At 44.6% G+C, this 257,902-nt stretch overlaps 30 protein-coding genes, 2 long non-coding RNA genes, 2 other non-coding genes and 2 pseudogenes across 44 annotated transcripts; 24 read left to right on the top strand and 12 right to left on the bottom strand.

The window, feature by feature from the left end:
• The first annotated feature begins 8,094 nt into the window (after positions 1 to 8,094).
• LOC104584554 lies at positions 8,095 to 9,323 on the top strand. Its single transcript, XM_010239422.3, has one exon. It carries the CDS (start codon positions 8,258 to 8,260, stop codon positions 8,594 to 8,596), a length of 339 nt encoding a protein of 112 aa, XP_010237724.1. The 5' UTR covers positions 8,095 to 8,257; the 3' UTR covers positions 8,597 to 9,323.
• A 4,102-nt stretch (positions 9,324 to 13,425) lies between these two features.
• On the top strand, positions 13,426 to 17,040 carry LOC100835982 (protein DETOXIFICATION 40). Of its 2 annotated transcripts, none has more exons than XM_010239412.3 (7): positions 13,426 to 13,857; positions 13,957 to 14,588; positions 14,708 to 14,764; positions 15,236 to 15,474; positions 15,702 to 15,820; positions 15,951 to 16,037; positions 16,664 to 17,040. In XM_010239412.3, the coding sequence occupies exons 1-7, from the start codon at positions 13,573 to 13,575 to the stop codon at positions 16,733 to 16,735; spliced, it is 1,491 nt and encodes a 496-aa protein (XP_010237714.1). In that variant the 5' UTR covers positions 13,426 to 13,572; the 3' UTR covers positions 16,736 to 17,040. The 2 variants fall into 2 exon arrangements, with proteins under 2 accessions (XP_010237714.1, XP_024316326.1); XM_024460558.1 differs by having other exon boundaries at positions 13,733 to 13,857; positions 13,929 to 14,588.
• Positions 17,041 to 27,548: 10,508 nt separating this feature from the next.
• MIR7714 (microRNA MIR7714) lies at positions 27,549 to 27,635 on the top strand. The gene has a single exon (NR_126994.1). It is a non-coding gene; the product is annotated as a microRNA MIR7714 (primary transcript).
• An 831-nt stretch (positions 27,636 to 28,466) lies between these two features.
• On the top strand, positions 28,467 to 29,315 carry LOC100822203. Its single transcript, XM_010239407.2, has one exon. The coding sequence runs from the start codon at positions 28,669 to 28,671 to the stop codon at positions 28,963 to 28,965; it is 297 nt and encodes a 98-aa protein (XP_010237709.1). The 5' UTR covers positions 28,467 to 28,668; the 3' UTR covers positions 28,966 to 29,315.
• An 8,521-nt stretch (positions 29,316 to 37,836) lies between these two features.
• Positions 37,837 to 39,047, bottom strand: LOC100835675 (annotated as a pseudogene).
• A 6,535-nt stretch (positions 39,048 to 45,582) lies between these two features.
• LOC112270011 lies at positions 45,583 to 47,938 on the bottom strand. Its single transcript, XR_002962283.1, has 2 exons — positions 47,599 to 47,938; positions 45,583 to 46,017 (listed from the first exon to the last, which is right to left on the bottom strand). It is a non-coding gene; the product is annotated as an uncharacterized LOC112270011 (long non-coding RNA).
• Positions 47,939 to 49,133: 1,195 nt separating this feature from the next.
• On the top strand, positions 49,134 to 53,114 carry LOC100835057 (polyadenylate-binding protein RBP45). Its single transcript, XM_003560104.4, has 7 exons — positions 49,134 to 49,666; positions 50,363 to 50,843; positions 51,695 to 51,753; positions 51,823 to 51,953; positions 52,042 to 52,138; positions 52,496 to 52,705; positions 52,883 to 53,114. The coding sequence occupies exons 1-7, from the start codon at positions 49,244 to 49,246 to the stop codon at positions 52,883 to 52,885; spliced, it is 1,404 nt and encodes a 467-aa protein (XP_003560152.2). The 5' UTR covers positions 49,134 to 49,243; the 3' UTR covers positions 52,886 to 53,114.
• A 1,861-nt stretch (positions 53,115 to 54,975) lies between these two features.
• Positions 54,976 to 59,342, bottom strand: LOC100821580 (DEAD-box ATP-dependent RNA helicase 32). Its single transcript, XM_003562972.4, has 8 exons — positions 58,835 to 59,342; positions 58,025 to 58,297; positions 57,609 to 57,932; positions 56,953 to 57,141; positions 56,726 to 56,887; positions 56,042 to 56,517; positions 55,766 to 55,923; positions 54,976 to 55,679 (listed from the first exon to the last, which is right to left on the bottom strand). Exons 1-8 carry the CDS (start codon positions 59,231 to 59,233, stop codon positions 55,366 to 55,368), a joined length of 2,295 nt encoding a protein of 764 aa, XP_003563020.1. The 5' UTR covers positions 59,234 to 59,342; the 3' UTR covers positions 54,976 to 55,365.
• Positions 59,343 to 62,011: 2,669 nt separating this feature from the next.
• LOC100834448 (18.8 kDa class V heat shock protein) lies at positions 62,012 to 63,053 on the top strand. Its single transcript, XM_003560103.4, has 2 exons — positions 62,012 to 62,382; positions 62,493 to 63,053. The coding sequence occupies exons 1-2, from the start codon at positions 62,190 to 62,192 to the stop codon at positions 62,756 to 62,758; spliced, it is 459 nt and encodes a 152-aa protein (XP_003560151.1). The 5' UTR covers positions 62,012 to 62,189; the 3' UTR covers positions 62,759 to 63,053.
• Positions 63,054 to 65,687: 2,634 nt separating this feature from the next.
• LOC100834147 (condensin-2 complex subunit H2) lies at positions 65,688 to 71,481 on the top strand. 3 transcript variants are annotated; one of them, XM_014898026.2, is made up of 12 exons: positions 65,690 to 65,882; positions 65,917 to 66,121; positions 66,545 to 66,644; positions 67,917 to 68,020; positions 68,102 to 68,238; positions 68,324 to 68,816; positions 68,908 to 69,083; positions 69,174 to 69,347; positions 69,439 to 69,528; positions 70,345 to 70,446; positions 70,524 to 70,679; positions 70,752 to 71,481. In XM_014898026.2, the coding sequence occupies exons 2-12, from the start codon at positions 65,932 to 65,934 to the stop codon at positions 71,085 to 71,087; spliced, it is 2,058 nt and encodes a 685-aa protein (XP_014753512.1). In that variant the 5' UTR covers positions 65,690 to 65,882; positions 65,917 to 65,931; the 3' UTR covers positions 71,088 to 71,481. The 3 variants fall into 3 exon arrangements, with proteins under 3 accessions (XP_024313622.1, XP_014753512.1, XP_024313621.1); XM_024457854.1 differs by having other exon boundaries at positions 65,688 to 66,121; positions 69,442 to 69,528; XM_024457853.1 differs by having other exon boundaries at positions 65,690 to 66,121.
• A 947-nt stretch (positions 71,482 to 72,428) lies between these two features.
• On the bottom strand, positions 72,429 to 83,762 carry LOC100833838 (abnormal spindle-like microcephaly-associated protein homolog). Its single transcript, XM_024458147.1, has 19 exons — positions 82,993 to 83,762; positions 79,050 to 79,517; positions 78,871 to 78,951; positions 78,598 to 78,711; positions 78,336 to 78,524; positions 77,867 to 77,932; positions 77,334 to 77,390; positions 76,772 to 76,888; positions 76,576 to 76,689; positions 76,395 to 76,502; positions 76,164 to 76,311; positions 75,617 to 75,796; positions 74,676 to 75,539; positions 74,366 to 74,607; positions 74,154 to 74,282; positions 73,818 to 74,007; positions 73,453 to 73,678; positions 72,907 to 73,065; positions 72,429 to 72,818 (listed from the first exon to the last, which is right to left on the bottom strand). Exons 1-19 carry the CDS (start codon positions 83,638 to 83,640, stop codon positions 72,680 to 72,682), a joined length of 4,239 nt encoding a protein of 1,412 aa, XP_024313915.1. The 5' UTR covers positions 83,641 to 83,762; the 3' UTR covers positions 72,429 to 72,679.
• An 8,687-nt stretch (positions 83,763 to 92,449) lies between these two features.
• LOC100833531 (AAA-ATPase At3g50940) lies at positions 92,450 to 94,451 on the top strand. Its single transcript, XM_003560100.4, has one exon. The coding sequence runs from the start codon at positions 92,650 to 92,652 to the stop codon at positions 94,159 to 94,161; it is 1,512 nt and encodes a 503-aa protein (XP_003560148.1). The 5' UTR covers positions 92,450 to 92,649; the 3' UTR covers positions 94,162 to 94,451.
• Positions 94,452 to 96,783: 2,332 nt separating this feature from the next.
• Positions 96,784 to 99,077, top strand: LOC100833220 (AAA-ATPase At3g50940). 2 transcript variants are annotated; one of them, XM_024457352.1, is made up of 3 exons: positions 96,784 to 96,935; positions 97,012 to 98,231; positions 98,340 to 99,077. In XM_024457352.1, exons 2-3 carry the CDS (start codon positions 97,197 to 97,199, stop codon positions 98,724 to 98,726), a joined length of 1,422 nt encoding a protein of 473 aa, XP_024313120.1. In that variant the 5' UTR covers positions 96,784 to 96,935; positions 97,012 to 97,196; the 3' UTR covers positions 98,727 to 99,077. The 2 variants fall into 2 exon arrangements, with proteins under 2 accessions (XP_024313120.1, XP_003560147.1); XM_003560099.4 differs by having other exon boundaries at positions 96,784 to 98,231.
• Positions 99,078 to 109,507: 10,430 nt separating this feature from the next.
• LOC100832910 (AAA-ATPase At3g50940) lies at positions 109,508 to 110,989 on the bottom strand. The gene has a single exon (XM_003560098.2). The coding sequence runs from the start codon at positions 110,987 to 110,989 to the stop codon at positions 109,508 to 109,510; it is 1,482 nt and encodes a 493-aa protein (XP_003560146.2).
• A 472-nt stretch (positions 110,990 to 111,461) lies between these two features.
• LOC100832598 (AAA-ATPase At3g50940) lies at positions 111,462 to 112,976 on the top strand. Its single transcript, XM_003560097.1, has one exon. The coding sequence runs from the start codon at positions 111,462 to 111,464 to the stop codon at positions 112,974 to 112,976; it is 1,515 nt and encodes a 504-aa protein (XP_003560145.1).
• Positions 112,977 to 117,890: 4,914 nt separating this feature from the next.
• LOC100820979 lies at positions 117,891 to 119,263 on the top strand (annotated as a pseudogene).
• Positions 119,264 to 123,019: 3,756 nt separating this feature from the next.
• Positions 123,020 to 125,125, top strand: LOC100846787 (cytochrome P450 716B1). Its single transcript, XM_003562970.4, has 3 exons — positions 123,020 to 124,263; positions 124,363 to 124,550; positions 124,633 to 125,125. The coding sequence occupies exons 1-3, from the start codon at positions 123,156 to 123,158 to the stop codon at positions 124,993 to 124,995; spliced, it is 1,659 nt and encodes a 552-aa protein (XP_003563018.4). The 5' UTR covers positions 123,020 to 123,155; the 3' UTR covers positions 124,996 to 125,125.
• LOC100846483 (protein FATTY ACID EXPORT 6) lies at positions 125,014 to 129,806 on the bottom strand. The gene is made up of 3 exons (XM_003562969.4): positions 129,437 to 129,806; positions 128,429 to 128,516; positions 125,014 to 125,312 (listed from the first exon to the last, which is right to left on the bottom strand). Exons 1-3 carry the CDS (start codon positions 129,636 to 129,638, stop codon positions 125,234 to 125,236), a joined length of 369 nt encoding a protein of 122 aa, XP_003563017.1. The 5' UTR covers positions 129,639 to 129,806; the 3' UTR covers positions 125,014 to 125,233.
• Positions 129,807 to 131,131: 1,325 nt separating this feature from the next.
• Positions 131,132 to 133,224, top strand: LOC100832286 (AAA-ATPase At3g50940). Its single transcript, XM_003560096.4, has one exon. It carries the CDS (start codon positions 131,335 to 131,337, stop codon positions 132,919 to 132,921), a length of 1,587 nt encoding a protein of 528 aa, XP_003560144.1. The 5' UTR covers positions 131,132 to 131,334; the 3' UTR covers positions 132,922 to 133,224.
• A 210-nt stretch (positions 133,225 to 133,434) lies between these two features.
• On the bottom strand, positions 133,435 to 139,691 carry LOC100846179 (TORTIFOLIA1-like protein 1). The gene is made up of 6 exons (XM_003562968.4): positions 138,644 to 139,691; positions 137,514 to 137,705; positions 137,315 to 137,387; positions 136,646 to 137,223; positions 135,140 to 136,003; positions 133,435 to 133,878 (listed from the first exon to the last, which is right to left on the bottom strand). The coding sequence occupies exons 1-6, from the start codon at positions 139,388 to 139,390 to the stop codon at positions 133,684 to 133,686; spliced, it is 2,649 nt and encodes an 882-aa protein (XP_003563016.1). The 5' UTR covers positions 139,391 to 139,691; the 3' UTR covers positions 133,435 to 133,683.
• Positions 139,692 to 144,949: 5,258 nt separating this feature from the next.
• On the top strand, positions 144,950 to 147,369 carry LOC100831688. Of its 2 annotated transcripts, none has more exons than XM_003560095.4 (2): positions 144,950 to 145,236; positions 146,621 to 147,369. In XM_003560095.4, exon 2 carries the CDS (start codon positions 146,624 to 146,626, stop codon positions 147,101 to 147,103), a length of 480 nt encoding a protein of 159 aa, XP_003560143.4. In that variant the 5' UTR covers positions 144,950 to 145,236; positions 146,621 to 146,623; the 3' UTR covers positions 147,104 to 147,369. The 2 variants fall into 2 exon arrangements, with proteins under 2 accessions (XP_003560143.4, XP_024317889.1); XM_024462121.1 differs by having other exon boundaries at positions 144,956 to 145,240.
• Positions 147,370 to 148,175: 806 nt separating this feature from the next.
• Positions 148,176 to 149,330, top strand: LOC100831388 (protein LHCP TRANSLOCATION DEFECT). The gene is made up of 2 exons (XM_003560094.4): positions 148,176 to 148,604; positions 148,696 to 149,330. The coding sequence occupies exons 1-2, from the start codon at positions 148,341 to 148,343 to the stop codon at positions 148,954 to 148,956; spliced, it is 525 nt and encodes a 174-aa protein (XP_003560142.1). The 5' UTR covers positions 148,176 to 148,340; the 3' UTR covers positions 148,957 to 149,330.
• A 287-nt stretch (positions 149,331 to 149,617) lies between these two features.
• LOC100845875 (phospholipase A I) lies at positions 149,618 to 158,067 on the bottom strand. Its single transcript, XM_003562967.4, has 18 exons — positions 157,003 to 158,067; positions 155,710 to 155,857; positions 155,489 to 155,567; positions 155,241 to 155,394; positions 154,935 to 155,144; positions 154,581 to 154,826; positions 154,326 to 154,488; positions 153,966 to 154,226; positions 153,760 to 153,878; positions 153,502 to 153,663; positions 153,110 to 153,302; positions 152,827 to 152,963; positions 152,184 to 152,322; positions 151,638 to 151,844; positions 151,087 to 151,552; positions 150,770 to 150,986; positions 150,609 to 150,698; positions 149,618 to 150,317 (listed from the first exon to the last, which is right to left on the bottom strand). The coding sequence occupies exons 1-18, from the start codon at positions 157,561 to 157,563 to the stop codon at positions 149,877 to 149,879; spliced, it is 3,993 nt and encodes a 1,330-aa protein (XP_003563015.1). The 5' UTR covers positions 157,564 to 158,067; the 3' UTR covers positions 149,618 to 149,876.
• Positions 158,068 to 158,881: 814 nt separating this feature from the next.
• On the top strand, positions 158,882 to 161,338 carry LOC100845567 (succinate dehydrogenase subunit 3-2, mitochondrial). The gene is made up of 3 exons (XM_003562966.4): positions 158,882 to 159,038; positions 160,151 to 160,216; positions 160,763 to 161,338. Exons 2-3 carry the CDS (start codon positions 160,153 to 160,155, stop codon positions 161,086 to 161,088), a joined length of 390 nt encoding a protein of 129 aa, XP_003563014.1. The 5' UTR covers positions 158,882 to 159,038; positions 160,151 to 160,152; the 3' UTR covers positions 161,089 to 161,338.
• Positions 161,339 to 171,539: 10,201 nt separating this feature from the next.
• LOC100844959 (ABC transporter G family member 43) lies at positions 171,540 to 183,151 on the top strand. Its single transcript, XM_003562964.4, has 20 exons — positions 171,540 to 172,014; positions 172,221 to 172,341; positions 173,714 to 173,796; positions 174,490 to 174,574; positions 174,654 to 174,944; positions 175,107 to 175,197; positions 175,901 to 176,801; positions 176,895 to 177,055; positions 177,260 to 177,363; positions 177,765 to 177,930; positions 178,028 to 178,126; positions 178,508 to 178,614; positions 178,866 to 179,198; positions 179,798 to 180,088; positions 180,179 to 180,262; positions 180,925 to 181,058; positions 181,220 to 181,447; positions 181,600 to 181,771; positions 182,214 to 182,468; positions 182,580 to 183,151. The coding sequence occupies exons 1-20, from the start codon at positions 171,593 to 171,595 to the stop codon at positions 182,850 to 182,852; spliced, it is 4,401 nt and encodes a 1,466-aa protein (XP_003563012.1). The 5' UTR covers positions 171,540 to 171,592; the 3' UTR covers positions 182,853 to 183,151.
• A 2,314-nt stretch (positions 183,152 to 185,465) lies between these two features.
• On the top strand, positions 185,466 to 190,174 carry LOC100844652 (glutamate receptor 3.4). 3 transcript variants are annotated; one of them, XR_001405461.2, is made up of 8 exons: positions 185,466 to 185,730; positions 185,822 to 186,395; positions 186,941 to 188,283; positions 188,373 to 188,650; positions 188,752 to 188,783; positions 188,869 to 189,003; positions 189,122 to 189,275; positions 189,354 to 189,497. XR_001405461.2 is itself a non-coding variant. In XM_010239332.3 (8 exons), exons 2-8 carry the CDS (start codon positions 186,116 to 186,118, stop codon positions 189,789 to 189,791), a joined length of 2,688 nt encoding a protein of 895 aa, XP_010237634.1. In that variant the 5' UTR covers positions 185,469 to 185,730; positions 185,822 to 186,115; the 3' UTR covers positions 189,792 to 190,174. The 3 variants fall into 3 exon arrangements, 2 of the variants coding, with proteins under 2 accessions (XP_010237634.1, XP_003563011.1); XM_010239332.3 differs by having other exon boundaries at positions 185,469 to 185,730; positions 188,373 to 188,457; positions 188,548 to 188,650; positions 188,869 to 189,275; positions 189,354 to 190,174; XM_003562963.4 differs by having other exon boundaries at positions 185,470 to 185,730; positions 188,869 to 189,275; positions 189,354 to 190,174.
• A 4,177-nt stretch (positions 190,175 to 194,351) lies between these two features.
• Positions 194,352 to 196,507, top strand: LOC112269974. Its single transcript, XR_002962250.1, has 3 exons — positions 194,352 to 194,580; positions 194,671 to 195,304; positions 195,437 to 196,507. It is a non-coding gene; the product is annotated as an uncharacterized LOC112269974 (long non-coding RNA).
• Positions 196,508 to 199,377: 2,870 nt separating this feature from the next.
• On the top strand, positions 199,378 to 202,933 carry LOC100830780 (septum-promoting GTP-binding protein 1). Of its 2 annotated transcripts, none has more exons than XM_024457938.1 (6): positions 199,378 to 200,265; positions 200,660 to 200,783; positions 200,904 to 201,000; positions 201,114 to 201,153; positions 201,317 to 201,400; positions 202,056 to 202,409. In XM_024457938.1, the coding sequence occupies exons 1-6, from the start codon at positions 199,858 to 199,860 to the stop codon at positions 202,113 to 202,115; spliced, it is 813 nt and encodes a 270-aa protein (XP_024313706.1). In that variant the 5' UTR covers positions 199,378 to 199,857; the 3' UTR covers positions 202,116 to 202,409. The 2 variants fall into 2 exon arrangements, with proteins under 2 accessions (XP_024313706.1, XP_003560141.1); XM_003560093.4 differs by lacking the exon at positions 202,056 to 202,409 and adding an exon at positions 202,416 to 202,933 and having other exon boundaries at positions 199,387 to 200,265.
• Positions 202,934 to 204,948: 2,015 nt separating this feature from the next.
• On the top strand, positions 204,949 to 206,841 carry LOC100843847 (60S ribosomal protein L36a). Its single transcript, XM_003562960.4, has 4 exons — positions 204,949 to 205,105; positions 206,069 to 206,248; positions 206,412 to 206,486; positions 206,563 to 206,841. Exons 1-4 carry the CDS (start codon positions 205,103 to 205,105, stop codon positions 206,620 to 206,622), a joined length of 318 nt encoding a protein of 105 aa, XP_003563008.1. The 5' UTR covers positions 204,949 to 205,102; the 3' UTR covers positions 206,623 to 206,841.
• Positions 205,840 to 205,911, top strand: LOC112270247. Its single transcript, XR_002962647.1, has one exon. It is a non-coding gene; the product is annotated as a small nucleolar RNA R66 (small nucleolar RNA).
• Positions 206,842 to 210,632: 3,791 nt separating the features above from the next.
• On the bottom strand, positions 210,633 to 213,588 carry LOC100830471 (glucose-6-phosphate/phosphate translocator 2, chloroplastic). Its single transcript, XM_014895789.1, has 6 exons — positions 213,477 to 213,588; positions 212,441 to 213,090; positions 212,076 to 212,301; positions 211,529 to 211,751; positions 211,040 to 211,253; positions 210,633 to 210,911 (listed from the first exon to the last, which is right to left on the bottom strand). Exons 1-6 carry the CDS (start codon positions 213,586 to 213,588, stop codon positions 210,900 to 210,902), a joined length of 1,437 nt encoding a protein of 478 aa, XP_014751275.1. The 3' UTR covers positions 210,633 to 210,899.
• Positions 213,589 to 223,643: 10,055 nt separating this feature from the next.
• On the top strand, positions 223,644 to 224,861 carry LOC100844346 (vascular-related unknown protein 1). The gene is made up of 3 exons (XM_003562962.4): positions 223,644 to 224,075; positions 224,185 to 224,250; positions 224,383 to 224,861. The coding sequence occupies exons 1-3, from the start codon at positions 223,743 to 223,745 to the stop codon at positions 224,563 to 224,565; spliced, it is 582 nt and encodes a 193-aa protein (XP_003563010.1). The 5' UTR covers positions 223,644 to 223,742; the 3' UTR covers positions 224,566 to 224,861.
• An 11,396-nt stretch (positions 224,862 to 236,257) lies between these two features.
• Positions 236,258 to 244,126, top strand: LOC100843537 (protein disulfide isomerase-like 5-4). Of its 3 annotated transcripts, XM_010239310.3 has the most exons (16): positions 236,258 to 236,391; positions 236,476 to 236,580; positions 237,058 to 237,148; positions 238,108 to 238,202; positions 238,822 to 238,879; positions 240,096 to 240,280; positions 240,639 to 240,696; positions 241,684 to 241,724; positions 241,813 to 241,887; positions 242,292 to 242,348; positions 242,412 to 242,478; positions 242,732 to 242,878; positions 242,979 to 243,203; positions 243,328 to 243,489; positions 243,579 to 243,656; positions 243,742 to 244,126. In XM_010239310.3, exons 2-16 carry the CDS (start codon positions 236,540 to 236,542, stop codon positions 243,817 to 243,819), a joined length of 1,458 nt encoding a protein of 485 aa, XP_010237612.1. In that variant the 5' UTR covers positions 236,258 to 236,391; positions 236,476 to 236,539; the 3' UTR covers positions 243,820 to 244,126. The 3 variants fall into 3 exon arrangements, with proteins under 3 accessions (XP_010237612.1, XP_014753039.1, XP_010237616.1); XM_014897553.1 differs by having other exon boundaries at positions 236,371 to 236,580; XM_010239314.3 differs by lacking the exons at positions 236,258 to 236,391; positions 236,476 to 236,580; positions 237,058 to 237,148 and having other exon boundaries at positions 238,106 to 238,202; positions 240,101 to 240,280.
• A 240-nt stretch (positions 244,127 to 244,366) lies between these two features.
• On the bottom strand, positions 244,367 to 244,948 carry LOC104582058. Its single transcript, XM_010231350.1, has one exon. It carries the CDS (start codon positions 244,946 to 244,948, stop codon positions 244,367 to 244,369), a length of 582 nt encoding a protein of 193 aa, XP_010229652.1.
• A 782-nt stretch (positions 244,949 to 245,730) lies between these two features.
• LOC100830161 lies at positions 245,731 to 246,524 on the bottom strand (the record flags this gene model as incomplete). The annotated part of the gene is made up of 1 exon (XM_024457226.1): positions 245,731 to 246,524. A coding segment is annotated over one exon (576 nt), but the record flags the coding sequence as incomplete, so codon positions are not given.
• A 4,123-nt stretch (positions 246,525 to 250,647) lies between these two features.
• On the bottom strand, positions 250,648 to 251,750 carry LOC100829856. Its single transcript, XM_003560090.4, has one exon. It carries the CDS (start codon positions 251,496 to 251,498, stop codon positions 250,869 to 250,871), a length of 630 nt encoding a protein of 209 aa, XP_003560138.1. The 5' UTR covers positions 251,499 to 251,750; the 3' UTR covers positions 250,648 to 250,868.
• Positions 251,751 to 257,902: the final 6,152 nt, after the last annotated feature.

Below are 257,902 nucleotides of genomic sequence, written 5' to 3'. Positions count from 1 at the left end.
ATCATTGATCTAACCATATCTAACAGGGTTCTATTCCTCCTCTCTGCTACACCATTTTGTTGAGGAGTGTAGGGTAATGTATAATGATGCACAATTCCATGCTCTTTGCAAAAATCATCTAATATTCCTGATGTGTATTCGCCTCCACGATCAGTTCTCAACACCTTAATCTTCCTATTTAACTGATTTTCCACTTCTGCCTTAAAATTCTTGAACATCTCAAAACCTTCGGACTTATGTTTTAGAAGATATACATACCCATACCTAGAGAAGTCATCTATAAAGGTGATAAAATAGACTTTTTGACCTCCTAGAGTAGGTGTAGAAAATTCCCCACAAATATCAGAATGAATTATGGGTAGTTGTTCACTAGATCTCTCAGCCTTGGGAAAGGGTGCTCTGGTCATCTTTCCCGTAATGCAAGCCTCACACACGCCATAATCCTCCCACTTAAAATTCAGAATTCTAGAACTAATCAATCTCTTAATTCTGTTTTTAGAAATATGTCCAAGTCGCAAATGCCAAAGATAAGATTCCATACAATTACCACTTCCATTTATATTCCTCACTACTGAGTTATTTTCAGTTACCATGCAATCCATGTTTTCAATGTCCAAGGTGTCCTCAATATAGTACAAGCCTTCAAATCTATTTCCTGATTGAACTAATTTTCCGTTCATCAGTATTTTGACTTTTCCATCTCCAAACAGAACTTTAAAACCAATTGATTCCAGTCTAGACACAGAAATTCAATTCTTCCTCATATTGGGTGAGTATACTGTGTCTTTGAGGATTATTTTTCCTCCACAAGGGAGTTTCAGAATATAATCGCCAACTCCTAGTATGTCAGCCCTAGCAGTTGTTCCTAGATAAATAAATCTAGGTCCCTTTTCAATTGGTTTAAAAGAGGAGAAACCACTTTTATTCCTTGCTATATGCGAAGTGGAACCATAATCTACTTCCCAGTGGTCGGATGCAGAAGTTGTAAATAAAGATTCTGAACAAACGAATAAATTGTACGTACCATCAGGGGAAGAGTTATCCTTCTTGTTCTCCTGTTGTTTCCTCTGGTTCTCATTCGGCTTGTACTGCTTCTTCCTACTCGGACAATCAGCACGAAAATGTCCTAATTCCCCATAGTGATGGCACTTGTAGTTCCTTTTGTTAATTTTAGACTTTGGATGCTCAGACCACATTTTCTTCTTGTTAAGTTTATCTCTCAACTCTCTTCCTGAATTCTTTTTATTCCAGCTTCTTCTCTCTTCACCAAGGTGCAACTCGGTGGGTTGTGAGTAATTTTCTTTCCCTTGTGAAGATTTCCTATCCTGTTCCATTATCAGATGATGCCGCAATGTACGCATATTCAGAGACCTTTCAGAGTGACAAAAGGAGACTTTAAATTGTTCCCAAGAGTGTGATAGTGAGTTGAGGGCCACCATAACTTGCACTTCTTCAAAGAAGGGATAACCTGCATTTTTCAGTTCCTCACTAAGCACACACATCTTGTTTAAGTGCTCATTCACAGAGCCACTCTCAGTCAACTTTGAAGTCAGGAATTTATTGACCAAGCTAAGCACTTTAATCAAAGAAACCTCCCCAAAATCTTCCTCTAGCCTCTTCATAATCACACATGTTTTTTCTTCACTTTCGTATTCACCGGCCAGTGAATCAGTCATGAGCCAAGTATAAATATTCTTGCCCTCTTATTATCCTTGTCCACTCCTTCAATTCCTCTCTATAACTTTCCTTTTCCTCATCATCAGCTTCTTTTGCAGGTTCATTTGGCTCATCCTTCATAGCCACATAATCAATATTTTTAGCAGTGAGTAAAAACATGATCTTCCTTTTCCAAACTGTGAAATTTGATCCATCTAACTTGCAATCTCTCACGACCTCAGCAAAACACTACTGGATGCCATCTATCTTCAGAACAGAGTATACCTGAAAATTGATTCAGTAGAAGTTCCCTTGCAGCTTCCTCTGCACTAGGACTTGGTTAGTAGCAGCAGCAGCAGCAAGCGTCGTGAGATTTCCTAGGGATTCCGGATGCAACGGCTGCAGGACGTATCTCGGCGAGACGGCGAACTCGAAGGGGCAGCCGCAACTCGACGAGAGGGCCGCGGCGAGGTTGTACAGCACCGCGTGCACGACAGAGATCCACGGAGGAGCGCGGCGTCGACAGGACGCGGAGGTCGACGGGGCGCTGCTGTGGCAATGACTGTGGCGGATTGAAATCGAAATCGCAACTCGCCGGTTCGATTCAATCTGAGGCTTGGAGTTCTGAAGCGTGGAGATGTTGTTCGTGGTGTACCACCGAACAAGCAGAGTAGCAGCGGAAGTTGATCTGGGATCGGCAAGGAATCACGACAACATTAACCGAATCGATTAAAAAATGTCGTCGATGCCTGAAAGCTCTGATACCAATGTAAGAAAAAAAAATAGGTTTAGGCCTACCCTCTATTCCTCTTCCTTATCGGTGGTGCCGCTCACAATGCAATTTGAGGCTAGAGGGTGGGACCTACTTATACTGCTAATTCCAGAGTCCTGATCTGTATACAGATAAGCTTCCAAGTTTAAACAAACTTGTTTCCAAATAGAGTCCAGGTGTAATTAACAACCACAATATAATTCATCTGTGATCGGATACTATTCGTGATGTACCAGGACACGCACATGTGAGTTGTGCGCCATAATTAGTTAGATTAATTATGTAGATTATAATCAGAGCTGTAATCTGACTGTTAATCTAGCTCCCTTCCAATTAATATTGTACCCGGGTTATATTTTTAGTATAACATACATGTATACTGTATTCCAATATTAATTGACCAGCTTCTTTAAGCATGCGTTCAAGTGTATACTCCAGCAAGAGTGTATTCCAATATTGATCAAATCAATATGTGTACACTTATAGCTAATAATTCAACTAATAAGCAATTACATCCATCATAAATAATATTTCCATGCTTATACAAAGCACCATTCCACAATGAGGTAATATGAATAATGACAAGTAATATTTGGATATAGTTGATGGACACAAATTCCTACAAGTCTTTCAGAAAATTATCGAACAGACGCGAGTTCTGTTGGTCCCTTCAAATTTGATCCTGCGCATCTTTGGTGAGCGCACATGATGCGCATGAGATGAACGTGGAGTGACCTTTGTACACTTTCCTGTGCCAAGAGCGGCATAATTAAGTCCCCGCTTGAGAGGATCCTAAAAGTTTGTCCGCTGCAATATATGCTTGACGTCATGGGGTAGTAGAATGTAATTGTATGGTCCCGACAATTATTTTTGTGTTTATTCATTTCATACAGAAAAATAAAATGAAACTCTGGTTTCTCAAAAGAGCATATTCTTTAAGTAAATCTAACAATCTCATTCCTCAAATTGTTTCATAGGATATAAAAAACGGAGTAGGTACTACATACTCCTTCCGTTCACAGATAAGTGTATTTTTACGTTTTATCCGACGTAAAAAGTATTAAAAATAGACTGTCTTCATAGAAAAAGTAACAAATTTATGACACCAAAGTAGTATCACTAGAACCGTTTTGAAAATGTAGTTTCATAATAGCGATGGCATGTGTGTTACTACTCTTTTCAGGAAAGTTTGGTCAAATCTAAAAATAATTGAACCAAAACGAAATCTACAAATACACTTATTCGTGGACAGAGATAATAGGGCCTATCCTGACTCCTAAGAATTTCTGCTTCTACTCCTGTGTTCATTAGGATATTTCAATTTTTTTTGGGAAATCTGACTCCACACCAGTAACATATATTGCATCACCCGTAGAATGCAGCCGCACAGCTGTAGTCAACCACGCTTCACCATCGGCTTAGTTTTTTTTCTTTAACAGTGGATTAGTCGCATTGTTTCTCTCTCTAACACTAGTTCTACCATTCTGTGGTTCATGACACCGAGGCGAGAGTAGGCGACGAACCAGGCAACGAGCAAATGAGGTTGCCTGGCCAACGTGACTGCGCCAGCTCCGTGACTGGACAAAGCGACCTAGCTTCCCAGATGGGCCTGGGCCTTGGTCTGGGAAGTGGAGCAACTGGACAGTTGCAACGAGCAGGAGACCAGCTAGCAGTTGGGCCCTGCTGCCTCAGCTTCTCTGTCCTAAAAAAACCCGAAAGCTAAGATGGTTAGAAATTGCAATACCATACCAGAAACCACACTAACCAAAAAAATTGGTTTGGTTTTGGGATGTACAGCACAGATATAGTGCACAGATATATTGCAAATAATCTTGTCTTGCTAGTAGTAATAGCTTCGACTCCATTCGGCCATTCCTGCTCGGTCGGTTGCTCCCCTGCCGATTTCACCTTCCCTTGTACTAGGAGCGCCTCGTAAATTAGTGGCCAGCTCCAACTCCCCGAAATCCAGAAATCCCGCTCTGGGCTCGGGAATCTCGGATCCTTCATCGGAAATCGGGGGCCCAAGTTTTGTTCGGTGGGTCAAAATCCGAAGCAAGCCTGGCGGCCTGTGAGTTTGGGCCCAACTGTCTGGCCTTTTTGTGGCCAGGATTTTAGCCTATTCGGTGCGCTGAATTGGTTGGGCTCTGTTTATCTGAAATCCGTTGCTTTGCACTGGATTGGCCAGGGTAACTTTTTGTTCACTGTTTTGGGCCTGGTCGCCAGATGCTTGTTCTGTGGGTGCTGTTTTTAATAAAAACCTTCTATGTTAACTTGAGTGGTTGAGCCAACTACAAGAGGAAAAAAAATGCAATGCTATGCGGTTAGCTAGTAGCCTATAGCACAGTCGCAGCCGGTCCAAACGAGTTCGTTCGTTCGGTTGGTTGCCTCCGCCTCCTCTCCACGGCAAAGCCAGCCAGCCAGGCTGCTGCTGCTGCGGCGGCGAGGGCGACTGTGCACCGGTCAACTTCTGGCCGGTGGAGGCGAGGCGAATTGGGGGCCATATAACTATCAATCAGGTGTGGCCAGACCAGCTCGGCATATGTTGACCTAGGGAGAATGATTTTAGCTGTTGGTGCTGGATACGGTGCAACTGTAAGCAGGTTTAGTGAAAGTTTAGGCGACCTCCAAACCAGAGCACTTAAGCATACATTTGATATACAAACACGTACCTTAATAAGTTGGTTCAGTTGTTTAAGAACACTCTGCAAGAAAAAATGTTTAAGAACACCAACAACATTTTTTAATTAATATGGAAAAACCAGCCTAGCAGAGATTGTTTAAGATGATTTATACCAGGTTCGTATGTGAACGTACTCCACTAGGCAGGGAATGAATATACGCGGCTAATCATTTGTTCGGTTTGAGACGTGCTTAATGATTGGAGCTAGGTCAGCCTGATCTAGCTGGACAAGGAGAATGAGAGGGCGGGCGCATGCATATATGCAGACGGCGATGGACGACTTAGCGTAAATTCAAGTATTCAACAGTCACATATGAGAAAGTTTCAGATTAATCACCGTCGCTGAAATTTCTCCGGTCCTGTAGTTCAGACCGGCTTGCCATTGAAACGGTGGCTGTTCTTTTTAATCAGCGCCGGTGTGTAAATTTATTGACGAGCAATTCAAAGTTGTAATTAAACAGCGCATTCCACCAACAGTTGTCAATCGTCGTTCGGTGCAGGTTAATCCATCGTTTGGTGTTCTCCGAAACCAGATGTTTTATCCGGAACACAATGTTCTATGCAAATGATAGCATCTATCGGTGACAAAAAAACTACTGCATCATCTTAACATGCGGTCCTGGCCTGTTAATTCGGGAAAAATAATAAAATGCATAAAAGTTGTCATGCTAACATGTGGGTATAGCTTGTTAATTCACGAAAGATAATAACACGAGCAAAGGTTGTCGCGAAGTTGCAACATAAAATAAATAAAAATGTTGCGTGGCGATGTATCTAGTGAAAAGCTCTCGTTCGGTGCAAATTTGCAAACTATTGTCACGAGCCGTTGGATTTAGAATGCACGGCTCAATTCAAAAGTAGAAATCTCACCAACCATTTAAACAAACTTTTGCACACTACTTCTGTAATTTTGGACTTACTTTGCATTCTGCATCCTATGTCCAGGACAAAAATGTAATAGTCCTAGGCATGTCATTGCCCCTGCCAAGGCTATCCTGCTCCGTACTGATACGACACATTGGAACTTAGAACTGGCGGAAACTGAAAAATAATAATCCACCGATAACCTCATTATAATTTTATCTACACTATATTTACACCGAATGCATGTGTCCATAATTACGAATCTCAAAATTTTGATCATAGTGGACGGAGCAGTGGTTCTCAAGAAATGATCTCGAGAGCGCAACCACAACAAAAAAACTTATTTATTTTAGGAAAAGACAATCAATTTCCGTCATTCGATTAAAGGGAAGCATTTTACAAAAAGATGATCAAAGATTGATCCTCAGGAGGAGGGGGTGGGGGTGGGGGGGGAGCAAAAAACCTAAAAGGCCAACTACTCCTCCTTCCGTTTCATATTAACAGGCACATATTTAGTAATTGGCAAGGATTTAGTATAAACATAGGGAGTAAAAGAGATAATCTGAAATTTATACGAAATCCGTGCCAACAAATATGGAACGGAGGAGGTAATAGACATGATCTGGAGAGCCCAACAACAAAAGAACTTAATGAGCTATTTTTGTCACGACATCAACAAATGCCCAAATGGACGCCTAATGACTAAACTTTACGAAAACTATAGGAGAACAGGTAAGACTAAAAAGGATCTATCTTTTGAACTCCACAAACCGGATTGACCGCGTCGTCTCCTCCAGGCGACTCGGGGCCCCGATCCTCAGCCGCTGCGCTAGCCCCTCTCCCCTCCTCTTCACTAACGTCCCCGCCCCCCCTGAGGTGGCTGCCAGCGAAGCCTTGCAGCTTCTGATGAAGGGGACGGTGGGGATCTGGCCGTTGGCGGCATCTATTGGCTCGTGAACGTATGGGTGCGGGGTAGGAGTGTTGCGCTGCTTCGTGTGGCGGCAGCGATCTCTGTCCTCCTCCACCGACTTCAGATAAAATTCGCTGCGGGTTCGGGAAGGGCGAGACTGCCGGTGACAAGTGAGCCGACCTCGGTCATGGCAGACGATGTCGGCGTCTATGCGTCGTTACCTTGTCGAAGACATCGTTTTTGTAGTTCTCGCTCCCTCCCTCAGGTTGCTCTGGGGGAAATCCCAGATCTGGGTCTTCTTGGATCGGACGATGGCGACGCACAATGCCATTTCTACCTCCTAAGGGCATCATCTTGTAGCAGGTGCTGGCTGGGATTGTCAAGAGGTGGAGCGGCGTGGCATCTGCTGTCAACGACGTCAAGTCTCGGTGGCATGGTGCACCGGGGTCTTAGTGGTGGACGCGTGATGATGGACACGTGCAGGGTAGTGGCGCTGTCTGGCGTCGTGGTGGCGTCGAGTGCAGGCCTTGCAGGGTCAATGCTTTGATTCTATCCTTCTGTCCTAAAGATGGGTCGGCGGAAGACGGCGACGTCTGACTCTGAAGTGTGGGCATGCGGTGCACGCTGAGGGTCTGCTAGACCGGTTGCGCCCTGTTGTGGCCTTCGGATTTAGATGATGTGCGTTGCTATGTGGTCAAGCCTTGCGGCCTGATCATGATCACCCTCTTCATCAAGTTTGTAGGTCTTGCGACAGTTGTCGCCAGAAAGACGGCTTTGGGTTGATCGTTGTATTCGTTTTGTCATCTTTACTAAATAATATAATAAAAAGATTGTATATCATTTTGATGCAGAGACCGAGATTTCATACTCCATTTCAAGAATAAATAAATTTGAACTCCACTGCTGAAATTAGCATGCAAATCATGTCACCAGCCTCCCGAAATGGCATCCGGCGCCACGTTTACAGCTTACAAGCCTCGCTAGGCCCCACCCGCCATTTAACACGATTCGCCACTTCACCGCAGTTCACACCGCGTGCCCCTCTCGAAGAAGCATCCTGTACGTCCAAACTCCTGGGCACCCATCTCGATGCACCGGCATTGACTATTTGACTGTATGGTCGGGGCCGTCGGGCCCGACAACTTAGACCCGATCCGAACCATCCACTTGTCCTCCAACCAAATGGCGCCTCAGGAGTCGGGGGGCGCTCGGCCCTTCTTCTTCTACTTCTTCTCCTCTGCCCTTTCCCTCCGCGCGCCACGCCTATAAGAATCCACCTGCACGGTCTCCTTGGCAGTAGTTTCCACCCCATCTGAACAGCAACGGACGATCAAGCCTGCCCAAATTTCCGACCGAATTTCGGCGATCCCGAGAGATGGGCAACTGCCTCCACAGCCACAGGGGCGGGGGCAGGGGGCGCGCCGTGCATTGCGGCAAGAAGGGCGCGGCGCCGGTGCAGGAGCTTCCGCGCGACGAGGACTACTGCGATGGGAAAGCGGCGCCTGCGTCGCCGGTGAAGGAGGTGAAGATCAGGATCACGAGGAAGCAGCTGGAGGAGCTGCTGCGGCGGCTGGACCAGGAGGACCCGTGCTTCGGCGGGGGAGCCGTCATCTCGGAGCTCCTCTGCATGACCAGCAGCTGCAACTTCCGGCACAGGACGACGGGCAACGGCGCCGGGCAGTGGATGCCGGCGCTGCAGACCATAGCGGAGTGAGATTTCACTGATAATCCATGGTAACATGCATCCCTGCTGCTATATAGTATTGCTAGCTGGTTAATTAGTACTCCGTATACAGCATGATCGACCGCCTGCTATATACTTTGTGCTGTATTATATCATCGAGCCTGTTTGGAACGCCGGAATTCTCAACGAATCCTGCATGTTCCAGGTTGGTCTGAGAAAGTGAATAAAAATTTAGTAGGGAATTGGTAGTGAATGTAAATGGACAATTGGTGGCTTGCTAGGAGAGGTCCTTCCATTGCTTGCTATGTAACGTGTGATTTTGAACACTGGACTTGTACAATTGTGTATCGAGTAACTGCAGTAGTATTGCCAGTACTTGGGTTAATTATTCAGCTCATTAATCATATATAGCTTATACAAATATGGCCTTCAGATATATTTTCTGTTCTCAGATTGGGGTTTGACCCATCTGGAGATATTTTGTGTTCAAGAAAGATCCAGATGCAGTGACAATCAACATGAAATACCTTCGTTCCGTTGATGTCAATATATGCTAGCCTGGCACTGTTGTATACTACTATGTGTCATAGGCACAGTTCAGATATCAGCACTTTGTGAAGCAAGTGCAGAGGTGGCTGTGCTATGCTGCTGCGGTTGTAGAGTCTGGAGAGTGGTTGAGATGATGAATCATCCTCTCCTTGTGGATCGGTTGGAGCTTTCATCTAGTCTCAATTCTAATGATCAAGGTCTTTTCTAATGATGTTTTGAAACCCAAAAATGATCTCCTTTTTTGGATTCTCGATCGTGTTCTTCTGCCCTCTAAGTTTCCTTTGAGTTCTTGCACCACGTCCACTTGATTTGCTTCTGCATGTATGATTCTAATTACCTTTTTAGATAAATATGATTCTGGACCTTCTGGTTATTAAATTATATAAAGAAGGTTAGTCTGTTTTGATTTCCTAAGGCATTGGTTAGCTTAAGACATGCATTGTTTTCTCATTTTTTTTTTCGAGGGGCATACGGTGGTTTCTGTACATATTTAGGGAGTGGACTCTTTCTTCTTTCGGCAACAGGAGTGGCCTTTTGGTTGTCCATGAACAATTAGTACTGATCTGGCTCAAACGGTGTTTGACTTTAAAACACTTGAAGTTTATCTTCCTACAACAAGAAGATATGATCTGACAGAAACAGAATTAATTGCATATATATTTGCTGACCATATACTTTCTTGTTCATCCAAGACCGGGGGAATGTCCAATACTCAACGCTCTGATTATTGTTTTGCCATCTTTCTGGTTAGTAAACATCCGATCCCTGAACAAGTCTTTCTGCGCCCTTGACTTCAGAAAGTCATTCGCCCAAATTTCAATCTATGGACTGGACTCAGCAGCACTTATTAAACTGAACTTATTAGCTTCTTCGTAGATATGTTCTGTGATCAAGTAATTCTTACGCCGGCAAATATTGACATGGTCATGCGCTGATGGATGCACGAGCGTGACATATTGACATAAGTGCGTCTTTATCTTATTACTGCTGCTTGCTGGCACCTTAATTACCTAGCTATTGATCTGCTCGTCAGCAATTATCAACAGGGACGAATTCTTGTAATCTTTGTATGGGAGAGCGCAATGACAAGGTGTAGTTATCATTTGTAGCTTGACCCGATCCAGATGAAGCCAAGAAAACTTGTTCTCTGTACAACCCATACCTTGGCAGTAAGTTGAAAACTGGGCATAGAAGATTAACCACATCGGAATGACGCCATCTAACAGAGATATGCCATTAACCCATACCTCTGTACAATTGCACAAAGTCACCGAGATGATGTTACTACTTACCACTAACTAATGCTAAAAGTCCGCTTCGTTTTTGCGGTGCATATGCCATTTGACAAGACCAATGGGATGGGAGGACCCGGAAAAGAGACCACAGGGATGGGTAAGTGTGTGAGAGGAATTATTCAGGATCTTTGATTTTTGGTCAGGTTGCTAACCGGTTTCAGTTCTCATCCGAACCGCATTTTGGCAACCGAGACCTCTGCGTGGGACGCAGATTCAGTGAAGTACTGCCCCTACTTTGGCTGCCTGACATGTGGACCAACGTGTCGTGGGACCCACGTGTCAGCCACCCAAAGTCACGTGCATTTACGTCACTGAATCCTTCTCCCTCTGCATGGAGACCCTCCCAGTTGTACGTGATAAGAGCATCAAACGTTCGACAAAACTGGAAAGATACAAACAAAGTTAGCACTGCTCGTGAACAACCTCGAGGGCATAAACCAGACTGAATTCCACCTTTTATTGCCTCTAACAAACGTTATGACCATTTAGCAAAAATTCCTCCAACTGCCCTATTGGCAAGAAGGAGGACGCTTCTCGCAAAAAATAAAAAAAGAGGCAAGAAGGAGGACGCACAAGGTGCCTATCTGGTTTAATATGCACACGCTTCTCGGTCAGGTCATTCTCAAAATCTATCTCCTCTCAACGGTCAATGCCTAGGAGGGTTTAGGAAATGATAGAGCCGACGCTAGCAGGGCACGGCGTTGGTGATCATCGACAATTTCTCTCGGCCTCCTCCTTGTGGGCCTCGTCAAGCACACCATCTCCCCTTCCAAGTTACATAGCAACAACTCATTATCCATGTCATTGTTGCCGCTTTTGTTGACCTCAGGTCATCATCGACAGATCACCATTGATGCCTCTTGGGAGTCCCTAGCCCTAACACGTGTGCCGAGAGGAGAGAGCACTTGGGTGTGACCCGACTCAGAGATGGGTGCATATTGACCTGTACAGGCATCGTGCACCCATATTGCCTATTTGAACATGGCTCCAAGAATTACGCCTCTAACCTAGTAGCCGAGTCAGCGGCCATGTTGACCTGATCGGTGGGACCACTCTGCCAGAACGAGCTAAATCTTATGCGGTAAAAGTTGATGCAAAGTTTCTTAAATGAGTATTCCGGAGGAACTCACCTCATAGAGTAAAATCGAAGCCACTAGCAAGAGGATGTCCGCAGGTGGAGTTACCCCACAATGCTTCACAAAAAAAAATTGAACTAAAACAACGACAAAAATTCAGGAACGGAGATAGGAGTAGTATATATTTCTTTTGAAAACAATGAAACAATATGATTCATAATTTCTGGAACTTATTTCATCTTCAATTTGGATTGTAAAACGAGAAAAATTAAAGAGGAAAAAAAAGGAACGGAAGCGGTGGCGTGGTGTCGAGCTTGTCTCGTGCCCGATCGAGCCCTCGCCTGCGCTGGTTGGGCAGTCCGCAGTCCGGCCGGATGGAGCAAGTAGGCCGGTCAAATGGGCCAGGGGAGTTAGCGGTCCAAGGAAAAAGAAAAGAGAGAAGGGAAGCCAGGCTGGGCTTTGGTGGAGACGTTCGGGCGAAACGAAGAGAGAACGAAGTTGGACTGGGATTTGGCCCAAGCGGCCTAGGAGAAAGTAAAGAGGCTGAAATCTTGAGAAGAAACGTCTTATACTTGAGAAGAAAAATGTAAAAGGCTGAAATTCCCCCTAAATAGAGTAAAGGGTGAGACTCCACCAAAATACAAAATTTTAAAATTTGGTTAATTTGGTGAATTTTAAATGACACTAGCATACAATATTCAAGGCGTTAGAAATTGGTACTACACTGGTATTAGTATGAAGTGGGTGCACTGTTCGATGGGTTTCGTCCCGTTACATAATTAGTGTTGGCTTGTGAACAGACTTGTGATTGTCAATAATGATTTGGCGTAGTTGGACCTCCGGTATTCACCTGTACACTTGTGTTGTCAAAATATGCACTTCCACATTACCGGGACTAACTTAGCGCGTCCGGTATACTATTAGGACTTCTGATACATTTTTATCTTCTAAAAGAGAACAGAGGAATTCATCAACCGCATATTAGGTGCATATGTGTGTGTGCGGCCACAAATGATATCAGTAGTGGCGGTCTGTAGTTTAAAAAATTCAGGAAAATAATTGTGGATGTGATTTGTGTCATAATACATGAATATTTAAATTATTATACTATTATAAACTAAACTCATGAAATATTACTTCCTCCGTCATACATTAAGTGACTAAAATTTGCCCAAATATAAATGTATTTATACCCAAAAAATGTCTAGATACATGTAATGTTTCGTCACTTAATATGAAACGGAGGAAGTATAATTATTAGAAACTTGAGCCACTCCCAATGCATTCTCTCCTGCCTACCATATCTAAGCTTGCAGTGTCACTTACATACTCACCAACGGGGTGGGCCCAGGATTTTGAGAATTGGTATTCAAATTTTGAAACCAAAGGAAAGAATTGATCTTTAGGGTTAAAGTTGATGAATTCTTAATTGCATTCGGTTATGATTGCATATTATGCCACCGAGGACTGAGCCAAGGGGAGGAGGTAGTTGAAGAGGTGGACTTGATTGAATACCTTGTTATTTTGATTTATTTTCTTTTTTCTCTTGCTATATATTTTAAAAAAAATATCTAGTTTGTTTCCTGGCAAAAATAATTGGTTTTCAGGTATTATACCTTTTTTTTAGGTCTTCAGGTATTTTACCTTTCACTGCAGGTGTGCCCGCCCCGTCCATCCCAATGGGCCATATCTTACATGAATAGATATCATACGGGCCTAATTGGACGAGAGTTAAGAGATTTTCCGCTGGGAGCATAAAGCGTTGGGACTTGGGACAGGCGAGGTGTCTCCACTCTCCAGTCTCCACTGATCTCGGGTCGCACCGTCGCAGTAATGTCGCCAGACACCATCATTGTTTAATCATTGCACGGCGTGAGCAATCATACAGCAGTATCTTTCCTGAGGCACGGGGGGCCTGTCAGAAGTAAAGTCAGTCCAGTGTCACTTCACCCACCACGGTCCTCTGTTTTCCTCCCCAACATTGACGTAGCAGCAGATCAAGCAGGAGCTGCACCAGTAAAACGCCAAAACACCACGCGACGCGACACTCCTCGCCCCCGAGCCAGGACCCCAGAAATCGTCTCCAATGGGTCGGTCGGCTGAGCACGCCGGCAGCGGCGGCGCCGTGGACGGGCGGCTGGAGGCTCTGCTCTCCAGCACCGAAGGCAGCGGCGCGCGTCGCATGGCGTCGGCGGCGGCGCTGGAGCTGCGTCTTCTGGCGCCGCTGGCCGCGCCTGCCGTGGCCGTGTACATGCTGATCATCGTGATGTCCTCCGCCACCCAGATCTTCTGCGGGCAGCTCGGCAACGTCCAGCTCGCCGCCGCCTCCCTTGGCAACAACGGCATCCAGGTCTTCGCCTACGGCCTAATGGTAAATATAGTTCCCCTGCATCCACAGCACACTTTCTACTACGGAGACGAACACCAAAGCTAATTAACCAGGTGCCCGAGCGGCCATGGCATGATGAAGCTGGGGATGGGGAGCGCGGTGGAGACGCTGTGCGGGCAGGCGTACGGCGCCGAGAAGCACGAGATGCTGGGGGTGTACCTGCAGCGGTCCACGGTGCTCCTGACGGCCACGGGGCTGCCTCTCGCCGCCATGTACGCCTTCTCGGAGCCCATCCTTCTGCTCCTGGGCCAGTCCCCGGAGATCGCTGCCTCTGCCGCGAGGTTCGCCTACGGCCTCATCCCGCAGATCTTCGCCTACGCGGCAAACTTCCCCATCCAGAAGTTCCTCCAGGCGCAGAGCATCGTGGCGCCCAGCGCCTACATCCTCGCCGCCAGCCTGGTCCTCCACGTGGCGCTGAGCTGGGTGGTGGTGGACCGGCTCGGGCTGGGCCTGCTGGGCGCGTCGCTGACGCTGAGCCTGACGTGGTGGGTCCTCGTGGCCGGGCAGTTCGCGTACATCGTGATGAGCCCCAGGTGCAGGGCCACGTGGACCGGGTTCACGTGGGCGGCCTTCGCTGACCTGGCTGGGTTTGCCAAGCTGTCTGCCGCGTCGGCCGTGATGCTGGCGCTCGAGGTGTGGTACTTCCAGGTGCTCATCCTCCTCGCCGGCATGCTGCCCGACCCGCAGCTCGCCCTCGACTCACTCACCGTCTGGTACAGTAATCAAGAACACAATCAATCATCCGATCCAGATATTTTCTGGAGTAAATATCTGTCGAGTTCTTTTTTGTTTTATGATCATGTGTTCTTAAATTGAATTCTGTTTTGTGCAGCACCTCGATCCAGTCATGGGTGTTCATGATTTCAGTAGGCTTCAATGCTGCAGCCAGGTTGGTTACATCGATCTGTTTGCAACTCGACCACTGTGCCATCGTAGGGACGTGTCCCTCTCAAAGCATTTATCGCAGTATGCGGTAGCTGTCTGATCAGCCTGCGTGCATTCAGTTCCATGTTCAATGCCCATGTCCTGCTAGTACCTTTTCTCTTTCTGTTATGTTTTTGGTTGTTCTGGATCTGTTATTCAGTTACTATCTAGAGATAGTACGGAGGAAAAAACATGTCCTAGACCTGACACGAATATACTGAACTAAAATGCCTGAACCAAATCACCGGCACGTGACGATGATTTTGTATTCAATCTCGATTGGATCTCTATCTAAATTAACCATATCTTTCTTAACTCAATTATTCACCAGATTCAGCAACCTAAAATACTGGCCATGACCTGCCGCATCAAGGATCTGTTTATCTGAATTTGTTTTCGTCTGAACAAGTTTCGTGGATGTCGTTGTGGCCTGCAGCGTGAGGGTGGGGAATGAACTGGGCGCCGGGAATCCCAGATCGGCGGCATTCTCCGCGTGGGTGGTCACCGCCATGTCCGCGCTCATAGCAGTCGCTGCCGGTGCCCTCGTCTTCCTGCTCAGGGACAAGCTCAGCTACATCTTCACCGGAGGCGAGGCCGTCTCGCGCGCCGTCGCCGATCTCTGCCCTTTGCTCGTCGCCACCATTGTGCTCTGCGGAATCCAGCCCGTGCTATCAGGTAAATTATTGGCAACTCTATTTTAGAGTTAAAATCTGTATTTCATAGGCAATTCAGTACTAGTAGTAGGTTTTTGTGTGTTTCAGACTGATGCATGTGAATTCATAGGAAACCAAATTAAGTATATTTGTATCGTGAATTGATGGAGATGTCGATCTGGCTAGGGAATTCAGAGATCCTTTTTTTTTTACTCGTGCTGAGTTTTTTTTTTTACTGGATTGATGAAGGTGTGGCTGTTGGGTGTGGGTGGCAAGCATTGGTGGCATACATCAACATTGGATGCTACTACTTCATCGGCGTGCCCCTTGGCGTACTCTTGGGATTCAAATTTGACTATGGAATTAAGGTACTGTTAAGGTTTTCGATCCACCGAAGAGTAGAATCATCATTCATGCATGTCGAGTTGACTTAACAGTTGTCCACTGTCAGTAAACTTGTTGGATGTGTGATGAACTGATGATAGAGCTTGCGTGCAGGGACTGTGGGGAGGCATGATTGGAGGCACACTCATCCAAACAATTATCCTGTTGTGGATCACATTCAGAACTGATTGGAACAAGGAGGTAACTGAGCCTAGTCTTACCTTTGATTACCAGATTAGCACATTCCTCGATATCATTCATCATTTCATATAGCCAAAATGTCAAATGATTCCAACATCTCTAATGCCAAGACGCATCTATATTATGCGCCAAGGCTTATGTTAGGAAAATTATTTCAACCAACAGAGCGCATGCTTGACTGATCACTTAGTTTGGTTATGTCATTTGTCTTCTCTGAATTTTGGGTAGCATACTAGTAGTACATTGCAATATTTTAGGGCAATTATTTCGCCCAAGTGCACGCTTCTGGGTTCATTTAGGGAAGGTCGTTTCATTCATCCTCTTTTAATTTCTCAGAATAATCTAGTACATCTCGTTATTTAAGGACAATTATTCACCTAACTGCATGCTTCTATGATCATTTAGGCTCCGTTCTTTCATTTATTCTCTAGGAATTTTGCCTAAAATACTACTATACTATAGCTAGTATGCTCAATTATCCTTATTTTCTAATGGTATAATTTGCAATATCTTCTCCGTGGCCCTTGGGTTTGTAATGTCCACCTGTACATACCCCTTTAAAATTGCATAGCAGGAGTGTTTACTCGAAGCACTTGATTCATTATTGTCTTTGTTGGAACATATAGGTCGAGGAAGCGAGGAGAAGACTAGACAAGTGGGACGAAGCAAAGCAGCCTCTTCTCGCTAACATGCAGTAAACATGCCAGGAGAAGATGAAGGCTATGTATGCAGTATGCTGCTTCAAGTTGGACAGATCGTCGACCCTAAATCTCAGTACCGTAACATCTGCCACCGCTGACTGCAATGAGAAATCACCCTAAATCTCATCCATGGTTAGGTTCATATCCCTCGAATCCTTCACCCGGTTCTGAAATCCTTATAGGCTCCTAGCTAGCCTCATGATTCTTTCAGATGATGGTGCGGTTGTATCCCTGCCTAACTATGCATGCTACTCGTTGGTGCAAATGGTCATTAAGATCAATTAAAAATTCATTTTTTTAAATGGACCTTTATCTTTTACACTTCTGATTCTATAGCCCCTAGGGCGTGCGAAAACACAAGGACGTCTGGGATTGACGCGTACCCCTTTGACCGCTACGGCGGTTTTGTAAATATCGCGATCGTACAACCTAATCGTATGATCCTTGAAAGCCCATACGGGCCGTAAAGGGTTGTACGTGGTTGTATTTGTTGGCGTCGACGTGTATACCAACCAGGGTCTGACTTAAGTCGCCCGCCCTGAAAACCCGATGACTTTGAGATTTGGAATTAAGATTTGAGAGTGGCGGGTAATCATGAACAGAGGACAAATGTTTTTTCAAAGTAAACAAACTCCTATTCTAGCACTGAAAAATATACATTTAATATTTTGTATGTTTGCTAATTTTGGTTTCTTTGCCCTCTTTTGCAATTCATTTCTATCTATTCCACCTTATCATATACTGTCTATATGGGAAACATACTTACAGACCCTATGTAACACTAGCCCAGGAATGCTAATGCACATGCAAAATTTATCTCATTTCACGACAGTTCAAAAGTTAATACAAAGTTTGAATAGTAAAATGCACTTCGGCTTACATCAAGTAACGTCTCGTGGCATTATTGTTACAAGTCTGAAATAGCAGAGGAAAACAGAAACGATGCGTGGTGACTCCATCTCAGCCATAGGCAGTCGTTGTAGCACACGAGGCCTCACTCCTCAGGTTCACCGTAGTAGTCGCCGTCAATATCTTTTTCTTCATAGCACTCTGTAACAACTACTATATGTGGCTTCAAAGGAAGGCTATATGGCTCTTTTGCATAAAAGCAATTTTATTTGAAATACAACTATACTTTTGATGAATGCAGGTTTTGATAAAAACAAGTTTATCTTCAAAGCGTTATCCAACAAAGTGATGGTCCTTGACCACTCACCCAAATTCTCAGTTCAGGCAAGAAGTTAGAGAGGGAGGAAGAAAGGGAAAGAAGACATGTCCGTTTGTCAAGAAGGATTCATGTGTCGTCCATGACCATGGACACGGCTATTCGAATAGTTTTACACTTTGCACAGGTTGTATGTTGTGCCCACATGGCACGATCTCGCATTGGGCCTAACCAACAGCTAATTGGTGAATAGACTCACAATAGTGTACCGTTGCGAGTCCGTGACGAGGTCTTTCAAAAGAACATACTCAATGTGACACGCCCACTAGGTTTCAACACGGAAGGACATCACTCGGTGACTGTGTCCGGGCCCCCCTTTTGTGTCGAGGGCTCCTATCTCAGGCAACACCCCATGAGCGGTACGGCTATGACCACACTAAGCATGAACTCCAAACTAAACCTAGCCAGAGCCCATATAGCATGTGGTCGAACGTTTGTTACAATCATCAAATTCAAGACTTATTAGGCCTCATCCGCTACGGGCGGCGAATTGCTCCTACACAAGCTAACAATTGCTCTTTCAACCAACGATCCAGCTGTCGCCCACACCGGTTGCATGGTAAGTTTTGAAAGATCAGTATGGTCGACTAGGGGGGGGGGGAGTGAATAGGAGACTAACAAATTTTAGCTTTTCTTTTTCTTTTCTTGAAAGATACAAACACTTAATCCTAGGGTTTTCTAGATTCTCTAAAATGAATGCAACACTAGAATGAAATGCAATAGCCGAAGAGAAAGGGAAAAGGGAAATGATACCACACGTGGAGACGAAGATTTCACCGGAGTTCCACCTATTGGGATCGGTGTATTTCTCCGTTTGGAGGAATGCTCTACCACAAAGGTAGAGACGCCATGAAGGCTCACTCTATTCTCCAACTCACCACACCACAAAGGTGGGATGAGCTCTCACAACACCACAAAGGTGAGGTGAGTTCCACTAATGGCTTCCTTGAGGGCGAACGCCGAACCCTTACAAACTTGACCGGAGCAAACTCCACAACTCAATAGGAGGCTCCCAATCCAAGCCTCAAGCTCCTCACACACCAAGGGAGAGCTCGAGGTGACCGCTTCAGTCTAGGGTTCCCAATAACCCAAGAGAAACGAAATCCACAAAGAAAACAAGGGGAATCAATTTTTTGACTTGGTGAAACCCTAGAGCAAGACCTTCTCCTCCAATCCTCGAAGAATCAAGAGTTATGAGTGGTTAGGGAGGGAGATCTTGAAGATTTAAGCTTGAGGTGTTCTTGAGATGAGTTGGGGTGTTCTTGGCTGCTTGCTTGGTCAGTTAGCTCGTTGGGGACGAAGGGGTATATAAGTGGGTTCCCAAAAATCGAGCCGTTAGGCATAGGTCGGGGTAGGCCGGAACTTCCGGCTGAAGTTCAGCATATTCCTCCGGGACTAACAGAGAGCACCCGGAGGTTCGGGCGGAAGTTCACCCGGAACTTCCGCCGCCTGGAATTCTGAATTGCCAGAAACACCTTCTGAAAACAGTTTTCGACTCCCACCTTTTTGGGTAAGCTTTTTAGTGGGTGCAATTTGTGTGTAGATGTGTACGTGAAATTGATTCACCCGTTACCTTCCCTTGTGGATCCGCTCTTAATAGTACGGATGTCCTACGACTCAAAACAACCGAAAAAGCCGCTAAACACCGGTATGCTTCTTTCCTTTTTAGGGGTCCACAAATCATCTTGTGTCGAGTTCTTTATAAAACCTGAAATACTTAGCACAAGATAAGACAACAAGACACGTTGTCATCACCACCAAAACTACTTAGGAGAGAAATGCCCTTTCAAGTTTCACCAAGAGTAGGTCCACAGAGTAGAAGAAGGTTCGAAGAAGAGGGACTACTCCCAGCTCAGCGAGCTCAACAACTTTCAGCAAGATATTCTCGATCCGAAGATCACTTAGACCAATTGAGATATTACTAATGAATAGTGAGCATGGCTAAGGATTTCTACTCTACAAGATTACTATATAAAACTACTCCAGGTATCAAAGGAATGGCGACAAGCAGAAGATGACGAAGTGTCAATCGACATACTAGCAACAAGAATAAAATAGCATGCATGTTTATAAAGCATTAAAATAACTAACGAATGCCCATTTGAAAACATAGGATAAATATAATCAAATAAAGAGAGGGGGGGCATGCCTTCGTTGTCGGGGTACTGTTCGTCTCCTTCGTGGCCCTGGTTGTGATAGTTCCCGTCAATCACTATTCATCGTAAAAAAAATCACCACCAAATAAATAAACAACACCAATAAAAGAATCCAAAAGAAGAATCCAAAAGAAAACAAGATAAACACTTGAACCAATTTGGAAGGAATAGGGTGATACACGGAGTGTGTATCCGAGTCGTGGAATAGCAAAAGAGTGTGGAACTAGAGAATCCTTGATGCTGGCCTCCTAGTGTCCTTAACCATAGTATATAATGATATACTCTTATATAACCTTGTTAAGAAAAGTAGTATGGTCTAATTTAGTTTTAGGCACTTGAGAGTACAGCAAGCATGATCATACACTAAGGAAAGAGAGCAGGATAGGTACTCCCTCCGATCCTAAATTGTTGTCGAAATATTACATGTATCTAGACGCTTTTTAAGAATAGATACATCCATATTTGGGCAAATTTGAGTCAAAAATTTAGAATCAGAGGGAGTACTGTTCTAAGCATGTGAAGCATCCAAGAATTAAACACTAGTTTCTTTCTGAGCTAAGCAAGATGCAAACAGTATGTAGAACTTAATAATGGACACACAGTCCTAAGTATGGAAGAACAGGGTTTCTCTAATATAATTTAAATAGCAAAAAGATGATTCTGAAGCTACATACACGGAAATGCACTTCTAGCACCAACAGGAATAGAATATGATCTATATGGTAACCTGGACAAGCATATGCAACTAAAAGGATAACAACATTACCTTGCTACTGAGAAACATCTCTTGGTGTGGTGGTGGAGTTGTGTGTGCATGACTACACCCACCAGAACAGAGAGCACACTTAATCTACTTGGAGGATTTCAGCTCATAGTGCAAGAGTTGAGCTTTAATTCACATAAATCCCAAAATCAAATCCAGTGCAAACCAAAGGCCAAAATCTAAAAAAATTGAGTTTTTTCTCCAGTTAGACATGATGAAATCGACAAAATTAATTCAAAGCTAAAAAGACAAAATAGGGTATTAAGGAATTATTCAGCCCATAGTGCAAGAGTTGAGCTTTAATTCACATAAATCCCAAAATCAAATCCAGTGCAAACCAAAGGCCAAAATCTAAAAAAAATGAGTTTTTTCTCCAGTTAGACATGATGAAATCGACAAAATTAATTCAAAGCTAAAAAGACAAAATAGGGTATTAAGGAATTATTTCCACCTTTTCTTATGCCAAATTAATTCCCAAACACCTTTGCGATTAATTTCTGCAACTCTAACAAAATTATTTTATTGACATAGATTATGTTGTAACATTCCTTGTTTATGAAAAAAAGGAAAAAATTGACTGAAAATCAGGATGTAACCAACCACATATCTGTTCACTACAATTGAAAGTTATTTTACACTTCTGTATTACATGAGTTCTTTAAATATTTGGGTCTTATTTATCAACTTTGTACCAAATAACAATTAATATCTACCACATAGCATATATAGCAATGAATATGATTTGCAAGCAGTTTCTAGGTGTAGTGAACAGACAAGTCCATGGCATGGGTTTGCTTCATATCCCGAAGCAAGTTTATGTTAGGCTACCACGGCATTTCAAGAACATGAATATCAGTACACAAGATACATCATATGAGGGAGAGACTGATGGAAGAGAGGAAATAGCAAGGCTCTGGGAACATATACAAAAACAAGACCTGGTTATTGAACAATTAAGAAACCAACAAAGGCAGTCATGAGAACAACGAAACAACAAGGGTAAATCATTTTTTTGGCGTGGTTCGTATCAATATTTTACTAACACTCATTTCTTGTGTAGGAAAATCACCAAGAAAACTTTGCTGACAATTCGCAGACACACGTTGCGAATTTTGTACGAAAGGTACATATAATATATTTAACAAATATTAGTTCTCTTTAGAGTTTAATTCTATTTCGATTTGTAGAGAGTTTGCAATACGCCAGATCAACTAGGTTCCCTCACTCGAGAAAGAGTGACAACATTGGTAAATATTTAATTCCCATTCCTTCCATTTCTATGTATTTGTAGAATAATAACTAAATGTTTGTGCGTTCAACTATACAACAAGGATACACTAGTAGACAATCATGACATGTATATTGATAATGACGAGGAGTTTCCTGCTGAAAAGGTTAGTATGTAAATATTTCTCATTTTGACATACTTACATTGCGATTTACTAATTACTCTCAAATCTATTTTGTTATAACCAGTATCTTGAGCATGGAAAGGACAATGGATTAGCACATCAACATGGATCATCATCAATACCACTCTCCACCAATGGTTTTCTGCAAGAGGTAAATCCTATGTGTTGAGAATGTGGTAGTCGGAGATCTGCCTATCTTCAATTGTATCTACAATTGCAATACCAAAAATTGTTAGTGAACTCATTTCACAGACTTATCACCAAAAATAGCTAAATGTAGCATCTAAGGAGTAATTTATTGCATGTATTACTGTAAGTTAGATGTCCATTTTTTGTAGTTTCGACCAACCCTATCTATACAGTAGAATAACAGTCGGTTAAGGCAATCACTGACCTTTAGACCATTTATGCTAGAAATTTTGATATGTATTTATTAGCCTATATTTGAGGTTATAAATATTTCTATCATGTTTTCCTATAGAAGAACAAAACGAAGCAGAATTTCCAAGATACTACGGCGCGTACGCGACGACAACAAGACACCCAAAGAAGAACTCAGTGCCATATTCCCTCAAAGCGGAAGCATAGTTCTTCGATGGAGGTACAAACGGATTTATTCATACCATTAGAGATGTATAACTTATACATCTCTAATGACTGTTTTGCTCCTAGGATGGCACCAAAATAATTCTCAAGACTCATGTATATCCCAACAGACGACGTGTGGCATATGCCACTTTTGTTACTAACTCGCCAACTCATGATGTTGCTGGCATCCAGTTAGGTTCTGAATTTACGCATGTTAGTCTTGATGAAGCTATTGATGCAAAGGAAAAGTTAGTAAGAGAAAGGTTTAACTGCAAGACAATTGGAGATGCATATGCGCTGGGTTAACAATTGCTTGGCCATTCGTATGTTATGCTTTACTTTATTCTGTTTTCTTGAAGTACAAGTATACTTTAATTTTTTTACTATGAAAGTAATAATGGTGTCTTCTGTTTGCAGATTGAGAAGATGAATTTTAAGGGATGAGCTCTTATGTCTACATGTTATGATGTACTCGCAGGCAGATTACCACGTTGTCCATTCAAGAAGCAAATAATTAAGAGAAGTAGCAATAAATGTATTCTACATTACTGATTACAACATGTAATATTCTATATATTGTCAATAAAGTTAAGGATACTATTAAGTGATGTGATGTATACTTATTAATTTCAATGCAATTCATTCTTCGTGTGTGTGAATCTCATTGGTTTTGTGTCTTCCTAACTCGAGCATTGTTATATTCATTGATTGTTTTGTAATATATACTGATCGTAAAAGAATCAATCACACAAATTATATGAATGTGTTGCCAGAATTTGCAACAAGTGTTACTACATCATGATTCCAATTTCTTGCAGATGTGTTGCAATAGATAAAGAAATTTGTTACTATCCATGTTCCTATAGATAGAAAAATGTGTTACTAGGTATATTGCAATAGATAAAGAAACATGTTGTTAGCCTTCAAAAAATATGTTACTACACTTGTTGCTATAGCTAGAGAAAGATGTTGCTAGCTATGTTACTATAACTGCAAATAAGTGTTACTAGTGTTTGTAGTAACATATATGATAGGTGTTATTATACCATAATTGTATCACATTATAGTACATACAGGGACGTATATTATGTGTTACACCACATCAGATTGTAACACGACCTATTGTAACTCATAACAACTTGTGTTACTGAAAGTCACATTAACACTTTTCTTAAACTATAGTATCACATCCGTGTGTTACAAAAACCCTGTCCCGACGTAGTGATAGTTATATTTTTGTCTGTAAAGATGTCTTGGGATTTGGGGGTATTGGATAACGCATCTATCTTTTAAGCGGCTTTATGATAGGTTGGAATTAAGATTTAAGAGTGGCGAGTAATCATGGGTGGAGGACAAATGTTTTTTGAGATAGGCAAACTCCTATTTTAGCACTGAAACAGGTACATACAACGTTTTCTATGTTTGCGAAAATATATTTTAATAATTTTGGTTTATTTCCCTTTTTTGCAATTCATTTCTATCTAGTTCATCTTATCATGTATTGTCTACTAACTAAATATTTATTTACTACAATTTAAAGTTATTTTACACTTATGTATTACATGAGTTCTTTAAACATTTGAGTCTTATTCATCAACTTTGTACCAAATATCAATTAATGTCTACCACATAGAATATATAGCAATGAATATGGTTTGCAAATAGTTTCTAGGTGTAGTGAACAAACGAGCAACAATTCAAATTTTTATAAGAGTAAATATATAGTTATATTTTTGTTTGTAAAGATATCATAGTATTTACCGAACTAAAAAGATCAGGTAAATATTGTTCATAAGAAACAAGATTTTTCTCCATACTTCTAGAGATATGCTATCTCATCATCAAGAACTACAAAAGCTGAAACATGATGTGTCAAATCGGATAATGATAATGATTAGTTTTTTATAACTTAGCTAAAGAAAAATCGCCACGTGATAATAATTCTCTATTTTCATTAAGCAAAAAATGCGGGTAAAAGAAAGAAAATTAAGGCAATAGGGAGCAATCATGCATGGACATCAACTGTATATAGCCAAAATAATTAAGATGGTGTCCTACGAGAAAACACTTAATCAGTCGTGGTTAAAAGGACGAGGAAAATAGACAAGTGCAAGCAAAAGACAAATTCTTATTTACATATATAAGATGAATTATGCGACTAAGTTCTTTTTCACATGGGTCATGCCTAGCCGTGCCTTTCGCCTTAGCGTGCCGGCACGGCACGACCTGTTTATATGTGAGTTTGAGGGCCGGGCTAAGCCGGTCAGTAGCGAAGCGAGCTGTTGGCTAGCTAATACATCTCTCCCTCCCTCTGCCCCAACTCGTTAAAGATGGGGTTAAAGAACAAACCCCCCCCTAGTCTAACTCGATGGACAACTAGACCAAATCAGGTCTCCTGGATTTTCTTCCTCCTCGCTCCGTGGTGGCTCGTCTTTCTCCTTGCGCGAGCGCCTTCACCGCAGGTTGATCTCCCCTTGGAATTTCTCTCTCTCCCGACTGTTTCTCCTCCCATCACCCCATGAACGGATTCCGCCCTTTAGCTCCCCGTTTCATCTTCCCCAATTCATAACTGAGGCAATCAAGGTAGGGCGGCCGCCCTACCTTGCCCTACTGGGTCCTCTGCTCGTGCGGGTAATTGCACCGTCTGTGTTGGGATGCTCTTTGTTAGACATCTCTTTTCTCTCATGTATACTATTTCAGGCTCGATTAAATTGAATATATATGGCTATGTGCATCAAAGATGTGGACACCAAATTAAAAGGATGATTCTTTGTGTAAAAAATGCACTTGTAAAGAAAGAGAGGGCACATTTTTCGTCACCAACATATGCAAATGGATTTTTAACATTTTCGTGTATTTTTCATTCCCAACTATCGAAAATAGACACTAATAGTTCCCCATCGGCCTTGAAGCGGTATTACTATGGACATTGCATCGTTCTGGTTTAGGAGTTGCTAGATCACCTGTCAAGTTGGCATCAATTTCTTTTTTAGACCCTGCACCATTCGAGAACAGGCAGTACAACCATTGGGATGCACGACACGATTTCAAATCAAGTACTCCCTCCGTCTCATATTAAGCAGGAGCTGATTTACCTGGATATCTACTTGGCGAGTGACAAGGGACAAGGGACTATTATTTTTTGGTTTTGAACGTTGGAGGAATAAGTATATGAAAAGGAGGAGGGAAATTCATGTACTTGTCTTTTTGTTAAGTTGGGGATGGAAAATATACTTTTGTCTTGTAAAAATAGTAAAGCGGTATATTATTTCTGCCCAAAGTCCGAGACGGCCCTTCAGTTTCAATTGTCTCAGATTTTGTACTAACTTATTACAAAGCTGTACTAAGTCTGAAACACTTATTATGGATCAGAGGGAGTAGGATTTTATTTGGTTGAATTTGAATCCCAAATTTAAAAACCATGTTTGTGTGTTACATGGATTTGTAAAATGAGAGCAAATCCGGAGAAATGATGCATTTTAGAATGGAATTGAGGTTTCCAGATTGAATTTCTATACCCAATTCCATGCCAACCAAACATGTTGGTTTCGGGAATCAATGATGAATTCCAGACCAAAATGATGTATTCAAACAAGCATATATCCTTTCCATACTGATGTCTTTCACGAAGTAAAGTGCTCCCTCCGATCCTAAATTCTTGTCGTGGTTTTAATACAAATTTGAATTAAAACCACGACAACAATTTAGGATCCGAGGTAGTAATTTTCACAAATTTGTTATAGCTAGCAGTGTATAATATGGGCACATAGAAAAAAAATGATCTGAGGCTTTTGGTTACACTTGTATTTCTATAGATGTTTGAATACATCTTAAAACAAAAATAATCCACAAATGACATTATTCACATAATTTTCTGAAAATTTTAATCTCGCCTTTTTGTACTTAATAAAATCTAGTGTAGGTGTAGGGCCACAATCATGTTCTTTACAGCTTTGTTGCCTGCAGAATTGATGAAAATGACTTTTGTGTCTTCACTCAAAAAACATCATTCGTCCAAATCCGTGCAAGATTACCGCATTTCTAACGTGGCAATCTTTACGTTCTTTTCGTGACCAGAAGCATCAGTTGAAAAGACAAGCGGGCAAGAAAGCTTGTCTCGTCTTTTGGAACTTGCTCAAGCTAAAATTATCAAATGAATAGCACGTGAAGGCAGTATCAGCATCCAGGGAGAATATTTCTTTTCTGACCAGATCAAACGGCCATACCTATGTATTTTAGGGGGTAAAACCCGGTCAACTTTTGCTCCTTGGAAACTAAGGTTTGCCTGTTCTGATGTACTAACCGTCAGATCCAGAGGGACGGCTATTCACTTTCCAGAAAATGGAAACGACAACACATTTTTCGGACACTTCACAGCCTTGAGTACAGGCACGTTGCACGTCATTCCAAATGTTAGGTTGGCAAATGAAATGCTGAACTGCGATTATATGCATTTATAAATAAGAAGTCGTGGGCAATGTATATGCAATGTACCGGTTCTGTTTTGATAAATAAAATTCCCTAAATTTTTAGAAATTACCATGGTCCTGGTTCCAAACAGAGCAGCTACCTTTTCAAATACTTGCCTTGGAATTCCAGTCCAAAGGGCTGGGGGAAAAAATCAAAATTATATACGACCTTGCGCTGGACCCACCGTCATCTAACCATTATGTGTGCTATTTTCTCGGATCAATATTACTTGTCGTTGGTTTAGTACAACTAATATGTATCGAAGGGAGTAGCATTTTCTGCACCTATGTTTTTTTCACATTTTTTCTTGAAACCTTGAGATCTGAAACCAGTATCCAAAACCGTGTTAGCGTCTAAGTAAACGGTTTTAGAAAGTCTGGGTTATATGTCGACCTGGCGCAAAAAAAGGTTATATGTCGACAGTTTAATATAGTTCAGGGTTCAAATTGGATCGACCATTGTAATTCTGTGTTTTTAGAACAAGATTTTTTTTCTATAGAAATAATTTGCGGACTCCACAAACTCTGGACTTGCTTGAATTTAAACTAAAAATATATATATAAGATGACGCCTCTGCTGGTTCTTCATAACCACAGAAAAGTCAGAAGCTGACCTTCGATGCTTCTAAAACGCAGGCTTGGAGTGAGGCATCTGGTGCAGGCCGGCCTAGCTCCTGAGTTATGCCTTCTTTATCAGTTGACTTGCACCAAAGCAGAACTATGTTGACATGCATGGCGACTAAAAGTAAAAGAAGGGCATCTTTGAGACCAGTTTTTGGTTGAGACATTGACGAGAAGAAAGAAAAAAATCCGGGTAGGAAACGAATTGCCATCAGTATATATACATTTCACATTAAATTAAACTCGTCCCGCATGGCGGTCTATAATCTGGCATCCATTAATTTTTCACAACCGGCAACTTTTTGAACCCACAGATTTCCTGTGCTGCTCACTCTCTTTAAAAGGCAAAAAAAAGAGCAGGATGCAATTTATCTGGCGTCTCAAGTAGTACTACTGTCATGTCATCCTCCTCCGGTGATCATAAACATTGACACGGCCTGCCCAACTTTAATACTCTGGTGATCTCATCAATAATACCGCAGAAAATACAGAGCCAGAACCAGCCTGCCCGGCCTGCCGGCACGCCTGAGGACAGCACCATCCGTCGCCTCTTGCCTATATAACACAAGACATGTGCACACGACCCTGCAGGGCCAGCTTCCAACACGCATCCAGCTGCGAGCGAGGAGATCGATCGTAGCAGCACAAATCCATCTCCTCTTCCTTCCTCTTCCAACAAGGTCGCAGGCAGGAAGGATGCTGCTGCTGAGGGCGGCGCCCACGGCCTACGCGAAGGTGGACAAGGTGGACGCCGAAGAGGCGCGGCACTGGAAGGCGCAGTTCCTCATCCACAAGCTGCTCGACGACGGGCGGCGGCCGCCGGCAACGAGGCGGCCGGCGGCTGCATTCGCGAGGGGCGGCGCGTGCAGGGCGAGGATCGGCGTGCGGCTGAAGAGGCTCCGGCTCGCCGTCCGGAGCTTCAGGCTCCGGGTCTGCCGGAGCGTGCACAAGCACCTCAGGAACATCGCCAGGCTCGGCTCTCCTCGTTCTTGATCGATCCTGTGAAAGCCTCTTGTTGACTCGATCGATCTCGTCTTCTTGTTTCTTTTCTTCTGAAAGAGCTTCTCGCATCTCGAAGAAATTAACCAAATCTGCATGCCGGCCTGAGAAATGGCTAACAACAGCAAGCAGATTTGGTTTTGCCCACTAGTATGTAAAATGGAGCAGATCAGCAATTCTACCTCCTGCTTCCGGGCTTGTGTTTTATGCCTTCCTTCCTTTTTCTCTGGAATCCTGCCTTGTTAGTCACTGACAAGTCGATGGAAATCTTCGGTTATGTAAGTATGTATGGTTAATGGTTTGGCCTGTCTATGTTTATATAGAAAATCTTTACTCAACCTCCACTGATGAGTTCCTGGATCTTATGCCTCCAATTAAGTTCCAAATCTCGACTCTATGTTATTTTTCTGCAAGATCTATGAACAAAACGGCCGCAGCAAATTCACGGTTAGCTTACCTACTACCTACTGGATAGGACATGTGTTTTGCGGCGACTGCGCGTGCGCGAAACAAAAAGAGAGTGATCAAGCAACAAAATGTGTTCCATTTGGTTAACGACGGATGAGAAAGCAGATTTGGGATCTAACTCATGCTCACAATTTTGTCCTGGTTGAGTACGATCTTTCTGAAACACATTATGTCATATGGATCTTTCTCTGGGCACCATCCTTTTTTTCTACTCCTAAAATAGCTGACCATACCATTGGAAAACTGAAATTCGCCACGCTCCTGCTCCGTTTCCTTCGCTAACAGCTAACTCGATCGCGTCAACTAAATAAGAAAAACAGAGGATGTTCGAGAAGATATTGAAAAGTTTGAAATTTTTGAAGGCTGGATGATGTTTTAGACAGTTTAAACAGTACCCTGACTGCTGCACAAGGAAAATGGACTAAAAGAGACTGTACCAGAAACGATCATTGGAAAATCAGAAGGTTCAGTGGAACCCTTGAATTGATTCAAGCATCCCCAATAAACAAACGTTTCAATTGAAAGCATAAGTTGTAGTTGATCACGTTGTTGACACATGGCATCAATGTGTCATATTTATTCACAGAGTTGTCATCCTCATGTAGAATTGGTAAAATGTAAGGTGACCTCAGAGGCGTCTTCCAGCATTAAACAAAAATGACTGCCCTCTCACAAACTGCCACCAAAGGTCAAGATCGTCAATAAAAAAAAAGATTAGACATTCTTGCAAAAGAAAAAGAAGGATTCCAAATTGCTTATCAAAGCAAAGAGCTTTCTCTCTTACATTCATTATTGCTTTTTTTTTTGGGAGAAGGCGACGAGGTTCCCATAGACAAAACAATCCTAACATGGACTGCATGATTGCGAGGAACAGGAAGATATTGTGTTATGTATGTGTTTAGGTGGAATAAGTACTAGTAGTGCGTCAAATAAAATGGAGCAGAAGCAATGCTTTTAAGACCTCTTTGATTCTGAGAATTCTAAAATTAAACATAGAAATAGAAACAACACATGAATATGATAAAAATGCATGTGTATGGTCTGCTTACTGGAATCTTGCACCAATTAATGCCTTTGTTAGTTCTGTCGAGAAGATCCTCCTAACGTTTCATCATTTCAACTTCTTACTCTTGTGGGTTTCAAGAAACTGACAACCAAAGTCAACCATCACGGCTACGGCATCGAGTACAGATTGAAAACGGAGAGACCATGTACGTGATCTGCACCAAATAAGATTAGTGGTTAAGAATTAAGATCCGTTTAAAAAGGAACGGCGATGTGCATGCTTAGAGAAGAGGAAAAGTTTGGAAGCTGATGTGAACGTACAGTGACCTCAAAAGAACAACACATGGAGTTTAACACTGTTGACAAATGGCATCAAGACGTCAAAGTTTATTCACAACCTTATCTGTCGCCCTCATGAAGCAGAGCCGGCTCGATTGAGTCAGGTCACGTCGACCCAGCAATAAACAAGATGATCACCAGAACGAAAATGAAAGAGTGGCGATTGCTTATTATAGCACTGAGCTTTCTTTTATTGTAAAAAGTGTGTCTTACATTGCTCATTTATTTTCTGACTTTAGCTTTCATTTTAGAACTCTAGATACGTGTACAAATTAGGCCAACTATGAGACATACGGTAGTACAAAGAAACAAGGTATGGTTTTGTGATACATTAGGCAAGACAACCCATCAACCCGTTTCGTTTGGCAATCTAACGAGCAAAAGCGCAAATACAGCTTCTGGAGATTAAAAATAAGTGCTTACTCAGCAACTCGCGGAGTAAACTCTTAAATGATGATGATACGTGACAAGTGTTCTTATATGGATGAGTAAACTCTTAAATGATGATGGTACGTGACAAGAGTTATCTATAAACTCTATAAAATTGAAGCCCACTATAATTTAGTGTGCTGCCACGTCAGCATGCCACGTCACCTCCTTTCCCCGTGCGCTTCGCTCCCCGGCACAACGTTCCCGCTGCCGTGCCGCTCTCGAGGCAGTCGCACCCACCGCTCCTGTTTCGTTAGGGCCCAGTCGTACCCGTTCCCGCTTCGCAAGGGCCCAGGAAAAAAGTCCACAAAATCTGGGCCAAGCTCGCAGCCCACCTGCGCAGTAGTCGTACCGACGAGAAACAAAAGCCTCGGTCCGCCGTCCCCTGCGCTGTGCACCAGCCCTACAGAGAGAGTCGCCCTCCTGCGGGCTGCTCCCTGCCCTGTGCCCTCCCAAACGACCGTGCGCGTGATTCTCAAAAAATAAATAAAAAATAAGCGACCGTGCGCGCCTTGATCATCAAGACATGTAGCCTAATCGACTTCCACGGTTCCTCCTCGGTGCCAGCCCGATTCATCTCCCTCCACCACACATTAATGCACCTGAAACCGAAGATGAATTCTAGGAATCAATTGAGGAGCCAACTTGCCCTTTTTAAAGACAGGGCTCTACTTGCATCCTCGATCTGCTTGGAGAAGGGCCGACGACGAGGAGGCTCCGGGCGCGGAGCTCCCAGGCGAAGGAGCAGGAAGCTTCGCGGGGTTGCATCCTTGCATTGCAGGGGTCCTCGGGAGCGCAACATCTAGGCGGTAGAGGCTGTGAAGGGGCGGCGTGGGCGGAGGCGGCACATTCCACCGGAGGCAAGGAAGCATGATGCGCGCCATGATGCCGACGCTATGTTCGACGAAATGCTGCACGGCACCACAGGGACGGGACGGCGCGGGATTAACGATCCGTCTCCTAACTCGCAGTTGCAGGTGGTGTACTCGGCGTTCGGGGGTGCATTCAGGATTTCAGGGCAGGTCGCGATGCTGCAGCGAACAAGGCGCGCTAATCGCGTTTGCTGTTGATACGGTACAGATTTCCACTCCAGTCTCCAGGTTTGGCTGCACGGGAGAGTAAGTTATTTGGCAAGCCTAACCTGTTTTGAAATCTGAATTACATGCTGAATCATATAGTTCCGTACTCAGTGCTGTGAAAATAGACGAATTAATATCCTTGCCTGCACATGGAAATATATCTCTTAGTATCATGCCTCTTTTGTGCTTGCAGGAAATGGCAATATGGAGTTACAACTATGCGTTGTTTCTGCTGCTTCCTCTTGACCTGAAGGGAGATCACGATCCAGGTATAATGATCTGGAGACTTTTTAATCACGACACCATGATGAGCTGATGGCATATTACTCATGGAATGCTTAAGGGCATAAGCTAATAAAAAGGAAATATCCATGGGAATACACCAACTATATTTCTTTGTATCAGGTTAGTGCAGAAAGTAACATGCGTACTGACTCATACTTCATACACCAAAGTCTGAGAACACAACATGAAACAAGGAGTTTCTATTCCAATCTGAATTGTATTTTAAGTTCGATCATTTGGTTAATGGCAGGTTTACTGACCACCATAATTCATGTACTACTAAAGTTTGATCCCTCAAAATTCTAATTGTATTTGAAGTTGGATCATTTCGTCAATGGGAAGAAAATATAGAGGGTGTCTGAAATATTTTCAACGTGTGAAATTATATTCAGTCTTCTGTTGTTACACCACTTAAAATTGCTGACAATTATTGGTTAATGCTAATTAAAGATCACGGAAAATGGCATATATTTTTCCATATGTTTTTATCTGTCTTTTGCCCCCCAAGCATATACCATGGCCTAAGCTAATCGATGTATTCATATTCCTAAACAGTTTTCTGCGACAACGCGCGGGGAATCATCTAGTTATATAATAAATACCTGCATTCCAACACCCTTTCGTGGGTCAAAATTCAACATTCTAACTCCCCTTTTTGGGAAGGTATCTTGAGAGTCAAAGAAGAGTTTTTTAGTCAGGTTATGTTTGTCCTTGGCGATGGGACGGACATACGACTCTAAGGAGATATCTGGTTTGGCGATTCTCCTCTCGCCCATCAGTATCCATCGTTATATAGGATCGTATAGCAGACGTTTTTGTTGCTACAGTCTTTGTGACGGTTCCTCTGACTATTCAGTTCAGACAGAACTTAACTGGTCACAAGTGAACATGTTGGTTGCACTTATTCCAGCATTAGATGATGATTGTTCAACTTAATTCGGTGCCAGATAGGTTTGTTTGGCGGATTAATTTCTCGAGTGTCTTCTCTGTAAAATCTAAGATGGAAGGGCATACAATGTTCTTGTGGAAATATATCTGGAAGCTGAAAGTCTCGTAGAAGATTAAAATCTTTATGTGGTTCCTCAACCACAATGTTATTTTAACCAAAGATAACCTGACTAAACGGAATTGAGGTGGGAGTAAGAAATGTTGTTTTTATGACTTCGATGAGAATATCTAACATCTTATTCTCTCGTGTCCTCTTGCTCGTCTTATTTGGCGGATAGTCTATATCATTTTTAATCTCCTCCTATGAGCATCACAAAAATGTTTGGGATTTGACTTAACATTCTAGGTAAACGATTTAAGGCTCATGTTCAGATGGGATTTGGTGGGAGTAAGAAATGTTGCGCGTTTTGGAATTGCATAAATGATATTGTTTTAATCATGCTAGAAGTCCTCAATTTTCCCCGCTTGTCTTCAAGACTACCTAGTGGATTCATCTGACGTCCTTCCTCCTCTCGGTGGAGCAACGAGATCATTCAGTTTTTTGATGCAATTAGTTGGACATGGTCGCTTGGAATATATTCACGTGCTCGCTGACCGCTTGCTATGTAACATCCCAATTTTTCCAAACCTTGCATCATGCATTTGCACTCATGAGCATCATACCACTTACGCATATTGAGCACTCTAAAACCAAAGTTTTAAAATTTAAACCTCTTGATCAAGGCTTTTGTTATTTGAATCCTACCTTACACCTATTTGGGATTTTCAAAAACCTATAGGATTTTGGCAATAGAAAGGGGTTTACTGCAATAGATAAGCTACCCCATAATTTTTGGTATTTAATTTGGAGTTGAAAAACTATTTTTATGCTATTAGAAATATTGCCCTAAAGGCAATTATATAGGCGAAAGTATTTTTGAATATTTTATTTTGAAGAAAATTCAGTCCCAGGAGTTGAATCATATGAAAATATGATTTTACAAATTTACTGGCCTCGATTTGGTTGGATTTGGAGTTTAAAATCAAAAGATATACAGGAAAAACAGAAAAGGAAAAAAAGAAAAAAAAAAGAAAACGGACTGGCCCGGCCAACTTGGGCCGAACCGGCCCACCTACTCCCGCGCCCGCGCGCGCGCTCGCCCGACCGCGAACCAACGGTCACTGACAGGTGGGGCCCACCTGTCAGTCGTCTTCCACCTTCGGTCGGGAATCTAGCGCCAGCCTCGCCTTTATGTCGTATCTTCAAGACGCGATTTAGGGCGCCTTGAAGCCCCATCTTTAAGACCCCGCGCGTCACTATAAAGCTCACCTCCCCCTCTCCATTTTCCCCCGCTCACCCTCGCCAACCTCGCGCCCACGCCGCCGTAATTTCTAACCAGAGTCGCTACTGCCACCGTCGTTCCTTCGGTTGCCGTCGACGAGCCGGTGAGCCATCGACCCGACCCCCATTTCCTTTCATTTCCTCTCGTCCTTGTGCATCTTTTGACGCGGACCGTTTGCCTTTTTGTGCACCGTAGCGCCTCGTCGCCGTCCCCCCGAAGCCGCCATCGCTGCCGCCGCCGTCCCGAGGAGCTAGGCGCTGTCCCCGTCATCTTCGGAGCAAGCCACCCCCGTCATCATCTTCGTCTCGCCGCACTGCCCCTCACCGACGCTTCCCCGGAGTCCGAGGAGCACCGGAACGCCCACGCGCCGCGCGCCCGCCGCCCGCCCGAACCACTGTCGGAACCCTAGGCCACCGGAGGTGAGCCCAACGCCTCCCAGCCAAAGGATCTCAGCCAACGACTGAGATTAGAAGCTTTGATCGAAGGGGTATCCTTTGATCTCGACCGTTCATCTCATTTAAATGAGATCCGACGGTCGCGTTTTAATTTTTACCCCGAACCGGTACCGACGAATCACAGGACGCCACGTGTCATGTAATAAAATGTAGAATTTATTCCCGGACGAATTAAATGGTAACTTTTGAACCGTTGGCCGAATTTGATGAACTGCACCTTTTTGGAATCCTCATGACATGTAAAATCTTTTGGCACAGTTTATTTTCGGTTTTGATCAACTGGAACAGGACCAAATTACATGATGCTCAACTCTGGATTTTATGCCACAAAAATTGACTTAAAACCATTTTGGACTAATTGTCCACTTATAAAATTACCTAGTTGTACCCTCTATCCAGTGGAACCATGTAAGAAAATGTTTTTGTATAAAAATGCATATATCACCAAAATTATCTTGTTCTATGCTTTCAAATGGACTAAACTGACATTGTTTAAGCTTTTCCTTGCTTACACCATAAACATTATCTTAATATTTCACCAGATGGTTTCAATCAGTGGACAAGTTAAAGAAAACAGAGAACCAAAATAGGAGTTGCATCATGTGCATAGCATCATGGCACATTTCCTTGAATGTTTCGTGTTTGGTGTGGTTGTTTATTGTTGCTATACGATTGTTTGTTAGATTGTTTGGAGTGCGAACCCTGTCATTGTGAGGAGTGTGAGAACAGACAAGGCAAGTTTCACCTTGATCATGAATTCCTATTATTGCACTTAATTTAAATCTTTATGCATTACTGTTCTTTGTAGAATGCATTAGGATTAAATTATTGTATTTATGCTAGCTATGTTGTCCTAGTAGAATAAATTTTCCTTGCCATCATATCTCTACCAGTAGCCATCGCGAGTAGTTACGCTTAGCCATGCTATGTAAATATACGTGGGAGGGAACCACTTCATTCTAAAATATTGTTGTCGTAAAAGTTATTTTTGAGGTATGGCTAAAACAACTAACAATGAATCATCCTGGGTGGGCGGCTTTGAGTATTTCGGGCGTATGCGACGTCAGGTCCATTTCTATGTGCCGTCTCTCCATATCTATGGGAGCGCCTACGTCGCAACTGTGGAATGCCACCTAGAGTAACCAGAGACTGGACTAGGTTCCTGTTTATTTGCTTCCAGTACAACCACATGCTAAATGGGCTCTAACGAGAATAGAGTAAGTCATATGAACCTAGGCCTGAAGAATTTTATTGATATATCCGTGTAGGTGGGAGCGTGATTCTTTCGTGGTCTAGGGAATTACTTCTGAAAATCTCGTAATCGACGCCGTTGCTACTCTACCCAGAGGACAACAATGGATTAACCGTCGGTTTCTTGTGGGTAAAGTGTACCCCCTCTCGAGAGTGTCAAACTAAGTACTTACTCATGTCCCCGATATGGACAATTATGAGCAGTTAGATTTGGGAACTGTAAGGACGGTCTCGCTCATTCAAACTTCATAATAAAATTAATGGGTTGAACTTGGGATAGGAGCATCGATGTGTCTACCTGGTGTCCAATAGATTAATAGAAGCATCGGTGTGTCTACCCAGTGTCTAATAGATTAATAGGAGCATCGGTGTGTCTACCCGGTGTCCAATAGATAAATTTTGCCTTAACATAAATTGTAATAGGATAAAATTATGTTATGCTTCCACGCCAAAAAGCCTAAACCCTTGCGGGGAGTCAGCTACGTAAAAAACGAATCTCCGAATCGCTTATAGGGCTATCTGGCTCCTCGGCGTACCATATTTCTCTTAAAAGATGAGTAACGCCTCTTACCCAAGTGATGCTTCCTTGTGCATGAAAAAATAAATCGACAAAACTGGCCTTTAGACTCTGGGGGTCGTTGGGGCCGAGAAACTGCTCACAAAACTTAGCCAATACTGCATATATTTGTTAGGTATTGTTATAATACTCGGTGAACTTGCCAATACATTCAATGTGTTGACTCCTAGTGGCTGCAACCTTTTAAATGTTGCAAGTAATTCTGACGATGAGTAAGGTTACTTTGTGTTGGGTCACGAGCCTGCATTCCAACATGCTCTCTCTGTGGTGTTGAATGGGCTCGTATTTTCTTCGTTTTCCGCTGTCAAACAATTTATGTTATTTTAAATGCTAAGCCGTGTGGTTATGCGAAGTTATAAGTACTTTAAAGTTCTGGATAAAGACGATGCAATAAATTACTTGACCTTTATTTTTCGATATTTCATCTTGAACTGTGTGTGCTAGTAAGTCGATTTAGGGACTAACACAATAAGCACAGAGATCGAACCCTATATGGAGGCTGTCGCTTCCTGCTATTAGAATACTCGATGCATACACTGGCTGTGTTAGTCTTTTTCAATTGCCTGATTTTTGTTTCTGCGCTCTCTAACTCATGAGTTCTAAACTTTTGATCTGCAAAAAAATAAGTAGTTGTGTGCATCGCTATCGCTTGACGTAGAGGCCGAGGCTTCTCTTTTTGGAAAAAAGAAGTTTTCAAGCTCTACTCATGGCAAACGCAACGGTCAGTTTGTTTTGCCGCAACGGTGATCAACTACTTTTAATTCAACGGAAGAGACAAAAGTAACGAAAATTCAAGGAATTAATCAACAAGGACGACTGCAATGCAAAACATAACAGAGAACTGAAGAAGAAACCTAAAAGGCAGCAGCAGAGTGCACGTTCGATCGACCGTTAACTTCAAACTGATGGCCAAGCGGCAAGCGGCAACCCAATTAGCTGTTGACGACCCTGCACATTCTCCTGATCTCGCCATTGGCGGCGGTCTTGAGCTCGATCCCGGACATCTTGACCATGGCCGTCGCAAACTTCCTCTCTCCCACCTCCCGCGGACGAACGCGTTCTGCAGCACCTTCCTCGCCGTCCGCCGCGACTCCAGCAGCGCGGCGTCATACCTAAACAGCACGTCCTTCTTCAGCACGTTCCTGTAGTATTGACTGTCCATGAGCTTCGGGGTCACGACGTCCTGCACCACCGTGTCGTCCGTGAAGTTCGGATTCGCCGGGCACTGGCCCTGCAGCAGCGTGGCCAGCCTCGGGTTCATGTCGGAAGTGTTATTAGGCGGGAGGCGGTCGGTGAAGGACGAGCAGTGGGAGACGCCGATGGTGTGCGCGCCGGAGAGCACCACGAGGTCGTCCGCGTCGAGCTTCTTGGCCTCGAAGCTGGCCACGAGCTGCGACAGGTTGAAGGACGGCGGCGGGAGGAACTCGAGCGCCTCGGATTCCAGGGACACGTTGCCGTCGAAGCGACCCGACGGGATCGCGTAGTTGATCCTGGAGCGGCTGAGGAAGTAAGCGGAGTCGCGGGCGGCGAAGGCGAGCGTGTCGGCGCAGGAGACGACGCCCGGGCACGCGCGCTCGAGGATGGACTTGGCTTCGTCGATCACCTCGAAGCCCCGGAGGCTCGGGAAGTTTGGCGGGCCGACCTTCTAGGGCCGTGGGTTGGCTGGCGTTGGGTCGAGAAGTACCAACCCGTCGCAGCCGTGGACGAAGCAGTCGTGGAAGGCCATGCGGATCAGGCCCGCGCCGAGGCCCGGGTTCGCGTAGAGGGCCTTGCCGACCACGGCCCGAACAATGTACTCCGCCGGCGGACAGCTGCGCTTGTGGTAGCCGACCCTGAGCTCGCCGCTCCCCTTCCGGCTGCTCCTCCCGGCGGCATGGCATGTCGCCGCCGCCTGCAGACTGCAGTACCAGAACCAGCACGCACCACATCATCGCAACCCTACTATCACTCGCCATTAATTATCTCACTGATGACTGATGCAAGCGTGCTGCAGTTGTGAGAATGTGAGGTGTGGAGACGCTGCTCCTCGGCACGTCCATTTATACCAGCGGAAGTACGTCGTGCCGTCGTGCGTGCAGGGGAACAAGAATTTGACAGGGTTCGTCTTGCCTGCAATTTGTTAATCAGGCGGCGCATGTTATCCCGGAGATGTGGCCCGTGGGGAACATGCGAGCACAACTCAGCTGCTCTGACTTTCTGTTATAAACTACATGATCAAGTCTGAAATTCAGGGGACCTGATTAACATAAGCTACTAGTACAGCGAGGATAGCATGTGCTGCACGCAGGGAGAGGCATCTGACTTCACTGCGAGAAGTGGCTTCTGAGCTGGATGGATTCATGCATGGATAAGCTTAACTAAATTAGCACACATTCCATCTGAAGAACAATTTAGCTCGTTCGTGTATTAACAAGAGTTCGATCTGAATCAGCTCGCTCAGACAAACTAATAAAATCTTTTTTTGTTCTTTTTGTGCGGTTGCGTACGAGAGAAAGAAGGAGAAATGACGGCAAGTGCAGTTGATTAACCGCGCGCGCTTGAGTGTTCACCCAATCTCCCGCCGACGAAGTCAATGTTTTTCTACTGTTCGATCCGCACATGGTAGCCGACATCTCGATCGATTCACCGGGGCTTTCTCAGCCACGGACTGCGAATTTGCTGGGCATTGTCCCATAAAAGATTGGCTAACTATACTTGGTTCCAGTTTAAAATCGTGTCAATCTTTGTGAAACGGAATGCGTATTTTTGCATGACGTATTTTTTCGTTTGGGTCTACGAGTCCATTATCTGTATGTTGGAAGTTCGATATTACAAGGCTTTGTTTCTTCTCTCTCGTAGGTTGTTTACTTTGTTTCTCTGGGTTTTCAAATTGACATTAATTTTTGTTTATATCGAGTCATTTTATCTTACTACGAGCATTTTACATTGGTATGAGTATTTCATCTTAACATAACATAACGGCCTTCTCACTCAGGGACAATGAATTAGTTGTACCGCTACACATTCGACGTTTGTACTTCCTCCGTCCAATAAAGGATGTCTCAAGTTTATCAAAATTTGGATGTATCTAGACATGACTTAGTGTATAGATACATTCAAATCGAGACATCTTTTGTTGGATGGAGGGAGTATCTGATTTTCGTATGATGAATAAGAGAAGGGCCACCCATCACATCAGTGTTGAGTATCCGATAAAGTTCCAACGCCGAAGGATTGTACGCACGGTAATTCTGGGACGGTAAAAATACACTCTCCACACATGGTTCCAGGATCATTACTCCCTCCATTCTGAAATAAGTGACGTCAATTTGTATAAAAATCTGTGACACACTGAACTCAACAAAAATCCATACAAACTGCAGCATAGCTGTTCCTTGGCCTTAATTACCGTACACTGAACAAGCATTCTTCTTCTCCCGCACCATTTTGCTTCTCACAACAAAGATAAGGATAAAAAATGGCAGGGATCTAGCTAGGTCGATGAGTGCATGCATACATGAGAGGATAATGGCTGGATTATTATCGTTTCATGGACTACCTAGCTATAGATCTGAATACCCCATCTCGCTGCATGCATCGCGCGCGTATGTACCAACCGGTAGTTGGCTTTTGGTTCGATCGATCGATCGATCGCTGGTTCACGGTAGGGATGTAAACCGTAGCCGGCGAAAGTTCGGTTTCTAGTTCTCCTATTTAAATTTTGAATAGAAGATTTGAGAAATGAACTAGAAGTGTGAGACGACGGTGGGCGTTTGCATGGCTAGTTCACGGTTTGATCAACGTGGGTGCTACTGCGTGGGTGACCAAAACTGGCAGGATTTAATTTCCCGGCCTGTGGCATTGCGTGGTACGATAATCTATTCAGTGTCTTCATGTTACGTTGTGTGTTGGATGCTCGGTGAATGTTAATGGATGCGTTCTTTTCGGTTTATAAGACTGACTTTTCCGAAAAGCTGCACTCATCTAGCTTCCTGAAGAAGCCGCTCCCTAAATCTAGTTAGGTTTCCAAACTAGTTTAGGCTGATCTAATTTGGAAGCCTAACTAAATTTTGGGCACGACTTCTAGTGGAAGCTAGGGGAGGCCAGCTTCCTAGAGAAGCCTCAAAAAAACTGGCCCAATTTTTTGTTGCAAGCGTCTCTAGTAACCAGGCTGTCTAGGAGTACTCCGGTTCGTTGCACAGGCCAATCGAGGCCCCATGACTCCTTCAGTATTAGGGTACTGCCAAGCATCGTATATTAGACATTACCATTCGCATTAAATATATATTTAGATATAATTCATTTAATGGTTTGTATCTTAGGCCTCTTCTAGCGCTCGTCCCTTAGCTCCGGAGCCTAGAACGAAGTCTGATGTGGCACCATAGTTAATGAAGAAAAAGGAAGAACCGGTTCTTGTGCAAACGATGATCCTTGCCCCGTGACATAAGGCAAACATTAATTCTGCTCGATCCAGTGCAGTATATTTCTCCTGGGATGGAATCTGCCATAACTTGTGATGTGCCGGTGGCCCGATCTTTCGATGAGAGTGGGGATAAATATCGATTTGATGGATTTTGACCTTGACGATCCGACTATACTGTACTCGACGATATACTCAAACAATTGCTAAACCAATCTCCGATGGTTATTGATCTTGCCGTAGGCACGACTGAATAACGAGGTTCGAATTCCTGCAGACAATCGAATAAGCAGCAAAAATTATGATAAATTGCAATCTGAAATTGCAGATAATAATTTAGGCACGAGAAGTTGGGGTTCCACTGATGATCTGAACAAAACGGTAAACCTACACGTCTCGCAGATGTATATTGTAGCAAAGCTAAACAATTCGACAAGACGGTAAACCTACACATCTCGCAAATTATGACTATTTATTCTAGGGAACAATAGGGACGCTGCATGAAGCAATTTCGTTAGGTGCTACGAAATCACATATATGAAACACATGCAGCTTCCTTGTTTGGTCCTGATAATTTCCTGAAGAAGATCCATGCGCATCGTTGAGCAGGCATGTGCTGGCCTACCCTTGATTAGTATTCCCTCTGTTCCATAATTCTTGTCGAATTATTACATGTATCTAAATATTTTTTATGAGTAGATACATCCATTTTTAGGCAAATTTGAGACAAAAATTATGGAACGAAGGGAATATATACTTTCCATGCATGGATGGCTTGATGTCAATCATGCTTGTTGCTTGCCCAGCTGCTGATTTAATTTCCATTGATCTCGGTCTTCTTATTCTGTGTGAGTTCCATCTCGTCCATTCTTCGATCCCTTCAACTGAAACTGAAAGTCGCATCTTGACGCGAGGCTTGTATAAGTCTTCGGCGATCCTGCATATGAGAAATATATATGTGCGTAGTAAATTGAAACGACGACTCACGCACGTGTGTTTTTCCTAATGCTTTAGCGCCTTCTAATTCCAACTGAAAATCGCATCTTGACGCGAGGCTTGTATAAATTTTCGGTATATCTGCGTATAACAAATAAATGTGTGGTATTTTTGTATGATATAATAATTAATAAAATAATATGTTTGATAACTGTAGTCATGTCCATATCAGCTCGCCATCATTTTCCTCCTGCCCAATTCATTGCATCCTGCCACTCCCTCGCCGCCCTTCTCGCTCTTGGCCAATTCCTCACGTCTCACCATGGCTCGCTGATGATCTCCTCAGCGCCCCTTCCCACTACTCATATTGATTCTCATACGAAAAACATGAAGATTTGAGTGGATTGAGTGGGAGAACAGAGACGAAGCAAGCTGAAGAATGGGGAAATTTCTGGACCCCTCTACTCTGCCCAGTTCTCTGTTCTCTGCCTTATATTATTTTTACATTTTACATTTAGACCCTCTAACAGATATATAAATTTCAACTCACACCAACACTCCCCCTCAAGATGGGGCAAATACATCAAATAGACCCATCTTGCTACAAAAGATAGAGAACAATTTTTCTGGTAGACCTTTTGTAAGAACATCTGCTATCTGACTTGTTGATGTCACATATGGCATACAAATTACTCCTCTATTCAGTTTTTTCTTTGATAAAATGACGATCAACTTCAACATGTTTAGTACGATCATGCTGGACTGGGTTATTCGCAATATCAATTGCTGCTTTGTTATCACAATAAAACATCAAAGGCTTACTCTGATATAACCTCAGTTCAGCAAGCAGAATCTGCAGCCATAATAGCTCACATATACCATGTGCCATGGATCGAAACTCAGCGTCAGCAGTTGATCTGGCTACCACATTTTGTTTTTTACTTCGCCAAGAGACTAAATTCCTCCCAACAAATGCACAATAACCAGAAGTGGATCGCCGATCATCTAGAGAACCAGCCCAGTCTGCATCTGTATAGCACCTAACTTGTAAAGTACCTTCCTTTGTATAGAGAAGACCTTTTTCTGGGCACCCTTTAAGGTAACGTAGGATCCTTTGAACAGCATCCTGATGAGTTGTTCTTGGGTTATGCATGAATTGACTCACGACACTCAAAGCAAATGCAATATCAGGACAGTGTGGGAAAGATAAATTAACTTTCCCACAAGTCTTTGGTAGCATTCGCTATTGACCGGAGTCCCTGCATCACTACTTAATTTGTGATTTTGTTCCATGGGAATAGCAGCCGGTTTTGAACCGTGCATGCTAGTTTCTTTGAGCAGGTCCAATATATACTTTCTTTGTGTTAGAAAAATACCTTTTGGACTACGCAAGACTTCTATGCCAAGGAAGTACCTCAAATGTCCCAAATCCTTCACTTCGAACTCCTGCGCGAGATGATGCTTTAGGCCAACAATTTCATCGATATCAATTCCTGTCATCACAATATCATCTACATAGACTATCAGGATTGCAACCTTGTTGTTAGAATGTTTATAGAATAATGTATGGTCAGCGTTGCTCTGATGATAGCCTCTTTTTAGCATAGCTTGTCTGAAATGATCAAACCACGCCTTTGGTGATTGTTTCAGCCCATACAAGGAACGATGTAGGCGCAGTACTTTTCCTGTATTATGGCCGGAATCAAAACCAGGTGGAATTTTCATATACACCTCTTCATGAAGATCACCATGAAGAAATGCATTTTTTACATCCATCTGGTAGATGTTCCAATCAAAATTAATAGCACAAGATATGAGAGTCCTCACAGAGTTCATCTTTGCTACAGGTGCAAAGGTTTCCTCATAGTCTATACCATAAGTCTGTGTGTACCCCTTGGCTACAAGGCATGCTTTGTATCTATCTATCTTGCCCTCTGGTGTATGCTTAATAGTAAACACCCATTTGCATCCCACTGGTTGCTTACCTGGTGGTAGATCCACGAGCTCCCAAGTTTTTTTTTTCCAATGCTCTCATCTCATCCAGCATTGCTCCCTTCCATTTTGGGTCTTCTAAAGCTACTTTCCAGTCATGTGGTATGGAAACAGGATCCAGAGAAGCAATAAAGCTTTGGAGGGATGGACTACAATATTCATAGGAGATGTAATTGGCTATATCATATTTGTAGTCTTTAAGATACCCTGGTGTGTTTCGGGTTCTAGTTGTTTTTCGTAAGGCAATAGGTAAATTATCTACAGAAGTAGAAGGCTGATTATCACTTTGCCCTGAAGTGATAGTAGGAGCTATGGAAGAACGGATAGTATTGGTACCTGGGTCCTCATGCATTGGAAACTCTTCACCTTGAGATGGAAGTGATAAGTGCCCTGTGGCATCACCTTCGTCTCCATGACAAGAGTTATCATCACTAACACCATCATTTTCCTCCCCTTGATTTTGAGTGTTATTAGTAGATGAAGAATCACCTGAAGTGGGAGCAAGAACAAGGACGGGCACTTCACTCCCCCTTTCTTGCTGCTCTTCAGGTGGACACAAGGAAATACCAGACCCAACATTTGACCCATAATACGGTTCATTTTCACGGAAAGTTACATCCATGCTCATGAAAAACCGGTGCTAAGGACACCAACATCTATAGCCTTTCTTTGATGGAGAATAACCCATAAACACACATTTAAGAGCACGAGGATCTAATTTCCCGACCGAATTTCTATAATCATGCACAAAACAGACACTCCCAAAGACCTTTGGAGGAACCACAAATTCATTAGAATTTAGAAGACATTCGGCAGGAGTTTTGTAATCTAGAACACAAAGAGGCATGCGATTTATCAAGTACGTTGCAGTTTTAATTGCCTCGCCCCAAAGGAATTTGGGCACATTCATTGTAAACATTAATGAACGCGCAACTTCGAGCAAGTGCCTATTTTTACGTTCAGCAACACCATTTTGCTCTGGTGTATTAACACAAGATGTCTGATGTTCAATACCATTCAAAGCAAGAAACAACTCGAACTCAGGATTAACATATTCGGTACCATTGTTAGTACGTAGAATTTTAACAGTGGTTCCATGCTGATTTTTAATAAGGGCACACAAGTCTTTGAAAATTGATAACACATCACTCTTATGCTTTAGAAGATAAAGCCAAGTGTAGCGACTAAAGCAATCAATAAAGGTCACAAACCATCGGTGTCCAGAAACTGAGTGAACCTCACAGGGTCCCCAAACATCAGAGTGAATTTTTTCAAATGGTTTTTCACTTCTAAGACTAATACTAGGATAAGATCCCCTGGTATGTTTAGCTAGTTCACAAGCATCACATACCAGGGTCTCTTTAGGACACAACTTAAATAAAACAGGATAAACACGGGATAAGATAGCAAAAGAAGGATGTCCAAGCCTGCGGTGATGCAACAATAACTCTTGACAGGGAGACAAGCAACATGCAAGAGCCACTTCATCACTTCCATCATCAGGATAATAGAGTCCATCATGCTCGGTCCCAGTCCCCAAGATTCTCCCAGTCCTTAGCTCCTGAAAAGCACAACAAGTAGGATCAAACCAACTTCTACAATTAAGAGATTTATTGATAGAGCTAACTGATAAAAGATTAACTGGAAATTTGGGAACATGTAGAACAGGGGATAAGGACAATGACTTGGTGCACCTGATAGATCCACGTCCGGCAATAGGTGCCATGGATCCATCTGCTACACGGACTTTGTCCTTACCTAAACAAGGTATATATGAAACAAACAAGTCTGACCCTCCTGTCATATGGTTTCTGGCTCCTGTATCAATAATCCAAGTTTTTGATTTGGTGGTAGTAGTACTGGCTTGATGAAGTTCCATACCTTGATGAGATGTGGCGATGAGACTGGAATCAGCCTTAGAGGTACCCTGAGAGGAAGATAAGCTTTCTGAGAGTTTAAGCTTGGAGTTGAACTCCTCAAGATTCGAGCATCTACCACTGGTGGCTCCCGTAGAGACGTAGTGTGGTTAGCTTGCCTCCTATTCACACTTTGAACTCCCCCCGGCCGAGTTTTTCCTTTTTCCCACCAAGATGGATATCCATGCAGCTCAAAACATACATCCTTTGTGTGTCCATTTCTTTTACAATGATCACAGAACAGCTTGCTTTTGTCTATCTTGCCAAAGGACATAGGAGTACGACAATGTTGCATAGATAAAGCTGCACGATCATCTCTAGATTTTAAATCATCCTCCTTAGGTTGACCCAACCGAGTTTCTTCCTCAAGTACACTAGAAATAGTACCATCGAGACTGGGCCATTCAGGTTGGGAGAAAATGAGCTGCTAGCGAAGATTGAATTCCTTGTTCAATCCATCGAGAAAGAGTTTGGCCACAATAGACTCAAACCATTTATGATGGATGGGTAAATCTTGCTTGTCAATAGGCTGAAAAGGATGATAGTAATGCAGATCCCTATATAGCCGCTTTGCCTCACCAGCATATTCTATTACAGATTTTGTGCCTTGCTTCAGGTGAGTTAGCTCTTCTAGGATGCGATTTGCATGCATTTTGTTTGATTTCCCAGCAAACTGATTCTCCAAAGCCTTCCACACCTCAGGTACAGTTGACATTATCTCAACTTGTTGCCGCACTGTTGGTTCCATGCTTCCCAACAGCCATACTAATACTCTGTCATTATTCTGCTTTGTATGAGCATCACTGATTTTATGCTTTTCTACATCACCAGTAAGCATGTCCTCGTAGCCATGGGAACTTAGTATCAATTGAGCATGACGTGCCCAACTTACATAGTTCCCTGGACCAGACAACTTCACTGGGTTTGGTTCCAATGCATACTTGACTGTCTCAGTGACTGGTTTTACTTGCTGTTGTTCCAACAACTTACTGAAAAGTTCATACAGCTTCTCCATGCCCGAGTCCCCTAATTTATCTTTGCTACCATCTCCCATGGTCTTCTACTTCAACAATCCACCACGGACGCAACTATGCCAAAGCTCAATATGCCAAGGATCACCACAACAAAATGCAGGTTGGAACACACGTGCACCACTCACAAAGTATTATTTAATCCGGCAAGCTGACCAACACAACAGTTTCACAGTAGAACTTAGCAATACTAACCTTTTTTGCTTGAGCACAAGACCAAAGCTCTCGGCTCTCCTTCTTGCTCAACTGCAGCAGAGAATAGAACCCTCGCTAGGAGCCTAGGAGACTCTGCAATTGGACGGGACGGCGACACAGCACCACACCGGCGGCGATGGAGGCTCCCTGAGCACAACCTGACCGTAACAGCTCTACCACCCAACAACTCACGCAACACAGCGCCGCGCTCGATTGAATCAGGGGAAGATCACGCAGGATCGATCCGCTCTGATACCATATTGATTCTCATACGAAAAACATGAAGATTTGAGTGGATTGAGTGGGAGAACAGAGAGGAAGCAAGCTGAAGAATGGGGAAATTTCTGGACCCCTCTACTCTGCCCAGTTCTCTGTTCTCTGCCTTATATTATTTGTACATTTTACATTTATACCCTCTAACAGATATATAAATTTCAACTCACACCAACAGCTCACCAGGCCCTTGGCGCCCCACGTCACCCCTGCCCATTGCATATCTCGATGGTGCCTCATGTTCAGGCCACGCAGACAAGGAGAAGAGCAACAACGACCAGAGCCTCACCCACAGACAAAGAGAACATAGGCTGCTCCAATTTTTGCAATTCGTGGTTAGCCTCCACCAATTTCTGCAATTCGTGGTCACCATGATAAGTTTTTGAGTTTTTTCTCTTTCAAAATTCGTGCTCTACGGACTATCATCTTCAAATGGCTCTCTTACTCATACTCCAAGAATCATCACGAATTCGTTTTTGTATTTCCCAAGCTCTATAGTTTCCATGGATGGAAGATCTGGAAAAGAAGTTTGTTTGAGATGTGAGGGAAAGAGGCAGGGAAGGTGGGAGAGAGAGCGACGTAGAAGGCCAGGAGGAGAGAGGTACACAAAATCCTAATGATAATTTATTATTTAGCCAGAGATAAAAACGATGACCTGGGTTATGCGTCCCATCAAGGTGACATGGCGGCAATGACTAGTCGCAAGGGACGAGCGCTGCAACCGGCTTCAGTGTTGTATCTAAACAAACTCTCATTTATTATGTTTTATCATAGTGAAATTATGAATCTCCTTGGTAACACTAAGAGTTGTATCTAGACTAAGATACCGTACCTCTTTTTTTTAGAGGAACAACGAGCTTTATTCATTCAAAAATGTAGGAAAACATACATGATCTGGTGTATCAAATAACCACACATGTCTCCCAACATCTAGATAAGTATCGTCCATAATTTTTGTCTCAAATTACCAAAAATGAATTTTATTTTTAAAAAATGTCTACATACATATAATATTTTGACAAGAATTATGGAACGGAGGGAGCAGCTGACTGAGCTCTTTTTATATATGGAGAGAGAAATGTCGGGCATAGTTTTTTTTTTCTTTTGAGAACAATTGTCGGGCACAGCTGTGTTGCAGCGAACTGTTCGACCTTGGATACCCAGTTAGCCTGGGCCGACAGAAACGGGAGAGAATCGAAATAACACACCCAAACGTAACACAACTCGGCCCATATAACCTCGACTCGTCCCACGCTTCGTCCGCCTCTTGTCTCGGCGCATCTAAACCCCAGAACCCCCCTCTAGTCTCTCCCTCTCTCCGAGGTTTTTAGGGTTTCGCATCCGCCGCCACCGGAACCGGGGATACTTCGCGATGCAGCCGCCGTACCAGCCGCCGATGAACGGGCAGCACGCGCCCCCGCAGGCTCCGCCGCAGTCCTCTGGTCCTCCGCCTCCGCCTCCGCAGCAGCAGGTCCCCCCGCCGCAGCAGTACTACCAGGCGCCACCGCAGTACTACCAGCCGGGACCTCCGCCGCCGATGTGGGGCCATCCGCAGCAGCATATGCCTCCGCAGTACGCCCCCCCACCGCAGCAGTACGCGCCTCCGCCCCCTCACCAGTACGGGCCACCACCGCAGCAGTACGCGCAGCCGCCGCCGCAGCAGTACGGAGCGCAGATGGCGGGCGGGCCCGCGCCCGGAGGCGAGGATATCAGGTCCCTGTGGATTGGAGATCTCCAGTACTGGATGGATGAGGCCTACCTCCATAACGCTTTTGCGCCCATGGGGCCGCAGCAGGTGATGCCAATCTCTCGCTCTACTCATTCACATAGTATGCGCTTGATTGGTTTTGGTCTGTGTGAGTTGGGATATTTTTACTGTGCTTTCTCTAGTTTCGTATACCGTATGCTTCTATACTGTTTCCACATGTGATCCGCCGAATGCTTGCTTTTAGTGGCTAACAGCTAGTATATGTGTTACTTTAGTCAGTGTGGTAGGCCTGGAAACATGTTATGGTTACATTACAAGTTACAGCTTAAGTATTGCATGATGTCTGCTTTGCTAGTATTATTAGTACTCCCTCTGATCCATAATAAGTGTCTCAGATTTAGTACAAAGCTAGTACTAATTCTGAGACACTTATTATGGACCGGAGGGAGTATATGTTTTCTTTGCTAGGTTGATATAGTTTCCTTGTTTGAGTTCTGTGATCTGAATGTGTGATGTCCGACATCTTAAGTAGGGCCATGATATGTTACCAGGTATATCTGCTGTATCGGGTCATACTTTTGTAGTTTTTGCATTTACTATGCTTTGGCTTTCTTCTGCTTTAACGTCGCCTTTTATAACTTTAGAAGTGTGATCTCTTGTTAAGGTTATGCTTTTTTTCTATTTTTTCAAAAACAATTGCGCTTTTATATTTTTCTGAGACATAATAAACCTTTCTGTACAAGTATTTTTCTCGTAGGTGTTAATACTATCTAGAAATTGCAGGTTGCCTCAGTGAAAATTATCCGCAACAAGCAAACTGGACAGCCAGAGGGTTATGGTTTTATTGAATTTCACTCTCGAGCTGCTGCAGAATATGCCCTGGCGTCCTTTAATGGGCATGCGATGCCTAATGTTGATCTGCCTTTTAAACTAAACTGGGCTTCTGCTAGCGCTGGTGATAGGCGTGGGGATGATGGTTCTGATCACACAATATTTGTTGGTGATTTGGCTTCTGATGTTACTGACTCCATGCTGCAAGAAATATTCAAAGCCAGCTACCCTTCAGTTAGAGGAGCTAACGTTGTTACCGACAGGGCAACAGGACGCTCCAAAGGATACGGTTTTGTACGTTTTGGGGATGTAAATGAGCAGACACGTGCTATGACTGAGATGAATGGTGTGACATTGTCTTCAAGGCAATTGAGGATTGGGCCTGCGGCCAACAAGAAGAATATGGGTACTCAGCAGACATATTCGACTAATGGTACTTCTTTTCGGAAACTTTAGCCATTAAATTTTTAATTCTTCTGATGTTTCATCACCTGCTTATATATAAACTTGTAGGGAGTACTCGTTTTTAGAACCTCTCTATGGGTGCATCGTCTTTTGTACTTCAAACTTGTCCAAAACACTGATTGTTCTTCTTTTTTTCTTGATCAAGTGTTTTGTTAGCACATGTCCTCTTTCTAGTCAATTTACTTCAGGTCACTGTAGTCGGCATTGCTTCTGTTACTCTGCGAACAAATATTTTTCGTCCCATTCTTTCCTTTCTAAGGTTGGCATAAATGAACACCACTAAGTAATTAATAAGCTAAACAAAATTCATGTTTCTCAAAGCAGGATGCCATGCCATCTTCATTTAGGACTTGGAATGTCTTCAGATGACATGCATATCTCCTATAATCTGTGGCCTCAGTTAGGTCAGTGTTTTAATTTTGTGAGAATTTGGCTCTCAATTGCTTTAGTAGGCAATTGTGCTATCTCTCTGTTTTAACATTGTGATTTTAGCTTTCATGTTCCAGTGCTAGCTTAAATTATTTTCTCTATCTAGACTCCCAACGCAGTTTATTAAATTACGTTTGTTTTCTTCTCCCCGCTACCTTTCTCGGCAATAGTTCCTAGTTCTATTGTTGATTCATTGTTGCCAGATAACAGTATTTTCACGCACTTTATTTCATCACTTCACTGCTAACAGTGTACTGTATAAGTTTTGAGCGTCGTGTGAAATTTTCAGTCTGAACCCCAGCTGGGTTTCCCGGTTTTTGTTCCGTTTTGCATTTTGCTTCTTTGGTGATATTTTCTGAAGTCACTTATGTATATTTTATTGTGGCACAGGGTACCAGTCCCAGAGCTCTCAAGGAAATGATGTTCAGAATGATCCCAATAATACTACAGTGAGTGACTTGCTAATTTCTTAAATTCTGAGAGTTGCTGTTTCCTTATTTTTCGTACTTGTGCGCTAGATCTTTGTGGGCGGGTTAGATTCCAATATAGATGAGAACTATCTAAGGCAAGTTTTTACTCCATATGGCGAAGTTGGTTATGTGAAGATTCCTGTAGGCAAGCGTTGTGGATTTGTCCAATTTACCAGCAGGTTAATAAAATCTTCAGGCTTTTTATTAATCATCCTAGCTAATATACGTGACCTAATTGTTGCTTTCTTTTCATTGCTGGACTTTCAGGTCATGCGCTGAGGAAGCCATCAATGCGCTGAACGGGACCCCGATTGGCGGGAATAATGTTCGTCTTTCATGGGGCCGTAGTACCCAAAACAAACAGGTACTTTTATACAGTTGTTTACGGTGCGTTTGGTTGAGGGTTAAGGAAGGATTTTGGTTGGAAGGATGGGAAATGAATGGGATGAGCCCATTCTTTGCTTGGTTGAAGGGATGGGATGGATACTGTGTTTTGGTGAGTCCACATGAAGCTAGCAGTCTGGTTGAGCTCGTCCGGTAAATTTTGCTGGGTTTCACCAAACTATTTTGAAAGTATGGCTATCCTTATCCCGTTGATCCTCTGAACCAAGCATTGCATATCCACCTAAATCTGGTTATCCCTGTCCCATCCGTTTCTTAGCTCTCAACCAAACACATCTTGCTGTGTGTATATTGACAAACACAAAAAATTTTGTTTCAGGCTCCCCAGCAGGATGCAAACCAGGGTAATGGCAGCAATTACTATGGATACCAACAGGGTAATGATGCTTACTATGGTGCACCCAATGCGCAAGATCCTAGCATGCAAAACTATGGATATTCTGGTTATGGCAATTACGAGCAGCAGCAGCCAGCACAGCAGCAGCAACCACCGCCTTCTCAGCAGCAGCAGCAGCAGCCCCCACAGCAGGCAAGAAATTGACAACCCAATCTATCCTACTGTTTATCTTTTTTAAGTCCAACTGGTTTTTTGTGGCCAATATCATTTATGTAACAAATCCATTTCAGTGATTTTCATCATTGTTCACATGCTACTATGCTGGCTTTATTTTTGGCTGATGATTAACTTGGGCCTTACATTTTGCAGTGACCATCGGGCGATGCATCAGTCAGATTGCCAGGATGAGGGTTGCATGGCATGAATAGCACCACCTCATGAGTTATCATATAGTGATCCCTGTTTGTAAGCCGAGTCGTACTAGAACTTTGACGGTAGCTCTAGTTTTATTTTGTGCTTCTCGGGGTGCTAAATTATCAAACTAGTTCATGACTGAATTATGGATATTAATGTTCTGTGGATCATCGGTTGGCTTGTTCAATGTGGACGCTCCTCTCGTGGAAAAATGTCCTCCACTTTTCTTCAGCTTTACTCTTATTGCCACTGCAGCGTGTCCAGAGGCTCCTCCAGTTATCCCGACTCCCCTCTCTCGAAAGCATCCTTCTCCATCGTTCCTCTCTCCCTCTCTTCTCTACCCTTTGATGGCTAGGGTTTGGCTGCCAGCTCTGCTGCCGCCGGCCGCTGCCTCCCCATATGTCACTGCATCGGTGCATCCCCTCGTCTCTCTCGGAAGTCGGAACCCAGGATGGTTGTGTTCAACCCGTCACATCCATCTTTTCACTCATTATCCCCCGTCCATGAAATTATGAAAGTAGAGAAAAATGGTATCCATATCCATTGGACATGCGAGTATATGTGGAGATCCATAGATCAACAAAAATGACTTAAAACAACTACTTCCTCCGTCAACAAAAGACGTCTCAAGTTTGTTAAAATTTAAATGTATCTAGACATGACTTAGCGTATAGATGCATTCAAATTTGATCAAAATTGAGACATCCTTCGTTGGACGGAGGAAATATGTTACTTGGGATCTGGTCTGAGATGGCCTGGTGAGGTATTCGTGGGAGGGGTGTGTTGTCTGGTAGCTGGTTGTATTCAGAGGGTGGGGTGGGGAGAATTAGGATTAGGGTTCAGGAGTGGACAATGAGGGATTATGTGACAACTTATATTTATATGAAATATGACAGACCTATGGACCAGTATGTCAATAATTTGTTTAGTTCCTTGAATAACTAAATATCTATGGAGCGTAATCACGCTCTACATGAGCATTTCGTAGGCAAAGTATATGTGAATGTCCAATTTCAGGGTATCCATTGCCATCTTTAGTCATGCATCTAATTATCTATAAATGCAAGTCTTTTGTTGTGTGGTTCGTTAGTTTGGTTAATGTCTGTGAGCCAGAAATCTCTTACTAATATAAAGATCCGATTACCGTTTGCATTGGGGTTGCAAACGAAAATCTTGGGTGAGCTGAACAGTGCGAAGCTCAGATTGTTTTAATGACCGAGCAAGCAGTTTTGAATTTTGGGCGGAGCTATCCCGAGCCGGCGACAACGTAGTACTCCTAGCTCTTAGATAAAGATATAGGCTAGTATGATACTGCAGACGAGGAAGTTCGCGCTGAAGATATCTTGTACTCCGTCCGTTTCATAATTTTTGTCGAAATATTACATGTATCTAAACGCATTTTAAGAATAGATATATTTAATTTTGATCAAATTTGAGACAAAAATTATTAAACGGAGGAGTACTCCGTATGGCCTTGCTTTGTGCAAGACTGCGAACGAGATACCAAGGGCAAACAAAACATGGGTCACATAGTGAGATTTTTCTTGCCACCCGAGCCTCCCAGGGGTAGACCATTCACTGTCATCGTTTGACAGACAGTGGAGATCCCACCCACACTACAGCAGGAAATTACAGATGAAGAAAAATGTGAAAAACCGGATTGAGAGAGCTCGTCGAAAACAACTGTGCCGCGAAGAACTAAAGCTGCTGGGCTGCGCCGGATTGCCGGGATGCGAGGAGCCCGCTTTTCGGCTGCACACACCAAACTGCAGAATTTGATGCCGGGGATGTCTGAGACTCTGAGTCCGTCTGTCGAGTTGCTAATGAAGAACCTCGCTTGGCAGTAAACCCATCTCTATACATCCTTTGTTTTGTTGTGTGCAGAATTTGATGCCGGGGATGTCTGAGTCCGTCTGTCGAGTTGTTAATGAAGAACCTTGCTCGGCAGTAAACCCATGTATATAAATCCTTTGTTTTGTTGTGAGCCGTCTTAACATAGATAGGTGTACGCTTCAGCATATGTTTAAAGATAACTCCATAGAATAATCGCACGCATTGAAATACTCCCAGCATCCCATAAGCGACGACTTTCTCTTACATGTATCCAGACGATTTAAATTTGAATCAGTTAATATGAGACTGAGGTAGTACTAGAAAATATCATCAATCTAAAGGACCCTTCAAGCTTGCAAACCTAGGTTAACTGTTCCTGGCAGAACCCCGTCAGAAGTGAATGGCGCTGCAGCTACGAGGTATGGCCAAGAAAGTGGAATAATGTCTAACTATATGAACTCCAATGGAACCACGCGGTAGGACATCATCAAAATTTCGTCTCTCCAGTGTAGAGAGCTCATTAGTCTACACCACCAAAAAAAGGAACAAATCCTATGATGGTGTATGTTTCAGCACAATCACCCAGCGCCATCAGAACCTGAAGTTTAGCCGTGCATTTGACCTAGAAGCTTCAGGGCCAGTGCCTCCTGCTGCGCAAGAAGGTCCCCATCCTTGGTGCCATTGTCATCTTCGTCGCTGTTGTTGAAGTACTTCTTTTTACCCTTGGATGCTGTGTTGCGGCCTCTGTCCGACTCCGAGCCACTGTCCTCGGACACGTCATCTGTTTCTTCCTGCCTCTTGCGCTTTAGCTTCATCTTCTTCTGCAGCTTCTTCTCGTGCAAACTCTTCTTGTGCTGGGCCTTGTCCTCCTTGTCATCCTCCTGCATTTCTCTCAGCATCTCTGCATATCTTTGTGATACTGCAGCAATGGAGCCAAAAGTAATGAGATTTGAGTCACACTGGTGCAAGGCTATAGGCATGAATTGAAAAAGAAGCTGAACAAACTTTTATCCTTGTGAATCACATCGTCTGAGCCCACTTCTTCAGCTAGAGATGCCAGAGGATCAATTGCGTTGCCCTCGTCGTCGTACTTGACCCTTGTTCCCAAAGGCCTGTGCATATTTATCTTCAGCTTCTTCTTCTTCGAGGGCCTGATTGCCAGCCTGACAAGAACATATTAGCATAACCGGTAGAAAACATCAGAACTGGAAGTTTGGTAGCGTGTAGTTGAGAGGTAGGAACATGCCCTAGTGTGAAAATTACAAGTTAAAAGGGGCATACTCTTCGAATTTTTCTGATTCCGTATTTGTGTCCCTGCTGGGCATTTTGGGGTAAAGGACATCCTCAATTCCATCATAAATATTTGCATCTGCGTTGGGCATCTTCGGTTTAAGGATATCATCGTCAGGCCCATCATCTGCAAGCATTTCACGATTTACCTGCGGATTTATTTCGATAACTTTACGGTTTTTTTGCATCTGTTTCACATCAGTGTCTTCCATATCCTTCTTTGATACATTCTTCTTGTGGCTTACGAAGCGGATTTTGGGGGTAACAGGAAGACCAAGCGAAGAAGCGTATGCAGCAAAACTCTCCGCAGAGAACCTGCTCAGATCAAACACCTCTTTGTCTCTTTGTAGGTAGACTGACTTGAGATAGGTAACAAAAGCTCTTTTACCCAGTTGCTGCAGATTCGGAAATTTAACTAGCACTGCTGCTATATTCTGAGATATTTGCTCCAGTTTTTCCACTTTTGGCTAAAAGAAAGCAAACTTGGACAGTTAGTGTCAAAATAAAACCAGAAATGAAAGATAAGCACTAGTTGAGCAGCTATATGGTAGAACCGCCTATCAATGACATGCCACCAAGCCTAGCCTATTTAGGCTAAAGGTTTATCTCGGACAAAAGAAAATTAGGTCCGAAACAAACTATGCATAATATTAACTGATAATCCTTACTGCTGACCTTGCGACTACGTATAGGTATTTTACTTTCAGTTGCCTTCAATTTTTCAAGCATTCTTTCTTCCTCCGGGCACAGGAATATAAGAGATTTTCCTTTCCTGTTGTAACGAGCTGTACGACCAACTCTATGGATGTACAGTGCAATGCTTTCTGGACAATCAACCTACAAAGGCAACAAGTAAGTTGCAGTTTCAAGCAAAAATATTTGTTCTTGAGATAAGAATATACCTGTACCACCCAGTCCACATTCCCTATGTCCAATCCTCTAGCAAATATATCAGTTGAGAACAGAACCGAAGTACTTTCATTGAATTCTGCTACTATGGCCTGCTGTACTTCGTATTTCATCCGCCCATGCATACATTTTAAAGGAACACCAGGACGAAGTTTCTTGAAAATTTCATAAACAAATTTGACCTGCAAAAGTCCCATATTGTTAGATAAAGAAAATCCAACAAAAACTAATGCTCAAACAATCATATTTTGTAAATATGCACTGTATCTTGGTGCAGTCATGCAGGCACCATTGGTTTAGGAGCCATATAAAATATAAATGAAAATTCCGCAGGGAAAATCCAGACATATTTGCTCTAGGTACATATAAATTTCATGATCAAATTCATTCTATGTCTAGTGGAAAAAAATGGTAAATCAGAAGAAAAGAAAAGGATAAAAATACCAATGCCAATATGCACAGAAAGTTTATATTTGGTAGTTCTGAATGCATTATAAATTTGAAGCAAGGATTTTGAAGGGCATTACACCACTACATACTGAATCAAGAAAGCAAGGAATTGTTTATGTTTATTTGGTGCCCAAGCAGGAAGTTGCTTACAGGAGTGCAAGCAAAGGTGATTGCATGGCATAAGTTGACAAATGGTTACCTGTTTAACACTTGATAAGAAGACTAGTATTTTTGACTTTAGATGCCTTTTGATGAAGCTCCAGAGCATATTCAGCTTCTGTTCAAGGGGCACGATCATGGCACATTGCTCAAGGTTATCTGGGGTGGCTGTGCTAGCTTGTTCATGCACACTAACATATTCAGGATTCTTGAGGCTAACCCTTGCAAGGTCCTTGATTGACTTTGTCTGTGTAGCAGAAAACAGTAATGTTTGTCTAACTTTGGGAATCTGGGAAATGATAGCGTCTACTTGGAATTGAAAATCACGATGAAGCATTTGATCTGCCTCATCCAGCACCAACATCTGTTGCATACCAAAAAGAAATGATTTTTAGATTATCCACATCTCGCCATTAGGAATTTGCCATAATCATAAATCAAGTTATGTCTGGTAACCTGGAGATTTGAGCAATCGAAGTTTGGAGTCTCATCGAAGTGCTGGACTAACCGCCCAGGAGTGCACACTATGATATTCAAGCTGTTTATGCGTTCTTTTTCCTCCTTGATACCAGTGCGCTTAACAATAGCACCGCCACTGAAGCTATGGAACTTTCCCACCTTCCTGAACACATCCCAAATTTGTCCAGCTAAATCATTAGTGGGAGACAGAATAATGCAACCCACGCCATCCTCCGGACCCCATCTTTCCCTATACAGCTTCTCTATAACCTGCCAAAAAGGATTGTGGTAAGGTAAGCTACCCAAGGGAATTTTAATCATTCTTATGAACCACATTCCTTTGCAGCAGCACTTGACATGACTACATGATGAGCTACACAGTGAAAATGTAACAAATACCAGTTTTCAGAGCACAAGACACCGAGCCAGCAAGGAACTATGAAAATAATCTTACTCCTATACAAGAGTCAATCAGTGGCGGCGGTCTATCACCGTCTCACCTCATTCTATTGTAAAAAAGAGTAAAAGATTCATCACTTATTTCTAATGCAAACAACAGATCTACTGCAATAAACTGAGATGGTAGTGATGTTTGCAACAAGAGTTGGAGATAAGATTACTAGCTAAAATTACTATGTATAATAGTTGTTTCGGTCAAATTTATCTATAGAGAGTAGTCTAATTTGTTTTATCCGAACACACGGTTATTTAGCTAGTTTATCCTAAAAATTCGCAGTGCTACGACCGTTCTTGCTCTGCACTCCCTACAAGTGGAATTTAGGGAGTAAATTAGCAGCTTAGGCATACCGGGATGACGAAGGCGAGGGTCTTGCCGGACCCGGTCTTGGCCGCGCCTAGGACATCGCGGCCGCAGAGCGCGTGGGGCAGGGCAGCGCGCTGGATCTCGCTCATCTCAGTGTACCGCGCCTTCCGCAGGGCGTCCTTGGTCTTCTGCGACAGCGGCAGCTCGTCAAACCGCGTGCACGCGCCATACTCCGAATACTCCCCGGCAGCCGCCTTGGCTATTATCTTTCGTGCGTTTGCCCGTGCGTCGTCGTCGGCGGCGGCGGAGGACTCGGAGGGGGGAGGGGGCTTGGTTCCCGGAAGGGGCTTGCCGGCGTCTATCCAAGCCTCGAGGAGGCGGATCTCGTCGGCCTCCTTGAGACGGGTCTGCTTCGCCACGACGCGGCGCTGCGGCCGGCCCATGGCTCCGGCCGGAGATGCTAGGGTTTAGGGTTTTGCTGGCGAAGGTTCTAGAAGGCTGAAGGCGTGGGGCTCTGGTTTACCCTGAGTCCTGCCTGACCGGCAACAAGCATTCTTATTCAGAACACTTTCCGTGAACCCTCGGAGAGGGCGTATTCCTACAATAGAATACTCCGGTATTCAACACCAGCTCCGTATGCCCGTACAAATCCATGTTCGTTATTTCAGAACCACTTACACGGATCCGTCACTTATTTCAAAACGAATCGAGTATAATTTTAAAAATGAGAGAGCAATTAGTTTTGACGAATCGAGTATAATTTTAGGTGCCAAATGAAAGTTTTACGGTTACACCTATTTAGTTTTGACGAGCAAGCTGAAATCGACTAATGGAGCACATTATAACACAAGTAACATGTGACACTATTGGTTGCTCTAGAACCGTGCACATAATTGTTAACACAAGTGTCGCAAAATGAGGTACTATCAAGATGAACACATATGAAATGATACGGTGAATACTATGACCTATGAATTGGAATCATAATTGAACATTTGATGGGCCTACTATAGTTAACAACTTAACCTTCCCCAGGACAAGTTTGCTTTGTAGTTCTACCATCCAATAAATCTAGCTCAAGACATGCCGATACAATCTGATCTCAGAAAACCACAAACAACCTATATAACCCAAATTTAAACAGTTTCATATTTCTCACTTAAATGTTGCGGTCTTGAGTAGACTTGGGCATGGGCAGCCCGGCTCGAAGCCCGGCTTCCCAGTGCAGGCCCGGGCCTGAGTATTGTGCCCGAAGCCCGGACCGAAAGCCCGAAATTGGTTAAAATCAATATTTTCTAAAATAGATATAAAAACATTTATTTATCCGAAAATGATTATTTTAATACAACAATGGCCATTGTCCCTGTTTCGTACTGGGCTTGGGGTTTTTCCGCTAGGCTTTATGAAACCCAGCCCAAAACCCGACACGGCTCGGGTTTTGCCCATTTGTAGCCTTTAGGGAGTTTGTCAAAACATCTTTTATGTAGTTAAAACAATTGGGCTGAAAGTCACCGTGATTTGTTGATAATGCATTGGATCCTAGTTATAGCGGTCGAGATTTAAAACTCCACATAATAGATATTTATTATCCTAACATTATCTCCTCCATTGGTCATATATTGGAGCATCATTATATGTTCAGTTAAAAATTTATTCATTGCAGGAAATAATATTTATAGAACCGTATTATTTGTAATCACATAATAGGGATGAATGAAGCCATAAATTTATATCTCCGGCACTTTGAAAGGATCCACCATCTATATTAACCCACAATTTAAATCCCATTAATTAAGTAGCAAAATCTTGAAAAGGATTATTGCATGGTTTAACAAAATTATGGTGGATTTCATTTGCTAACTACATGCATGCATGCCATACCTCATATCGCTCGTCGCAAGTCACAAGTCACACAGGTAATCACGAGAAAAATTTACAAGTCATTGTGTCTCTAAAATGTTACTCCCTCCGATCCATATAGGTGCCGGATTTAGTACAAATTTGTACTAACTTTGTACTCAATGTCTAAATCCAAGAGAATTATTATGGATCAGAGGGAGCAGAAGACAAGAGGAGATCCTCTTTATATTTTGGTTTATCGCCATACTGAACCATCCATAGAGTTTTAGAATGGGTCTCATGTAGACATGGATACAATATTATGGGGTTACGAATCCTAACAAGATATGCATGTTTCGTTTCTCATCTTAAAAAAAAGGATTTAGTGCTTTCTTAGTGTGTAGGTTTGCGTCGTTCTTCCCTTTGGGGGCTTCGTTTGGGGAACGCTAGTTTGGTTCGTGAGGGGGTCTCGGTCGAAGGGCGGCTGCTGAGCACGTGTTGGTCGTCACTGCCAGACCTGGCAAGTTCAATGCATTGTTCTCTATCCTGAAGATAGGTTGGTGGAAGACGGTGGCGGCTGATTCTGGAGCGTGCGCATACGGCACACACTGGGAAATAGCTTGACCGGTTGTGCCTTCGTGGCCTCTGGATTTTGATGTTGGGCAATGGTGTGCGGTCTGGGCATACGGCTCCGATAATAGCCACACCTTTCATCTGGCTAGTAGGTATAGCTTGGTGGTTTTGGGTTGTTTGATCGATGTATTCAATTTGTCAGACTTGTTAAATAAATCAACAAAAATGGTTGTGTGCATCATTTTGATTCAGAGTCCGGAAGTCTCAACGTCCTTTTCAACTCCTTTTCGAAAAAGAAATGTGTAGGTGTCATGAACTGATATACTAAAACAAATAGGGCATGGTACTCGTCTACTCGACAAAGAACACAGAGAACAAGAAAGATGGTCCGCAGAAATGCGCTCATATTTATTTGCCAACAAAATTATAAGGCTGTCAAGATTCTTTTGGAAAAAAAAACATGAATACCGGCAATTTATGCAACCTTGTAAATACTCAAAAAGGTTCCTTCAGGCAAATTTCAAAATGCTCGATTTCAGACAATTTTTGTTGGCATAGAGTGGATCCATTTTACCAAAAAAATTTTTACCAAATTTTATCATTTTTCTTTTTTTTACCAAATTTTATCAATTTTCTTTGCTTCCCTGGAAACTGGCATCTCGTATCGTCTTCAATTTTGCTACGTGGGGCTGATGGACCACGGACTTGAGCCATACGCCGTGTCCACCGCAGCCACTGGTAGTGACAAAGCCCTCCCCAAGATATTTGTAGCCAAAGAGGCGTCTTCAGCATTGAACCAGAGGCCTCTCTTTTCAGCACATGCGCGCCGCAAATGCTGAGCCGCAAGTTGCACTCGCACTCTCAAGTCTCAAACATTTAAAAAGGCAGAGAGTGGCTGAAAATGACCGAAAGCGGCAAGGTAACAGAACAAAGCAAAGAAGCCACAGAACAAGGTAGCTAAGGCAAAACACCCCAAAGGGATTCTCAATGGATTACCCAACGGAGGAGGTGCACGAGCACCCAGGGCTCCGAGCGGCCAATCCATGGCGCCAGTGGTGGCAGTGGCAGCTCTACTCCCTCCTCTCATCTTCTTCTTCTCCGTCTCCGGCCACGCGGCCGCCCAACCACGTCGGCTGGGACGAGACCGCCGCCGCGCACATCTTCACCGCCAGCCTCCCCGGTAACTAACTAACTCCATTTTCGTGTTTCTTGTTTCTCTGGTTAATTAACTGGTTTCTGGTTGTGTTGTGGTGTTAATTAATCCGATGCTGTTTGTGCTGATTGGTTTAGGCGTGAGGAAGGAGGAGGTGAGGGTGGAGGTGGAGGACGGGAAATACCTGGTCATCCGCACCGAGCTCGACGGCGCGGAAGCCGACCGGAGAAGCTTCGCGAGAAAGTTCCGGCTGCCTGGGATGGTGGACGCCGCCGGCATCTCCGCCGAGTACGAGCACGGCGTGCTGACCGTGACGGTCCCGAGGATGCACACCCGGGCTCGGCCCGTTGTGGATCTCGCTGGGCCGGGGCCGGCCTGCGACCCTGTGGCCCGGGCTGCTTGAGCTGGTTTATTATTGTAATTTCCCTAAAAAAAAACTAGTGCCCCCTAAAAAAATGTTGTACTGCTAGTACTAGTAGACAGGTGAAGATTGCTGTTATTTTTCATTTTAAGTTGGTTTATGAATTTGATGGGGATGGATAACGTCCATCTTGTCGGAGCCCGAGGTACTGGCAATATCTTGTCGTATTTTATCGGCTTGCTCGTGTGTGTTGGTACTCACATGCTACCCATGTGAACAAATAGTAGTAGTATTAAGCAGCGAGAGTTACAATCTCTGAAAAGGGTAAATTACGAAATTATTTTGTAAACACGTAGCACCTAACCACACAGGAGGGTGCTTGGAGGCTCCAACAAGCAAAAAGAACCTCCTAGCACTACTGCACTGTAAAGTTTCAACCGAAGCAATCTATGTACTGTTGCGTGTGTTGATGCTTGTCGAAAATTCAAGATCTTTGTGACGGAGGTATCCTGATCGAAGACCAAGAATTCTTGCCCGGCACCTTCCATAGAGAAAGAAATAAACTCTTTCTATGCCATCTGATAATAAAAACATCATGCATCAGATACACAAGAAAAAGAAAGCACCACTAGAGAACCACAAGGCGAAGAGCCATTCCCAAATACCACATCGTGGACCCGTTAAGATAAAGGTATAGAGAGGAAAAAGCATCTTCACCAACAAATCCTTTGACAAAATCAAAGAATTTGCATCAACCATGGGAAAATCAAGAAAGGAGCATAACATCGTGGAGGAGAAATATGACTAGTCATGTCCGGCGAGCCACTCCGACGGGCGAGCCACCACCATGCCGAATCGCCGAACATGGGGGGTGAGTAGCTTCCTAGAAATATATTGAGCAGAGCAACTTATTCAGGGTTTTGCCCTCAAGAGTCTTAGCACGAGGTCCATATCACCCGAGATGGGGATGGATCCCCCCCCCCCCCCCCAGGCAAGCTCCATCCGGCCAAGATGAACACAACAAACAACAAAATGAAAAGGGGAGCCAAGGCATCGTTACGCACGAGATGGATAAATAGAGGAAGATATGGGTGGGGAGTCTCTCTCGACCAGTAGAGCTGAGGGATAAGAGGGGGAGAAAAACAAGGGTGGATGCCATTTAAAAACTCTATACATAATTGTTTAAGGTTGTGCGATGGCCTCCATTGGATAGTTCGCACCTTTTATATGTTGATGCTTCACAAGATAACAAGTTATAACAACCAAGATTCACAACTAGCTACCCAGAGTCTTATCACATTGGCTCGGAAGTAGTTTAAAGGAAACCTATCATGACACACGATAACATTGACAACCCTACTTGAAACCCTAATTTGTTATTGATGGACGATAAAATAGTCAACTGAGCTCATGTTTTTTGGACGACTAATAATACTCCTTCCATTTTTCAACGTATGATTTATATTTCGTTGTTTTTATGAAACATAGGGTGCAACCACCCACCATCGTCCCGTTAATCTTTTGGAAATAGTTGTGGTACTAAAAGAAGGAAACTTCATGTGTACTCCAATAAAAAACACATAATAACGGCTAAACGACAACGTGTGATGATGTCTTGGTATTCGGGCGGAAATATGATACCCCTTATAGAGAAAATGGAATTTTAATTTCTAACAAGAGGACATGTTATATTTGATCTCGGAAAGTTCACCTAAACATGACTCTGGTTGATTCTTATGCAAGAGATACCAATAATGAAAAATAATAGGCCCGGGCAATAAAATGAAGATAAGTTTACATGGAATTGGGTTTATCCAGCGCCAACAATATATTGTATGCAGGTAGGTGGTGTTAGCTTAAACCTGATCTATGTATTAGCATGTTTATTTTCGCACATAGGGAGTCTTAGACAGTTGAAGCTTCGCACACGAAGGCGAGATGCTTGTGATGGTCGTGAGATGCGGCTGAAGGCGAGATGCCGAGAAGGTGTTGTGAGATGCGGCACCCCTGTGTGAAGCTGTGCCGTGAGATTAGGAGGATGGAGCCATGGCATGCAGGCCCGAGAGATCCGGTCAAGGAGATGGCATGTGACGGAGTTGGTTGCATGCGTCGTGGCCACATTAGAGGAGAATCCTGGAGAGATTTCAGGGTTGTTAGACGTGGATTTGGTTATGGGCGTGAGGCCCGGTAGGATTAGTTTCAGTTTCCTTCGTGGCTGTGCACTATAGAAGGCTTGTAATCACGGTTGTTCTGGAAAAAGAAGTGAGTAAAAGGAAGGAGAAAGGGACTGCTGCGTGGGGCAGTAGGTTGCCAAAAATACCTTTGTGTTCTTCTGTTCGTGTGTTGCCGAGAGAGAGAGGGAGCTACAGCCAGAGGTAGAAGAACAGGAGTTGCAGACTCCTGTCGCGGCAAAAAACCAACCTGAGAGCAGCTGCGTGAGGCAGCTCGAGGAAGAAGAAGGAGCAACATCGGATAGCTGCTCAAACTGGTGGCGTGTGGTGAATTGGTGACATTGTCAAGTAAGTTGTTGGCGGTAACTAGGCTACCACGAGAAGTAGAAGCATGGCTTAGGGTTGAGATTCGACGTCTAAAAACAACTATACTCCCTCTGTCCCTAATTAATTGGTACCGGCTTTTTTGCAAAGAAATCCCTGTAAATTTCCAAAATAAACCTGCAGTCCACATCTTCAATTAAACGTGGACTGCGTGTTAATTTCGAAATTTTACAGGTTTTTTTCGCAAAAGTTCCAACAGAACGTGGACTGCAGGTTTATTTCGGGAATTTACAAGGGGTTTCTTTGCAAAAGCCGGCGCTAATTAATTAGGAATGGAGGGAGTACATCCGAATAAATCATAAAGTCAGGGTTCTTGGTGCAAATGTTATCTGCTCACTTTATCCATCTACTCTAGTTTGTCCTCAAATTGCACAACGGCCCTTCACCAAAACTCGAATCCCGCCTCTCCTAAGTCCTAATCCATCGAGCGGGAGAGCTCCAAAATCCAAAATTTCCCCAATCCCCTCCCAAGTCCCAACCCTAACCCCCTTCCTTCTCCCTCTTCCCCTCCACGCTCCCCGTTCCAAGCACCCTCCCCTCCGGCGGTCCACGCTTCTAGGTTCAAAGCCAGCACCCGGCAAGAATGCCTCCTCGCGCCCAGTAGCTTCGTGGTCCGAGCGCGAGTCCAAAAAAAAAAAGCTTCGGGTTCGAGGGGAAGTCATGGAGGACGGCAGCGGCGGCGGAGAGGGGAGCACCAGCGGAGGGAGGTTCCAGATACTGCAGGCGAACCGGGACCCCGAGTCGAACTGGGAGTTGGACGTCGCCAAGAGCCTCGAGGAGTACCTCCTCAAGATCTGCTCCGGCGAGATCTCCGGCGAAGACGGGGCCCACAACGTCAACTTCGCCGAAGGTGCGGTTGTGTGGACGGTAGACGTGTTTCTTGCGGCGGACGCGTGAGGTTTCTTTGAGGGGTCGTGTAATGTGCCAGGGTTTTCTGGAGTTGGAAACTGGGAGGATCGAAAATTTCAATTTTTTTTGGCTAATTTGGTTGTGGATGGAGGTTGAAACATGTGGAATCGTGTGAACGTTGGGTGGTTTTAGTTTTTTTTTCGTTGGGGATTGATCTTTAATCAAAGCAGGTTTAGGTGGACTTTGTTCTTCCTCACGCTTAGAAAACCTGGTCTTTCATCGTGGTTGATTTCCCCTTTCTTTCTTTATTTCCCAAGGTTTCTTGAGACCAACGCTAATTTAACCAGGGTTTAGCACTGAAAGAAAGTTACTTTCTTTTTGCAAACCCTTTTGCGCTGTTAATTTACTGTCACTTCATGTGCAGCGGCGCTATTACTCCAGGGATCAGTTCAAGTTTACAGCCGCAAGGTGGAGTACTTGTACTCATTGGTGCTAAATGCGTTGGAATTTCTCTCGCAGAATAAGTAAGGAAATAGTAATTCTGTCTTCACATCACCCGTTGTATATTACCTTGCTGAGACTTGACATCGCATTCAGTCTTACTTGAAATGGGCCTCAAACTGCCCGACGGTGATATGCATGTTCTTGCAACTTTATGTTTGTTCCACATCTTATTTCGGAGCATGATATGGCAAATGAACAATTGGACCCTGATCTTTACTTATAAAGATCTGAGTTGGTGGTCGTCAATTCACTCCTATACAACTAGAAAACGAATGTAATCATACGCATTCAATATGGTAGATATATGTATCATGTTCTTTACAATTAACTATATTGATTAATATTTCCGTAGCAACACACGTGCTTTTAGCTAGTTTAGGGAACTATAGGAGTACTAAACTAGTCATTTATGTTGAAATCAAGAGTCCAGAAACAACTATAGGTACAGGCCAGTAATAAAATCTACTGGAATTTATTTGTGTTTGGTTATCTCGCATATGTTAGGTTTGTACCCAATGTACCATACTAATTTTTTCGGTCATGACCAAAATATCAGTCCTTGTTTGGATGGTCGCCAAAATGTTTGGCTTGGCAATGCCCCTTTGGCAACCGTAGTGCATTTTTCTTGCCAATCCTTGCCAACTCATGCAAAAGGAAAACCTTCCCCAAAATTGGACGCAGACCAAACACCACTTTCTTTCTTTAGTTCTTAGTTTAACACTTGGGATTTAAATCATGTGATAAATGTTTTACCCCATAATGTCTATGCAACCTTCCAGTGTTGGATTCAAAATGGATGACTCAAATTAAACTCCACTGGGTGGATTTACCCCCCAACCCCAAGGAATCAACACTCATCACATTGTTAAAGAGATATGTTGTGAAGTTTTGCATGATAACTATCTAACACATCACTGGAGCATTCTTAACTCTTAAGTAGTACTCCCTCTGCCCCATATTAAGTGTGGCTGATTTAGTACAAAGTTGTACTAAATCAGGGACCCTTAATATGGGACGGAGGGAGTACATTCATTATCGTGCTACTTTTAGAAATAAAAAGGTATCGTCTCACTACAAGCATAGGATAATGTGAACAGAAAGTGCTTCTGGTTTCAGTAACAGCACTGGTTCGAACTTATGGCATCCCAGTTAATTGTGATGCTTTGGGTTGTCCGATCGAGTACTCAACTGACATTGTCTTAGTACATGTAGTTTTGTTTGAATCCTATGACAGATGATGTTTCTTCTTTTTGGTTAGCTGCAAATTGTCTAAAGCATTTGAACTATAACAGGCAAGATCAACAACAAAAGGGTTCTGCGGAAGCTAATGAAAATGATCCTAGCATTACTCCCAATGAAGAAGATGATATGTTTGTAGGGTTAGATGATGTTCCAGGTAAGTGGACCTTTTACCAACCAGTTGCTTTACTTTGAATGCCATGGAGCTAGGCTTATATTTCCCCTTTTAAACTATCAGCGGAAACAAGAACCACTTTGGATAACAGTCTTGACCGAGATGATTTGCGAAGAAAAATTGTGAGGCCACCGGCAAATCTATTGGTGTTTGAAGGAGACGGTATTGATAGCGAAGCAAGCGAGCTGGATTCGTATTTGGTAATCTTATATCCCTTTACTTGCACTTGTGACTGCTAACATGTACAACCGTACTGAATTAGTCTCAGTTGTTTCTTTATTGCAGTTAGCAACATGTGGTTTTTATGGAGATTTTCTCCTGCTAGATCCATGTGATGCACCAGCTGTTGTTGACTTTTTGCAAGGAAAAAAATCAGGCGAAGAAGATATTCTGACTCACAAAGGTGGCTTGGCACGGTCTAAAAGTCGAAACAATATCTTCACTTCCCCAAATGGAAGATCTGGGGGTACTGGTCTAAGACGAACCCCTGGGAAAGTCCAAGAAGGAAATCTAGATCAAACTCAGGAGAGCAATCTTGATCAATCTCAAGAAATAAATCCAGATCAAACTCAAGGAGATGCGTGTGACTTCAAAGTAAATGACAGTAATTGGTCTGATCATCCTGTTGACCATGATTTTCCTGATGCGAACATGTCCCAGCCAGATGATGCAGATGCTGGGTGCCCAGATCTTGGGGATGATTCTGATGATGAGGATCCATATAAACCTTTGAATCCCCATGATCCTGGCAACCTAAAGATCAGACCTTATAGGAGAGGTACTGGAAGATGTTATTCTAGACAAGGTTATTTTTTAATTATGTTTACTACTTATATATTGAATCTCCTTTGCCCATCTGTTTGGAACAGTTAAAGGTTTTGCGAGACATGTTATTGGTGCTCCAAAGAAGAAAACTCTTGCATATCTATTTCCTATGGCAAAGATGGATGGTGTTGTTAGTCCTGAACTAGCAAAATCTTTTGAAGTGCATATGTCTCAGCAGGAAAAACTCCATGCGTCCGAATCACTTCCTCTTTATGAAAAGGTGCTCACATTGTTGCGAAAATGTGCTATTCCAATTACACATGTCAGATATTTAACTTAGTTACCTTGTTGCGACCCATCGAATGTGCAGCTTAGGATGTCACTTGAAACCGGAGATGAAAATTGCCATGTGTTTGGAGATTTGAAGGATGACAATGAGCCCAATATTGCTGTGAATGATTTTGATGATATTAATGAGCCAGATACGCTGAATGATATGTATGACATGGATGTTAATATGGACATACCAACATACACAGATAAGGTTTATTTCTTTAGTTTTCTATTGATTGGTCGCTGTGTTCACTCGCTCAACAATTGGGTAGCATGACATGCTTATTTTACGTCTTGTTTAGAAGGATGACGCACCACTTGATGAGGCTCAAGTTACACAGGAAAGCATGGATGGACATGAAAGCCTTGAGGATTTGTGTCGGTCACATCTGGTAAATCTTAAGTACCATCAATTCACATCTAAGCCTCTTAGTGCCGTTCTTTTTCAAATTCACACCTATTCCGCAAGTAATTCGGTGCCATACAAGTTACCAACATTTATTAGGTGGCCAGGTGTGCTACTGTGAATCTTTTTAGAAAACATTTTTAGGGTTTAGCTTACGTATCATCAAACCATTTTGTTTCTTCTTCTTTGTAAATTTGTCTCGTCACATGATATTGGAGTTCTGTAGCTAAGATATTGACTAATGGTTCTGAAAGAATAACATTTGATAATTACCGCCCGCAAATATGCTGCCATGTTGGTGTCTTGGTGCTAAACTCACAACAAAAATGCTATGTTGTTATTGCTGATTGATTTCAATGTTTTCTCACTTTTCTTGTATGCGGTGGTTAAGTCTTGACATTTTGGGCTTATGTTAGTGGTCCCCAAATAGATCAGTGTTATTACTCAAAGCCCTTCATAGATTGAATAAATTGCTAAATTTAGCTCTTGTGATGGCTGATTTGACACAAACGACACTAGGTATGAGTTGATTCTTCCTTTTGCACATGCTTTTTTATCCCGTACCATGTGGCATTGAAGATGCTGTTTGTTTAGCCATTAACCCCCTTACTATGTGGGACTCTTTGTCTTCGGGTTATTCTTGTTTCTTTTTGCCAATGGGCAAATCTGCACAGTTTTTTGCACATGTCACTTTTTGAAAACTTTTGTTTTTGAGAAACCAGAATTCCAATTGATTACAGGCTAATTTTGAATTATGCTTTAAATTTTTTCTTAACTCAAACTAACATGGGACCGCTTGTAGGATCTTCTACTTGCTAGCATAGCTGAGGCCGAACAGCAGACCGAGCTGGATGCACGAGTTTCAACTTGGAAAGAACGAATAGAGCATGCCTTGGAAGAGCAGGTCGGTTGTAGGATTGAGCTGCTACTGTTCTGCATATATGAAATTAGGACTCACCACTACTATACATGCCTTTTCAGGATAGAAACCCGCCTTTTGATATCGGTGTTTATGGAGAGCAAATCCTTCACACACTCTCATCAAAAGCTGACACAGGGACTGCGTCATTCAGTGAGATTGTTAGTGGCAAACCAAAGTATGAAGCTGCAAGAACATTCTCTGCCCTTCTCCAGCTGGTATAGCCCCCTTTCCTTTCCCAATCACATTTCAACGCAAGCAAACGTTTCTGAGCTTCATTCTTATTTCAGGTGAACGGCAGAAGTGTTGATTTAGACAAAGGACTAAAAGGACAAGCTACGAATGAGTTGGTGTGTTACACAGCTGCCAACCCATTCCATGTAAAGCTCATTGGTCCCAACCGGAGACCAGAAATGGAGGCACGTTTCGCACGTAAGAGAGTCAAGTCCCCTCAACAAAGCTGCGGCGAAGATGGTGGGCCCTCTCTGGTGCAACAGAAGTCTTCTAAGGAGAAGCCACATAAAAATGGCAAGGCTTCAGTTAAGGCAGCAGTTGGATTGACACCTGACGGGAAGCGAAGGCGAAAGTCGGTACTGGTGCAGGCATTCAATCTGGAATTCAGCTGATGCAATGGTGTCAGACTTCTGACTCTGGGCATTAGTAGTGTAATCTTTCTATCTTGTATTGTTGATTGTCTAGCTGATGTCAAGGGGCTGATGAGCACAGGGTAAATTAGTAAGTTGTGATTTAGGGCCTAGCTAGAGTGCTAAGATGGTACTCCCTCCGTCCCAAAATAAGTGACAATTTGTATAAGAATCTGTACAAATCCATGTCACTTATTTTGGGACAGAGTGAGTATATATTTGTACAATAGACCATCATGTTGCTCTTGTTCTGTATGTATATTATTATCAACCCCAAGTGTAATCTTAACCTGGCAAACTTTGGGGGGCTAGAAATGCCCTTGTATGGGCAAACACATTGATTAAAATTCGTTATATAATTCAGTAATTTGTACTACTTGGGGAGCCTATTGTCTGGTGAAACACACGGAACTGCTATCTGCATCTCTGAACATGAAGTGACGAGGAAGCAGTGCAATGAAGCTAAGTTTCCTAAAACGGAAGCAAAATGAGATGTGCCAGTGGATCAGCATGCAGTTAGTTCTACGGACTTGTTACGGCATTGCACAATCGGTACTTGAATTCAGATACTTCTCAGTTCTCAGATACATCAAGCCGATGTTCTCCACACACAGAACAATGACACAAAAATCCATACGAATTAGCTTGGCCACACATCGAAACAGTTCAATCATGGCTGTCTACAACAGTGGCGGAGCGTGAACAAAGCACTAGAGGGGGCCAATTCCATATCAAAACACGTATAATATGCATGAAAAAAGTGATAAGTAATACAAAAAATACTAGGATAATTAGTTAAAAATGTCATGATATTGTATTTGTGTTGTTCACGCAAATACGACAAATATATCTTGCGTTTGATTTACATTATTACATACTTCCTCCGTTTCACAATTCTTGTCTCAAATTTGTCTAAAAATGGATGTATCTATTCCCAAAAAGTGTTTAGATACATGTAATATTTCGACAAGAATTATGAAACGGAGGGAGTATATTGTTGTAATTTTCAGATGGAAAATAATTAAAATTTCCAATTTTGTGTTTTCCAATTTACTGGAATAAGATAAAAGAGAAATGAGAGGAAACAACATAAGTGTGTACATATGTGTTGGCTTGCCTTATTGTGAATTTGTGATGCATAGTTGAAGAGCACGTGCAGCACAAGATGCAGGCTCACATGGAGAATAGGAGATGGCCTTGTGCTGGAGTATGTGGGAGCTAGAAATAACTGCAGCAGGCCCGCGTGTCATGGGCAGGGGTCATGGGGAGAGGAAGAGAGAAAGACAGACCCGTGGCCTTCTAACAGACTAGCGACGGACGAGAAAAAAAAAGGGATCGATGAGTTCTTATCCGGGCAGCGCTACAGCCATCACGGGCTACAGGGCGAAATTGATGTAGTTACTTGTCGATTGGGCTATTGGGAAAACGAGAAAAGAAGGAGAGTTACACGTTGATGGACGGGCCAGTGAAATGAGTAGACCTATAGTTCAGAAATTGCAGTTTTGGAAGGGGGGTTGTTGCCCCGTTTCGCCTCCACGTAACTCCGCCTATGTCTACAAGATCAATTCCAGAAACTAATGCCTCCTGATGTTAGATCTAGCTTTCCGATTAACCAGATCATAGAAGTCATCGGTGAGAAGATGGTAGAGACTGGCAGCCTCCCCGAGGCGCCGCCGTGCACTGTCCTCCTTTTTTGCTCCGGTGCGACCGTTCCTTGCAAAGACGAGAAGCCATCAGTCAAGGCAGTGAAACACAAAACCATTTGGTTCAGCTAGATGAAGGATGTTGTTCTTTCTTTCACCTCTTGTCATGCTCCACCTTCTTCTCAAGGTCTTCCACCACACTGCACAGCCTTTTTATGCGGTGTTGTAGGACTCCAGCAGTGATTTCATGGCCCTCTTTGGACTGGCACAAGTTCTTCAAAATACCACATGCAATGAAAAACCCGTCCTCTTCGTTCCTGAGGGCATGGATGGAGAAAGAACATGTCAACCATGTTTTCCGATGCTTAGATATCAGGACAAAAGGACAGCTAATAATTCTCAATCTGATATGTTGCTGGGGATGAATACATGTGAGTTGGGATTTGATATGAAGACAACCAACTTGGCTTTGGATGTACACAGAGGCTACAGTGGCGAAGTACTTAAACATGGGAAATTTACAGGAGAACACCAGCTTCAGTGGAGTTTCCAATTTGATGTAAAACATGCACATGATATGTTCGTTATGATGTACTAATCAATAATCATGTCATATGAATATGCTAGGAAGTGCTCCCTCCGATCCAGGTTAGTAGTAACTAACTGGAAGACCTAAAAACGAACTGAATACTGCAAGAAATTACCTCAGCAACTCCTGGAATATTATGTTAACTAATTGTGGAGTGTTAGCTAACACTGGTCGAAGATTTGGGAAGCGTGCAATGTTCCTCAGAGTAATCAGCACTTGCTTTAAGACTTCCTGGTCAGGGATCCCGCGATTCAGCTTAGGGATTTGCTTCAAAAGAATGTCTACAGCACCCGCACCAACAAGTGTCTCGCAGCATTTCTCAGAAAGCTCTGTAGCAAAACCTGGAGGAGAAACAGTACATACAGAGTACACCTGAGAACTCTTGAAGAAAGCACCTAGGAACAGAAAACAGTGTGTTCCCAACAGCAACATGAAACCTGGTTGGAGATTAATTCTAAAAAGCGTAAAGAATATATTTACTTAATGTTGTGCAAGTTTGTCGAATGCTGCTGATGCTCCTACAGTCACTGATTTGCGATAGTGCAGCAATTAGTCTGTTGAGCAGGCGCATGCCATCATCAATTTGTGAAGAAGCCTTCTGTATTCTAGATCTTATATCAGCAACTTCTTTCTTTGAAGCTTTCCTCACATGGTAGGCTTTAATAAAGGCCTGCGAAATTCAGTTTGTTGAATGTCAAATGAACACAATGCATCAACATAAAAACTACAACTAAATGCTACTCCATACTCAATCATGTACACAAGAAACTGGAATTGTTATGTAAACGCATCATATGGTTAGAGATCAGTTACTACCTGGATAACAGTAATACACTTCTTTTTTCTAAAAGCAGCCCGTTGTGCTATCCAACAACGAACATGGGACTGGATAATAATTGCAGCTCTTTTCCTTGATTCAAGAAACATAACCTTTCTCCACCGTCTCTGCAAATAGACTGGTCATATACCTTTGCCCCTTAAATGTCGCTGTCCAACAATGAAATTGGCAAAAAGAGAAGCACACATACTTGAATGACGTAGACACAGCAGATAATTCGATTTACTTTTTTCCGAACCAACCAACCACGTACCGAGGATTGAATTGAGATTACTGATCTTCTGATAGACCGGTGCAATAGAACTTCCCTCCACCATCTTTGTAGCCTTAAGATTGAGTACACCACAATTTTTAGTTCAATACGTTGGTGATATCTTTCGTGTTGACTTCCGTCAAGTGCAAAAGTTCCTTTGTAGGCTTGCAGCGAAGAACCTGCATGAGTAGTGCCAGTCAGTTAATAGTGAACAAGAACACATCAAGAGCCAGAATTACATACTAACCTAATAGTCGCTTTCTAGCTAAAAATCCTCTGGCAAAACGTTGAATTACTATCGTGGAACCGCGATTTTGTTGAAAAGCCCAATGGCACAAGTTGTGTCTTGTTACAGATTGGATGGCAATGATAGCTTCAACTTGCTTTGTAAAACACATTCGCATGGTGAAACCACGCCAGTGGCTCTGAATTTTGATTGCAGCAGACATTCTTGAGTATCTTTCGTGTACATATCTTCTGTATGCAAACTGTATCTTTCGAGCAGCCATTACATCTTTGCAAAGCAAGAAATCGACCTGTGCAGATACAGGCTGTTCATTCTGGAATGAAGCTCCAGAAAAAATATTGCCTCCACAGTCCATATCATCCTCATCATGCACAAGTTTAGTGGCTGATGCTATGCTGGCAGTCTCAACCTTAAATAGGTGGTGACTGAGAGAATTAATGGAGACACTCTCAACCATACTCTGATGTGGACTGGGAGAAGCTAAAGAATCATGCCAACAATTGCAGAGCTGAATGATAGGAGTTACATGGTTGATGTGTTTGTCACCAAGCTGCAGAGGAGTGGCATCTATACAGTCAGTCTCATCAAGGCATTGAGGGTTAGCAGCCGAAGCTGTTGATGTACGCACATCCTTGCATGGTATGGTTTCATTCTCACCATCACACAGTTCTTTGCAAACGCAATCAGTTTTCGATGAAGCTCTAGCTTTGAAGAACTCATGACTTTCAAAATGCTCAATGTTCTCAAGCCTCTTTCTTCCCCTAATCCAAATCCTTACAGCCTGCTGAATCACAATAGCAGATCTTCTCATTCGCACAAATCTATGTCTTTCTAACATAAAAGTGAAATATCTGTTGAAGTTTCCTGAAAATAAATGGACACTAAAAATTATTATGAAAAATCAGTGCATAAACAATGACTAATTAGTCAGGGAAATATACCATGCGCTTCCTGGCGAGTAGAGAAGGCAGCAGTTTGACATTTACATTTGCTTTTCATGATGACAGATGACCAAGCTCGCATAGCACCTTGCAGGATAGCTATTGACTTCTTAATCTTAAGATATTTGTTCTTTGCAATAATTTCTCTGACTTGAGTCTGTATAATTGTAGCAGCCCGCTCTGGAAAAACAGTAGCATGAATTTTACTAATTTTCAGCGGAATCTTGTGTTGCCAGCAAAGTCAGAAACTGCCTAATTAGGTCTGCCTAATAAACTAGAGCATCTTTCAGTCAGATTGAGATGACACCGATTTTATTTAGCAGCAGAAAATATGACTAGTACTTTTCACCGTATGTTTGAACAAAACTACTCCTTTTATTCCTAAATGTAAGACGTTTTACATTTAGGAGTAAGACGTTTTACATTTAGGAACAGAGGTAGTATATTGTAAGAGCCTTAAAAGAAGTGGCAGTTCTCATCTTGTTCGATGTAACAACCGGACAACTAAGCTTTTTGCTAACCAAATGAAGTAGTATAAAGGACAAACCCTGGCTAGTGCATGAATTATCTGTGTTATCTCTCTGAGGGGATTGATACTTCACATCATTCTTTCCCAGAGATATAATCATAGCCGAAACTTTATTCTCCAGGCTTTGGTGGTCCAGCCTCGCATTGGTTAAATTCCTTAGTTGTTCCTATACAAATCAGAGAAGGTGTTTCATTCATACTGAACAGAACCCAAGGAGAGAAAATGTGAAAGTGGTGAGAAAAGATTTACCAATCTTTTATCACTAGTCAGATGTGAACATAGAAATGCAATCAAAATTACTGCACCCTTTTCATCAAATAATATATCACTGGCTAAGATGCCACTAGCTGGAGAATCCTGCATATTGCAGAAAAAGCATGAGACGTATACACCTCCTGTCTCCTTATTGTCCAAATAAATAAGATACTACCTGGAGAAAGTCTCCAAGAACCTTTTCCATTTTGTTTGTTGGACAGCTAGAGGTATCAGTGAAAGTCTCCTGTTCATAACCAAACAATTCCTTTCGACAATCAGAAAATGTTTCCTAGGAAGCAACATAAAAAGAAAGATGAGAAATGACACTAAGAGTAAATGAGCAGAAAGCTTTGATGGAAGTTAAGGACAACCTTGGGTGGACACCTCTGAATGCCAATGTTCAAATAATAATTTATAAAGTAGTTCAGCGCTCTCCTGTCAATCTTAGAAGAAGTTTCCACGTTTATGTCATATTTTTCACATACCACCTGTAAAAAATTGAAAAAAGTGTTTTGTGTATCAATTACACAAACAATATGTCAGACAGACAAATGGGAGTGTAAGGTTAAATGATACAAGCTGAAGAATGGTAAGGGCAAAATAATCAATAGTTAGGAACTGATGAAAGTATAAAATGCTAGGATGAACTAAAAACCTAAGGGTGCGATATATGAGCACACAAATCCAAACATTACGAGACAGTGAATGTCATCAAGTTACATACATTGTGAGCATAGGAAAATAGAAAATATGAACTGCTTTCAGCAGAAATTAAAATTGGCAGCATCATACAAATATAAGGACATTTTCAAAATACATATTTACGGAGAGTATCCATACTGCGTTTATAAATATAATAGTACTTCGTGGGCATAGCACAGGAGTTAGGACACAACAAGTAGGCAACATAAAGAACAGAAAAATAGCACCTACCTGAAACCAATCATAAAGCAAGCCCATGTGTGACTTGGTCTCAGAGACTGGTTGTTCCTGGCATGAAAGAAGTATAAAAGCCTCATAAAATGACAAATATTATTCCCAATCAAAACCATAAATGCAGAGCCACACTTATATGCCAGCTTTATCATGGAATTTTGGTTTGTTGCTTGGGAAATAATAGATTGCTACTGTCAGGTATGTATGTCTTGTCCATTTCAGCCAGTGGTGCAAACACATAATTCTCTCTCTTTACTGTTGACACTTCAATGTGAAGTGCAGTGGGACAGAGTTATTTTTTTTGTTTTTTTTTTGTTTTTTGCTAATGCATGCAGGACTTACTGGCAATAGTTTAGCACCGTATGATTCAGTCATAGTTGAATTGAAACAAGAACCACACGTAACACACAAGGACCATTTAAGAAATACACGTCCGAATCTTGTGTAATAGGATGGTACTTATATCCAAAACTGTGTACAAAGGTCCATGGGGAATAACTAGATTGATCTTCTGAGTACAGGGAACTCACCACCGTTGGTGCCTTTAGCCTCGATAGTTCACGAGCTAGTGAAGTCTTGTTTGCTAGCAAGGGTAACTGCACAAGAGCACAAGGTTATAAATTTAAAGGATGCTGACAAACAAAAGATAATTTATGCACTATTTCCAACACAACTTTTTTCTTTTACAAGTTAGATTCTGAAACAAATTAGTCTACACTGTGCAGGACAGTCATAGCTCTTAGGGAACCGTTATAAATTGTTTGTGACATAATTTATCAACATAGATAAGAAATTAAGAATATATATACTAGGTCACAGAAGGATCAGAAGACTAAAGCATACACTTGCTAACTGAAAGTACATCATACATTCATACCCCAACTGTAACGCAGCCTATGCAACAACTAAAAAAAAGACTGACCATCGAGCAATCCAGAATTGTAGGTCGAAAAACTTTGATAGGAGTAAGGCCATCATGAATGGCATGTTCAGATCAACCTGCATATGGATGAAAATGTTCCATAACAACGAAAGAATTAGTTCCTTGTCCCCATTAGTAATGTCTTCTGCTGAAATTGTGACTCCATCTGCATCAGATATTGGAACGCCAGCTTTCTTGATATACTGGATAGCCATGGTGCAATTGTGCAATTTCTTTTTATGCGTGTCTGAAGGAGCAATCACTTTCTGAAATAAAGTACATTATTACCGTAAACACAATGGCGATAAACATCTGGCTGATGTGGGGGGAAATGCATACCAAAATGATCGAAGTGTCAGAAAGAAGGAGATGAACAACTCTACAAAGAATTATGCCATCAAGGAGATCTTCAAATAAATTCCCTATAGTGAAATCATACTCTGATAGAGCAAGCTGGTAAGGAAACATAGTTAGAAAAAAACACCAAATACCCAAAGGAAACTTATAAGAAAAACTCAAGATGACAAAGCTCAGCACTATGTTGCATAGTTATTTTTTTTTAATTATTTGTTGCAAGTTTTTGGCACACAGTAACACTGGCAATCAGCATACCTGTTGATAATTCAGTATGTAGCCCATGGATGATAGGTGCATCAGGAGATCACCTTCTCCATGCATGGCCTCGCCCAAAGACTCTACGATTTAGTAAAAGAAGACAAAGAGCAGCTGAATAAAACATGTGCAGGTTGACAAATAAAATTAACAAAAGTAGACGGATTCAGACATGTTACCCTGGATATTTGCCTGCTAGATTTTATGTGGCTTTGGTGGCAAAACAATGGAGGGGATCCACCATCAAGGCTATCGATTCCAGATTCAAGAGGTATGGCACTTTCCATTTTCGCACTGTCTAAAGCAGCAACAAGAAGAAACAGTCTTTTCAATATGATGTTGCCCAATGCTTCGGTATAACCTGTTCTGTGGAGCCTTTCTACCAACTTGTTCTGAGCAGAAGTCTTTGGAGCCACAAGTTGACCAAACAACTGCTTCTCCAGAATAAGTTTCAGAAAGGGGACCTCCTTGTCCTGTTTCCGCAATCCATTCTGCAGCAAGCAATCACCCCCAAGCACAATATGCAAACCTATTCTGAGCCACTCTGGATTGTAACACATGAAAATTCTAATCGCATTCTCTTTCAGCCTAAGATCTGTCACAATAGGGCAATGGGCTTTCATCTTCAGTCTACTCCCATCGATGTTCTGCAGACGAAAAACATTACTAATTAGAGCATCAGTGGTGGTGCTATCTGGAGTCAGTTGAAAAGTTTCAGCGTTTAAGATACTCTAGTCCGAGTCAATCTTAGATCACTGTACTTAAGTTACTATAGGGAAGATTAGAGATAGTGATTATCATTTTTAGCACTAAATCATTTTGATTCACAAACAAATAGCAAGTGGTTTCACACAATAAAGAGCACAAAATCCCAACATACAACATGTGTCCAACTCACCCAGATCTTTCCATCACACATATGCTGTACTCAGGATACCACACTGTCCAGTATCATGTCTGTGCCACAAATGAGAATTCGTAGCATGCCATTACAACAAAGATCAGCCTCAACTTTACAGCCATCTCCAAGTATCGAACTACACGGCCAATAAAAAAAGCTGATGTAGAAGATACAGGGCACCGACACCAGGTAAACTTTAATCCTATAAAAGACTCAATTGCCATCACCTTCGGACCCTTTTTCATCACTTGTTGATTTGGCAAGAATCAGTTAAATGAAAACAAGCATGGATTATATGATGATCTAAGAAAGTAGATAATAGTATGACATTATCCTTTGAACCACATCACTTGTTTATTTTTTTCACCACTTGTTTATTCTTTCATCGCTTGTTGATTTGGCATGAATCAGTGAAAGGAGAACAGATGTGGATTATATGGTATGAAATAATAGATAACAGCGGAAGTGACCCAATTTAGCCCTTCTCTGCAGAGTAGGTTTCTCTCTTCCCGCGCTAACAGTTTTGGCAGGTTTATTGTGTCTTTTGCGTTTGTGTGGTTGACATCTAGGCCAGGGTCGTCCGGTGACGTCTCTTGTATTAGCGGTCTTGCAACCACCGTTGTCGATCTTGTCTTGAGTGGTCGATTGTTCCGGTCAAGCCTTAGTCTTGTAACTATTTTCTTCCTATCAATGCATCGAGACTCAAGCTTCGGGAACGTTTGGTTCCTTTGCTCGGCTGGCCGATCTGGGCGTTGCTAACCTTGCCCCATCTGTCCGTTTGGATGAGGAGAATCAGGAGAAGTTGTTGAGGATGAGATCGTGGTTTCCGTGAGGAACGGAACATTTTTCCTTCGCGCGAAGCGTTCTTGCCGTCAGAGGCAAGCCGATCGGGCTCTCCTTCGTGGGCAAGCTTTTTCTGGCCCGTTGAGGCAAATTCGCTCTCAAAAGCTAGGATATTTTTGCAGTTCCAAAAGCCAGGCCTAGCCCAGCAAGGCTAGTTTCGTTTTTGCCTGGGAACCAAACGGACCCTTCGTGTTTTCTCGAAGAAAAGACAACAAATATTAGTACAACATTATCTTTACACATGTGGTTTTAGTCCGTAGCAATGCGTCGGTATTGCGCTAGTTCAACTAAATTCATCTGCCTTGGTCTAACAAAATGTTACAAACATGTGAACTTCCGTTAATGAAATTTGGTTACATGATGTCCGAAATTGATCCTTTAGCAAACTATTCCCTCAATTTGCAACATAGGTACTGTACATATTTTGACTGTTCAAATTCATGCTTTGACAGGATTAATTCTAAAAATTGATACAATAGGACTCAGAGAAGCATGGTCAATTTTCAATGAAATTGAAGGTACAGGGCGAAAAGCATGTTGCTCTCAAAACTTCACGTCAAAGTTCATAATTAGACGTTAAAAAATATGGCTTGCATTCTCTCTTGATTTTTGAACTCTCTGAATATTCTTCAGCAATTTTCGCTAATAAAAATTCAGGACGAAAACTCCTTTTGTCAAAAAAACAAACATGCAAAAATTCAATGCCATATGTCTTGTCTAATGATCCAGCAATGCACCTAAAGCCTCAAAGCTCAATGGCTCGAATGACTGAATGAGTGCTGGAACTGGGGTGGAAGGCCCTGCTGATCTAAATTTAACTCGTGGAATCTATACCAATATATTAAATTGGAGTTGGTGGTGATGGTACGGTCGCCGTAGGTCCTCGATACTTTCCACACGACCCTCTCATGCCCGACCCCTGTCCCCTCTGTCTGTCGCACCTATCCCCTCGATCCATCCTCCCCGAACTCTTCTTCCTCGCACCGCTCGATCTGCCTCCTACACGAAGTCCAACTCCTCCCTTCATCGCCATCCTCGCTCGTTCTCCATGCCGCCGACGCCGCTGCTCTCCCCCGCCGCGCCGCCCTCTCTCCAGTCCTTCTCCGGTCTCTCTACTACCGATCTGGCCCGCGCGACCACTCCCGTCTCCTCATCCCCTGCCCCGTCCCCTCCCCCCGAGTCCCGAGCAGACTCGATCTGGGCATCTGACGGCCCAGCGCCCCTTGCCCTTTTCGCTCATCCGGTGCTCCCGATCTGGACCAAGGACGCCGAGCCCCTGCCCCCTTCCCTCTTCATCTATCTGGACGGCTGGCTGTAGTCTGTGGAGGAGATCGACGGTGTGTTCTAGCAGAGGCGGGGCGAGCCGCGAGCGAGGTAGGTGGAGCTCGGCAACGACGCTGCAGTCTGAAGACGGAGGCGCGATGACAGTGCTTCAGAAGATCGGGAGAGGCCGGGTGGCGTTCGATGACTAGGTGGAGGCGTAGGACGACACGCTGCCAGTTGCGGAGCGCTCGGGTCCCGTTGATGGCCAGATCCCACTGACGAGGATCCGCATGGGGAAGACGATAGTGCCACTCCTTCGTCTGGCCTCCGTCTGGCCTGTGTCGTCAAGATCCTCTGCGGCGCCCTCTCCTCGGCGGGTCGATCGGGCGCCTCCTTAACTGGTTGTCAGCACGTCGCGGCTGCGGATCCGATGCGCGGTGGCGGAGATGGGCATAGCGGTAGCACGGGCGCTTTCCTCTAGAGACGCCGCAGCAGCAGCTGCTCCCGAGCGGGCGTTCTGGCGCTGCTACTGCCAACGCTTTTCTCTATTTTTTCTTTATTTTTGCTGAAATCTTGGCCTAATTGATGGTACATGCAGACCATGCTTTCTAAATTTAATTAGGACATGAATCTGCTCTGAAAATTCCATTGATTTAATTCCCCTCCGTATATGATTTTAGTTTTACCATTTTTCTGGATCTATTTTTTGACCCGATTGGACTTGATCATATGACTAATCGATGATGTGCTGGATCCTTGATTTTCCTTAAAGATCATGGTTGAAACAGGCCCAATATATGTGGCATGGCATCGCAGAGATGCGTGATGGCATGAAGGGAGAGCAGCATCTCGTCGGGGCTAACATAATTTTCATATGGGCTAAAAATTATAAAATATGAAATTATATCGGAAAAGGCGTTTTCGGTAGACTGAATTAACGTTTTTTCGATCAGAAATTTCGGTAACTGCTAGAGTTGCTCTCAATACGTAGCTATGTGCAAAAGACACCACTTTTGAAAAATTAAGATATCATGTTTTTCAATTTCTTTTCTTCCGTAGCAATACACGAGGCTTTTTGCTAGTAATTAATAAATGGGACCTAGAAGAATCTTTACCTTGCAAATTCGGCACATCATGACGAGCACCTCCTCGCGCGCGTCCGTGCTCATGTACTTGTCCATTCTCTCCTTTACATCATCCAAGCTGCACACCTCCCTCAGGGAGTCCCTTAACACAACCTCCATAGCAGGCGTCATCGCCTTCCTCCTCTCCCCACAACGATCCCTACCGCGGTGCCGCTTGGGGCTACTTCCGGGCGCGCGCGCGCCATCGAGAGAGTCGCGCTTGCCCGCGACGGGGGCCCGGGTGGCCGTGGGGGACGCAGCAGGGGAGCAGCCGCAGGCGGAGGGGTCTCGCAGTAGGAGGGACAGCCATGACGAGGCGGAGGCCGCGAAGGCGCGGAGGGCGCGCTCGCGGCCGCACTCGGCGCGGCGTGCGGAACGCGACTGGTCGAGCTCGAGCGCGCGGAGGCGCCGGGCGAGGGGCGTCGCGGCGCCGGCGAGGGGCCTCCTGCTGCCGACGGGCGTCGGTGTCCCGGCGCCGGTTCGGGGTCTCCTCCGGCCGAGGGGCGTCGGGGTGGGGCCAGGGAGTGCTGTTTTGGAGGCAGTGAAGAGGAGCGGGACGGGAGATTTGGGGTTAGGTTTCTGGGTGCGGAGATTGGAGACGTCGCGGAAGGGGGGATCGGTGAGCTCGCATCGGTTCATGGCGACTAAGGAGAGAGGTTCTAGAAGATTCTGGAGCGGGTCGAAGCCTCGAAGGGCTTCTATGGGTTCAGGAATCAGTAGCGCCGGAGCGGGGGGAGAGGGGGTAGTGGTGGGGACGGGGGATTTGGGATTTGAGCGGGAAATTGTAGGTGGACGACGAACGGTCGCATTTCGAAATGAACGCTCCTCTGCACAGAGACACAGGCCCACAGACAGTACCCCTGTTGTATGTTTCGATTTTTATTTCTTTTGACTTTTGGCAAATATTGAAAATCTTATACACCTTCATACTTTTATGATTAGAATTGTACTATTTAAAGGTGTCAATTTATTGAAATGTTACTGCACTTTTGTTTCTAAGTTATATTCCCTCTGTCCAGTATTAAATGTCGCAACTTTGTCTAGATATATGACATTTAATACTGGACGGGAGGAGTATATGGAGTAACTTTGAAACAAAGTTGTGACATTTAATACTGATCGGAGGGAGTATATGGACCGTCTTATCGATGTGATCTTGTTGTTCGGCTGGGACAAATTATAATGTAACCTTTATCATAATTTGTTTGTTTTGGGTTAAGTTAATATATCGGACTTTGGTTCATTCTCGTATATCATCTTCTAACAAGGCGTTGTGAAAATTGAAGGTGCCTCTGAAAATAAATATTTCTTTTGATTTTTACACGGGGTGTCATTTCAGCGAAGGACGATCTGCTAAAGCGGAATTCAAAGAGTTGTCTAAAATATTGTGTTTGTCATGAGAATGGGACTACTGTTCATCTTTTTTCAGTGTCATGGATGGAACTATGGGATCTTTAACCATAACTAATAAGACCTGCATGACCTCTTCGAGGAAATCAAAGTAGTTATTGTTGTGGTGCATTGCTAGCTAGTTCTAAGTTATTGGCAGGTTACCTGCCTCTCCACAGTCATTTTTCTTCCATTTTTACCTCATTGTATGACTTCTTTTCTTTGTAATGCATCACGAAAATTGTCGATTTGTATACAGTTTCTCAAACAATCATTTAACACACCTAGTTAAAACCAAGAGAAGATTAACAAATGGTTGTGATTCGGTTCTCTTTGGAATGTAAGTATTTAAAAAGGCAAAATCCAAATATCATGACAAATTCAAAGTGCACTACCTAAAAAAAAATTGTAGAAAATGATGGGAGGATATGTTCGAATGCTATGCAACACCGCAGGACTTTTAAGATTAGGTATTACATGATCGGTGAAATGGGCTGTGAGAGACAAGCGAGAAAATGTATTGCAACTCTCGGCAAAACTTTCTATAACGGTACCACACATATATCTCATCCTTTTTGCGTCGATCATTGGCCCTAACCACCCCCCCCCCCCCCGCCCCTCTCCCCTTTTTTTTTACGGACCTTGGCATATATAGCTATGCTATTGCGGTGTACTCTTTAAAATTAACTTTGAGAAATTGATAAGGTCAAATGGCATTCTCTATTCTCTGCAACAAGCTCTAAAGATGAAAGGATTCGATCACAAGTGGTGTGAGCGGAATAAGGGTTAATAATGGCATTTCCCACTATTTCCAAACTAGAAAAGGACTGACACAAACAGATCTAGCTAGAGACAACACAATGGCTTCCGGCGGCCGAACGGAGGAAAGATAGTATACGGAGTACGAAAGCTTATGGCTTATCGACAAGAAAAAAGAAACTGAAGAGGCAGGCGTTATGTTAGGCGATGGCGACGGCGACGGTAGGGGGACTTCCACGGCGACTGCCGTTGGTGCAGGCGCGTGTGCCGCGGCTCTTGCCGGCGGTGAGGCTGCCTCGGCCGCAACCCAGGCCGGGGGCTCAAGGCGAGGGGAGCAGTTCCCCGTATCTGGGGACAATCGGGTCGGAGACAGCTGGTCAGGCCCAGTTCTGGATGAGTTTGACAGGATCGCCTTCCGGCGTCGAATCTTGGCGATCATCGAGGAGGGCGCCAGATCGAAAGAGGGGGTCGTCCTCCCTCCCAGGAAGGTGCAGAATCTCCCACCGGACCTGGAGGAGATGCGGCTGAAGCTTGCGAACCTGATCCGCGTCGGCATCGAGCAACGCAAGCACGCATCGAGAATGTTCCCCGGGACCAAGTCGCGGATGCTTTTGTGATAAGCTGCAAGAAAGTTAATCTGCTTCCTGTTGAAGTGCACAAAATTTCTGACGGTCTGATGGTGGAGTCCACGGAGGTGTACAAAAGCAATGTTAGCAAGACATATCTGATGAATGTGATGCAATATCCTATGAGATGGGGGACCAAGCCAATTTTAGTGCAAAGAAGCAAGAAAAATCTCATGATCGATGACCTGATTGATCTGCTACAGGGTAAATTCGTGAGAAGAAAATTCACCAATTGGAAGGAAATCGAATGGTTGCTGATAATGCATGAATTTTGGCCTGAACCGGGGGGAATTAGAAGGACCTTTATTGATTTGCATTCTCGCTTAAAACTTGAATTTAGTGCAGGTTCTGATGAAGGAACAAGAAGCCACATGATCAGCAAAGGAGATGACATGCCACCAAACCTTACTTCTGCTGAAGTTACTGTTGCTGCCTCTAAAGCCAAGGTGAGCTGGCCTCATCGAGACCGCATGGACAGAAACAAGGAGGGACACCGGAAGCGTTACAGCAGTGGAGCCGGCCCGAGCAGATCCCACATCAGCGTTCCTCCGATAACTGAATGCCCTCCTTCGGATTGTACTATCATCCATGAACTCCACGGGGAGGAGACACAAAGAAATGCTGCTGTTTTTGCACAGGTTCAGGCACAGGTTCTTGCCAAGAGAGCTGAAGACAGCAGATCAGGAGAACTGGGACAGAATGACAGCACCGAAATTCAGAAGAAAACCAAGATGTCTGACGAGCATGATGGAGGGGCTCTGCAGGATCAAGGGGCTACACCGGATGAGGAAGTACACTCGGAGGCAACCAGCCATGGGGCCGCTGGTCAACTAACAACTGACAGACGCGAACGACCGCGTCTGTCAGAAGCAATGAATCTTTTGTGCTGGAACTGTCGGGGAGTTGGGCAACCCCGAATAGTTCAAGATCTTGTACGCCTAGTCCATGCTTTCCATCCTAAGATTGTGTTCCTGTCCGAAACGAGGCAACGGAAAGAGACAGTTGAGGGCCTTAGATGGAGAATTGGGCTCAAGAATGTGTTATCTTTTAGCGAGAAAGGAAAGGGTGGTGGGTTAGCTCTCTTTTGGGATGAGAGTTTAGATGTACAGTTGCTGGGTATGAGTGGTCGTGTCATCGATGTAATGATTAATGATTTACCCAAAGGAATAAAATGGAGATGCACTTTCGTTTATGGAGAACCTCGTACCCACCTCCGCCACCACATGTGGGAGTTGCTTCGCCAGCTTAAGCCCTCTGTGGATGGTCCTTGGTTACTTGCGGGAGATTTCAATGAGGTTACGTGGCAAGAGGAACATATGTCCTTCCAGGAGGTTATGTGGCAAGAGGAACATATGTCCTTCCGGAGACGGAGCAATAAGCAAATGTGTGACTTCCGTGAAATTTTATCTCATTGCAATGTTTTTGACCTTGGATTCGAAGGTCTGCCCTGGACTTATGATAACAAGCAGCAAGGGAACATGAATATAAGAGTCAGGCTTGACCGAGCTGTGGCCTCGCCGAGTTGGTCAGACATTTTTCCCAATTGCAAGGTTAAACATCTAGTTAGTTCTGCCTCTGATCATTGTCCGATTTTGATTACTCTGGACAGTACTAAACGGGACAGACTAAACAAAGTCATATGCGCTATGAAGCAACTTGGGAGCATGCGCCTGATATTGATCTTGAGGTTGCAGCAGCTTGGGAGTTTCAGAGTAAACCTGTAAATCTTGGTGACGTTACTAAGAACTTGAATGGTGTTCTGCAGTCTCTGAAGTCTTGGAGTGCTCGTACGATTGGGTCCATTCCTAGGAAAATTGAGAAGACTAGGAAGAAATTGGGTAAGGCTCTCGGCAGGCCGGATGCTGCTAGTCAAAACCAAGCTGTATGTCTATCAAAAGAACTCGATCGTTTGTTGGATTCTGAAGAAGTTTATTGGCGTCAACGCTCTCGCATTGGTTGGATCCGTGCAGGTGACCCAAATACCAGTTAGTTCCACCGGAAAGCGACTTGGCGGGCTAAGAAAGACAATACGAATCAACTGGTTAAACCTGATGGCACTCTGACTGATGACACCCAGACTATGGAACAAATGAAAACTGAATTTTTTCAGACTCTGTACACATCTGACCCTTCAGTGAGGCCGCAGCTGGTGACTGGAACTTTTCAGCCGATGATTACGGACCAAATGAATATCGATCTTTGCAAGGAATTTTCTGACGAGGAAATTAGTAATGCACTTTTTCAGATCGGGCCCTGGAAGGCCCCTGGACGGATGGCATGCCTGCTCGATTTTTCCAGAGACAATGGGGTCTTATTAAAGAGGACATTTGCCGTGCAGTTAGAGAATTCTTCCAGACTGGAATTATGCCTGAGGGCGTTAACAATACTACCATTGTGCTTATTCCAAAGAAGAAGGATCCAGCAAATTTGAAGGACTTCAGGCCGATTGGTTTGTGTAATGTGATTTATAAAATAATCTCCAAATGCATGGCTAACAGACTTAGACCCTTGCTGCAGGATATCATCTCGCCGACCCAGAGTGCGTTCATTCCTGGACGTATGATTACGGATAATGCTCTAATTGCTTTCAAATGCATTCATTCTATTTAGAAAAGCAAGGATGATAGAGGTCGTTTCTGTGCTTACAAATTGGATCTAGCGAAAGCTTATGACCGTGTGGATTGGAACTTCTTGCGGGCTGCTATGACAAAGCTCGGATTTGCTAGTATTTGGATCGATTGGATCATGACTTGTGTTTCTTCAGTAAACTACAGTGTCCGCAGGGTGACCCATTGTCGCCATACTTGTTCTTGATTGTGGCCGAAAGCCTATCGCTGCTGCTCCAGAGAGAAATTATGTCTGGTTCCATCCAACAGCTACATATTTGCCGCCACAGCCCTGGTATCTCACATATCATTTTTGTTGACGATAGTTTACTTTTCTTCAAAGCTAATCAAGATCAAGCTCAGAAAATTCAGAAAGTGCTGACGATCTATGAAAAAGGGACAGGACAGTTGTTAAGCAAAGAGAAATGCTCGATTATGATGGGAAATAAATGTTCAGTTGGGAACAGTGCAACCGTCAAGCAAATTCTGGGAGTTCAGTCCACGTGCTTTGAGGCAAAATATTTAGGGCTCCTGGTTCCGGAAGGGAGAATGAAGGATGGAAAATTTCAATCGGTTAAGGACAAACTGACCAAGCGATGTTCAGACTGGACCGAGAAATATCTCTCTCTAGTGGTGGCAAGGAGATAATGATTAAATCTGTTCTTCAGGCAATTCCGACGTATACTATGAGTATCTTCAAATTCTCTGCTACTTTATGTGAAGATCTATCTAATATATCTCGAGATTTCTGGTGGGGGGATGAGACTAATCATCGCAAGACACACTGGATGAGCTGGGATAAACTTAGTAAACCAAAAGCTTATGGTGGTATGAGTTTCAGAGATCTGCGGATCTTCAACCAAGCCCTGTTGGCGAAGCAAGCATGGAGACTCCTAATGTTCCCTGATTCTCTTTGTGCGAGATTACTAAAAGCCAGGTACTACCCACATGGAAAACTCACTGACACCGCTTTCATCCAGAACACTTCGCTGGGTTGGCAAGGAATCATGCATGGGCTGGAACTTTTTAAAAAAGGTATTATTTGGCGTATCAGGTCAGGTTCTCAGGTACAAATTTGGAGGGACAATTGGATACCTCGTGGTCATCTCAAGGTGTCGACCCCTGCTAATAGCTCCCGAATCAAAGCGTGTTGAGGATCTCATTAACCAGGACAATAACACCTGGAACACTCAGCTTGTTCAGTCTGTTTTTCATGCTTTTGATGCTCAAGAAATCCTTAAGATCAAGCTGCTACCTGCTGGTAACGATGATTTCATCGCGTGGCATTATGAAAAGTCAGGGATTTTCACAGTTCGCAGTGCGTACCGCCTTGGACTAAATCTGAAACAAAACTTAACTTCCACCGGTGCTAGTGGGTGCCCTGATAGCGGTAGGAAACTCTGGGACAACATCTGGGAAGCCCCTGTTCCCCCAAAGATTAGAGTGTTTGCTTGGAGCCAACACACTTGCGGTTCAAGAAAATAGGCATCGTCGTGCTATGGATCTCCTTCCCACTTGTTCAATCTGCGGCATGGCTCCGGAAGATGGATACCATGCTGTCATGGTTTGCACAAAGGCGAAGGCACTCCGTGATAGTGTTCGTAAGCAGTGGAACCTCCCCCCTGAAGACGTACTCTCCTATACTGGTAAGGACTGGGTTTTAATTTTGCTAGATCGAGTCTGTCCTGATTTTCGTGTCAAGCTCCTCTTCCTGTGGTGGCGAGTTTGGCATTTACGAAACGACATCATCTTTGCCAAGGGGGATGCCCTTGTCGAGGCTTCGGCTCACTTCCTGTTTAACTACCTTGACTCCCTGACCACGGCGGGCTCTAGTGATCCAGTCATTGATAGTAAAGGTAAAAGGAGCCTGAGTGGTCCGATGAAGCCCGTTGTTACTTATGTCGGACTGAAGACTGGGTAGCACCGGATCAAGGTTTGCTCAAAGTTAATGTGGATGCTAGTTTCCTTGAGTCTAATAATTCTGCAACATGGGGGGTAGTGATTCGTGATCACAGTGGTAAAGCCTTGGTGTCTGCCCGGAACATCATTACCGATTGCCCAAGTGCTGAGGCAGCAGAAGCTTTTGCATGTCTTGAAGGCGTTAAAATTCTACGCACGGTGTCTGACCGTCCAGCCATTGTTGAAACTGATTGCCTTGCTGTTTCCTTGGCCATCAACTCTTCTACTAAGGATCGCTCGGTCAATTGTGGCATTTATGAGGATATCAAGCTGATAAAGCTTTTTGACCCTGGCATACAAGTCCGTAAGATTAATAGATCTTGTAATGCTGTAGCCCATGGTATCGCTAGTTGGTGTCATAGTGTGTGGTGTGGTGGTGTTTTGCGTGACTCTGTGTCGTCCTGTGTGATGAGTCGGGTTATGCGTGATTGTACTCCGAACTCTATTATTTCTTAATACACAACCCACTTTAAAAAAAAAAGAAAAGAACTGACAAATGGTGATCCCTTATCTCTGTTACTTTTCAATATTGTTGTTGATGTGTTGATTGTTCTCCTTGCATGGGCAAAAGAAGATGGCCAAATTGGAGAACTGATCCCTCGTCTGGCTGAGGGAGGAGTTCCTATCCCCCGATTGCTGATTGCTGATGATATAATTATCTTCGTGGAGCACGACTCAAAGAAATCCGTTATTATGATGCTAGTTATGTGCGTCTTTGAACAATTATCAGGCCTCCAGATAAATTTCCGGAACGGAGATCTTCTGTTTTGATAAAAGCAAAGAAGATGAACTTCAGTACAAACGTTTATTCGGGTGTGGGTCTAGGGCTCTAACGTTTTGCTATCTTGGGATTCCTACTCGTCGTCGGATTATTTAAAAAAATAGTTCGTTAAGGATCTCTTTGAGAAGAAATTTAGATATCGAGAGGACAAGTTGCTCTCGTATGGTTTTTCGCGCAAGGGGACGTGTTGGATTTAGGGTGAGGAGCTAGCGGACCGGTGCTCCACCAGCGGCGTACCGTGATCTAGTTTCACAACAGATCAACACGGGTAACAAAAAACAGACAGGAGTGATTCGAACTACAAGTTCGTGGGCGGGCCTATAGCATTGGATTCTCCCTCACGTCACATGCCACGGCGAGGTAGACACAATTGCGAGCGGCTCGCACGCCACCTGCCTGACGCCGCCCTGAGCCCCCTGCCAGTTCTATGCAACGCTATCTGGTCAAGGGCCTAGCTAGACCGCACTGCTAGTGCCTGAGGCGGAATGTGCAGCTGTGCCGGGTCCCTTGCTTTAATTGTGATCCGCCAATGCCCGCACGCCACCGCGTCCTTGCCGCTCCTGCGTCAGTATCAGCAGTACTCCCTCAGATCCAGTACAACTTTCTATTTAGTACTCCCTCTGATCCATATTAATTGTCTCAAATTTGTTCAAACATGGATGTATCTATGTCTAAAAAACGTCTAGATACATGTAATATTTTGATAATTAATATGGGTCGGAGTAATAAATATGAGACAATTATTATGGATCGGAGGGAGTATATCATAAATGTTCTTGTGACTGGAATATTCAAATTTAAGCAAAATTGAGGAGTACATTTTGGAAAGAAAATCATTACCATTTAATATCGTAGGTTCAAGATTTTCTGAAAACGAAAACCTCCTAGAAAAATCAAAACAACTAGAAAATCACGAATGCTTCGTTCACTAGAGTGTTTCAATTTTAGCCAAAACTGAACTTTATTTGATGGGAAAATGACATGAAGTTCGTAGGTTCATTTTTTCTTCTTCAGAGAATTCAAACTTCTAACAAATTATTAAAAGTGTCGTCCTTAGTGGATTGTTTTAGTCTGGCAACTTCATCCGTGTGGTTCAAAGGACACACTTGAGAAAAATCCTACCCTCATTCTTATACAAATCTAAGTCACTTATTTTTGGATGGAGGGAATGGATTTAAATTCCTATAAATTTCCTTTTAAAATCCAAGGAGATCTTTTAGAACTTTCATCACGCTCACGCAGTAAACATGCATTTATAGTTTGACGATCAAGCTTGTAGTTATACTTCCAACACCCTCACAGCAGAGTGCGGAAGGACTCGACTCATACTAGTGGAGTACGGTCTACGGTGCAAAGCAAAAGGCAAATCTCGCCGCGACTCACTCGCACATCTCAACTTTTTTTCTGAATCAGAACGCACAGCTCAACTTCAAAGCCAAAGCCAAAGCCAGAGATCCGAAAAGCGAAGAAGCAAACAAGTGAACAACCACTCGCAAACAGCTAGTGCGGCAGGCAACGAACGGCGCGGATGGAAGAACTCGCACCGGGCAGCTCGTCCTCGGCCTACGGCGGCAAGGCGACCGACGCGTACCGGAAGGCGCTGAGCACGGCAGCGTCAGCGGCGGCGTACGCGGTGCTGGCCCGGAGCATGGCGCGGGAGCTCCTCCCGGACGAGGTGCGCGCCGCGGCGGCCTGGGGCGCGTCCGTGGTCCGCGCGCGGTTCGGCTGGGGCGGCAAGGAGCGGCGCACGCTCGTCGTCCGGAGCCAGAGCACCAGGCCCGGCGGCAGCGGCAGCGAGGAGAATCTCTTCCTGGACGCCGCGCGGACGTACCTCTCCTCCAGGCTCGACCTGCGCGCCATGCGCCGCCTCGGGATCACGCTCTGCAAGGCGGCCCTGGACGATGGCCCGCGCAGCTGGAGGAGGCGCCTGTTCATCGAGCCCGGGGACTCCACCGTCGACGTGTTCCACGGCGTCGAGTTCACGTGGACGTCCGTCGACACCAACAAGGGCCGCGAAGGAGGACAGAAGAAGGTTGTCCAGGACGGGGACCGCGAGCTCGTGCTGCACCTCAGCTTCGACGCGGAGCACACGGACATGGCCATGGAGAGGTACGTGCCCTTCGTGATGGCGTCGGCCGAGGAGACGAGGCAGCGGGAGCGGTCGCTCCAGATCTGCATGAACGAGGGGGGCTCCTGGTACAGGCTGCAGCATCACCACCCGGCCACGTTCGACACGCTCGCTATGGACCCGGCGCTCAAGCGGTCCATCGTCGCCGACCTCGACCTCTTCGCCGACAGGAGGGACCACTACCGGCGGATCGGCAAGGCGTGGAAGCGCGGGTACCTGCTCTACGGCCCGCCCGGCACCGGCAAGTCCAGCCTCGTGGCCGCCATGGCCAACCACCTCCGGTACAACCTCTACGACCTCGACCTCTCCAGCGCGCGCAACTCCACGCTGCTGTGGCTGCTCGTCAGCATGTCTGACAGGTCCATCCTCGTCATCGAGGACATCGATTGCTGCTTCGACGCCAAGTCTTCCAGGGACTCTGCTAAGAAGATGCCGGTGCCGGCCGACGCCGGTGATTCCGACGACGACGACGCCGCCCCGCCGGGCAAATCCTCCTCCTCCTGCCTCCCGGGACCAAAGCAGCAACAGCAGGACGTAACGCTGTCCGGGCTTCTCAACTTCATCGACGGGCTGTGGTCGACCAGCGGCCAGGAGCGGATCATCGTCTTCACCACCAACTACAAGGACCGCCTCGACCCGGCGCTGCTGCGGCCGGGGCGCATGGACATGCACGTCTACATGGGATTCTGCTGCTGGGAGGCGTTCAAGACGTTGGCCCGGAACTACTTCGCCGTCGACGACCATCCTCTGTTCACGGAGATACAACAACTGCTCGCGGCGGTGGAGGTGACGCCGGCCGAGGTGTCCGAGATGCTGCTGAGGAGCAATGACCCCGATGTCGCGTTCCGGGGTCTCGGGGAGTTCCTCAAAGAGAAGAAGCAACAGAGAGAGATCTGTGAAATCCAGGCATGAACGTTCATCAAGAGAAGTACTAATTAAGATCCAGGGAAGGCATGAAGGCTGAAGGGGGATAACTCAATCATAGCTCACTTCAAGAACTAGCTAGTAGCTACCATGGGAATCGGATGAACATGAACCACTGCTGTTTTGTTTTGCAAATGTCTTGCATTGTTGTAACGCTGAATCGTAGTTGAGGTCCTGCGGATGCTCCCCTGATCGTTTTCTGGACGCGTTGTTATGAAGGCACTGTTTATTTTGGGAATGTCGTCGTTATTTCTAGTACTGATGCTTCGCTTGATAGATGATTTCGTTCTTGTTCGAATGTATGAATAAGATCTTCTTTCTAATTCGCGGTAGAGTTCTTTGGGCCTTGGGGAAGGAGATGGAATTAGTTATTTTCGGGTGCACACTCAGTTCTCTGTCTCTATATAACGTGTCACGTGTGTAGTTATTGTTATCATTTCGTATATTCCGTACATGACTTTGAAAGTCCTGCAAACTCATGTAAATAAAATCATTTCTTGGTGCGGTCTGTTTTGGACCTTAAAGCTAACATGTGTTTCGTTTCATTAAGACCTTTAGGACATCAACAATAGTAGTTGACGGTAAAATATCTTATCATTAAATGAGATGGTGTATACTAGTAAAAATGTTAACGTTTTAGCTGACTCTTAGATGATTCTTGTGTTAAAAGTCCAACTTTTCATTTCAAATAAGGGTCAATCAAGACTCAGTCTTTGCGGATGCCTTTACAAAACCTCCGGTTTTTGCACTTACTTTGTGCTTACTAAGGAAATAAATTCAATCATTTATGCAAGTATTGCTCTTGCGTATGGCTTGCGGTTATGAGCTATGCTACAAAGACCACAATACAAGAAATCGATGGAGCTCTTTCTTGCATTAGTGTTGGAACATCTTAAATTGGAGGGTGGCCCAGGTTGTTCTCAGAGGCTATGATCGGTGGCGGCGTCCTATGAAAATTTAGGAAAACCAACGATCATCAGAATAGGATGGCAAAAAACCACTAAGTCTTAGCTCGGCGCCCTCGTGGGTGGTGCCAAGCCCCCTCGCTGTGATGGAGGTTAGGGTGCCACATTGGTCATGAACGTTGGGCGTTGAATGAAGCCGTTGACGGAGGTGCCGCTTAGTGCAAGGTCGGCGCCAATGAAGTATCAGAAGAGAAATGATGTTTTGAAAGAGACTGTGTGTTTAATCAAGTTCTAATCATAGTTATTTAGGATAAAGAATTCCTGAACATTTAGGTGGACACTAGAGACTACATGAGATTAAGGGTTCAACCGTCTCCCTCTCCTCTCCCACTGTCACAGCATTGATGTCTTCCCTTTGTCTTCCACACAACCGTACAAACTATATTTCTCTTTCACATTTTTGTTGACATTTGTCCCCACCAAGATCAATTATCGACGATGACAATTCGATGTGCGCAGCACACGGTTAATTGTGTGTTAAGTCTGAAGGGACGTCATTCCCCGTCCCTGTGTCGGAGCTGCCTCCCCATGATCTCGAACGATCAACCAGCTCAACCCTCCTTTATCCCCCTCCCCCCCTCCCCCTCTTATGTCCCTTTCCTCCTTCTCCCGTCGCTCATCTCCTCAATCCAATTGCAATACGAAGCTTATTTTGACGAGAGGAGTTTTTTTGACCTAGATCAGACTAGTGTACCCTTGGATCTTACCTGAAATTTTCGAGATATGAGCCCAATTAAACACTAAGCTAATTTATGCTAAGCAGGTTGATGATCTAATCATACAATAAGTAGATCCATGTGAGAATGGACCACACTTAATGTGCTGCAGTATCGAAAAGGCAATACCAAAATTAAAACGATATTATTCTAAGACCTAATATAATTACCCATTTACTTATATTCGAAGTAAAAAAAACTTACTATTTCATTGCTGTGGACCAATTCTAACTGCGGGCCTAGGACGGAATATTTTAAGAGGTTACAGTGCCTAAATGAAATGGATTAAAAGTCTAACCTAAAAAATCAATAGTAAACAGTTTGTCAGAAATCTAAAACAAAAGAAACTTTGTTGTTTTCTATGATGTGATGAATGGTTCGGTCTTATTCGGTTCACAGGATTTTGAAATCACGGCAATAGGAAAAAAAGAGAATTGAAATGTCATGCATACACTAATTCTTAGAATATTTTTTTCAATGACATCTCATATAATGTTTAGATCTTTAAAAGTTAGGTCAATTTGATCATAATCCTTGAAGAATGTAGCACCTCTGTTCCTATGAAACGAATGGTGAAGATAGGAAAAAATTCGAAGAGTTGAAATCCTCTAAAGATCCTTTGAGAATTCTTCGAATGGAATGAGCCCTTCATACCTAGATCGAGTAGAAGATTTCCATATTTTGATCCTTATAACACTGCATTGTATGTATGAGTACAATTGAGCGCTGATCACCTCCTCCGAAATTTACAGTGATCATGCTGTCCAAGACAACGACGATAGAGATCTTGAGAGGCCCGGAGCGAGAAAGAGAGCTGGGCTTCTTGACCCGACGTGCTCATCAATGCCTCCGTTCTGCAACAAGACAAGATTGAAAGCCTTTTGCTTTCGCTCTGCCACAAGCAACATACAACACCTATGCTAGCTGCACGGCACCGTCGGGCTGTACGCAGGCAGCTCGTACGCTGCAGCAGGCCATAGCCCATAGGCCACGAAAGCTGAGAGCCTGAGACTGCGAGACAAAGGGAGCACCAGGACTCTAGGAGGCTATCACCAAACGGGAACTCTGGAAGCCTGCAAAAGTACTCCGCCATCAACCTGGCCTGTACTATCTTTCCCATTCTTGTCCTCGGTTCAACTCTTGTTCTGTTTTTACAGCTGTAGCGCTGCGTCGCACCGTAAATTGGAGCAGTAATTTGACGAGTCCAAATCGAATAGACGACAGAACGGTCAAATAAACACACACATCCGCGAAGCTACACGCGCCGGTCATCTGCTACGCCTACACTACAGTACTACACAACCTTGCATAGCTTCCGCTTGGTTCTTGGCGGCGTCCGTCAATGAATCCCCCGCCCCAGGCTGCGCCGTCCTACGGCAAGCTGGTGGACACGTACAAGAAGGCGGTGGCCACGGCGGCGTCGGTGACCGCGTACGCCGTGCTGGCGCGTGGCGTGGCGCGGGAGCTCCTCCCGCACGACCTGCGCGCCGCGGTCACCTGGGGCGCCTCGCTCCTCCGCGCCCGGCTCGAGCCCCGCCCCGCCGAGCGCCGCACCGTCGTCGTCAGGCGTTTCGACGAGCGCCGCGGCCTCAACTGCGTCGTCGAGTCCAACGCGCTCTACGACGACGCGCACGCCTACCTCGCCACCAGGCTCGACCCGCGGACCATGCGCCGCTGCTGCCTCAGCGGAAAGGGCCCAAGCAAGGTCATGTCCATGGAGCGCGGCCAGTCCATGGACGACGTCTTCGAGGGCGTCCGCTTCACGTGGGCGTCCGTCGTCTCGGGGGACGGCCGCCACGAGTCGGCGGACTCGCTGGAGCTCAGCTTCGACGCGGAGCACACGGACCTGGCCCTGGGCACGTACGTGCCCTTCATCTCGGCCGAGGTGACGCAGGCGCGGCGCCGGGAACGCAAGCTCAAAATCTTCATGAACGAGAGCACGTCCTGGCGCGGCATCAGCCACCACCACCCGGCCACGTTCGACACGCTCGCCATGGAACCGGCCGTCAAGCAGGCCGTCCTCGCTGACCTCGACCGCTTCCTGAAGCGCAAGGACTACTACCGCCGGATCGGCAAGGCGTGGAAGCGCGGCTACCTGCTCTTCGGCTCGCCCGGCACCGGCAAGTCCAGCCTGGTTACCGCCATGGCAAACTACCTCCGCTTCAACCTCTACGACCTTGACCTCTCCGAGGTGAGCCACAACTCGATTCTGCAGAGGCTGCTCATCGGCATGCCCAACAAGTCCATCCTCGTCATCGAAGACATCGACTGCTGCTTCAACGCCGCGTCCAGGGAAGACGGCAAGGAGCGCAAGGCGGCTCTGACCAAGGATGGGCAGGCCGATGTCGACAATGACACTGAAGATTGCGCAAGCACGGTAAGCTGCGTAGCACTCTATCTTCTGCATAGTAACTACTAAAAAGAAGCGTCGATCTTGATTTGTGACCATCCCGTCTTTGATATCTGAATACTGGGAGCTCTGCAGCCGCCGCCGAGCATAACAGTGTCCGGGCTGCTCAACTTCATCGACGGGCTGTGGTCCACGAGCGGCGAGGAGCGCGTCATCATCTTCACCACCAACTACAAGGACCGCCTCGATCCGGCGCTGCTGCGGCCGGGCCGAATGGACATGCACGTCTACATGGGCTACTGCTGCTGGGAGGCATTCAAGACGCTGGCCCGGAACTACTTCCTCATCGACGACCATCTGCTGTTCCCGGAGATAGAAGAACTGCTTGCCAAGGTGGAGGTGACGCCGGCCGAGGTGTCCGAGATGCTGCTGCGGGATGAGGACGCTGGTGTCGCGCTCCACGGGCTCATGGAGTTTCTCACAGAGAAGGAGCAGGGACTGAGAGATGCAGGGAAGGCATGAAGGGGACTGGTTTAGCAGTGCAATCAGATGCAGCATTGACCAGCTAGTACGTAAACAGAGAAGAACATCCATTGCTTCTGTGTTGCAAGTATTTTGAAGTGCGGACAATCTTGTCCTAATTTCTTTGTCGTTATTAACTGTTAACTAGCATGGTGGCCAGCGATTTGCGCGGGCTGTTTATTTTTATACTCCCTTGGATATAATAAATGTCAGATTTCGTACAACTTCGTACAAAATCTGATAAACTTATTATGAATCGGAGGGACTATTATCTTGGATATAATTGTAAGCCGTATATGTTATATTATTGTGTTTTTTAGGTATCTTATGCATAGAGAAAATCCTTTTAGATGTATGATGCTTCCCGTTGTCCATGCTTATTAAAAAATTAATACTCCGTATATGTTTAGAAGAATGGTAAACATGTTTTAGTTCAGTTATTATTTCATACATGTGTTAGTGACTCCTATGCTCATGCAGTCCGTAAACGTTAATTGGATATAGCGTTAGATTTAGGAAATCTAGTATATTAAAAAATGGAAGGAGTATTAATATCAATATTTGTTAATGTGGGCCGACTCGATTAGACCTGGATGAAAAAAAGAGAAATTGGAATAATTAGGCTGGGCCACGTCCGCGAATCGCCATATAGCTGAATCGGTCAATGGGTCTTGGATTGCGACGTTTGGAGGTAAACGTACGTAATGGAAAACATTGGTCGTGGCTGCAACGTTTGGAACGTAAACGTAGGTAATCTAAAACGATTACTACGATGCTTAGATCTCAGATCCAACGGTCATAATAATTGAAGTGATGTGGATCAACGTGAAGCCTTCACTGCGTACCCCTCATATCGCTTTTAGTATATAATAGATAGATTGTTGCGGACCAGTAACAGTTGTTTGTCTCCTACTATTTGGGAACTGATTTAGACTAGTAACAGGTGTCTGTCGTTCTGTCCTTCAATTCACTCTAGAATTCTCGGATTAGCCTAATTACGTCTATGGCAATTGATTGAAAAAAAATTAGAGCACCGTCGATTCCTTCGTTCCCGTTCACGCCTTCCACCTCTCCCTTCCCTCGTCAACACTGAGTAATGACGTAGTCCTAATTGCTTGCATTTGGAGACCCAAAAGTGCGCAAACATATGTGTACTTTTAAGCTTCGTTTTTGTACCTAAAATGCACAAAAACTTATGTGCATTTCATATCTAAAAACGTGCAACCTACCAATTACACACTTCTAAACTCCTAATTGCAAAAAAAAAAAATTGTTCCATTCCAGACTCCAAGATGTGCAATGACTAAATTTCAAATTTTAAACTCAAAATTGCAAAAAACAGGGGGTGCAATTTCAGGCTCCAAAATGTGCAGCAACTCAATTGAACAAAACATGTGCAATTTCAGACTCCAAAATGTGCAAAATGTTTATTGCAAACTTTGAACTCGAAATTTAAAAAAAAACAGTATGTGCAAATCTAGGCTCCAAGAATTTGTAACTGCCACAAGACACATTTTAAAGTCAAGATTGCACAAAAACCATATATGTCCAACTAGAACCTGTGAAATATAACCCATCTAATGGTGGAAATTAACCGGAACAAAACAAAGTTTTATGTTGTTTATGCAGTAGACGCTCCCACAATCAAATTTGAGAACTTCGATTTGATATAGGGAACAATGCATACGAGACCGTCCCATAAGAGAGAATGCAAAGCGGTAAGCAAGAGGAGCTAGGAGGAGTGCAATGGGATGGTGGCTAGCAACATGACCACTGTTGGCTCTAAGGTTTCAACCTTTTGCCGATCGAGGTTCACATGTACTCCTCACCCCTTGACCATAGGGATGATCGAGACGACGGCGCTTGAAAGGGCTAGACAATCTACTTATACACTTCAACACCCCTTCCCACGTGTGAGTGAGAAGACAAGTCAACAAGTGTAAACTCAGAGATATTGAGGCTCAAGAGGCAAATACATGGACGGAGGGGGTAACATCAATTTTTAATATAAATTGTGAAAGTCAGGACTTGAACTTGAGACCTTTGGTTTTGATACTATGTCAAGCTTCATGCATTAGCCAACGCAACCAAAAGACCAATCTCATGGAAAGAGCTAGGCAATCCACTTATACACTTCAACAATATCGAAGTAGTCATTGACATCGGGCATGATGATGGTGATGGCCCTAATTTTTTGTTTTTGTACACACTTTTTTGATTGATCCACAGTAGGATGCTCTATCTTATTTTCCTCGGAAATTGAAATTAAAGAACAACCGTACCGCTGAACTATGCCTTCTTGAAAATGTTTAAGGTTACAGTTGGACTCTAACTTCACTACGTTAGGTGTTGGAGTCGAACACTTGTAACCCATGCTTAATACATAAAGGCACCATGGGTAGTCACAATAAACTGGACAAAAAACTAGCATACTATTCATGAGTTCACGAGGGAACGGTCCGACGCCTGTGGTAGTGGTGACGGGACTTGCCATGCCCGAAGCTCTCTCCCCCATCCCCCGAACCAAAAAACCCAAAAATCTCGACGCTCCTCCTCCCTCGCCGTCGCAGGCTCGCATAGCATGATGATGTCTCTCCTCCTAGCGGCGGTGCGGGCCAGATCCAGCGGCAGTCCTTGTCGCGGTGTCCTGGCTTCGCCTGGCAGCACCGGCGGTCAGCCCTGGCCAAGTCTTGGAGGCGATTTCGGACTTCTCGGGCCGCATGGAGGCGGCGGAGCTGGCTGTGGCATGGTTGCGGTCTGCCAGGCCACGTCCTTGGAGGCGGCGAAGCCGGCCCGATGCGACTGCGGTGGGTGCGGCCACTATTTGTTGCAGCTGCGGTCCTCTTCACCACCGATTCTAAGTCGGCGCTTCATCGACTTCGGAGAAGACGTTGTGTCAATGATGCGGGTTTGATATCAGGGGAAACCCTTGGTCGGGCAAGCACGACAACGGTGACGTCCTTGGACGTCTCTCCTTCTATGAAGCGTTTTCGAGGTACTCCTGCACCACCCTCGCTCTAGGTTCCTGGGTGAAAACCCAAAGTCCTCGGACTGGGCGGCGGCGGCATTGACAGTGTCGCTCTCCCTCTTTGCAGCGCAGTTTGGGGAAATTTAGATTTGCAGGTGAGAGGTTTAGGTCGGCGGCTGAGCACTTGCTCGTCTGGCTCTACTTTGCATCGCCGTTAATGCGTCACTCTACGTCTTGAAGATGGGTTGGCCCAAGACGGTGGCTGCTAATTTTGGAGCGTGCGCATACGGCACATGCTGGAAGTTAGCTTGACCTGCCTTCGTGGCCTCCGGATTTAGATGTTGGGCGGTGGTGCGCGGTAAGGGCATACGGCCCCGATAATAGCCACACCTTTCATCCCTAGTTTTAAAAACCGGACCGGTGACCGAACCGGTGAGGCTCTCGGTTCCGGTTTTTCCGGTCGAACCGCCGGTTCACCGGTTGAACCGGTCTGGTTTTTTAATATATAAAATGATATGTTTTTAACTAAATACTGCAAATAAAAGATAAAAAACAGCATAATCTCATGACAATATGAATAACAGTGCACACAATAAGTTATTTGTCTCATTATTCTCATACATAATTTCCAAGAAATCAAATGAGGAACATAGCCAGCCACATAGCACATACCACATAGTCTCAAACTCTCAATGTCTCATACAAAAGTGTAAAAACAATCAGGCACAAAGGCTGGTAGCATAGTGTAATACATGCAATAATTAAACTGAGACTTCATGAATGAAACAAAGCAAGAAACTCAGCGATTTTGGAACTGGTAGGTCCAATCGGATGAATCCATGAACCACTTTAGTTGAAGAACAGAGAAGTTGAAGAACACAGAAGGAGGGAGAACAGAGGAGGAGGGAGAACAGAGAAGGAGGGAGAAATTGAGAATTTCTTACCTTGCTGGACTGGCCGGAGTCGAGCCTCGGGGCGGCGATGGTGGCAGAGAGCCGGGGCGGCGCTGGTGGCGGAGAGGAGAGGCTGGGCAGCCCTGGTGGCAGAGAGGAGAGGCGGGGCGGCCCTGGTGGCGGAGAGGAGAGGCTGGGCAGCGGGGGCGCTGGATCTGCAGGCGGCCGGTGGCTCGGTGGCGGCGGAGAGGCGGGGGCGTCCCGGCGGTGGCGGGACGAGGGACTGAGGGAGGGACCGAGGGAGACGGGGGAGAGATTTGAGGGACGACCGAGTCTGCGAGTCAAGTAGATAAGCAAAACCTTAAACGAACGGTATTTTTGGAACGGGAAGTGAACCGGCCGGTTCGAGCCAAGCCGTCCGGTTGGCTGGTTTTCAACAAAAAATGTTGCATCACGAGATTCCATAATAGTATCAACATGTATATCAGGTATCTCAGATTTAACTACTAAGAATCTATAGCCACGCTCTGCTTAGCATAGCGTACAAGATACAATCCACTGTTTTCGGTTCGAACTTGCGTTTCTTGGAAATTGGAACCTCATCAGTGACGGGCGAGCACGCGACCGTCACTGAAGATGTGTCATCAGTGACGGGCATCGTAGGCCCGTTACTAATGATGGTCATCAGTGACGAGTTCAAACGATCCGTCACTGATGACTCGTCATATATGCAATGTTTTGTAGGTGTGGGTTCAGCCATATGATGAAGAGGGAGTTAACAGACGATGCTTTAATTAGGATCAAATTATTAAATGGGGTTATCAGTGGCAAAACTTTTGTTAAATGATGCCAATAAGCGGTAATCTCACTAAACGGGGTCAAAGCTGACAAAAGGTGAAACTTAGGATAAAAATGGAATTCACTCTGAATACAACCGGTACCTTGAAATGAATAGAAGCCGTCCATCCGTGGAGATCCAACAGTCCATACCGATGTACTCGCTCCGTTTCATAATTCTTGTCTCAAATTTGTCCAAAAATAGATCTATCTATTCCTAAAAAGTGTCTAGATGCATGTAATATTTCGACAAGAATTATGAAACGAAGGGAGTATACTGATGGAATTTAGACTAAATTAGGCGACCGTTATACTCCCAATTTAGTACTCCCTCGGTCCAACAAAGGATGTCTCAACTTTGACTAAATTTGAATGTATTTATATACTAAGTCATGTCTAAATACATTCAAATTTTGACAAACTTGAGACATCTTTTATTGGACGGAGGAAGTATGTGGTTTTGAGGGTAATTTGGGAAAGTCCTAATTTTTCTGCCCCGCCTCCCGCTCCGGCGCAGGCCCGCAGCCTCGTTCTACTTCCATTCGTTCACATTCTTCATCTTCCCTGCTCCCGCATACACGGCTGTCCACTAGGTCTCCGGCCACCGCTGTCGTGCACCTGCCGGGGAGGTTTCCGGCCGTCGACCGTCGCAGCCAAGCGCCTGCCTTCCGTGAGCCCGTATGCTCGTCCTCCAGCGTGCGAATTCAGGCAGGTCATGAGAGATCATGGCGATTTTACGAGTGAAAAGAGGGGCTCGCCGCAAGGTCTACGAGGGATAGGACCGGCGGCAAGTTCAACGGAAGGAGGTAGAGGGCCACGAGCGGCTTGCTGGCGAGGAGGACGAGGGCTGTAGCCGGCGACCAGGGAGACGAGCGTGGAGGGCAGCGGCTAGACGGAGTCAGGCGAAAGCAGAAAATGGGCCGAAGCCCATCAGGAATGCCCTTTACGAATTAAAAAAGCTTTTACTATTAATTCTTTTAAATGGAAAATACCTAATACCCTGAAAAAATGAACGGTGGATGATTATACACTACCCCTCCCTCCTGACAGTAAAGGGTACCGTAAAAACACTCAAAGTTATACTCCCTCTGTTTTCATATTAAGTGACTCATGTTTGCCAAATATAGATGTAATATATGTCTAAAAAAATCTAGGTACATATAATATAAAGTCATTTAATATGGGACGGAGGGAGTACTAAATAAGCAACACTTATTATGGATGAAAGAGAGTATTATATATTTCAGTGTTATCATTCTTATGGCAAACGTTTTCGTGGTGCAGTAGTGTTTCTCTACCCCTGTTTAGTCACCGAGATCACAGGTTTGAGTGCTTGTTCTCCTCTCTTTTTTGTCATTCCAAATTTTAAAACAAAGATGTGGCGCATAACGAAGCTTGGAATACAAGACCTCAACTGGGTTAGAAGAGTACTCATGCATATAGAGCATTCAAAACCTAGATATATATTTGTCATTTTTGGGGAGGTCTGATGAAAGCCATACGGTTTTTTGTTTTGTTTTGGCTCGTTCACTATTAAAGACGGCTCTCAAGTGAGATTTTGAGAGGATTCTTGGCTTGGGGTCGTGCCCTCCGAGAGCAATATCCGCCCCTATTTCTCATCCTCTTCCTTTCCTCCAAATGTGTCTTTCAGGCGTAGCCTTGTTGGATTCAAATTGGTTGCCTGGACTAAGCTCCTTAATCGCTTTATTTATGTAAACCTATCCCCTGGATGAGACGAGTTCTGATGGAATCTGCATCTCAATGACGTGTTTTCGGTCAAATCGATGTACCAGGCTTTTATTCATTCTGATGTCCCGATTGCCAACGACGGGTTATGGAAACTAAAGGTTTCTTTAAAAATTAAAATTTTCCTTTGGTTCTTGAGGGGGGGGGGGGGGGGGGGCGTTCTGTCATGAAGATGAGACTATTACGCACCTTTTTTTTGGTGTCGTGTCTCTCGCTTTGTGTGGTCAATGGTCCAGATAACTTCTAATATTTTCTCCCCTCGTGATGTTACTCATATGTTTGGGTCCTGATTAGAGGGGGGGGGGGATAATCTAAGATTGAGACCGTTTCTCATGGTTGGGGCAGCTGCTTTATGTTGGGCAATTTGGTTTTGCAGAAATGATATTGTTTTTAATAGAAAGAACTTAACTTCTCCAATGCAGGTCTTCTATTCGTCCACTCATTGGCTCCGCACTTGGTCTACTCTCCTCAAACCAGTGGATCACCAACTGGCTTTGATGGCGTGCAACACTTTGGAGCAATTGGTCAGAGACATTTTTACCCACAATGGGTGGCCGTCTAGTCTGCGAATTGAGCATGCATAGAGAGTTATTTTCTTTCATTGTAATTTTTGAGTTTTGTTTCGTACTTGTGTGGCTGTGTGTGTTTCGGTGCAGAGGCCGGGGGTATGATACTCTTTCATTGGATGCTTGATATAGCTTTGAGATGAATAAAAAGCTTCCATTTTCAAAAAAAGATATATATTTGCTGTAGAAGAAATTTGAATTCAAATTTTTGATTTAAATTTACGCGGTCTCCATTTGGTAAATCTGTGGTTACGATGGTAACCGCGTTTAATGTTATTGCTTTCGGGTTCTTCTTCATTAAGGTGGAGCATCGGTACAATGGTTCTGTCTCATGCTCTCAGCTACCTACAGTGCGACGTTGTTCTTGTCATCAGCCTCTTTTGCTGCCCGTCTCCTTTGTTGGAGGAATTCCATGAGCTTCCATTCTCCTCCTCCATTACCATTACTTACTTATTTAGTGTAATACACATTTATCATTATTGGACTGAAATCCGAGTGGGTGCTGCCTAGGTAGACTCTTTGGTTATCCCTTCTATTTATACCTTTTCTGCATCTTTGCTAATCCCGTTTCTTCCACTTCCCCTGCCGGCAGCCATGTTTGTTGCCTAGGTAGGTTCTTCCTTTTTTCCTATAGACAGATGGCAGCTTAATTTTGTCTTGGTATGGTAGCTATTTGTATGCTTCATTCTTTTGTTACTGTTATTGCAGTTAGTTTTGGGGAAATTGCTACCGATCGGCTTCCAAAAGCTTCCGTGACTTCCAAGCTTGCAAATGGCTCCTGCTCAGGTTAGCTTGCGCTTCTTTGCATCCATCTTTGTTAAAAAAAATTATTTTTTAATGTCCCTGGTTTATTTCCTGCAACTATGAAATTGTGATATTCATTAGTTCATACTTCTGTGTATATATTTTTCTGCATGATTTCTTGCGTGATATCCATTGGTGTGTGATACCCGTTGGTGACATCTTAATCAGGATATATAGCACGGGCTAACAATAAGATGGATGCAGAGGAAGCTGCAGCAACAGCTCTCATAGAGGTACTGAAAAAAGAATACATGTTTCAAATTGATGACATGAATTTTTCTGAGAAGACTATGAATGATCACCATAAAGAAAAATTGAAGATCAAGAGCAGTTATCTTCAAAATAAATTAGAAGAACAAACTACAGTACTGACCAAACATTACAAGGAAGGATGGAAAGTACTACTAAATGACACGGAGTTAGCTGAAGAATCAATAAGCAACATATGTGAAAGCGCACTTGGTACCCTACCTACGAACTATGTCGACTTTACTCACACATATATGATTCATGCAACAAACTGTCTGCATGAATGGATTGAACAAAAGATATTTGAGAGCACCGTCAACTTTCATGAGAAAACCAGTCTGCCAACTGAATAAAATGCTTCCATTCTTTACCTCTACATGCAAAACATATGATAGCAGTTTATTCCCATGGTGCTTATCTTACTTCTCAAATCCATATATAATGGCATGTTACTCAATACAATATAATTTCCATTCCAAATGCATTTGTCATTACAATTTCTACACCCACTGAAGCATCCTATTACAATCAAACCTTTTCTTCTGAACTATAAGGCCGGGCGCCGCAACACTCGCCATTATGTTCTATAGAAGACAAGAGGAAAGACATATATAGACACACAATTTTTTTAAGATTATAGTGCACGACAAAACAATAAATAGGTATAAATTTCCTCCTATATCCCGTGGATGTGGTGATTAACGAGCAAACGTAGAACGACTAGAGTTTTACAACACGTTGTCAGCACAAGTGCTCTAAGAGAAAAGGTATCTTGTGTAATTACTTGTTGATCCTCGCACATGATCAGCAATATACAACGCCTTTGCGACTTTGAACAAACAGGAACTGGGCACGACGCTCATATGAGCATGCCGGGCAAAAGAAGACCACCAACATAACTTGGCTCGTTCCCACAATATGGCACCACAGGCGAGCCCTGAAGCACTCGATGGTCTAACTGGTTGATGTCACACGACTGTGTCTGTCAGCCATCGGCGTGGCGGGAGCCTGAAGCTTCATGCCTCCACACGTTGCCCTCGCATGTACAAGACACACGAAACAACCAAGCCTTGAAGTCTCCAATGTCCTAGCTCATGCTATGCCTGAGCGGTCATGCCACACACATCTCTCATGTGCCATCTCGTCCCGTGCTCTGTACAACCGGAGCCCTTGTCAGCCTGAAGCTGTGAGCATGCCTGCACGACCTCCTCGCCTACCAAGAGCCGAGCTGAGGAGCCCTCGTGCCTCTCGTCCCGCCTCGCCAAAAGCCGCGTCGTGCGCCTGGAAGCATGTCTTCCATCTAGAAAGGGCTTGATGAAGTTATGTCGAGGAAGAGAAAGATGAGCATGTGTCGCCCATGTCATGAGTGTGGTAACACGGCTATGTTGGAAATGAAAGAGGAATTTGGCATTCATTTGCTGACTAAGGGTTTCACTAGACGTGGACATTTTACGGTGAGAAGCCAAAAGTATTTGTTGGCGGAGATTAACAAACTGTTAATGTTGAGTACGCAGTGAATTTGGATGACATGTTGGCCAAAGTTGGCAAAAAGAGTGAACCAGACTTGGAAATATTGGTTTGCCAAAAGTTGTCTACTAATGAAACTGAATAATTTTTCCTAATTTTTTGCCACAATATTTTTTTGTGGTAGGATCAACTTTAGGTACTCCCTCCGATTCATATTAATTGTCTCAAATTTGCTCAAATATGGATGTATCTATGCCTAAAAAGTGTCTAGATACATGTAATATTTCGACAAGTAATATGGATCGGAGGGAGTAGTATCCAAACATTGTCATGAATCATGACCAATATCCATGATAGGGAATTGTACTGAAGATTTTTTGTAAGTTTTTGTAAATGCACTTCTCTGATTGATATGGTAGGATTCTCTGTCCTATTTTCCTCAAAAGATAGAATTAGAGAACACTAAAACTACACCATTGACTTCTCGGAAATGTTAGGGTAAGCTAAGGGACCTCTAGATGCCGTCATATTTCTCATGGAGATCCTTGCGCATGCATGGTTATTTCATTTTTCAACTATAGTTATCCAGAAGAATCTTTTGTAAAGAAACATCTTACCTAGAATAATCTTGATTAAAATACAAAGTATGGTTAGATGCACGTTGGAACATATATTCCACGAGTTGTTGCTTTAGGGTTCGACGACATCTAGATGTGTAGCGGCAAAAAGAGGTTAAACTCCGGCATCAATGGATACACACATATAAAGAAAGTAAAAAATCAGCATGTAATGCTACAAGCATAAGTAAGACACATGTTTTAGCTTGCTATGCTGAACAATTTGTTTCTAGTGTTTTTACGTCTTCCATCCGGAATGTATCCGAGACTCTTTATAATGATGTTTCATGGTAAACTCTTTTTTACCCTGACCCGTATATACCGACACATTCCGAACCGTTGGATTTGCTATGAGATCCGTGCGGCAGAGCACAACACGTGGGGAGCAAGGGAATAAAGCTCTGGCGCACGGATTTCAGAGGAAATCCAACGGTTCGAAACATGCCTATATATACCGGGGCCGGTAATGAAACCATGTTCGATGTTTCATAATCAATAAAGTGCCGTATTCTTAAAAAAAAAGTAGGACACTTCGTGTCTTTTAGCCCGTCCAAACCAGCTGAATAACTCTAATCCATTACCGGTCGTACCAAAAGCCCACGAAAACCCGTGCGTCCATGAGCAGCGGCACGTATCATGGTTCGTCTATGCTACTACCTCCCACGCACATTGTTGTTGTCATCTGCCTCCTTTGCTGGAGAAATTCCGTGAGCAATCGCATCGCAGCGTCGACGTCCTCGCTCCGTAACAGCATCTCAGACACCTCAGCCGGCGTCACCTCCACCACTGCAAGCAGTTCCTGTATCTCCGGGAACAGAGCGTGCTCGTCGACGAGGTGGTAGTTTCGGGCCAGCATCTTGAACGCATCCCAGCCACAGTGGCCCATGTAGACGTGCATGTCCATGCGCCCCGGCCGTAGCAACGCCGGGTCGAGCCGGTCCTTGTAGTTGGTTGTGAACACGATGATGCGCTCCTCGCCGCAGGTCGACCACAACCCGTCGATGAAGTTGAGCAGCCCGGACAGAGATAACTTATTCTCCTGGGAACCTCCCTGCCGGTTGGCGTCCATCTGGTACTCCATGTCGTCCGTCTCAGCTGCCTTGCGATCCTCCCTTGACATGGTGTCGAAGCTACAGTCGATATCTTCGATGACGAGGATGGACTTGTTGGGCATGTCGATAAGAATCCTCTGCAGCGCCGAGTTGTTGTACACCCCAGAGAGATCGAGGTCGTATAGGTTGAAACGGAGGTAGTTGGCCATGGCGGCGACCAGACTGGACTTGCCGGTGCCGGGCCGGCCGTAGAGCAGGTACCCGCGCTTCCACGCCTTGCCGATCCGCCGGTAGTACTCTTTCCGCTTCAGGAACCGGTCGAGGTCGTCGACGATGGCTTTCTTCAGAGCCGGATCCATGGCGACCGTGTCGAACGAGGCCGGGTGGTAGTGGTTGATGCCGTACCACATGCCCCCATCGTTCATGAAGATCTTGAGCGCCCGGTCGCGCCGCCGCAGCTCCTCTGCCGTGGACGTAATGAAAGGCACGTACTTCTCCAGCGCGGTGTCCGTGTGCTCCGCGTCGAAGCTGAGCTCCAGGGACTCGCCCTTGCCCTGCCTTTTGCCGTCGTCGCTGCCGCCGCCGTCCTCGATGGACGTCCAGCGGAATTCGATGCCGTCGAAGACGTCGGTGGTGGAGACCCCCTGCTCCATGCACAGGAGCGTGTTCCAGCTGCTGCTGCCGTCGGAATCCCTGATGCAGCTCCGGGAGAGGCAGAGGCGGCGCATGGCGCGCGCGTCCATCTTGGTGGCCAGGTACGCCCGCGACGCGTCGAACAGGTCGTTGCCGCCGGCGCTGTACCCGTTGTTCTCGAACTGGCGGCGGACGACGAGGGTGTTGCGCTCCTTGTCGCGGGCGCCGAGGCGCGCGCGCAGGAACTCTGCTCCCCGGCGCACCGCGGCGCGCAGCTCGTCGGGGAGGAGCTCCCGTGCCATGCCGCGAGCCAGCATGGCGTACGCGGTCACGGAGGCTGCAGTGCCGAGCGCCTTCTTGTACGCGTCTGCCACATTGGCCCCTTCCGACGACGACGACACCATACTCGTCGTCGTTGGCAACAAATCCATAGCTACCAAGTTCTCGACAATAGAATAGATAGACAATTAGTTAAGTAACTCGATTTGTTGGTTTCTCCGGTTCCCGTCGGTTTTGTTGCCAGCAGTCCTTACCTTGTATGCTTATATTCAGATTAAATCGCCCGCACCAGATTTTACAGACGCCAATCCGATCTACGGTGGCGCCGTTTGGTTGTTACGGAGCAGTAGGAGTAGCATATCTTAACCAGATCGTACGGGTAGAGGCTGGAACGCGACGGGTTAGAGTTGGATTTTATCTCGTGTTTTTATTTTGGAAGATATACGTTCCCATGTCTTGGAATTATTTGTAAGTTGTAACAAACTCTGGTGATCAACTACAATTTGCAACAGTGTAATATATAGGGCACATAAATACACAAAGTGAAGGCCTCCGGCAACATATATAAAGCGATCCCCCGAAATCGATCGATCTACCGAACTATCCCCCTACGTTAATTGCGCCATGGATCACTTGCCGTCGCCGATGAAAAGCCTGGCGTCGTCGTCGGACGGAGCGAAGGTGGTGGACGCGTACAAGAAGGCGCTCGCCACGGCGGCCTCGGTGGCCGCGTACGCCATGCTCGCGCGCGGCATGGCGCGGGAGCTCCTCCCCGAGGAGCTGCGCGTTGCGGTGCGCTGGGGCGCGGCGTTCGTGCTCGCCCGCCTCGGCGGCGGCCGCGGCAAGGACCAGGAGCGCCACACCCTCATCGTCCGCCGCTACCTGGACGGCGGGCCAGGGTACGGCGAGAACGACCTGTTCGACGCCGTGCTCACGTACCTGGCCACCAAGATCGACCCCCGCACCATGCCCCGGCTCTGCGTGTCCCGCTCCCGCAAGAAGGAGCCCGACGCGAGCGGCAACTGGAGCACGCTGCTGTGCATGGAGCCCGGGGGATCCACCACGGACGCCTTCGACGGCGTCGAGTTCAAGTGGACTTCCATCGAGGCCGGCGGCGGCGGCAGCGAAGGCGGCGGCAATAAGGGGGCCAAGGGAGGCCCGACGCTGGAGCTCAGCTTCGACGCGGAGCACACGGAAACCGCGCTGGAGAAGTACGTGCCCTTCGTCATGGCCAGGGCGGAGGAGCTGCGGCAGAGGGCACGCGCGCTCAAGATCTTCCTCAACAGCGGCGGTGGCTGGAAAGGCATCAACCACCACCACCCGGCCACGTTCAACACGCTCGCCATGGACCCGGCCATCAAGCAGGCCGTCATCGACGACCTCGACCGGTTCCTGAAGCGGAAGGAGTACTACCAGCGGATCGGCAAGGCGTGGAAGCGCGGGTACCTGCTCTACGGCCCGCCCGGCACCGGCAAGTCCAGCCTCGTCGCCGCCATGGCCAACTATGTCCGCTTCAACCTCTACGACCTCGATCTCTCCGGGGTGTACGACAACTCCACGCTGCAGAGGCTCCTCATCGACATGCCCAACAAGTCCGTCCTCGTCATCGAGGACATCGACTGCAGCTTCGACACCATGTCGAGGGAAGACCGCAAGGTATCGGATCAGGCCAAGGACTACACAGACGAGGAGGAGCTAGACGACGAAGACGAGTATGCCCGAGCGTACCATGCGAGACCAGGAGGTTACAATGATCGCAAGATAACACTGTCTGGACTGCTAAATTTCATTGACGGGCTGTGGTCGACGAGCGGCGAGGAACGCATCATCCTCTTGACCACCAACTACAAGGACCGGCTCGACCCGGCACTGCTGCGGCCCGGGCGCATGGACATGCACGTCTACATGGGCCACTGTGGTTGGGAAGCATTCAGGACGCTGGCCCGGAACTACCACCTCATCGACGACCACGCTCTGTTTCCGGAGATACAGGAACTGCTTGCAGTGGTGGAGGTGACGCCGGCCGAGGTGTCCGAGATGCTGCTCCGGAGTGAGGACGTGGACGCTGCGATGCGAGTGCTGACGGAATTCCTGCAACAAAAGAGACGGAAGGCAAATGAGGCAGAGGACAAGAATTAAATAGGACAGTAGCAGAAAAGGATATATTGTAAACTTGCGCTACTATTATTCTTTCGTACAATTTTTTTTATTTTCATTTGAAATAGAAATTTTTCTGAAATATAATTTTTTTTTTAGTTATTGGTATTGCTGCTCTTTGCTGGTCAATTTGGAAAGCTAGGAATTTAGCTTGTTTTCAATTCATTTTCCCTTCGGATCCTGCTTCTAGTTTTCTCTATGTGCCATGGGATTGTATACTGGGTTGGTTTGCAGAAATCTGAGGTCAATGAGAGAATAAGATGCTGCAGTTGGTGGTGAAGGAGATTCTGAGCAAACGTCACGGCTGGCGATCTTGCAAGTTGTTGGACAATGGTTTTGTTTGAACTACTGTACTTTATCCTCTACTGTCATTTTGGCTCGAGTGCTTTTGAGAGGGCCAGCCGTGACCTGAAAGACCTATGGGACATCCTTTTTTTTGCTGTTTGAACTCCTGAACCTTTTTAGTTTTGTTTCATTAAATGAAATCGGGAGCAGTGTATGCTGCCCTTAATCCCCCGAAAAAAGTTATCTGAAATAATACAACACTTTTGTTAATTGTGAATGCCATCGGGCAGACTACATAAAAATGCGTTAACAACCTGCCATATATATCCTAATTAGTGGACGAAGATTTGATGGCTTGGCCCATGGTTTTAAGACATTGTCTAGATGTTTACTACTACAGTGTTAGAGTGATCGAAGGAGGATCTAAGACATTGTCTAGGTGTGACTTCAGTCAGACCCAAGTTAAGACCTAAGATACCACGTTGATTAGTCTTTTAGATGTGGCTTGGCTAATTACTCTATTCATAGATGTCCTAGGGTAACGAGCAATAATCTATCAATCTACACCTAATAATAAAAGAAGGAGTGTTTTCTTGGTTGTCGTCCGTTTATCAATTTTTCAATTTAACTTTTTTTTTCTAAAAAACTCAACCCGTAGTCGGACGGAACTGGGATTTTTGACAAAAACCGGGCTTTCCTGCAATTTTGCCATCTCTCCTGTCGGCTGCCACCGCCATCCCTTTGTCAAGCCTCAACCCACAGCGCACGGTCCAGATCAATCTTTATATAACTACACACACAACCTGTAAACAAATTGATGTAATCGATTGCACTAATCAATCCATGCGTACATCTAATACAACACGAATATGATACATACATGACCGTGCGTTGCACACGAATATATACGGAATTGAATAGGAATCGATCTAATCGATCTACAACAGACATGCACACATGCATCTACCAATCAGACACATACATAAACAACCATCAACTACGTTTGGCTAATCAACCTAACAATTTTCGTGTGGATATGTTTAAGAGACCGTAGCAACGCACGGGCATTGTACTAATATATTAAATTGAAATTGGTGGTGATGATACGGTTACGGCCGTATGTCTTGCTTCCGCACGCCCGCTCGTCCATGTGCCACCGCCGATTTGTTTTGGTTTTTCTTCTTTTCTGAAGCGTTTTTTTCCTGTCTTTTATTCTTCGCCTCCCTCCGCCAGCCCCGCGTCTCCCTCTCCACGCCACCGCCAGATTAGCATTCCCCTGCGTTTCTCCCATCCTTCCCGATCCAGTGCCTCCAGATCAGCGCCGCCGCTCCATCCTTTGTTCCGGCGCGCCGCCCCACTCCTGTTCGGCACCTCTCCAGTCCGACAGTACCCCTGCTTTCTCTCCCCAACCAGCGCTATCGCCGTGCCTCTGGAGGTTGTGCCGGCGGCGGAGCAGGTACCTGACGGCGGCGAGGGCGAGCGCGGCGAGGAGGCACGCGAGGATGACGGCCATGATGCTGGCGAAGTCGCCGGCGCCCGAGTAGGGCTCCACCTGTTGGTCGCCGCCGTCGCGTTGGCGTGCTTGTGGCAGCCCCCCTCCTTTTCTCTCGCCTCCTTCCCGATCCGGCGTTACCCTACTGCTAGCGTGCATTAGCGTCCATGGCGACACACCTTCAACAGGCACGACTTTCCCAAGGACTTCATCTTCAGCACCGGCTCCTCGGACCTTGTTGACAGCCGGAAACTTCGTCCGCCCGAGACGCAGACTCGCCGGAAGTTCGATCCTTCCCCTGCCAGAAATCACCAAGCTCCTCCAGTGTCCTATCTTCCCTTTGCCGGTCTCGTTCCCATCACCCCCTTCCTCTCTATTTAATCTCCCAGACCTTACCTTTATGAAAGCATAAAAGTTCTTCTGGATACGGACAATAACAGACATTCGCTTAAAGTGAAAGGCTCTGTGTACAATCTGAACAGGTTGAACACGTACCAGGCCTGCAATGATCACAGAGTATCGATTATGTAACTGATGCCTGCAAATTAGTTAATTGCAGTACTAAAATTATGGATGCAGGAGTCCTGTTTGGAGATTACGTAAATGTCTCTACTGGAATGAAAATCATGTTCCCTTCTACAGGAAACTGCAGATTTCCATATGGTTACACTTCACCCAAAGTTGAAGTCATTTGCATCTCAGAATCTCTCCGGAGAACAAGCTAGATACACTCTATCTAAAATGAATTATGCTTCTATATGCTCAGTATGACCAGGACCAGATTTTCACGAGCTACCATGTTTCAGAATCAACTTTATCATTCTTATGGAGGCTAATAAGTTGTGCCGCTTGAGCCGGTTCTAGATTTATGGTGCAAATATATCATCTTTCTTCCTTTGATGTGGGTGTATCATCTGTATGAGATTGATTAGTTTTCTTTTCTTTTTGCATGTAGGGATTTAAGAGAGTCTACTCAAGAGGTAGACATATTTCGTTGAGAGTTTTTATATTTTACTTGCCCGTGTGAATTATCTTGAGTTATGGACTTGGTGATATTGTGTTTAATCCTTGGTATTGAGATATGAATTGATCATTCGGAGATCATTGCATTATTTTCAACATTATTAAGTAATAGTTCTGTGCATTTTGAAGGTGCTCAGTCGTCGATGCTTAAACTATTATATGCTGGATTAAATCTATTTGATGATGCTTGTTCTCATTTATCCCAGCTTGTGAATAAAAACGTTTAATCTCAGTGTGCAATGTGTTTGCTAGCAGTACTAGGACCCTTTTATATCCTTACTATCTTGTTTACTTTTGTGTCTGCCAGGAGCTGAAGCACAATCCAAGAAACAAAACGTTAAAAACTGTAGCAATTTATGATAAACACACTTGACACTTGATATCAATTTACCATTGATTATTTTCAACATTGTTTGTTTCATCCTTGTTCATTTTGGAATAAATTTTGGTGGCGAATTTGTAATCCGTAGCAAAGCACGGGCACTCCACTAGTAATCTGTATATTAGGGGATAAGTGGTGCAAAAATAATAATGTGGTATGCTGCAGTTTTCAGATGACTGTAAGATGCAAGGTGCTAATTCCTATTTCATGAGATAAGCTCACTTATCATTTCTATATGTGCTAAAATAATAATGTGGTTTGTTAAATAATTTAATCAAAAGGATTGCGTGCGTCATTTTGATGCAGAGGCAGGAGGGTTTTATGCTTCTTTCATTTCTTTTTGTAAGATATTTTAGTTTTGTCTTAAGTCAAGCCTTTTAAAGTTTGTCAAGTTTATAAGAAATCTACCAACATTTATAAATTAGTTTTATTACCTACAGAGTTACGCCAGAGATAGAACATCTTCTTAGAAAACTGAAAAGGAACCAAGGGAGTACTGAATATTATTGTAATTAAGATTAGTACCCATAATGATTAGTGTGTAAGTGAACTAATGTTGTCACGTCCACTCTCATCTATAGATGCTCCTTAGCGTGAATGGCCCTATCATATCAAACCTCCTGGAGCTGTATAGAAGAAAAGCTGGTCGCTAGTGCACCCCCCTTTTCCTGGCAACACTTTTCTGAATCCTGGGAGGTTGTTGGATAATTAGTCCCTACACCAAGGTCCTGCCTCAAGATCCGAAAACACATTCCCCGAGACTCCTTCCTCTAGATCCGAAAAAACCGGACACCACACTTCCATCCTCCTTCCTCGCCGCCACCGGCTCGCGATGCCGGGCCAAGCCCTTGCAGCGTCAGCAGCGGCGGGTCCTAGCCAGACGGCGGTTCTTGGTGGTAGGGGATTACGTGGAGGCACGTCTTCCCAGTGGCGGCGCCAGGCGCGCGACGTCCATGGCGGTCTCTGGTGGCGGCGGCTGTCTTGGCAGTGTCGGCAGCCTGCCGGGCCAAGTTTTCGGAGGGGCGGGGCTGACTCAATCCGGGTGCGGCCATTGTGGTTCATCGTCACCCCGATCTGTGTCAGCACTTCTTCAGCTTTGGTGAAGTCTCGTGCCAGTGGTACGGGTTCTGTACCGAGGGAAACCCTTGGTCTGCTTTCCCGTCCACGACAGGGGTGACGTCCGTGGATGCCTCTCTATCCTTCCATGAGACGTTATAGATGTACGCCCACACCACTCCCGCTCTAGGTACCCGAGTGAAAACCCTAAGTCCTCGAACTGGGTGGTAGCGGCGCTGGTGGCATCGGTCTTCCTCTTGGGGTCGCCGTTGGGGGAACTCTAAAACTGCGGATGAGGGGATCTTGGTCGGTGCCTGGGTGCTTGCTGTTCTGGCTCTTGTTTGCGTCGCCATTGTCAGGCCTGGCAAATTCAATGCGTTGTTCTCTGTCCTAAATATGGGTTGGTGGAAGACGGTGGCGACTGATTCCGGAGGGTGCACATACGGCACACGCTGTGAATTAGTTTGACCGGTTGTGACTCAGTGGCCTCCAGATTTAGACGTTGGGCCGTGGATGGTGGTGTTGCAACCTTCTTTAAAAAAAAATCATATGAAACCTCCTAATTAGCTCATCATTAACTATCTTCCTTTGTAAAAAAAAATCTGTTTAAAGAGGAATCTGTTTCGGGATTTACTTGGCCGCTAAGTACGCACCGTCCGGTGAGATGTCGCTGTGCGTTGTGCACATAAATACGGATACACACAGGAAATACTTTGCGGCTTAGCACAGAGCATTAGATCAGTGCCGTGAGCGTAGCGTGTAGCGTGCAGGACTCCGGTGCGTAGTAGCTAAGTCTGTGTAGCCATGGATCAGTTGCCACTGGCCATCGTCCCGTCGTCGCCGGAGGGAAAGAGGGTGATGGACGTGTACAAGAAGGCGGCCACCACGGTAGCGGCGTACTCCATGCTGTTGCGCGGCATGGCCCGGGAGCTCGCGCCCGACGAGCTGCGCGCCGCGGTGCGCTGGGGAGCAGAGTTCCTCCGCGCGCGCCTCGGTGGCGCCGCCGCCTCCGGCGACAAGGCGCAGGAGACCAACACGGTCATCATCCGCCACCAGGTCGGGTACTGGGTACAGCGCCGAGAACCACCTCTTCGACACGGCGCTGGCATACCTGGCCACCAAGATCGACCCGCGAAGCACGCGCCGGGTCCGCCTCGCGCGCTGCCGCAGCACGGCGGAAGACGACGGGAGCGGCAGCAGCAGCTGGAGCACGCGCCTTTCCATGGAGGACGGAGGCTCGACCACCGACACCTTCGACGGCGTCGTGTTCGTGTGGACGTACAACGAGAGCAATAAGAGCCAGCAGGCAGCAGAGCCGGAGTCGCTGGAGCTCAGCTTCGACGCACGGCACACGGACACGGCGCTCCACGGGTACGTGCCCTTCATCGTGTCCACCGCGGAGCAGCTGCAGCGTCGGGACCGCGCGCTCAAGATCTTCATGAACACGGACTGGCATTGGAACGGCGGCGTCAACCACCAGCACCCGGCCACCTTCGACACGCTCGCGATGGACCTGTCGCTGAAGCAGGCCGTGATCGACGACGTGGACCGGTTCCTGAAGCGGAAGGAATACTACCAGCGGATCGGCAAGGCGTGGAAGCGCGGGTACCTGCTCTACGGCCCGCCCGGCACCGGCAAGTCAAGCCTCGTCGCCGCCATGGCCAACTACCTACGCTTCAACCTCTACGACCTCGATCTCTCCAAGGTGCACGGCAACTCGGCGCTGCAGAGTCTGCTCATCGACATGCCCAACAAGTCCATCGTCGTCATCGAAGATATTGACTGCTGCTTCGACGCCAAGTCAAGGGAAATGCCCAAGGGCAGCAACGACACGCCGCCGTAAAGCCGTAAAGAGAAGTGGCATGAATCTAGAACGAGAACGAAGCAGACAAGGCAAATGCACTTTGTTTGGTCGGTGTTGCCGTGTTGGCATCCTATTTCAGGCATCAGAACCGGTCGAGTACGTGACATGATCACGAGCGTGTAAGCCAACTATATATGGAATAAACATCTATCATTATCAGGCGTTAATTTCTGTGTCCCAAACATGTATCGCTATCAGTCTATCAGGCGTTTTTCTCTTTCTTGAATCAAAATAGGCTGTAATCAAAACGTGCTTATTCCATGCTTCATGCACCACCATACAGCATTTCTTACGGAAATACCCAAAAAGAAGGGTGGGAAAAACATGTACTGTAGCCAAAAAATGGATCCCTTCCGTCTAGCGCAGAGTAAATTAAACCGGCGCTCGGTCCGGACAGGATTCAGATCGGTCGTCGGTGGCAATTAAGAGCCGCGGCACGTCTCCTAGTGCTACATATATACACCTACCAATCAGTTAAGCGAGGCTGCGAGTAGCACTGGAGACCGATCGATGAGCTGGCCACCTACGTACGTGCGCTTTCACCTCCACCGACCACACATCCGCACTACAGCTTTATTAGCAGTATGTCATGTCTAAATAAGTCGAGGAGCACTTTTGTTTCTTCTTTGTTTTCTAGAATACATCGAGCGGATGTACCATATATACCATATATAGAAGAAGGAATACTGCAGAGCATTGTTATAAGAAGATTACTCATGTCTACTCCACATATTACCCACTGTACTGTGATCCTCTTGACACTTGAAGAGCCCGGCACTCCTTTAAAGCCTACATTCCTCCACAATTGACCGGAAAACACGCGCCACATCCGGACTAGCTCCATCAAAGACGATAGCATTGCCGTGCTTCCAAAGCATCGACCAAACCAAAACGAGTTGCCGTGTTATCGCCTCAAGTGTGACGCCATCTGCGACGACGTCGGTCCAGCATGGAGTCAACGGATGACGTTCGGAAATTACTACGAACGGGACCCAAAGTGGCCGGATACGATGCTGGCCAGCTGGTAGATGGACAAAGATCCGTCCAGTCACGGTCATGCGCTTCAGCGCTTGTTTGTTCATCCTTTTCAGGGATGTATCCATTGGGCCAGTTTGGAATGCACAAAGCGATCACCACGTTGTGGAAGTTTGCAGGAATTGTAAAGCACAGTGAGCAGGGAGCACGGAGGCTCCAATGCTAACGGAGACAGAAGAATAGTCTGGTCTCTGGTCCAGTGGTCCGTGCCGTGCAATGGAAGTATGGAACAACCTCTTTCTCGCTGTTCTTTTTCCTTTGCGATGAGCCTCTGTTGTATCCAGAAGAGCCTAGCGGTCTAATGAGCCGACTATGTAGGAGATTAAAGTTGTGCATGGGCCGATAGGCCCTCGTTCGTCCATGCGATTGGTCGGTAGAAATCCGGTCATTGATTCTCTTTAAAAACAAAACAAGAGGGCTGATTCAATACATCCTCTCTCCAAACTCTAAAGGTTATGATGGTTTTTTCATGATTTTCCTTCTTCCTCTAGTTCTTTTGTCGCCTTTTTTTTCCTCCTGCCTCCTTTCTCTCTCGCAAGGTATCTGTCGTCTCAGGAATTTTTTCGGCGATCCCTGCGGTGGGATTGTGCGGAATTGTGTATACCATGATGTTGTGAAATTTCATCACAATCCAATGGTGAAATCTCCGGCCAATTTCAAAATACCGAGTGTTGTTCCGATTTCTCGCAGCCGTACGGAGCAAGAGTGTCTGAATTGTTCGCGGGTTTCCTGCTGATTCAAGCATTGTTTCGACGATCCCTTCGGTGGGATTGGGCGGAATTTTGTCTATTACCACAATGTAAAATGTCATCACGATTCAATGGTGGAATCGCCGGAAAATTTCAAAACACCGAGTATTGTTTGGATTTCTCACGACCGTGTGGGACATCACGAACATCCAACTTGTTCGCATGGTTCCCGCTGCCTCAAGAAAGGTTTTGCTGATCCCTTTGGTGAGATTGTGCGGAATTGTGTCTACTGCTACAATATGAAATTTCATTGCGATCCAACAGTGGAATCTCCGGAAAACTTCAAATCACCGAGTGCTGTTTGGATTTCTCGCGCCCTTGCAGGACAGCACGAACATCCGATTTGTTCGCCTGTTTCCTGCTGACTCAAGAAATGTTTCGCCGATCATTTCGGTAGGATTGTGCGGAATTTGTGTACTACTATCTCGTGAAATTTGGTGACGATCCAATGGTGCAATCTCCGGCAAAATAAAAAACACAGAGTGTTGTTCGGAGCCAGGCAGAAAGGAGAGAAGGAAATATTGTTTAATGCCCATCGTACCCTTTTTTATGAAGGGGTACGGAGTGATCTGAACCGTCCTTGTCTTTTTTGGTAAAAAGAGGGGGGGTGTATTGAATCAGAAGACTAAAAACAAATGCCATTGATACCAGTCTAAATCGTTCTGCCGCCGCGACGGATACCTAAAGAGAAAAATCAAGGTTTTGAGGTAGAGCGCACCTTTGCCATCGGCGTTTGTAGATTCTGATCGCCTCCTGCTACGAGACGTATCTAGAAGTTTTTAGCATTACAAGTCTTGTGGTCTTCATCAGTAACACTATAGCGCGTGCAATGCTGTCGAGAATAAATGTACTTTAGTTTTTCCTCTGATGTTGCGGTGTCTTACTGGACAAGGCCACGAGGCAAGAGTGTTTACTCACCGCAGATTCGATGTTTCTGATCCTTGCTGATTTGGGGATTGTGTCCTCACAAATCCATTGAGACGAATTTTGATGAGATTTTGCTTTTGCTTTTGTTGGTATGAGTAATTCTCCGATGTTCTGATGACGATCATGTGGTTCGACTACCTAAACCTTTAAGGAATTATCCCGTCCCAAATACGTTCAACGCTCATGGATTCTCTCTTTTCAAAAAGTCGATTCAACGGGCTTTTTAAAACGTTTGAAGGTAGACAAATCGTGCAAGGGTACAGGTGGTGATGTTGCCGCTCCAGTTGCAAAAATTGATACTATGGAAGAGATATTTCGAGAGATTAATTCTAGTCATATGGATTACTTTGTATTTTTTTTACTAAGATCCTAATCACTGCACGTTTATGAGTTTGAATAAAGTTATAGGCGATTTAAGAAGAAAAAGATTGTCGAGAACAAATGCCCGCACTCGTCGTTCACCTAATAAAAAGGAAAGCGAGCTGGCAACCGAGTGTAGGATGACTACTGCGTTCGCAAAAGAGTGTAGGATGACTATTGCAACCGTTGCGTAGAACAGGGGATCTGCACTGCATTCATGTAGGACTAATAGCATGAGATGGACTATTTTGGCAAATTTGATCCTTTTCTGTGACTAATTGCACATCTAGCCTCATTTGGCACAATTTTCAGTTTTCGCCACTGCACTTGGTGGCGAGGTTTTGTAGTTCGGTGCCACTCAAGATTGCCCGCTGCCTTCAAATTTTCCAATTCTTGAAGTAGCTGGTTGGGCTGAGCCTATCGGATCTTGGCGCTATATGCTGGAGCTTAGCTACCTGAGATGCGGAACATATTTGACGCCAAGGACTTTGGTACTGAGTGCTGACCCTAGATGCTAGATTCCAGAAAATAATCACACAAGAAGAACCGGATTTGTCGAAAAATACACACGAGAGTGAGTCTTCTACTAGAAGACAACGAGCGATCTATACCTTGGTTGCGATTCTTCGATCAGGATCCGAGTTTACGAGGTGAAATGTCCCGATAGCAGGGAGACAAGTTTTCGAGTTGCTGTTCTTGCGTTGGTGCCTGTCGGCGCTAGTGCCACGACCATTTACGGGCAAAAACATGACAGTGACAGAAAAACATGATAATGCAAGCTGACAGTGACAGAAAAAATAGGTTCAGTTATAAGGTTTTCCGGCAGTGATCCATCTGGAATATGGACGGGAAATAAGACTATTTAGAAATAGAACGTGCAGTCGTCTCACGAGATTCACGGGTAAACTAACAAGAGAACCAAAACCACATGAAACCCTTTGTCTTCTAGTCAGGGGGCATCTCGGCGCTTGGAAGTTCGTCGTTGAGGATGCAAGATTCTTTCTTCTTCGAATTCTCCGCTGCAGCATTCTTAAATGCTCTCCTATATATACCAGTGCAAAGTCTCATGATTTGCAATTCCAGCTTCCATAGTATAATTAAGCACCCTGATCTCAACACTCACGCTCCTATCATGGATTATTTGCCGATAGCCTTAGCGCTCGTCGTGACGGCCGCATCATGCATAGCCATCCACCTCCTGACCAGAGCCAAGAACAAGAAGGCACGGCCGGCCAACCTGCCCCCGGGCTCCCTCGGCCTGCCGGTGATCGGCCAGAGCCTGGGCCTCCTCCGGGCCATGCGCAGCAGCTCCGGCGACCGCTGGGTCCGGGACCGGATCGACCGGTACGGGCCGGTGTCGAAGCTGTCGCTGTTCGGCACGCCGACGGTGCTCCTGGCGGGTCCGGCGGCCAACAAGTTCACGTTCTTCAGCAGCGCGCTGACGACGCGGCAGCCCCGGTCCGTGCAGCGGATCCTGGGCGAGAAGAGCATCCTGGACCTCCACGGCGCCGACCACCGGCGCGTCCGGGGCGCGCTGCTGGAGTTCCTCAGGCCGGACATGCTCAAGATGTACGTGGGCCGGATCGACGGCGAGGTGCGGCACCACCTCGAGGAGAACTGGGCCGGTGGCCGGACCACAGTCACGGTGCTTCCGTTGATGAAGCGGCTGACGTTCGACATCATCTCTGCGCTGCTCTTCGGGCTCGAGAGGGGCGCCGTAAGGGAGGCCTTGGTTGGGGACTTCTCGCGCATGATCGAGGGCATGTGGGCCATCCCCGTGAACCTGCCGTTCACGGCCTTCAGCCGGAGCCTCAGGGCCAGCGGCAGGGCTCGCCGGGCGCTTGAAGGGATCACGCGGGAGAAGAAGGCCAAGCTGCTGGAGCATGGCAAGAAGGAGGCCTCGGGGAACAACGATCTCATCACCTGCCTGCTCAGCTTGAAGGACGACCATGGCAAGCCGCTGCTGACCGATGAGGAGATCGTCGACAACTCCATGGTCGCCCTCATCGCTGGCCACGACACGTCGTCTATCCTCATCACGTTCATGATTCGACACCTTGCGAATGATCCGGTCACCCTCGCAGCCATGGTCCAAGGCAAGTAAATAATTGAATCTTATCATTTCATCGTATCCAGAATATTGGCAGCAAGAACTGCCAACCTGCCATTCTCATGTTGTGTGTTTTGTGGCTCAGAGCATGAAGAAATTGCGAAGAACAAGGCTGATGGAGAGGCTCTGACCTGGGAAGACCTGACGAAGATGAAATTCACATGGCGAGTTGCCCAGGAGACACTTCGCATCGTTCCTCCGATCTTCGGCAACTTCAGAAGAGCGCTCGAGGACATCGAGTTCGAGGGCTACCACATCCCAAAAGGATGGCAGGTCAATAATCTATCTTGCCTCATTGCACAAGCCCAATCATCATTCTGCCTAAAAAACTGATGCATACTCTTACCATGTTCAGGTGTTCTGGAATGCAAACGTGACGCACATGGACGCAAGCATCTTCCACGAGCCAGCCAAGTTCGACCCGTCCCGGTTCGAGAACCAGTCTGCAACGGCAGCGCCTCCATGCTCCTTCGTGGCGTTCGGGGGCGGCCCGAGGATATGCCCTGGGATAGAGTTTTCCAGGATCGAGACGCTGGTGACCATGCATTACCTGGTGAGGCAGTTCAGTTGGAAGCTCTGCTGCAAGGAGAACACTTTTGTGAGAGACCCCATGCCGTCGCCGCTGCATGGCCTGCCCATCGAAATAAAACAAAGGACCTCTCCTTGTTCGCGGCCGAAATCCACAGCAACCTCAGAAGATCAATTAATAGCAGTGTAGCTGAACACGGAATGAAAGGGAGTGCAATATATGCATACATATATAACGGACAATCGCAGTGGTTTGTATACAAAAGTCATGGTTTTCTTGCCAGCCATATATATTTCAAGATAAGAATATAATTTATTTTTTCTCACAAGAATCAAATGTGCAGCAAAGAGATGATTTGCCTCACAATTATTTGTTTCATAGATACAGCATGTACACCAGAGGACTGGAGATGCTCGATTCAGCAGGCTCACTCGTCGCTTACTGGGATGTAGACCTCATTACCACCGTTTGATATCTTGTAGACGTAGAATATCAGTACAAGCGCACTGCAAAACAATTCGAAAAGAAAGCATGTTACAGTGATGTCAAAGGTGTCAAGATCTTATATATTTAGCACGGCCAGAGGCTGGATAGAAAGAGAAATGTCTAGCAACTGAATAAAACAGAACTCATGGCCTCCTTTGAATGTAGTAGCATGTAACACAGACCATAAAAGTCTCAAATATATTTCACCCAAAAGGAGCTCAATTTGAGTCAAAGATGGTGGTTAGAACTTATCAAGGATTATGAACTTGGAATTAATTGCCACCATAGGAAATCCCCGCAAGAAAATAAAAAAACTGCCACCATAGGAAGGCTAATGTGGTTGCAGATGCCCTTACCTGAAAAACCTCATGTAACCACATTGAAATCCCACCCTTTGGAAAACACCCGATGCACGAGTTGGAAAGTATGGGAGTTGAAATCATACATAAACCAGTGGAGCACGTCCTGGCCGCATTAACACTAAGATCCAATTTACTGGACCAAATCAAATCAAGGATGAATTTATCTGTGAGGAAAATCTCAGAATACAAGGTGGCGAGCCTTCACAATTCTGAATAGCAGAAGAAGGATCCCTTTGGTATAAAACAAGAATATGTGTGCCCAACCTCCAAGATATTAAACAAATAATCCTACCGGAGGCACATACTACCCGGTACACACCATACACCCAGGTAGCACAAAAATGTATCTTGATGTGAAAGGCACATTCTGGTGGAGGAATATGAACAAGCAAATTGCTCGGTATGTGATGAGTGTGACACTTGTAAGAGGGTCAAAGCAGAGCACCAATGACCACAGAGCCACTGAGGTTGTTGCAGCCTCTTCCAATTCCAAAATGGAAATGGACGAGATCCACGTGGAATTCATAACATAAAAGCCCCCCAAAGCAGGCAAGACCACAAAAGAGTTATGCGGACAAAGAACACCAAGACCTACAATACCAAACTGGAGACCTTGTGTGCCTAAAGGTCTCGCCAATGAAAGGTGTCAAACGCTTTTGGGTACAAGGAAAACTAAGTCCACGATATATTGGACCATATTGAGTCCTGAAGAGAAGAGGACCTGTTGCCTACAAAATAGAATTGCCAGCAAACTGAAAGGGGTTCACGATGTATTTCATTTTTCCCAAGTACGCAAGAGCATAAACCACCAAGAGAAAGAGTTTTCAAACATTGATTAACTCTTGAAAAGGATCTACCAGCAAAGAGCATCAAAACCGGATCTTAGGCACAGAAGAAAAGAATTTGCGCAATAGAACAATTAGATATGGCAAAGTGCAATGGGGATATCATCTGGAGCGAGAAGCGACATGGGAAAAAGAGAATGAACAACGGGAGAAATATCCACACCTTTCCTAGGTTCAATCTTAAATTTTGAGGACTGAATTTTTTGAAGGAGGGGGCAGGAGGGATGCGAAAACCCAGAAATTTATAACCACTTATTTATCACATACACCGTAATCAGATTCTATAAGAATTGAACTTTTCTACAAACTGTGAACTTGGTTATTGATAAAACTAATTTTTCATGGTCGTTATAGATTGATAGAATCTGATTACGGTGGTCGTGATAAATGAGTGATTATAAATTTCTAGGTTTTGACACAAGTGAATAGACCAGATCTCAAGAGCAGCTTTGAATGTAATAGCATGAAGTGCATGCTCCTGGCCTGCCTAAAACTTGTGACTGGAAATCAATCGGGAATTACTTTGAGAATAGACTTGGTAACTGAAAGGGGGGGAATTTGTCATCTGGTGGCAAGCTATTCCTCATTAATTCAGTTTTGTCCAGCCTACTTATGTTTATGCTGTCCTTCCAGATACCAAAATGAGTACAGGAAACACTCATTTTTTTATTGGTCTTGGTTTATTAGCAAGGTGTCAACCACAAATGCAAGTTGCTAAGGGGAACATTATTTGTAGACCAAAAGATCAAAAGATCAAGAGCTTCTGTCGATTCGGATCTAGTGTAAGGGGTCTTGTTGTTTCAGGCTTTCAGCTATCCAATGCACATGACACTTCTAAATGGGCTTTGTATCAGAATAGACAATTCTCTGTCAACTCGACGTATAAACTGGTTATGAACTCATATATACAATTTAGGCACAAATATCTGCGGAAACTTAAATTACCTCTGAAGACACGATATATCTATGTTACCAGGAAGGTCGGTAATTCGCACAAAAGTCAACCTCATCAAGTACAACTGGCAGGGCAGCAAATTCTCACCATTTTTGTGGTCAAGGCAAAACAATTCAACACTTACTTTTTGACTGCCAAGTTTGCTGCCATCAAATTTAGAAACAAACACTAAATACTGACAGGTGACAAGTAGAACTTGACACTAATACTTGCACTTAGAGAAGCTAAAAGAAGTTACAGAACATTATCTTCAACATCTTCAAAATGACACTCGATTCGTTGGAATTGGGTTGAAGGTCATTATTGTCATGGTACATTTTCCTATTTAAATTGGACATGTAAAGTCATCAGCCAAAGTGTTTCTGTTGATCATTTGGGAGGCTCCAACACCATCCTCCAAATTGATGTTCTAGCCACTGTTCCGGTAGCGGTAGGCTTCAGCATCATCCTCCAGAGTGACCAGTCATCCTCAGGTGCATACCCAAGTTGCTGAGGTGGTTTGGCTTCTCCATGGTGTTTGCAGCAGATTAGGACAACTAGAGTTGGGATGCAAGGAATTATAGTGTTGGCTAGTTGGAATCAGAGTTGAGTTACGACGGTTGGATGGAATATGAAGGATTAGGACTGGATAGTTCGCCTTTAATTGCTGTGTTGGAAATGGAAAAAAAAGAAGAAGCAAAATTAAGGGGGTGGGGGGCAAAATAGAGGAAAAGATGTAGAAGTTTCTAGAAAACCAAAAACTTCTTGCAATCAGCTAAAAGTGGAGAATGCTAAAACTACCAACACTATGGGTCAAAGAAACTACAAATAGGTTATATACGTTTGCACACAAAGAAACCAAAATATCTTATTGTGTCGCTTTGATGTTGTAAATCACCTAAGTACCTAACACAATAAATTGTATTTGTACAATCTAGACATTGCTACTTATACAAAAGCATGCACATGAGATAAAGAGGGAGGTCTGGACGAACCTGATGGTGGCAACTATTCCAGCTGGCATTACCTTTCTTGTTTTCATGTATCTTATTCCCATAGCTATTGTTAATGCTGCAGCACAAACTGTTCAACAACAAATCTTATATAAGATTAAGTATGGCTAAGAAAAGAAAACAGTAGTTTAGAGTAGTCACTGGTGAAACACTGAAACATCTTCAATCAAAACTACAACATGTCCATCCAGTAGGGAATAATCCCAGAAACCATGGCATCCCCAAGATAAGTGTTGCCAATAATATTAGGCTTTTTCCCTCTTGCATGGATACACACACTGGAAAGGATCCAACTAGAATGCCGAATTGGAATGTTAAATAGAGTTGGCACTAAAAAAAGGTAGGTAGGCAAATACTAAAGAAATTCGCAAAAGAAAATCCTAACAATAAGTTTATTAAAATTTGAGTTTTCTTAATGGGCATCTGCAGTGTTGCCGCAGGCACTAAAATCTTTTTAGGAATTTAAAAGATCTGCATGGCGCAGCCAATCACTTTCTAGAAATACTCTACTAAAAAATCTCTGTATATTTTTCGCTATTGGTGATGCATGTCAATTGGCTCCAACCAATGTAAACAAATTTCTTGCTCATCTAAGAATTTTAGATTGTTCTTGTGGATTACAGGAGGTGCAGGTGCAGCCTTTGGAATTCCACCCCTAGTTGCTACCGAAATACTCTAATTAAATTGAGAACACAAAACTACTAAACGTCCTAGGATACTGCATTCAAACAATTTCATCTATCTAGCCATGATTTCAATGTAAATGCAGGATGCATCCCTTCCCTGCTCGCAGTATCAGATTTCACTGCATAAAGTTGAAACAATAATCACAATCTTACAGCATTACTGGTCAACAGCATCGACTCTCCCGTTCTACCAAGCATAGGGCATCGCTATCTCAATTCTCCAATTCTCGATAGTCGATAGGGAGTTGACTAATGAAGGGGAGCATGAAGAGGAGCAGTAGTAGGGCTAGTAGCAGTAACGGACCGGTCTGTAGGACGGTGGCGAAGAGGGAATTGGAGTGGCCGTGCGCGAAGTCCCAGATGCTGAGCGCGCCCGCAAGGAGGAGCGCACCGCCGAATCCGGCTCCGGCGGCCAGCGAGGCCACACTCCCCCGCCTAACGTAGCCGACGACGCCGCCTCCCAGAACAATCAGTCCATACGGGATGGTGATGTAGAAATCATCCATGCCGTTCCCGGATCCTCCCTTCCTGGTTCCCGCCGGCGGCTGGTGGTACTCTGCCTCCACTATCGGGTCGTCTTCTCCACGCTCCGGTGACTTCTCTGATTCTCTGTTGCTTACTGGCGAGTGGCGATGGTGATTGAGTAGACCTGTCGCCGCCGGAGTGACCTGGCGGGCCGGGCCTATACAAAACTTTTTGGGCTTCGCTTAGGCCTGCCGCAGGCTTGGATGGCTGGCGGCCATTTCGGTCGGTTGTACAGTTCCAGCACGAATTCGCCAAAAAAAATAAAAACAGCACGAGTTGACGTTCTGAACCCGCCACGAAGTTGTGATTTTTGAGTGCTACTCTCGTCTTCGGCTGGAGACGAGAGATTCCCACGGATTAAAGTGTGCCGAATAACTTGTGTATGTGAGGTTTTCTGTCTTTCGCGACAACATTTTGGCAATGCAGGTGTCAGCATGCGAATAATGGTCTCTCAATTTTGTCGCCGTTTTCACGTAATCAAAATGGTCTACTCCAAAAAGTCAGTGGATATCACGCTTTACATTTTCGTTACTTTGTTATTCTTTTTTCATCGGGTTCATCGGCGAATCAGTGATTCGACAATCTACCTGTGTGTGCGTCTCCGGTCATAGTGTGGTTCAACGATTTCAAATTATCATCGTTTGGGACGAGTGACTCATAAAACTATTCAAAAATATACTACGATGTTAGTCCATCTTGTACAAGTCATGTATTCTACAGTGCATTTCATTACCGAAGACATGAAGATATATCAAAATGTTGATGACGATATAGCGATTTTGTACTTCCTCTTGACTCATAATAAGTGCCAATTTAGTACAACATTTTTAATAAATCAACGGCACTTATTATGGATTGGAGATAGTAATCAGCTTATTGAAATCGATAAGCAAAGTGTTCCTTAGAGAGAAAAAAAGATACAATTCCAGCAGCATCTGCCGGCACCTCAAACTCCAATCACACTTTGATCAACATAGCAGTTCTGAAAATAAAAGGCAGCTCATTTCCTCAAAAACCAAAACATAGCAGTTCATGCCTAAGTGCCTAACTAAACGAGCGCATAGCCAGCACAATTTGCAGTTGCACGTCTCTTAACCGGTCGGTAGCACCGGAAGATCCAGCAGCAGGACTACCGGAGCCGCCGGAACCGGTGGACGTTTTGCTTTAATGTTAAACCACTGGTCCTTCGGTGTGCTGAGTGCTGAACTGCTGACACGGTATGGCACTAGGCTCGTAGTAGTAGAATATTGCAAGAAAACAGTGACACGATCATAGGAGCCCGAAAGGCGTACCACGCTGCGTCGGACGTGACAGAACTTTCGACACGGACGAGACTTTACGAGCTTTTTCAGTCCACCGTCCCGCGCAAAGATTCTTTCCTCCCCACACGTACGTACGTGAAGCCTCCCCGCAGAAAAGCAAAACAAGCAAAGTGTTTAACACTTGCAGATGAAATGAGTGCAGATACGTGTCGCAGGACGATTGGAGGATTTAGCAGAGGAGACTCGGTTGGAGCCAATCCTTGGCAGTACATGCAGCCCTTCCCTGCACCTTCCAGGAACCTGCGTCGCAGAGGTAGTTGAACTTCGCAGTGGTACTAGATTATAACTGGAAACTGAACATTATTAGAGCACCACCTCCGTTCCAATCTGTGAGACTGTGACAATCTTGCTAGCCATGGATCACTTGCCACTGACCGCCAAGCTGGCCGGGGCATCGATGGAAGGCGGCGCCGGTGGCAGGGTGGTGGACACGTACAAGAAGACACTGGCCACGGCGGCGTCGGTGGCCGCGTACGCCATGCTGGCGCGCGGCATGGCGCGGGAGCTCCTCCCCGAGGAGCTGCGCGCCGCGGTGCGCTGGGTGGCCGCGTCCGTGCGCGCCCGCCTCGGCGCCGGCGGCAAGGACCGGCACACCATCGTCATCCGCCGGCACTTCGACGGCGGGTACAGCGAGAACCAGCTCTTCGAGGCGGCGCGCACGTACCTGGCCACCAAGATCGACCCGCGCGCCATGCGGCGCCTCTGCCTGGCCCGGTCCCGGCACAAGGAGCCCGACGGGAGCAGCAGCTGGAGCACGCTCCTGTGCATGGAGGACGGGGGATCCACCACGGATTCTTTCGAAGGCGTCGAGTTCAAGTGGACGTCCGTTGAGACCAGTGGCGACGATGGCGGCGGCAAGAAAGGGAAGAGCCATGGCAGCAGCCATCGTGCCCCGCGGGAGACCCTGGAGCTCAGCTTCGACGCGCAGCACACGGACGCGGCGCTGGAGCGGTACGTGCCGTTCATCATGTCCGCGGCGGAGCAGCTGCAGCGGCGGGACCGCGCGCTCAAGATCTTCATGAACGAGGGCCGGGCGTGGCACGGGATCAACCACCACCACCCGGCCACGTTCGACACGCTCGCCATGGACCCGGCGCTCAAGACGGCCGTCGTCGACGACCTCGACCGGTTCCTGAAGCGGAAGGAGTACTACCAGCGGATCGGCAAGGCGTGGAAGCGCGGGTACCTGCTCTACGGCCCGCCCGGCACCGGCAAGTCCAGCCTCGTCGCCGCCATGGCCAACTACCTCCGCTTCAACCTCTACGACCTCGACCTCTCCGAGGTGCGCCTCAACTCGACGCTCCAGAGGCTGCTTATCGGCATGCCCAACAAATCCATCCTCGTCATCGAGGACATCGACTGCTGCTTCGATGCCAAGTCGAGGGAAGACTCCAAGATGCCGATGCCGGCCGATGCCGGCAACTCATCAGACGACGACGGCCCGCCGAGCAAAGCCTGCCAGGCGCCGCAACAGCAGCAGAATTTGACGCTGTCCGGGCTGCTCAACTTCATCGACGGGCTGTGGTCGACCAGCGGCGAGGAGCGGATCATCGTGTTCACCACCAACTACAAGGACCGTCTCGACCCGGCGCTGCTGCGGCCGGGGCGCATGGACATGCACGTCTACATGGGCCACTGCGGATGGGAGGCGTTCAGGACGCTGGCCCGGAACTACCACCTCGTCGACGACCATGCTCTGTTCCCGGAGATACAGGGACTGCTTGCAGCGGTGGAGGTGACGCCGGCCGAGGCGTCCGAGATGCTGCTGCGGAGCGAGGACGCCGACATTGCTCTTCGGGTGCTTACGGATTTCCTCCAGGACAAGAGACGCAGGACAAGGAAAGAAGCATCAGAAATCAACATCGACACGGCAGAGAAGGCTATGTGGGTATCGCCATCGCCTTTGATTGGACCATGTTTGTCTGAGGAGACAAAGTACTGATCGACTAGGTGATGACCACAAAACACGGCGATTATGTTGGGGAATTAGTCTCATCAATAAACCAGGCATTCTCATTTCCTGTCAAGTTTTCTTCCTTTTTTGACAGCCCCGTTACGTCCTCGTGTTCGCTCCTTATGACATGTTCGGTGTTCTCATTTCTGTGTTCCTGATTTGAAGTACAAGGATGAAGACCGGAGAGAGGACTTTTGAACACTTTCACCTCTTGTAGGAAGTGTATATCATTTTCCTTCCTCAAAGGAACTTCAAAATTTCCTACAAGAGGAGCATTATATTTCTGAACTACTTCAAGGAATGTGAAGGAAAACGATACTCCCTCCGGCCGGAATTACTTGTCGAAATATTACATATATCTAGACACTTTTTAAACATAAAACATCCATATTTGATCAAATTTGAGACAAGTAATATGGATCGGAGGGAGTATCAGTTTTCCAGGAAAAGCGGAAAACCTGAGGCTTTGAGGAACTTGCAAACCCTGAGATGCCCGCTGAATAGAATGCAAAAAATGATTCCGCAAATTAAGAAAAGGAAAGAAGCGGTGAAAACAATATGAACATAATATCACTCGACAACACCAACCATGTCAACACAGTTCCGCTCCTCTACTCACGTTCTGTCATATCTGATCATTAGACTCCTAGATAGCCACAGGGCAAAAAGAGAAAAGAGGGGGGGGGGGGGGGGGGGGGGGGGGTAGGGTAATGAACAAATGAAATCAACTCATATGAATAACCAATGTCCTTAATTGATAAGCTGCTGAAGGTCGATGCGCCATGATGAGGCTAGCTGCTTCATTATCTGGATCGGTGTTGCCCCCTCCCAATCATCTGGCAGCTCGATGGCGGTAGCTTCATGAAGTCCAAATAAGAGGTCAGTCTTTGCATCTCGAGGGATTCCAAGATAGTCAGATCCGTTTTCCATTACCAGGTCAGTCAACTGCATCAGCCAAGATAATCATGATTATACAAAATGCTTAAGTAATGAATGTAAGTATTCTTGTAATATGGCGGCTCATGCTCTTTCTAGATCGGCAGAGTGTGTGTTTAGTGTGCTGTGTGGGTTCATGATGTACTGGAGATGATACGGGACCATCATTTGTAACGAATTTCTGTTTCTGATTAATAAAGCACAGCCCTTAACCTAAAAAAAACTCAAATATTAAACCAGAAAACGCAAGGTATCTAACTGTATAAACCACCAGATCACTCTAACACCTCTTCCAAGAAAATCACACCCATTCTGTCCACTCAAAAGAACATAGGTCCATACAGACCCCTTTGTGAATTTGTACATGTGTTTAAAACAAATCATGGTACTACAAAACAATCATTAAGGTACATGCACAAAAAATCATGAAATAATACAATTACATGTACACTTTACGAAGAAACGTTATGCTGTATAACAAAGGGATCTTATATTTTGCTTTTTCTTGTACAGTACACAAATGATCGTATTTTCTCATGTTGTGCAAAGGTATCTAAATTAACATTTTGTAGTACCATAACTTTTTAGAAAATTTCAAAATATTGTGAAGGGGTGCAGCATATGAAACTATGTTCACAAAATCCGCTTTGGTGCACAAGGCTACCTCGTGAACAAAATGTTCAAATTCAATGCCAGGAGGTTTTGGATGAATGCAGGTTATTTGACAAAACACAGTGTGATGAGAGGTTGCTCCCACTGATGGCACTGATGGGATCGGATGGTTGGTATTGGATTTCTGCAATTTGTTCCCCAAATAGGCCTTGTGCACCAGATATGTTGCCCTCAACAAAAGTAATATCCACAACTAATATAAGAGCAGACTGGCTGAATATTGGCAAATATACTAGCAAGAAACTGAGAATTCAGGAAATAGTCAGTATCCTCAGCTCCATCTCCACTAACTTTAGGGCAGCATTATATTGCCACATGCAAAGTTCCCAAACTATAATTGGCATTGATCATGGCAAGCTACCTCACCAAAATGGATGAATATTCAGGTTACAATATGCACCCTGAAATGCGCTTTTAGAGTGTTGCTCTATAGCCATAGCACGAAATGACTATTTTGATTTATTTATTTTAGTTTGGCTCCAGTTTTGGCATGAGAGAAAAATTTAAGTTTCTCCGATGTAATTGTCACTACAATCTACAAAAATCCTAGCCACTTCAAATAGAAAATTTGCTCCTAAAATGGAAGATGGTAGTTTACCTGCTGAAGCCAGCTCAAAGCTATATCATAGAAGTTTTCTTCTACAAGGAATTGACCGACGGCATGTAGGACCTCATTTGCAACCTCATTGGATAGTTGGTCAACGACTGGTCCTGTTTGCTCCATTAATTTTACAACTAGTTCAGCATCTTCAGTTGAAAGAACCTCAGCATAAGCGGAATCCATGTCACCAACATGAACAGCATCCATCGCACGAGTCCAGGACTCCCAAAGTGGGCCTCTTCCATCCCCTTGATTGCCATCATTCAAAACCTCTCCATCCAGTTCAGGAATAGCAACTCTTGCAGCAGCCCTTGAACTTCCATTATCTTCACCAGCCACTCTAATAGCTTCCAGTGTCGCTTCATCTTTTGAGGCTCTCCATGCACTACGAGCAGAAGGTCCCTCCCCAAACCTAAATGGCCCCTGTCCTTTATCCCATCCTCGCCTAGCACCTGCTTGATCATTACCATTTCTAGGCACCCTACTATCTGAAAAAGAATCTAACCCTCTCCTGGAATTCATTCCACCTCTTGATCCAGAATAAGCATATGAATCCCATTGTTCAGAATCTGGTCTCCGAGATGGGCTTCTTACACCTGAACCATCTGCAGAAAAATACCTATCTGCAAATCCCATCCGTCCATCACCGCCCCTCCCAAATTTTGAATTAGAGTATTCATGAAAACCATTGTATTTTGCAGACGATCTGCCAGGAGATGAATCGAAGCCCAGTGTTCCACCACCACCTCTCCTGCCTGATGATAGTGATATATCCCGAGCCATTTCCTCGACAACTCTCTCAAGACCACGCACTCTGTTCTCTAGAGTAACCATGCTGTCATGAGAGCCCCCCATGAAATCCTAAAATGTGCAAAGCACGAGTGATATTAGGTAAGCACATCACAACAATATGTGGCAACATTGGGATAAGTAACAGCAAGTAATCAAATACTCCCTCTGTTCTAAATATAAGGCGTATAAATTTTGTTAACCAAACTTTCTACAGTTTGGCCAAGCTTATAGCAAAAGATATAAACGTCTACTGTACCAAATCAATAAACAATGAAAGTTGAAAACATATCTCATGATGGATATACTGATCTTGATTCGGCACTGTAGATGTATATATTTTTATCTATAAACTTGGTCTAACTTTAGAAACTTTGACTTCAGACAAAATTTATTCGCCTCATATTTTGGAATGAAGGGAGTACTGTCCTAGGTGGCCGTAAAGTTAGTTAACTCTCCAAAAGTACAGAAGGTTATTTCTAAAGTAAAGCTCAGTTCATTCGTATTATCAATTTATCATGCAATATCATAGCACTAATTTCTGCTGGTTGGCTTTCACTTACACAATGGCAGGTAGATTCAATGTATTCAGAACAAAATCTCTTGAAATCAAACTGGAAGTTTGGGAGGTGGTATTTATGACGATACTCTTAGAAACAAAAAAAAAATACTGTTGAAATTAAGAATTTTCTTTTGCACAGGAACAAACCTAACCTGTAACATGTTCATGAGACTTGTTTGCTGTCTCTCCAATTGCGATAACTGCTTTTGTATTACCAACCAGTTTGTTTTATTATTTATGAAAGGACCTTCTCCAGGGATCATCATTGTTGCAGAAACAGAATCTTTTGCACTGGTTTCACTCCTATCTTCAGCATCAGATGCCTTAACCTTTGCATCTTTGTTTCTATTTCCTCTTTGGCCAGCCCATTTATTTGGAATACTATGAAAATTAGAGTTTGCACGAACTTGAGTCAGACTCCCTTCATCATCTGCAGATCCATTGCTGTTAGCTGGACCAGCATCGCCATCTGCTTCTTCTAGATCATCTTCACTTTGTAAATGAGAATGTAGAGTCTTGCGTGGTACTACCACCTCAACAGCCAAGTCATCGGTTGTTCGTGTCTCAAGCTTTTGAAAAAATTCAGGGTTCAATTCCCTGTCAGTTAATGTAGGTCTTTTCTTCAAGAGAACTGCTGCTTTCTCAGCTATGCTACTGCCCTTTGCTTTCTCGTTGTTGGTAGGCGAATCTAGCTTCCCTTCACTACCATTTGGCTCTTTATTTTTACCATCTGTTGCATGCAAATTGTCTTACATAAGTATGGACTCGGATATAGTAAAACTAATATCAAATACTTGTTAAACAAAAGAAAAGATTGATACCATCTGTATCTTCTCCTGTCAATTGCTTCCACAGCTGCACTGCATCAATAATGCTATCTCTGACTGGCTTTACCTATATTTTTTTTTACAGGAACAACTTAGCAATGCTCTATGTGTAAAGCTTCTTGTCATTTGAAAATCCATGGAACAGCAACAAATCCTTCATTTCAGATTGGGAGAAGGGTGGATTATTTACTACCTTATCGAAACGGCAAGCCTCAAGAGCAGCTATGGTTGGAGAAGCTCCATCACCAATCAAGCGTCCACAATGGGTTGCCAGGACACACAATGTATCAGCTGCTGCTTTTCTAGTAGCCCAATCACTGTTCTCAAGACAGTCGCGGATACTTTGGAGTGTCTGCTGCATATTCTGGGGACTGATCGCTCCAACCTGAAAGGAAGGAAATTTGTACCTGTAATCTCCAGTCTCCACAACTCCAGCCCCCAGCAATCGCCTAAAGTTCTTAAATATCCAAACACAGTATCCCAAATTTGTACCGGGATGCTAACAGTACACAATGAATTCTGCGGCTGAAACAGCCAATGAGCAATACAATATCTTTCTTATAAAAATAATCTTGCACTCTGTAAGTCTCAGTTAGTACACAAATGAAAACATTGACGTCTCATATAGAGTATATGAGGAAGAAATTACAAATGGAAACCAATGCTTAAATGGCATATGTCTATGGCCAGGTAAAAGAAGGATGAACTCATAATTCTTGCTAAAATGGAAAGAATGAAAAGTTACCAGAAGCAAGAAGGTTAGGTAAGCTCCTAATTAAGCCATGTAAACGAGTAAACCACAACTGCATTATAATTCACATCGTTCATTGGTTCATGGGGCGGGGCCAAAAGTATTTGAAAGTAAGCGCATCCTTCATATGCCTTGTGGCAGGACCTAAAATGCTAACTATCCAAACTTCACACCTTCTATCTAACAATCAAAACCACACTGACTATGATATCGATTCTTCCAATCCACAGACATGCACACCAAAAAGAACAGCATTTACATCCTACAGCTGGTAGTGACATGTACAGGCCACACCCAAAACGGAATGACATGATCAAACTAATTACAGCTACAGCAGCGTCAAACAATACTTATTCCACAAGCCCTGGCCGCATAGGCCATAGCCTAGGAAGGTATTCCCATAGACCTAAACATTACATGTGTTGTCCGGACAGCAGAGGATCTCTAACGGAATTTCAGGATTACGAATAGTAAACAGGACGTACGTAGAAATACAACTACTAGCGTAGCGTTAGTTTTGTCAATTAATCGAGCATATGGTATGCAAGAGATATTAGGGAGACATCACCTACCTGAGCTAAGCTTCCGATGACATTGAGCAGTGCCCCCTTGGCCTGCACGCCCTGCCCACCGACCAATTTGAAGACCCTCGAACCAAGCTTACCAAACATCCCCAAAACCCCAGGTCCGGGTCCTGCCCCCTCCACCGTCTTTGCCAGACAGGCCGCAGCCCCGCTCTGCACAGTCTTGCTCTGCTCTCCCATCACCTCGAAGAGCGGCTTCACGAACAGCGCGACGGTTCCATTTCCCGACTCACCAGCGGCTGAAGCAGCCAGCGGCCGGAGGTACACCGCCGCAAGCTGTCCTGCAGCGTCGCGGCACGCGTCACGCACTGACGAGTCAGAGGCCGGGTCCTTGAGCCGCCGCGCTAGATGCGTCATGACCTTTTGCAGGTGAGGAGCGGCGGCGTCGGGGTGCGCTCCGCAGAGCGTGGCAAGGAGGCGTATCGACTCGCGCCGCGCTGGCGAGGCGAGCCCCTGGGTTTCAGACGCCAGCGCGTGGAGCAGCATGGGCACCGCGTCGGGGGACGGCGGCGAGCGGATGAAGCGGTCAAGTTCCTCGACGGCGATGTGGTGCGTGTCGCGGTCGGAGAGCTTGGCGAGCGCGGAGAGCACGCGGGACTTGAGCTCCGCCATCGCCGCGTTCTTCGACGGCGCCGCGCCAGCGGCCCCGGCGGCGGGGCCAGGGTTCAGCGGCTGCGCGGTGGTGGGCGACCTGGGATGGGATTTGGTGGCGGATTTGGAGACCGCGGTGGCCATTGCGGCGGATTCGCCTGAGAATCTGGGGAATGCGGGGGTGTGAACCTACTTCAGATTTGAATTGGTGGATGCGGGATTTGGGTTCCAATTGGACGCATTCCGCGGCGAATTTGAGGTGGATTTGGTGGGGTTCGGGGAGCTTTCGAAACGATCGATGGGTTTGGGTGTGGGTTTTGTGGCGGATTTAGGAATGGGATGATGAGATCTCGCCTTGGGGCTTGGGGAGCGAAGATGGTGGGTGGTGGGAGACGAGGAGTGAGCGAACGAGTTCAAGATTCTTTCCAGAGCCTCGACGGATGAGAAAAGGTAAAGTGGGACACCTTGTCAGTGATTCAATTGGAATTATTAAGGTTAGATGGAAAATAATAGCACATCAGATGATATGGAGCTGTTAGTGTCTCTTGTGCAGCTGGGCTCACATCGTCAGTCAACCAACCATGGTAGCAACTGACCAACGGTAATATGCAGGTGGTTGTTTCTTCACGCAAATCAACAAAAGCGTCAAAAAAAATCACACAATTATTAAATAACTGATATTTTAGATATCCTAAGGGTAGTCATAGTAGGAGTAACTTAGATAGTAACATAAGATGCCAACTAGGCATTTTAGTGATATGGAATGGTATTAAATAAAAAAAAAGAGAAAGATGGTAACTAGTAACATCACACAAACCAAAGCAAGATGAGTTCATGACCTAATAAATGACACTATGCATGACACCACGTGTATGTTATTACCCACTACGGAGTAGTAACTTAGGCTAGTAACATGACTCCCCGCTATGACCAGCCTAAAAAAATGCTACTTTAGATACAAACAATGCATTGAAAATATAATCAGTTAGCATTTATTGTGGGTTATGGGACATCATAAAAGAGGCATTTTATGCTTCAATTTTTAGTTACACCTCTCTGATGCTTCTTCTTGACTTTATCTTAGAATCTATAATTTCTATAAAGTTGATCCCCATTAAGAGGCAAACATGCAAGGTTTTCACATCGTCAAGTTGATCTCCACCGAGCACAACATGCAAATTGTTCACATTATCAAGTTGGTTCCAACTACCAAGTCATATGCATGCGAAGTGTTTATATCACCATACATATCATATGATGCAGCCCCACTAGCAGTTCATTTTGGTGTCCCCCTTCGACGATTCAGCATTTTACCTCCTAAAACTTTTCACGTTCATGTTGTATATAAAAAATTCGCCAAGTACACATCATGAAAATGTTCATGATGTGTATGTCGCTCTTTCTAGAACTTTGAATATTCAGGTTCCTGAAGCTTCTCTTTATGATTTCTCCGAAGTTATTAATGTTTAAGTACATCAAAATTACTCCTACCATATATGTTATGGATGATAAAGTCGTTTTGGCCTGTGGTATTCATATTTATTTTGCATTTGATCATGCCATTTGTTCCTGACATCATGTCCAAATGTTCAAATAGAATTGTCCGTCGCAACGCGCGGGGAATCATCTAGTATCATGTACATGTAAATAAGAAACTGGCGTGGAGGCCTGATGACCGGGGAGAGAGTGTGCATAAAACCCCACAAAAGTGGTGTTTTCTCTCATATATACTTGAAAACAAATGATAATACATTCCCCTTAAAGTCTCCAAAACTCCCTCTAGTCTTGTGGTCCCTTTGGCTGAAAAGGTTAGTTTGACGATTGATTTCTACTAGTAGTACAAAACTTAATTAATTGTATAAACACAAAAGTTATTTTCACGACTATACATTGACTTTAACACATTCAATTAAAATACTTAAACATACCAGTGATGAGAGTTTTAAAATTATGACAAAGATTATGTACGATACGACATGTTTTAGGACTGAAGGGAGTAGAAGAGAATACAAACTTCTCATGCGGGATTCAGCGAGATAGAAGCGCTTCGGATTGAGGAAGGCCCGGGCAAATCTAGCCCGTTCGCCGGAGATCTAAGCGCGCCGCCCGCGAAGACTAAATGGCATAGTTGTGTCATTTAGATTTTCCCATTAACTATTATACATGTGGGCTTGTGTTAGCTATATATGACATGCATGAACTAATAGCTAGCAGCAGCCGTATTATTATCATTGGTCTGAGGGCTGTGTGCGTCGATCCATGGAGAGGCTACGGTTTCCTTTTTGAAGAAAAATAAAACTAAGGCATTCAAAAATATTCTAACTGAAACCTTAAAACCAACTGCAATCGCCAATCGTGTTAGTTTGTATCAATTGCAAACCTAGTGAACAGGTTAGTAAAGAAAATGATCAACGATTTCATGGTTTGACCACAAAACGTTTTTGTGCACCTCTCACATTCCATTCCGATGTAGGCTGGAAAATTTACTGATCTTTCAACATGGATAAACTTCAAACTTGGGTTTTACCCAAAATACACGAGATGTGGATTCTTTGTTTGGGGGGGGGGGGGTGGGGGGGGGGTGGGGGGGGGGAACAGTTTTGGAAAAAAAAAAAGGGAAACAAAGCGATCAGTATTGCATCGAAGAGCCAAGGTCTTATTGATGCACTGAAAATGACGTGGACAGTTTCAATGTTTCATGGTTGGTGTCTTGGTGAGGTAGGTGCCAAAGTTCCATTGCTTGGAGAAGATTGTGCACGTCAAAAGATCAAATCACGGTTTTGCAATGGAAACAAACACGACGAGTGGTTGGCACGTCCCAGTTGCTGCCCGGAATGTGATCACTATTTTTGTGATCTTCCTCTCACGACGCAGCACGGCTAGACCAAATTTTAAGAGTTCGTATTATTTGGTAAATCAAAATAATGTGCCTTGGCTGGCTTAAATAATGTACTCCTGCTAAAAGTGTAGGAGAAGACTGAGAAATGTGGAAGGAACGTACAAATCTCGTCCAGGTTGTTGTTTTAGATGTTGGCCAGGTTGTTACAAATATAATGGGCCGTAATGCTTTCGCCGAACAGACTATGGGAGTATGGGGTGAGTAAAGCCCACGCGGTGTTCCGACATGCAAGAACTACGAACTGGGCCATAGCATAATCCTTCTGATTGAGCCGGGGTTTTAAATAGCAGAAGACAAACTGAGCCGGAAGTTCCGCTCAAAAAAAAAAACTGAGCCGGAAGGAAAAAAAAACATCTGTACTTGCAGTACTTTCAGTTTTTTTATGTCACATACAATCGAAAGAAGAGCAGGTTGAACTCTGAAATAAATCCAGTAAAACATGAACACTTATGCCAAGTGAACCTGAGTGGTCCATAAGAATTTTTTCCCAAACCAACTGGAATTACTGAATATTATATATATATATCTATATATATATAGATAGATAGATAGACAGACAGACAGATAGATAGATAGATAGTTTTTCTTCTGATAAGACGTAAACTATTCCAATATTGTCTTCAATCATGCATAGCTCTTACTACAATACAACTTGGTGGCGACGTACGTTGCACAGACGACTCCAATGGCCAGCAGTCCCGGCCCGTCGGCACATGGGACAGATCCAGGAGAGAAGAGACCACAGTACAGACGTACAGTGGTACCTCCTGCAAATTAGGCTTTTTGGTGGTACTGACGTACGCTGGCCGGACCTGAAAGCAACACCACACCATGGAAAGAGAGCTCAACTAACGAGCAACTACTGGTGTTTGTTAATGGCAGCATATATACATAGCGGCAAAACGGTGTACATGTTTTTTGTCTTCCTCTTTGTAATGAACGGTACAGGTTGTTGCTTGATACCACGGGCAGCTTGTCTCTAGGGATAGATTCCTTGCGCGAACCACAAATTTTGGGATACCTATACTCATGCCATAGTTTCGGACATGCGTGTCCAATTACCTTGCAAAACTTCAAGATATGCATGCACTGATGCACAGTAGTGGTATGCATCATGTGCTATCGCCAAATTAACTAAGCTCCAATACCTTCTCCACCCTGTGGCGGTGATTCGTCCAATATATACAGGCATGTGCTGGTATTGATTAGTCACGACTAGCTAGAAGCATCCTAGCTAAACACGAGATGATGTGAGGTGGTTAACTGTGTCATTGACTTGATTAACTAATTATAGAGCCTATCAAAATGATCCAGAAGTGGTGCGGGATTTGATGGAGAAAGGGATATATAAAGTGGTGCGTTCGTGCATTGTGATTTCGCCTATTTTAATCGTGGCATGTCGAAGGCATCAATTTCAATTGATATAGTACCATCTGATAACCCCTCTAGAAAAGTACAATTTAAGATCGGAAGGAGTACCATGTAATAATCCAGGTACAACCAGAGATGTCAGGATTTAAGTTATTTTGTGTACTCGATTCGGATCGGCAACATCTTATAGAGTGAATGTTATTAAAAAATTAATGGCATCGTGACTTCAAATAGATTTGTTTGGTTCTTGTTCAAGCATGTTTCCTCAAAAGTTTGGCTACTTTGTTTGTGATGCAAAACTTACCAGGTGCGATAATCCCATAGTTTATCCTTTTATGTCAAGGAATACACATAATGAATGAAAAGGATTTTACATGTTTAATTACGCAGGCTCAGATAGTGACGACCCACATAGATAAAGGTAACCGGAAAGATTCAATTGTCATATGACGTGTGTCGCATTTGCAATAAATGTTAAATTTAATTTCGAGTATACAATACAACACACAGCCTTCTCAATTTGGTGGCCAAACAAGGGGATTTTTCAACATGCCATGGAGATCCAGGCTCGACGCTTCTTCTTAAGGGACGGTTTCATATCGGATGTGTGTAGGAGAGGCGGCACGCCACGCTATTGGACATGCACACCAAGTTTAACCGTTTGATAGCACATGGAGAGCGATCAACTCATTGGAACACAAGAATATGTTCGCATGAAATTCGCTTGTCCGAGTATTTTGGATGTGCAAGGGTCTTGCGTGGTGGCGGTGAGGTAGAGAGGGTAGCGTGACGAGGAATATTCCTTGCGTGATTGCAGGAGTTGAGACAGAAGAAGATGGGGACGAGTAAAGGCACTAGTATAGAATTAAGGCCGACATAATTTGTTAAGTGTCCTTGAGTCTGTTACGAAGTGGGTTATCTTATATATGCCGCGTCATGAAAGTACATAGGCGTCACGTGCACATGACCAGTATTTTCAAATTAAAGAATCTAGGCGTCACGTGCACATGACCAGTATTCAAATTAAAGAATCTAAAAGAATAGTTGAAGAATTTAATGACCAAATAAACAGCCAGCCAACCAAGTTATAGTAGATGACTAACCAGCGGTGCATTTCTTCGGTAAAAAAAAATCTACAACTCAGAAGATTTGAAAATCGTGAACATTTTTTGTTTGAGGGGCAAAAGGTGCACAAGGCGTTGGATTAACCGCTGCCTTTCTGCTCTCTCTCGAACCTTGGACACACGTGAGACGTTTTATACTGAACTTTGCCGTGCTCAAAATAATAAAAGGTCCTAGTCAAGCAAAATTACACAGGACACCCCGCAACAAGACTGATACCAATAAGGCAATAATGTCAAAACATGCAAATAACCCCTCAACTATACAGTAATCCTCTTCCCCGTTAAATCGACCTACGCAAAACATGTTCACACCACATGACAACAACGAGAGAGAGAGAAGAAAAAGAACAGGGCGGGCAATAAATGGTGTGAGGTTGCAGTCCTCAAGGTCATTTGGATTGGATGTGACCCCATTCTCCTCAGTCCTCACCCTTCCCTTGTGTTCTTCAATCACTTCTGCCCACAGGCTGTTCCTCTCCGCCTCCTCTCCAAAGAGTTCTCAAGCTGTCCAAGAAGCTGTCGCCCCCTTCTCTACCCCCTCCGCTTCTACCCCCTCTTGGTGTGCAAAGAGTTCTCGTCCAAGATTCAGCAGGCTGGTAGGTATGTCGGAACCTCTAGCTACGATCTCTTGTTGCTTTCTGTGGTTCCATCAGTTCTTCCTTCCATTTGCCTCTTCTCGTTGCTGTTGGTGGTAAATTATTGTTAGTAGCACTACTTCTTCCGAACAATGCTTTTGGCTCCCAACTGGAGGAGGGCTGCTCCATGCTCGCCACGCTGTAATTGCACTCGCCGCCCGTGCTGCTGGTGGAGTTGGACTTCTTCCCAGCGCGTGGATGCCCAGCGCGCGGCACGCCCGGGAGCCGCACCGGACGGCGGCTGCCGTGCTGGACCTGCTGCCCCTCGTCTGGGCCAGGACCATCGGGTCGTCGTCGTCCGCCGCCGGCCGGCCGAGCCAGCGCGAGTCACCGCCCGCCGCGCCGGAGCCGAATTCCTTCCGATCTCGGCGCACAGGATCCGCGGCTGCCGCTCCTGAAACAGGCCGATGTAGTCCTACATGATTATTATTTTCAAAACTGAAACAAAAAATTTAGAACTAGGCCTACATGACATAGAGTTTAAAGGTTAAGGTAGGCATCAGTGGATGCACCGAGTAAATTGAGGCAGAAAGGAAGGAACAAAGGGGAATAAAATGTTGAGCATAGTGCATCTTTACAGCTAAGTTTGTTGGTCAAATTGTCCTCTGCTGTGCTTGATATCACACAGACGGCACATCCCTTTCGACATTTGTCTTCCAAATAACTCCTGTTGTTACAGGGCCAAAACTTTAAAGGTTGTTGAGACTTCTTAGTCGTTGCGTTATTTTTCCTTATTTGTATTGATTATAGCATTATGTTAGCTGTTTGACTTCCGTTATGCCGATACTAAGTAGCATCATGTAGTTCAAGCTTCTGCGTTTTATCAGCAAGTTTTCAGTCTTTGTGTGGGAATCTATTGTCAATCTTAAACATATTTTCTGAGGAATGCTGGCGCCGAGTACACTCCATTCGAGTGAGCGTTGGATTTGTTGTATGGGAACCATGATTTCTGAATTAGGGGAACAAATTGTGTGGATATCATGATTCTCTGAACCAGGTGGTACAATTGATTGTATTTGACTATCTGTTGTGTGGATATCATGATTCCTGAATTAGAAATACAGAAGGGTTGATGCCATGTTACCGCAGTGATTGAATCATCGCATCTCAAATGCCATACGTTGATGGCAACTGTCTGTTATTTATTATACACCTCTCATCTTGCATGTTGACAACATCATGATTTTTATTCTCTTTGTCATGCAACCTTTTCCCATCTTTTCACCTTTACTGTACATTGCAACTTTTCTCCTGTCATAACTTTTTCATGCAATTCTTCCATTAGCAGCCTCAGTTATAAATTATGACAAGGCCTAACCATTACAAGTCTTCTTCTCATAAACAGACCATGCCTTGTGCTGCCGAGCTTGTCAATGGTGAGGGAGGCGCTATCAAAGTGGGCACAACTGGCACCATCGGTGCGCTCATGACAAGAGAGTTGGAGGCCATCAGAATAGCGCCACAAGGAGCTGCCACCCCGCGCTTGAGACACCAAAGTAGCCCAGTTTCTGTGCCCTGCGGAGCTAGTCCTCGGAAGATCATCCTAAGGAAGAGCTCATCCAATGTCTCCAGCAGTGGCAGTAGCAGCAGCAATAATGGCAGAACTGACCGTGTGAGCGCCGAAGAAGCCTGCAAGCCAAGAAGGAGCTCTCAACGGCCAATGCTACACTCAGATACTGTGCTAGCTGATCGAAGCCCAAACATTGAGAAGGCGAAGAAGAAAGGAAATGTGCATGGCGTTGAGGTGGTGGATGTCAGGTGCGGTAATCCAATGAGCAGCCGCCTCAGGAAGCTTGGATTCTCCAAGCTGTCGGAGACCTTTGCCTAGCCTCGACGGAAGGTGACTGAAATTAAGGCTTTTACTGCCCTTTCATGCAGGGCATGTTGGGTACTTGGGTTATTGCAAGCCTTTCGAAGGCATCATATCCCCTGCCTTCTCTGGTGAGCCAACCATCTACCTGACCGCATCTTTGTATGTTGCAATCCGGTTTAATTGCATCTACTAGTCAGTTCTATCCATGGAAACTGCTCTTGTGCTCTGATGTATGACAAGTTAATTTATGGAAAGCATTTCCTACTGAAGCAAGATCACAATGGCTGTGTATGTAATGTACAGATGCATTTTTAGTTGCTAACTGAATGCTCAGTTCTTCTGTTTTTAGAAAAAAAAAACAGTGACAGGTGTTCTCCGATATAAGGATACAAACCTTGCATTTCTGGAACAGCAAATGCTAAGAAAAAATAGGAGTTCTATCACTTAGATTTCATGTGATAGAGTGACTAGAGAGGTTAATGCCACTCTACTGTGATTAAATGCTGTTAAAGCAAAGAGTGAGCTTCTCTAATTAGATAGGTTTTAATCAACCATTGTGAAAGAAAATAACTCTGTCGCTGAAGCCAGATGGCGATGAACTGATGACTGGAAATATGGAAATGGACTGGGAACCTGAGGAGCATGGCATTATCGAAGGCAAAGAAAACCCTGTCACTCAGTTTGCTTCACAAACGTGGAAAATTGCCATGAACGTAACTAACACGCTACCAAAAACAACGGCAGAGAAACCAGCCAGATACTTTTTTCAGGAATAGACATAAGCCAGTGCTGTTGTCCCACTATGGCACTCAGCATTTCTATATTCACATTTTTTTTACCTTTTACATTAGCCCCTTTTTCACATGTTGAATTCACCGTTTTTCTTTTTTGCACTTCACCTGAGCGGCTGAGCCTAGACTCAACAAAACCTTTTGTCGGTAAAATAAGCAGCCTGGCTCTGCTAACCGAATGAAATAAAACCAGATATGTCACGCCGGTGTAAATCTCCGGCCAGAGATGCCACAATCCTGCACTTTCTGAACATCTCGTTACCTCCTGTGACAGTATCTCACACCAAACACTCAAACAGGGCACGTCTGAGACTCTGAGATTCAGAGTTCAGGTAAACAGTCGACGGCACTACTCCTTATCCATTCCCACTCCATATACCACTGCACTTCTCCGCCTCCCGCTCCCGCTTAACGCCCCCCCACCCCCAAACGCGGTTGCGCTCCAGGAAGCAGCGAGCGCCATGGCCTCCATCCCGTGCACCATCCAGCTCGCGACCAGTACGTCGTCGAGGCGGACGTCGCCGCGGGTGCCGCCGCAGGGGACGGCGCTGCTTGGCAGGGGCGCTGCGCGGAGGACGCAAGGGTGGCTGCGGCTGGGCGAGGCGGCGCCGGCGAGGGAGAGCGGCAGGGTGCGGTTCTTCAAGTTCGGGAACAAGGACGCCGAGGGCGCCGGCATCTACGGCAGCCAGGCCCGGGACGACTTCGACCGCGACGACGTCGAGCAGGTCAGGAACCTTGTTGATTTCTCTTCTGAATTTCCGCTGCTCGTGTAATCTCACAATGGGGTGTGATGTGAGTTGAATGGAATCCGTGCAGTACTTCAACTACATGGGGATGCTGGCGGTGGAGGGCACCTACGACAAGATGGAGGCGCTGCTGAGCCAGGGCACCCACCCGGTGGACATCCTGCTCTTGCTCGCCGCGTCCGAGGGCGACGTGCCCAAGATCGAGGAGCTGCTCAGGGCGGGGGCCAAGTGCGACGTCAAGGACCCCGACGAGAGGACGGCGCTCGATCGGGCCACCAGCGAAGAGGTCAGGGACCTCATCGCCGGCTTCGCGCCGGCCAACAAGGCATGATCGTCCAGTCTGATCGTTCACGAGCAGGTCACGCCGGCCGAGAGTTCGTGTTTCAAGGTGTGTTACGCTGCGGCGGTTGATAAGAGTTTAGCTGGGAGATTCGTGAGCTCTGGAAGTTGCAGATTTTTGTTGCTGAACCTGACGGAACTGAGGCACCCTGAATTCGTATTGGCTGAATCAACTGAGGCAATTCACAGTACGGCAAGGCTTTTGCCAAATTTTTTTTTGCTTCAGCTTGCTATGTGCTGCGACTATGAACCAGTATTTGCAGGGGCATATTTCAATTTACACGACTCTTCCCAATCTAATGTAATGTGGTGTATCCGTATCAAAAGTGTAAAAATGCCATCATTTAACCAGAACAACCCGAGAAACACGAACCTGGCGGACAGAAGTTCACTTGCCCGGTTTTCTGAGAACTGCTTCAGCCCCTGAAGGCCTAAACTCGTCTCTCAAAATGCCTACAGTTGATTCTAATCTCCACACCAACTTCAAATTTCTAAATAAGAAAAACAGAATGAAATAGAACACAAAAACGGGAAATATTTGGGGTTTTAACCGACATTCGCTGAGAATGCCGGAATGACAAAACTTTAACAGAATCCAGAAACGAAACTTCAGGCCAATGGTTGCACCGATTACGTTTATCGCGACCCAAGCATTACTACACAGTACAAAGCCTTTCACCCTTTATTTCATTTGCTATGTCAATGCCTTCATGAGTACGTGTTGTATGTACTACAGTTCTACAATGGCACTCGCCAAAAGATTTAATTGGGGAACACTCTTCCGACTGCACAAACTCTATAACCTCTCCTCTCCCTCTGAAACAAGAAGAAACTCTATAACGTCCACCCAGACTTTATTCTTTTCTAGTATTGTCAATGTCATATTTTGTATGGCTTTGTGAATATCACTAACTACAAAACATTAGGTAAATGGCAGGTGTACTTCAACCTAGGATGTGCACGGAGCGCTTGTTGAAGAGCAGTGTCCACTGTGACACCCTCACGAAACAACTTGTCATAAAGTTGGCATATAAATTGAGCCAAGTATTCCTCATCGTCAATATGTTTGTTGGTTTCAGCATTTTTCTCAGCATCACTGTCTTCCCAGTCACTTATAGGGCTAACAGGTTCAGGCTCTGACTCATCACCTTCATCATCCCCAATGACAAACTTCCCATTTCCAAGGCTTCCATTTACATCCATCCCATGGTATACGATTGCCTGGGAATCGGGAGGCTCAACAGACGATGAGATGACTGCTTTGGCACCAGAATCCACGAATGCCTTGACCAGGCCATGAACAAGGCCATACTTACCACTGCACACAATAATCCTCTCCCTCCATGCTCCAACCTGAGTAAGCAATGTATTTAAGGTATCAAGAGTCAAGACTCAGATTGTCAGGCATGAAAGGTGTGCATTTATCATGGCAAGATTTGACAATGCTCAAGCCTAAAAAAAAAATTTGATAATGCTTGTATGCCATCATGAAAAAAAAGCATGCCGGACAGTAAGGTACAATAACCGAATTTAGTTTGGGCTGTTCTTGCATTTCAAAATTTACTGTGCTTATTTTGTACAATGCCTCCTATCTACGAACATATGAAGAGCCAAATTGCAAGCTACACCCCCACAATGGCTTACCATCCATCGAACATCTTCAGGTGTCATATGAAAAGCAGGCACTGTCCTCCTGAACATATAGGCGCCAATTTCTTGGTTGTCTTCCATTACCTGCAACAAGGTAACTTAGTATACCTAATGACCTGCCTTGGAAAGAAAGAAAAGGAAAAAACAATTCGTACTTGTGTTTGACGCCCTATATAGCGGTGATGTATCCCACCAATTTCAAACGATGGCCATTCTGCAACCAACTCAGACAAACATGAAATCTTTGAGACGGAATATGCACCCTTTCTCTTACATCCATGCAGCATGGTAGACAAGCTTGTTTTAACACACTGTAGAAACCTGTCTGCAAGTTCACCTGGTTCAGCGACTACAAATACATCATTCTGCCAGCTGCAACAGTAAATTTTGCATCACATAACCAGAAATACATATGGAAAATAATAATATACATAAAGGTGCTTGTTTCAATGAGAAAACATGCAAAAGATACCTCAATATTGAACCTGTTGAATCATTTTGAAGAGCCAGGTGTATCACACCAACTTGAGGCATATTTTGCAACTTATCATACAGTGACCGAACATGTCCAGATGGCTGCCATGACTTTATTGGTGATGTTGGTGGCGAGGCCTTCATAGTTGGGTGACCATCGAGGCTCAGTGGTGGAACTAGGTCGATTCGTCCCATTCGTTGAGAGCCCTCTGGACTATATAGAAGTGGACTAGATGGAAAGCTCCCAGTGAACAAGGGAGAAGTAATTGGAGTTGGAACTGCAACAGCTGACTTCCCAAATCCAGAAGTACTATTCATCAAAGTAAGCCTTATACCATTCTGAGAGCAGAATGTTTCAAGCGAACGTGTATGATTTATTTTCTTCCCACAATCAGGACTAAATGAAGCCTCTACAAGTAAAACCACTCGTCTCCATCCTAAGGTAGGATTGCTTTCACTTAAACCTGACAGACAATCAAAAGATGTATCAACCCCGTATTTCAGAAATCGTAACGTTACACACAGTGCTGAAATCTAAACAATACAAACCTGAATTTGACGAACTCAATCTGGAAAACGACAAGGATTTGATAATATCAGATGACTTTTCTTCCTCTTGATATCTTGGAACTAAGAGCTCACAAACATTCTTGAAAGCCTGAGAATTTTTCTGAATGTACTCTTCTGTTGCAGCCTCCAGCTTCAGCCAGACAGCAGGATCAGTCTCATCTAGCTCCATACCACACCGTTCATCAACTGACAACATAACAAGAGCTCCACTCATTTAAATATCCCAGACAACAGTTCAGAAGTGACGAAAGTTACCAAAGACCCCTCTGTCCACTTTTAGAGGGTTTGCACCTATTTCAAGATTTAATTTTTGACGATCAATTAGACCATTTCACCTTTTTTCAAATACAAATTCAATAGCAAGATTTTCCCAGCACACAAACTACATATTATTGGTCTAATTAATGGTCAAACTTGAACATCTAACTGTGTGCACACCCTCTAAAAGTGGATGGAGGGAGTAACACTTATGACTATGTTGATGTGGCTCAAACATACTAACAGCTTCCTTGGAAGTTATATTACCTGGATTAAATCGGAAATATTCCATTTCAGGAAGCATCGGTATCAGCGTATCCAAAGCTTCTTCAACTCTCTCCACTGAGCATGAACTTTCTATTAAAACTTGCCCTGTGTCCAAGTAGCGCCATCCACCTCTCCGACTCTAGATGAAGACACGGAATAAAAATATATATAAGAACAATGCACCAAAGATGTATTATCTCAAATAAAAGTTCACTGGAATCTAGATAAATTTGTAGCGATCAGTATTCATCTTGGATCACATAGATGTTTCTTCGTACTATGCTTGGATTTGTTATTTCCAGAGGATGAAGATCAGTAATTAAATATAACATATTAGATCAATAGATTCTTTATAATCCCACTTCATGGAAAAGGCTGTAATAATTGAAAATGATCAGATCCCGACCATTAATTTTAAAAGCCCGGGCATTATGTTGCTTGATTTTCAGACCAATAAGCAAGCCAATCTCCATATTTGACATCATACAGCATTGTAGTATAATAAACACAATTTCTCACAGAAAATGGTTAGTAGCATTTTAGTAAAGAATTGGTTGCGCATGGGTTGCCTATTTTCCAGAATTGGGGAGTCTAATGGAGAAACAGTGTTAGCAGCAAAATAGAAAACTATCATGTGTATTACCTTAGTTGGAACTGAGCCACACCCTATTGAAACTAGGCAATCTATTCTCGTATCAGGCCACAAGAGTTGTGCTTCTCTAATTGCAAAGATAGTGGGATTGTTCGCAACAATAGCTCCATCTTGCCAGCGATTTACATCTGAAAGCAAGAAGGGAAACGGTAAAAAAATAAAAATAAATGAGGATTGAGGTAAATACTGTATCTTGTGGCTTCCAACAAACAGAGGCATACTGATCCTTGCACAAAATAAAATGCACTAGTGAGTTTCGGAATAATTGTATTACCATCAGAGAAATCATCCAGATAATATGGAGCTGCAGATGATGCTCTTATGGCTTCCCATACACGATGCTTGCAGCTCCCCATAAAAGCACCACGTTTAATACCAACTGGTGCACCAGAAACAGCCATTCCAACCGCGCTAATAGATGGACTTTCTGCCATTCCTGGTGATACCTCCAGAGTGCCAGGAGGATACTGGAAAACATTACAGATTACCACATGACCAAAATTAAAAAGAAAAAGAAAGGAAGACGAGAGCACTATGGTAGCTAAAACAAAAATATTTCTTCCTAATTTAATTTTGAATTTTGAGAATTGATAGTCCCAGCATACAGCTGTACAAACTACATTTGGGCCAAAAACAACAAATTAATAGTGAAAGAAAAAAATGAACCTGATAGTTTCGGAAAATGTATGGTTGGGCAGGCATGACACTGACTAAAGTAGATACAGCAAAAACCTTCGGAATGCCCTTCACAGCAGACTCTATTAGAAGGTCACCATCATCGTCAGCACACATTTCCTTTAGTAACCTCTCGAATTGATCTGCACTGTGCTGTAATTAAAATCCATTAGTCACTACCGCACTACATTGTGTGTAACATGTGCGTAACATGAAACACCACACAGAAGTTCATTATTTCATTTATACCTTGGACCCATGTACAACCACTCTAAAACTCTGTGATGAACTTTTGAAAAGTTGATCAATTTTCTCCTTCCATGTAGCAGCTTCATCCTTGGGAACAGGTTCGGCAAATACAAGTTTCCCTAGGAAGCAAAAAAATTCAATTGGTACCACAATGGCATTAATAATCAAGAAAAATCACAAAACATGAAGAACGAAAAGACATTCACCAAGTTTTGTGTATATTTCTTCACACTGATCCATATTCATCTGCTTGATACCAAGAGCCATTGCAAGCATGCCACCTGTTGATGTACCACATATGAGGTCAAACATTTCATGTATGCGTTTCCCAGTTCCTTGTTCTATCTGTTTAAGTATTTGGACAGTTGCAAGGCCCTTCATGCCACCACCATCCATTGATAGAATGCGCAGACCCTTCTTTGCAACAGGCCTCCCTCTTATCGCTCGACGCAAGTTCTCATTCTCCCCTAAAAAGTTTGAAGAGATTCACAAATGCATCAACGCATGTTATGGTTATTGATTAATCATGAAACAAACAAGTTAATCAGGAAGGAAGACAAATATACCTAGAATTGCCAAAGCCCGTGCAGCTGCCTTGCTGACGCGCTTCTCCTGTGAGAAGGTAGAGCGGATTAAAAGTTCACGCAAGCTTTCAGAGTGCATGAGAGTGCGACGAGTCTCCAAGCAGAAAGCTAAGTTGCCAACTGCCAATAGAGATAGACGTTGCACCTAACAAAAGGAAGCAGATAGAGTGAGCTCTCCAGTGGTTATCCAAATTACCATCAACCATCAACCAGAGTCTTAAATCCAGAACATCTTGCCTCAGGGTTCTTGTGTGCACAAAGTGCTTTCAGTGACTTCAGCACATCTTTTCTCAACATCTTTTGAGCAACATGATCAGAAACAAAAGTTAACGTGATTACAACCTGCAATACTGATACTAATTCTTCATCATCAGATGATTTCAGTACAGCTTCTATAGGCTTCATAATATCACACTTTATCAGCTGCATTGCTGACGATATATCTGATGCTAGTGATGAAAGAGCAAGGCATGCTTGCTCGACCTGCAAAATGGGTTGCCAATTAACAATAAAAATTTGTATGCTTGAAATATGCATTTTATTTCCACGGAAATCAAGCACATCTTTAGGGATGAGGGGTTGAGTAGGTACCACATGACGATTATCGCTGCTTATCATGCTGATAAGTTGCCTGACAGCATTTTCTTCTTTGCTAATGGCAACTTGATTGCTACGATCTTCCATTATTTTGGCCAGAGCTGAGGCCAGCAAAGGATGGTGACAAGAAGAGAACCGGAAAACAAGCGAAAAGAAGGCACTAAGTTTGTGCCTGGCCGCAATGAAGTAGGAATAATTCTCGGTCTGGAAACAAACCCAAAGGCAAGCTTGTCAAAAAAGTTGCAAGTAACAAGATGACCTAGCTAACAGAATGGTAGAATGCCAAGATAGCTTTTCTACCTCTATTTCAACAGTGACAGACTTGAGACTTTCCAGTGCGTCAATTCTAATATTTGCAAGCGTGAGATGTCTAAGGTTATGCAGCGGCAAAATTTCTGGAAGAAATTCCAGGGGATTTCCAAACAGGCGCAATACACGTAGCTTAGGCACTGACCTGTGGGAAACCAATAATGAAGTGTGAGCAAAATAACACTAATCGAGAAAAAATATAGAAAACTAAACAACCTCTTAAAATAATGTTTAATAACCTGAAATCCAATAATGGGCGGACAAGCTTATTGTGTTCTAGCGATAACTCCTCCAGCAAAACACACTGTCGCAGTTCTACTGCTTGTTGAAGGGAAAAACTTAGATCATTGCAAGGACAGTTGATATACATAATCTTGAAAACGAGATGTCTTGAGGTACTACAAAGCTGAAAAATATTAACTTTGGGGTTACTATTTAAATTGCAACTGCGCACACTAACCAGGGACAGACACTAGCATGTTGTTGTCAGCTGTAAGCACTTTCAAGTTCTTCAAATCACCAACTTCAGGTGGCAAAACTGACAATTTATTGTTGTCAACATATAGCTTCTCGAGAAATCGAAGGCGAGTTAACTCAACCGGAAGAACCTGCCAAAGTGTTGTACAAACATTTCATGGTTAGACTCAATCAGTCTCAATTTTGCTTTTAGTATCAGTCTCCAATTTCATAGCAATAGAAATAGCCAATAAAAAGACAACAAACATTTATCGAGAAAGCACAGACGACAAAACTAGTAAAACAGTTAAGACAACGTAGGCCATAAAGGGGCTTATGCTCTGGAATACTAAAAGAATACTAGCTAAATGCACGTGCTTCGCTACAAAATTAAGAATATGTATTATGCACAGGTTGTCCTAATATCTGCGAGGTGAATAAGAATCCTCTCGAATTTTTTTTCAAAAGGCATATATCTCGAAACATCGTCAAAACCAATAACCTAGTCAAAAGATCATGATACATATACGGTACTGTATAGAATGAGTGGCAATTAGATGATTCCGAAGCAATCGAGGGGCTAGTCTTGTTGGACGACCACCAATTCAGATCTTTTTAAAAGTGTAAAGATAAAGATATTGGCACATGAGTTGAATATAAGATGTTGTGGGTTAAATAAAAAACCTGATAAAACAACACATGCAGTTTCATCTCTAGAATCGTCTAGAGAAGGAGAGAATAACTAACAATCAGCATTGAGCAATCAAACAGACTCTTCTATATCAAATATGATTTCACGCCACAAAGACAATTACACCACACATAATGGCAGCCATAGCAACTGAATTTCACAGGGGTAAAACACAAGAACAGCAGGGGTTTCCAGAATAAGTTAGCAGCCAAGGAGGCTTGAGAAGCTACCAATGTCTTCATAGAGCAAAGTATGACCAAGAAATGTTTACAAGACCATCAGCATGCTGCATGTCAGCATGTGTCCACCACAAATCACAGTAAAGTAATGCAAGCTACTCACCCCGTGTACATGGCTAAACCTGATCAGAATCTCTACAACTGAAATAAGACCAATGCAGAGCAACCGAAGAACCTGATAAAGTGAGCTTCTAGCCTTCTACAGAAATCTCGTAACAAAAAACTCAAACCCAGGATGACACCTTCGAAATCACCGCAGCATTCAGCAGCCACAGCACTAACAGAATTCTACCATAATAAGGCACGCAAGGGAAACGACATCGAAAGTTTTCTGGGTCAGAGTGCAATGAATGGACGATGGACTCACCATCAAGCCACAGTTGCAGAGGCTGAGCGCCACGACGGAGCGCCAGTGGTCCGCAAGGATGGGCACGCCCGCCGCAACGGCCCCGTCCGCAGCCGGTGCCGGCGCGAGGTTGGATCTGATGAGTCGAGCGAGGACCACAGCACCGTCGCCGGTGCTCTGCGTCGACCCCAGCGCCCGTGCTACCCGCACAGAGCGCAGCGCCTCCCGTCTCCTCACGACCCGCATCTCCACCCCCACCTCCTCCCCGTCCTCTGCCGGCTTCAGATCGACGCAGACGACATCGTGGGGCGGGGGAAGCGCGACCATGAGCTGGGACTGGAGCCGCAGCGCGACCTGGTCCTCGTCGTCGCCGGTGGACCAGTCGAGCTCGATGCGGAATCCGAGGTTGCCGTTCATGATGGCGGTGGGCGACGAGTTCGCGCTGGCCAGCGCGGCGGTGGGGGACGGCGGGGGTGGCGGGGACGAGGGATCCTGATCGGGCTCGTCGGGGAACTCACCATAGTCGAGGGTGAGGTGGAAGATCTCGGAGCTGCGCTTCCAGCCCAGGCCCCACGACGACATGGCGGGCACCGCCGCATCAAATGGCGAGCGCTAGAGTTCGGATTAGGAGGTCATGAAGCAGAGGGAGATGGTGTGATGAGAAAGGCGAAGAGAGATCAGACAAGGAAGGGAGCGGAATGTAGGCGTTCACGTTCCCGAATCGGAACAATCAGAAAGGCGGATCTAGAACGTGAGCGCTGGGACACCTGGAAATTGTGAAATCCAGTGGGATTTATCTGATCGCTGGATGAAAACAACCTCTAACACATACCTCAACCGAGGGATAAACGGGAATGGCGATGGCGGCGACGCGCGTGAGAGGCGGGAGGCGGGGATCGCAGGGGGGAGGAAATTTTGGGGAGAGGCGGAAGGAGCACGAGATGAGTTGGAGGAAAGGGACGAGGCTCGAGAAGGGAGATGTGGAAACTGGGGATTTGCTAAATCTCAGTTACCTGAGATTCTGTTAGTGCTCAGTCGAATTTTTCTCCTCACGCTCCCACGGTGCGAGGAGGAAGACGAAGAGAAGATAAATGGAAGAAATGAGGAATTCGATCATATTCATCCAAGTCGTAAATATAAATATAGGACTTTCTAGTTTAAGTTTAAAAAACTAAAATTTGACTAAATTTATAAAAAAAATACGGTAACATATCAAATACTTCCTCCGTTTGATTTAATAAAATATATCATGATTGATTTACTAAAACTAATTTAGCGTTGCAGATATTGATAAAATTTTCAATAGAATTGTTCAGACCGCAGTAAGTCTGGTATATGACAAAACTAGAGCATTTTATATTCAGAAATCAAAAGAGTACTACCTCCGTTCCATAATTATTGTCGAAATTTTACATGTATTTAGACATTTTTTAGGAATAGATACATCCATTTTTGGCAAATTTGAGACAAGAATTATGGAACGGAGGGAGTATGTCTCAAGTCTGTGATCTTTTTATTTATTTATTTGTGAATACACAGTTTTTTTATTAAACCCCTGCAAGGAGTAGCTTGTAATATATTTTTTATTTTTTTATTTCGCATCACATATATAGATCTTGTACATATGAAATGACCCAATCGCTATATAAAATTAGATGCTTCTGGCCAGATATTGGTGGAGAGCGATCGATCCGACGAAAAGTACATGGACAAACTTGTCACTTGGTTTCGTTTGGTTTGGCTTCTTGGTATTTTCCGCGTTGTTTCTTTGGTTTTCTCCTGGGGGTTTTACCTTCCAGACTCCACTACCGACACAGTACGAGTCCAAGCGTTTCCTACACGAAAGTAACCTTTGTAGGCCTGAGTCCATACGGCCCAGTTTCCCTCGATCAACCGCTAGCCCGATCTCTAGAAGCTCGGCCCATATTGTTTCGCTGGCTCATCGTGCATCAGGAATTCAGGATTCAGGGAGGAGGTTTGAGAGGCGCCGTCGTCTAGTCCGTTCCCAAATCGCCGCCGAGCTTCCAGTTTCCGGTCGCCTCTCAACGCGGAGGAAGGTAGGGATCATCGTCATCCGTGTGCTTTGCCGTGTTTTCTTCTTGCTGGCTCGTGCTTCTCCTTTGGGGCCGGTGGTTCTCGATTTCTTCCCGTGTTCTCCCTCTCTCCCTCCACTGGTCTCCCACCCCTAGCGGCGCGGTGGATCTGACCCGAGGAGATGACGACGGCGCAGGTACTCCATCCGGACTAGTTCCCAGCGCCCTTCAGCTCCCCTCTCGCCGGCGGCGCAGCACCATCCGGCTCCCCTTTCGGCACCGACGGCTAGCTCCCGCCGGCGCCCGTCTCCCTATCTCTCTCTCTCTCTCTCTCTCTCTCTCCCGTCGGCTCTCTCTTGATCTCCCCCCTCCAGCACTGATTTCCATCTCCCCGATGCCTCTCTGTCGATTTCCATCTCCCTGATGCCTCCCTGTCGATTTCTCTATCTCGCCGTCTCTCTCTCTCTCTCTCTCTCTCTCTCTCTCGATCCCTCTATGTCTGGCTCTGCCGATCAATTCCTCTTTCCCTCAATCCCTCTCTTTTTCTTTAAGAAATTAAAATTCGTATGTATGCTATTGGTAAATACAGTATGAAATTAAAATTGTATGTATGCTATTGATAAATCTGAAATTAAAATTGTATGTATGTTATTGATAAATCTGTTTATATGGTAGAATTGCTTGATTGTTTGCTGAAATGCATGTCATGTTAAGATCCACCCTATCCTTTCAACCAAACAGAAACTGTGCTCGCTGTATCTATCTCGGTCTAACCAAATAGGAATTGGGTTCATCCAAATTAGGCAACCAAACACAGAAAATTCATATCCCTATCCATGCCATTCATGCCTATCCCTACCCATTTTTGCTTGCCCGTGAACCAAACGAACTACCCATCCATGGCAATCCCTATGCATGTTAGATCACCCACAATTAGATCGCACGATCAGGATTTTGGTCTGGAGGGGGTTTGTGTGAATCCTGTAATCTGCTTAGCTTAGTGATAATCTCAAATGCATTGCTTGATCTGCCTAACATAGATCTGCTCGTTCTCAAACTCAGTGAACAAACTAGTCATGATATTACATAGTGACTCTGTCGATGCGTATGGGTTCTTATTGGTTCCTATTGTGCAGGAATGGAGAAGTATCAGAGAAACACTCGATTTGCACCCTTGAGAGACGCTCCATTTGCTCTACGTGGTAAGAACTCTTGGATTAATTCGCCATGTTCTCTGTCTTTCTGAATACTGATGTAGTTTGACCAATCAAAAACTCTACCACAGATCAAGTGTATCAGTGCTAGCGGGTGCACACAGGCACTTTTGCAATTGCATTATTGTTCTGTTGGGTGTACAATAGACCAACAGTTAAGGTGCAGGCTAGAAACAACGTGGGAGCTGTTTAGTCTGCCAGTTTGCAGTTCCCAGCTTAACTTAGCTGAGTTCAAATTCGTGTCATTTGATCACCCTATACCACAGATTATACTCTTTCATTTGTGTCTTTTGGGTTGGCTCGTCCTTACTTACATGCCTCAACTGGCTTAGATTATTTCAGTTATATATCTCTGGTTGTGCCCGTTAATAAAGAAACAGCCATCTATTTACTCAACAAATCTGTAGTTTATAAACTATGTGTATAAATGGTATAATCAACATTGTTCTCCATCAATGTTGCTATTCTGCTTCACAAAAATCTGCAGTTCATTTCCAATCTGGCTTGTCACATTTGTTGACTTGATCTTTTCAGGTGCCCTTGGTAGCGCAAACTCATCTTTCAACAGCATGGATGGCCTTGGACTCTCCTCAAGCCTTGGGCAAGCAAGGGGCTACAGATCTTCCCCGTTAGGAGCTCTGCAACCGAAGATTTCTCAATCTGGAAGCCGATCCCTTCACACAAGCCGTCCCCTGGCGGCTCCTGTTGCCAACCGTCCATTGTCCCCCCATCTTCCTCTGAAGAAGCCACAGCTGAGCGCAACGTTCTCCATCTCACACCGTATATTTGGTGTTGCACTGGGTGCTGCCATCATATCCATTCCTCTTGCTACCAAGTTCAGCCTCATGTTTGATGTCTGAGTAAAATGCATCCTGCAATTATGAGAAGTGGCATTGTCGTGGCTGTTTCGTCGTTTGGACGCAAGTTGTAATAACGTCACCATTCCTGGCAGTTCTTTATGAATAAATAACAAGTGAAACTATCTGATGAAAAGTGTAAAAAGACATAGTTTTGAATGTCCTTTGTAGCAAGGTCTGCAAAATTGAAGTCGAATTTCTTCTTTGGCTTCATTTTCTTCCTTACTCATGCAGTACACGCAAGTGTTGATAATTTTAATTTGTCTACTGAACTGATATCCACACAGATATCAGATTCATTGTTCCTGCCAGAGTAATATTTTTTTCACTCCAAGAGCATGGGCCACTAACATGTTATTGTTATGCTATATACTCACTCCGTCCCAATGACGTGAATTTGTATAAGAATGAATTTGTATAAGAAGCGCTTCTTATACAAATTCACATCTTCTTATACAAATTCACGTCACTTATTTTGAGACAAATGGTGCCATCTCTTGCAATTTATGCCCACGTGTTATAATTTGGTCCATTTACGTTGGTGCTTGACGTGTAATGTCTGCCACTCGGCCCAGCTAGCCTCGATCCATGGCTCGCCACCATCCAGAACACTGGAAGTCTAGAACAGAAGAACTAGCACGAGGTCGAGGAATCAGCGCGTTGCATGACATCATGAGTCGAGCGACACGACACATACATCGCACCGGGCGGTCAAGTGTACGTTGAGCCCTTCACAGTTCACATGCCGGTGTTGCAAAGTACTACTTCTACGTGGACGAAACGGCCGCCGGGCCGGGCAATATACCCACTTCTCAGTTCTCACCCAAAGACCCGGCCGAACCTTTTGGGACTACCTGAAGCGCTTCACACTTCACAGTTTCCTTTACTCCACGGGCACGGAAGGCGACGATCCACCGCTAGGCACGGACAGAGTTATGCATCGCCCCGCCCCGGCAAGCAGATCGATAGACTTGACCAGATAACTGAAGACCATTCTTCTCGATCGCCACGGCCAGGAAAATAAGCCACGCTCACCACCCAATACTAATTATCCCCATACGACTATTCTTTTCTTTTTTTTTTGGCAAAATGAGATTTTATTACTTCATAAACATGACACTAACAATAATGTGCAAACCTGCACATTTAGAAAGCTGATAACAGCTTTTACAGGGCAAGATGATGGATTATGTGCTAACCCTGCACAACTATAAAAACAAGCTTGAACATTATGGAGCTTGTAAGCATCCTGAGCTTGCCTGTGAGCTATCTTGTTGTTTTCTCTTCTAATTTTGATAACTCTTGCATCCAAGTTTTGAATATAGGAGAGAATCTGATGTAGATTTGGCCTTATAGACCAATGTCCTGGATGCTTGATTGGGTCTCTTTTTACCACAGCTTCAGCAAGAACATAGCCGTCAGTTAATAAATTAGGTTGATGTACTCCCATGGCTGTTCCAATCTGTGCTGCTAGCTCCAGAGCTTGAGCCTCCGCTTCAAGTGCTGAACCTGCAAATGAGGAAGCCTCCACAAAAACAGAATATTTTTGTTCTCCAATCCGATGCATAAAGATGCCAATGCCTGCTTTACTCTTTGTACCTGCAAGAAAAGACACATTTGGAGACACATTTGAAGCTGGGGGCTTCCAAGCAGCATCAGTAAAAATGTTAGGTCCTTCAGCCATGCGACGCTTGTGAAGCTGAAAAGAAATTGGAGACACATTTGTAGAAGTATTCTTCCAGGAATCATTCGTGAAGAAGGTAGGCCCTGAAGATATTTCGCTACTGTCAATGGGAGATGAAATGGTGAAGTTGCTATGACTTGGTTCCGTGTTATGCCTCGACTGAGCGTGTCCATCTCCTCTTTCTTTATGATTCTCTTGACCTGCATAAGTCAAGGCTTTTGCTGCATAAAGAATCTGCATAGGAGAGCTATTAATCTTGTTGAACAGGAGGTCATTCCTCGCCTTCCAAATAGACAAAAGAATATTAAAAACAAGGGAAATGGAGTGCTCTGTTTTGTAGGTCATCATGATGATGTGCAGAGCATCTTCAATTTCATGCACACCTTGAGCAATCAAACCTTCCATTCTCAAATCCAACGGCGACGCAAACCAAACTGCATGAACAAAATGACAAGAGAAAAACAAATGGAAGTTGTTTTCATCGGCTCCACACCTGCAACATTTTTTATCAATGTGAAAAGATCTTGCTGCAGCTCTACATCCTGAAGAAATGGCCTGTCTCATAAGCCTCCAGCCAAAAACTTGGACTCTTGGAGGCATATCCTTGTTTAACCAAATCGCGTGAATGATATGTCTTGATTTTTCGGAGAGGATTTGATGAGGACCTGCATTAAGGCCATAAAAGCCTGGATTAAAAATCTGGTAAGCACTCTTTGAAGTACAAATTCCTGAAGGTGTGTGTTTCCAGATTAAGATGTCTTCATTGTCACTAGCATTTATAGGAATCTGGGAGACAATATTAGCTTTTTGTTGACCAAAGAGAGTAACTAAAAGTTGCATATTCCAAACTTTTGTATTAGGAATCCAAAGATCTTTAATCGTAGCAGGATAAAGGAAACCAGAATTCTGGATAAAAAGACTATCGTGAATGTTATTCCAAAAAGGACACCAAGGACTAGACCAAATGCAAGTATTACCTTTGGATATTTGCAAAGTAACAGCATTGATAAGAGGTTCCCTCACCTTAAGAATTGAAGATCAGAAAGCAGACTTAGGAATATTAGTGGGCGCTTTCCAGAAAGAGGTATAGGAAAAATATTTAGATTTTAAGATCCTTGCTGTAGTGCTATGATTAGTGGTGACAATTTTCCAAGCAGAATTAACTATAATAGCTTTGTTGACAGCTTCTAAATTTCTAATTCCTAGACCACCTTCTTTTTTGGATTTACAAATCTCAGCCCAAGCCTTGAGGTAGAGGGGCTTCTTTTGATTCTCCTCTTGAACACCAGTCCACCAGAAGTCTCTTATCACAGCATTCATTTTAGCCAACATTTTCTTGAAAAACAAAATATTAGACATATAGTACACAGGAAGAGCGGCTAAAACTGATTTGATTAGAACAAGTCTGCCCGCATGAGAAATCTTGTTAGCTTTGTAACCATTAAGTTTACTTTTTAACTTGTTTAAGACAGAATCATAAGCAGTAGTTCTATTTTTGGCAGGCAATATAAGAGGATGGCCTAAATGGAAGGATTCAGGTTTCATATCTACCACTCTAAAAATACCTTTGACGATGTCCCTCTGCGCATCCACCACATTCTTACTAAACAAAACCGAAGACTTGGCCCAATTAGGAGTTTGACCTGAAAGAGAACAAAAATGTTGCAAAGTGCTCCAAATGGTCGTTGCTTCTTCCCTTGTGGTTTGTCCACGGACTATTAAGTCATCTGCAAACATGAGAGAGTAAACAGGAGGCGAGTTTGGCCCAAGCACAATGCTGTTCAAATTTCTTTTTTGCAACTCCTCCTGCAAGCATGTAGCTAACTCATTGATAGCAATAACAAATAAGTAAGGAGAAAGAGGACATCCTTGTCTGATGCCTCTAGAAGCTTTGAAGCTCCCATGAAGATTGCTATTAATAAGCACATCAAATTTAGAATTAGAGATGCAAGCTTTGATTAAATCAGTGAAATGATCAGAGAAACCTTGCTTATGGAGAACATTCATGAGAAAACTCCACTCAAGTCTATCAAAGGCTTTCGCAAGATCAATTTTAAGCATGGAAGCTTGCTGCTTCCAAGAGGACAGACTAAAAGAGTGAGTTATTTCTTGGGAAATTATGACATTGTTAGCTATTCTTCTCCCTTCAATAAAAGCCTGTTGAGTATCTAGGATTTTGTTGGGAAGATGAGGCTTGATACGGTTAGCAAGAGTTTTCGCGATAATTTTATAGATGACATTACAAAGGCTTATGGGCCTGAAGTCTTGAGGTTGGATGGAAATATTTTTCTTAGGAACAAGAGCAATGGAAGTTTCATTAAGTTGAGGAGGCAACGTACCATAATAGTAGAAATTCTGAACCAATTTGGTGATACCATCTCCAATCCAACTCCACGCAGCCTTATAGAAAGCAGCATTAAGCCCGTCAGGGCCCGGAGAAGCATCACTTCTCATGTTCCTGAGGATTTCCCAAATTTCCTCCTTTTGAGGGACTGAGTTGGTGAATTCATCGGTGATGCTTCCAGGACGATCTTGCATGGTGTGTACATTGACCTGAGTAGTCGACTTGAAAATATTCTTAAAGTAAGAAATAAAACCGTCAGCAATTTCCTCTGGATCTAGCGTGATTTGATCATTGGACTTTTTTAGAGAAACAATTCTATTTTTTCTTCTTCTTTTGAGAACAGAAGTATGGAAGTATTTAGTATTATGATCACCTTGAGTCGCCCAATGCTTTTTAGCTCTCTGCTTGTAGTATTGAGTAAGTTTAGTCATCGTACCTTCCTACCTAATAATTAGGTTCTCTTCTGTAACATGATCTTGTACCTGAATAGGCTGTTCTTGAATCTCTGATATTCTTTGTTCAAGGTCTTGTAACTCCTGTTGCAAAGGCTTCTTCTTTTTGCGCCATATCTTGAGAGCTCTTGTTAAGTGTTTAGTTCTTGAAGGGAAAGATTGATTCTGAGAACTTCTCCAAGCTTGAATCGCAGTTTCCTAAAAATCTTCCTCTAGCAACCACCAGTTCTCAAATTTAAATTGGTAAGTAGGTTTTTTAAATTTAAAGTGAAGCACCGCAAGCACGGGAGCATGATCACTAAGCATAATAGGTAAATTGTAAACATTCGCATTGGGAAACATGTCAGACCATTCAGGGTTCGCAAAGAATCTATCCAATCTTTCATAAAGAGGGGAAGTGAAAAATCTCCTATTAGTCCAACTGTAGGCCGGACCACTAAAACCCAAATTGATCAAACCACAATTTTTAACATAATTACAGAAAGAGCGCATGCGACCATGATTAACATAACTTGCATTACTTTTGTCACAGGGATACATCATGTTGTTAAAGTCACCCATACAAAGCAAAGATTTTCCCATATTTACACAAGCAAAAGAGGAAACCTCATTCCACAGTTCCTTGGTCCTAGAGTGGGTTGGATCACCATACATACAAACTAGGTTGAAAGCTTCATTGGTAGCGGTATTAACAAGAGAAGCTAAGATTAAACTACAAGAAGCGGAGATGATGTTCAAGTCGATGTCGCTATCCCACAAAAGCCACAGCCCTCCAAAACGCCCCTCAGGGGGAACCACATAGCTATTATCAATATTAAACCGATTAGTCAATTGAACCTTAGAAAATTTAGATGATTTGGTCTCAGAGAGGAAGATTACCTTGGAATTGGTTGAATGGATCAACCTGACAAGATAGACCATTTTGTTACTGTCGAGGCTCTTGCCCACTCCTCGACAGTTCCATGATATAAGACTCATGGCGCCAGTGGCGCCTTAGAGGCTGGCGCCGCTGCCCGTCCGTCCTTATGTTCCATAACTTGCTCAACACCTTCCATGTGATCTGTATGAGTATTGTCTAAATCCCTGGCTGAAGTGGAAGTTTTCATTGTAGTTTCGTTGTTTGTTTCAACAATGTTGTGATTGTCATCCAAGCCCAAATGAGTAGGTTGCAAACCCCAGTGTTGATCATTCTGTGATGTAGCACCCATTGTTGATGCAGCCACATTTTCCAGCCATTCCCTATACTGATTGGGATCTTGTATACTTTGAAGCTTAGCCAGTGAACTAGGAGCAGTATGAGTGGTGTGCCTATCAGGTATGGGGTCAATTCCATCATTGTGGTCAGCCCGAAATTGAGAAGCTAATTGCTGAACTTGTTGTAAAGCTCCTGCAAAGTGGCTGTCAGTGATATGATTAGAAACTCCAGTATAAGAGCCATGATGTTTCCTTCCATCTGGCATGTCATCCCAACGAGTGTGGCTCCTTGGATGGTATGTCTTCCTTTTCCTGGAATGTTGATGGCTTTTTTTAACTGAGTAGTGCCTGCGACCTTGCCCCTTTTGATAAGTATTTTTACCAACTTGAAAACCAATCTAAGGGTCCAAAGAACTAAGTTCATCACTGCCATATCTTGCTTTTGGAAGTTGGTAAGCAGAAGTCCTGTTTGATGAGCGAGGGTGTGATGATGCAGTTCCAGAGTACTGTGGAGACGAGGGAGGCATCGATCTGAATCGGACTTGTTCTTGATCGCCAAAATCGTTTAGATCTTTTTCTCTAGGTGGGTCTTCTGTAGCTTGCCTCTTGTGTCTGTGCTGAGAGATCGTGGAACCTGACGTCTGATGCCTCTTGACCGTGGCCTGTGTGGAGTGTTCTATCTGCTTTTGTTTATTAAACTCTGGAAGCTGAAGAGGCTCATTAATGTGTTGAGATTGAGACTGAACTTGAATAGTATTTTGTATAGAGGGTGGTGGCCCAAGTAAACTATGTCTTCCAGGTACGCCTTCTTGGGGCTTAGAAGCAGAAGCAAGAAGGTTACCTCTGATTTGTATTGAGACTTTTTGAGATTGATTTTCCCTCCCTTCTATCATTTTGTGGCTTGAGCTGCTATCAGCCAAAGTATATTTCGACAGCGGTAGCGGTGTTGACTCTATAGATCTATCCACTTTCATGTATCTTCTAAATTCTGATGACAATCCTTCCATTACGTTTGATTGCTCGAAAGCTATTTCAGGGATCTTAGAAACCTGTGAAGTCCATAGTCCAACATATGAAAAGGGAACCGAGGCGGTGCTGGCTCCAATGCTAATAAGGTGATGGATGAGTTTTCTTCTGTTAGGACAGAAATCCACAGTGTGAAACATGACGCCGCAAAAAGTACAGATTCTCTTAATTTTACCATAGTTGATATACAAGAGTATATATTCATTCGGTCCAACAAAGTACTTCACTTTATCTTTGACTAGCATCATGATATCCATTTTAGCATAAGCTTCCACAAAATCACTTGTAATCTTCATAGATATCTCTGGAGGGGAATGGATATCTAAAGTTTGTGCTATTTTTTCTATGACATATCTCATCATATGTGGCACTCTAAATCTTTCAGGCATACCAAAAACTCTAATAGGCACATAGATGGTGTTAAACTTGTACTCATCTACATCTTTGTTTGGATTCCTTGGGTTGATCCACTCAATCAACAGGTTATCCTTATCAAGCGACCAAGGCTGCCTTCTGATAACTGAATCCATAGCTTCTTCATTTCTAAAGTAGGCCTTGTACATGGCATGTTTCACCTGATCAATCACCCAATAATTTTTTCCCCAAGCTGTTGCCATTGCTTCATTAAGGGGCTGCAGAGGAAGGTTTCTAGGAGTTCCACTTGAACATCCAACTTTCATGAGTAGCTGATAGGGCGAGTTCTTCTCAGGTTGGGTACTTACATCTCCTTGATATGGGATTTCTGGATCCTCCGGTACAGCTATTTGTAAACTCTGCATTACTGCAATAAGGTTAAGATCTTGCACCTGTTGAGCATAGCTTGGAGTTGCTTCAGGGGACTGCTATTCTTCTCCAGTATTATCTGTATTATCTACCTGAAATCTTGTATCTTGGGCAAATTTCACATGTCTATGCTGCTCTGCATATTGAATCTGCTCCACCATCTCTTGCTCTGTTTTCTGATTGATCCTCTTTCCTCCTGCGCTAGGCTGTTCTTGGATGGTGACCTGTGCCAGCATATCTCCGGCTTGTTGGAGCTTCGTAACACCCTGAAGAGGATCTTGTTCTTGAGAGTGATTGCGGAATGGGGCAGATAGAATGGAAGGGAGGTCTGCATCGGGTGGATACAGTGGATCCCCTATGGAGGCTGGGATATGTGGGTCTTGAGGCGGAGGAGTGGAATGTTGTGGTGCTGAGTGAGATAAGTTCATGGTGACGAGGAGTGGAGAGCGTGGGCTGAGTCGGGCGAGACCGGCGGCGGAAGCCTCAGAATGGAGTTTTTCAGAATCGTCTAGACGGAGGAAGAAAAGACACGGCATCCGCCACAAACCGCTTAACTCTGTCTCACTCTTCTTCCCATACGACTATTCAAAACTCCTTTTTTCACTGCTCACGGGAAGAAAATCCTCTCTTTTTCATGGTCAAAGGTTAATTAGTTCGGCGCTACTCTATTATACAATTATTAACGGTTCAATTCAAGCTTTCTAGAAGCAAGCCTGAAAGCATTGATTTACTCGAAAGGAAAATACGAAGGGAATCTACTGTCAGAGCATGTGTTTTGGAATTCAACTCCCCCGTTTGACGCGTCGACGCCACTACGGCACTACGTACCGCTGAGCACTTTGAAGGGCTGCTGGGTCGCTAGTGGTGCCATAGGCTGATCCGTCACGTGTCACGTAGTACAGTTCTTCTAGTAGCTCGCGCGCGGCGTCGTTCTAGAAACGGACCCTGCATTCTAGGGAGGGATAAGACATACGTGCGGTCAAATGTTTTACTTCACCACTTTCTTGTGTGCCTCTCGTTATTGTTATGTCAAATTATGTCAAGAGTCATGAGTCATGTCACGGCCGCGTAAGATATCTAGAGAGATACCGAACCGGTCGAGCAATCAAGCGTGATATAAGATGAAATATATACAGAGCAAAGATTGGTCATCAATGATCGATGTTCTGTATCTAAATAGAAGCACCCATTACATAATTTCACTCAATATGCAAACATGTCAGCTCATCAAATCCACCACATATATTGTCATGCAAACCATGCGTGTCATCTCATTAAGTCATGCATGTCTTTTTTCTATATCCAACATTTTTTTCATTAATCTATCAATTCAAACCAAGCCATCTCATCAATTCAATGTTTCAGTTTTTAGAAAAGTTCTTCTCTTTTTATACATTGATTATTTTGTCACACGGTCCGTAGGTCTTATTTGTTTGTATGTGAAACAAACTTAGATATTCCCCTCATTAGTTTTAGTTAATTTTAAGCATCTATGCATTTTCTTTAACACGGTTTCACAGCAATGCGTGGGCATCATCTAATTTGTAAAGAACCATTGCACGCCCGGGTAAGATGTATTAGAGAACCATTACGCGGTTGATCGAGGAATCAAGTGCGGTATATATATGGATGAAATCTAACGGAACGATCATTAGTCAACAAGACTCTTGTTTTCAGCCGTTAAAAACTTTAAACAATAAGCTCCGCTCAGCCTAATTCTGTCAACTAAGTTGAAAATTCCTCTCAGGGAAATAGAGTCTACACCAGATGTTATCTTTTTACTCCCTGCGTCTTATATTAAGTGATTCAAATTTATCCAAATATGTATGTATCTATTTCCAAAAAAGGTCTAGATACCTGTAATATTTCGTCAGTTAATATGGGATGGATGGAGTAGAAGTTTACAAGTTCCATACTTAATTAATTACTGTACGTACTATCGCATTTCTAAATATAAGATGTTCTAGTTTAATCTTAAGTCAAACTTTTTTAAGAACCAACTTTAAAGGAAAAATATACTAATATCTACCGTATCGAGTAAGTATAATATGGAAATATACTCCCTCCATCTCATATTAAGTGACTCAAATTTATTTAAAAATGGACCTGTGTGTGTGTATATACACATACATATATATACATATATACATACATACATATATGTATACATATATATATATATACATACATATATATATACATATATATATATACCCCAAATACGTCGAGATACACGTAATATTTCAGTACTTATATGGGACAAAGGGAGTACTATAATTGTGAGTAATTTAGACTTGTGTTGTTAGATTTGTTAGAGCAAGAACATCTTATATTTAATGAAGAGAGTACTAAACTTGTCGGAAGCATTTATCTAAATTAAAAGAAAACCTTGTCGGCAGCATTTGGAACCTGTTACAAGTTTACAATTTTAAGATCGAAGGATCCGACAATGACTAAGTAGGATCCAACTGGATCGAACAACGGAGTAGCGAGCAGCGGTACGTGTGTCTTTGTTCCATATGTCATCATGAGGCAGAGTCACTGACTCATTCTTCGTCGTGCGACCTGATCCGCCCAACTGGCACGGTTGCGGACAAGCTCTCTGGCTTTCCACGGTCCTGAGAGCACAGTACACGTAGATCAGCTAGCTAGCTAGCGTTCCTAGCAAATTCTACAGCGTGCCGCCGTGCATGGCCGTGTAGATATGTTAATTTAATCTATTTTCTATTCCTCCATTCCAAAATAAATATCGTATGAGATCTTGTACAAATACACGATATATTTTGGGAGGGACTAGTCAGTACTGCGACGAACTTTCGTTCCGCCCAGCCGCGCATTTGGCCCGGAACGGCCGTCGTCGATCGGGCAGTGAACGTACTCCAGCCCGTGTCAACGGTCAGCGCCCCGTGCTGTGCCCAGTGCCTGTGCCCCGTGCGTGCTGGGTATATATACACACACCTCTTAGATTGCCACCACCACCGGCCAAGGCAGTACCTAGCAAATTACACGCATCGGGAGATCACAATGGCTGGGGAGATCGCGCCGTCGGGCAGCCGGCGGAGCTGGCGCCTGACGTCGTCGGGGCGAGCGGGGTCGATCGCGCGGTCGCTGGGGACCGGCGGCTACGGCGACCCGGACGACCCGTTCCGGCGGTCGTCGGCCGCGAGCCTCGGCGACCTGGATGAGGACGAGGAGAACCTGCGGTGGGCGGCGCTGGAGAAGCTGCCCACGTACGACCGCATGCGGCGGGGCATCATCCGGAAGACGCTGGACGCGGACGGCGGCGGCGGCGGCGACGGGGTGACGAAGCGGTACGCGGGCGCCGACGAGGTTGACATCGCCAGCCTCGACGCGAAACACGGCCGCGAGCTCATGGAGCGCGTCTTCAAGGCCGCCGCGGACGACGGCGAGCGGTTTCTCCGCCGCTTCAGGGACCGCCTCGACCTGTAAGTCAAGCGCACGAACAGTACACGCGCATGTAGTACTATCTCGCCAGCCAATTAATTTCGGAAGGAAATTAACCTTCTTATTTGTCTCCGAGAAAATTAAAAGAAGAGAATCTTGAGCCCTTTGATCATGTTAATTACTGTAAATTCGGTTTTGCAGTGTGGTTTGTATATGTCGTGACTGATATGTAAATTGATGCATGCAGAGTGGGCATCGAGCTGCCGCAGATCGAGGTGCGGTACGAGCACCTGTCCGTGGAGGCGGACGTCCACGTCGGCAAGCGCGCGCTGCCTACGCTGCTCAACGCCGTCATCAACACGGTTGAGGTAGGAACATGCAAGCACAAGGACATAAAGAACCACTTGTCGTTTTACAACAAGAAGAAAAAAACCCACTTCTTACGGCCGATCGGTATCTCAATCATTCCTCTAGCTAGTTTATTTTCCTTCGCGAGGAATGCACATATGCTGACCATCCAGTGCTGCGCTCCCGGTGTCATTTTCGAAAGGAATTTTCTTCAGTCCGACGTAACTCAGCTGATTCTTCGAAAGGAATAAATTTCATACAAAACATCTCATCTAGTATGAAAGCGGTGGATCTCGCGATTCGATTCTTTCATCTAGGAGTATTGTGAATTGGAAGTCTAGACGTCCACTTATGGGCCGGCTGCGCGCGCACGAAGCAAAGCAAATGACAAAGGTCACACGTTAGTCAATCACGTTTTCCGGAAGTTTGATTCTGGTACGTACCGGCCGGTCGGTCGGTCCTTCTCCCCGGCCAGCCCTCTTCTTGCAACTCAAGTGGCCGGGGAAGTCCCGGTCAACGGACAACGACGTAAAGTCGTAAGCGGTAAAAATGCTCGAGTCGTGCTAACTACTGTACTGGCTAGCTGAGAAGAAAAATCTACTGAAAGCACACTGTCCTTCCTCGTTCGCGTGGGATTCCCGTGCTCTCGTGGTATTTGTTGCAGCTAGCTAGTGGACCATGGCTACTACACGACAGGACAGGATGATATACTGTAGTGGTGATATATAAAATACTCTGCCATCTTTATAATTTTCATTTCACTGGATGAGAAAAACTTTTTTTTTAACAATCCTGTGCACATCATCATATTTCCCCCCCTTTTTTTAGAGGCTTGTTTCCCTCTTTTTTTTAGAAAGGCTTTTTTCCCCTTTGTTGAGAAAATCAAACCAAGTACCGCATCAAATTTGACTCCAAGGCCCAAGCCACTGGTTAGACTAGTCGGCCCAGGTATGCCGGCCTGGGCTGGGACTGGGAGGAACCCTTCGTTCTCGCCTCACTCACTCCTCCACTCTCACGGTCTCACCGCACTGCCGGCTCGAGAGCCGAAGCACTGAGCAAGCCATGAGCGGTCTACTGGCCGCCTCCTCCTCCCCCGGCGTCTCCGGCAGCGGCGGCGATGCGGAGAGCTCGCCCGCCTTATCTTTGTTACCTCAACGGACCCACGTATTAGCCCACCTCGTCCCTTCGCCGCTGTATCACTGGCCGTCTTCTGTTCCGTGCGGCCTCGCATCGTTGATCCGTTCCTTCCACAGGTGAATCGCGCGAATTACACAATTCGGTTAGACGCTTTGAATGTGCAAGTGGCTAGGATTGAAGCGCCGCGATCTTGGTGCATGGTGTTGCTTGTTACCTGTATGTCTCAAATTCGGTACTCTTGATGCTTTATGACAGGGGCTGTTGAGTGGATTCGGCTCTTCGAACAAGAAGAGGATTGAGATACTCAAAGATGTCAGTGGTATTCTCAAGCCATCGAGGTAATTAATTGTTCTTGCAAAACTCGGTCGCTGAACTTTTCCATCTAACAAGTGCTAGTCTCATAAATGTCAAGATTAGCTTCTTTTTTCATAGTAGCTAAATTTCATGTTCGATCGTGCAGATAGCTACCGTAATACATACATTTCTATTTGACTAGCTAAATACCTGTGCGATTTTCATCTTTATAGGAGTAAAGATAAAGAAAATAGAGTTGTCTTTGCTACACAGATGTAATGCTTATGAGTTATGACTGAGAATAGAATAGTTTTTGTTATGCAACTGTTAATCTGTAATAGCTCCAATATGCGCCATTATAATAAAAGGTCACCAAAATAAGCGGTATAGGTCATTCACATTTTCTCTAATTAACGTTGAAATCTCTAGCCTCTCAGAGTGAACTCAGAAGCTTCTTTTAAGGTTGTTTTAATAACATAATGGATGGATGGAGTAATCATCAAAACTATGATGCTGGGTTACTTCCATACTAACTTAAATAACTGTGCATCCTTAGAGACCATAATTCCCAACTGAAACAGATCATTGAGACTCTATATGCAGTATAATAGCTGCTGATCATATCTCTGAAGCTATATCTTCTAACTCTCATCAATGCAGTTGCCTCACTCTTATTTGAAAAAGGTACAATAAGTTGTTCTGAAGTATTTGCTATTGAATTTAACTGCTTATGTCAGGATGACACTTCTTCTCGGACCTCCATCATCTGGGAAAAGCACACTAATGAGATCCCTAACTGGGAAGCCTGATTCAAAGCTCAAGGTTGTATTTTTGTTCAAGTAATTTAATCTACTTTTGATTATGTGTGCTCGTTATATGCTAAATCATCCAAGGACCGCAGGTATCTGGCAATATCACATACTGTGGTCATACGTTTTCAGAGTTCTATCCTGAGAGGACTAGTACATATGTTAGTCAGTATGATCTACACAATGGAGAGATGACAGTTAGAGAGACATTGGACTTCTCAAGACGATGTCTAGGCATTGGTGCCAGATATGATATGCTCTCAGAATTAGCAAGAAGGGAGCAAAATGCAGGCATTAAGCCTGACCCTGAGATTGATGCTTTCATGAAGGCAACTGCGGTACAAGGAAAGGAGACTAATGTTATCACGGATCTTATTCTAAAGGTGAGGGTCCATTGTTGTCTTTTGTACTAAATCCGCGCCAATTAATATGGAACGGAGGGAGTAGTACTTTTCATTATAATTAGAACACATGCATCACTTTGGTGGTGACACCCATACGAAACCTTTGCACTTTTGTTCCTGATGTAAACTGAATCTCTGCAGGTGCTTGGGCTTGATATTTGCGCTGATACTATAGTTGGGGATGACATGAAAAGAGGCATTTCCGGTGGCCAAAAGAAACGTGTAACAACTGGTATGTGCAGCCTTGCATGTCATGTACATTAACATATAACAGAAATGATTTGTCATTTTCGTCATGAAGTTTTATTTGCTCACTACATCTTAAGTCCTAATTAGTACTACCTCCATCCGTATTTAGAAGACCTCTCTTGAATAATGGTATAACCAAGGCATAGTAAAGAAAGAAAGAATAAATGTAGATTTAATTTTGAAACACTAGTACCAAGATGAAACACTAATATCAAAGCAAAAATGGCTCAATGCATGCAAAGGAATTGATGCTTAAGTGGAAACCAAGGGAGTCAATGCATATAGTTAAGAGAGAGACATGTAAGAGGAGCCTTCGATAGTTGGATTTGTGAAACAAATTTTGATGGAGATAGGCCTTCAAAACCTGGACGGAGGGAGCACAGATATAGATAATTCTATGTATGAATCTACTGCCCATATCAGCAGTTATTTGTCTCAAATAGCATGTTTGGGATTATTGTGGATTTTATTATCCCTTACTTCAGTGACAGAGTTTGTATTTTCCCCTGTGAGATCTAATTACACATGATGCAACACTGCTTTGCTCTGTTAAATTATCGATAACCGTACATTTTCTTGGAAATATTGTGCATGAAATAATTGATCACTTGCGTAATGAATCCTATATTACATTATTAACATATTAAGATTCCTAAGCTTGTGCTTTTGTTTCCTTATTACCATAGGAGAGATGCTAACTGGTCCTGCAAGAGCTTTATTCATGGATGAAATATCTACTGGGCTTGATAGCTCTAGCACATTTCAGATTGTTAAATACATCAGACAGATGGTCCATGTGATGAATTATACAGTGATGATCTCTCTCCTCCAGCCTCCGCCTGAGACCTACAATCTATTCGATGACATAATTCTGCTATCAGAAGGGTACATAGTTTACCACGGGCCACGAGAGAACATACTAGAATTCTTTGAGAGTGCTGGTTTCCAGTGTCCTGAACGGAAAGGAGTGGCCGACTTCCTTCAGGAGGTGACTTCCAGGAAAGATCAACAGCAATACTGGTGCCATGATCATGCGCATTATCGTTATGTCTCAGTCCTGGAGTTCTCCCAGCTTTTCAAGACATTCCATGCTGGACAGAAGCTCCAGAAAGAGCTTCAAATTCCTTATGTCAAATCTAAAACACATCCTGCTGCGTTGACTACCAAGAAGTATGGACTATCTAGTAGGGAGTCCCTCAAGGCAGTGCTATCAAGAGAGTGGTTGCTGATGAAGCGCAACGCCTTCCTCTACATATTCAAGTCATTTCAATTGTTTGTCCTGGCAATTATAACCATGACCGTGTTTATCAGAACAAAGATGCCCCATGAGAAATTTTCTGATACCATCAAATTTAGTGGTGTTTTGACTTCTTCTTTGATCACAATTATGTTCGGTGGACTTTCCGAGGTACAAATGACTATTAAAAAACTACCAGTATTCTACAAACAGAGAGATTACTTGTTCTTTCCAGCATGGACCTTTGGAGTTGCAAACATCATTTTGAAGCTTCCTTTTTCACTTGTGGACACATCTGTTTGGACAATCGTTACATATTATGTTATAGGTTACGCACCTGGTCCCGGAAGGTAGCTGACCTTTCTTTCAGCACTTATTAGTTTAAAAAAAATTATGAGGATAACTTGGTGTACTTTTTATTGATTTCTTTCTACTGATTTCAGGTTCTTTAGGCAGTTACTAGCATACTTTTGCACTCACCAGATGGCTGTGGCCATGTTCAGGCTGCTAGGTGCACTTTTACAAACGATGGTTGTAGCTAATACATTCGGAATGTTTGTGCTTCTCCTTGTTTTCTTGTTCGGAGGATTTGTCATCCCCAGAAGTAAGTATGTCATTGTAGAGAATACCCCTTTGTCCAATAAGTTATCTAGCCAGTTATTGTTTGTTAGACACAAAACCACTTCCTTGAAGAATGTTTTAAACTTTTTTGTTGAGGTGTTTTGTCTTATTACGTCTCAAAATTTCCAGTGTGGACTATCATAACTTCCATTTCTTACTGGGTTTCTTGATACACATTTTTTCACAGCCGACATCCAATCCTGGTGGATCTGGGGATACTGGATATCTCCCATGATGTATAGCAATAATGCTATATCAGTCAATGAATTCCTTGCCAGTAGGTGGGCTATTGTAAGTTTTTTGTCACCACTTATTTTCCTCTCTTTTGATCTATATCAGATGTAGACAAAAGCACAAAAGCATTGATCACATGACAAATATTTTTTGATAGATTTTTTTGTTATCTGAAAGCAATTAGACCTTAGTTCTAACCCCACCCTGGTATAGTTGTTTTTCGGTTTCTTTTCTTTTTGTTTTTGTTTTGCGTTTTTTCTCATTTTGACCCTTTTGGGTCTTTGTTTGTACTTGCGCTTCTTGCGCATTCTTCTTAATGAAAATGACACGCCTGTCGGCGTGTTCGAGAAAAAAAAAGAAATTAGAACATCTAATAAGTTTTATCACCTCTATTTTCTAGGATGATTATATATCTAAACATATTAGAGTCTGGAACTAATGTCTCCTTTTAATTCCAGCCAACCGCTGAAGGGAGCATTGGTTCGTCAACAGTTGGGAAGGCTTATCTCAAATCCAAAGGCTACTTTACTGGTGAATGGGGGTATTGGCTTTCCATTGGGGCCATGATAGGATTTATGATTCTTTTTAACATTCTCTACCTTTGCGCTCTTACATTTATGAGCTGTAAGCACATATCCTTGTCCTGTTTATAACCAGGGTTTTCCTGGTATTTTCACTTGTTTGATGCCTAGGCGAAGCACTTATACTATTTTCCATACAGCTGCTGGCAGTTCAAGTACTGTGGTTTCTGATGAGACCACTGAAAATGAGTTGAAAACAGGGTCAACGAATCAAGAACAGATGTCGCAGGTTACCCATGGTAAGATTAGCAGCAGATCCACCTCATGCGTCATCTTCAGTCGATATTGGTTATCAAATCTCCACTTTTAGCAAACTTTCAATGTATTACCAGTATTTTTTTTTCCAATAAGGCCCCATTTGGATGGGTTTTCTACTGTGTATGTTTGGTGAAAAGGGTACATCAGAGGATCCTACAGTCCCGATGGGCCATAAATTGTGTTATGAAAGATCCATCAGGCATATTAGCATATATATACAGCTCACCATATCATATTTATCAATTTATATATCATTGTATCATGGAGCACTGGAGCACAAAGTTTTCTTTCTTCTACTACTTTTAGTCTTTTTATGTATGTAGCATCTCATAATTTATCCTATGGTCTCATCATTATGTTAGGTACGGATGCAGCAGCAAACAGGAGAACTCAGACAGGAATGGTGTTGCCATTCCAACCTTTTTCACTTTCTTTCAACCACATGAACTACTATGTAGACATGCCTGCTGTAAGTTGATATTCTAAAAAACATATCCCAATTTCTTTTGACATCGCCAGATCATGGGACTTGATAAGACATGTCATAGCTGGAGTAAAATTAGTTTGCCTCGGTTGCTCTTAGTTTGCATCTTTAAGTTAAAATAAAGGATATCTGCATCTTTTCTAGCCTGTATTTGCGAACTAAGCTAGTAAATCCTATTGCTTTACCAAGGGATGTAGTCCAGAAATGAAATTGAAATGTAAAACATTGCTTTGTAGGAAATGAAGGCACAAGGATTCACAGAAAACCGCCTCCAGCTACTATCTGATATTTGTGGTGCATTCAAACCTGGTGTTCTGACCGCGTTAGTTGGTGTCAGTGGAGCTGGAAAGACCACTCTAATGGATGTACTGGCAGGAAGAAAGACAAGTGGGACAATCGAGGGAGACATCAGGCTTTCTGGCTACCCTAAAAAACAAGAAACTTTTGCCCGTATAAGTGGTTACTGCGAACAAACTGATATCCATTCGCCAAATGTTACTGTGTACGAGTCTCTTGTTTATTCTGCTTGGCTCCGCCTTTCGTCAGAAGTTGACGAGAACACAAGAAAGGTATGTGCTCTATTGCATAGTTTCTGGGTTCCATGTGCATGAACTCTTGATGATGCTGGAGGAAATAACCACACTAATTGTAGTTTTGTGTATGTCTCTGTGGTTTTGTCTGTTAAGCGTAAGTGACACTGCACTTGTTGATCCAGATTTATTTTTTTAATGTGCTGAATGAAGGAAAAGAAGAACACTTATATTTTTCCTTTAAAGAAGAGTTACGTTTCTGACTTATATTTGAAACTCACATATTGAACACAGAGCTCAGTTTACTAATACATCCTTTAAAGGTTGTGTAAGGTGAGATGATCATGATGCTGGAATGGTTTGATTCATTTGATATTTCCACATGTTGATAAACTGTGTGGTCTGTATTACGAGTAGCACCTCATGAGATCATATTGCTCTACATGTATATACATCAAATATAGATATTACTTTATCGCAGTGTTATAGTTTCATTTTTTTGGTTTTATTCGAGTTTGTATCGTCCCATTTCTACAGATCATATTGCTCAAATACATGATGCTAACAAAAAGATGCTCATTTCATATCATGGGAGATGAAAGAACTAATTGTTTCTGACAAAATTAATTTTACTGTAGGTATTTGTGGAGCAAGTGATGTCACTAGTCGAGCTTGATGTATTGCGTGATGCTCTCGTTGGTCTACCTGGCGTTAGTGGGTTGTCAACTGAACAAAGGAAAAGGCTGACAATTGCTGTCGAGCTAGTTGCAAATCCTTCAATCATCTTCATGGATGAGCCAACTTCTGGCCTTGATGCTAGAGCTGCAGCTATCGTTATGCGTACCGTGAGAAACACAGTTAACACAGGACGAACTGTGGTTTGCACAATCCATCAACCGAGTATTGATATCTTCGAGTCTTTTGATGAGGTCCTTGCAGCTATGTTCATGCTATATATGCTTGTGCTGTCTTCTGCTCTTATTGCTGCAAGTCTATACTGAAAAGGTTCTGTTTTTCAGCTTCTATTGATGAAGAGGGGAGGACGGGTTACATATGCTGGCAAGCTTGGTCGCTATTCTAACATACTAGTTGAATACTTTGAGGTGAATTATCTGTGTAGTTTGTTTGTGATAACCAGGTTCTAATATGTTAAATACCAGTCTAAACTCAATTATCACCCAACTTATGCGGGCCCATGCAACTCTTCACATATATGAAAATAAATTTTGAAACTAGTTGCCACTACACGTTGTACTCTCTCCCTCTCTCTATTTTTCCTTTTCTTGAGTTCCAAAAATTGTGAAATAAATCATGGATGTAAGTCAAGCTATATCGTATGCACATGCAAAAATAGGGGTATTGTGACAGACAAAAAAGACGAGAAAGATGAATCGTAACTGAGTTATACAGCCATAAATTTGTGTTTTTTTGTACAGGTTACAAGAAGTATTATTTTTTTATGAATTTTTGCAAGTGCACATGGTATTGCAGGACTTGCATCTACGAATTATGTCTCATTTTTTCAGAACTTGGAAAGTAGGTTTTTAATAATAGGGTGTAGTGGCATCTAGTTTCTGAATAACATGGTGTAGTGCAGTTGATTCTTGATCATTGCTGTAACATTCATTTAGCACTTCAGGAGTTAGATCTGAGATATAATTATTTGTCATTGGTGAAGATATATAATGTGACATATGCAACGAAGAGGACCTTATTTAATTTGCGACAATAAAGGCTACTTCTAATTTATAGTATTTTCCTGCAGGCAGTTCCAGGTGTTCCAAAAATAGCAGAAGGATACAACCCAGCTACGTGGATGCTTGAAGTTAGCTCTCCTCTAGCTGAGGCGCGCCTGAATGTAGACTTTGCTGAAATTTATGCCAATTCTGCGCTTTACCGGTAATTTATAGTATTGTCTATGTTGTGCTGCTAACAGTTTCTTTGGGCATTTGTTTCTTCCTTTGATGCCATTTAAACTGTGAACTCTTTTAATATTCAAACAAATAAAACAGCAAATTTCCCTTTTTATGCTCTTACATTTTTTTCATGAATATGTTCAGGAGCAATCAAGAACTTATTAAGGAGTTGAGCATTCAACCACCAGGCAGCCAGGATATCTCATTTCCTACCAAGTATTCTCAGAATATCCTAAATCAGTGCATGGCAAATGCTTGGAAGCAATTCAGATCTTATTGGAAGAATCCACCCTATAACGCTATGCGTTATCTTATGACGGTTCTCTATGCTCTTGTGTTTGGTACAGTCTTTTGGCGAAAGGGAAAGAATATGTATGATCCTACTCCGTATTCCAATTTATCCTCAAATTCCATTCATTTACCTAGTTCTAATGGAAATAAATTTGTGGAATGATGTTAGACCAATGACCCGGAATGCTAATGCATCTTGATTGATCTGTTGATTTTTTATTTATTTTTTGCAGAGAGTCCGAGCAGGACCTGTACAGTCTACTTGGAGCCATCTATGCTGCTGTTTTCTTCCTTGGGGCTTCTACTTCATTCTCAATTCTGCCAGTTGTGTCTATTGAGAGGACAGTGTTCTACCGTGAAAAGGCAGCTGGGATGTACTCTCCACTGTCTTACGCGGTTGCGCAGGTATTTTCTTTTAACTTAGTCACTTATTAACTGATATACTATCATATGTACATACTTTAATCTTGTTCCAAACAGAAGTACTTAACATCCAAGATAAGAACAGCGGTACAAAATGTTAAACTACAGCGTCGTTTTTTTATTGAACAAACAGTTTTCAGTTATTAATAGAGAGAGCAAGGAAAACAAATGATTTGATACTGTTCTGTAGAAAACTAGAAATTCGATTAACTGACATGTGTAAGCCATGGTTCATCAGGGAGAGGAGGGGGGGGTCTACGAACTTACCAAAGTATAATTGAGCAAATCTATTTAGTTTCATACACTGGTTATCTTTTAGTACATCTGTAGCATGCATTTTCATTATTCTTATGCTACAGATAGTATTTTTCAAATATATATATGTGCTCAAAACTTCTCTCCTGAAACTGAGTGATGTTTACAGGCACTGGTCGAGTTCGTGTACAGTGCAGCTCAGGGTATTCTTTATACTGTCCTCTTCTACGGCATGGTTGGCTTTGAGTGGAAGGCAGACAAGTTCTTCTACTTCATGTTCTTTCTTGTTGCATGCTTTACCTACTTCACATTGTATAGCATGATGCTTATTGCATGCACTCCCTCCCAAATTCTTGGGAGCGTTCTTGTTGCATTCTCCCTAACTCAGTGGAACATTTTCGCCGGCTTCCTCATATCACGACCGGTAGGCACTCTGTTCTAAAAACCTAGAGCCCTGGTGCTGCAGCACTTCCTCTTGGAACTAATCAGGTTCCAAGCTTGTGATACAACATCTAAAATATATTCTCTCTTGCAGATGATACCTGTTTGGTGGAGGTGGTTCTACTGGGCTGACCCGGTTTCCTGGACCATCTATGGTGTCATTGCGTCGCAGTTTGGCGACGACAACAGGAAGGTGATAGCCCCTGGCCTGCGTGATGGCGTGGTGGTGAAGGATTTCTTGAATGATAAGCTGGGTTACAAGCATGACTTCCTCGGCTACCTTGTGCTCGGGCATTTTGGCTACATCCTCCTCTTCTTCTTCCTCTTTGCATACGGCATCACGAAGTTGAACTTCCAGAGACGGTAGGAGGGTGACTAGTCGGATGTGAATCCAAAATCACCTTATGTTCAGTCAATTTTCTTGTGTGAAGCAAATGCAGCAGACTACTGTATACTATGCTGCATTGCTGAAGAGATGTAGTGGACTCATGAGAGCAGCTTGTATCATATTGCAGATATAAAATGTAATTTCTCATTTTATTTAATCATGATGTAATTTTTTCTTACTAGTTCACACTTTATTTATTTAGTGTTTCTTTACGCACTTTTGTGTGACCACTAACAAGAGTAGGGACATTACGAATTTACAAGGATTTGTTTGGTGCACTTAGCATGACTGCATAAGACTAGGCTTCTTCCAGGAAATCTCCAAGAGGGAGTGCGGAATTCATGATTCACGAAATAAGATGGTTGTTTACTTGTTTAGATGCAGTGTGGTGTCATCAGCTCTGGGCCTCTGGTATTTGGTTTGGATAACTGTGTTTTGTTTGGCTATCTTAACAAAATGTGACTTGTCTGTGCTTTGGACTGACGCGGCAACGTTACTTCTTTCTTCCTGAAAGTTTATATGGTTGACGTGCTAGCATGGAGCAGGAGGAGCATTGAAGGGCTATGTCTCCTTGCTGCATGGGCGCACATGCCGGTCGACCTAGATTGTCTACTGCTTGTCTAGAGCCTGCGTTCCAGCCTTCCAGGGATACTGGCTGTGGACTGTGGTGAGATCAGCGACTTAATCCAATAATGCCAAGGCCTTTGGTGCTTGTTTCGGTGGTGCCTACTACAAGCCTAAAATCCCGTTCTCATAGTGGAAAGTTAGGGCACGTTGCAAAAAAGAAAACATGGTGTCGAAAGAATGACAAATGACATGTGATGGGCGTACTCGTTGGCTATGAGTGTGACGAAGTTTGGCAGATACCTTTTAGATATTGGCGGTGATCTATTTGGTCTATGTATCGATTGATGCACACGGTCTTAAATTTTGATAGCTAACTTGCAATAAAATGTTTAGTTCTAAAAAAAATGGCATGACATAAGTAAATAAGTTTGGCAAGGAAGTAAACATCAGCCTAACAAACTCAAAAGTTGCATTAACTCAAGAGTTGTATAGTACTTGTATATCATGACAGCAAACCGTTGTGCTTACTAGCTAGGATCAAAAGTGGCATGGAGCAAGGACATAAACACACTTACTTACTTATTTATTTATTTATTTATTTATTTTGCGGGTAACATAAACAGCCTTATAGGTGGATCCGGACTCGCAAGAGAAGTTATAGTGCATCAAACCTTGTAATCCTATGGTAATATCAACTTAGTGCAGCACTGCAAAAAGTTACCAATAAATCCAAAATGTTTCGGTACCATATATATTGACTCAATATGTATCTATCATGCCATAGAATTTGAAATTCAAGTTTAGTCAACAAAATTGAGTTTAAAAAGGACAAATATTTGATATGAGTAGTATCCTAGGGAGAGAAAAATAGATGAAGATATTGTACATTTTTATCAGATCAAGCATAAAGTTGACTCAATTAAATAGAAGAAGAGATGATACAAAGACACAAAAAGCGTTCAGGATGATGTAAGATATTGTGTGGGCACCATACATTGATTCTCTTCGTTGATGCGTATTTTATTTTGTTAGGACAAGCACTTCAGCCAACATTTACTCTATTAGTATAATTTATATGACATAAAAATGATTTAATTATGTTCTTATTAAATGTATTTTTGCTTATGATTTTGTGTCACATAAATCATATATCAATGGGAGTTGGTCAAATTCTTATGCTAATCCTAACGAACAAAATACACCTTAAATTTCAGGATGGAGGGAGTACTTAAGGGCCGTTGCAGCGGAATTATGAGCAAGAAAACAACTAGATACATACTAGAGGTGTGAAAATAGTTCTATATATAATTGATCTAACTTGTGAAATAAATACGACCATGTTTATTCTGCACCGAAATAAAAATTTGGCACAGATTGGGTAGTGGTGTTGTGTGTCATTCAAAGGCACAAAGTTTGCTGCTCCTACTCTTTTTTATCAAGTGATGAAGTGCTCACATGTTATGTACAATCACATGCACAAAATTCAGGACCACAATGAGTAGCCCAAGGACATAGGAAATTATGATAGTTGTACACTTGTACAGTTGTGCTCCATATATGCGTAGCAAATGCACTTGCAACGGTGGGTTGGTAGGACCTCGTTGTGGGTTATTAGAGGAGTACTACCTCCGATCCATAATAAGTGTCTCAAGTTTAGTATAATTTTGTACCGAGTTAATACAAAATTTGAAACACTTATTATGAATTGGAGGGAGTAGTATCGATTCAAACCCATTGTTGATGGGACTAAAGAATATACTGTAATAAAGAATCTTATAAATAAACCGGAGACTTTTGTATATTTTAAAACAAGAGTGAGCTGGGGACTGTTTCTGTACTATTCAGTACTCATAATAGATTTCGAATAAGGTCTATGATGTCAATATTTATTAATTAAGATATTAGTGTCAGATTGTACAATCAAATTTTGCTGCATATGTGTAAAAAGTAGAGTTTGACACAAAGTTCCGCTCCGAGTGCTCACTCGCATTTCTTTCCTTTTGCTGAAACGAATCCAATCGCAGAGGAAAAGCCACTTTATCCCCACGAGGCCACGAATCCACGGTTGTCTCGTAACCGCTGTCACAGTCGCAGCCGCGGCCTCTTCAGACATTTACCAGGAGAATGGGTACAAATATCTTCCCCAAATCAAGAAACCACATTACTTTCCTCCTCGGGCACCAGGGTTCAGGTCCTTCAGGAAGACGAGGAAGCCAATGAGGTTTCGTGTTGTTCATACAGCAGCTCGCTTCGTCGCTCCCTTGAGCTTTGACTTCTGATCGAGCCGCTGGTAAGCGCCGGATATTCCTAATCTTTTCTGTAGACAAGCAAGTTGATTAGCTTGTTTGGACAATCGAGTGATGGCGCCTTCCTCTTTGCAGTCGCAGATTTGCTGCGCCGCCATTTCGTCCTGTGTGAGCATATCGTCGAATGGCTGGTAGGCGGTCACCGCAGGACGAGCGCAGCTCATTTTGTAGGACAAGAGAAATCGATGGACCTCAGGACCTGTTAGCAATCCATCACTGAGTTGTGTTATCAGAAACCAAGAAACAGAACGGATTTTCTGCCCCTTAATTTCCCTTTGTTGATGGAGAATGGTCGTTTAGATCGAGAATACAGTATTCACTTTAGCTTCTAGAGCTCCAGAGGCCACTGTGCTTTCTTGGTTAGTGGAGATGAGTTCTTCTCACCTTGCTGCCCTGCTTCTCTGTGTCTGCATCTTTGCTGGAGGAGGCATAGCAGATAGCCAGAGTGGCACCAATGGCCTCTCAAGACCGACTGAGGTGCGCATCGGTGCGCTGTTCACATTTGATTCGGTTATCGGGAGGGCAGTGAAGCCAGCTATCGAGCTCGCAATTGCAGATGTCAATGCTGATCCAAGTGTACTTTCTGGGACAAGATTGAGTGTTCTTATGCAGGACACTAATTGCAGTGGCTTTGTTGGAACCATCGAAGGTTTACACTTCTTCTTTTTCATCTTTTTTGTATTTTCAATAAAGTTGTCTTGATTCTATATCACCAAAGAATGATATGCCAGTTAGTTAAGTGAGAATCATATTGATATTAGAAAATTTCATTTTTATCTGTTTGCCAAGAAAGAGTTATTTGTTTTGGCTTCCTTTCAGAAAAAAAGGTGTTTTTGGTTTGTATGTTTTGCATACTTTTTAATTCATTCTTGGTAGCTTTTATCAATCAAAAAAAAAATCTCTAACACCATCAAATTCAGATTTTAATTTGGGTTGGAAAGTACCAAGCCATCATAAGGTAGCTCCACTTCCATGATATCATGGCTATTGGCTAGTGTGCAAATGTCTTACTGAATTTTGGTACTAGTGTAAATCATCCATGATCCATACAAAGTTGAAGTGGACTGCCTTTTTTAAATTATAATTTTGTAGGGAACCTCAATTTGTTTAGCTTTGTTAAATTATGAGCTACCATATGATGTATTTATCTCTCACTGAAATCTTGTTGGTTTGACAATACTGCTACCTCTGCAGCATTGCAGCTTCTGGCCAAGGATGTCATTGCTGTATTAGGTCCACAATCATCAACAATTGCTCATGTCATTTCTCATGCTGTTAACGAACTCCATGTCCCACTTATCTCTTTCGCAGCCTCCGATCCTACCCTTTCTTCCCTTGAATACCCTTACTTTGTGAGGACTACGCTAAGTGATTACTACCAAATGGCTGCTGTAGCTAGCATCATCAGTCAGTACCAATGGAGAGAAGTCATCGCCATCTATGTTGATGATGACTATGGTAGAGGTGGCATCACAGCATTAGGTGATGCCCTTGCAAAAAGGAAGTCCAAGATAGCCTACAAAGCAAAGTTGCCACCTGGTGCTGGAAGAAGTACAATCCAGGATATCTTGATGCGGGTGAATGAAATGGAGTCTCGTGTATATGTTGTCCATGTGAACCCTGACTCTGGCCTTGCAGTCTTCTCAGCTGCAAAATCTTTGGGGATGATGAGTAATGGCTATGTGTGGATAGCAACAGACTGGCTTTCTGCAGTGATAGATTCATCTAGGCATGATAATCCTGACGCGATGGAACATACTCAGGGTGTTATTATGCTTCAGCAACATGTTGCTGACTCTGACATTCAGCATTCCTTGCTGCGGAAACTGAACAATCAGACTAGGGAAGGAAACCGTTCTAGCGTGAGTTCTTACACTGTGCATGCTTATGACTCTGTATGGTTAGTTGCCCGTGCCATTGAGCAGTTCCTGAGTGAAGGGAATGCAGTATCTTTTTCTGCGAACCAAAATTTGCAACCTGTAAAAAGAAGTAGCCTTCAGTTAGATTCTCTCCGGCGTTTCAACAATGGAGATAAATTACTGGAGAAAGTGTGGCGTGCGAATTTCACAGGAGTTTCTGGCCAAGTACAATTTACATTGGACAGGAATTTGATCCATCCAGCTTATGATATCCTGAATATTGGTGGTACAGGTTTTCGAACCATTGGGTATTGGTCAAACTTTTCTGGTCTATCAGTTGTTGCTCCAGAAAACTTGCATTCAGCACCACCGAACTCTTCAACCAACAATATACAGCTCCGTAGTGTTATCTGGCCTGGTCAGACTGCTGAGAAACCCCGTGGTTGGGCATTTCCATATCATGGGAAGCCTCTAAGGATTGGAGTCCCTCTTCGTACAAGTTACAAGGAGTTTGTGATGCAAGACAATGGACCTGATGGGGTAAAGGGGTTTTCAGTTGATGTTTTCAAATCTGCAGTAAGCTTATTGCCTTACCCCGTGGCATTCAATTTTGTTTTATTTGGAGATGGTTTGAAGAATCCGAGCTACAGTGACCTTGTTCAAAAGGTTTCGGAAAATGTGAGTAAAATTCCCATGCCGTTGAGTCTGATTTTTTTTAGAGTTATTATACTGAATTTAATTCATTATGGTTTTTTTGTACCACTCAGTACTTTGATGCTGCCATAGGGGACATTACTATTGTGACGAATAGAACAAGACTTGTTGATTTTACCCAGCCGTATACAGAATCAGGTCTCATTATTGTAGCCCCTGCAAGGGAGATTGAATCAAATGCTTGGGCCTTTCTGAAACCATTCACGTTTCAAATGTGGTGTGTTCTAGGTTTGCTCTTCCTCTTTGTGGGTGCAGTTGTTTGGATACTTGAGCACCGCACTAACACTGAATTTCGTGGAACCCCAAGGCAACAAATTATGACAGTATGCTGGTCAGTATCTGTATTGCATAATGCACATGTTTCATTTCTTTTCTTGTAAGTTTAAGAGCTATTTTTTTTAATTCATTCATGGAGTTTCTTCATATTTTCAGGTTTAGTTTTTCTACCATGTTTTTCGCACACAGTAAGTATTTACATCAAAACTTGTCAAAGTTTTAAAGGATATCCTAGTCCACTCTAATATCCTCCTTTTTCATTACTTTACACAGGAGAGAACACTTCTAGCGCACTTGGTAGATTTGTGCTCCTTGTGTGGCTCTTTGTTGTGCTCATTGTTAACTCGAGCTACACGGCAAGCTTGACATCACTTCTCACAGTACAGGAGCTAACATCAGGGGTTAAAGGTCTTGATAGCTTGATCTCTAGTTCAAGTCCAATTGGCTATCAAGTTGGATCTTTTGCCAGAAACTATCTTGTAGATGAACTCAATATCGCTGACTCCCGTTTGGTGCCACTAAACAGCCCTTCTGATTATGCAAGAGCTCTAGAGCTAGGGTCAGGAAATGGTGGCGTTGCTGCTATAATCGATGAACTACCATATGTTGAGATCTTCTTGTCAAAATACTGCAAATTCAAGACAGTTGGTCAGGTTTTCACAAAAGGCGGATGGGGATTTGTAAGTGAATTAATTATGATAAAATAACTCATGTTTGTTTCTCCTAAATACTTATGGTTGAACTATATTCTGCTGCAGGCCTTTCCAAGAGATTCCCCTCTTGCGGAGGACTTGTCGACGGCAATCCTTGCACTATCAGAGAATGGCAACCTCCAAAGGATCCACGATGAATGGTTAAGTGGGGAAGGATGCAGCACAGATGATATTGAGATTGCCTCAAACTCCTTGAGCCTTTCTAGCTTCTGGGGCCTCTTTGTCATCTGTGGTCTTACATGTGCCATTGCTCTCTTAATTTTCTTCTGGCGAATATTTTTTCAGTACAGCAGGTATAATGACCAGGTTGAGCTTGGACCAGAGATTGTAAGACGGACAGCAAGGTTAACTAGCATAAAATCATTAATCTCTTTTGTTGATAAGAGGGAAGAGGAGGTGAAGAATGCTCTCAAGAAAAAGCCTAATGGCTCTCAGCAGACAAGAATTGGCAGTACAGAAGAACAATCTACATCACCACTATAAATCTTCATGGCCACATGACTAACATTGTCAGCAAAATGTGTGGTCCTGCAGTTGAAATGGCTGTTTCAGAATCCGGTTCGTTCTGACTGCAAAAACCTGGCAGCCGCCAAAGCAGCTTCAGGATATTTTCTCTGAAACATGAGACCAGCTTCCTATTCATGCCCAGCAACAACAATTCTGAATCTCCTTCAACACCGATTTGTGGGGAGAAGTAGCATTCGGTTGCAGCCACAACTTGTATGGTTTTGCCTTTTTGTTTCGAAGTAACCTCTCACTGTCTCACAAGTTCCTTGTAGCTAGAATCTGAATCATCTTCCAAATAAGTTTGAGTTTGAATCCTTGTTTGGTGTGGTATGTGACTGCATTGTGCTGAAGAAGCAGCATATCCATCTCTTTCACCTGACTAGGCAATTGCAAACCGTTTCTGCAGACTCACATTCACAGCAAGCTTAATTAACATTCTCTTTAATTGAAGCAATCCGACAAATATTTTCTCTCAGATTATACTCTGGGGCTGTTTGGGAGAGTGGTATTCCTCGGTCCAAACATTTACCGAGAAATTCCAATCTCTCAAACAGGATGCATTTTTCATGGTGGGGGGTGGGGGTGACCGGTATTTAGTTCAACAAAAAAGTACATCCATTCCAAACAGGGCCTCAAGGAGAACTGTAGAATGTAGGCCTATCCTGCTCTATTTTCTTTCCTACTTCTTTTTTTTTCGGAAAGGGATGGAAATCCCTGCCTCTGCATCAATCGATGCACACAACCATATTTTTTTCCCTACTTCTTGACTCTCGTTGCAACTGAGAAACTGAACTGCCTTTAACTTGATTAAGATTGGAAGGTAGCGTGGCCACATCTCCCGGCATTTGTTAGCTCGTTGATGGTTCTAGTTAATTATAACCTTGATTGCCAGGATATCCTAATTAATCTGCTCCTAACAGCAACTTAATTCGGGTAACATTAGTTACATCTAAAAATCAACCTCTCCTCTTTCAGAAAAGGAGTCGGCACCAACCTCTGATTGATTGGAATGTATGCGTTTCATGGAGATGTATGGTAGAGTTGTGTCTAAACAAAGTTGTGACTAGACGCTGTAGACAACCACTACTTACAAGTGCTGGAAGCTTGTTGGATTCGGTTAAAAATCGGTTTGATCTTTATCTAATTAACTTCTGTCTGTCTAGTCTAGTCTAGCATGATTTATATTAGTCCCAACCCAGTTCAATCAAGCATAAAGCCAAAGTTCTATCACCTTTCTGGTTGCGCATCAGATCGGCTTAATTACAACAGCAAAGGATTAAAACTGGTTGCGTATCTATTTTATTCTGGGTTGTCATGCCTTTTGGTTTTTGTCTTCAAATTTTGTACAGGTTTATTTGGTGTTATATGGTTATTAACTTAGTACTTACGAAGACACCTCTTTCTCTGGATCAGTACTTTTACCGATGACGGTTTTAATTTAATCATAGTTCTTATCACATCTGATAAGGTGTAGGAAAATCTGCACCCATAAACATTTTTTCTCGTATAACTTGTAGGACCCATACCTCCGTTGTTTGGACTTCTCTTGCACGATAGCATCAGCAAAATGTACAAGTGAAGGATTATTTCATTCATCCTTGTTCGTTTCAACTTTGTAATCTGAAATGTGTGTACTACAGATGGATGGTTGTTCTTTCTAGGTTCTTGTCTCTATCCTGAACTGTAGTTCCTTTCAACAGCTAATATTTGTTCTCGTTGTCAGAGCTCACAGTTCATGTATGTTTACTTCATAATACATTGTCTGACCACTCTTTTATACATTCATCATCATCATCATCATCATCAGAAGAAGAAAACAAAGATGTACTGGTTTTCCTCTTTTGTTTTACATGATATGAGGAGAAATTCAACTGTAGCTGTTTATTATTTATTCTTTGGGCTGTCGATCTTGATCTCTGCAAAAGATCAGCTGCGTGTAGGAGAAGCAGTGCCACTTCACAGCCTATGTTGAATACATTGCATTATTTTTTTCAGGCAATCTATATGTGAGTTGTAATATTTGTTCACACTCAGAAATGAAATGGAGCCATATGTCCCATATGCTGTTTCATCCAACCTTCATGCTGAATTTCACCTGAAATGTGTATGTGTGTGGTTCCTGAACTGTGGTGGATCCGATAGCTTAAATTTCTGAGTCGTTGTAGCACATTCTTGTGCAGAATTGAACTCGTGGTTTTTGTATTTGTAAAAGGGCAGCAGTCCATGGTGCTACTAGATGGTAGTACATCATATATCAATGATGAGGTGTCCAAGATGATCCAAGAAAATCTTCTCAAAATAAACTAAGAGAAGACCAACCAAGTGGCAGGAAAAGGTTAGAACGGGCGGCCGACGTCCGTCCATGGAAAATTAAAGTAGAATCGAGATGAAGTTGGCTTTTCTCAGCTTATGAATTTGCTCTATGCGTGGGTATGCCCCATAGCAAGGCAGTCGCTACTAGTACTAAACACTAGCTACCAGCCACCAGGTAGTGCTCATGTTGTTGTTTTGTGGCTTGTTTGCTGATGATGTGTGTGATAGGGTGTACGTGCATGATGAGATGGTATGAACAAACAAACAAAGCCATTACTCCATTGGTTGGAGCACTTTATCTATATGTATATAGGTGTGATCTTTATGCGGGGACGCATAGTTTTTCATGCAATGGTCTGAACATAAGTAGTGATGTGCTTCAAGGGAAGGCAAAGGAGAAAAGTATCCTTTGTGTTTGTGGCCTGTGATCCCACTTGTCTACTTCTGTTCTGCTCTTTCGGTAGTGGCAGGGCTGTCAAGGAAATTAATCAAGTATTTGTCAGAAATGAGAAGATGCTATCCAAGGTTAGTTACTTATTTAGTTTACTCTAAAAGTTCAAGACAGGAATTGGTTATTATTTCCCCTTAAATCTACAACCTAATATACTTCTGAGTAAATTTTGCAAAACCACATATTTTGTGTCACTTTTCTTACAGAACCATAGTTAGTGCTAAGAGTCTCAAGGAACCTCCACTTTTGGGGAAAAGCTTCTCAAAAAATGTGTTGGTTCTAGAAGAAGAGTGACACAAAATACTGTTAAACACCTTAAACTAGGTAATTAGCTAGGGTATTTTGAGAAGCTCTGCCCTAAAAGTGGGCGTTCCTTGAGACTATTAGCGTTAACTTGGTTCTGTGAGAAGAGTGAGACAAAATGTGTGGTCATGCGGAATTATTAGTATCTACTCGTCTCTGCATCAGGAGCATTCACTCTATGAGATTTCTAGCTAAAGCTTGCTTCTTGTTCTCTAACATAAAGCTAGAGCTTAAACTTTTTCAATGCGTTTTGCAGCCTTGCAGGGGAGACAGAAAACATCATTTCCGTCGAATTTGTCATCCATAAATACAGAAAAGTAGTTAGGCCGTAGGACACATAGACACGATTTGACTTATTCACTTTGTGTGACCCGTGAACTGTGTTGCTTAGACGTTATAATTATGAAATAAAATGTACCTGTGCATCTCTCAGATGCGGAGGCCAGGAAGCTCCTCCTTTTCGAAAAACTCTTTTTCTTGCGGGGATAAAGAAAAGTAGTTAGCTTGGTTTCTTGCACTCTCAAGGATCCAAATTTTGGCTATATCCTGAGCTCAGAATAATATATTATGCTCTCGTCTTGATAAATGATATCCCCACCATGCAGCCTATAGAGAGAGAAAAATTGGTTCAATAGGCGAAACGTAGAATTAGTCTTGAGTCACTACACGTCTACACTACACTTGTCTCCAATCTTCAATATTTTTTTTATACCTGGTGGTTGCAAGTTGCAACATCAACTGTAGTACGTACTGCACATCACATAAACCAAAACCCTGCAAAGATTTTCTAACTCTGATCCATGCAACGCCTAAGCAAGACGCTTTCAAGGCATGCAATGTCTAAAGGGGTCAAAATGGTAGTAGTAGGTACCAAATCTTGGACCAGAACTGATCATTAGTAACTGCACCTGTACGCCCTGGAACTGTTTGATCCTTTCTCGTTAATTACCTTATCATGGAGAGCAGCAGGACTATGATCAATTGCCTGTCGTTTTTGGTACTATTTGTTCTCAGCTAGCTGGGAGCCTGGTACATGAATGAATTAAATTAAGATCGATGGAATCCTTGCCTTAGTCCCGATCAAAGATCTTATTCCTTGTCAACGATCGATTGACACGACTCTCCCACCTAAAGTTGTGACAATTAAAAGAAGAATTCATGAATTCATCCATACCGGCCGTCAGGAATGTTGGTAGTACGTTGCTAGAGTTTATATTAAACAAGATTAACTGATCCTGAATCGTGCAATCACTAGCTCATCGATCCGCCGTTGGCGTCACAGTGTCACATTGATAAGTAACCTCTTTTTTTTATCTTTTCTCCCCCGCGCGAATAATAGGTACTGCTAGGAGTATAGTACAGTACTAGCTTGTTAATTCGTGGTCGTTAGCGCTAACCAAACCACTTTCGTCCACACAAATCCACCTACGTGCCCTGCGCCCGGATAGATCGCCTCATGAGACGCCCGTGATGCATTGGCGCGACACATGACTGCAGCTAACCTCTGCCTCTGCGAAAGCAGCGGAGCCGAAAACAAAAGCCAACTCCACGCTACCGCTTTTCCCAGGGATTCAGCTTTTCGAGCACAGCGTTCGCGTGGCTCGTGCTGCCACGGATTTGGGTACTAGTACCCCGCCCGCCCGCACGTACGCAAGCCTAATTGCCGTACTCACGGATTTGGGTGCTTTAAACTGCTTTGTAAGCTTTTCTGTCAATTTCTTCTTGGCAGGACACCGGAACGTGTGAGAGAAAGGGTTATGTTAATGCCAGAGTTTTGTGGTTTTGCAGGCAGGGATCGATGGGCGTTAGGATCGATCGCGCCTGCCTGCCTGCCGCGTAAAACAGAGGACGGATTATTCCGTGGCGCCGGTTGCGGCACATACATTGCGTTGCGCTCCAGTTGGGAACAAGGATGAGATCAACACCCGTGTCTGTATTCTCTGTCAGGGCTATCCCAGCTGTGAGGAAGCACTAGGATGCATTTCTTCTTGAAAAGAAAACCTCATCTTTTTCTTCCTTCTGGAATCGAATTCGAATCTTCGCCTTTGAAGTCGTCTAAAGAAATCACTTGCCAGTCTTCTCGAAGCTCCGCGTATATATTTCGATCCCGGTATGCAGATGGATGGCCATTGTCGACGGCGAAAAGGTACGAAGGATGACGCCCCAACGTCCTTCTTTCCTTCCTTCCAAGTTGATTCAAAGTCGTCGATCGATGACGACGGCAACAGCCACAACGTCGTGCAAACCAGAGGATGAGGGATTGAGGGGAGAGCCGTGCGTGCGTACGTGCCCTTGCCGAGTCAACTTAAAGGACCATGATCCCCTCCGTGCACATACCACTACTCCACTTGCGTCCATCCATGATCCATCCAAATCTGCAACGACGACATCACTGATTCACTCGGCGCTCCAGCAGAAGCAGGTAACAACAACGAGCGGTCTGTGTGATTGACGCATAGCCGCGTCACGAGGATTCAGACTCATCTCCATTACAGCGACACATCACACATGCATCCAAGGCTAAAAGTAATTACAGTACATGTTTGTTTTTCAGATAAACACAGCAGCAGCAGCTACCAAGCTACAGATCGGATCCAGAGTGACGACATCTTTGCATCGGGAGCCGGGCGCGCGGCAGTACAAGATTCACCTGCTGGACTAGTTCTTTTCTTCTGCTAAGTATCTTTTTTGTCTCCGAGTGACAATTGTATACTGGAGTAGTAGTTTGCTGTTTAACCGACCATATGAGGGCTGCTGCTGCTGAGTGCTGAGTCAGGTTAGGTTGCATCTTTTGTTAATGGGCTGACGAGCTACAGATCGATCTAATCGCCTAACTAAACTAATTGAGCACATGACCCTTTAACGATAAGCATCCACTCCAGCGTCGATCTGGACCTGCACACCGACCAATTCTTTTCACGAGCAACTGCACCGCCCAGTCCGATCAAATCTCGTAAATACTCGGTGGTACACATCTTCTTTTTTACTGTACATGGTAGCAGGTCTTAAATATGCCTTAGTTTGCATCATCTGTGATCCAAACCCGCTTGCAGTCTCCGTTCAGATCTCAAGATGGGTTTTGAAAAGTTCGATCTGTGCATGCAGAACTATAATACAGGAAGTCGAAAATGTATTTTCCGTAACGAAGACGAGACTATTACGCATGTTTTTTCGGTGTCGTGTCTTTCGTTTTGTGTGGTCAATGGTCCAAATAACTTCCAATCTTGTCCCTTCTTGTGATGTTACTCGTATGTTTGGATTCTGATTACGGGGGTTAATCTAAGATTGAGACCGCTTCTCATGGTTGGGGCGGCTGCTTTATGTTGGCAATTTGGTTCTGCAGAAATGATATTGTTTTTAATAGAAAGAACGTAACTTTTCCAATGCAGGTTTTCTATTCGTCCACTCATTGGCGCCGTACATGATCTACTCTTCTCAAACCAGTGGATCATCAACTGGCTTTGATGGCGTGCAACACTTTGGAGCAATTGGGGGCTTTTTTTTACCCACAATGGGTGACGGTCTAGTCTGCGAATTGAGCATGCATAAAGATGTTATTTTTTTATCGTTGTAATTTTTGAGTTTTGCTTCGTACTTGTGTGGCTGTGTGCGTTTCGACGCAGAGACCGGGGATATGATACTCTTTAGTTGTATCGCTTGATATAGCTTTGAGATCAATAAAAAGCTTTCATTTTCGAAAAAAAATACAGAACTGGTACTGAAAATCGTAAACACGCACAATTATTTCTCTTCGACACAGCAAAAATTCCGAACAGTCTACTCTCATTGCCGGTTTATAGCACGTCCTCTTCACTTGATGTAATAGTAGCACCATGCAAAGCGTTGATTTGATGTACTAACAGGCACCATAAATTCGAACGCTGGTAGAGAAGAGGGACGACGACTTGACAGCAAATTCACATATACCCCCAACGGTTCGGAATAAATGAAAATGATAATAATTCCTACTATAGTTGAGCTAAACCAACTACAGTTCAAAAACTCAGTACAAGTGTACAACCACGAATAAACCGCACAAAGTTATTATAATTGAAGCTAAGATCGCTCGTAACCATCAGTTATTTAACATTTTATCCGCTATTTGGACTGCAGGCCATTGCACATAGCCCGAATAACCAATTCAAGTGTGGATTAGCGATTCTATGAGGCCTTGGTTATCTTTGGTTGAAATTCAAACGTTGCAGAAGAATCCAAACAAGATCCTTGAAATCATAATTTGTCTATTTCTGTACAAACTTCAGTTAAATGAACAAATTTTTAGTCCAAATTTGGTTTAAAACTCTGAAGTTTAAAACTTTGAAAATGCCAAATTTCCCAAAAGAAATGCACAAATTTTGGAAATTCATAAATTGTCTCATGAGTGATATGTTAAAATTTCAGACCAAACTAGCCAACTACTTGGCACAAATCAGCATTTGGGTTATGTTCAACGGCCCGTCGGGATAGTAGCGGGTGTAGTGAAATGTTAACAAAGTGGTGGTTATCAACAACCTTATTTCCACTCATGGGGGATGGGGGTTATGAACTATTTTCATGTGTGGTTGTCTTGTGTAGCTTACTTTACAGCCACATGTACGTCGTCGAAGGTGGTGCTGCAGTGGATTCTGGGCGCGGTGGTGAGTTGGTGGACGGCGACAGGGGCGTCTTCCGGGCAGCGTGCTAAGTCCTTGTGGCTTGGACTGCAGCGGCCTATGGGTCGGATGGGCTGCTCTTGGCGGCATGGGGTGCATGGCTTCCAGGCGAAAGCCTTGCTCTGATGTGTTCAGAGCTGGCGACGGCGGCGCTCTCGGGCGTCATCTACCTCCTTGGAGGCGGCGTCGTGGAACTCCCCCTCGCCAATTGCGGCTGCTTGGCTCTCCGGGTGAAAACCCAAGCTCTGGCTTGTCTGGAGCGGCCAGAGCGGGCAATGGCGGAGGCGGCTTCGTCATATCCTCCTTGGAGGCATTGTCTTGGAGGTCAGGTCCGTCGGACGGTCTTGGATTTCTGCCGTTGCGTGGATTCGCTTGGTCGTCAAGGATGGCGGATGTCAGGGCGGCGGCTCCGAAAGTTGGTTTCAGTGAATGCTGGGGCGGCGGCCCCGGAAATCGTTGCATCCTCAGTCCTATGGTGTGGGCCTGCAGTCTGCCACGGCTAGGGTGTTGATCTTTGTGCTGTTTGGGTGCAGCAAGATGAACGGCCCGGTCATTGTGATCCCAAGGAGGGTCGGTTGTCTTGGATGTCGGGGTGGCGGCCCCGGGTCCGGTGTGGCGGCCGAGGTCTGCGAGCGGTTGCCTTGCGCGGCTAGGGCTACGGAGAGCCCGTCTCGTGCGGTGTTGCAACTCCTGTGTGAGCGGTGGATGTCAGGGCGGCAGCCCTGGAAGGTGGGGAAGGTGGTTTGCGCAAGGCGCATTTGGGCGGTTGGACGCCAAGGCGGCAGCCCCGGATGTGTGTTTTGTTGCGCGGGCATTGCTGTTCTTGTGTTGTGTGGGCAACGGGGCAGTAGTGTTTTTCTGGTGTGTTGGACTCTGGGCCTAGTTGAGCTAGGCAGGATGAGCTTTCTTGTATGGTTTTCGGCCTAGTTTTCCTTATAAACCGGACCATTCTATTCTTCTTAAATGAATTGCGGGAGCTCCCCGCCCTCTGACGAGGTTCGTCAAAAAAGAGGATACCTGTAAACAAGATAATGACATAATTTACCATTTTGGTCAATAAAATTTGACGGTCGCATTGGCAATTCCAATTTTCAAATATGGCAAAGGCCCCATAGAATATTAGAATTCAACCAAAATTTGTAAGAAAATAATATAGCTTCAATTTGAGCCTGAACTCGATGACCATTGAACGTGAATTTTAGTTGTTGTTTTTACTGATAATACCCAACATAGATAGTTAAATACCAAAACGTTTAAGAACGGCCAGAAGTAAGTGAGCAGACATCATGTGTTCAAATATCACTAGTTCAAATGGTTCATAGAAAGGCTATTGTTGTTGTTCATGGTACACCTATTGCAGAAGGTCCCGACGGGTCTAGAAGAGGGATCCTAGACTGCCCAAAGAGATTGATTGAGAAATCAGACATTATTGTCGAATTATCATATTTAATTCCCCGCAACAAGTGATATCAAACGAACAAAATATTTTTTATATTTTGGAACTGAAAATTTTAAATGTGAAAGAGGAGAAACAGCTCTGGATAATAACAGCTAGTATAAAAGAGGACTAGGGCTTAGTCAGGGTTTTGGATTCCCATGGAAGAAGAGATTTTTCTCTCTTGGAACAAAAATGGAAGAAGAGTTGCTCAAAAACAAAAACAAAAAGGAAGAAGAGGTTTTTGAGCACGTACGCCGCCGCAAACGTCATCCAGATTACAGAGTCAGACTCCTGCTGCGTCGTCCGTCTGTTGCGACCGCGGCGCAAACGGGTCAACAACCACCTCTCCGATCGCGCGCGCACCCTCCGGTCGTTTACCCCCATCAACATGACATCCACCCCGACACGTCCTCTTCCTCGATCTCGACCTCGACGCACGCGTCGCACACCTCCCTTCCTTTCCTTCTCCTCCATGGACTACTAGCCATCTCCTTCCCCATATTCCCCCAGTCAACCTCGTCCTCCCGCGCCCATTAACCCGACCCAGGAATCAATAAGATTTGGGAGCCTTCCTTCCTTCCTTCGGCGCGCGCCCAAAACAGAGCCACACCTAGCCTGCCTGCGTGCGTGCCATACTGTCTGTGTGCTATCCATGTTGTCCATGGCGCCTCTGCCGTAAGCAGAGAGGAGAGGGACGACAGACAGACAACACGAAAAGCGTGGGAGCGGGCCAAGAAAGCCTTTTTATAGGCCGCGCACTTTGTTTAGCCCTCCGATTCCCGAGTTTTATTAATACCGTCGTGGGCGGGCGGGCGGGCGTTCCCTCCGGCCGGCCTCGGTGTGCATGGGCGCCGGACGCGCCGGGAGGTCCTCCGCGGCGGCGCCATGACCACGACGACCACGACGGCGACAGCGGCGGCGGGGCCTGCCGCCATGAACGTGGGGGTGCCGCAGCTCTGCGGCGGCGCCGGCGGGGGAGGAGGTGGGCGGGGCCGGCGGCGCAGGCCGACCGACCTCCGGTGGGCGCGCCTGCTCCGCCTGGCCGTCGCCACCAGGGTCGTGCGGCTCGTCTGGGACCAGCTGCTCGCCTGCTCCTCCTGCGGCGGCGGCGGCGGGCGGTACCGCCGTCTCGGCCCGCCGCCGCACGGCGGGGACGTGATGTGTCCCGTTCCGATTGAAGACGACGATGGCGGCGGCGCGGGCGCCGACCCCGATGCGGGGGAGGTCGAGGACGTGGTCGGCCTCAAGGTCAGCCTGCTCGGGGATTGCCAGATCGGCAAGACCAGCTTCATGGTAAACCTCTTCTTCTCGAGTCCCGGCCTGGCCTGCTTCTATCATATCATAATCTCGATTAACTGGTCTGGTGTTACAGTTATGTCGAGTGCCCGTGCCTTTCCTATTTTCAAAGCCTATCTAATCAAATCAAGAAGCCATTAAAATCTAATCCTTGCCAGTAGTACAACCTACAATTAAAGACATTTCATTCTCCTTGAATGAACGAGTACTATATCATTGCGCCAATGCGCGATTCCTTTCACGGTCCTATTTCGACCAAGAACCCACCAAAGTGTAGTAGACCTGGCACCAGCCTTTCAAATGCATCATTACCAATTGAATTTGATATTCAGCAGGAACAGCCGGTCGATCCATGTTAACTGTATCTTGACGTGGTCGGCAATTTCTGCAGGTTAAGTATGTTGGAGATGATGGGGAGGAACAGAACGGCTTGCAGATGACGGGTCTGAACCTGATGGACAAGACGCTGGCAGTCCGGGGCGCTAGGCTCGCCTTCAACATCTGGGATGTGGCAGGTACATTGTGCATTCAGAATTTCAGATGCAGGCACCAAACTGTAATTGCATTTGGTTCGAGTATCGGTTTTCCTCAACTTTTGCTTACTGAGTTTTTCCTTGTGGAACTAATGGATGCAGGAGACAGCCAGTCCATTGACCACGTCCCGATCGCGTGCAAGGACGCCGTGGCGATCTTGTTCATGTTCGACCTCACCAGCCGGTGCACGCTCAATAAGTTAGTATATATGCTGATCAAAACATACTCGAGATGACCAATTCAGAGTCTATTGAGATTTTTGTGTTGTGCCACTAGGTGCTTACTGCTGGTTTTAATCTGATTTTCTGCAGTACTATAGATTGGCACGAGAGGGCAAGGAAATGGAATAAGGTAGGTGCATTGCTGTCTTTTTTGTTGGTTTATTTGGATTTTCCCGTCTCCAATGCTGTATAGCTGGATCATACTGGCTGTGCATATGAGAGTTTGTTCGTATTCATTGCTATATTTCTTACTGTCCATTGCTCTGAACATAATTTATTTTTCCCTCTGGCAGACGGCTATTCCAATTCTAATCGGAACGAAGTTTGACGACTTCGCTCAGCTTCCTCTTGAGATGCAATGGACAATTGTTAACGAGGTACTGCTGCGTTTTACAATGGTTTCTTGGCATCAAAATATGGTTCACTTTTGTCGTTGTTTGTCTCTTGGGCAACGGGCCTTCTGCATCTCCAATGTGGTTAGCATAGAAAGATGAGACCTTGCCTTGGTTCTGACGGCAGGAGTTGGGTGCCACATGACCGTTTCATCTGAATCTGTGCAGATTAACCACCCCTAGAAATTTTAATCCTGAACGAGTCTTTTACTATCAACGATTGCTACTGCTCGATAGTCTCAAGATTTACTACTTGATCAGAAAACTAGTAATTGTTGAAAGATTAGCTTGTTTCAGTAGCTATAACGCACAAGATTTTTTTTTAGTTTGATTACGGCCACACGTATCTCTGGCCGGGTCGAGTACTCGTCTTCTGACAGGGACATTAGAGAGCCCAAATCAAAACCTGAATCGAGTACAGGGGACTAATTATGACTGCTCTGATCCGAGAGTACCATATGTATATGACTGCACATTGAATTGAAGTCAGTGGACCTACGTTTGTCGGAGTAATCTCCAATACTACGTCTAAGTCTTAACGAGAGTAGTCTAAAAGATACTAGAAAAGTTGGAGAAGATCCAATCTTGATGTGTAGTCTCACCAGCCACAGGACCAAATTATGGCAAAATATTCTTTCAGTTTCAGGAAAGGAAATTATGCCCGTCTTCGTCTGCATCGGCCCCTGGCCACAGAACGTAGATCGCTGATGGCCACTTCTTACTCGACATGTTAAAGACAGAATAGCCAGTCGCATCTAATCAAAGAATAGAAGTTTCATCCATCTCTACAAATGGAAAAGAAGCTTCATCATATATCACAAGGAGACGAATAGAAAAGAACAAAAGTGTCATCGTCCATGGACTGCATACATTTCGGCCAGAAATATGAATATCTGTACCTACCGCGCAAGTACTTGTTACTGTGCCGCAGAACTGAGATTCTGGAGGAATTCTGACACGTTTTATGTTTGTTTGTTCTGTATGTTGACTGGATTTACAGGCCAGAGCATACGCAAGAGCGATGAAGGCGACCCTCTTCTTCTCGAGCGCGACGCACAACATCAACGTGAACAAGATCTTCAAGTTCATCACGGCCAAGCTCTTCAACCTGCCCTGGACGGTGGAGCGCAACCTCACCGTCGGCGAGCCCATCATAGACTTCTGATCTTCTCATCACAACTAATTTAGACACATACAGACCACACGCAAGCCCCCACACGGGAGGAGAGGCCATCTTGATGGATTTTGCGTCCTTTCTCCTGCTAACCCCCAACCCGATCTTCGCCTCTCGGTGTACGTCCTGTCGATCGAGGCAGGCAAGATACGCGGCATTGTACATATGTATAGGTGTTTATGAGTGCGTACGTTCGTCCCCTGTGCTGTGCATCCGGCATCCCGGCCCGGCCCTTCTCTTGGAGAGGAAACAGAGCGAGATGTTCGTCGTCGCTCCGTCTCGCCCTGCTGTATGTAGAGGAAAATTCCATCCATGTAATATACACGCCCCCATTTTTCTCTCCACGGCAAGACTAGATCTCGTAGATTCCTAGTGTAGTGATGCGTCGGCGTTTTCGGCTTCAGAGTTCAGACTATGGCGCCAGTCTTCAGAGACGGGTTGCTGTTGAATTTAGCGGAAGGAGTAGCGCTGAACTAGTGTTATTTCGCGGTTGAAGTTTCGGCGAAATATTGCCTGTGTGCCATGGAGGCAATCTATGAATCCTTGTGTAGTGCAGTTGTTACTGTCCCTGTGGATTTTCTTGATTTCCTCTCCATTACATCAGAAACCTATTTGCTACACCCAAGTTAACATAAGCGCCCTTGCCCTAGCCGCCGCCACCTAGCGGCCTCTGGTTCGTCTCTCCTCCCGGCCGGCCGGCAAGGACGTCCCTGCTTCTTCTATGTCTGTTGCTATACAGTAGGTCTTCAAAAATTAGGATTTGGTCAACCGGCAGTCGAGTTATAGTGGTGATGGCGGCACTGTGCGGGTCAATAATAAGATTTTCCCGACTCCTCATCCAACTCGTCGACAGCGATCCTGCCGGTGGCGTTGAGAAGTACGGGACGGTTGGTCACTACTCTTCTAGAGTGGTGGTCCTGTTCTGTGTTTGTGCTTTGCAGGTCGTCTACGCGTATCAATTTATTGGTTTCTTTTCCGATCGATGAGACTCGGCCAGTTTCGACCTCATCGTGGAGTTAGTGCGGCCAGGTCTTCTCGGATCCGTTTGTCCGGATCGGGGATGGTCATCCAACCTTCTTCGTCTTCTTCTTCTCTGGGACGATGGTTTGTTTCTCAGATCACTGTCGCCGACGTCTTCTGCCTCCGACCGGCTGCTATGTCAACAACGGTTTTCTGGCTCCAACGTGGTTTGGAGGTCCAGAGGCAGCATGGAACTTCGCTCACGGCTCGCCAATGGCGAGTGCAAGAGGAAGACAACGACGTTTACGTACAATAACATGCGTGTAATTTTCTTTTACTTTAAAGAGGGTTCTCTAAGTGTCGGTTGATTTTAATATATGTCATTGGCCTTCTCGCAAAATAAAGTTGACATAAGCGCGTCATGTGCATCTAATATCTATCTACAGAACTAACTAGACGGAGCAGTGAAACTTTCAACGTGAAAAGCTGAACTTTCAACTCGAATCCATAACTTTCATGTTGAAGATCCAAAACATGATAGACTTTATTAAAAAATCCGAAAAAATAGATCTATTATAAAAGTTCGTCACAAGAGTTTGGAAGACCATCTCGACAATGAAGCGCCGCCTCTGTGAAGACCACACCATATTCCACACGTCTCGGTGATGGTACGAAACACCACCAAAACGAGGCCGAGACGGGATAACTTATTCCTTGTCGACGACGACGGCACCCGTTTCGCTGCCGCCGATCCTTGACAAACGAAGACCTAAGAAAACTCTAGAGGAGAAAATCTACAACTTCCACTGGCAGATGGACGTCTTCTTACAACACACACATCCGGTGGAGTAGAACAAGACCGACGATCAATCGGCAGGGGTGAAACCCTAGATGGATTTTCTAAGGCAAGAGACCCCAAACCTTGACTTAAATGCTGTCTATTCAAACCAAATGATAAACTTTAGCTTTCAGCTTAAACTTACTGCATTCACCACTCGTTCGATCGCATCCTTTCACAATCAGTGCAACCTTCGACTCATTGATCTGAATTGCACCAAACTTCCGGTTGTTTAACAATTAAAGATCATTGTGTCTTTGTATCGCACATTCTTTTTTCAAATACGATAGAGTTGGCATTTTTATATTTAAGCGAAATTTGAAATATTTTTCATATATAAGATTAAAAATATATTTTTGGAAGACGAAAATTGGAGATATTGTTTATTTAAAAAAAACTATTTTAGCGGGATCAACAGAAACCCAGCTTATTCGGCCCGTCAGGTGCTAACAAACACGGCCCGCACTGTTTTTACGAGCAAGATGGCCTACAGTGCCGACGGCGTACGTTTGGCAGAAGTGAGCGTCACTGGGCTCAATTTTTCACCGCACGGCCTACAGGCCCACGAATAAGGCACGATCTCGCGACCCGAAAACCCTAGCTCGGAAGCACACGACCATAAAACCATACCCCTTTCCCTCGCCGCCGCCACTCGCCGCAACTCCTCGCATCAGATAGGGAAGAGCACCGGAGCCATATCCCCCCGACCGACAAAATGGTTAGATTTTTCCCTCTCATACGCTCTGAAATCTTAATCTCCTGCTATACTCTTGTCGATCCATGTTGTTTTCCTACTTTGTTCGATTTGTACTTTGGTTATCCATGGAGATCTGCTAGCTGTTTGATTTCGGGCTAGCTTCCCAGCTTTAGCTTTGTATATACGGGGAATTCTTGATTATTGTGTTGGACTTAGGTTGTTATTGGCTTAGATTCCTATCACTATGTTGGAGATTTTCCGTAGATCTGTGAACCACTATGCTGCATCATATGAGTCAGATGTGCCTTTGGTTTGAGATTCCATGGATAGCTCGATGTAAAGCATGGCTAATTTAGTTTGTCTCCATGTTTAGATCTACAATAGTTCGTATGCATACGCTCTTGTCGTATCATTTGTTTGTTGTGCTTTCCAATTTAAGTTAAATCCTCTCGTAGCAACTTCAAATTGCGTATTTCTAAACCCATGTGGTCGGCCGTATCATGCTAGTAGTCAGTGCTTTTGTCCGGTGCCTTCACATCTGCACTATGTAGAGCTGTTGTGCATGGCTCATATAGCATTATTTAGTGGTCAGTAATCCGTAGTGTGCATTGAACAGGTTATCAAATGTTATATTAGTTCTTTTCCGAAGCATTTTCTACATTCCCTTGTACGACATAGGCTGTTTTTCTCCGAGGAAGAGGTCACCTTGTTACAGTTATTCCTCTTTTTGAGGTTTTAATTTTTTATTCATGGGGTCCTATGATGGCATGAAATCTTTGAGACCTGATTATTCTAATGATGCGACCATAAGCATATTTCCTGAGGTCCCAATTGGAGTTTGTGCCTGATTTTCTCGTAGGAGACATTGGAACATTTGCTGTTCTTATTTGTGGAGTTTCGTTGAACTGTTGCTTTTTTCAGTTCAACCTGCCCTTGTCGTACAAACCTAATATAATTGTTGTCTTTGGTGCAAATGCTAATTAGGTGAACGTTCCGAAGACCAAGAAGACCTATTGCAAGAACAAGGAGTGCAAGAAGCACACCCTTCACAAGGTCACACAGTACAAGAAGGGGAAAGACAGCCTGTCTGCCCAGGGAAAGCGCCGTTATGACAGGAAGCAGTCAGGATATGGTGGTCAGACTAAGCCTGTTTTCCACAAGAAGGTATTGCAACATTGTTGATTTGTGTTCTAGTGGTATGATTGATCTGCCAACACAACATATAGTTTATGGATTTAGTGCCATCATCTACTTGTGGTGTGAGCTATTTAGTGCGCTAAAGACTGATAGTTTGTTGCTCATTGCTAATTCCGCGGATGGTTTTCAGGCGAAAACCACCAAGAAGATTGTGCTAAAGCTGCAGTGCCAGAGCTGCAAGCACTACTCCCAGCGTGCCATCAAGGTTTGTAACTTTCCCCTTGAACTGAACATGTCTTTCTAAACCTAATCTGCTTGCTCACTCTGGTTCCTCTTTGCAGAGGTGCAAGCACTTTGAGATCGGTGGAGACAAGAAGGGCAAGGGAACATCCCTCTTCTAAATTGCTTACTCCTATGTGGAGTTGCGGTGGTCATCAATGTTACTACTTGTCTTCAGGTTTTGATGTTAGGCGTAAAATTAAAACAGATTTGTCGTGCATCCAAACTCTAGTGTCTGGCATTTGAGTAAGGGGTCTACTTTTGGCTAAATGATGTTCTGTAGCTTGAATCCTCCTTTGAATCATATAACGACTTGTTTAAATCTCTTCCTGTGTGATGTAGATCTGATGTCCAGTCCGATTAGTTAGTTTGATGCCTCTTCATGTCATCTGCACCAGACTGATGGTGTAGCTGAATTTTTCATTTTAACATGAGAATGGAAGAAAACTAATTTCGGTCTGTCTGCTCATAGGGAAGTAGATGCATGTGTAGTGAACCAGGATTGATGCAGTCGTCCAGTGAGACCGCTAGGCCTGTCCATAACCTGTTTAAAGCAGTTTTCGGTTTGGAATTAGCCCGGCCAGAGTTTATAAACTTAAACGCAGGAAGATAAGCAGTCCCAGCTTATCGTCCTTGCCGTGAGCGATGTAGAGCGCCGATCTCAGCTTCCAAGTAGCGCACGACAACACGAGGAGGACCGCGCCCTTTTCCTTGCCTCTGCCGGCTGCCGCACGATCTTCGACCCAAGGGGCAGCAGTGCAGAAACCGGCAGCTCAATTTAGCGCTGAGATTCCTCAACGTGCTCTTCGACCCAAGGGGCAGAAGCATCAAGCCGCCGCCGGCGCGCACCCTTCCAACCTGCAGCGAGGTCGCTTCTTGCCGTTGCACATTTTTACCTACTGAAAAACAGTTCGGTCTGGGTTGGACAACACCTCTACACCGGTCTGTTGCGCCGGTCCGAAATTGCAATGCTGGTTCGCCGGTCGCCGCCGTGGTGTATTCCAGAGCTAGCCGAACTCCTCCCGAGCGTGCGGCGTGCATTCACTCAGCCAGAATTGGACCAGATCAAACGTTCTCCACGTCCTGCAAAGGACTAGAATCCTTTGATCTAGAGTTACTTGTGGCAGTACCATCACAATGCCGTGGGTGAGACACCTAAGCCACATTGATCAGAGCATCGCCACCTCCCACCTTCATTACCTCGCATGATGGTGAGAGCCACCGAAGCCAACTGTCTTCATTGGAGAAATGCTCTGCTCCCGGCAGAAAAGAGGGAGTAGCATTGCCGTTGGTTGGATTGGACGCTCTCGCCTAGCACGGCCGCACGTGCGCCAATATGCTACCCAAAACACCGAGTCGTAGCCACTGCCAGGATCTACACAAGCGGCGATCTACTTCTGCTGCCACTCTTTCAGGAGACGGTTTCGCACGAAGCCCACCAAGAACGCCACAAGCCAAGCCATGACGGCCGCATCATTCCCTCGGTCACGATCTAAATTTCGTCCCCTAACAACCTGCAAAAGACCCTGTCACCACCGACAATCGCTCAAAGCTTTGTCGTGCGGCAACGAAAGAGAGGAAGACGAAGGAGGAGATGAGTTGGTGGCGCGGCTAGTCCATCTATTCTACAAAACCCCGTTAGACAAAGCCATACAAGTCTTGCCAAAGTTCTTAATTCCAATATGTTTAGTGGTTGTAAAATATTTTTGTTTTCATAATATTTAAATTTTATTGAGTTATATATAGGACGTTGCTAATTTTTAGTTTCCTAATATTTTTTAAATCCCGTTAACTTAAAAATAAAATCTTTTAAAATGACCAGTTTTCATGGAATATTAGTTTAATTTTTATTTAGCACTCGCTCCTTCCATTCTAAAGTATAATTCTAGCTTCAAACTAGTCATTCTCCGTAAGTTTTGAATAAATTTATAGAAAAATCTATCAACATCTATAAAAGAGTTTTATTAAATCCATCATGATATTTATCTTAATAGTATACTTATTTGATATTGTAATATCAGTATGTTTTTATAAACATAGTCAAACTTTAAGAAGCTTAACTTGGGACAAAGTCAGAACATTCTAATTATATCTAAGAACAGAGGTAGTAGTTTATAAGTGGATAAAGATGGAAGGCTTAGGCTCTGTTTGGTAACTCAGTTTTTTCTCTGTGTTCTGAGAATACTACAGTTTTTGGATATATTCTAGTTTTATATACCATAGAGGTGTTTGGCTACCCAAAAAAACCACCCAAAACTGAGGTATTTCCTTTGTATAAAAAAAAGAGGTCGGGACCTCTTTATTTTTTACAGAACACGAACGAAAAACTCGGTATCGCTCATGCGGCCGCTACCACACCGAGGCTGCGCACATCTGTGCCGCCGATAGCCGAATGGTCGTCGCCAGTTGGGCTGCCACCACAGCAGGACGTCGTGCATCGGCGATAGGATATGTCGCCCTGCAGTTGCATGTCAGGTCACCACGCCGCCGCCGCTGCAGATCAAAGCGCCATCGCCTTGGAGGTCGCCGCGCCACTCCTATTGCAGGTCCCTGCCCCCGCTAGCTGCTACCGATCGTCGCGCGCCCCCACTGCGGGTGGCAGGCGGCAGACACAGATCAGAGCTGAGGAGCGGGCGCCCCACGGGGCCCGTCGGAGGCGGTAGACGTGGCTGGGAGGCGGTGGACGTTGAGTGGCGCCAAGGAGCGGCTCGCTCGGAGCCCGGCGGAGGCGGCGGATGGGGATCCACGATGCGGCACGGGGCGTTGGAGAAGGTGGACGCGGATCTGCGCCGGCGCCGCACGGGGCCCGACGGAGGCGGCGGATGCGGAGCCGTGCCGAGGGGCAGGTCAGAGGCAGCAGGGGCCAGGCGAGGTGCCTTCGGCGGCGCGGCCTACCGTCTTGGACGGACACGAGAGCGGCCGTGTGGGAGGGTGTTGCTGGGGCGCCGTTGTTTCTTGAGAGATAGAAATGCAACGATATGTGCTGCAGGAAGATGAGTAGGTGGAGGGGAGGAGATTTTAACAGCACCACCAAACGGGTCATGGTATTTTCGATACTTCAGAACACCGTGATTTCTCAAAACTACGGTATCTTGTAGCCATAGGATAAAATACTCTAGTTTGTCAATATCTTGGTTTTTAAAATACTCTACTGCCAAACATAGCCTTAGATATGTGACTGAAATTTAAAAAACATTGAGGCAGATCATGGCTAAATAGCCATGCATTGTGATGCGAATTAGTGGTTAAAGCAGTGTTTCGGAGACCATTCCCATATCTAAAATGTGAGGTGGGAGCGTTGCAACCAGGGACAGATCCAAGGGGGGCGCCTCCTAAGAAATTTCATTTAGTTAATAGTTACTGATCAGCTAATTAAAAATCACTTTAAAATAGGTGAAGACTCTAATTTCGTCCCCCTAATCCCAACTCGCCCTCCTCGTGTTAAATTCCTACCTCCGTTCCTGGTTGCAACGAGGTAAGTAGGAGATGCACCTGATATCCTGGCAAGCTACTAATTTCGTAACGTAGTGACATCAGTATGACAAACATTCAAGGGAGAAGCCAAAGCGGATTTCAGGAAGTGAACCCTTCGCGTGTTTGAACTTTGAACCGTGGCATGTAGCCGACATCAAACGATCGAGCGCCATCTCAGTCTCGGAGATCCTCTCAAAAAGCACCGAAAGAAACGTCTGAATCCGAGGCTAAACTCAACGCCCCTTTGAGCCCTGGAGAGGTGTACCGTGTACCCGAACGAAGAACAGATTACAGATGCCATGTTTGGTGGGTATATGCCGCCGCCCCCAAATGCCAGTTGCATTCAGCAAAACAATTCGGGGACCGAGCAGAAACTCCCAAAAGGAGTAACGAGGCAGCAGGGGGCCGGTACACACGCAGCTGCAGCTAGCGGACGAGCTACGCTCCAAGGTCGCGCCCATCGCGGAGATTTCGCCTTGCAAATTGCAGGACGCCAATATATGGGACGACGGGGTTGTTCGGTTCAGGGCCATGCCCAGTATCCATCGCCAGCAAGAAAACAATCTGCGTGCAGATCGCCAGTGCATCCTCAACCACGCATTGTTTTGGACCACGTAGGATGAATTGGGGGTAAGCAACCGTCCGTGCAACAAGGGGGTCAAGGCAAAAAGTTCTGGCAACTTTATTTTAGATAGATTCCATTCACTTACCTCTCTACATCAGCAGCAGAACGAACGAATAATTCCTGAGACATTGGCAGCTAAACCTAGAAAATGCAGAAAACCGCACAAAAAGAAGAAAAAAAGGATTCCTAATATATATTACAAGGGGGTCCTTAATTTAGATATGCTCGTAACAACATTCTAATGTTCGAGCGCCGAGCCGACTCGCGGCGAAGGGGATGATATCATCTGGTCCATGTCCATTACTGCTTTGCCTGCAACACGAGTGATATTGTTTTTTTGTCAAGTTTCAGTAGTGAATTCTGAATTGGTTCCGTACTCCTCGTGTGGGTGGTGACTGGTGAGGTAAAAGGAGACGTGTGGGATGGATCACCGGCCGTACCTGGGAGTAGATGAAGGTTCCGAGGATGGCGATGGCCGCCCCGAGCGCGTTGATGGGCTGCACCGGCGTGTGGAAGATGATGATGGAGGCGACGATGACGGAGATGCGCTTCATGGTGTTGCCGACGCTGAACGTCAGCGGCGAGATCTCGTCCAGCGACATGTATGAAACCTGGTTGTACAGGTGGTAGAACACGCTCTGTGCCGCCACCCACCTACAAGCCAAAGAGGAGTTAGTTTAATTACCCATATGAACCAACTGAATTATCACCGAAAATTAGCCAAATCAGACTAGCTTTTCATGGTCTTTTTCTTTAATGAACTTGTGGCATTGCTGAAGTATAAGTGCTGCATGCATGCTACTGTTTGTTTCCAAGTTCTCATTAAGCATTTCGAATCGTAACTGACTTGATGGTTAACTGTGAAGCTTTGGTGGTGAACTGGCAAGTAGTAGTACAAGGAGGGGGGATATGCACGTGATCGAGCTTACCAGACGAAATTGGGACCGATCTCGGCGACTGCGTTCTGCCATCCTGCAGCCCACACCTTGGGGCCCTCCATGGCGAAGGCGAAAGGGAGGAGGATCACCAGGGAGAGCATGGAGAGGCAGGCGTAGTAGTTCATCCCGCTCACCGACTTGCCTTTCATCCCCTTCTTGGAGAATATGTTCCGGAACACGAACGCCAGGTTGGAGATCATCGCCCCCATGAATCCTAAAAGGAATTAAAACAAGGTGGCATCGGTCAGCATTTTGGCCAAAACAGGTCCATCAGACTGCTCGACAAACTTCCCAATTGTGGCTATCATGTGTCAAATCTGTCACATCGATCGACACAAAAATCACATACAGAGATATGAAAAAGATTTTCCACCTCTAACATCAAAGATAAAGTGTTTTGGTACGAAAAGTGCTAAATTATGGACCTCAGGGATTAGAGGACAGTTCATGTTCTTCAGTTATGATATTTCTCATTCATATGGCCCTGTTCTGGAGGAGTTTTAAGGTTCAGAAAAATGGGAATCTGCAGATTGCTCACCAGTCATGTTGAAATTGAGCTCGGTGACGGCGGCGAGAGCGCATCCACCGATGATTGGGAGGAGGGAGAAGTACACCGACTGCGGGAAGTGCTCGCCGAGGAAGAACCTCGAGACGAGCACGCTGAACGCCGGCTCCCCGCTCTTGATGATGTGCGTGAACGACACGGCCACCTTCGCCATGCTCACCGTCGCCGCGACGTGCCCGATCGTGTGCGCAATCGCCACCTGCTCGGCAAAATCCCAATTCACTCAGCATCAGCACACCAAGAACAACGCAGGGGGAGAGGAGACTCGTAAGAACAGACTACAGAGTGTGTCAAGAAACCATATGGCAAATGCGTCTGCAGGAGGATTAATTGCTCACCGGCGAGAGGGCCTTCCAGAAATCGAGGTCCGTCTGGGGCGCCTCGGCGATCCTGGTGGCCCAGGACGCGAGCATGATGGCGGAGCCGGCGGCCAGGGAGAGCGTCGAGGTGAGCCACGGGTAGGGGAACGCGTTGAGCACCTTCTTGTTGTAGATGTTGAAGATCACGTTCAGCGCCCACCACGTGGCGAAGTAGACCCCGATCTTGGCGCGCCTCGCGGCCTCCGGCGCCGCAGTCTCCACGGGCCGCGCGCCGTCCGCGGTGGCGGCAGGGGACGCGGTCCGGGGGGGAGCAGCCAGGAACGGCTCCTGGCGGTAGAGGGGACGCGCGGACAGGGAGAGGGGCCGGGGGCTGGATTTGTGGAGGGGAGGAAGGTGGATGGGCTTGAATGTCAGCTTGGTGGCGGCGGCGGCGGCGGACGCCGGGGAGAGCTTGACGGAGGCGGCGGCGGCCAGCATTTTGGCGGCGGGAAGGGTTGATGTCTGATTTCTCGGGTCTTGTCCGGGTGTCGTGGTATGCGCCTGCGGTGGCTCTGTATCTGTGTGGTGGTGTGATGAAATCTGATGGCGGAGGGGAGATTGGGGTGGAAGGTATTTATAGGGAGCGTGCGAAGGAGAAGGGAGGCGGTTTGGTCTGGTCTTCTGGGGATCTTTTCACCGGTGGTTTCTCTCTTTTTTTTTCAGTTTAAAGAAAATTTATGTTTTTTTTTTCTAAATTCATGTTTTCATGTTCCGTGTTCTTCGAATCTTTTGTATATTCTCTAGAGATGCTTCTAGTTTCCATTTTAGTAATAAAGATTTTACACTTTGCTCTTAAATCACGCGTAAATTATATTGGTTTTCTTTCCTCCCCGTTCCAAACCATGTACTCCATATAAAATATGTCTCTTTCAATCAAATGGCACCGACTAGTCTTTTTCTCAAAATAACATGCAACCATCGTACCTCATTGACAATTAACTTACGGTAGCGGTCCCAAAAGGGTGGTCTGCTGGCTATGACAGAGCAGCTGGATGTCAGGGCATCGGCCCCGAACATTTGTCAATGTTGAGTGTGTCATCCTCGGTCGCGTGGGCAACAAGGTTGCCCTTGGTGTTGGTCGTCGGCGTCGTGTTGGCACAAATCTCGTGGAGGGTCGGCTTCTTCATCTAGCATCGGAGTGTCCGGTGTCAGCTTTCCGATTATGGTGAGATGATGTCTGGTCTCAGCAGAGTGGTGTTTGGGCTTGCCCTAGTTGTGCTGGTGTTGTTGAGCAGACTTTTGTCCATGTTGTTTCGGTTTTCACTCAGTTTCATGTTAATTAAGGGGAAAACTATCTTATTAATTAATCAAATATGTACAACTTTTGCCTCGGTTTCAAAAAAAATCTTAAAGTAGGACAAATAATGATATGACCAATAGTGTCATCTAATTTTCTTTTTGGAACCAGAAAAAATCAATCACTGCATTTACACCATATATAGACAGCACTCATGTTTATTTGTCGATATTATGAAAAGTTATATACATTTAAGGTTCAAATGATTAAGGAAAAAAGTCTCAACATGAGAAGTGATTGCTCCAATTCTTAGTGAATAGATGAGTTAAGTTAAAGTTTTATTAGCTTTCAAGTTTCTTTTGTTAGACGTGTGGCTAATTGTGCGGCCCACGAGTGTGCTAGTTTGGAAGCCTTAAGTGGTGTGTCTTGATTAGGTAGATACAGATCCCAGGTTTCTTTCTGACGATCTTAGGACCAATTGTAACCAAGTTATTAAAGTCGTGTGTTTTCCTAAAAAAGAAAAAACTATCGAGCAAGATGATATACTAGCCAGGTTCCGACGTGGTGCGTTTGCAAAGTACTTGGTGCGTTTGCAAAGTACTCGCTCCGTTTCATAATTCTTGTCGAAACCTTACATGTATATAGACACTTTTTAAGAATACATACATCCAATTTTGGACAAATTTGAGACAAGAATTATGGAACGGAGACTCTACTCCCTCTGTCCAACAAAAGATGTCTTAAGTTTGTTAAAATTTGAATGTATCTAGACATGACTTAGTCTATAGACGCAATCAAATTTAGTTAAAGTTAGGACATCCTTTGTTGAACGGAAGGAGTATTTCATTTCACACGTAGGTTTTTCCATACAATTTATTTCCGATGACAAGTACGTTATTGTCCTCAACTGCTTCTGCGTGTTGCCGATGCTGCCTATCACTTGCAAACAAGTGTGAACTTGCAGCACTGGTAACGCTGTTTTAAACGTTTGGAATAGAATTGACAGGAGAAATTGCCTGGCAAACGGCAACACACTTGTTTAGTTGTTTTTATTCGGAACCCATTCGGAGTTTCCTGCCGTTCGTCAGAGAAGTAAACATACGTGCAGTGGGTGATTATTTGACCGCAGCCACCGAGACCATCACCAGTTCACCACGCATAGCGGTCGCATGAGCTCTTTTCTCGATTTCCATGCATGCATCGGACTCCAATTTGGGTCTCTCGCACACCGTGAATTCGAAAAAATTCAGTAGCAGTAGCACGACTATTCAGCCCTCGATCGCGCGGAGTTTTTTTCAAAAGGAAAACGACGCGTCTGCAAGGGTACAAAACCCACCCAACACCCGTCACGGTTGTCGAAGCTGGGCGTCTGACCACCGTTGAGCCGTCGGTTCGTCGGGTGAAACAAGAAAACAACCGTCGGAATCACAAACTAGGCTTGCAGCAGCCAGCGTCTGCCTGCTGGTGAACTCGGCGCCAAGCCGGGCAATTTAACTCTCTTCTGCGTCGTCCAAGACCATTTGCCACGTTGTGGAAGGAACCAACGACGCTGGCTCGCCGGCGTGTCGCTCGCCCTCTGTCCCGTCTCTGTCCGATGCATCCGAGGTTGGCCCCCCCGCTGTCGGTGGGCCCGGGCAGCCCCCCTCCTCCCGGCCTCGCGACCGTTGATGCCGATCCCCGTGGGCCAGCACCCCCCCCCGCCTGGGCCATGGGGCGAGCCGGCCCAGGACGGGGTTTAGCGGCCGAGGGCGCCCGGGGCCCCGCGCGCGCGGCGTGTACACTGCGCCCGGCAGCTGCCGCGCGCGTTTCTCACCGTTCGTGCGGTCCGGCGGGCACGTGGGCTGGGGACTCCCTCCGATCCTCCTTTGGTTGCTGGCGTTCTTCTCCGTCGTTGCTTTTCGTTTCCACGTTCTTTGTCGTCAGTGAGCGAGCGAGCGAGGTCGGCGATCCTTGCACGCTGCTGCACGCCAATTTGGTTCGGTTGTCTCGGTTGCTGGCTTGCTGCTGCTCCCTCCTCACGTGGACGGTGAATTTGGTGTGCAGCACGACGAGTCGACGAAGCTCTGATCGCTCGATACGCGTACGTACACGTAGCGGGTGGCTTAGCCAGCGCTCGCTTCGCTACGTGTTTGCGTACACCGTCTTCTGCTTGCTGTGCTGACTTGCTGCTGTATCTGGCGCAGAACGTCACCGTACGTCAGTACGTGCATGCGCGCTTAGCCGGTCGTCGACCCGCTCTCTACCACAGGACACAGGGGGAGTGCACGTCGCGTCCCGCTCTTTAACCTTGCCTACCTGGTCCCTGCGTCCGTCGTCTGCGCGCCATGTGGCTGTCACTTCACGTACGGTTCCTAGGTAAAGGAGCTTTGTCCGGTACCCGGGCGCCCGGAGATTTTTTGTTCATTCGACACGCATGCCCGGAGAGGCGTTTCACGTGTTCCCCGCGCGCACGTACGGTTTCCCCGTTCGATCGGCCCGTGCATCAAACTCAATTGATCGATCCATCGCGCTAACGCGGGTTGCAGGATTGCAGCAGCAGCGCCGTGGCATATGGCATGTGGGATTGTGGGGGAAAATGATATGAGGGCACGAGTCTATACGTACGTGCAAACGACCAAACGTACGACGTCGTCGTTAATCGAGGGGGGTCTTGGAGGAGGTGGGATACGAAGTCCGATCTTCCAGTTTTTTTCTCTCCGTCATGAAATGATTCCCGACCACCGCGCGTAGCCGACCGTCACGCGCCGCCGTTCCCTGCTCGGCTCGAACCACGCATGTACGTGCGCGAGCGGGCGAAAGGGAAAAAAAATGCACTTGCGCCATCATGGGCCTCTGCTTTCTGTTTGGACTGGTCTAGCTGATGCACGGCCAGCATGGGCCCGTGGGCCTTCATCCCGTCCTCGCGCGGACGCTCCAGTTGCAGATCCTGGCCTCTCTGAGAAAACTGGCAAAGCTCAAAAAAAAAAAAAACAGCTTTCAGTGAGAGATGAGGCAAATCAAGACAACTGAGACGAAGAAAAAATATACAGTAATACGATACAAAGTTGGCCGATCAAACTTCAAAAAAATCACTCTAGCGTTACTATGCATTTCCTGGCACTGAACTACACTACAAACATGCACAATAAGCCTCCAGATGATACGTAGTAGGAAATAAGTCCATTTTGCCCCCACAAAAAATCGAAAAGTCCAAGAAAACATCCTAAACTATGAACCCGGGTATTTAACACCCCCCTCCCCCCCCCCTCAACTTGGCATGTTTCCGGCTGGTTTTTAGGTTTTGACCATGTCAACCGTCACGCTGGCAAAGGTACCTCCCAAGCCCAACCAAACACATGAACTTCTTCTTCTTGCTCATCTCCTCCAGTTCGACTCGCAGGTCATTGACCTCCTTTTCCAGCTCTTCAATCCTCAGGTCCTGTGAGGCCAATTCAAACTCCAGCTTCAACCTCAATTCTTCGGTCCTACTCAGTTCATTCCTCAGGTCATCCTCCTCTGTCTTCTTTCTCGAACCACCGCAAAGACGCTCGTTCATCTTCACGGTAGCGCTCGTCGCTCATCTGAAATACCCCAGCTCCAGGCCAATCTCCCCCCTCCTCAAGGAAGTCAGGCATCTACCCGCAAATCAAATCAATTAGGAACAAATCAAAGGGGAAACCAACGGAGGAAAAGAAACGGAAAACCAAATCGAATGACGGTAGTCACATCATAGAGGATAGACCAGCTGGTGGAAGTGCCGGAGGTCCACGACATTGCAGGTTCGGGGGCGGCGTCCACTGACCGGATGCGGGGCTGCAAGCGAGTCGATGCGGGGGGGGGGGGGGAGATGGGGCATGGGTGGACGTTTGAGCTTGCCGGCGGAGGAGATTGGATTGTGTGTGGGGGGGGGGGGCGGCGGAGCCACCGAGGAAGAACTAGGGTTCCTTTGGTCGATGGAGCTAAAGAACAGAAGAGAGTGAGAGAGAAGATAGAGACGGGCTCGGGCAAGGGATTTAGATGGGCTCGGGAGGGACCTTTTGACAGCGTGGCGGTCAACATGGTCAATACCCGGCTTCATAGTTTAGGCTGTTTTTCAGACTTTTCAATTAGTTGAGGTGGTGGTGGGGGGTAAAATGGACTTATTTCTACGTAGGAACAACGATGGACTGTTGAGAAAACACGAGTCATATTTTCCCTTCAGGATTTGGCGTTTTGAGCTAGTGCATCATGTCATATATGGAGCACAGGTTAGAAAATTTAAATTTTATTTTATTTCGCGAATAATGCCAAGTACGGAGGATTCAACTTATAGAGGATAGCAGCCGCTGCCTGAAGTTCGAGGATAAAGATAAGGAGAATAATGAGGAAATTACACTGCGGGTACATGAACTTGGCAGCGATGTTCAGTTTCATCCATTAACTTGAAAACTCCTCAAATGACTCACTAAACTTGACAGGTTTGCTCATTTTAGTCCAAATGGCCAGATTCGGGCGAAATTCGGTCATGATGGCATGTGACGTGGATCTGCCTGTTCGAGTAGCCACCACCGAACCCATCGGCAGAGCCATTCGCGTGGACGCCCCGTATGCCGGCCCGAAGTGGGTTCATCGGCGAGGGCAGCGTCTCCCCATTCTGGAGATTCGAGGAGGTTAAACAGAAAAGGTTCGTAACCAGAAAATTGTGAAAAGCCCCCTCACACGCCGGCCAGGTCCATGACACATGCCAGCTTGACCGAATTTCACCTACTTTTGGCCATTTGGACTAAAATGAACAAAGCTGCCAAGTTTAGTGAGTCATTTGAACAGTTTTCAAGTTAATGGATGAAACTGAACATCACTGCTAAGTTCATGAACCTAATTTCCTCGAGAATAATTGAACATTACGATTCCTACTCAATCCAATGTCTAAATGGCATGAACATTCAGTAGACACTTGATGATTAACAAATCAGGGCAGGTGCTATGGCACTATGTCTTACTGATATACTACTAGTCTACAATATGCATGACTTTAACGTCAATGCACCTACATACGTTGAATCGTTTGCATCTTTCTTGCAGGTCTTGTAAATTAACAAGTCACTATGGCAGGTAAGTTCAGAAAAGAAGAAGAAGAGGAACAAGTCATGGCAGGTGCTACGGCACTACGTATGTTTTGGTTCCACAAGTCAATGCCCCCACTATGCCTTGGGTTTCTAACATGGGCCCTGTAATATGCATCTGATGGAAACGTCAAAAGGGTCCTGGAAAATGTGCCGAGTTGATTATAATGTCAAAACTGGACCAGGTTTCTAGCATGACTTTCAACAGCATTATCACTCTATCTATAATAAGCCACGTGCAGGTGTTGCGAGAGCCACATAATCTGGTGATCAGTTTTCAGCCAGACGTGAATGGACAGAGATCTGAAACATGGACTCTGCTCTGTTGGAGTTAAGACAGGGCTAGCTACATCACTACAGTCACTTCTGAGTTTACCGGCCGTGCAATGTAATATATCGTGAAGGAAGTTGGTTAAATTACTGTACCAGCATGCATGGGTTACTTAAACGTATGAACAAATTTAGGCTTAGCAATACAAAAGAGGCAGTGTATCAACATATATCGGCAAAACGTAGAACAAAAAGATGAGGCGAAACATGCGTGAACTAGAGAGTTAACGCCAACCAAAATCGACAGAGTGTTGTATGACATCATGAAAGAAAGACTCATAGATCAACATCAACATCAGTGTGCTATGTGTGCAAGCGAGTACGTGTCGTGGTGGTTCATGGCAGATGCCATATGATGGCTTGAGTTGGGACCGATGGACGAAAGAGGAACCGGAGAAGGAAAGGCGTGATGTGAACCACGCACAGTACAAGAACACACGGTGTTTACCCAGGTTCGGATCCCTCTTGATGAGGTAAAGTTTCTACTCCTTCTTTGTTGTATTATCCGAGATACCAAAGACTACAATGGTGCTTCTTAACTGTTTTTTGAGGAGGAAGAAAGAGAAGGAGAACTCCTAAATGGCTAAGTGAGGAATCCCTCTCACATGAGGTGTGGAGCTTCTATTTATAAGCTAAAAGTGTCACACTGACATGTGTACCAAAAGCAAACCCTAACTACCACCGGGCCCACCGGATTCGCCCCATGGTCCCCTCCGGATTTTCCGGGAGGGGACAATGCAACTTTGTGCTTTTCGTACCGTCAGACGGCGTGCACTGTAGCCATGCCCCGGCCTTCGTCATATGTCCTTCTACGGTGCGTCACTGTGCAGTCGCCCGGCACAACGACGTGAGCAACGACTGCTTTTTCGTTATAAAGGAAGCGTTGCTTTACTTTGCGCCATGTGAACAACATAGGACCGTTGTCGCATCCCAGCCTTAGCCGAGATCAGATAGCTCGAGCTCGTCTTGTAATCACATAAGACAAGATAGATATGTCCACATACCTTTGGTATGCCGGCCTGTTACTAAGTTGGTTTAAGAATGCCGGCGTACTTGGTTACGCTGACTTTGCTCTTGCTATCCCGGCTAATATGTGTCGTCATGATTCTACCCGGCATCATCCCCTGACAGTTCGAAAAAAGCAAAGTAGTGTACAGTTACTTGGGTTAACGACACAACAACACAGCAATGAAAGCACCCAGAGGCTTGACATCGCATAAATAATACTGAAAATATTGTGAGAACTGAAAACCTGCACACTTTTATTAAAAACAAGGTCGAAAGAGGGACTTGGTAGAAGGACCGTGATTCCATTGAGACAATAGCTCAGTGTTTCTGGACATTCTCACTACAGGTCAGAACTTTTGATCCAAAAATGAAGTGCATTCTATATCAAGTTTGGAGTATGGAAATGTGCACCCATTTTCTGTTGGTCCACACTGCAAGACAGATTCTCCATGTTCTACCTGTCTCTTTATACTCTTTTTAGGGGCACGTATCGATCTCCCATCCTCGCTTTCTCCTTTACTTCGCAGAGAATGTCTGTTTGCCAAAGGGGAAATGCAGAAAACCCGGAGACGATGCCAAAGACATGCAGATCGGGAGAGTTTGTCAACCCACAACACATGTGCAGGCACCAATCATGTCCATCAGTGCCCGGCATCCTGTCTCAGTGATCCTCTGTAGTAGTCTGCAGTGTATGATCCCGTGTGCTGCTCACTCAATTTCGTAGTTGATACGGCGGTGATGGCGATGGACTGTGATAGGGCCACTGTGTGCATACATGCATGGTGAAAGTTTGGGCTACCGAGGCCACTGTGTGCATACATGCAGAAGAGTCGTTTAATTGATCTTTTAACCCAGGAAGAGATACTCCGTATGTTGGCACCGCAGAACATTAGTGCATTAGTTGGCTGCTATGAGAAAACTCCAGACTCTGGAGTGGCTCGAGCCCAGCGAACCAACTCGATCTACTGTGTAACTTTTACGAGTTATCTATTCTATACTTGAGCATGGGTGGCCAGGCCTCAAGCCCCGGGCTCGGGCCTCACTTTTCAGTCCCAAGCCCGGCCCGAAAGCTGAAATGATTAAAAATGGGTATTTTTAGGAAAAATATGTATAAAAAATCATTTATTTATTCCGAAAATTTATTTTAATGCTTAAAACGGCCTATTTTTGGGGTTCTGGGCCGGGCTCGCTTCAGGTTTGACCGTCGGGCTTTTATGAAGCCCGGCCCGAACCCGGCCCGGCTTGGGGTTTGCCTAGGTATAATCTATTCTACGTTCTTTTGGATTTTCAAATCCCAGTTATCTTTGGACGTGTTCAATCGACAGACAAACGAGACAAATTTTTACAGTAAATTTTGCTAAAATTGTAGTATAGCTTATAGCTAGGTAAAAATGATCTTAAAACGCTCCCAAATTACTACCTACAGAGCAACTAGACAATCCGTAATCTGTCGACCAATCTTTTACATGACCATCTTTAAAATAAAATTACAAACGATTTGTTTGGTGAAAGCCACACCGGCTTCCTTCTACACACTCGATGCATGTTAACCAATCATTTACCATTCTCTGTGCCCTTACTGGAGGAAAACAACATCGACTTACTCCTACACTCGCTAGTGACGCGTCGCGAGCAAAACTCGATGTTGTGTTTAGACCTCCGAACCACGTCGGTGCCAAAAAATATTGTTGACATAGCAGCCGGGAAGTCATCGGTCGGATTTAGGAGACACCAATGAAAGTGATATGAGAAACATTACCATCCCGGAGAAAAAGTTGACGAAGATGACTAGACGACCACCACCAATCTGGAGAGACCTAACCTTAGTGGCTCCACACGAAATCAAATCTAGTCGAACCTCATCGATCGGAGAAAAATCATGAAGACACGTAAACCATCTGCTAAATACGAAGACGAAACCACATCGACTGCTCCAGTCTCTAGAAGATTAGCAACCAACCAGACGATTCTCTGTGCCCTTCCCTCTGCAGCCAAGGTGGCTTGAGTCGGGTATTCTTATGATGTACCACACACCAGCACCATGTCCACTATAGCGCCGTTGCTGAGGAATAAAACCTGACTTTAATAAACATGACTGCCGTGCCCCAACGTGGATATGAGGTCCCCACCCCTCCCGCTGCTAGAGCGGCAGGCGAAGGAAGGGTGGGCCCGTGGTGTCCGGCGAGGAGTGGTAGTGCGAATGTATGTTTTTGGAAGAGAAATGGCTAGGGTTAGAAAGATCTAGGAAATGAAGCAAATAAAAATTAGCAAGATAATCGCTTTTATTGGCTGCTAATAAACTCCTAATAAATCAGCAGGGAATTGAAAGTGACTCAAATCTTGTGTCGAATTGTCGATCAAAACGGTGGACATATGACATATCCATGCGCATACAAGCCGCAGACGTTAACGCATCACACTGCAGCACGATATGGAATACATATATGCTGTACGTTCTGGTCTGCACGTTGTCGCCCGTAGCCTCGATCAGCAGTACTGTGCAAGCAAGCTTTTCCGATTAATTAGAAAATAATCCACGTTTACTGCAACCAATCAAAAGGAGAGCGGTACGTACGGAATCCCCGCGACCTTTTCTTCGGCGTCAGAGGTGGTTACATTAGCGTAGGATTACAAGTTTCCCAGACCCCACCCAGACGTGCGGCGCACCAATAATTTGCTAGTGCGTACTCGTACGTGTGCGCTCCCGTCAGTCGGTAACGGTAACAACGGCTGCAAAGCAAGCAGACCAGGGTCCCCCGCCTTCAACGCGGCCAAATTTTTTTGGCTGGTCACAGTGCTAGTAACAAAGGTAGTACAATGAATTTACAGGATTTCAATGCGGAACAGCGCAAGCATTGACCGTGGACATTGGCTCTAGGAGTAATATTAAGGGATCCTAGTATTAAGGCGAGTTTTGGCGAGAAATTAATCGAATCAGTAGTGCTAGTACGAAGAAAGTTGTGTTGGACTATTTCTAGTCTTAGTGCATATCTACATGCCAAAGTAAATTGAAGGGTGGAAATGGTGGCTGGCTGTCGTGAGTGACATACACTTAATGTTATTTGAGAAACCATTAACCTAATGAGGAATTGTTTCATCACCTTGATCACCAAAGTTCAGAATATTTCTCTGTCTAGCACCGTGTAAGCTGACCACGGCAGTAATAGGGTTTGGCGGGTTTTTTTTTTGGAAAAAAAAACTTGGGAGTAAAGATGATGCTGATTGCTGAGTCGGCGTGAAATAACAATTCTTTCTAGCACAACTCAGCTATTTAGTTGGTCTAAGAAAACAGAGACCAACACTGTTATGGACGATAAAGGAGGTTATTGATTAGGTCGGCCAGCTCTTCTGAAACCAAGTAGAATTATTCTTCGCTTTTATGCAACGGAAACAGTAAGTAGCATCTGACTGTTGATTTTAACACCCCAACCACCTTTCCCTTTCCCCCTCCTCGTGAAGATGTCATGCATCTCTCTCTCTCTCTCTCTCTCTCTCTCTCCTGTGTATATATATCCAGGCTGTCTCTCTCTTTGCGAAGCTATTCCTTCCTCATTCATATACAAGCATAACTTGTAGTTCAGCTTTTTCTTCTTCTGCTAGCTTCACCCTTTACACGCATCAAAACATGGATGATTTGGTTAGCAGCCCATCTTTCAAGAGTGTCCTCAGCTGTAGTGAAGCCGAGGCTCAACCGGAGGAGAGTTCTTGGACCGGTTACTTTGTGGATTTCATGATGTCTGAGGAGGAGAAGAAGAGGCAAGATGCTTCATATTGCAGTTATGATGATGAAGAGGAGGAGGTGGATGGCTCTATGATCTCTGACGCCGCCTCCCTCGCCCCGGCGGCGTTTCCGGACAAGTACAAGGGGTTGAAGCAGCTCAAGAAGAAAGTCTTCAAGGCTCTGGACCATGATGATTCCCTGGAAGATACTGCAAGTTCTCCTGTAAATAGCCCCAAGGTATTGCTAAAAATTGGCTTCCTTTTTTGTTGTTAAAGTTCGAGAAGTAGTATAGGTCGATACTTCTGATGTTAATTTTGTCGGTTTTGATCGATCTGCTTTCTTTAAGGTCAGCGCTTTGTCACAGATGGAATTCAGCCCTAAGAGGAGATGCAACGTAAGCGACCTCGCCAAGGTAATTCAGTTAATAGTTCCTTAATTTACTGAAATTTTAGTGTTTGTTTCAGCTCTTCACTTGTATACTACGTAGTAAGTAGCTTATTTTGATCTTCCTTTTCCGTCTTCTTTATTTTTCTCTTGCATGAAGGGAGCTGGGATTGGCAACGATCACGGAAGAGAGGGAACGGACTGTGAAGAACATGCAGACGCCATAATGGAAGGAGTGAGGTTTCTTGATCAGAGCCAAAGGGGTATAACTCCATGTGCAGAGCTCAAGGACAAGGGGCTTTGTTTGGTTCCATTGTCCATGTTGCTGAACTACCAGGGCTAACTTCGAGACTCATAAGGCCTGTTTGGAATGCAATATTTTTCCGGATCTTGTCGGAATTGGATATCTTCCTACGATTCCTTCAAAATTTCTGCGAAATTCGTGCACTCCAAACATGTATAGTTGAGCAGGTCTACGGCATACACTTTACAGGCATGTGTGGGATGATTGACCAAAAGGCAACAACATAGTGATACTGTGCATATTTTATTTCATGATAAGTATATTCGTGGATAACTGAATATTATATCTTCTGGGCCTGCATGTATATATATCGCCGCCTCATTTTGTTTGGGCTACCAGCTAGCCAATTGTTGCAGGAAATATAGATGAAACTCGATCTGTATAATTTAGTACGTTTAAGTACGTCCAAACTGAAACTCTGAAACATCTTAACCAATAAAATTTCTACCTAAAAGGATGCGGATATGCCCCCCTAACTCACGCATACGAAAGAGGCCATGTAATCTGAGTATCTGACCAAATACAAGTGTTAGCACTGACAAACGGCCAACATAGTTTAATTACACGATGAGTACTCTCACAGGGATATGGCTGCGATTTAAAGATAGTACGTACGCGATTTGCAGTGCATTATATATATGCAGAATTCTTTCATTCCGAACATGGCTTTAAATCTTGGTGAAGTAACCCATGCATGCATTTGCATATGCCATTGCTCTTGTCACTTCTGTTCGATAAAAAATAAAGTGTTTGTTGTTTCCATACCGGCCGGTGCAATAGCTTTATCAGCATGATCAAATGGGCTATCTACCTAGTACCTACTCCCTTGCACTTGCACTGTTCATCGTACTGTCTTACCTTACCATCCATGAATGGCCCAATTTACCTAGAAAGTGCTTTAATTTGGCTCCCTGCAGGTGCTAGGGCTCCATGTTTTCCAAATTCAAGAACCAAAATTTTAGAGTTCTAAAAATTCTGAATTTTGTGTGCCTATATAGATGCCTAGTACACCCCTGTAAACTCTCATGAAGAACTATTTTCAAGTGTGAATTGCACAAAAAGATAAATATATGAGAGATGCACTATTTGCTATTAGAAATTCACACATTTGTTTTTTTTTTGTGTGCCAGATAAATGAACATATTTTTGAACCAAAATTTACAGGTACGAGCGAAACATATACATCTAGATTTGTTTTCAGAAATTTCCAACACTCAGAAATATGGCTTTTGTATTTTTTTAAAAATATAGGGAGTCCTGGCATGAGACAAACATCTGGACTCCCGATTTACCAATCGTTGTTGACCGGTAATAATTTACTTACCTTGCCCCTGTTGCTGTACACAACATGACTAGTTTGAATGTTCCATGAATATGTGCAATTTTGAATTCCGAGTTATTTTTTCCTTCTGCGAGGAAAAACCCAGGAATTATTTAAGTTATTTAGCCATTTAATTTTGGAGAGAAAAAAGTGGATAAACATGAAGTTATGCAATGGCTATGCATGCATGAGCTCATTCATGAACACAGGCAGTTAGGAAGTAGCTTTCAGGAAGCAAGTAGTTAAGGGCTTGACTGTTGCAAAGGATTGAAAAGGCTAAAAGACTTGCTAACAAACCAATTAAATTGAAGGCTTGGGGGCCTCCCTAATTGACAGCTTCAGCTTATCTTCATGCTAGTAAAACATTACTTTCCTCCAACATAATTTTGTACCTTATCGATATTATTATCGATAGCTAACTTCAGACATGAAAGTCTTCAGAGCTATATATATGTGTGTGTAGCTTTTCGTTTTACTTTTACATGTTTCTGAATATTAGGTCCATCTCACTACTGTCTCAATGCATATATGCTAGGCTTATATGAGTAGGACACAATATGCAAATTACCATTTATATTGAACAAAATATATATGAACCATTTATATGTAAAAAAAATATTAACCAGTTATATGGCAGAGACACAAGCATGTTACAATGATCTTAATTAAGCTAGGAACAGCAAGCGTGCATTTGGGAGGTAGCTAGATATTGGTCTGCATGTTACTGAAGCTTCCAACCAAATGGCAGCATTGCATTTCTTAATCCACCATCATCATTAGGTTCCTAATCACTACGTATTCTTAATTAACCAGTGCCTTTCCCTTTTAAACCACTCTGATCTGAATCTTCAATCGGTGTAGTAGTATACATTGTACACAGCTGAGTTAGCAACAGCTGGAAGAAAATATAGCAGGACGGAGCAGAAATAGCCTCTTGCAGTTGCAGGCCACGGAGAGAAGTATCCAGGAATGAATATCAGACTGAAAAGAGTCCATGTGCGCAGCAATGAGCTACTCCTACTTTTTTTTTGACAGGTATGAGCTACTCCTACTTGGTAGTGCACACCAAATAGCACACCAAATCCCGTGGTCTGATTCGTTTGGGGAAAAATAAAATAAAATCTGTGGTTTGTGGAATATTCTTCAGCCGTCTTGATTAAAAAGTACAGCAAGTGGGAAATCTCTAACGCAATAATACAGATGAACTTACAAGTCAATTTTGATTCAGGAACTATCCTTTGGCCAGTCTGAAAAGAGAGAAGTATTAACTGGATGTTCTTATTTCTATCAAACAATTGAAGCTTATATGCCCTGATACAGTTCATACAGTGCTTTTAGGTACAAGAGCTAGTTTGGTTCCTGGAGGATTGCCTCTGAAATTCGATGAAAAGGCGAAGAGAGCCACACTATTTTCAGCTAACTTTCCAATTGTAATTTTCAATGATTGTCGTTATGTCGTCAAGATAGAACTGTATGGAGGAAAAACTGAAAACCTCGAACCGGAAGCTTTAATTGTCCCGGTATCTTTGACAAGATTGCAAATCCAATAATTGAAGAACGGCTGAGTTGTTAAATGCAGCGCATTCTGATTGGAATGCCACTACGAAATCCAAGAGTTATATTATGATCAATTGAATTCCACTGGATTTGGACCGAGGAATGAAATTGTAGTTTATACATATGATTAGCATCTAGCACCAATTAATGTGACGTACGATAACCTGTCGCGACAGGCACAAATAGTGCAGCCTACTGCTAATCAGGTCTAATCCTAGAGAGAACGTGATAGTAAAATATTATCTGGAACGATACTCGGGATAGTTTATGCCTGATTGATGCAACCGGTGCCGTGCGGATGAAAATACATTGAACGAGTTTTCTGTTAGGTGCGGTGCAGGTTTCAAAATGTTACCATTAACGTCTTCGATTCTGGTTGGTGAAACATGATAAACTAAGAACCAAGCTCGGCTTGGGTGGTCAGCCCAGCGAGGTATGCTGGCTGCCCAGCAGAATTCAATCCTCAAAAATCGCATTCTTGTGTCTCACTTTGTGAAAATTAATATATGTATCTATATATTGTCAGAATACAATCGCACATATTAGAGTTTAATGTAAAAAAGCATGATAATAAACTGATAATGCAACAGCTTCCTGGGATGTGTAAGTTGGAAGTTTCGATATTTATATGTTTGGCTACTACTGTACTGCTAACATCAAAATAGAGGAGATATCGTAGAGTGTGGTCAATGACACAATGTAGTGTTTTTTATATAGGAAAATTTCCTAGAGGACACCGTTATTTTGTGACCTTTGCCAAAACACACCGCCAGAATGTGTCTTTGCCCGGTATCATTAGAATTTCGTGGACTTTTGCTAGAACGCACTACATCGACTAAAAATGAGAATTTGACATTTTAACTTGGGCGACGATCATCGTAGATCCGATTTTGAACACTTTTTTCCTTTGTACAAATCGATATTTGACATCTACTAGGGTTTGCTGTTGGTCGAGGTGGGCATTCGTCTCCTTTGTTGTTGCATTCTGCAGGAGAGGAAAACGCTTCGAACAAAGAGTTTGAAAAATTCTAGACACATTTGCCAAAGGGTAGAATGATAATTCAATATGAAAAAGTCAAACTTTCTGTTTTGGACCGTAGAAGACACATTCCGGCGGTGTGTTTCGGCAAAGGGCACAAAATAGCGGTGTCCTCCAGCCAATTTTCCCTTTTTATATTGAGAAAAGTATATTGTTGTCCTCAATTGGTAGCGAAGTCTATAAATGGTCAGTGAACCCGAAATCGTATACATTTGGTCTCTCAATTGGTAAAACTGGATACTTTTGATTTCTCTTCTAAATTCGAATAATTTTGACTCCACGTGGTGTGTTTTTTCGCCAGAATTTTCCATGTCTGGTGCCACGATGGAGTTAGATTTTTCCCTCGTGAATTTGAGATCGTATACATTTGATACCTCAATAGTGCATTTTGGCATCCGATGCGGAAAATTCTGGCGAAAACCGCGCCACGTGGTGTCAAGACAATTCGAATCGGAAAATAACCAAAAGTATTCGATAAGTTTTGAATTGATGGACCGAATGTATCGATTTCAAGTTCAGGAACCATTTCTATATTTCCCTACCAATTGAGAGACCAAATTGTCATGGGCGTACATCCCTACGGGGGTGCAGCCCTACATATCCAAATAAGGGACGATATCCTGTTAGTATCTCCTAAATTAGTTAGGCAAGTAAGATAGAAATATTAAGATATGGTTTGTTAGGGAAGTAGAGATATAGTTTGTTAAGAAAATAGAGATTAATTTCTTGAATGTCAAGTCGAGTTTTTCCTATAAAAAGGCCCCTGTAATCCTTACGAGGTAAGTAAGAATAAACCAATCTAATTATAACTCCTCCCTACCCTTAAGGTGTGGCTGCCTTTCATGGCGCCATCGCGCCACTTGGGTCAAGGGCCACCTCGTATAGGCCCTAGTGCCATTATACCCAATGTCATGAACCATGTTCATGACACAAATATACTTGTTGCTTTATAAGTTAGTGAAATTCAATTGGATAATTAATAAGACTAGGACACGACGTGGTGCTCTCACTTCTACATAATATCCTATCCCTGATGCCACTTAAACTCTCAACTCTGACGGGTTAGACACCCGTCGGTGATGACAATGTCAGACTGTTAGTGGTAACGATGAGGGTGGAATATTTACCCGCCGGTGGTGCCTTTGAACGTTTTTTTTATAGCATCAATGCAATTCATTTTTTGGACGATTTTTTTAGGCGAAGCTCTAAGAGTATAAAGGTATTAATAAATAAGTTCTCACACCAAGGAGACTTGCAAGCAGGCCGAGAGAGAGACCAAACAAGAAAATTAAACCGAACAAGGACGACTCACGGAATTGAACCTAAAGCCACCTTGGTTAGACTGAACTGATTGGTTCAGTTTCTTTCTATTTATGAAGACTACCTTTGTGCCCGTACTTTGCGACGGAATCATCAAGAAAAGAAAATGTACAACTGAAGACATTTTAAATTTTAAACCCAAACTCATGAAGATCGAAAAGGAAAAACAGTAATAGAGACTATGCAAAGAGGGATTATGACTTGAAGTTTTAACTCATGAGTTTGTAAAATCTACTTGTCAGGGGTGGCAAGAGAAATGTTAGAAAGAAGTGAATTGACGACCACCAACTCCAAACTTTATAAATAGGAAAGAAATTCGGTTTTGATATAAAATGAGAACCGGTAGATTTTCTAAAAATCTGCTAACAAAATAAAATAAAATTGGGTGGACCAAAATTTCAATTGGGTTCTCAGTTCGAACTGAACGAACATGAAGTATACCTAAAAGTACATTTTTTACATGAGCAATAACAACACAATATCATCGCAGGGGCAGAGTTTACATAATTGGCGTAAGCAAATAGCATTCTACCTAAATTAACATATGACTGACATAGAGTTGGGCATATTTATTTTTTTGGTTATTTTGGGCACCCGAGGGTCAAAGCCGAATTACCCAAACTAAATCCGTTTTCTAGACTTGATAACCGAAAAGTAATGGCATTTTCAATTTCGTTCCAACTGAGTTTGGACCCGTTTTTTTGTTTGGGGATTCGGTTCTCTGTTAATTTAGGTAGTCAGGATATCGACATTGAAACTGATGAGCAGGAGCGGAGTCAGGACTTCGATATTAAGTCTTAAATACAGATTGATGCCAAATCACAGAACAATATGGTTTGCTGTGCTTCTGTTAATTTATATTAGCTCTATGATTACCAACCCCATCAAAACAAGTGAACGGGATTGAAAAAACAATAAATTAGACTTCATACTTGAAGCATAAGAAATAAAATCAATTAATTAATCCCTGCAAAAAAATCAATTAATTAATCTCTTGCCCTATGCTTCCGTAAAATTCTGTTTTTTTTAGGAACGTAAAATTCTGTGTTAGTAGACAAATCAATCAGTAGTTTGAAATTGGTCTAATAGAAAAGTGCTAGTTTATAGTTTGAATAAACCTAACTGCAAGATTATTAATAGGATATAATATTTTAGCTCTAACCGTGAGACATGCCGTGAGGTCTGAGGCTGTAGATTGGCATGATAGTGTGGTCGGCAGCCAGCGGCCGCGCACCTGCGAGCTGCGACCGGCGGTCGACGAAGCATCCGATCCGAGGCTCAGATGCGGCTGTTGTCCATGCCTAGCTAGCGCGGGCGGTCGGGCGAAGGTGATCGATCAAGTCGGGAAGTTCATGAATACTACTCCGTAGATGATTTTATTTTTAATCGCATATAGATGAACTTATTTTTTTTTTTGCCGTGAAAGCCAGGAGCTCTGGCATGCAATATTAGAAGAGGAAAACCAAGTATATGTACATCCAACCGATGTCGAAACAAGAAAAAAAGCCAAAAACGAAACAGAGAAAGACTATCCCAACGGCAGCTGGCCGGTAGGACGGACAGAAAACACCGAAGAACCACAACAAATCTCACGGCACGGTCACGCAATGGAAAGCAATCCTATGAGTATCAATTGCGTCACGGGCAAACGACGCGACAACAAAAGCAGGAGCTGCCACGGTCTGGAAGATACGGCGGTTGCGCTCCTTCCAAATGTTCCACATGATGTAAATGACCACCCCGTTGAAATATTGTCTTCTTTCTTTGTCAATCGTCCTGGAGGTTTGAATCCATCAGGCACAAGTGTCCCTGTAGTCAGAAGTCTTGACTTGCTGAAGGATGTTGAAGTTGTAGTGGTCAAGGACTTTTTCCCACATCTGGCGGGCAAAGGGGCATCGAAGGAAAAGGTGTGTCCCGGTCTCATGAGGATCAGTGCAAAGGGAACATCCAGGAGTGTGCGGCCAGCCCCTGACGGGGAGATTGTCGGCGGTGAGGATCTTGTTCTGCACAAGAAGCCAGGCGAAGAATTTGCACTTGTTTTTGGCCTTGGGCTTTCCAGACAGTGTTAGCGTGTTGGGCATGGATGGAGCCGAGGAATTGAGCCTTGTACGCCGAGCTGGAGGTATAGGAGCCATGCGAGGTCCAACGCCAAGTGATGGAATCGGGGGAGTCGGAGTTTAGGACCACACCTTGAAGTCTCAACCAAAGGGAGACAAACTCATCGAGTTGAACCGCATTGGAGATCTTGCCTCTTAAAGCGCGGACACAAGCCCCCTCGGTAATATCATCGTGCACAGAACGGTTCTTCCTCCTAGTGATGGCAAAAATGGTTGGTGTGATGACATTGGGAGCTAAACCGTCCAGCCATGAGTCATGCCAGAATTTTGCCTTACGACCATCGCCAATCTGCACTGTGGTGGAGACAGAAAAAAGAGCACGGTCACATTTGTTCACCGGAGGGGGCATTCCCACCCATGGTTTGTTAGGACATGTCCACTCGTAGCACAACCAACGCAGGCGCAAGGCACGACTAAATTTCTCCAAGTCAGAGATGCCTAGGCCGCCAAGTTTCCTAGGCATGCAAACTTTGGACCAATTGACCAAGCAGTGACCACCATTCGCCTCCTCTTTGCCCTTCCAAATGAAAGATCTGTTGATTTTGTTCATCTTCTTGATGGCCCATTTTGCAACGGGGAAAACCGGCATGTGGAAGATCGGGATGGCCGACAGGACCGCCTTGGTCAAGGTAAGCCTGCCAGCAGAGGACAGCATGGTCCCTTTCCACCTCGGTAGACGCGTCGCAAGTTTGTCAATAAGGGGTTGCACATGGATTCGCTTCAACTTGCGGACATGGAGCTGCAGGCCAAGGTAGCGGCATGGGAAGCCCATGCTGCTGCCTGGAAAATGGAGGAGCAGTTGGTCGAGGTCGAGGTGATCACAGCAGATGGGGTGCACAGGCGATTTGGAAAAGTTCGTAATAAGACCCGAAATCTGACCAAAGGATTCAAGGATGCGCTGAGTGGCGTGCAGGTCTTGAACGGTGGGGTTGATGAAGATCGTCGTGTCATCCCCGTAAAGAGAAACACGAAGCTTTGCTGAATGAGAAGGCATCGGGGATAGAACCTGTTGCAACAAGGCCAAGTGGAAAACCCTCTGTAAGGGGTCAATCGCAAGGATGAAGAGCATAGGGGACAGCGGGTTTCCCTGCCGGACTCCACGACGGTGCGAAAAGTTTTCACCCGGCAAACCATTGAGGAGGGGGCGAGAGGTAGCAGTGGCAAAGAGCAAGGAGATCCAATCACGCCAACGACATCCAAACCAAAGAGCCGTCAGGGCCTCCAAAAGGTAGCTTCAGTTGACAGTGTCAAAAGTTTTAGCAATATCGAGCTTGAAGAAAAGAGCCGGAGATTTTGATTTTTGGAAGGACTGCACCACGTTTTGAACATTAAGGAAATTATCTTGGATGCATCGACATGTAACATAGTGGGAGTAAGACTGGACTGCACCACGTTTTTGAGAGGATCTATATATGAACTGATCTAGGGTACCATGTATGCACGTCCATCGAGATCCAGGGGCTCATGCGTCATGGCCGATGTCGGGCTTCAGGGCCTCTTGGGCTTCTACAGTACTGTCCAAGGTAATGGATTATGAGATAGCGTTCATCTTAATCTCAAAATAAAAATAAAATGAGATAGCGTTCATCCTCTAAACAAATGAGATAGCTGTTCGTTCGCTCAAAATAAAAATAAAACGAGGTACTCCCTCCGGTCGGAATTACTTGTCAAAATATTCATGTATTTAGACGTTTTTTACACATAAATACATCCGTATTTGGGCAACTTTGAGACAAGTAATACCGGTCGAAAGGAGTAGCTTTTTTTGAGAGGAGTAAAATGAAAGAATGGCTACTCCTTTGAATAAAGTTACATGGTATTTAAAAAAAAACTTGACTTTTAGGCGCTCCTTTGGGGCTGAGGAGCAGAGAGAATGGCTGAATTTATTAGATTTCCTAGGGCAGATTTTCCTCTCGCGGGAGAAGGACGTGCGGTGCTGAGTGCTCACAAAAAATAGGCTATACTCGACTAAATCACTTTATGATGCAATATTACACAGCGGGGTTGTGGACCTGCAGCTCAACGACTTGTAGAAAGCTAGAATTCCACTTAAACAACAGATTTTTTATGTTACTGAGGAACTATTTAAAAAAGGCTGGTTGGGAGAACTTTGGGTGTCAACCGTGGGGCGGTAGAAACGGCAGATCATCTTATTTTCGCTCGCCCTATTGCTTTTTGGGTCTGTGTGTCCTTGCTCCTTAGGCTGGTCACAGTGGGGAGTAATTTAGAGTAGTAACATCCATATGTTACTAGCCTAAGTTACTACCTCCATAGTACGTACTAACATATATGTGGTGTCATGCATAGTGTTATTTATTAGGTTGTAGACTCATCTTGCCTTGATTTGTGTGATGTTACGGTAACATATCTTGTTACCACATCCATCTATTTTTTCATTTAATACCATGTCATGTCACCAAAATGCCTAGTTGGAATCTTATGTTACTACCTAAGTTACTCCCACTATGACTAGCTTTAGGGACTGCTTTGGTTGGTACAAGGCACCGGGATGTGTAGAGGAATTCTTTGACTGTTGTATGCGTAGGCAGCTCATAGTGGGAGTAACATAGGTGGTAATATAAGTGCCAACTAAGCAAATTTGATAATGTGACATGCTATTAATGAGGAGAGAGAGGTTTGTGGTAACTAGATATGTTACCATAACATCATACAAACCAAGATAAAATGAGTCTACGACCTAATAAATAACACAATACATGACACCACACATAAGTTACTACCCACTATGAACATAGTAACTTAGACTAGTAACATAACCATGTTACTACTTTAAGTTACTTCCCACTATGACCAGCCTTACGGGTGGGAGAAAGTCTAATTGCAAGTGGTGGTCGCTACTGGCGGCAGTGGCTTGGGCACTGTGGTTGGTTCGAATGATATGATTTTTATTATTAAGAAAAATATGCTCATCTCCTTTGTAGGTTGTGTACAAGGCCATGTCGTTACTTATACGCTGGAGAGCTCTTCTACTGAGAAAGGGCGCCTATCACCGGAGGCGATGCTAAAGCAAATCCAGGTGGTGGTCCGGCTGTCTTTCGATTCCTAGATCCGACGTGGCATTGGCTGAACTAAGGGGTGAATCTGGTAGCTTAGTAGTTGCTGCTCTTTGTAGAATCCAATCTTAGTTTGTGTGCTACTATTTTGTCATGTGCTGGGTGGTTTGTGGCTCGAGCTGCTGCATGTTATCTTCTTGGAATGTTTGGTGACTATTTTGCTTGTATAGTTGGAATTCCCAGCTGAACCGAAAGCTGAACCGAAACCTGGCTTTCTAATAAAGCTGGGCTGACGAGCCTTTTCTCTAAAAAAAAGGGCAACTCCAGCGGGGCGACCCGTTTCGACCGGATGCGTCCTTTCGTGCCAAAACGGGCCAAACTGCGGTCCAGCGGGGCGACCCAATCTGGGCCGGGTTTGCGTCTCAACGGACCGAGAAACGGAGTGTCGTGCAGTCCGGTCGTCTGCCTAGGGCAGGTCCAGTCAATCCTTTTAGTCTTCTCGAGGCCACCTGCCAGCAACCCAACCACCCATCCCCGGTCCTTTTTAGTGCACCGTGTTGACCCCATTTCCCCACCCCACCACACACACACACCACTCGCTCACGAACCCTAGTTTCTCGCCGTCGACATGCATCCGCCGGCGTCTCCTCCGTCCACGTTCTCGATGAACGTGCACTCCGGCCGCCATGGAGGCAACCATATCCCGACTGGGGGCTTGCCCCGAGGTGCGGTGGCGGCAGCGCATTCCAGGTGCCCAAGATGGAGCACGCGGAAGAAGAGGCGGCGCCGCAAATGAAGGCGATGGAGATCAAGGAGGAACCGTCGGCTCTTCCTGCAGCGTCGCCGCACCCTTGGATCCGGCTTTCGGGTTCTTGGGACCAACCCGAAAGAGGAGGATCGGCCCATCTTGTTTCCGTTCAAGGCCTCCTCGGAGCACGGTGCCAAGGACGCCGTCCACCGGAAGGCATTATACGACGAGGAGCTCACACGGGGGTTCGCAGCGGACCGAAAGTTCGAGCTCAACTGGCAGGCGTGACTTGCGGAGAAGGGGTTGCCCTGCCTCGAGGAGGACGATCAATAGCAAAACTGATTTTACTCCTCTTTCCACGAACACTAGGGCCCCGATGGGCAAGGACGATCAGTAGCAAAAGTTGTACTAGTTCATCATGTTTATCAATGGAATGTTTCAAGTTTCAGTCATTTTGTGTTCAAATCTAGTTCATCTTGTTTGTCCCCAATTTGCGTCATCCCATTGGGTGCACTGCCCGTTTCAAACGGGACTCGGGGTGTTTTTTGTCCGACCCACAGCTCAAACGGACATTCAGCATTGCAAAATCGGCCTAAATTAATAACGTACTCCAATTTAAGTTCACACGGTATTTCCAGAAATACAGAAAAGGAAACTGACAGATACGTATCAGCTCCGCTAATCGACATCCAAAGGCAAAAAGCAGCGTTACTCGGGAGGAGGACTCCGGGAGGTAGGAGACGAGGACGGTGAGATCCGCGGGCACACCTTCCTAGACGACGAGAGTAAACTCCCCCACAGAAATCTCACCCCCCTCCTTCCCCTCCTTCCAGATCTCCGCACCCCGCAGATCCGAAGCCACGGCGCGTGGCGGCGACGCCGTCACCATCGTCAGCCATGATCTCCTCGAGCAAGCTCAAGTCCGTCGACTTCTACAGGTACCATTCGCGTCCCTCTCCGTCCTCAGATTGATCCGCGAACTCCGTTCCTCGAGGCCTTTCCGTCGGGTGTCATCGTGTGTGTTCATCTGTGCGGGAATTAGCCGGAATCGGCGACTGGAACGCGTTGGCTCCGTGCGATTCGTGGCGGGATTAGATGAATGCGGGAATTGGTTTCGTTGCATTACTATCTATTTGGTGGATTGGCTACGGATTGTTGTGTTGGTTCGAGTGTGGATGCTTGACATCAGTGATTTACTCGGTCCGTTTCTAGAGACCTACACGTATATGATACGTCGTACTCCGTATGTGTTAGAAGGTGGTAATACTGAGAATGCAAAATACTAGTATGGTGTAGCTTTGGGGTGTATGGCCTTTGTGCTGGCATTGTGAGCGGGTATACAGTGGTCACTGTCCAGTGCTATGTTAGTTTGTACTGAAGTGAATAGGTATTGATGATTTTTGTTTTTTTTGCAGGAAAATTCCTAGAGATCTGACGGAGGCATCACTATCTGGCGCTGGATTATCCATTGTTGCAGCACTTGCAATGGTGTTTCTGTTCGGAATGGTGTGTTCCTCGCAGTTTCTGTTCTTATCATTACTGTACTTTTTGTCAAGTTACATTATCTTGCTTGGTTTAAGTTTATGTGTAGCACACAAAAGAAGTAACATGACAGACTGTTTACATGTTCAGTTTGGTGTTCAGATTAATCTAATGGACACGATCATACAAAAGAGGGCATTGCAGTTCTTTCTTTGTGCAGATATTTTGTCCGCTGCTATTCGGTTTGCTGTAGAAATGAACTGTACACCGCATCAATGTCCATCTGCACTTATTTTGTTCAATGGTACAAAGTTACCCCGTGGAATTAACTTTTTTAAATGACTACAAGAGTATCAACATGATGTACGCTCAGTTTGCGGTTGCTGAACTGTGCTATGCTTAACTTATTTTATAATCTGTTGTGAGAAAATACACACCAAAGGAGGCAAAAGTTGGTTAGCCAAACAATAAAATAGGCAAAAGTGGTTGGGAGAAACGGGATTATGAGAATCCACTGTAATGCCAACCACAGCCATATTAGACTTTGAAAGCTATCGGCGATCATGACAACTTGAAACTAATTCATTGAAACAACTTGAAACTAATTCATTGAAACAACTTGAAACTAATTCATTGCTGAACTTCCTTTCTGTTTTCTGCTGGTAGCATTAGGGCCTTTTTTGCCGGAAGCTCGTTCATGAACCGACTGCTGAGACAGATAACTATTCGCTGTTTGGTTCTGTTGAATGAAACAGCCGCAGAAGCCCTACTTTTCTAAAAAAACTAATTCATTGACAGAATTGTACATGAATACAAACTGTTCGTTTGATCACATGACTACTTGGGTCCCTGTTGGTTAAGCACTACAATTTCTGTATTTGTGAGAATCTTTTTTATATTGCTTGCTTGGTTTCTTAATTATGAATCTTTAAATTTTAGATTGAAGGTTAATTTTAACTAAAGCTGTTGAACTGTCATTGCAGGAGTTAAGTAGTTACCTAGCGGTCAATACCACCACATCAGTAATTGTTGATAGGAGTTCAGATGGAGAGTTCTTACGGATAGATTTTAACATGAGGTGAATTTGATATGATTTCTAATCATTACTCAGTTTGGATTTCAAATATGAGGCTTTATGGTTTCATCAACAATCCTGATATATGTTGCTCTTGCTAATGCTGCTTACACTAAAGTGAAGTTGTTCTCCTAATTTCTGTCTGCTCTTCTGTAATTAATGACTTGCTGTTGTGATTTACTTGTTAATGACGTTTAATTTCAGTTCATGTTTCTTGGAAGTAGTATTTTATAAATTTGTGTAATAAAGGAGCATATGATGTATACTTAGGCTAATAGTCTCTTGGCATTAGCTAGTGCTCCAAATCTAATAATTTTTGCTGTGTTCATTGAATAATAGGTTTATACTATTCATTCATTAGCCTTTTCTCCTTAGAATACATCTGCATTTGAGATCTGTTGTTGAAAATGGCAGCCCAAGTTTCCAGGAAAATTTCAAGCACTGGATAGTTAATTGCTAGTGCGTTCCAATATCATAATTTGTAGTAAGATTTATATGCTAATCTTGCGCTCAGCTGGAGTTCAGATCCACATTTTTTGGGATATCTTTTGTTAAGCAGTGATAGGCTGCAAAAAAAGTATTATTCCCTTGATTGTTCACTACCTGGCTCTGTGTTTTGCAGCTTCCCTGCCCTTTCATGCGAATTTGCATCAGTTGACGTCAGTGATGTGTTGGGAACAGTAAGATTCTATCTCTTCTGATGATGCTTTATTTTTGTTCTTCTAGCTGCCTTCTAGAATGTGACATTATAGAACATGTATCTTTCCTTTTTTATGAAGAACCTAAAAGAAGGGGGAAAATGATAGTTATATTGAGACGATAGAAGGTCCTACGTGTAAGCCAAACACATATTTATTCCCTTGGTTTCATCCTCCTACAATCATCGTGCCTATCTCTTCTTTCTTGCCCCAACGAGAAAAGGTTGCCATCGGGTGCTGACCGGTTAGCTCATTATTGCCGTCGTCGACGCGCCGTTGTAACACTGCAGCGTCTTCTGCTCTCTCCCACCCCCAGGCCCCCACCCCACAAACCTGTTACCATGCAAACTACATGTAGCCTGTGTTGCCATGGCGGCCATGTGGCTTTTCCTGCCAAGCCATGCTGCTGCTGGACCCATGGCCTGCTCACCATCCTGCCGAAGCTGGTCTTTTCCTGCCTAACCATGCTGCTGCTAAGCCGACGACGGCCTGCTCTCCATCCTGCCGAAGCTGCTGGAGATCGAAGGAATCGGAGAAAGGCAAGATTAAAGAATGAGCGAGGGACAAGCTGAGTGCGAATAAGATCCATAACAGACATGGCTAGCTTTCTCTTTTTCTTGAACTATTCTGTTGATGTGTTTGCGAAAGTCTGGTGACTCCAGTATGATCCTTTTCAATCTGTACAGGAGTGACCCCTTTGACTACTTTCCTCGCCTTTCTTCGAGGCAGTGCTTTCCTGACTTTTCAAATGATCCGTTCTGAGGGAGATAAGAGAAAGGGTGTGAGAGTGAAAGTTTTCTTTGTGCTCTTAATTACCTTGCTGACCCAGCCATACATGTGCAAATAAGTCTATTCAGCGGCCACATAGGATAGAACATGGTGGATTACGTACAAGTGGTTATTTGGGTCCTTTTCATAGTTTGGTCAAATTAAACTCCAGAGATGTTTGACGGTCCAGAATTGGCATTTTCCTTAAATGTAAGCTACGTATGTTTTGTATGCTAATCTTAAATTATGAATTAGTTCAGTACTTCAGTGCCTCACTTTTTGCTATGTTTCATTCTCATGATTAGGTGGTAACTTGTGTGAACTATTTTTCTACATTTGGAACCATTTCCTGCTTTCGATTTTCTTTCTAGAGATGCACCTTTTTATTAATGCTGGTTTAACTTCAATTTCTTGTTCAATACATATGCAGAACAGATTGAACATAACGAAAACTGTTCGCAAGTTTTCAATTGATCGGAATTTAGTACCTACTGGATCTGAGTTCCACTCGGGACCTATACCTACTGTCAACAAACATGGAGATGATGTCGAAGAGTATCATGCTGATGGTTCAGTTGCTTTGTCCTCTCGCAATTTTGATAGCTATTCACACCAGTAAGTATTGAACCATCTAGTTTAATATCAACCTCAATGCCAGACTTCAAACATCCCAGTTATTTAATCATTCTTCATCTCAAAATCGCATCAATATTCAAACAGTTCTCCATAATATTCTATTCACCATATCTTGCTGACATTCATGCAGGATTTTTACTCTTTGTATCTTTATTATTATAGGCTATAGATGCCTCTAAGCCACTAATTACTTTGGTCAGATACGATATGGCTATCAGAGTTACCTTTCCTGCATGAGATCTGCCCTTGATTTTAAGTATCGCATCTCTATTGCGCTCTTGTTGGAGCCGTATTATAGTTTCAGTTCATATTTATAATAGATTTTATTCCTGTTCAGGTATCCCATTTTGGTCGTGAACTTTTATGCCCCCTGGTGTTACTGGAGCAATCGATTGGTTAGACTTAATCTCCTTGTGTTCCCTTGCACTTAGGGATTTTCATTACTGATGCCATCATATTTTGTTGGAACTAATCTTGTTATTAGCGTTAAGTTTAGAGTTTATTTGTGTTAGCATGGCATTGTTGCCGAGAGTCAGAGTATTTGTCAATTGAATTCTAGTTAGTTGTATACGTGGCGTCATGGCGTAGCGGCCGGATCGGCGCAAGCGAAGCACTAAGAGTTGATGTGTGCTAAATGTGAGCTGATCGGCAAGCCAGGAGGTAAGTGCCTGTGTGCACGTGCACTAGAATTATTCGCGTGTTAGTCGGCCGGCTACAGACGAGTGCATGGTACTTGCGTGGAGTTGTGGCCTACGTATGTGCATATGATAGTACTACCTGCACGTGTGCGTGAGTTGTTAGCTAGCTAGTTGTGTGCGCGTGTTGTTAGTTTCAGTTGAGGTAGCTAGCGAGTCTTGTGGATCGGAGTTAATCCACTGCATGCATGTGTCCACGGACCAAGAGAATAGGACCTGGAGTTGGTAGCTTAGCGTGAAGTTAGTTGCTGGCTTTACTTGCTATTTATACTTGTACGCAATGCACCTCTGCCTCTTCTCTTGTTTTTCTTGACTTTCACAAACGATGCGTACAGGTATAGCAAGTAAAGCCAGCAACTAACTTCATGCTAAGCTACCAACTCCATCCGGCCGCTACACCATGACGCCACATATACAACTAACTAGAACTCAGTCGACAAATACTCTTGACTCTACGGCAACATATTTGTTAGGTAGTGATTAGTCGAATATTATGTGATGATGTGCTCGTCATCTTGATCTAAGCATATTATAAGAAATACTGATGCATTTGTCTTAAACGTTAGTTTATTGTTTTTCTATGATCAAATTCCAACATATCCTTATTCCAGGTGAAGTATATTTGCGATTGTTAAGCTAATACACCGAGAAATTCAAATTGTTCTGATTTTTTTTATATTCCTTCAGAAACCTTCATGGGAGAAGACTGCAAAAATAATTAAGGAGAGGTATATACTGTTCTTTTTTCCCATGGTGGATTGGGGTTTCTTCTTCTTAACACTATTAATTGCCACTCTGTTTTTTTTTTTATCACAGATATGATCCTGAAATGGATGGCAGAATTCTTCTTGCCAAGGTTGACTGCACTGAGGAAGGTGAACTGTGTAAGAGGTCTGTGTGTATTAATTCATCATTAAATTCGAACCAAGAAAGGTCACATGCATATGCTGCAATATGGAATCCAAACATCCTCATTTCATCAACATGAGATATTGATCGATCCGTTTTTTTTTAAATCCCTAATGAAGTTATATCCAGATGCCACCATCCTTCATGAGTTACTAATGTGTGTGTCCTTGCATGCCGCTTTTGACAGTGCTTATACCTTCTTGAACTATTTGACTGAGAAGCATTTTCTGTTACCTTTCATATTGAATAATCAGTGCCTGAACTGTATTATTACCACTTATGTACACGAACAAGTGGTTCTGCTTATATGTGCGCCCTTATGCATGTTTATCGTGTCAGCACACTGATATAACATGCTTTTGATCACTTCAACTCATTAAATGCAGGCATCATATACAAGGTTACCCATCAATTCGCATTTTCCGTAAAGGGAGTGATATGAAGTAAGTGAATTGAACATTTATCTTTTAGATATCTTATAAATGACTAAATCGAATTTTGTACAGGGAGAATCAGGGTCACCATGATCATGAATCATACTACGGGGAACGTGATACTGACAGTTTAGTCGCGGTATGTAATTAATCACTTAGTTTCCAGTTATTTTTCTAGTTGGGTTAGTACAATAGTAGTTTGTATGTTATATGGTTTATCTTTACTGCAAGTCTGCAACACAATATCTTAAACTTTACTGGACATGAGAAGGCTGCAATGAATTCTTTTCCCATGTCAGAACTAAAGGCGAAATTTTCTTTGCTTGTTAATATGTGTTATTCATTGTTTTATGGGCACCCAAACTGTTACTGACATATGTTCTGAATCTCAGGCAATGGAAACTTATGTTGGAAATCTTCCAAAAGAGGCACATATGCTTGCTTTGGACGACAAATCCAACAAGACTGTTGATCCTGCAAAGCGTCCTGCTCCTATGACTAGCGGTTGCAGAGTCGAAGGGTTTGTGCGGGTCAAGAAGGTAAATGACCTTCTGAGCTAACTTGCATAGTAGTAATAATTGTAACGCCCAGAAAGGATTCTTCTATGTGGTCTTTTATTAATCATGTTCTCTTACTCAGGTTCCGGGGAGTGTTATAATCTCGGCTCGATCCGGTTCACACTCATTTGATCCATCTCAGATAAATGTTTCCCACTACGTGACCCAGTTCTCATTTGGCAATAGGCTCTCACCAAATATGTTTAGTGAACTTAAAAGACTAATTCCCTATGTCGGCGGACACCATGATAGATTGGCTGGTCAGTCTTACATTGTTAAGCACGGTGATAACAATGCAAATGTTACTGTAAGTCCCTAAATTTTGCTTACTTTCCTTGTGAAGTTGGCAAGGCATTGAATCTTTTTCCAGCGCAACACTTGTGGTTTCTGAGGAAATAACAATAGCATTTGTTTTGATTATGTCATTCTAGATTGAGCATTACCTACAAATTGTAAAGACAGAGCTGGTTACGCTGAGATCCTCAAAGGAGTTGAAAGTGTTTGAAGAATATGAATACACAGCGCACAGCAGCTTGGTGCACAGCTTCTATGTTCCTGTTGTGAAATTCCATTTTGAGCCTTCTCCCATGCAGGTGAGTATCTTGGTATTATATTATTCTACTTTATGCTTGGTTCATTAACATGCGAAGAATCCATTAAACATATTTTCATTTATCATCAGGTCCTAGTGACTGAACTTCCAAAATCCTTCTCCCACTTCATCACAAATGTCTGTGCTATTATTGGTGGAGTTTTCACGGTGGGAACATGTCATCGCTAATATCTTGCCTATTTATGAATGCATCAATTATACATGGCTAATGAATAGTAACTGTAAATTCTAGGTCGCTGGAATACTGGATTCCATCTTGCACAACACCCTACGGCTGGTGAAGAAGGTTGAGCTAGGAAAGGACATTTGAACAAGGATGACAGATCTTGAGAAGCGGTCGTGTTCTTGCGGTTGCACTAGTTAGTCATTATTTTTCTTATACCTTGTAGCAATTCTTAATGTATTATACAGCGGGAGGGGGGTTGACAGAAAGATGGCGCCATGATATAGCTGTGAACCTCACCGTTTTGCTAAGTAACTTAACAGGAATAAAACTGGATCCTTGTAGCTGCACCCTGTGTTAGTTCATGTGGTGTCATTGTCCGAACTCCGCTCTAAAACCTGAAAAAAATGTTTCTCTGAGTTTCTCACCGGAAAGTAATCGCTACATTTGGAAAGTCCATGTGTTATTTTCTTTATCTTGGTACCAATTAATGTCATGGTATACCAGTCTATGGTTATCTGCTGCATGGCTGTGACTAAGTTCGACACTGCTGCGTATTCCATAGCTGTACAGAAGGTGCCTTAACGGCGTAACAGGTTTATGATTAATACACATCCAACTCAGACGGGTGAAATCATGGCCTCGCTCGTCGCTTATGGAATCACAACCAGGAACGACGTAGCTGACCGACCCATCATATTCCAGTAATACGAACCGTGTAAGTGCAATGCGAGCTGCTCTCCCTCCTGAACGGGTACAGCACGACGGCGCAGGCCACCTCGGCGTCCGCGCTCAACCTGAACGCCCGGAGCGCCACGGCCTCCCCGGCCACCGCCGTCCTGGCCTCGAACCGCAGCGCGCCGGAGACCACGTCGGCCACGTAGTGCCTGCTCACGACGACCCTGGCCGCGTCCACCTGCACGCGGGCCCCGACCGTCCTCGTGGACCGCGCCGGGATCCTCCCGGGGGCCGACGCGGACCGCCCCACCGTGGACCCGCGGTACGTCACGGCGGTCACCGCCTCGCCGTGCCGGAACGGCGCGTGGCCTGGGTTGTGCACGGCGACGTCGACCGCCAGGGAGAAGTTGAGCGCCGGCGGGAGCACGCGGAAGTCCGAGAGCTGCGTGTCCACCGCCGCCGACGCCACGCGGGGCGGGCGCGGGCGGAGCACGGCGAAGTAGAGCGCCGCGGCGAAGGCGACACCCAGCAGGAGTGCCACGGCGAGCGACGCGCAGCCGCAGCATGCTACCGTGGCCTTGTTCTCGACCCTTGCCATTCTCTAGCAGTACTAGCTTGTTGTCATGGAGGGAGGAAGCAGGGTTTCTGTTTTCCCCTCTCTTCTGGCGTTTCATGATACGTTGTCATTAGTGCTCGGTGCTGGCATTCAAGCTATTCTGGCTTTGTGGAATGTTAATGGGGAGTTACCTTTTCTTCTTCTTATTTTCTTTTCATTATCTTGGCTATTTTTTTTAGGAAACACGCACGCCCTACCCCTATGAGCACCTCCGAGAGACTGAGCTACCGGCCGATCATTTTAAGATTGACGAAGTCACCATAGGTGCTTCGTAGTTGACGGAGACGTCACTCCCACTGAAATCACAACGCCGGTTAAAGTCGAAAATAAATTCAGGAAATGCGAGCACCCATGCCAAGTTTGAGACTTGAACATGGGTGGGCTGGTTACACCACAAGAAACCAACCACCTGAGCTAGTTCACATTGTTTTGGCTATTTTAACATCAGCAGGAATTTTAGTTTCCCCCTGAGAATACATAGATTGAAGTCTAATGATCTGATTGCAAAACATGTTACTGGAGCCTCGACCAGCCCCTCTGCCGGCGCAGGTGACCAGTAGCAGCGAGCGTTTCGTTTTCTTTTCACCAGGGTTCTTAGTTGGTGGTGTTTGTTTTACTATCTGTATATCTTTGTTGTATCTACGTTCTCCTTGCTCGTTTAAATGCAGATAACGTATATCTACAGGTGTAGATTTTAATAAAAAAAAAAACGCTGCCCACCAAGTGGAACAGCTGCAGGTAATTAATGGATCACGGGGTTTCTTCCAAGTACTCCTACATATCAAAAGTTGTGTACGACATGTTTTTATACAAATCCGTCCATCAGCAAACTCACAAAACAAAAAGACTGTAAACTCACACAGAAAGCGGAAAACTTGTGTGTGGTGTTTGCACCCGGCCTGCACCTCGCTCACACAAGATACAGAACAGGTACGCACCACACCGGCCGCTAAAAATTACATAGTTCGAGACTTACGAGTGATCAACCCACGCGAGCCGTGGACGTGCACTCGGACGTGCTCTCCTGCTTGATAGGGTTGGTGGTGATGCGGCAAGTCACGACGGAGGTGGCGCTGATCTTGAGCGTGCCCAGCACCACGGCCTTCCCGGCCACCGTCGTCCTCGTCTCGAACGGCAGCGCCCCGGCGAGCACGTCGGGGATGAACGGGAGCGTGTACACCACCTTGTCCGCCTCCACCACCACCAACGCCTCCACCGTCTGCGTGGTCCGCGCTCCGACTTCCCCGGCGAGCACCACCGACTGCCCCACGGGGTTCCCGTAGTAGGTTAGCTGCGTCATCACGTCGCCGTACCGGAACGACGCGTAGTTCGGGTTCCTCACCGTCACGTCCACCGAGAAGCTGAGGTTCAGCTTGGGCGGGAATGTGATCTCCACCTGGGTGATCCTCGTGCTCACCACCGTCGCCTCCACGTGCGGGGAGCGCGGCCGGAACACGGTGAAGTAGAGCGAGATGAAGACGATGGCCAGGACCACGATGAGCGCCAGCAGCACGCTGCAGCAGATCACCACGGGTTTCTTCTTCATCCTTGCCCAAATTAATCACAGTGCTTCTGTGTTGCCAGGAGATCTCGATCTTTGTTAATTGCGCGCGTTTTTCTTTGGTTTTGGAGGCCAATGGAATGGGGGGGAGTGTACGAAGGGAAAAGGTCCGAGGGCGAGAACCATATGTAAAGACGGCAAGTTTCATTGGGATTTCAGATGAATTTTTTGTTCTTTTGGTTGTTTCCGCGCGGTGCGCGTTTGCTTGCCTTGTTATCAGTGATCTGGTAATTCTTTTGGATTGTCTGGGGATTCTGGAAGGTCAGGAAAATCTGACGGCTGGCCGGTGATCGATTCCTCATCTCGCCACCTCGTTTAGGTGAACATGGTGTAGAATGCAAGACGTATGGAGTATTTAGGAACGAGGGAGTAGTATATATCTCCCTGCTAATAACCTTGGAAGAACTAAACGGCTGGTTTGCTTAGCATATAAGTTACACATCCACGTGTGATTTTGGCAAACTAAACGGCTGGAGCATGTGAGAGTCCTGAGATGAATGAACCTAAGAAGGCAATCGTTCAATAAAAGAATCTATAAACTGCAAAATGACAGAATAAAACACAAGCACAACTTATCAGACCAACAGCTAACCGAGCCGGCCTAAAAAAAAAACTGCTGACCAAGCCTTACATCCATGGTGATCTTGTACTTTATTTTGTGATGCATCATGATTCAAAAAGATAATATTATCCGAGAAAAAATGAGTTTGTTGACTAAAATATTATTCAAGTCAAATTGATCGAATTGTAACATGATGTGTGTTGTACACGGAGATAGGCGAGATGTTTATTTCGGGCATGACTACTTGGCGAAGTACCGCGGGCGCAAAGCCACTGTCAATTCCGACAGGTTCCAACGACCAAGCGGCCATATCAATAATGTTCTTGTGCTTCTAATCTTTTTCTGGACCCTATTACTCTTTTCCCTATTTTCCTATTTTTGGGCGGTGGGTTTCAAGGATTAAAACGTGTGGAGAATTCTAGAGATGAGCTTTCAATTTTCTACAACCTTTTTAGAATTGAGAAGGACTTTCGGTGTAGTTTCAAAATTGTGGATGAACTTCCAACAATATTGACTAACTTTTGAATTTTTACGGACAACCTTCCTATTTTTTGGAATTGAGTTCCCATTTTTTTTTGAAAAATTAAACTTCCAAATTTAAAGATGAAACTTTCAGATTTTCTAGACAAACTTTTAAAAAAATAGACAGACTATTATTTTTAAACTTTAAATTTTTTTAGAGACATAAATCTTTTTTTACAAGCTTTCAATTTTTTAGAGATACACTTTCCGCTTTTACTTCGAACTGCGCTACTTTGTGGCCTACTGGACTTCTTGTTTTTTGTGCCAAATTGTTTTTTCATCCAGATTGCCCGGCATGCTTAGCATAAAACACTTGAAACCATGAAAAACCTCATAGTACGCCTTTGATCCAAGGATCCGAGTGCATGAGATTGGTCGTCCAAGGAACGAGGTTGCTAATGGTATTGCTCATTGATGTATTGGTGCGTCGAGTGGTGGTGTTTTGTGCGACTTTGTGCCATCATGCGTGATGCCTTAAGTTAGCACGATTGTAATCCAAACGTTCATAAGTAACGTGCAACCACTTTAAAAATAGTAGCACCCCAACATTGAATAAATTACACAAAAACACACATTTAAAGGTGGAATAACATAATACTATAGCTCCATCTCATTTTTAACAAAAACCATGACTTCAAGACTAACTAGGTGATTCCCCACGCGTTGCCGCGGAAAATTCTATTTGCATATTTGTAGAATTGATGTTGCATGATGTGCATATTTGTAGCCAAAATTGATGTTACGAACACATAATAATAAAATGATCAAATTCAAAAGAAATATGATGATAATAAAATGATCAAATGCAAAAGAAATAGGAATCATGATACTTGTGAAAATTTTAGGTGATAAAAAATTAAATTGTATAAGATGCCACCAAAATAAATTGCTTGTCAGGTTGCATGACGTGCATGATGTGGATGGTGATGTAGATGAAATGTCTTAGAACATCTCCACTCGTCTCCCCCCGTAAATTGTCCGGCATATGGCCATATGGGGGGACGCCGGCGCACCCTCTTCGTTTGAGGCCCATCCGCGACCCAGCCGTACCCCCAAAACGTTGGCCCTCAAATTTGGTTTGTCTCACCGATAGTGGTGGCCCGAACTGCTTTTCAGCTTCAACCGGCGCCCCCGCTAGCCCTCCTGTGAGTAGGGAGCGGCTTAGGAGCGCCGGCTAATTTTTTTGGCCAGAACGGCTACTTTTTGGATTTAGGGGAGTGGGTTGGGTGGGTTTTTTTAGAGTCGTGCCCCCATCTTGCGTTTGGAGGCTTTTAGGGGGGCTGGCTGGAGATGCTCTTAGGTGATAAAAAGTTGAATTGTATAAGGTGCCATCAAAATGAATTATTTGTCGGGTTGCATGATGTGGATGGTCATATGGACACTTTGCATGTGTAGTTTGCAAACACTAAATGCATCTTAGTGGGGATGTGGGTGCATGGGAAGGTGGATGATGATGTGGACACTTTGCATGTCAAGCGTGCAAATATTTAATGAAGATAGTGGTGATTAACTTTATAGATTATATAGATATGTAATTAAAAAACTCATTATGACCGAGCCATTAGTTTTGAAAAAAGCTTCCTGCATGTGACAGATGGGACCGGCATGACTAAATGCATGTCAAGCTTGCAAACATTTAATGGAGATAGTGGGGATCAACTTTATAGATTATATAGATATGTATTTAAAAAACTCATTATGACCGAGGCATTAGTGCTGAAAGAAGCTTCCTGCATGTGACAAATGGGACCGGGGTGACTAAATGATGAATTTATCTATACATTTTTCTGTTATTGTTTTTTTTATTAAAACCTCTTGTAGTTGTGATTTTTCTACTCTAAAAGTAAAGACGTGTTTTTACTACAGTACTTTTTTTCTTTATAACTTGGTTCACTCCTAGACCTTTGGCCCGCTGAAATATCCGCTTATTAAGATGGTTTTTGAAGACGGAGAATACCTGATGAGAGAACGAACGGTAATTTTGTCAGCAAAATTTCTTTGTTTCCGTCCGCGGAGCACGGGAGGAAGGAGCCGGATTTGTCCTAAATTGCTGCATAAAATAAAACGAAATAGAATAAACGAAACCCGTTTCTCCACCTATTCCATTTGACAACGACGTCCTGTCACCGTCATCACTACTTGTTTACTTCTTTTTCACTTGTTTCATTTCGTTACAAACCTACATCATTTGGAATTTTCGTTGAACAGCGTGGACGGCCAGACCAAATACAGAAGGAATTAAAACACCAGATTCACAGTTGCGTACACCGTTGCGTGCATTTTGTTTTCTACTAGTAGATTAACTCAAAAAGAAAACTCAGGGCTCGATCTGTAATTTTCACTGTGTCAGGACTCGTGGGCCTCGTGGCAATGAGGGGGACAAATAAAATCTTGTACTATTAACATTATCTGTTTGGGCCTGCGACGCCGGTGGGTTAAGGCCGACCAAAGATTGAGCTTTTCCTTCTGATTTTTTTTTTCAACCGAATTCCGAAAGTACTCAATGCTTAATTAAAAAAAATTGTCCAGTTAATTTACCGGAAAATTGGACAAAAACCGCAAACAAACATCCATGGTGTCATCATGAAACATGACAAAATCACAGACAACTCTGACCAACCTGACTACCCACACATACTCCACGCACACTGCTGAAAGAAAAAACGATGATGAGGTGGCATGCAAATGGTATCGTCATCACACAAACATTGCTCTTGAACTGGCGACTCCGACCTTACCGCCACCAACCAACAGGGACTCGCGCAAGCTGAATGATCTTGCCGAAGCGGCTGTTGAAGGTTTGCAGCCGCACTCTCCCCAGGGCCCATCAGCACCGCTAGTTCGAGTCAACACGTGCTGACGTGCACCTCCGAAACGAGGCCCGGACGAGATACTTTCACGCACATGTCACTACCCGGCGGAGTGTCGGGTGTCGGCCCGGCCGGCCGGCCGTAACGAGGCAAAAGCAAGGGGTATCTAATTGCGCAAGTATTCAGCTGCCTACTGCAGTCGAATGTTTGTTTAAATTCATTGACGGCTTCAAAATGTAACTCGCAACTTTTCCATTACCTTAGACACCCCTTTCAGATTTGAATGTACAGCAACCAGAAAGAACACCGCAAACAAATCCTATAGCACTCACACTGTAAAATCCACTGCACAGAACAACGATCGTACGCAGATATATATACTTCCAGATAGTCCATGTCATCAGGTGGCGCAGTAGCTGCAGCATATACACGTTGTACGCCACACGCCTAGTTAACGTGCAGCGGGGCAACAGACTCCCGCCCCTCGCCGCCGCCGGAAGACCCGGTGCGAACAGAGGCGACGCAGCGGGAGCTGCTCTCCCCATGGAAAACCATCACCCGGACGTAGCACACCACCTCGACCGTGACGCTCACCTCGAACACCCGCAGCACGAGCGCCTTCCCGTCCAGCCTCACGAATGCCACGAACGGCAGCGCGCCCTCGCCCACGGCCACGTCGGCCGCGAAGTGCGGGTCGGCGGCCACCTTGACCCCGTCCACCTCCGTCAGCGGCTCCACCGTCGACGTCCCGTACCCTCCGACCCGGCCCGCCGGAACCACCGTCACCCCCACGGGCTCCCCGTGGTACAGCACGGGCGTCGACGTCTCTTCGTACCGGAACGGGGCCCGGCTCGGGTTGCTCACCACCACGTGAACCCCCACGGACAGCGTGAGCGAGGGAACCGGGAGGAGCCCGAAGTGCTCGACGCCGATCACCACGGGCGTCGCCACCACGCGGGGAGGCAGCGGGCGGTACAGGATGTAGAAGACGATGGCGAGCACGCCGAGGATGGCCAGAATGGCCAGCAGCACGCAGCACGACAGCGTGTGGTGCTTCTTCCTCGCCTTCGTGCCCATTATTGCCTTTGCCTCGCCTCGCCTCGCCGCGCAGCAAGGCGTTTCGATCCCTTGATGCTGCTTCTTCTTCTTCCGCGGCTTCAGATCGTGCGTACGTTGTTGTGTGGAGTTCACTGGGATCTGCCCGGCCGGGTTATATATTTGCGAGCTGGTTCTTGCTTGTATGCTCGGAGCGCCTGGTACGAGATTACTTTCTTTTTTTGACACAGGTACGTGATTACTTGCCTCTGGGGTTTTCGGTCTGGTTGTTTGGAAATTCGTGTGCATCGCGCGAGAAGAAAACGGGTTGCTGGTGAGTGCTACGTGCGGTTGGGACGAGTGAAAACGGGTATGCAGGGTATTGCGGTATGGTACAACTCCCTCTGTTTTTATGATGATAAGTGGTTTCCTTGGAGTAAGGCTAAAAAGCTTGTTTTATTTGGAAGGGTAAGGCTTAAGCGCGCTGAAGGAGGGCAAGTTTGGTGTTCCTTTTTTTTGAGCTATTTTGGTGTTCCTTTTGATCATGCATAATATCCAATAGGTTTCCACTAGAGAGTACATATTTCAATTTCGACTGGCGCAATTCTTATTTTTAGATTGATGCTGATTCTTTATCCAATAGAAATATCTTGAATCACCATGTGCGGGCAGAATTGACACGATGATGGCGCTTCGCCGCTTCCTTTCCCGCCACCCTGCCAATGGTGGCCTCGGTGGTACACAGCCTTACCGCCTTGGCCACGTGTTGGGCATTTCCTTTTCTTCCGTCCTCCATTTCTTCGACGCTGCTTATTGGGAGTCACTGCCGCCTGCTTCCCTCACCAACTTCCTCCTGCATTGGTTTACTCACCATGTTTTCAGTGGCTTGTTTGAACTTTTCTCGTCACGTTTGAATTTTAAAGCAAAAGAGTGGATTAATATCACTATCCAAATATTATGAAATGGTTGAAAGATTTATACAAGTACAAAATATTTTATTCGACACTTTTGCATCTTATGATTGTTAGAGATATGACAACGGCTGGGATTAGATATAAGAAATAATCGGTTTAAAGAAATTACTTGTCTTGTACTCCAAGTCTATCTTCCTCATTGTACCTCTATATATATACCCCATATGAGGGTCATATCAATACAACATCAAGCATCGTGGAATACCAATTAGACTTCCAATCTCATATTTCCACATAGTATCAGAACGGTTAGACTAACGTCGCCGATCCTTGGGCACATCTTCCGCATCATGCCTCCTCCGGGGAGACCGATCTCCGTGATCTCCCCGGAGGGCTCCCATCTGTAGTTTCCATCCGATCATCAAAAGTGAGATCTGTTTCATAGATTAGTTTAGATTATTTTCCAATATCCAATCTAGATTGATTTCAATTAGCCACGAAAATACCTAGATACCCTCGTCCGGTGAAAATCAGTGCAGAGATTGTTTCAGGCGGTGTCCAAAATCGCCGGCCGTGAGCACGGCGTGCATGACACGCCGCCTCCAGAACTCTGCGCACCTACCTCGACGCCCACGGCACAACATCCAGCCACGCGTCCACGACTCCGACGACGCAGTGTCTGCATCTTCAGCCCGGCCGCCTCCGCAAGTGCGCGCGTTCTTATCTGGCCAGATCGAAGGCAAGATGCACATGCGTACGTGCATACATGGCAGTACTGCCACCTGCTTTCAAGCAGATCGATCAATGAATCGATGCACCAGCTGCCTGGCTAGCTGCCGGTGCATGCGAATCTTCACCGGCCGGAAGGAGACTCCACGGCATCGCGATCTACGAGCTGCGTCTGCATCGATCTCCCGTACGACTCCACGACATCGCGATCTACAAGGACACGCCAGGTCTACGGGCTTCACAAAACAGATCGATTCGGACCCGAACGTCTACCACGAGCGACTACACCGACCCGAACCAGCCGAACGACATCATGCCTTCAAGCTCTACGACTACGTCAATCCCAGCTACGAGCTACCTCTACGTCGAGTATATACACGAGAAGCAACGTCAACACGTATCCATCCACACGCCAGGCCGGTGTGGAACGAGATGCAATACTTCGTCGACTTCTCAGGCACGGAGCCACAGCACGGCATCGACACATGTCGCCAAAAGGGACGCCTTCAAGCGACGCACCATCATCGACAAGCCGCCATTGCCGACACTTCATCGCAAAAGGTTTTCATCATCGACGTGGTCTTTAACAAGAATCATCGTCTACCAGCCGCCGTCACTTCGTCCACACTGATGGACATCTCCTGCGTCCTCTGACAGAGTTCTACTGCAAGATGCATCAGCAACGACGGTATACCCGTGTTAGCTTCATCTACGACGGCATTCCCGTGTCAGCTTCACCGACGACGGCATACCCACATCTCCGACGGCTTTGACTGCATCGACACCAACATCATTATTTGTGATGATTTCCCTCTAGTTTTGGCAAAACTGGCGGTCGCACGGTGCGCACGTCATGGCAAAACCGATGCGTGCTCAATGGGTTTCCTCCAATTCTGGCAAAATTGGTGCCCTCATCTCCTTCGACGCGTCCTCTGACATACGCAAGACGCTCCTCCTGACGACGCCTTCTGACATCTGCAAGGTGCATCGTCTTCGACTGCAGCTCCGTCTCTACATCATCATAGCGCAATTTTTTTTTGCGCCTCCGGTGATGTGCGGCTACATCCACTATGAGGACTACTACTTCGACTATGACTACCTCGACCACGGCTACATCATGATCGGCTATCTCGACATCGACATCAAGGGCTATGTCTACAGCAACTCATCGGCAACAACTCCAGTCAAAGCGTCCGTGTCATCACTAGCGTCCATGACACTCCCGCTATGACTGCGGGAGGGAATAAAGGAGAGACAAGGGACGGCAGGCACCGCCCTAGGTGACGGACCAGTCCATCAGAGACGCAGTTGATGATGGCGAAGCGGAGAAGACGACGAAAGCACAAGACTTCAAATCCAGTCGCAATCGTCCGCTTCGCTCCCGCTATGACTGACGGGGAGTGTTAGAGATATGATATGGTTGGGATTAGAGATAAGATATAATCGATTTAAAGAAATTACTTGTCTTGTACTCCAAGTCTATCTCTCCCATTGTACCTCTATATATACCCCACATGAGGGTCATATCAATACAACATCCAGCATCGTGGAATACCAAGGCTTCCAATCTCATATTTCCACAATGATATTATTTGTGATTTTCAGAAACTTAATAAATCCTATTTTTCTTTTGAAGAATTTAAGTTGACATCCTAAATTTCCAATTTAGATGCCAGGTGAAAGGGAAACCTTGCCCCTGTATGGGTTTTGATGAATGATGACAACATGGTTGATGAACTAATGAGTTACACGGAGTGTTTCAGGTTTTAGTTCCTTAGAAGAATTAGTTTAGCCAGCATCGACAACCCCTAAAAATTGAAATACAGGTACTGGTTTGAAGTATGAAGAACTCAGTGAAGAACGGAGAAGAATGAGAAGCGTAGTTTTCTTCATAGGTCTTTCCGTAGATTTTTCTTCACTTGTTATAGGAACGCCGTACTATTAAGGGGGGTTTGAAGTGTAGAGTTGATTTAGGTGAAACCTTATTCTTCATGTTCAGCTTAGGCGGAAACCTTTTTGTGTGAGTGTTTTCCGTCGGAGTGAAGAATGAAGCATTTCAGGCCTCACAGAAACTTCCGCGTGAAGTCTTCACTCTGATTTCAAATGTGTTTGAAAATCTTTGTCGCTTTACGTTTTGACCACGTAATCTAACCGTTGTGAGACAAAGAGATAAAGTGTGAGTTGGAGTCTCAGGGATCACTTTATCCAACGGGTCACAATGGCTAGATCGGCGGAGGCCGAGACTATATAAGCCGACCCACCTCGATCGGTTTCGGTGGTGATCCCGAAGGAGTTATTTTGAAGTACACCCGAGAAAACCCTTAGAGCTGAACTGAGCGTGAAGAATGGGATCACCTCTCTAGCTGAACACTTGAAGCTTATTACTCTTGGTGATTGGCATCACCTAGACGGCTAGGAGTCAGTGTTGAAGAGCGATCGAAGCTTGTAATTCGCCATCAACCAGTCTGTGAAGGTCCGGAGATCACCTCAAGATTTACCACGAGTAACTGGGCGAGACTTTGGTCTTAGCTCAGGAGGATTGGGTGGACTTGTGTGTTCACGAGTCTTGTGTGACTCAGCCCCCCCAACGGAGACGTAGGATTGTGCCAACAATCTGAACTTCGGAAAACAAATCTCTGTGTCTTCGCGTTCTGGTGATATCGTTCCTCACTCTTGTATTTTCTGTTGAAGTACAACTGTTCTTGTTGTTCTTGTCCTTACTGCTACTGCTAAACTTGTTCATCTTTCTTCATTCCGCTGCAACTGTAAAACTTGCTAAGTATAATCTCTGTTGTTGAAGTACTGTGACTGTCTCCAGTCTTCATTTTTGAAGAAAACGTAAAATTGGTCACATTCACCCCCCACTCTGTAACGTACTCGATCTTTCACCAGGACCATTTATGTGCATCACTGGAAGTTTGAATCGATTATAAATGTTTTCCAACATTTATCCAAATGATAAAGTGATGGAAAAATATGACTTCCCAGACTCCCAGTTATAAAGTTTGAAAACATCTTTAATGATTCGTACTTTGGTATACTCGTTTCGTTTCCAAAAGGAAATGATCAATAAGGAGAAGAAAATAACATGATATCATCACGTGGAGATGATTTTCCAGTAATTAATCAATAAGAGTGTGAATGATGTAACTTCTTTTTTATCCCAATCATATAGTCCCTCTGATCCATAATAAGTATTTTGGATTTAGTACAAAGTTAGTATTAGTTGTGAAGACATCTTCGAAGGTTTACATTTTCTTGGTTTGGTTTCAAAATCAATGTGAGAATAGGTTGGACTCTATAAATATTTATAGGGTTTTATTTGGTGTTTATTTGAGTTAAAATGTATTTATAAAATTTATGTGCGGTGACAAGTATTTTTCTCAAACCAATATTGGTTATTTTCATTTATTAGAATTTTATAAAATTGTTGGGAGTTTATATGATATTTTCAAATGCCACATTTGAATTCATGTGGATTCTTTTTTTTAGAACATCCTGTGGATTTTATAATTAGAAAAGATTAGCTGGACCGAAGCTACTCCTTCTCACCCGCCTGGGCCTGCCTAAGGCCATCACCTCGGGCCGCAGCCCATTCTTTTCTCTCTCCTCTTTTAACCTTTTCTCTTTCCTTCTGGCTTCCGCTGGCCCATCTCGTGGTCAACCGGCCCATACTGCTGCTAAAGCCCAAGCGAGCGACCTTTTCGTCCTCCTCCTGGCGTTCGATCGCTCCAGCAGCAAGCACGCGCCGGCGGCCGTAATCCTCGCCAAAGCGCGCGCCTGCTTGCCCCGGTCCCCGTACAGATTCACTGAACGCCTCGCTCCGCTCCTTCTTGTCCCCTCGGCCCCTTTGATTGCGCGGTACAATGTTTTTCCAGATTTTATGTACAGTACATGGATGTTTACATCTGTTCTTCTCCGTCTTTTTAAGGATAAGAATTGATGACCAGGAGGTCCAGGACGTACAAAGAAGGAGAGATCTATAAACTCTATAAAGTTGAAATCCACTAAGTGCAGTTAATTTTAGCAAGCACATGCAGCTTATTCACGTCATCACATCGGCCATCGCATCGTTTGTGCACACGCTTTCCGTTTCCGCACGCATTCCGTTCCCTTGCAGCAACGTCGTATGGGCTTCACCTGGCCTTTCGCAGCCCAGCACAAGGGGGGGGGGGGGGGAACGGACTCCACCACGATGTGGCATTTACGGCAGGAAAAAAAAATCCTGATCGATGCTGCGCTGCTTCGCCTTCCTACACATGCTCCCGTTTCCCCTGCGCTCGACCTTTGCCTCCCTGTGCCGCTGTGTGCCGCTCCCCTGCCCGCCGCCCTGCCCTCCCAAGCTATGCATGTCCGTTTCTAACCCGTTGGCCACTCCGTGCCCCTGCGCCCCTCAGTCGACTTGTGCCGCCTGCCCTCTCCCAGCATGCCCGTTTACTTTTTGTCTTCCCCGTAAAAATTATCTAAACTCTTTGTCTTCTGCGTAGACTAAATGCCGTGAGTTGAGTCGGAGCCGCCCTGGCGACCCATCCCTTCCTCTTCTTCACCGTTATCGAACTTATAGATGCTTAACAACTCAAGTATCGCACCCATGGGCCAAGACGCCAAGGTATTAGCAGCAACATGCAGCCGGATGGGGAAGCCAAGCGCTTGATTTTTATGTGCCTGCAGGTCGACGTGGACACTCGCCACACAGGCTCCCTCGTGCCAGCCATCATCGGAGCCGTGCCGCCGCGGTCCATGAGATGGAGAAGGGACGGTCCGCGAGCTGGAGAAGGGACCCTGCTTCACTTGAACCACGGC

Source organism: Brachypodium distachyon, chromosome 1 (assembly GCF_000005505.3).
Source record: "Brachypodium distachyon strain Bd21 chromosome 1, Brachypodium_distachyon_v3.0, whole genome shotgun sequence".
NCBI classification, from domain to species: Eukaryota; Viridiplantae; Streptophyta; class Magnoliopsida; order Poales; family Poaceae; genus Brachypodium; species Brachypodium distachyon.
This window is presented reverse-complemented; position numbering and strand designations above follow the sequence as displayed.

What these genes read in the sequence shown, in the direction of transcription:
- LOC100835057 (XM_003560104.4), top strand. Translation starts at nt 49,244, where the DNA reads ATGCAGCCGCCGTACCAGCCGCCGATGAACGGGCAGCACGCGCCCCCG. An exon ending in GCAGACATATTCGACTAATG is followed by an intron (nt 50,844 to 51,694) that starts GTACTTCTTTTC and finishes ATTGTGGCACAG; the next exon opens with GGTACCAGTCCCAGAGCTCT. An exon ending in GTAGTACCCAAAACAAACAG is followed by an intron (nt 52,139 to 52,495) that starts GTACTTTTATAC and finishes ATTTTGTTTCAG; the next exon opens with GCTCCCCAGCAGGATGCAAA.
- LOC100846787 (XM_003562970.4), top strand. Translation starts at nt 123,156, where the DNA reads ATGCAAGATTCTTTCTTCTTCGAATTCTCCGCTGCAGCATTCTTAAAT. An exon ending in CCTCGCAGCCATGGTCCAAG is followed by an intron (nt 124,264 to 124,362) that starts GCAAGTAAATAA and finishes TTTGTGGCTCAG; the next exon opens with AGCATGAAGAAATTGCGAAG. An exon ending in ACATCCCAAAAGGATGGCAG is followed by an intron (nt 124,551 to 124,632) that starts GTCAATAATCTA and finishes TACCATGTTCAG; the next exon opens with GTGTTCTGGAATGCAAACGT.
- LOC104582058 (XM_010231350.1), bottom strand. Translation starts at nt 244,948, where the DNA reads ATGGCAAGGGTCGAGAACAAGGCCACGGTAGCATGCTGCGGCTGCGCG.
- LOC100822203 (XM_010239407.2), top strand. Translation starts at nt 28,669, where the DNA reads ATGCTGCTGCTGAGGGCGGCGCCCACGGCCTACGCGAAGGTGGACAAG.
- LOC100846483 (XM_003562969.4), bottom strand. Translation starts at nt 129,638, where the DNA reads ATGGATGATTTCTACATCACCATCCCGTATGGACTGATTGTTCTGGGA. An exon ending in CGCCACCGTCCTACAGACCG is followed by an intron (nt 128,517 to 129,436) that starts GTCCGTTACTGC and finishes GTTGTTGAACAG; the next exon opens with TTTGTGCTGCAGCATTAACA. An exon ending in GGAATAGTTGCCACCATCAG is followed by an intron (nt 125,313 to 128,428) that starts GTTCGTCCAGAC and finishes ATTGTTTTGCAG; the next exon opens with TGCGCTTGTACTGATATTCT.
- LOC100843847 (XM_003562960.4), top strand. An exon ending in AGCCTGTTTTCCACAAGAAG is followed by an intron (nt 206,249 to 206,411) that starts GTATTGCAACAT and finishes GATGGTTTTCAG; the next exon opens with GCGAAAACCACCAAGAAGAT. An exon ending in ACTCCCAGCGTGCCATCAAG is followed by an intron (nt 206,487 to 206,562) that starts GTTTGTAACTTT and finishes TCCTCTTTGCAG; the next exon opens with AGGTGCAAGCACTTTGAGAT.
- LOC100844652 (XM_003562963.4), top strand. Translation starts at nt 186,116, where the DNA reads ATGAGTTCTTCTCACCTTGCTGCCCTGCTTCTCTGTGTCTGCATCTTT. An exon ending in CAAATTATGACAGTATGCTG is followed by an intron (nt 188,651 to 188,751) that starts GTCAGTATCTGT and finishes TCATATTTTCAG; the next exon opens with GTTTAGTTTTTCTACCATGT. An exon ending in CAAAAGGCGGATGGGGATTT is followed by an intron (nt 189,276 to 189,353) that starts GTAAGTGAATTA and finishes ATTCTGCTGCAG; the next exon opens with GCCTTTCCAAGAGATTCCCC.
- LOC100831388 (XM_003560094.4), top strand. Translation starts at nt 148,341, where the DNA reads ATGGCCTCCATCCCGTGCACCATCCAGCTCGCGACCAGTACGTCGTCG. An exon ending in ACCGCGACGACGTCGAGCAG is followed by an intron (nt 148,605 to 148,695) that starts GTCAGGAACCTT and finishes GAATCCGTGCAG; the next exon opens with TACTTCAACTACATGGGGAT.
- LOC100843537 (XM_010239310.3), top strand. Translation starts at nt 236,540, where the DNA reads ATGATCTCCTCGAGCAAGCTCAAGTCCGTCGACTTCTACAG. An exon ending in TGGTGTTTCTGTTCGGAATG is followed by an intron (nt 237,149 to 238,107) that starts GTGTGTTCCTCG and finishes CTGTCATTGCAG; the next exon opens with GAGTTAAGTAGTTACCTAGC. An exon ending in GCAAAAATAATTAAGGAGAG is followed by an intron (nt 241,725 to 241,812) that starts GTATATACTGTT and finishes TTTTTATCACAG; the next exon opens with ATATGATCCTGAAATGGATG.
- LOC100833838 (XM_024458147.1), bottom strand. Translation starts at nt 83,640, where the DNA reads ATGAACCGATGCGAGCTCACCGATCCCCCCTTCCGCGACGTCTCCAAT. An exon ending in TTCAGAGGTGTCCACCCAAG is followed by an intron (nt 76,690 to 76,771) that starts GTTGTCCTTAAC and finishes GTTGCTTCCTAG; the next exon opens with GAAACATTTTCTGATTGTCG. An exon ending in GCTGTGTCTACGTCATTCAA is followed by an intron (nt 74,283 to 74,365) that starts GTATGTGTGCTT and finishes GTCTATTTGCAG; the next exon opens with AGACGGTGGAGAAAGGTTAT.
- LOC104584554 (XM_010239422.3), top strand. Translation starts at nt 8,258, where the DNA reads ATGGGCAACTGCCTCCACAGCCACAGGGGCGGGGGCAGGGGGCGCGCC.
- LOC100821580 (XM_003562972.4), bottom strand. Translation starts at nt 59,233, where the DNA reads ATGGGCCGGCCGCAGCGCCGCGTCGTGGCGAAGCAGACCCGTCTCAAG. An exon ending in TCTTATCAAGTGTTAAACAG is followed by an intron (nt 57,142 to 57,608) that starts GTAACCATTTGT and finishes GGACTTTTGCAG; the next exon opens with GTCAAATTTGTTTATGAAAT. An exon ending in TGTGATTCACAAGGATAAAA is followed by an intron (nt 55,680 to 55,765) that starts GTTTGTTCAGCT and finishes CCATTGCTGCAG; the next exon opens with TATCACAAAGATATGCAGAG.
- LOC100834147 (XM_014898026.2), top strand. Translation starts at nt 65,932, where the DNA reads ATGGAGGACGGCAGCGGCGGCGGAGAGGGGAGCACCAGCGGAGGGAGG. An exon ending in GCGAGCTGGATTCGTATTTG is followed by an intron (nt 68,239 to 68,323) that starts GTAATCTTATAT and finishes TCTTTATTGCAG; the next exon opens with TTAGCAACATGTGGTTTTTA. An exon ending in TACCAACATACACAGATAAG is followed by an intron (nt 69,348 to 69,438) that starts GTTTATTTCTTT and finishes CGTCTTGTTTAG; the next exon opens with AAGGATGACGCACCACTTGA.
- LOC100833220 (XM_024457352.1), top strand. Translation starts at nt 97,197, where the DNA reads ATGAATCCCCCGCCCCAGGCTGCGCCGTCCTACGGCAAGCTGGTGGAC. An exon ending in CTGAAGATTGCGCAAGCACG is followed by an intron (nt 98,232 to 98,339) that starts GTAAGCTGCGTA and finishes GGAGCTCTGCAG; the next exon opens with CCGCCGCCGAGCATAACAGT.
- LOC100845875 (XM_003562967.4), bottom strand. Translation starts at nt 157,563, where the DNA reads ATGTCGTCGTGGGGCCTGGGCTGGAAGCGCAGCTCCGAGATCTTCCAC. An exon ending in TCTGGATGATTTCTCTGATG is followed by an intron (nt 152,964 to 153,109) that starts GTAATACAATTA and finishes TCTTGCTTTCAG; the next exon opens with ATGTAAATCGCTGGCAAGAT. An exon ending in TCAACAGGTTCAATATTGAG is followed by an intron (nt 150,987 to 151,086) that starts GTATCTTTTGCA and finishes TTACTGTTGCAG; the next exon opens with CTGGCAGAATGATGTATTTG.
- LOC100846179 (XM_003562968.4), bottom strand. Translation starts at nt 139,390, where the DNA reads ATGGCCACCGCGGTCTCCAAATCCGCCACCAAATCCCATCCCAGGTCG. An exon ending in TCATCGGAAGCTTAGCTCAG is followed by an intron (nt 137,706 to 138,643) that starts GTAGGTGATGTC and finishes CCTTCCTTTCAG; the next exon opens with GTTGGAGCGATCAGTCCCCA. An exon ending in AGGCTTGCCGTTTCGATAAG is followed by an intron (nt 137,388 to 137,513) that starts GTAGTAAATAAT and finishes AAAAAAATATAG; the next exon opens with GTAAAGCCAGTCAGAGATAG.
- LOC100830780 (XM_003560093.4), top strand. Translation starts at nt 199,858, where the DNA reads ATGACCACGACGACCACGACGGCGACAGCGGCGGCGGGGCCTGCCGCC. An exon ending in CAACATCTGGGATGTGGCAG is followed by an intron (nt 200,784 to 200,903) that starts GTACATTGTGCA and finishes TAATGGATGCAG; the next exon opens with GAGACAGCCAGTCCATTGAC. An exon ending in GGGCAAGGAAATGGAATAAG is followed by an intron (nt 201,154 to 201,316) that starts GTAGGTGCATTG and finishes TCCCTCTGGCAG; the next exon opens with ACGGCTATTCCAATTCTAAT.
- LOC100830471 (XM_014895789.1), bottom strand. Translation starts at nt 213,588, where the DNA reads ATGAAGAAGCCGACCCTCCACGAGATTTGTGCCAACACGACGCCGACG. An exon ending in CACACTCAACATTGACAAAT is followed by an intron (nt 213,091 to 213,476) that starts GTTCGGGGCCGA and finishes ACCGGTGAAAAG; the next exon opens with ATCCCCAGAAGACCAGACCA. An exon ending in ATCGGTCCCAATTTCGTCTG is followed by an intron (nt 211,254 to 211,528) that starts GTAAGCTCGATC and finishes TTTGGCTTGTAG; the next exon opens with GTGGGTGGCGGCACAGAGCG.
- LOC100833531 (XM_003560100.4), top strand. Translation starts at nt 92,650, where the DNA reads ATGGAAGAACTCGCACCGGGCAGCTCGTCCTCGGCCTACGGCGGCAAG.
- LOC100844346 (XM_003562962.4), top strand. Translation starts at nt 223,743, where the DNA reads ATGGATGATTTGGTTAGCAGCCCATCTTTCAAGAGTGTCCTCAGCTGT. An exon ending in CTCCTGTAAATAGCCCCAAG is followed by an intron (nt 224,076 to 224,184) that starts GTATTGCTAAAA and finishes GCTTTCTTTAAG; the next exon opens with GTCAGCGCTTTGTCACAGAT. An exon ending in ACGTAAGCGACCTCGCCAAG is followed by an intron (nt 224,251 to 224,382) that starts GTAATTCAGTTA and finishes TCTTGCATGAAG; the next exon opens with GGAGCTGGGATTGGCAACGA.
- LOC100832910 (XM_003560098.2), bottom strand. Translation starts at nt 110,989, where the DNA reads ATGGATTTGTTGCCAACGACGACGAGTATGGTGTCGTCGTCGTCGGAA.
- LOC100834448 (XM_003560103.4), top strand. Translation starts at nt 62,190, where the DNA reads ATGGATTACCCAACGGAGGAGGTGCACGAGCACCCAGGGCTCCGAGCG. An exon ending in CTTCACCGCCAGCCTCCCCG is followed by an intron (nt 62,383 to 62,492) that starts GTAACTAACTAA and finishes TGATTGGTTTAG; the next exon opens with GCGTGAGGAAGGAGGAGGTG.
- LOC100831688 (XM_003560095.4), top strand. Translation starts at nt 146,624, where the DNA reads ATGCCTTGTGCTGCCGAGCTTGTCAATGGTGAGGGAGGCGCTATCAAA.
- LOC100845567 (XM_003562966.4), top strand. Translation starts at nt 160,153, where the DNA reads ATGGAGAAGTATCAGAGAAACACTCGATTTGCACCCTTGAGAGACGCT. An exon ending in CGCTCCATTTGCTCTACGTG is followed by an intron (nt 160,217 to 160,762) that starts GTAAGAACTCTT and finishes TGATCTTTTCAG; the next exon opens with GTGCCCTTGGTAGCGCAAAC.
- LOC100835982 (XM_010239412.3), top strand. Translation starts at nt 13,573, where the DNA reads ATGGGTCGGTCGGCTGAGCACGCCGGCAGCGGCGGCGCCGTGGACGGG. An exon ending in AATCCAGCCCGTGCTATCAG is followed by an intron (nt 15,475 to 15,701) that starts GTAAATTATTGG and finishes GGATTGATGAAG; the next exon opens with GTGTGGCTGTTGGGTGTGGG. An exon ending in AATTTGACTATGGAATTAAG is followed by an intron (nt 15,821 to 15,950) that starts GTACTGTTAAGG and finishes GCTTGCGTGCAG; the next exon opens with GGACTGTGGGGAGGCATGAT.
- LOC100832286 (XM_003560096.4), top strand. Translation starts at nt 131,335, where the DNA reads ATGGATCACTTGCCACTGACCGCCAAGCTGGCCGGGGCATCGATGGAA.
- LOC100832598 (XM_003560097.1), top strand. Translation starts at nt 111,462, where the DNA reads ATGGATCACTTGCCGTCGCCGATGAAAAGCCTGGCGTCGTCGTCGGAC.
- LOC100844959 (XM_003562964.4), top strand. Translation starts at nt 171,593, where the DNA reads ATGGCTGGGGAGATCGCGCCGTCGGGCAGCCGGCGGAGCTGGCGCCTG. An exon ending in AAAGAAACGTGTAACAACTG is followed by an intron (nt 175,198 to 175,900) that starts GTATGTGCAGCC and finishes TTATTACCATAG; the next exon opens with GAGAGATGCTAACTGGTCCT. An exon ending in TCTTCGAGTCTTTTGATGAG is followed by an intron (nt 180,089 to 180,178) that starts GTCCTTGCAGCT and finishes TCTGTTTTTCAG; the next exon opens with CTTCTATTGATGAAGAGGGG.
- LOC100829856 (XM_003560090.4), bottom strand. Translation starts at nt 251,498, where the DNA reads ATGGGCACGAAGGCGAGGAAGAAGCACCACACGCTGTCGTGCTGCGTG.